Source organism: Aythya fuligula, chromosome 24 (genome assembly GCF_009819795.1).
Source record: "Aythya fuligula isolate bAytFul2 chromosome 24, bAytFul2.pri, whole genome shotgun sequence".
In the NCBI taxonomy this organism is placed as follows: domain Eukaryota; kingdom Metazoa; phylum Chordata; class Aves; order Anseriformes; family Anatidae; genus Aythya; species Aythya fuligula.
Window position 1 is genome coordinate 1,932,749 of NC_045582.1, and position 204,947 is coordinate 2,137,695.

Genomic DNA, 204,947 nt, shown 5'->3' on the forward strand with positions numbered 1-204,947 from the left:
CTGCTCCTCCAGGAAGGAAGTTTGGGGTTTGGTGGAATTTTCCGTGGGGGAAACCCGCAGGGAGCCGGGGCAGAGCCAGGTATGGTTTGGGGTGGCGGCGCGCTCCCCTACCTCTGGGACACCCCAGGGCCACGGCTGGTGGCAGTGTGGGACCCCCAGCACGAGGACGGCGGGACGTTTCGGGGTCCCGTGTCCCCACTGTGCCTGCAGGGTCTGTCCCCCCCCCCCTCCAGGCAGATCCTGTCCCGGGCTGGGTTTCCCCGTGCCGTGGGGCAGCCCCGAGGCCATGCCCTGCGTTGTGTCCCCCCACCCGATGCCCACCTTGCCCTGCGGGGAAACTGAGGCACCGGCTACCGGGGACCCCCGTGGCCACCACCAGCCCCGGCCCGGCTCCCACAGCCCCTACAATTGGGCCCCCCCACGGAGGGGAACGGGTTAAGGAGCCCCTACGGGCTCGAGCCCCCCTCTCGGGCTCCCCGAAGCTCCCCGAGGGCTCATTATCCTCGGCCTCGGCCCCCCTGCCCGGGGGGATGAATAATTCAGCGTGCTGGTAGGAGACGTGTCCTCCCTCCCTCCCTCTCCTTCTTCCTCCTCCTCCTCCTCCTCCTCCTCGCCGGTTCTGCCTTCTCCACCTCCCTCCCGTTCAGTCCTCGCCGTGCCGAGCCCGGGCGCTGCCGAACTCCCGCGCGGCACCGGGGCAGCAGCGGCGGCGGCGGAGACCCCCGGGGCCAAGGCCATGGACCCCAAGGACCGTAAGAAGATCCAGTTCTCCGTGCCGGCGCCCCCCAGCCAGCTGGACCCCCGCGCCGTGGAGATGGTGAGGGCAAGGGTGGCAGCGGGGTGACACCGGTGTCCCCCCCCCCCCCCTACACCCCGTGCCACAGCACCGTTGCGCACGGTGACCCTAAGGTGCCATGGGGGGACCCCGGGGTGCCACCGTGGTGCCGGTGTCAGAGGGGTCTCGGGGAGGGCCGGGGGTGTCCCGAGGTGTTCGGGGAGCTGGGTGGTGGGGGGGGGAGAGCCGAACGGGGGACGGGATGGGGACGGTGTGGGACGGGAGAGGTGGGAGAGGGAGAGAGGGACAAGGGGGGACAGGAGGGGACAGGAGGGTGGTGATGGGATGGGATGGGGGGGACGGAGGGGACAGGAGCAGCTGGGGGGACGGGATGGGACAGGGAGGGGACGGGAGCGCTGCGAGGTGCGCGGGTTTGTGCCGAGGGAGAGTTGTGAGGGGGGGGACGGGGACGGGACAGGAGGGAAGGGCTGGGACACTGGGGGTGGGGGGGGGACAGGAATGGGACAGGGACGGCACAGGAGGGAAGGGCTGGGACGCAGGGGACAGGACACGGAGGGGGACAGCAGCCCGAGGGGATGTCCCCGGGACACGGCTCCTGCGCGCCCCCCCCCCGGGACCCGGAGCTGTGCGGGGTGGGGGGGCTTTGAGGAGCTGGGGGGGGGTCAGGGACAACACGAGGACCCTCCGTGGGGCACCGTGCTTGTCCCCTGCCCCCCGCTGCTGAGCACCCTGCTGGGGGGGGGGTGTCACACGGGGGTCCTCGGCCCCGGGGCAGTGGGTGGGGGGCTCGGGGACCCCCGGGTGGCCGGTGACACCCGCTGTGCCCCCAGATCCGCCGGCGCAGGCCCACGCCTGCCATGCTCTTCCAGCTCTCCGAGCACTCGTCCCCAGGTGAGCCGGGACGGGGACGGCAGCCGGAGGGGGACGGGAAGGGGCACGGGGTGGTTTTGGGGACAGCAGGGGGCTGGGATGGGGACGGGAGGTGCTGGCAGAGGGGGGGGACACACGAGGTGGTTGGGGTGGGATGGGGCGGTTGGGGTGGGACGAGGTGGCCGGGAGGGGGGACAACTCGCAGGGGGATGGGGTGGCAGGGTGGCGGATACGGGGCGCGGTGTCACCCTATGGGGTGGTGGGTTTGGGATGGGGTGGCAGGGAGGGGACGGGGGCTGTGGGGTGGGCAGGGGGGGTGCTGGCTGCAGCCCCCGTCCTGCTCACCCGCTCTCTCCTGGCACCACGGACGCAGAGGACGAGTCCCTGCCCTACCAGGTGAGTGTCCCCCCCATGGCCCCGACCCCATAGGAGCCCCCTGCCCACCCCCGTGCTCCCCGGGATGGCCGTGGGGGGGGCACCACGGGGTTATCGTGGCGCTGCCCCCCCGTCCCGTCCCGTCCTGTCCCGGTGCTTTTCAGTTCCCTGCCTCCTCCTGGCCCCGGGGACGGGCAAACGGGGACATGGGGACAGGGATATGGGGTCGGGGGCTGTGCAAAGTGTGGGGTGACACGGGGACCCCGGGGGGCTCAGCTCCTCATCGCTGCCCCCCCCCCCCCAGCCCCTGGGGACACCGCATCAGGGTCCCGACGGGATCCTCACCGCCGGGGGGCTCGGGTTTGGGTCCCCCCCATGGGATCCCCAGTGTAGGGTCCCTGTCCCAGGGGGGGCTCACCCCAGGTCCCCATTGTGGGGCCCCCTTCAGAGTGTCACCAAGCTGGGGGGGGTCATCCTGGGGTCCCCACGGCGAGGTCCCCATCGCGGCACCCAGCTCGTGCGGGGCGCAGGACCGCGGGTGTCCCTGGCACAGGGGTGTCCCCAACACGGGGGGGATGTCCCCAACATGGGGGTGTCCCCAGCACACGGGGGGGGGGGTTTCCCTGTCCCTGTCCCTGTCCCTGACACCCCCGGGCCGCTCTGCCCCGCAGCGAGCCTCCGGCGAGGGCTGCCTGCTGAAACCAAAGAGGAACAACCCGTGTGCCTACACACCGCCCTCGCTCAAAGGTACCGACCCCAAGGACCCCGTCCTGAGGTGGGGGGGGGGACACATTTGGGGCTGGGGACACATTTGGGGCTGGGGACACATTTAGGGCTGCCCCCGGGGCTGGCTGAGCCCCCCCCCCCCCGGGCGGTGCTGTCCCAAATGGGGAAACTGAGGCACGGCGGCAACCTGCGCGCGCCGCTCTCCGACGGCTCTCCCGGAGGGGATCCCAGCTCTCCCAGTGCTCCCAGTGCTCCCAGTAGGAGGGTGGGTGGTGACGCTGGTGCCCCCGGCAGCGATGCAGCGCATCGTGCAGTCCCACCTGGAGAGTGGCATTGGGGGGGGGGACAGCTCGGACGGAGAGGCCGACGACGGGGACCACGAGCTGGGCAGAGCCTGCGACACCGACAGCGCCATCGAGCCTGGTGGGTGCCGGGGGGGGGGACATGGGGACAAGGGGGGGGGCGTGGAGGGGGTGTGGGGATGGGGGGGGACAGGGGGGACATGGGGATGGGGGGGGATAGGGGATGGAGAGGGGACAGGGATGGGGGGACATGGGGATGGGCGGGCATGGGGGGGACATGGGGATGGAGAGGGGACAGGGATGGGGGGGACACAGGGTTGGGGGGGGACATGGGGACAGGGGGGGACATGGGAATGGAGAGGGGACACAGGGACTGGGGGGGGGACATGAGGATGTGGGGATATGGGGACGGGGGGGGACATGGGGACGGGGGGGGACACAAGGATGGGGGGGGTCACAGGGATGTGGGGACATGGGGATGGAGAGGGGACAGGGATGGGGGGGACACAGGGTTGGGGTGGACATGGGGATTGGGGGGGACATGTGGGGATGGGGGGGACGGGGGGGGCACACGGGGATGGGGGGGGACACAGGGATATGGGGACACGAGGACAGGGGGGGCACATGGGGATGGAGAGGGGACAAAGGGACGGGGGGCACATGGAGATTTGGGGACACAGGGACGGGGGGGGACATGGGGACGGGGGGGGACACGGGGCTGGGTGCTGCCAGCAGCGGTGGGGGCACAGGGGGGGGGCCGAGGCCGTGGTGTCCCCACTGGGGAGCACCTCCGGCCCCTGCAGCCCCCGGGGCCGCGCTGACCCCAGTGGGGTCCCCCCGCGTTGTGCCGGCTGTGGGGGGGTCCCCGTGCCCCCTCTGCCCCCACCTCATTGCCCCCCCCCCTCCGACCCCCCCCAAGAAGCCCTGGGGAGCCAGGTCCGAGCCGAGCGCAGCATCTTCCCCGCCACCAAGGCGCACAAGAGGAAAGGTAACGGGGACACCACGGGGACACCAAGGGGACACCACGGGGACACCAAGGGGACGGGGACACCAAGGGGACACCACGGGGGGGGGACACCGCGGGGACGGGGACACCACAGGGACACCGTGGGGACACCGCGGGGACACCAAGGGGACGGGGACACCACGGGGACACCAAGGGGACGGGGACACCGCGGGGGGGCTGGGACATGGCATGGGGACAGGGACACCGCAGGGAGGGGGACGGAGAAACTTTGGGGTCAGGGACACGGGATGGGGACAGGGATGGAGAAATTTTGGGGTCAGGGACACAGGATTGGGACAGGGATGGAGAAACTGGAGGGACAGGGACACCGGGGATGGGGACAGGAGTGGGGACAGGAGTGGAGAAATTTTGGGATCAGGGACACTGGGGTTGGGGACAGGGATGGAGAAACTGGAGGGACAGGGACACCGGGGATGGGGACAGGAATGGGGACAGGGAATGGACAAACTGGGGGCGTTTGGGACACTGTGGGGACAGGGATGGAGAAACTTTGGGGTCGGGGACACTGTGGGGACAGGGACATTGTGGGGACGGGGACGGGAACGGGGACAGGGACAGGGCCGGGGCCACCACAGGGACCGTGACACCGCGGGGCTGAGGCCCTGAGTTTTCCCCCGGGGGATTTGGGGCCGGGGCCGTCCCCGTACCCCCTCGGGGGCCACCCCACGGCCGCCCCCACCCCGTCCCCATCCCTGTCCCTTTAGGGGGACAGAAGGTTTCCTTCGGCGGCCTGGAGGAGCGGGGGGGGGACCTGAAGGCCCTGAGCGTGGCCGACATCCCCGAGGACCCCGAGGGGGCCGAGGGTGACGACGACGACCCCGAGGACGGGGGCAGCGGTACGGGGGGGGGGGGGGGCACAAGGGGGTGTGGGGGGGGGTCCCACGGGTCCCACGCACCCCTGGGACCCCCCCAGGACCCTAAAATCTGACCCTATTTTGCTGTGTCCCCCCCCCCACAGACGCCAACAAGGAGCGGCGACCCCTGGGCTTCGCCGAGGCCCCCCCGCGCCCCCCCGGCGGCACCGAGCGCCCCTCGCCCACTTTCCCCCCCGGCACCAGCTAGCCGCTCAGCCCCCCCCCCGGGGTGACAACGACCCCCCCCCCCAAGCCCCCAACCCCCCCCACCCGGTACAGCCCTCGCTTTGCTCCGCACCCCCCCTCCAGGACCCCCCCCCAAACCCAGGACCCCCCCCCAAACTTCCCCCCCCCCCCCCCCCCCGGCCTGGCTGTCCGCTGTTGCCTGCGCTTCGCCTGCGCCGTGCCCCCCCCCCCAAAAAAAAACCCACGACCCCCCCCACAACCCCACAGACCCCAAACCCACAGAGCCCCCCCCCCACAACCCCACGGAGCCCCCCTGGCTCAGGAGGGGGGTTCTGGAGGGGGCTGTGGGGGGGGGGCGGTGCCCTACCCCCCCCCCCCCAGCTCGCTTCCAGCGCTGCCCGTGCCCCCCCCCCCCCCCCTCAAATAAAGCTGAGCTGTACGGAGCGACACCGAGCGGCTTGGGGGGGTTTTGGGGGGGGGTTTGGGGGGGTCTGGGGGTTTGAGGGGGGGGTCTGGGGGCTTGGGGGGGTTCAGGGGGGGCTTGGGAGGCGCCTGGGGGGGTCAGAGAGGGGTTTAGGGGGTGATGGGGGGGGTCGGAGGGGGGGCTCTGGGGTCTGAGGGGGGGTTTGGGGGGCGCCTGGGGGGGGGCAGAGGGGGGTCTGGAGGTTTTTGGGGGGTCTGGGGGCTTCATGGGGGGGGTCTGGGGTCTTGGGGGGGTTCGGGGGGGCTTGGGAGGTGCCTGGGGAGGTCAGAGAGGGGTTTAGGGGGTGCTGGGGGGGCTCGAGGAGGTTTGGGGGGGGTCTGGGGTCTCAGGGGGGTTTGGGGGGGGCTTGGGGGGCGCCTGGGGGGGGGCAGAGGGGGGCTTAGGGGGTGCTGGGGGGGCTTGGGGGGGGTCTGGGGTCTCGGGGGGGGGTCCAGGGGTGGCTTGGGGGGCGCCTGGGTGGGTTCAGAGGGGGTTTGGGCGCTCCAAGGGGGGGTCTGGGGTCTCCGGGGGGGGGGGTCGGGGTGGTTCAGAGGGGGTCTGGGGGGGGGTCGAGGGGGTTCAAGGGGGGCTTGGGGGAGTTCAGGGGAGTCTTTGGGGGGGGGTCGGGGGAGTTTAGGGGGGGCTTTGGGGTCTCGGGGGGGTTCGAAGGGGGCTCAGGGGCACTTGGGGGGACTCGGGGGGCGTTTGGGGGGGGTCCAGGGGGGGTCTCGGGGTGCCCCCCGGGCCTTCCTCCCCCCCCGCGCACTGCGGAATGGGCTCTCCCACCGCCCCCCTCCCCACCGTCCCCAAATGGTTTCGCCCCGGCCCGGCTCCGTTCGGCTCCCCCCCCCCCCCCCGGGCCCGGCCGCGCGTTCGCTTCCGGGGTCAGAGGTGGCGGCGGGACCGGAAGCGGCTGAGCGCTGGGGGCTGCTTCCGGCGGGGCCTGGCCGCGGGCGGCTGCAGGTACGGGCCCGGGGGGGGCCGGGGGGGGGCAACGGGACCGGGACCGGGACCGGGACCGGGACCGGGACCGGGAAGCGACCGAGGCCGGAGCGGAGCCGCCACCGGTGCCGGTACCGGGCCCTGCCCCACAGAACCCGCCGCTGGGGGCCGGGTCCCCGCGCCTGGGCCCCCCCCGGTGTGAGCGGGGCCGCCCCGGGACCAGGCCTCACCCCCCCCACACCCCCTTCAACCACCCCCCGGTACCGGCTCCAGGCCTGGCCCCCCCCCCCCCTCCCCCGGGGCCGTTTCACCCCCGGAGCCCCGCGCTGCTGCTGCTGCCCCCGGACACACACGGAGGGTCGGGGTCGGGGTCTGAGAGCCGGGAGGGGACAGGGCAGAGCCTGGGGGGGCTCCAAATATTCCCGTGAGAGGCCTTTGGCCTTCCCGAGGGGGGCAAACCCTTCTCACCGACCCCCCCCGAAGAGCTTCAGGACCGGCGAGCTTCCAAAAAACCTTCAATTCCCACCCTCAATCTGGGTTTGAACCCCAAAACCGTTGAATTTTGCTGGTTTCAGGAGCCGGGGACGTCCCCACCCCGTGAGGCAGCCTCGGATCGGGGCCGGGTGTCCCTGGGGGTGATCCTAAACCGCTCTGAAGTGCCGGGGAGGGGGCGGGGGGGCTGCCTAAGTGCAAAGCGCTGTCTGAGCGGGGGGGGGGCGGGTGGGAGGCCATCCATTATTCAGCTCCCACAGATGTCCCGAGCTCCTCTCTCCTTGAGCCGGGCTCACGGTGCCTTATCCGAAGTGACACGGCCTCGGTGGGGCTTGGGGGGGGAGGTTGGTGAAGCCTCGCCGCCACGCCCCCCCGAGCTGCTCGCATAGATTCCTGGGGTTGTGTTTTTTATGGGGGCGTTCACTGAGCAGCCCCCTCTGCCCCGCAATGTGCCCGTTTCCCGCAGGTTTGGGCCCAAAAGGGATTTTTTTTTTCCTGGTTGAAGCCTCCTGGCTCTGAGTGAGGTGTGCTGCAGCCCCCCCCTCACCCCGCTCGGGTCCCAAAGGGAGTGGGGCCGCCTGAAAATGTGTCAGCCTCGACGCCCCGACTGCCCCCTGAGCAGCTCAGGGGCGAGACCGGGGCAAGCAGTGGCCACGTGGCCACCCCGGGGGGTTTTCCAGCCCCTGCTCACGCTCTGGAGCCCCTGGTTTGGCTCTCCCCGCACCCACAGCACGTCCAGGGGGGGTGCTGCAGGGTGGGGGTGTTGGTGGCTGATCCTTCCACCCCAAAACAGCGCACGGGGAGGGATGGGGCTCTGCTGGTGCGGGGTGCGAGCTGTGCTCTGCCAGGGAGGCCCCTAAAAGCCTAAAAAAACCCTAAAAGCCTGAAAAAACCCTAAAAGCCTGAAAAAACCCTAAAAGCCTGAAAAAACCCTAAAAGCCTGAAAAAACCCTAAAAGCCAGCTGGATTCTTCTCTCCCAGGAGTGCCGTGAGAGAGGCAGCCTCTGGGTGCTGGGGACAAGCGCCTGGAGGGGGGGGCATCGCGTGCCCCCGCTCCCTTTCTGTGCTCTCAGCACGGATCCGGGTGCGAGGCCTCGCTGCAGCTCCCCCTGTCCCCTCCTGTCCCCCCCCAGGTGACACCCCGGCCTCGCAGATGCGGCCCCGGCTGCCGTAGGACCCGAGCTGCTTGGGCCGAGGATGAGCAAGCCGCCGGAGCTGCAGCACGACCTGGAACGAAGCCTCCCCGCCATCGCCTCCATCAGCACCTCGCTGTCCCACAGCCAGGCCTTCTCCCCCTACGGTTTCTTCTCCCCGGAGAAGAGGAAAGCCATCTCGGACGTGAGGAGAACCTTCTGCCTCTTCGTCACCTTCGACCTGCTCTTCATCTCCTTGCTCTGGATCATCGAACTGAACGTAAGTGGGGGGGCAAAAAAAAAACCGCCCGGAGCTTTTCCTCTCCTCCCGTGCAGCCAGATCCTCACGGCTCCCTCTCCCCAGGCCCGGGCTGAGGCTTTATAAGCTGCAGCCCTGCTCGTTTCCTGCACCCCAGCCCTGTTTTGGCTGCCCAGGGTGGTTAACACCATCCTGGGGCTGGCTTTGTGCTGTCCTATAACAGATCCGGGGCCCGCAGGGTGGCCAAATTTCTCCCCTGCTCCCCTCCTTCGCCAAGCAGCTGCCGGCTCAGCTTGCTCTGCCCTGCAGGGGTGACGAGGAGGAGGAGGAGGGGGGGGTTGCAAACCTTCCTCTCCCCGCCCAGCTGCTGGGCACGGACAAAAAGGGCTTTGAGCTTTGGTCCCTGCCGCTAATCTCAGCCTCGGGACGCCCGAGGTGCTGCCCTCCTGCCTCAAAGGCGCCGCCGGGGTTTTGTCCTCCCGCCTTGGCTCGCCTGAGGAAACCCAGTTGATTCCCAGTCGATTTTCCTTTCAGCCCCAGCAGGTCAAAGTCGCTCCCGGGGTTGGGGCTGTGCTTTTTTATTCTCTCCCGACCAGTCCCGACCAGTTGGGGCCGCGCGGGGCACTGGGTTTCGGGTTGCAGGCGCTGCTTGTCCTGCGAGATGAAGAGATAGACCCCGCCGCTCCCCGTGCCTGGCCTGCCTTTATCAGCTCCGTGTCCTGCGCTCGCTTAGCGACCCTTATCTCTCTCCTTCTTATCTCCTGTGGTGTCTGCACCTAACAGATCGCTCCAGCCAGCGGCTCCCTCGCCCCGTGGCCGCGGTGCCGAGCCCGCAGGGACCCCCGTGGTGTAGGAACAGCAGCTCGGGGCCGGCATTCCTGCCGTGCCGACGGTGCCCAGCACCCCTGGCGCGGACCCCAGCCCTCCTGCTGCTGTCCCCGGGGCTCGAGGAGCGGTGCTGGCCCCCAAATCCAAACCTGCAGCCCCGGGGAAATGCTCTGGCAGCGCGGTCGTCAGGGTGATGCCGAGCGTAGGTCTCGCAGGTAGCCATTAATGAGTGACTAACTGGTGATATTTGGGCCCCGAGCCGAGATGCTGCATATTTAAGGCTATTAGGAGGGCTGATTTGCCTAGTTATGAAGAGCAATGAGTTTATATCGTGACTAATGCTTTTTTTATCAAATGGTTTCCTTCGCTGCGAGATAAGCTGAGCAAATTGGCCCTCGTTAAATGTCTGCCTCCTGCAAACGGTGCTCTGCGAGCTCGCTGAGACAAAGAGGTGCCGCAAACAATTCTCCTCGCTGGCTCAGGGCAGCGGCGTGCGTTTAATCCTAAAACACCTCTCAGAAACCGTGACCCGAAGCCTTCGCTGGGCCCTTTTTTTTTCCTCCTGGGAGCCTCCTGGGAGGAGGTTTTCAGCAGCAGCTCAGCGAAGCTGCCTGGCACGAGCCCTGTGGCCCCCCAGCAGCTGAAGCAGCCCCCCCCCAGCCCCCAAATATTAAGCACCAGCCTGACCTAGAGGGACCACTTCCCGCCGGCTGCCTCGTCTGTCCTTGGACTGTCTGACAAGAGGGTGCCAGGGCTCCAGGCTGCCAAGAACTGGCCTGAGATCCACCAACTTGTTTCTCGCAGATCATCAAACAGCTGTCAGCGTGCACCGGCGTCCCGGCCAGCTGGGCTGCGTTCAAACCAATAGCCTAAAGGTGAAGCATTTGTTCCAGTTACCTGAGCCATCCGCTTCCTCGTAAACAGCCAGTCCAAGCTCCTGAGAGCAGGATTTATGGTGGCAGAAGCACCGAGGCTGGCGAGCCCCAGATTGTCTCGGGGTGAGGCAAGAGAGCTCTTCTCTGAGCTTTTTTTCCACGCCCGGGTTCGATACCAGCGGCCGTGGCTCGGCCTCTTTCGGATTTCCTCGTGCTTCTGTGCACCCGTGGCCCTCTCCTCCCGCTTCCCCCCGGCCCACGGGCTGGCCTGGGGGAACACTGAGGGTTTTTTTTTGCACAAAGAGGACGATCTGAGCTGAAATCCCACCTCGCAGGAGGGGTGCTGTGAGGGATGCTTTGGGCGTCTGGCTGCGGCCGATGGTGCTGAGCGCTTCCTGGAGCCGTTCACTTGCTCGGGGTTTCCCTTTGTAGAAAGCTCCCCCCCCAGAAGTGTTTCACGTCGCCGTGAGCCGCTCCAGCCCTGGCTCCCCTCGGCGTGAAGCAGAGGCTGAAATGTGCAGCATCCCCCCCGTGGCCCCGTGCCTGCTGCACAACCCGACCCCGTGCTAACCTCCGGGCACCTCTCGGCCGCCTTCTTCCTATCAGCATTTCCTTATCAGTGCTGTCTCGAGAGCTGTCTCGTTTCCTCTGCAGACCAAGGATGGCATCGAGAAGAATTTGGAGAGCGAAATCATCGAGTACAATTTTAAGACCTCTTTCTTCGACATATTTGTGAGTGTCCCGGGGATAGCTCGGGGTGGGGCTGCAGCCTCCCAACCCGTCCCGTTGCACCTCTGACCCCATCTGGGTGGCGAGGCCCTTGGGGGGGGCTGCCTGGGGGCTGCGTCCTCCCGATGCCTGGCACGGGGACGAGGACTCTGGGACGCTGACTCGTCCTGATGGCGTTTTCTTTTAAAAGGTCTTGGCTTTCTTCCGATTTTTTGTGCTGCTGCTGGCCTACGCGGTCGTAAGGCTGCGCCACTGGTGGGTCATAGCGGTAAGAAGGCAGTTCCTGCTTTCCTGTTTTTGGTTTGTGCTCTCTGCCCGGGGCTTGCAGGGATCTCAGGTGGGTGATTTTATTTTCCAGGTCACGACGTTGGTCTCCAGCGCCTTCCTGATTGTGAAGGTCATCCTCTCCGAGGTTGGTTTCCTCGGGCTCACGGGGGGATTGCTTTGTGATTGCTGGCTGCTGCTGTTGGCCGTTTTTGTGTGAACTCCCTGTGGCTTTTGCTTTCTTCCACTCAGCTTCTGACCAAAGGGGCGTTCGGCTATTTGCTTCCTATCGTCTCGTTCGTCATTGCTTGGCTAGAGACCTGGTTCCTGGATTTTAAAGTCCTAACTCAGGAGGCGGAAGAGGAACGATGTGAGTATTTTGCTCTTCTCTGGTAGGAGCTGGCAGATCAGGCTACCAGGCCTGGGGTTTCTGCTGCTTTGGCAGCACCTTGACAGCTAGGACGTTCGTGGAGAAGTGATCTCCAGGCTGGCTGTGACGGTAAGTGCCTGACTCAGTTCTGTGATGGTATACAAGCCCCTTCAGGGGAAGAAAATACCAGATTATAAAAAGCATCTTTTAATTGAGAGGAGAAAACCATGCCAGATTCCCCAATGTCTGGGTACCGAAGCCAGACGTATTGGAAACAGAGCTCACCTCCGCATCACTGAAAATGTTTTGAAACAGTGGGACAAATGCCAGGCGGACTGGGGGACTCTCCAGCTCCTGGTATCTGTCTGCAGATCCGGGCTGGAGACCTTCGGGGAGGAATGCTTCACTGGGAGATACATTACAGGGGTGCAGCGTGGGTTACGGTGTGGGAAATGTGACAGCTTCTTGTCGCTGAGGTCAGACTAAAATGAGACTGAGCTTTTCTGACCTAATGCCGCACGAATTCCCGCGCGCGGCGGGGCACCTGTCACTTCCAAGGGTGCTTGGAACCGAGCGGGTGCTGGGTTTGGGGTGGTGCAGCTGCCCTCTTACAGCCGAAGGAGCTCGTCCTTCTCCCTGGCTTCTCTGACGAAAGAGGACTGGGAAGTGGCACGTAAACGAAGCGGTATTTGTCGAGCGAGGCTGGGTCAGAAATGCACCCAGTGACTGGAAAACACCAGAGGATGTTTGGGTCTTGCGAGGAGGCTTTAAGATGAAAAATGATCAAGTGTTTCATGCCTCTATTGGATTAGGCTCGGGTTCCAAATTGCTTCCAGGGGAAGCTCTTATTTAATTAGATGCTTAATCGCCTTTGGATTTGACAGGCAAAAGAGCCCATTGATCTCCACGCAGATAAAATGTCTCCAACAAAAGATGAGGCAATAGGAGCTGAAAGGCTCGTGGGCTGGCTGGTGGCAGCGCGAGCCGAGCAGCTGTGGCTGGGAGGCCGTCTGGGGAGGGCTGGGCTGGTGGCTGGGGGGGGACACGGGGCCCCCAACCCAGCCCCTTTGGGGCTGAAGCACGGGGCAGGGTGTGTGAGACCCCCTCTGGTCCCCAGGGTACCTGGCAGCCCAGGCTGCGGCCGCACGCGGGCCCCTGCTCTACCCCGGAGCCCTTTCGGACGGGCAGTTCTACTCCCCACCGGAGTCCTTCGCAGGTAACGTGTGCTCCTCACCCCTCTCCCCTCTTTTTCTCCCCTCTCTTCTCTTCCTCTCCCAGCTCTGCCTCCTTAGCCCGGCCCTTGGCAGCGCCTCCAAGAGCTGACGCCGCAAATCCAGCCCCTTCTCCTTGCCCCGTGCCCGGGCAGTGCAGCCACAGCCCTGTTGTCTCGGTGCCATCAGTGGCAGGGGGTGGTGCTCAGCCCCACGTGCCTGGCTTCGGCCCCGTGGGAAGCCAGAGAGTTTTGTGGGCTTGGGATTTAATGCTCGTAAGCCACGCTCGAAAAACATCGCCCTGGGGATGAGGGCGTGGGGACAAATCGCCACCAGGAGGCGAGGGGGCAGAGGTGACAGGGTGCCACTGCCCTGTGCCACTTCCCTGTGCCTCTGCCCACTGCCCTGTGCCACTGTCACTGCCCTGAGACCCCCCCAGCTCGGCAGGCTGTCTGCTGGAGCAGTTGTCCCAGTGTTGCTGACACCCATTTGGGGAGCAGAGCCACCCCTGGGTGGGGGGCAGGCCCTGGGCTGTGCTGACAGCAGGGATCTGACACTGTCTGCTCCACGGGAAGGTCAGGGGGAGGTCGTCCACGTGGCATCTTCGTTAGCTGTGTGTTAATTGCGTGCTTCCTCCTAGGGTCGGACAACGAGTCGGACGAGGAAGGTCTGGGGAGGAAGGCGTTGACAGCGCAGGTAACTCGAGCTGGACGCTCCTGTCCCTCCTTCCTGTCCCTCCTTTCACAGCCATTGCCCTGGGGGGGTGATTTTTGGCTCTGCCTCTCCCTCTCCCTCCTGGTCACACCCCAAGAGGGCATCGCCTTGGCCATCCTCACCAAGACCTAGCTATAGGGTGGTCCTGCACCTCCCCGAGCTCTGCCTGGGCACCAGCCCCTGGGTGCTGCCCTCCCAGAGGTGCTGCTGCTGCTCAGCTCCCACAGGAGGAAGCTCTGAGCACCTCGCAGCCCTCGGCCTGCTGGAAGCCCTCGTGCTGAGGCAGGAGGCTCGCTGCTAGGCGCAGCTGGCGTGTGGATGCGAGCCAGGGCTGGGAGCGTGACTTCAAGCTCCAAAATGAAGCCTCTGTGACCCAAATGAAGAGATTTCTGTGGTGTGGTGGTGGGAGGTTGCCCGCTTCCCTCTGCTAGCCCCAGGGGGTGGGTAGCCAGCCTTGCACGCACACTTTGGGCTCTCTGCAAGCCCCATGAGTGAAAATATTCCCTTCTCTCCTAGGAGAAAGAATACGTCCGGCAAGGCAAAGAGGCGATGGAGGTTGTGGACCAAATCCTGGCGCAGGAGGAGAACTGGAAGTTCGAGAAAAACAATGCAAGTGTCCCCCCCGCCCCGCTGCCCCGCAGCAAGCATGGCTGGCTTAGCAAAAACCAGAGGACAAACGAGGCTTCTGAAACCTCCTTGCGACACGAAAAATTAACAAGCGTTACAATTACCTGATTGAATTAGGAATCTATTCCAGTTCAGTTAAATGTAAAATCCCCTCTTATTTAATTAGACGTTTAATTGCCTTCCCGTTTGACAGGAGAGAGAGCCCGTCACTCCTCCCTCTCGGCGGCGGGCGGGCAGGGGCGGACAACTCACCTTTGGTAGGCAGGAGGAGCAGAAGCGTGCCGTGCCGTGCCCAGGGCCCTGGCACTGCTGGTTTTGCTTTTTCTGGTGTTTTTAGGAGCGTGCTGGAGTCTGGGGAGGCTCCGGATGAGACGAGGTTGCCGTGAGCCAAGAGGGAGCAGGAGCGTGTGGGGCGCAGGCTGCTCCTGCTGGCCCACCCCGAGGCCGTGTGCCTGTCCCCTGCCCCAGGACAGGGACCCTGGGGGAGGCAGAGGGTAAAGCAGGGAGCCCTGCCCGTTCCCCCACCTCACGGCTTTATTCCCTGAGCCACAGTGGGGTTTGCTGGGGTATCTAGAGCTCCTTGCTCTGCCCAAAGCGTGGTGTGGAAGGTGCCCTGTCTCTGCCCTCTAAAACCAACCCCGCTTTCTGCTTGTGGGCTCCTGCCATGGCTGGGGTGAGAGTCCTGCAAACTGCAGTCTCATCTGGTGTTTAAAATTCCCCTGTCAAGTGATCCATTGTTTGATGCCAAACTAGCTGGGCAGATTGTTTTCTTTATCCAAAGGGGGATGGATTTAAATAGACTAATCAGAGTTTAACACAGGGCTAATGATGAAAGGTTATCATCTGTCCATCCCTAACCCCTCCAGGGAGTCTCTTCTCAGATGTAGGTAACAACAGCAGTGCTGGCAAACTAACCCCTTTCTCTTGCACTGGTGCTGGTAGCTTGCTACAAAGAGAATTTGACCTTGAAACGGAGTTTGCAGCCTGGCACGGGCTGGATTCTTTTTCTGTCTCATCACTGCTGCCTCTCTGGATGTTGTTTTGTTTATGGAAATTCGTGCACGGGCATCTGAAATGTGCTGGGTGTCGTTCCTGTCGTGGGGCTGGCTGCCTGGCCTGGCCTGGCCTGGGGGAACGGGCACGGTTTGGGGTCAGGGATGGTCCCGCGTGGCACGGGAGCGGGCTGGATCCTGCTGCTGCAGCACGGTGCTCAGAGACCAGCAGGCTTTAGCTCGGGTAGAAACAGTTAATTTTATTTTGCCAGCAGAAATGTAACTTCCTTGTTTCTTGCGCAGGACTTCGGTGACGTTGTTTACACTTTTGAAATACCTTTCCACGGCAAGACCTTTATCTTAAAGGTAAGGAACCTTCCCGTATCGCTCAGCCTGCGTGGCACAGGCAAAAAGCCTGCTCTCCTTGGCATCGCGGCTCGGCTTTCACGCTCTCTCCTGGCCCTGGCAGGACAGGTCAGGCTGCAGAGCACTCTTTGAGACAGATGAACTGCTCTGCGCGCTCTAGGGAATCTCTCCAGGAAAACCCCTTGGCTGGCAGACAAACTCCCCGGCAAATAATGCCGGGCCCCAGTCTCCGCTGGTAGAAGTGGGAGCAGGTGACTGCGAGACTCGCTTCCAACCCCAGCATCTAGGACTAATCTGACCAAGGAGGCTAATTGCAACTAATTGCCAGCAAGACCAGGGCTGAGCGTGCGTCTGCTGCTGCCTGGCATCGAGCAGAGCCGCGCGGAAGTGCCGTGCTCCGTGCCCTCTCGCTGGAGTGGCTTGGCTGTAAACCACGCTTTAATGAAGCATCGGTGCTGCGGTGGCTTTTCTTTGTTCCAGTGCATATGTTGCCTTGCTGGCAGGAGCCGCCGGCCGAGCGGCTCTGTGTGCACGAGGAAAAGCTGCACGGGCTCTGCGGCGCTCACCATTTGCCTCTGAAGATCCCCCCCCCAGTCCCACAGGGACGCGGGGAAAGGACTGTTGTCCGTGCTAGAGCTCGGAGCAGCTTTTTGGGGACTTGGGGAAGCGATTGCACCTGCAGCAGAATCGCTGCTGAGGCAGGGTGAGGGTGGAGGAGCCGGCCCGGGTCAGCCCCGAGGTCCGTGTGTGGCACAGACAGATATTTGCCCTCCCGCAGAACCCAGCAGGCAGCAGCTCAGCGACTGCAGTTCCCCGGGGTCTGATCCGTCCTCTGTCTCCTCGTGTGCCCTGCAGGCCCCTGGGAATGAGAGCGCTGCTGCAGCGGGGTCACAGCCTCAGCTCTGCAGCCTCGCCGCTGCCCTGCTGCTCGGTCCCTGTTGTTCTTTGTGATCTGCCCCGTGTTCCTCAGAAATCATCTTACCCGGGGGGAGCGGGGGACTGGCTAACTGCTCTGGCTCCGTGTCCTCAGGCTTTCCTGCAGTGCTCTGCTGAAACAGTTTACCAGGAGGTTATTCTCCAGCCCGAGAAGATGATCCTGTGGAACAGAACAGTGGCAGCTTGCCAGGTGAGCGTGCCGGACAAAGATGGCTTAATCACAGGAGCTCCTTGGAGCGGAGAGCTGGAGCTTCCCAGCCCCGCACCGGCTGTCGGCGCTGCCCAGGCCCTAGTGGAGCTTAGCTGGATCAGAGTCGCTGAGGCGTTAAATCTCCGCCGCTCATCCGTACGATCCGAATGCTCTGCGGCAGCCAGCTGCGTGGCGCTGCCCGTCCAAAAGCCCACGAGGTGGGCAGGGAGCTGGGCCAGCGGCCGAGCCAAGCCGGCTTCTGCTCGCCGCGGCGGTGATCCGAAGGCAACGCCTGTGCCCCCTCCCCAAAGGGGCAGAGGGGCAGCCCTGGGCCAGCAGAGGAACCTCTGCGTGCGCTGCCAACCAGCTCGGCCCCAGCCCCGAGCCTCCCATCAGCTGCCAAAGGCGCTGGCTTCGAGTCCCGGTGCTGTTCTGAGGAGGGGCCGCATCGCCCAGCTGTTGGCACCTGCAGGCGCAATCTGAGGAAATCCTTTTTTTTTTTTTTTTTTTTTTTTTCCTTTTTTCTTCTTCCAGATCTTGCAGCGGGTTGAAGACAACACGATCGTTTCGTACGACGTAGCAGCTGGGGCCGCAGGCGGTGTCGTTTCCCCCAGGTCAGTTTGTCCTGCTGTCTGCGCTGTGCTCAGCCCCCCCCCCCCCCCCAAACACCTTCCTGAGATACAGAGGGAAGCTTCCGACCGCGGCGAGAGCGCTCGGCTCCAGCCCTGTCACTGTGTGCTGGCTGGGAGCTCCTTGGCATCCCCAGAGCAGGGCTGGGTTCTGCTCCCAAAGGCAGGGAGCCCCTGAAGTCTCCTCCAGCCGTTTCTGGCAGGAGGCTCAGAGCCCAGATCTGTCCCAGGCAGGCAGTCAGCCTGTCTCCCTGCGAACGGTGCTGGCCGTGCCGTGTCCATATGCTGCCGTCCCTTTGCCACAGCCTTTCCCGGCAGTCCCAGGGCTGGGATCTGCTCCCCTCCGAGCCCCCTGCGCATCCCAAAACCGTCTCTGCCCTTCCTTTGCGCAGGGATTTCGTGAACGTGCGTCGGATCGAGAGAAGAAGAGACAGGTACATTTCCTCAGGGATGTCGACCACGCACAGCCTGAAGCCCCCGCTCTCCAAATATGTCAGGTGAGAGGCAGATCCTGTTATCTGAGCTGCTCTCTGACACACGCGCCTCGCTTCAGCTTAGGGCAAAGAGCCACTTAAATGAAAACCCTGCTGTCTTTCTGGCACCGCGTTCAGGAAACTAATCTATTTGTGGAACTGAACCTTGCTTCCCTTGTTCTTCTGCCTTTGTTCAAGAAACTCTCCGTGCTGCCGAGCGCTGCTCGGGCGTTTCCCAGCTCTCTGCTCCCTCTGCTCTGGGGAGTGGAGGTGCCGACCAGTACGAGCACAAACCCCAGCCCGCCCCGCATCCTGTTTACGTAACACTTAATTCCCAAACAGGGCCAGCTGCCACTTCTGAGGGGCAGTAAACAGCTGACCGTGCCTTTCCTTCAGCCTCTCGGATGCCTTTTGCTGCTCGTAAGCCGGCTGCTTACAGATTTTAGAGGCTGCAGGCGCCGAGAGGTGGTCCCGTGGGTGAGCCGAGCTGCGTCAGGATGGACGGGCTCCCAGGGTGTCAGCGGCTCTCTGGCCTCTCCCCTTCCGAAGGGAAGGTTTCGCACGGCCGGGGCTGGATCTCTGCGGGGCTGCTCTCATCAAACAAGGACTCCTTGTTACTGCCTGCGCCTGTGCCTGGGGCCCAGCTGTGCCACTTCACGCGCTGACTTTGTTTTTCCTAATAATCTGGTTAAAGTAATTGACATTTTAACTCAGAGCCGTTATAGCTGCCTCAGTCTATTTAAGAGCCGGGGATCTTCGGGGCCTAGAAAAATCTTTTAACGAATGCGCGCAGCAAAAATAGCGTGTGTTCCTGAGCAGAGAAGGGAAATCTGGATCTGGGCTGTGTGTGTAAGCACGGCTCTCCTCGCTGAGACGCTCAGATGGTGCGAGGAAGGATCTGGGGGCTGTAGTGACGAGGCTGTCTGCGCCGAGCCTGTCCTGACCCAGCACGGTCTCCCCGAGTGCTCGGCTTCCCTGGGACCTGCTCGTTGGCTCCCATTTCTGCCAGGTCTGTGCCTCTGAAACCTCCCCGCGGCGCGGTGCCGGCGTCGGCGGGGCTGGCACGGTTCGGAGGCAGAGGCTGCTCCTCAGCCTGCAGCCCTGCAGCAGCCCTGGCACCGCTGCTGCCAAGGCACCTGTGGGAAACCTGCCTCGTGGTGTTTGCTCGGGAGCCTGCAGCCAAGCCGGAGCCCTTCCCAGGCACTCTGCACATCTGCTCCCACCCCGTGGGGCTCCCCCTCCTCGCCGCCAGGCCAGGGTTGTGCCGCAGCAGGAGCCAGGGTCGGTGCCACGCACCCGGCGTGCCAGGGAGAGCAGCTCCTCAGCCTCCCCCAGCCTGACTGGGTGCTGCTGTCCTTGTTTCCCTTGCAGGGGTGAGAACGGGCCGGGAGGATTCATCGTGCTGAAGTGCCCCAGCAACCCCAGGGTCTGCACTTTCGTCTGGATTCTGAACACGGACCTGAAGGTAAAGCCAAATTCTTTGCTGACGGGCGAGCGCCGTGGCTGTGTTCCCTCCCCAGCAGGGACACCAGCACCTTCAGCAGCCCCTGCATGCTGCAGGATGCCTGCTGGGGACCCTGCAGGGGCTGCTGTGCTGCTGCAAACCTCTCCTGGGTGCAGATTCAGCTGCCTCACCAAGGGCTGCCCTAAGGGGACCTGAGTTTTGCAGGCAGAGGCTGTGCACCCTCTTTTCTCCCTGAATTTCCCCCGCTGTAGGGCTGCGAAACCCTTCCTTACCCGGCCGAGATCTTGGCTACGGGTTTCACCTCTCCGTGAAGAGGTGATTTTATCCTTAGGGGACAGAAATAGTTGGGCACGTCAAGTGCTGGCTGCCTGCTGCTCCCCGGACCCCGCTGAAGGGCTGAATCACTCTCTGCTGCGTGCCCTGCTCCCAAAATCTCAGCACAAACACAAACACAGACCCCGGGGGGCTGTGCCTGCATGAAGGGAGTGGTGCTCGGGCCCTAGGCCGTGCCCCAGCTCTGGAGCTCTTTTTGGGGAGCCCTCACTGGTGGCCCAGACAAAGGCAGCGTGCAGGGAGCCGGGCTGGGTGCATGGGGGGGGGGGGGAGCTGCTCTGTTTTCTTCCTCCGCTGCTGAATCGAGCCGAGGTTGACGTGGAAACGGCGCTGCAGCAGCGAGCACAAAGGCTCCATTCATCAGCGCTCTGCTGCAAAGCTGCGGCCCCCTCCCCTCCCACGGCCCTCCCTTCCCACCAAGCAGCTCAGGCGCCCTGCTCCTGCCGAAATTCTCTGCCAGGGCTCTGCAGAAGCTCTCCCCTTCGGCAGCTCCTCGCCTGGGAAGCGACGGCGGGGACGAGCCCAGCGCCGCCCGCACCCCAACCCCGCTGCCCCCCGGTGCTGTTTGGCACGGGGCCGGGGCCGGAGGTGTTTTTCCATCACTGATCTGGCTCCCGTGCCTCTTCTTCCCCTCTGTAAGAGGCTGTTTTGGGGAAAAACAGCCCCGTTGGGTGTGCGACGTGGGGCTGGGCAAGGAGAGAGCCGTTCCCAAGCCGGGGAGCCCTCGCCCAGTGCCTGCCTGCTGCTGGAAGAGGCTGTGCCGGCCGAGTTCTTAATTCACGGCCCCTCGACTGCTTCCACCACCTTCCTGAAGGGCTCTGCTGCTGCCCAGACCCCTCGGCCTGTGCTGCCTTGGTATTTCCTTCGGCCCCGGCGCAGTATTTATAGCGCATGGCTCATCCCTTCCTGCAGCGAAGGGCAAGGGTTGCGCACGTGTGTGTGTTTGTGGCAGGGCTGAAACGGGCCCCGAGCTCGCAGGGGGCTGCAGGAAGCCCCCCCATGTGCACCACATCCCCAGGGCTCCTCCTGCTCCCATCCCATGCCCTGGGCAGGGGCCGTGCCCCCCCCTCTCTCCGTCCCTGCCAGCCCCAGCGGCGCTCCCAGCCCTGCTGCTGCTGCTGCCTGCCCCCGCAGAGCCCGGCCTTGCTTTTTGTTATTTTTTTCTTTTTTGTGCATCTCACATCACGGAGCAGGGGCCGAGGCGGCTGGGGTTGAGTCGTGCCGGGGCTTTTTTAGACAACTCAAACCTCGTTTCAGTGCCTCCCCCGGAGAAAACTCCTCGAGAGCAGCAGCAGCTCCCCGCTGCGGCACCGGGTTCAGGGAGCAAAACCCGGGCAGCCCCGAGCAGGAGCTCGGGGTGGGTTTGGGGAGGATTTCACCTCCCTGGGGGGGCCGTTTTGCCCGTGCTGCTGCTGTTCTCCCTTACGTGCTGTTCTCCCTGACGTGCTGTTCCTTCTCCTTTCCTCGCAGGGTCGCCTGCCCCGGTACCTCATCCACCAGAGCCTGGCGGCCACCATGTTCGAGTTTGCCTTCCACCTCCGCCAGCGGGTCAGCGAGCTGTCTGGCAAGCCCTGAGCACCACAACACAGCCCGGGGGGGGGTCTTCGGGCAGGGGGGGCTGCCCCACACTGACCTCGTCAAGGGCTCGGCTCCTTCCCTGCTGAGCAGAGCCCTGAAACCCCCCCCCGGCATGTGCCAAACCCCTGCCCCCCTCTCTCTGTGTGGCTGGGCTTGGCCCTGCTCTGAGTCCAGCCTTGCCCCCCCTCCCCACACAAGGGGTCTGGGGGCTCGTTGGGACCCCCCCAGGTTCCCCTCCTGGTACCCTGGGGTAAGGGGAAGGGAGGGGAAAGCTGCTGGGGGGGGTGAGGACACGTCTGTCCCCGTCACTGTCCCGACACAGCCACCTTCCAGGCTGTGCCCTTCGCACACGGGGACAAAACGCAGCCCCCCCAGGCCCTTCACCCCTTGGGGGGGGGGGACACACACACACACACTGTTGGTTGGGGACATTTTGGGACCCCCGGGGCTGTCCCGTGGTGCTGCCCCGCTTCTCTGGGGTCCCGCCTGAGCTCGTGTTTCCCCCCCCCTCATCCCGTAGCTCTGCAGGGAACGAACGTTTCTGAGATTTTTCATCCTTCCTGGGTGTGTGTGGAGGGGGGGGGGGATGCGGGGGCGAACGCGGCTCCCTTCTACCTGTGCTGGGCTATAAAGGGAAGCTGCAACGAGCCGCCCGCACGCGGGGGCACGCGCCGGCAGCGCTGCGGCACGGGGGCGAGCGCCCACGGCAGCCCCCACGTGGGCAGAACCACGGGGGCTCTGCTCCCTTCCCACCCACCCCCCCCTCCTCTCCTCCACGGCACCGTCCTGGGGTCCTTGGGGGGTCCCTGGGGTCTCGTGGCCCCTTCCCGTGCCGGGGGAGCGGGGGGGGCCCGGCAGCTGTGGAAATAAAGAGCCTTGCACTATTTGCAGCCCGCTGCCTTCCACGTGCCCTTTGTAACCCGAGCGAAGAAAAGCAGGGACCAGCGCCTGGTGGGGTTGGGGGGGGTGACAGGCCCAAGCTGCCCCCCCCCAGGCTCAAAGGATCAACCCCGGGGCTCCTGCGGCTGCTGGCTGTGGGGTCGCCGTCCCCTGTTGTGCTCCAGGGGTCGGGGGCAGAGCCCGGTGTCCCCAAGGCCCGGCCAGGCGAGCTCAGACCCCGCTGGCACCCTGCGAGCACCCGTCTGTCCGCAGCCCCCATCTGTCGGCCCTACAAATAGCCCGCCGGGGGGGCCCCCGTGGCCAGCACCCCGCTGCCAGCTCTCAGTGGGGGGGGACACGCACGGGGATGGGACCTCGGCGGCCCTTCGAGGGCAGCAATGGGGCCGGCACCGCCATGGGATGGGTGCTGTGGGGTGGGGTGGGGTGGTGTGGGGTGGTGTGGGGTGGCACGGCCACGGTACGGGCAGCAGCCCCCCCAAAAAGCCACTGCCACCCCTCGGCTCCCTCTTTTTTTGCTGGTCCCGGGGGCCGGTGCCAGCGCCGCAGCGGGCAGGGAAAGGCCAAGCGTGCCCTGGGCTGAGGCCAGGGGGGGGCCTCACAGTGCCGGGGAGGGGGGGGCTGTCCCCACGTGTCCCCACACCCCACGGGGACACAACCCGGGGCAGGGGCTGCCACGGCGGGGGCTGACCCTACAGGAGCGACCCCGGGCGCACGGGGCTGAGCGTGGCTGGATGCACACGAGGTGACGCATGTGTCCCCAGTGCCACCCCCCTGGAGAGCTGGGGGGGGGGGGCTCTTGGCACCCTGTGGTCCCCGCGGTGCCAGTGACACGTCCCAAAATAGCCTCCCGGGGGCCATATAAGCGGGGCCGGCAGGCACGGGGCAGCAGAAGCCGGATCCTGGGGCGCGTTGTAGTTGCCCCCCGGGGGTGTCGCGGGGATGTGGGGGCCCAGCACGGTGGTGCGCAGCGGGGGGCTGCTGTCGGGCGCCCGCCTGGGTTGTAGGGTGAAGGAGGAGGACGTGGGGCGCCGCGAGACCTTCAGCGCCGAGTGGCTGGACCTGGAGCTCAGCACCCGGCCCGAGGAGGGGTGAGCGGCACCCACGGGCTGTGGGGGGGGGGGTGCAGGAAGGATGGGGGGGGGTCCTCATAGGGTTGCCAGGGGCTCTGAGGGTCTTTGGGGGAGCCAGGGAGGTGGGGGGTGTCCAAGGGTCCCTGTGGGATTCAGAGGGTGTTGGGGATTCCTGTGGGGAGGGGGGGGTCCCTGTGGGGTTGGGGGAGGCTGCGCGGCCACACGGGGATGTGGGGGGCTCCGGGGGTCCCTGTGGGGTGGGGGAGGCTGTTGGAGGGGGGGGGGGGGCATGTGGGACAGGGGGGGCTCCGGGTGCTGCAGTGTGGGTTGTAGGGTCCCGGGGGGGAGTTCCCATGGGGTTGGGCAGGACCTGGGGGCGCAGGGTGGGGGTCTCCAGGGGTCCCCATGGGGTTGGAGATGCCGTGGGTGAGGGGGGGGGGGTCACCAAAGTACCCGCGGGGACTTGGAGCTCTCCATGCATCCCCATGCCCCTGGGTGGTCCCAAGGGGGGGGCTCAGGATGGTTTTGGGGGAGTGGGAAGGGGAAGGGGAGCGAGAGGGGATGCCCATGGGGTGGGGGAGCGATGGGGACCCCCCCCAACGAGCGCCTCGTGCCCAGGTGGTGCCGGCGGGAGGCGGACGAGCAGCGCCGCGAGACGCTGGAGCAGCGCGGGGAGACGCGGGTGCTGGAGCAGCGCTCGCCCTGGGGGGTGCTGCGTTTCGGGGTCCTGGGGCAACCTCTGGCCCAGCACCTCCTGCCCTACGCCCGCACCCTGCCCCTGCCCCTTTTCGCCCCCCCGGACCTCCGCGGCGCCAAGGCCGGCGTCCCCCGCACCCTGTCCCGTTCCCTCTCCCACGAGGCTCAGAGGGGCTGAAGGCGACGGCGGCCGTGGGTGGGGGGCTCAGGGTTGAGGGTGGGGGGGGGCGACGGTGGCGGCGGCGGGGTCCTGAGGCTCTCCGTGCACGCCGCGGCCCCCGGGGGGAGGAAGAAGAAGAGGAGGAGGGTGGGGGGACGTGGGGGTGGGCGCCCACCCCGCGGAGGGTGGCGGTGGCCGGTGGGGACGGGGTGGCCGCGGCTCGGGGTGGCGCCGGGCGCGGGGGCGACTCGGTTTCCCTGGCAGGAGGAGGGGGTGTGAGGATGGGGAGCGCTGAGCCCCCCCCCCCCCGAACCCCAACCCCAACCCCAAGCTTTCAGAGGGGCTGGGGGGGGGGCGCGGTGGGGGTTTTTGTGTGGTTTTGTACCAATTTGACGTTCTTTGTACTGCAATAAAGTGTCCGGCCTGGGCCTGCAGCTCCAGCAGCAGTGGTTTCTTGTTTTTTTTTTGGGGGGGTGGGAGAATACCAGGACCTGCCCCCCCCCCCCACAGACCTATCTCAGCTCCCCCCCATCTGCCCTCCACCCCTGGACCCAAGAGAGAGACCCTTGAGGGGGTGGGGAAATTGGGGAAACTGAGGCACGGCCCATTGGAGGCTATGGAGGATGGGGGGGCAGATCCCTGCTTATATAACTGCCCCCCCCCCCCCCTTTTGCCAGCCCAGCCCCTGGCAGGGTCCAGGGCGACCTCGGTGCCAGTGCCCAGATTAGCTGTTCCCTCCCGGCTGGATCCCGCTGTCCCTGGGCCACCGCCAGCCCCTGTCCCATCCCCGTCCCCATCCCTGTCCCCATCCCCGTCCCTGTCCCCATCCCCATTCCCTTCCCATCCCCATCCCCGTCCCCTTCCCGTCCCCGTCCCTGTCCCCATCCCTGTCCCGTCCCTGTCCCCGTCCCCATCCCCATCCCCTTTCCCATCCCCGTCCCCATCCCTCCCCTCCCGCTGCTGCCCCTGGGACTTCAGTGCCTTTCCCCCCTTTCCTCCCCCATCCCCATAAGCAGCTCCCATCCTGTCCCCAGTCCCAGGGTGCTGGGCGCACTGGGAGCACTGGGAGCACTGGGAACAGGATTGGTGGTGCTGGCTCCTGCCAGGGGCTGGGCTCATCGGTAACGAGGGAGCACCCAGACGGACCCCAGCCCCATTTCCAGCCCCATTTCCATCCCCATCCCCATCCCCATTCCAATCCCCATCCCCATGGGGCAAGCCTGGAGCCAGGCCAGCACCCTTGGGTGCTGCAGGGGGGGGTGTCATACCCCCACCACCATTCTGGGCCACCCTTCCTGGCTGGAAACCATCTCCAGAGGCTGCAGCAGGACTCCAGCCCCCAGCCTCCCCCCCCCCATACACACCAAGCTCCGGGGAGGGGGGGGGACACAGCAGGGCCGGATCCTGCCCCGGGCGCTGACGCTAACCTGGTTATCCGCGATGGACGGCCGCAATCAGCGCCGTGCCCGGCACAGCCATAACTCACCCTGTGTGTGTGTCCCCCCACCTTGGCCTTATTGTCGTCCCCCCCCCGCCACCTTACCGGGGTTATAAAGCGAATCCGGGCTCGGCAGCCCCCGCAGCCCCCGCCATGAGCAGCCTGGCCGCCGTCCGGGAGGGCTACGAGCGCTTCGACCCCCGCGCCTACCTGCAGAACAACTACGTGCCCCCCCGTGCCGATTTCTCCTCCGAGGACTGCGTGGTGCCCTGGAAGCTGCGATGCTTGGCCGAGACCTTTGCCAGCGGTGAGGGGGGTGCTGGGGGGGGAGGGGGGGGTCTTGGGGGTCTCCCCAACCTTGGAGAGGAGCGGGGAAACTGAGGCACGGGGCGTGAGGGGGCACCCAGCACCCTGCCACCCACCCCCCACACCGCTCTCCCCTGGTTTTTTCCCCCGTGCCCGGCTCCCCCAGCTCCACGTCCCCAAATCCCTGACCCGCTGTGGGACCCCCCCCCCAATCTGTGCACCCCAATCCCAGGTGAGATCCGCGGGCGCACGCTCATCGACGTGGGCTCGGGTCCCACCATCTACCAGCTGCTGAGCGCCTGCGACCACTTCGAGGAGATCGTGGCCACCGATTACCTGGCGGTGAACCGGGAGGAGCTGCAGCGCTGGGCGCGGGGCGAGCCCGGCACCTTCGACTGGAGCCCCTTCATCCAGCACGTCTGCAAGATCGAGGGGCGCGGGTAGGGGGGCAGGGGGCAAAAGAGGGGACGCGGGGACCCCTCCCCAGGGTGGGTGGACTGGGTTGGGTCACAGCTGCTTGTCTTCACTCTCTCCAAATAATGTCCCTGGATCCCTGAAGGATCCCACCCCAAATCCCCACGGGATCCCAGCCCCTTGTCCTTGTGGGATTCCAGCCCCTTGGCCCCACAGGACCCCAGCCCCTTGGCCCTGTGGGATCCCAGCCCCTTGGCCCCGTGGACTCTGAGCTGATCCCCACTGGGATCACGTCCCCACACCCCAGAGCGCGATGTGCTGATCCCTGCAGGATCCCCTCCGCACCTCCCCAGGGGATCCTGCCCCCCCCGTCCCTCCTGATGCTGGGCTGAGCCCCCCCAGGATCCCATCACCGTGGCCAGGCTGATCCCTGCAGGACCTCAGCCCCCTGCCCCCATTAATGTTGGACTGAACCCCATGGGACCCTGTCCCAGTGTCCCCACTGATGCTAGGATGAACCCCACAGGACCCTGTCCCTGTGTCCCCATCGACATCAGGCTGATCCCTGCAGGACCCCAGCCCCATGTCCCCATTGACACTGGACTGAACCCCGCGGGACCCTGTCCCTGTGTCCCCATCGATGCCAGGCTGATCCCTAGAGGACCCCATCCCCGTGTCCCCACAGCCCCTGGACTGACCCCTGCAGGACCCCATCCCTGTGTCCCCATTGATGCCAGGCTGATCCCTAGAGGACCCCATCCCCGTGTCCCCATTAATGCTGGGCTGAACCCCGCAGCACCCTGTCCCCGTACCCCCATCAACACCACGCCGACCCCCACGGGACCCCATCCCCGCGTCCCCACCTACACCAACCCACCCCCCGCAGGACCCCATCCCCATCCCCACCCCACTCTAACCCCCAACCCCATCCCCTACAGCGAACCCTGGCAGGAGAAGGAACGCCGTCTGCGGGGTCGCCTGCGACGCATCCTCCCCATCGACGTGCACCGCCCGGACCCGTTGGGGTCCCCGCTGCGCCCCCCGGCCGACGCGCTGCTCTCGGCCTTCTGCCTGGAGGCCGTCAGCCCCGACCGAGCCACCTTCGCCCGGGCTCTTGGGCACGTGGGGTCCCTCCTGCGCCCGGGGGGCCACGCGGTGCTGCTGGGGGCCCTGGGCGAATCCTTCTACCTGGCGGGGGCCGCTCGGCTCCCCGTGGTGCCGCTGGCCGAGGACGACGTCCGCGGGGCGCTGGCCGGGGCCGGCTTCGTCCTGCGCCGCTTCTGCTCCTACGCCATGCCCCCCGCCCTGCGCACCGGCGTGGACGACGTGGACGGCGTCTTCTTCGCCCACGCGCAGAAGCCGATGGAGGCCTGAGGTCCCCGTCCCCCGTCCCCCCCCCCGGTCTTGTTTCCCCCCCGCCTCGAAGTCAGTTTGCGCCCGTTTGGCCCCCAGAAGTTAAATTTTGCGCCCCCGAAAGTTAATTTTTGTGCCCCCCGAAGTTAATTTTTGCACACCCAAAAGTTGAATTTTGCATCCCCAAAATTTGAATTTTGCGCCCCCCAAAAGTTGAATTTTGCGCCCCCGAGAGTCAAATTTTGCACCCCTACAAGTTAAATTTTGCGCACCCAAAAGTTGAATTTTGCACCCCCAAAAGTCAAATTTTGCACCCCAAAAGTCAAATTTTGCACCCCTAAAAGTTAAATTTTACACCCTTAAAAGTTAAATTTTGCGCCCCCAAAAGTCAAATTTTGCACCCCTAAAAGTTAAATTTTGCACCCCCAAAAGTTAATTTTTGTGCCCCCAGAAGTTAAATTTTGCACCCCTACAAGTCAAATTTTGTGCACCCAAAAGTTAAATTTTGCATCCCCAAAAGTCGAATTTTGCACCCCTAAAAGTTAAATTTTACACCCTTAAAAGTTAAATTTTGTGCCCCCAAAAGTTGAATTTTATGCCCCCAAAAGTCAGATTTTGCACCCCTACAAGTTAAATTTTGCGCCCCCAAAGTTAAATTTTCCACCCCCAAAAGTTAAATTTTGCCCCCCCCTCCCCATTTTTGATGTCCTGTGTCCGTAATAAAGGCTGAGCTGCACGGCGTGGGGAGAGCTGGGGGGACCCGGGGGGGGATTTGGAGGGGGGTGCGGGGGGGGTTGGTGCACAGCAAGGGGTTGGGGGGCACAAGGAGGTGATGTGGGGGGGTGGGCAGGGGGCTCACAGGCACGGGGGGGTGGGCAGCAGGGTGGGAAATGGGGCACTGGGGGGGGGGCGGCAGCAAGGGGTACGAGGGGGGGGCGCACGGGGAGGGGGGGGCCGGGTATGGGATGCCTGTAGGGCGCAGAGCAGGATGAGGGACGCCGGGGGGGGGGGCAGAGATTAAATTCCAGCTTTATTCATAGCCCAGGGCACATCCTGGGGGGTGGGGGGGGGCAGGGGGGGGGGGGGCTGCACCCCCCCACCCACCCACCCCCGGGCTGCACAGGGGTCTCCCCCTGCCCCCAAGGCACCTCTCCAGCCCCACGCATTGCACCGTGCCCCCCCCCCACCCCTCCCCGACACAGGCACCGTGTCCCCCCCCCCCACACACACACACACCAGGACCCCCCCCCTCCTTTTTTTTCTCCCGTGTCCCTCCCCCCCGCGGCTCCGTGCCCCCCAGCAGCCGTTGCCACCTCGCGGCTGCCGAGCTCCACGGCAGGGAGCCACCAGCAGCCGGGAGGGGGGCAAAAAAAAAAGGGTGTGGGGGGGATCCCAGCTGGGTTCCGTGCCCCCCCCCTGCACGCCACGGGGCTGGGGGGGGGAGATTTGGGGGTGCAGGGAAAGGGGAAGGAAACCTCAAGAGGCAATGGGAAGAGGGGGAAGGGGGGGGGCGCTTGGCACACGGTGGGGAAGGGGGGAAGGGGCCCCCCCCCGCCCGGGGTGTGTGGGGGGTAATTGGGGGGCCCCCCCCCGCCCTCCCCGGCTGCTCTAGTCCGTTTTGGAGAGGTCGGAGTTGGCCTTCAGGAGGTAGAGGCTGTCGTCCACCAGGAAGCTGTGGGGAGGGAGGGGGGGGGACAGGGCTGGGGTGGGGGGGGGCACAGCTCGGCCCCCTCCACCTGTAGGTGCTGGGTCGGGAGGTGGGGGCGCCCCAAAAGCCCCCCCCAGGGCGCTGTGAGACATCAGAGGCTGCTGGGGAGCAGCAGTGGGGTCAGCAGCTCTCCAATTTTTTTTTTTGGGGGGGGCACCCAGCAGCCCAGGGGGAAAAGAGGCACCCCAAAGCACCTCAAATTGAAGAGGGGGGGCACTGGGAATCCCATACAGAAGGGAAGGGCCCCGATCTCAAGGTGGGGGGGTCCCAGCACCCCAATTTGAGGAGGAGGGCACCCCAGGGGCAAAAGATGGACCCCAAAGCACCACAATTTGAGGAGGGGGGGGCGCTGAGCATCCCGTACAGACGGGAAGGGCCTGGATCTTAATGAGGGGGGGGTCCCCAGCACCCCAATTTCAGTACGGGGGGGGCACCCACCTGTAGAAGAGGACGTTGAGGGGGACGGTGCTGATGTGCCAGAGGGCGTGGGCGTCCAGCACCCAGAAGAGGGGGGGGAAATCCAGCAGCTCCAGCAGGGCCCCCGCCTGCAGCAGCAGCACCACCAGGGCGCACTTCCAGACGTGGGGCAGGCGCGGGCGGTTGCGGAGGCACCACCACAGCCACCACAGCAGGTTCAGGAGCCCTGGGGGGGGACACAAAAACACAGCTTTGGGGCACCCAGACCCCTTTATCCCCCCCCCCAAAGCCCAGTTTTCCCCCCCCCCCAGCCTCACCGATGGCCACGTTCGCGGCCATGTTGTAGCCGTAGTCGAAGCGCACCAGGGTCAGGTAGGAGACGTGGCAGGCGAGGAAGAGGAGGAGGAAGGCCCTGAAGACGCCGATTAAGGCCGGGCGCCGCAGCCCCAGTGTCCTGGGGGGGGGGACACAAGGGACAGGAGGGTTAATGGGGTGGTCCCCAGGCCCCCCCCGGGGATAGGGGAAGGGGCGCGGGGCTCACCTGACGCAGCAGAGGTACACGGAGTGCAGCACCACGGCCGAGGCGCAGAAATAATCCAGCTTCTGCGGGGTATGGGGCATGGAGGGGGGGCTGGGATGGAGCCCCCGGGGTGGGGGGGGGTCGGGGGGGACGGGATTGGGGTGTGGGGGGGGCACGGGACTGGGTTTGGGATGCGGGAGTGGGATGGGATGGGGGCATGGGGATTGGGATGGGATGGGGGGAACAGGGCTGGGATGGGGGCATGGGAATGGGACGGGAGGGACAGGACTGGGATGGGGACACAGGACTGGGACAGAGACACAGGACTGGGATGGGATGGGGGCATGGGACTGGGATGGGATGGGATGGGATGGGATGGGACAGGGGGACAGGACTGGGATGGGGGCACAGGACTGGGACGGGAGGGACAGCACTGGGATGGGATGGGATGGGGGAAGTGGGACTGGGATGGGACAGGGGGTACAGGACTGGGACAGGGTGGGACGTGGGACTGGGATGGGGACACAGGACTGGGATGGGAGGAGGATGCAGGACTGGGATAGGATGGGAACACAGGACTGGGATGGGATGGGGACACGGGACTGGGACAGGGACAGGGGACTGGGATGGGGTCATGGGACTGGGACAGGATGGGGACATAAGACTGGGATGGGACTGGGAAGACTGGACTGGGATGGGAACAGGACTGGGATGGGGGGAACAGGACTGGGACAGGACGGGATGGGGACACGGGACTGGGATGGGGACACGGGACTGGGATGGGGACATGGGACTGGGACGGGGACACGGAACTGGGACAGGGATGGGAAACGGGACTGGGACAGGACAGAGGGGACACCAAACACAGAACTGGGACTGGGGGGGGGGACGGGACACATGTTGAGGGGGGGGGGGGTCCAGACCTCACCCACCTCCGTCACCGCCGTGTCCCTGGTGTGGAAGACGGTGGACCAGAACCAGGCGTTGACAGAGACCTGTGGGGGGGGGGACACACCGGGAGGGGGGTTACAGCGCGTCCCCAACCCCGGGGGGACATTTTTTTGGGGTGGGGGGGGACGGGACTCACCCAGGCGAAGGCGACGCAGGTGGGGTACATGGGGGAGGCGGGGGGCACGGCGGCTTTGTAGCGCAGCAGCATGAGGAAGCTGGCCAGCCCGTTGAGCAGCGAGGCCAGGGCGGAGGCCGGCTCCTGGACGAAGAGGAAACGGGAAAAGGGCCACTGGGGGGGGGCCACGGGGGTGTGAGGAGATGGGGGGGACACGGGGAGACCCCTGGGTGCCCCCCCGTGGGGCTCACCTTGCCGTGGAATTGGGGCACGCGGCGGCCGCCCTGCAGGTAGAGGCGCACGGTGAGCCACATGCACTCGTACTTGCAGTCGTCGCGGCACGTCCAGCCTGGGGGGGGAGAGAGGGGTTATTTTTTTTTGGGGGGGGGGGGTTAGGGAGGGGTTTGGGGGGTGTTTGGGGGGGTATTAGGGGTTGTGGGGGGGTAATTGGGGTGTGGGAGGGGGTGGAGGGGGGGAAAAGGGGGTTATTGGGGGGGTATTGGGGGGTATTTGCGGGGTGGGAGGGGGGGAAAAGGGGTTTTGGGGGGGTATTGGGGGGTATTGGGGGGTATTAGGGGGTAGGGGGGTAATTGGGGGGTTAGGGGGGGTATTGGGGGGTGGGGTTAGGGGGGGTAATTGGGGTGTGGGAGGGGGTGGAGGGGGTGGAAAAGGGGTTATTGGGGGGATTTGGGGAGGTTATGGGGGGTATTGGGGGGTATGGGGGGTAATTGAGGGGGTTAGGGGGGTATTAGGGGGGGTGGGGGGGTAATTGGGGGGGTTATGGGGGGTATTAGGGGGTGGGGGTGGGCTTATGGGGGGTAATTGGGGCGTGGGAGGGGGTGGAGGGGGGGAAAAGGGGGTTATGGGGGGTATTGGGGGGTAATTGGGGTGTATGGAGGGGGTTTGGGGGGGTCCAGGGGGTATAGGGGGGTATGGGAGGGGCTATGGGGGGGCTATGGGGGGTACTGGGGGCGTATGGGGGTGTATGGAGGGGTCTCGGTGCACACCCCCTCTCCCCAGTCCCTCCCAGTACAGACCACTGGGCAGCACGGGCAGGGGACAGGAGCTGGGAGCAGCTGGGCTCTTGTGTAATGTGGCCTAGCAAGTCCCAGTATGGCCCAGTGCCCCACCAGTATGGCCCCAGTATGGCCCAGTGCATCCCCCAGCAAAGTCCAGTGCCCCCCAGTATGGCTCCGTGCCCCTCAGCACCCCCCTGCACCCCCTGGTATGGCTCAGTGCATCCTCCAGTACGGCCCAGTGACCCTCCAGTATGGCCCAGTGCCCTTCCAGTATGGCCCAGTGCCCCCCCATGCCCCCAGTATGGCACAATGCCTCTCCAGTATGGCCCAGTGCCACCCTGCCTGGCCTGAGCGCATCCCAGTGCCTCCCAGTACAGCCCAGTGCCTCCTGGTGAAGGACAAGCCCTGCCCAGTGCCTCCCAGTACAGCCCAGTGCCTCCCAGTAAAGGACAAGCCCTGCCCAGTACCCTCCCAGTCCGGCCCCAGTGCCTCCCAGTGTCTCCCAGTATAGGACAAGCTCATCCCAGTGCCCTCCCAGTCCGGCCCCAGTTCACCCCAGCGCCCCCCAGCGCTCCCAGCCCCTCCCCCCTCGCGCGGCGGTGGGCGTGGCCCCACGACAGTGGGCGTGGCCTCGCGGAGCTGGGCGTCACCCCCCCAAGCAGCGGGCGTGGCCTCGAGGCGGTGGGCGGGGCGTGCCGCCCGCGGGCAGCCAATGGGCGGCGGGGGGCGGTACCTGTGAGGCCCATGTAGAGCGGCTGCCGGGCCCGGAAGTGCCGCAGCGCCGCCCCCGAGCAGTTCCGCCGCTCGCAGCGGCCCAGGCACTCTCGGTACAGCGGCTCCCGGTCGCCCTGCGAGCCACGGGCCGGGCCCGGCGCCGCCGCCGCCCCCAGCAGCAGCAGCAGCGCCGCCCGAGCCGCCCCGCCGCCCGCCATCACCGCCCGGCCCGGCCCGGCCCGGCCTCGCCGCTTCCGGCACGCCCCGGAAGCGGGGTGGTTGGCGCGGGGCAGGGCGGGATGTGCGCGCCGCGGGGCGTTATGGGAAATGTAGTCCTGAATGTGTACACACACCGCCCCCATGGCAACGAGGCCCCAAGGGGTGGGGGGCGGCCTCAGGGCTGCCCCCAGGGGTGTCCCCGTGTCCCTGGGGGTGTCCCCTTGTCCCTAAGGGAGTCCCTGTGTCCCCATGGCTGCCACCAGCATTGTCCTCATGTCCCTGGGGCTGTCTCCATGTCCCCATGGATGTCCCCCTGTCCCCAGGGGTGTCCCCAAGGATGTCCCCAGGGCTGTCCCCTGCCCTCTCCCCTGTCCCCATAGCCCAGAGCTGTCCCCTCGCCCCAGGAATGAGCCAGTGCCACAGGCCTGTTGTGTGGGGACAGTGCTGGGGTATGGGGACAGTCCTGGGGTATAGGGACAAGGGGATGGTTCTGGGGAACAGGGACAGTTCTGGGGGACAGTCCCTGATAGGGGATAGGGAGACAGTCCTGGGCTATGGGGACAATGGGACATCTCTAGGGTACAGGGACAGTACCAGGGTATGGGGTCAGTAACAGGCTATGGGGGTGGGTATGGGGACAGGGGACAGTCCTGGGGTACAGCGACAAGGGGACAGTTCTGGGCTACTGGGACAGTTCTGGGGTACAGGGTCAGTACCGGGGTCAGGCCTTGCCCCGTCCCCAGGCCTGTCCCCCACACCACACCCGGGCACTGTCCCCCTGTCCCCAGCACCGTCCCCGTGTCTCCGTGCTGGTGGCAGTCACAGCCCCAGCAGGATGGGGCATGGGGACGGGGCTCCTGGCTGGAGCCAGGATGGTTCCAGTGCTCCCAGTGCCCGTCCCAGTGCTCCCAGTGCCTGTCCCAGTGCTCCCAGTGCCCAGTGGCTCTGGACTAGGGGTGTCCCGAGTCGGTGGTGCCCGGGACAGCAGGCCCAGGGGACAGAACGGACGAGGGTGTCACTGGTGCTGGTGGTGCACGAGGACATCAGGATGAAACGGTGCCCAGTGCTCCCAGTACAGAGCAGCCAAGGACCCCCAGTAGCTCTGGTGCTGGGGGAGCACGGGGACAAACTGGTGCCTGGTGCTCCTGGTCTGGAGCAGCTGAGGACCCCTGGTAACTTTGGTGCTGGGGGTGCACTGGGACAAACCAGTGCCCAGTTCCCCCAGTCCAGAGCAGCCAATGACTCCCAGTAGCTCCAGTTCTGGTGCCGTACTGGGACAAACCAGTGCCTGGTGTTCCTGGAACAGAGCAACCAAGGACCCCCAGTAACTTTGGTGCTGGTGCTGTACTGGGACAAACTGGTGCCTGGTGCTCACAGTACAGAGCAACCAAGGACTCCCAGTAGCTCCAGTTCTGGTGCTTTACTGGGACAAACTGGTGCCCGGTGCTCCCAGTCCGGAACAGGGAAGGACCCCGGGTAACTTTGGTGCTGGTGCTGTACTGGGACAAACTGGTGCCCGGTTCCCGCGGGCACACCCGAGCCGAACCCATCCGTTCCCTCCGCTCCACCGGGGTTAACGCGCGCGCGGGGGCGTCGGGAGCGCGCGGGGGCGTCGGGAGCGCGCGGCGCGCGCGCACCCCCCCCCCCCCCTTCCCCAACCCCAATCCCAACCCCGTCTCCAGGAGCGCGGCGCGGGCCCGCGAGGCGGAGCTCGGGAGCGCGGCGGGAGGAGGAGGAGGAGGAGGAGGAGGAGGAGGAGGAGGAGGAGGGAGGAGGCGGCGGCGACTCCGGACGGCCAAAAAAAAAAAAAAAAAAAAAAAAAAATCCAAAAGAAAAAAAAACCAAAAAAACAAAAAACAACAAAAAAACAAAAACCCAAAACTTTTCCCGGAGCGGGGCCATGGGCCGGGGCCGGCGCTGAGCACCATGATCGCCACCGGCGGCCGCTTGCTCCGCACCGGGCTGCTGCTGCTCGCCGCCCTCTGCCCCGCCGCCGCCGCCGAAGGTGGGTCCCGGGCCTCGGGGGGGGGACGACGGGGGGGGTTAAAGGGGGTGGGGGGGCGTGGGGGGGGCACCGGGCCGCGGGGCGGACCCGGCGGCGGCGGGACTTGGAGAGGAGTTGCGCGGGGAGCGCACGGCACCGGGGGCACCGGGGGCACCGGGGGGGGGAACCGGAGGGTGAACGGGGGGGTAACGGGGGGGGGAGATCGGTTTGTGCGCTTGGAAGTGACTCCCGGTGCCCCCCACCCCCCCCCCCCCCCGCCGCGCTCGTTACCCCCCTCCCGGTGCCCCCCGCCCCGCGTCCCCACGAGTGCTGGGGGCCGGACTGGGTTGAACTGGGAGGCGCTGGGCTGCGGGGGGCTGCTCGGCCCGGTGCCCCCCCCCTCCCCTCCTTCTCCCCAGGGTCCCACCGAGCAGGACGAGCCCCCCCCGCGGCCCCCCGGGGAAGTTTTTGGGGGACCTGTTGCACCCCGAGCAGGGAACGGCCCCATCCCCGTCCCCGTCCCCGCTGCCGGGGGTCCTGGGGGCCGTGGGGACAGGAGGGGGGGGGGACACACGAGGCCAGAACAAACCCCTGCCACCCGGGGGGCCCCCCCCCCAAAGTCCTGCAGGGAGGTTTTGGGGTGCGGAGGGGCCCCGGGCGGTGGCGGTGCCCCACGGTGCGGGTGGGCGGGCGGGCGCGTCCCCGTCGCTCCCATCCACATTCTCGAGGTGCCGCACCCTGCCCGGCCCGGGGAGCAGCCGTGGGGGGGGGGCTGGAGCCCTGCGGCATGCAGAAAGGGGGGGGCTTCGACCAGGCATTGCCCCCCCCCGGTCACCTCCACCCAGACCCTGAGTGGGGACCGGGTCCGGCACCGGGGGCGCATTGGGGTGGCAGAGCCAAAAGTGGGTCCCCCGGGGCTGGGGGGGGGGCGACGGCACGTCCCCAACGCTGTCCCCCCGATAGCTCTGCCAAAGTTGGGGGGGGGCTCGGTGCTGCACCCCCAGGGCAGCCAGGGGGGTCGTGGGATGGAAACGGGGGTCCCGGCAGGACCCCGGTCCCCCCCCGCTCGCCCTTCGCCCCGGGGGAGTCGGTGGCACCCCGTGCCCTCGCGGCGCAGCAGGTGGAGGGCAGACCTTGAGCTTTGGCCGCCCGCCTGCTCCGGGGCCGAATTTCCTACGGGGTGGGGGCACCTGGCACGGCCCCGCCAGCTCCCCAATCCCCGTGGGGCTTTGTGGGGGTCCCCTGTGTCCAGCCCTGTCCCCGTCCCCGTCCTCATCCCCGTGGGCAGCTCCGTGCCCGGCTGAGGGTGCGGAGCTGAACCCCAAACACGGTGCCCCCCCCCCCCTCCAAAGCTCCAGGCCGTGCCCGGGGACGTTTCTCAGGCTTGGGGGCCCCGGAGCAGGCGGGGGTCAGGAGGTGGCTGCATCCCGGTCCCCCCCCCCCCCCAAGGGCCTCGTGGCTCTGCGGGCAGCTGCCGGCACCGGGGGCTGTCACTCAGCCACGGCACGGCCGGCAGCCCCCCCTGCACGGGGCCCTGTGCCCCCCCCCCGGACCCTTCCTTTGCAGCGAGACCCCCACGGGGTCTGTAGGGCTGACGCTGGCGTCTGTAGGGTTCAATCGTGCCCCCCCTTTAGGGCTCTTAGGCCGGAGAGGCGAGCACTGGGGGGGCGGCACGGGGCGGGGGGGGGGCACCTGCACAGGTGCAAATCCTCCCCATGCCACGGGGACATGGAGGGGGGCCAAAAGGGGTGCAGGGAGCAAGGCGGCGAGACCCCCAGCCCCTAACCCTATTCCTTCGGCGGGGCTGGGATTTGGGGGAAATGGGGGGGGGCCATCCCGCGTGGCGGCGGCGGCGGGGTGCCGGGGGCCCACGGGCGCGCCGGGGCTGGGCCGTGCCTGCGTCACCCGCTCGCTCCCCAAACACGCCTGACCTGAAAAGGCGGTTCCTACCGGGACGCCGCGGCCGGGGCCGTGCCACCGGGACGCCCTGACTCACCGAGGGCCCCCCCCATGGCACGGCCTCCCCGGCTGCAGCTCAGCCCGGCCGCCCCTCGGAGCCCCCCGCCGTGGGCACGGACCCCGTTTGGGGCCATCCGGGGCGGCCGTCGGCGCCGCTCAACAATCGCGTCTTGTCTGGGCACTGCCCCCCCCCCTCTCCTCGCCGCCGGCGTGGGCCGAGCATTCCTGCTCCGTGTGCGCCCCCCCCCACACCCCGTGCCCCCCTCCCCGCTTTTGGGGCCCCCCCCCTTCCTTGGTGTGTAGGGGGACCCAAAGCTGCGGGGTCCCGCTCGCACCCAGCCCTCAACCCCCCGGTGCCCACCCGGTGCCGGCGTCGTGCCCCGGTGGGTGCAAGCGGGGCCGTTGCACGGGGCCGTGAGCTGTGTGTGTGTACGGGGGGGGGCATTCCCCGTGCCGCCCCCGTCCCCACGCCGCGGAGGCCGTCCAGGAAGCCCATCGGAAGCTGTTGGGAGCAGCTCTCCGCAGATAATCGGCGGCGGCCGCATCCGCGGCATTTCCTGCGGAGGCCGGAGCTGGCCGGATCCTCTGGGGGGGTTGGGGGGGTCAGAGCCGGGCAGGCTGAGGTTGAGCCTTCCCCCTAACCCCCCCCACGTCCTTTTGCTGTCCCCGCAGTGTGCACGGGCACTGACATGAAGCTGCTGCGCCCCTCCAGCCCCGAGAGCCACTACGAGACCCTGCGGCACCTCTACCAGGGCTGCCAGGTGGTGCAGGGCAACCTGGAGCTCACCTACCTGGCCCCCGACGCCGACACCGCCTTCCTCCAGGTGTGCGGGGTGGGGATTTTGGCAAGGGGGGGGGGTCCCGGGGGTCCTGGGGGTCCCGCGGGGCTCTCACCGCTGTGCCCCCCCCCCGTCGCCAGGACATCAAGGAGGTGCAGGGCTACGTCCTGATCGCCGAGAACCAAGTGAGCGGCGTGGGGCTGCGCAGCCTGCGCATCATCCGCGGGACGCAGCTCTTCCAGGAGCGCTACGCCCTGGCCGTGCTGGGCAACTCGGGGCTGCAGCAGCTCGGCATGAGGCAGCTCACAGGTCGGGGGGAACGGCTCGGGGGGAGGGGGGGGGATCTGGGTGGGGGTGCCCCAGGGGGCTGCGGGTCCCTGGTGTGGGGCCAGGGGTCCCCATGGGGCTGTGAGTCCTTGGTGTGGGGCCAAGTGTCCCTGTGGAGCTGTGGGTCCCTGCATGGGGCTGGGTATCCCCATGGGTCTATGGGTCCCTGGTGTGGGGCTGGGTGTCCCCATAGGGCTGCGGGTCCCTGCATGGGGGCTGGGGTCCCCAAGGGGCTGTGGGTCCCTGGTGTGGGGCCAGGTGTCCCCATGGGGGGCTGCAGGTCCCTGGCACAGGGCTGGGTGTCCCTGGGGGGCTGCGGGTCCCTGTATGGGGCTGGGTGTCCCCATGGGGCTGCGGGTCCCTGGTGTGGGGCTGGGTGTCCCCATGGGGCTGCGGGTCCCTGGTGTGGGGCCAGGAGTCCCCATGGGGCTGTGGGTCCTTGGTGTGGGACTGGGTATCCCCCGGGGGGCTGCAGGTCCCTGTATGGGGCCGGGTGTCCCCATGGGGGGGGCTGCGGGTCCCTGGCGCAGATCCAGGTGACCCCGTTGGGGACCGTCCCCATCCCCAGGTGCTGACGGGGGGGGTGTCCCCCTCCCCACGCAGAGATCCTGAAGGGGGGGGTGCGCATCGAGGGGAACCCCCAGCTCTGCTTCCAGGAGACCGTCCTCTGGGCCGACATCTTCCACCGGCACAACGAGCTCCGCGCCGAGACCCTCGTGGACAGCGCCCGCAGCCGCAGCTGTGAGACCCCCGGGGATGGGTTTTGGGGAGGGGGTGGCACCGCCAGGGCACAGGGGAGCTGCTACCCCCGTGGGAAGGTGTAGGACCCCCCCCCCCAAAACCTCCCCCCTCCGTTCACCCCGCTGCAGGTCCCGGGTGCCACGCGCTGTGCGCCGAGGGGCACTGCTGGGGAGCCGGCCCCCAGGACTGCCAGACGCGTGAGTAAAGAGGGGGGGGGGGCTGTGGTCAGCGCTGCCCCCGCCATGGGGATCCCCAAAGACCCCACCCCTGTGAGACCCCCCCCCCAAATCGCCCTGGATACCCCCCAGCAGGCTCCCACATCCCTGCTCCATTGGCCCCGCTTGGCAACCGAATCCCTGCCCCAGAGAATCCCCAAATCCCTGCCCTGGGGACCCCCATTCAGCCCCCCAAAATCCCCTTAAGCAGACCCCCACTGGCCCTAATCCCCTGCCCTGGGGACCCCCACTTGACAACCAAATCCCTGCCCCACTGACCCCAAATCCCTGGGAACCCCCATTCACCTCCCCAAAATCCCCTTAATGCAGACCCCAACTTGCCCCAAACCCCCGCCCCACTGACCCCAAATCCCTGCCCTGGGGACCCCCATTCACCCCCCCAAAACCCCCTTAATGCAGAACCCCACTGACCCCAAATCCTTGCCCTGGGGACCCCCATTCACCCCCCAAAATCCCCTTGATCCCCCCACTGACCCCAAACCCCTGCCCCACTGACCCCAAATCCTTGGGGACCCCCATTCACCCCCCTAAACCCCCCTTAAGCAGACCCCCGCTACCCCCAAATCCCTTTTTTGGGGACCCCCAGCACCCCTTCCCACACCCCCTTCCCCAGGCAAGCCACCCACCCCCTAACTCCTTACCCCAGCGCCCCCCCCCTTTTATCCCAGACCCCTTCCCGGGGATGGGGGGGGTGGGGGTTGTCCCTGACCCACCGTGTCCCCCCCCCCCTGTGCCCCCTTAGTGACCAACAGCATCTGCCACGGGTGCCCCCGCTGCAAGGGCACGAAGCCGACGGATTGCTGCCACGAGCAGTGCGCCGCCGGCTGCACCGGCCCCAAGCACTCCGACTGCCTGGTGGGCACGGGAAATGGGGTAGGGGGGGCCAAAAAGGTGAAATGGGGGGGGTTCAGGGGCTGATGGACACCCCCCCTAGGCCTGCCTGAACTTTAACCGGAGCGGGATCTGCGAGCTGCACTGCCCCCCCCTCGTCATCTACAATTCGGACACCTTCGAGTCGGTGCCGAACCGCGACGGGCGCTACACCTTCGGTGCCAGCTGCGTCAGCCAGTGCCCCTGTGAGTGCTGGGGGGGGGCAGAGAGGCCGAGGGGGGGCTGGTTACGTGGCCCTGACCATCGTTGTTGTCGTTGTCCCCCCCCCCGTTTAGATAATTACCTTGCCACGGAGGTGGGGTCGTGCACCCTGGTGTGCCCCCAGAACAGCCAGGAGGTCACCGTCAACAACGTGCAGAAGTGTGAGAAGTGCAGCAAGCCCTGCCCAGAGGGTGAGCAGCCCGGGGGGGGGGGCTCCCCGACACATTTTTTGGGGGGTGGGGGGGCTGCCACATTTTTGGGACCCCCCCCAGCAGCGCGTGGGGAACCCCAAAGGGCTGGGGGGGGCCGCCGTGCACTGGGGATCCCTGCGGCGCGCAAGGGGCAGGCGGTGTCTGGAAGGGGGGGGGGTCCTGGTGGAACCCCCCCGGACCAACTGGCCCCCACTGTGCCCCCCCCCGCAGTGTGCTACGGGCTGGGGGTGGATTTCCTCAAGGGCGTCCGCGCCGTCAACGCCTCCAACATCCAGCACTTCGCCGGCTGCACCAAGATTTTTGGCAGCCTGGCCTTCCTGCCCGAGACCTTCGCCGGGTGAGCACCCCCCCCCCGACCCCGTGGGGAGCCGCTGGGCCCCCCCCCCGGCCCCGCCAACCTCCCCCATCTCCCCCTCCCCTCATTCTTCCCCCCCCCAGGGACCCCAGCACCAACACGCCCCCCCTGGACCCCCAGCTGCTGGCGACCTTTGAGAGCCTGGAGGAGCTGACGGGTGAGCGCACGGGGTTTGGGGGGGGTCGGGGCTGGGGAGGACGCGTCCCCAGGGGGTGTGGGGGTACGAGGTGGGGGGGGGGGGGGGCGGTGGTGACGCCGTGCCCCCCCTCCACCCCCCCAGGTTACCTGTACATCGCCGCCTGGCCGCCGGGCATGGAGGACCTGGGCGTCTTCCAGAACCTGCGCATCATCCGCGGCCGCGTGCTGCACAAGTGAGCGGGGTCGGGGGCACCTCGGGGTGCTGGTGGTGGGGAGGGGGTGGTGATGGGGATGGGACGGGGGGGGGGACACGGGACGCCCCCCCCCCGAAGCCGTGGGTGCTCACCCAGCCGTGTTTCGGCAGCGGCGCCTACTCGCTGACGCTGCGGGACCTGGCGGTGCGGGCGCTGGGGCTGCGCGCCCTGCAGGAGATCAGCAGCGGGATGGTGCTCGTCCACCACAACCCCCAGCTCTGCTTCCTCCAGAAGGTGCCCTGGGACCGCATCTTCCGCCACCCCCGCCAGCGCCTCTTCCAGACCCACAACAAGCCCCCCGAGCAGTGCGGTGAGTTTCGCCCCCCCCCCCAAAAAAAAAAAAACAAACCCTCAATGCCATCCCCCTCCCCAAACCCTTCCCGGATCTGCTCGCTGCTCCTGGCACCCAGAGGAGCTGGGCTGGGGGGGGGGGGGGGGGGGTTTGGGGGCTGGAAGAGGGGGGGTGTTTACGGTGCCCCCCCACCCCGCAGAGAGCGAGGGGCTGGTTTGCTTCCACCTCTGCGCCGAGGGGCAGTGCTGGGGGCCCGGCCCCACGCAGTGCGTGGCCTGCGAGCGGTTCCTGCGGGGCCAGGAGTGCGTCGCCTCCTGCAACCTCCTGGACGGGTGAGCACGGGGATGGGGCAGAGCACGGTGCAAGGGGTGAGGGTGGGAGGGGTCCGGGATCCTGTTCTGCACTGACCAACCCCCCCCGCCCCCGTCCTGCATCCTCGTTGCTGTCACCCCGCAGCGCCGTCCGGGAGCACACCAACGGGACGCGGTGCCTGCCGTGCCACCCCGAGTGCCAGCCCCAGAACGGCACCGAGACCTGCTTCGGATCGGTGAGGACGGGGACACGGGGACACGGGGACACCGGGGACACAAGGACGAGCCCGGTGCCGAGGTCCCTGACCCCCTCCATGCCCCCCGTGCCCCCCCCAGGAGGCGGATCAGTGCGTGGCCTGCGCCCACTACAAGGACGCGCAGCAGTGCGTGCGGCGCTGCCCCAGCGGGGTGAAGGCGGACGCCTCCTTCGTGCCCATCTGGAAATACCCCGACGAGGACGGCGTTTGCCAGCTCTGCCCCACCAACTGCACCCACTCGTGAGTGCGGGCCGTGGCCGGGCACGGGTTTTTGGGGCTGGGAGGGGGTTTTTTGCTGACCCCTCTCCGCCCCCAGGTGCACCATCCGGGACGAGGACGGCTGCCCCGTGGACCAGAAGCCGAGGTAGCGCCGCGGGTACCCCCAAGCCCCTCCGGGTGTTAAAGGGGGGTTCCTCCTGTCCCCGTTTCCCCCCCCCACACCCCGTCACCTCTTGTCCCGCAGCCAGGTGACGTCCATCATCGCCGGCGTGGTGGGGGCTCTGCTGGTCGTCGTCCTGCTGCTCATCACCGTGGTCTGCGTCAAGCGCCGGCGGCAGCAGGAGAGGAAGCACACCATGCGGCGCCTGCTGCAGGAGACCGAGGTGGGGACGCGGGGACGTCCCCCGGGGGGGGGTGCCCATCCTGTGTCCACCCCCCCCCCCCAATTTACTCATTTACTCACCCTGCAGCTGGTGGAGCCGCTGACGCCCAGCGGGGCCCTCCCCAACCAAGCCCAGATGCGCATCCTGAAGGAGACGGAGCTGAAGAAGGTGAAGGTTTTGGGCTCGGGCGCTTTCGGCACCGTCTATAAGGTGAGAAGGTTTTTTTTTTTTTGGGGGGGGGAGGCACCCCCCGGCGGGCTCCCTCCTCCCCGCTCACCCAGCTCCTCTCCAGGGCATCTGGATCCCGGATGGGGAGAGCGTCAAGATCCCGGTGGCCATCAAGGTGTTGCGGGAGAACACCTCCCCCAAGGCCAACAAGGAGATCCTGGACGTGAGCGCGCACGGTGGCGGGGGGGGCACGGGGGGGGGGGGGTTTAGGAGACAATGGCAGGCTGACGGCCCCCAATACACACACAGGAAGCCTACGTGATGGCGGGGGTGGGCAGCCCCTACGTGTCCCGGCTGCTGGGCATCTGCCTGACCTCCACGGTGCAGCTGGTGACGCAGCTGATGCCCTACGGCTGCCTGCTGGACTACGTGCGGGAGAACAAGGACCACATCGGCTCCCAGGACCTCCTCAACTGGTGTGTGCAGATCGCCAAGGTAGGACAGGAGGTAGAGGAGGGTGTAGGGGGTTAAAGGGGGTCCGGAGGCTGACCCCTGGTGCTGCAGGGGATGAGCTACCTGGAGGAGGTGCGGCTGGTGCACCGCGACCTGGCTGCTCGCAACGTGCTGGTGAAGAGCCCCAACCACGTGAAAATCACCGATTTCGGGCTGGCCCGGCTGCTCGACATCGACGAGACCGAGTACCACGCTGACGGTGGCAAGGTGGGTGGGTGGGGGGGGTGTAGGGAGGACGGGACGGGGCGTGCCCCCACCCACGGGACCCTGCTGACCTCTGCGCCCACCCCCACGTAGGTGCCCATCAAGTGGATGGCGCTGGAGTCCATCCTGCGCCGCCGCTTCACCCACCAGAGCGACGTCTGGAGCTACGGTGCGTCCCCGAGCCGGCTTGGAGGGGGGGTGTGCTTTTAGGGGGGGGGTCTCAGGACACCTCTCACCCCGTCCCCGCACCCCTAGGTGTCACCGTGTGGGAGCTGATGACATTTGGGGCGAAACCGTACGACGGGATCCCAGCACGAGAGATCCCCGACCTGCTGGAGAAGGGCGAGAGGCTGCCGCAGCCGCCCATCTGCACCATCGACGTCTACATGATCATGGTGAAATGTACGGGCGTGGGGGGGGACAGGGGACAAAGGGGGGGGTGCAGGGGGATGCGGTGGGACCCCCGCCTCGCCCTGATGTCGCTCGGCTCTGCCCCAGGCTGGATGATCGACTCGGAGTGCCGGCCCAAATTCCGCGAGCTGGTGACTGAGTTCTCCCGCATGGCGCGGGACCCGCAGCGCTTCGTGGTCATCCAGGTAGGGGCACCCAGGGGGGTTCCCCACCCCCCCAATCCGTGCCCAGCGACCCTACAGACACCGAAAACCCTTTTCTCGCCCCCCCCCGCCCCCCAGAACGACATGATCGGGCTGCCCAGCTCCATGGACAGCACCTTTTACCGGGCTCTGCTGGAGGAGGAGGACATGGACGACCTGGTGGACGCCGAGGAGTACCTGGTGCCCCACCAGGGCTTCTTCAGCGCCGACACCGCCACCGCCTACCGCAGCCGCATCTCCTCCACGCGGGTAACCCCGGGGGGGTTGGGTTGTGTTTTTTTTTTTGGGGAACCCTGTACCTTGAGAAGTTGGGGGGTGACCCCCCCCAAGGCACCTGGCTGATGCCGTGCTGTCTCGCGCCTCCAGAGCACGGCGGAGACCCCAGCGGACGGGGAGGAGGGTGAGGAGCAGGTTTTGGTGGAGGGGCCCGAGGGACCCGTGCCGGAGGTTTTGGATGGGGAGGGGGGGGCCAAAGGGACCCTGCAGAGCCCCCCGGCCACGCGCTACAGCGAGGACCCCACCGGGCTGTCGGGTGACGAGAGCGAGGGCTTGGACCCCGAAGGCTTCCTCCCCCCGGCCCCCTGCAGCACCATGCCAGGTAGGAGGAGGAGGAAGGGGCAGGATTTTTTTTGGGGTGGGGGGGGGGCGAGCACCCCCGCTCGGCTCCTCACCCACCCCTTTTGTCCCCGCAGAGTACGTCAACCAGGCCGGGGAGCGGCTGTCCCCCCCCCGGCACCCCCGCACGCCCCCGTCCCCGCTGGAGAAACCCAAAAGCCACGCGGGGAAGAACGGGCTCATCAAGGACCCCAAACACCCCTTCCCCACCCCGGGACCCTTCGGCCGAGCCGTGGAAAATCCCGAATACCTGACCCCCCCGGGGCTGCCGGCCCCCGGTTCCTTCAGCCAAGCCTTCGACAACCCCTACTACTGGAACCAGGACCCCCAAAAAAGCAGCAACCCCGAGGGGGGGCCCCTCACCACGCCGGCAGCCGAAAACCCCGAATACCTGGGCCTGGCCGAGCCCCCCCTGCGCCCCGAGGACGCGGCCGTGTAGGGCCGGGGACCCCGAAAGAGCCCCCCCCCGAGCCCCAAATCGTTGGCAGAGCTCGGGGAGGAGGCGACGGACACGGGGAGAGCCCCAGGACGCTGTGGGACAGCGCGGCGGCAGCGTGGGGGAAGGCAGAGGGGGCACCCCGCTGCCTCCTGGACCCCCCCCAAAAAAAAGGGACCCCAAAAACCCTGCTGGATTTGGGGGCTCGGGCTGCGGAGCTCAAGGGATGAGGACGCCAAGGAACGAGCGGGGCAGGTGCTGGCAGCACCGAGGTGGGACAGCGGGAGCACGGTGCCACCCCGCTCCCCAAAACTCTTCCAAAACCCCAAAACCGCGACCCCCCGACCCCACAACCCCCCCCCCCCCCCCCGGCGCACAGCAGCGCCGGGCACAGCGACTTGCACTGAGAGCAGGCCCCGCGGGGGCTCCTGCTGGATTGCTGGAAGCGCCCCCCGGGGCTGTGGATTTGAGAATTGTATTTGGGTTTTCTACTCTGCTTGTCCCTCTGCTTCCCCCCCCCCCCCCCGGCCCCAAAACGCCGTCCGTCCGCAGCCGTGACCCCCCCAGGAGCCAGCAGCGGGGTTGGGGGGGGGGGGAAATCCCAAAGGATGCAGGGGAATGGGGTCACGTTCTCCTCCGTCCTTTATTCAGCACCGGGCTGGGGGGGCGGGGGGGGGTTATACACAGTATAGAATAAATAGGGGGGGGCCACTGGGGGGGGGCACCTCGGCTCGGCCACCCCATGGCAGAGCACGGAGCCGTGAGGGGGGCAGGGAGGCTGGGAACGGGGCGGGGGGGTCGTTAAACGGACCCCCAGGCTGTGGGGATGGAGCCTGGGGGGGGGGTTCCCATGCCCCCCCCCCCCCCCCGCCGCCCTCGTGCCTGTTTAATTAGTGACCGAGGGGCTTTAATCATTAACGAGCTGCTCACAGCTCCACGGCGTGAGGCTTCCGGAGCTGCCGTGTCCCCTGCCGGCCCCACGGCGTGGGGGGGGGGGGGGCTGCAGAATTGCCCCCACGCCCCCAGGGATCGAGGAGGGGGGAGCTCAACCCCCCCGTGTGCTCTTGGTGGCCCCCCCGGGGTGCTCTTTATGCTCCCACGTCCCCCCGCTGCCCCCCGGGGTGCAGGAAGGTAACAAAGGAGGGGGGCAGCGAAGAATGGGGGGGCTGAGGGGATGGGAACCGGCTGGTTAATGCAGGGGGGGGGTCAAAAATGACCCCCCCCAGGGGGCGTGGGGCTACAGGATGACGCAGGGGGGGCGGCTGTTGGTGATCTTCTCCAGGGGCTCCCCATTGCGGGCTCTGCGGATCGCCTCGATCAGCTGCAAAGAGAGAAAAAAAAAGAGGGGGGGGTGGGTAACGGGGCTGGGGGGGCCTCCCTGCCCCCCCCCTACAGCCACACAGCCCCGGGGGGGGCACCAGGTCCTCACCCCCGCAGTACTCACGTCCTTCTCGTAGGGAAAGCCTCCGTTCTCCAGCTTGGAGAAGACCAGCTGCCCGTTGATCTCGATCTCAAAGGCACCTAAAAAATAAGGGGGGGGCGTGAGACGAGCCCTGAGCTGTGCCCCCCCCTTCCCAGGGGGGTGCAGCAGCTCCTGGTGCACCCCGGGGGGGTGCAAAGCTGGGGCCCTGTGGACCCGGTGAGGGGTTGGGGCAGCCCCCGCCTCCTGCAGCGCTTGGGGGAACGGAGCACAACCCCCCCCCCCTTAATATTTTAAGGCGTTTTCAGTCATTTTAAACCCTGGTGCCCCCCCCAAATGGAGCTACGACCCACAGCGCCCCCCCCACAACCCCCTCCACCCCCCAGGGACCCCCCCAAACCCTGTGGGACTCACAGCCACCGCTCCCCACGGGGACCCCAAAACCGGGGGGGAGGGGGGGGGGGTGTTTGATGCCCTCCCCCACCCCGGGGACCCCTCCCCGGCCCCCCCCACGACACTCACCGGTGCCCCCCAGGCGGGACTCGATGTGGATGTCGGGGTACTCCTCCCTCACGGCGCTCGCCAGCTCCTGGTACGTGGCCTCGAACCCGCAGGGCTCGCTGGGGGGGGGAACAACGGGCCCGGTATGGCGGCGGGGGGGGCCCAAACACCGCCCCCAACCCAAAAAAAAACCTCAAAACCCCCCAAAACCCCTCTAAACTCCCCCAAAACCCTCCCCGTACCCCCCCACCCCCCCTTTTACCCCACTTTTACCCCCCCGTTCCTCCTCCCGCCCCCCCCTCACCCCCTCGGCCCCCTCCCGGTTCCGCCGCCCCCCCCTCAGAGCCCCCCGGTGCCCCCCCCGCTGCCCCCATCCCCCCCCTTTAGTCCCCGTTCCCCCCCCTCCCCCGGTCCCAGCACTCACCAGTACTCCACCACGATGCAGACCCGCTGCTCAGACCCAGACCCGGAACCGGAACCGGAACCGGAACCGGAACCGGAGCTGTCCCCGGCCCCGTCCCCGGCCGCCGCCGCCGCCGTCCCGGCCCCGCCGCTCATCGCCGCCCGCCCAGCCAGCCGCCGCTTCCGGGTTCGCCCACGTGACGCCGGCACTTCCGGCCGCTCTGCGCCGCCCTCTCGTCTGCTCCCCCTGCTGGCGGGAGGACCGCGCCTGCCGCCCCCCCCCCCCCACCACACACACCCCACGGGGGCACCGGGGGGGGCGTCCACGCGGGGCTCCCCCCCCCCCGGTCCCCACGCCCCGTGGGAGCCCCGTGGGAGCCTTATGGGAGCCTTGAGGTCCCACAGGGTCCCTCAAACCCCCCCTGTCCCCCGTGAGACCCCTCCACGGGACCCCCACGGGGCCCCCACGCAGCCCACGGGGCCCCCCCGGAGTCACGGCAGCCCCACGGAGACCACGCAGATCTATGAACCCCCCCCCCGAGACCCCCCCATCCCCCTCTGGGGGCCCCTATGGAGCCTCCGTGACCTCAGGGGACCCCCAGCACCCCACGGGGACCCCCGAGCCCCCCCCGGGGACAGAGCCACGGACCCCACGGGGACCCCACGGGGACCCCACGGGGACCCCACGGGGACACGCAGACCCCACGGGGACACCTCCACCCCACAGGGGCTCCCACGGGATGCGGGGCGACCCACTATACCCATGGGGACCCCCCTATATGGGGACCCCCGCAGCCCTACTGGGGCTCACGGACCCCACGGGGGGGCCACGCGCAGACCCCACGGGGGGGGGCCCACGAACCCCAGAAGGACACAGCCACCCCACAGGGCCTCCCACAGCACGTGGGGCGACCCCCTTTCCCCACGGGGACCCCCCCTTTCCCCACGGGGACCCCCCCTTTCCCCACTGGGACCCCCCATTCCCCACTGAACCCCCCCCCACGAGGACCCCCCCAGCTCCACGGGTGCCCACCGACCCCCGTGGGCCACCCACACCCCCAAACCGTGACCCCACAGACACCCACGGGGATGCTCAGCGCCCTTCTCCCCCCTGAATCCCCCACGGGCCCCCCGCGCATCCCCCTGGGACCCCCTCCCCGCTCTCCAGCCCCACAGACGGGGGTCCCACGGGGGTTGGGGACCCCCCCACACACACCACCCACCGGTGCCCCCCCGGTGCCGTGGGGCAGATCCAGCACCCTGCGGGCCACGGGACACCCAGACCCCATTGGTATTGGGGTCACCCCGGTGCCTTGTAGGAAACTCGCCATCCCCGGTTAGGGGGGGGATTTGGGGGGCGAGGGGCGCCCCCCACGAACCGGGTGGGGGCCGTGGGGCCGTGGCCGCCCCGGTGCCGTGATGTCAGGCCGGGGGCGGGCGCTGGCGCAGGTAGATAAAACCGGGGGAAAAACAGGAATGCCCGGTCCGGCGGGAGGGTGGCGGGACGCGGCGGGCGCTGCAGGTAGGAACGGGATCAGGGTGGGGGTCCCCGTGCCCTAGGACCACCGGTTACTGGCCCTGTCCTCCCCCCCTGTCCCCGTTTCTCCGTCCTTTCCTTCCCGTCTTCCTCCCAGCTCCTCTTCTTCCTCCTCCGCCGTCAACGCCTCGGAGACGCGGGGATCGTGGTTCCACGGCACCGGGGGTTTTTGGGGTCTCTGCCTGCAGGTTGGGGGCTCTGGGACCCCGTCCCCATAGCCCCGGTGGGCCTCGGACCCCGTCCCTTATCCGTGGTGGCTCTGGGATCCCGTCCCTTAAACCTGGCGGCCCTCAGACCCCGTCCCCAAACCCTGGTGGCCCTGGAAACCCTGTCCTATGGTGCTGGTGACCTCAGGACCCGGTCCTATAACCCTGATGGTCCCAGTCCCACTACCCCACAGCCCTGGTGGCCCTGGGACCCTCTCCCTTCCATCCCGGTGGCCCTGGGATCCCATCCCTTTAACCCTGGTGGCCCTGGCAACCTGTCCCTTAACAGCGGTGACGTTGGGAACCCTGCCCTATAACCCTGGTGGCCCCCACAGCCTGTCCCTTAACCCCGGTGGCCTTGGGAACCCTGCCCCATAGGACAAAGCCTTGGTCCCCCCGGTTTGTCCCAGACCCCAGGGACACCCCGTGTCCCCCCAGTGCTGTCACCTCACCATCGTGGCCATGGGGACCAGGCCACCGGGCAGGGCTGGCATCGAGGTGACCCGTGGTGCCATGGGGCCCTGTGGGGTCCCCAGCCATCCCATTACCCCCCAGCCCCTCCAGCCCGGCCCTCACACCCCACGCGTGGCCTGGGGTGGCCGGGACCCCCTCCAGCACCCTCGCTGCGTCCCCATGTCCCCACCCCGGGGAGGTGGCAGGGACCTGGCTGCATTTTGGGGAGAGGGGATGCAGAGGAGGGTCCCCAGCCAGCGGGGTGGTGACGGGGATGGGGATAGGGATGGGGACGGGGATGGGGACAGGGATGGGGACAAGGATGGGGACAGCGGTGGCCCCGTACACCTCAGCTCCTCGGTGCCTTGGCACCCTGCAGGCAGGGGCCCGGTGCCCGCCTGGCCGTGGACTTGGACCCCGCGCCGCCGGGAGGTGTTTACGGGGCCGGGTGAATGATTAACCCGGCCCCGGTGTGGCACGGCGGCGAGAGCACAGCCCCGGTTTCCCCCCCCCAGTGTCCCCCTTCCCGGTGCCACCGGTTGCGGCCGCGGGCACCGCGCGTGTGTTACGTGTGCCGCGTGCGCGTCCGGCACGGCCGGGCTCAGCTTGCCCCTGCCTGTCCCGGGCAGTGCGTGCCCGGCCGTGCCGAGCTGTGCCGGGCCGTGCCAGGCTGTGCCAAGCCGTGCCAAGCCGTGCCAGGCCATGCCAGGCCGTGCCAAACCGTGCCAAACCGTGCCAAACCGTGCCATGCCCATCCGGAGCGCTGGCCGTGTCCCCGCGTCCCCCCCGAGCGGAGCACCCAGGGCGCGTGGGTGCTGGCACCGGGCACCGGGCTGGGGGCGAGGGCGGCTCAGCGCGGCGGGGGGCCGTGCCCCGGGGGGGGGTTGGGGGCCGTTCCCACGGCGGGCGCCGGCTCCTCGCCCCCGGCCCCGGCGCGGCCGCCCCGGCGCGGATGCCAGCGCGGTGAGGTGGAGCTGGGAGCGGCCGCCTGAACTGGTTTGGCCGGACCCGAGGTGGTGGCGGGGCTGGGCCAAACTGGAGGCTCCGCCGGCACGGCACGGCACGGTTTGGCACGGTTTGGCACGGTTTGGCACGGCGTGGCACGGTTCGGCACACTTGGCACCCCCTCGCCGCAGCCCAGTTCAGCCCAGGCCAATTCATCCAGCTCGGCCAGTCTCGCCCAGCTCAGCCCAGTTTAGCCCAGTTCAGCCCAGTTTGCCCACCGCCAGGTGACACCGGGCCACCATCCCGCGTGGGGATGCTTGGGGGGGGGATTCTCGGGTGTCTCGTATGGGGCTGTGCTCCCCACAGGGTTGCGTCCCCTGCTCGCGGTGCCAACGCCATCGGGATGCGGACGGAGGCACCGGGGGCTCGCAGACCCCCTGTGGGGGCGAGCAGGGTCCCGGGGGGGCGGGGGGGGGCAGGCAGGGCAGTGCTGCATCACCCCCACGCTGAACTCACAGCGCTCATCACCCAGCGGGGGGGGGGTGCCAGGGTGGGCATCCCCCCGGCAGCACCCACTGCAGCCCCTGCTCTCTGCCCCCCAGATGATGCCATGGACGGGGGGGCCCAGCAGAGCGGCCTCCGGGAGCCCCCCGGGGCGGGCGGCACGGAGCAGGAGGGGGACGCGGGCGAGGGGCCGCCCGCCGCCGACCTCAGGCGCTCGCAGCCCCTCTTCATCCAGGGCAGCAGGTGGGTGCGGGGGGGAGTGGGGGGGGCTCAGCCCCATGGCACGGGGCAGGTGGGGGGACACGGGCGGGGGGGCTCAGCCCGTTTCTGCCCCGCAGCCGGCCGCCGGCGGAGGAGGAGCCGCGCGCCTCGTCGCTGCCCTGCATCCCCAACCCCTTCCCCGAGCTCTGCAGCCCCTCCAACTCGCCCATCCTCAGCAGCCTCCCCCAGGGACCCCCTCGCGAAGGCACCTGCCACGTGAGTGCCGGGGGGGGGGCAACAGCGGGGTCAGGGCGGGTGGTGGGGGTTCCCGGTGGGCTAACGGGGGTCCTGACGGCCTCCGTGCCCCCCCCCCCTCCCCGCACAGCTGGTGAAGGTGTTCAGCGAGGACGGGTCGTGCCGCTCGCTGGAGGTGTCGGCGGGCACCACGGCGCGGCAGCTCTGCGAGATGCTGGTGCAGAGGACGCACGCGCTGCACGACCACAGCTGGGCCCTGGTGGAGCTGCACCAGCACCTGGCCCTGGGTGAGTGGCCCAGGTGGCACGGCACGGCACGGGGTTGGCCCCCGCCGTCTTGCTGAGCCCCCCACCCCAACCCACCCTGACCCCGCAGAGCGCTGCCTGGAGGACCACGAGTCGGTGGTGGAGGTGCAGAGCGCGTGGCCCCTGGGCGCCGACAGCCGCTTCGTCTTCCGCAAGAACTTCGCCAAGTACGAGCTCTTCAAGAGCAACGCGGTACGTGGGGGGGGGGGACACCTGGATGCCCCACGTGGGGAGGGAGCCGCAGAGCCCCCCCTGACCCCCTCGCTCGTCCTCCCCAGCAGTCGCTCTTCCCCGAGGTGATGGTGTCCAGCTGCCTGGAGGCGAACAAGAGCATGGCGCACTCGGAGCTCATCCAGGTATGGGGACACCGTGCCAGGATGTGTTGTGGGGACCCGAATGTGCCGTGGGGACACAACCGTGCCTTGGGGACACAACTGTGCCATGAGGAACCAACTGTGCCATGGGGACACAACCACACTGTAGGGACCCAACCATACCTTGGGGACACAACTGTGCCATGGGGACCCAACCGTGCCTTGGGGACCCAACTGTGTCGTTGGGACCTAACCATGCCATGGGGACCTGATTGTGCCATGGGGACAAAACTGTGCCTTGGGGACCCAACTGTGTCATTGGGACCTAACCATGCCATGGGGACACAACTGTGCCATGGGGACCCAACCGTGCCATGGGGACCCAACTGTGTCATTGGGACCTAACCGTGCCATGGGGACCCAACCATGCCATGGGGACCCAAATGTGCCATGGGGACCCAAATGTGCCATGGGGACAAAACTGTGCCATGGGGATCCAACCATGCCATAGGGACCCGACTGTGTCACTGGGACCTAACCGTGCCATGGGGACAAAATTGTGCCATGGGGACCCAACCATGCCATGGGGACCTGACTGTGCCATGGGGTCCCACCATGCCCGGCCACCCCTCAGCCCTGGCCTCCCCCCCAGAACTTCCTGAACTCCGGGAGCTGCCCCGAGGTCCAGGGCTTCCTGCAGCTGCGTGAGGCCGGCCGCAAGGTCTGGAAGCGTTTCTACTTCTCCCTGCGCCGCTCGGGGCTCTACTACTCCACCAAGGGCACGTCCAAGGTGAGGGGTGGGTCAGGGTGCCCCGACCCTGGGGGCAGCGGGGGGGGCCGGCCCCTGACGCCCCCTCCCCGGCCCCAGGACCCCCGGCACCTGCAGTACTTCGCCGACCTCACCGAGTCCAACATCTACTACGTGACGCAGGGCAAGAAGCACTACGGGACGCCCACCGAGTTCGGCTTCTGCATCAAGGTGCGGCCCCTCTGGGCGCCCCAGCCAGCTCTGCCAAAGGGTCTCTGCCCCCCACGGGGTGACAGGGACACGGGGTGGGTTTCGGGGGGCTGCCCTGTGATGGTTCTGTCCCCTCCCCGCAGCCCTACAAGGTGCGCAGCGGCACGAAGGGCCTGAAGCTGCTGTGCAGCGAGGACGAGCAGAGCCGGACCTGCTGGATGGCGGCTTTCCGCCTCTTCAAGGTGAGCCCCGGCCCCCCCAGGAGGGTACTCGGGGTCCCTGTATTGGGGTGTGGAGTGTAATGGGGTGCTGAGGGTGCTGGGGGGTGCTGGAGGATGCCATGGGGTGCTGGAGAGTACTGGGGGGTACTGGAGGATGCTGGAGATACCCCCATGATGAGGGGCTGCCAGTGGGATGCCCCCCCCTCTAAGCCAGCATAGACATGGGGGGGGTGCCCCCATCCCTGTTTTTTTTTGGGGGTGGGGGTCGCTCTCCCCCTGTCCCACGGGACCCCCCACTCACGGTGCCGCCCCCCAGTACGGCATGCAGCTCTACCGTAACTACCAGCAAGCTCAGGCCCGGCTGAGCCAACCCCCCTGGATCAGCCCCACGGCCCTGGTGAGTGCCCCCCCGGCCCCCAGCACAGCCCCTGTGCCGTGGGGGGCTCCCCCCGGCCCCCCGGCTGCCACCAGCCCCCTCTCGCCGTCCCCGCAGCGGAGCGTGTCGGACAACGCGCTGGTGGCCATGGACTTCTCGGGGTGCACGGGGCGGGTGATCGAGAACCCCAGCGAGGTGCTGACGGCGGCGTTGGAGGAGGCACAAGCCTGGAGGGTGAGTGGGGGCTTTGGGGGGAGCGGGGAACCCCCCCCACACACCCACTCACACCCGCTTTTGGCTTCGCACGGCCAGAAGAAGACGACGCATCGCTACAGCCTGCCGGCTGCCTGCCAGACCTCCCCGCTCAGCGCCGGTGAGCAGAGCCCACCACGGGCCTCAGAATGGGGTTGGGGGGCACGGAACCCCCCCGCTGGGGGTCCCTGCTTTATGGGGGGGTCCTACCTGATGCCCCTCTCCCGTCCCCGCAGCCATCCACCGCACCCAGCCCTGGTTCCACGGGCGCATCTCGCGGGAGGACACCCAGCAGCTCATCGGCCGCCAGGGGCTGGTGGATGGGTACGGACCGGGGGGGGCTCTGGGGGTCTTGGGGGGGTACGGGACCCCTGGGGCACAAGCAGCCCCCGAGGGTTATAGGGTCCCAAAGCTCATATAGGGCTCGTAGGGGAGTTAGGGGGTCTGGGAGCAGGGGGGTGGGGGGATAGAGCCCCAGAGGGTGTCGGGGGGGGGGGATTGGGGACCCTGGGGGTGTCACCGGGAGCCCTGGGGCTGTGGGGTGACACCGCTCCGGGGCTCGCAGCGTGTTCCTGGTGCGGGAGAGCCAGCGCAACCCCAAGGGCTTCGTCCTGTCCCTGTGCCACCTGCAGAAAGTCAAGCACTATCTCATCCTGCCGGTGAGTGCCGCGGCTGGAGAAGGGGGGGGGAGTTGGGGAGGGTTTTTTTTTTTTGGGGGGGGGGGGTGACGGGACACACTGACCAGGCCTGAGCTGCGCCTGCCCGGCAGAGCGAGGAGGAAGGACGGCTCTACTTCACCATGGACGACGGGCAGACCCGCTTCGCCGACCTCATCCAGCTCGTGGAGTTCCACCAGATCAACCGCGGCATCCTGCCCTGCAAGTTGCGGCACTACTGCACCTGCGTGGCGCTCTGAGCCCTGCACCGCCGGCACGCCCCGGCTCGGCACGGCAAGGCACGGCACAGCTCGGCACCCCGTGGCACTGCTGGCACAGCTCGGCACGGCTCGGCACGGCTCAGCACCCCATGGCACTGCTGGCACAGCTCGGCACCCCATGGCACTGCTGGCACGGCTCGGCACGGCTCAGCACCCCATGGCACTGCTGGTGGTTCGGCGTAGCCGGCACGGCACAGCCGGCACAGCTCAGAGCAGTGAGCTCAGGGGTGAGGGGGCTCCCCCAGCGCCCCCCGCACTCCGGTGCCCCCACACTCATGCACTTTCTCCCCCCTCCCGGTGCCGGGCCCCTCCGTCCCCACGGGACCCCTGGCTGCAGACCCCTCACCCCGAAGCTCAGAGGGTTCAGGGGTCTGCAGCCCTTCCCCCCCACCCCACAGGAGCAGGGTTTGGGAGCGGGGGGGGGGTCCCCACCATGTCCCCCACCACGTCCCCACAAGGCCAGTTGAACTGTGATGTGTTTTATACCAGTGAGAATAAAGGTTATTTTTTCAGAGCTCCTGTTTCTCCCTCTCCCAAGTCAAACAAATCAGAAGCCGTGCACATCCGGGGGGTGTTTGTGGGGGGGGGTCCGTCTCTGCCACCCCCTCTGTGTCCAGGCACGTGGCTGGCAGTGTCCCCACACCCTCTGTGTCCCCGCAGTGCCCCAGGACCCCACACAAAGACCCCTCTGTGCGCCCTGGGCACCACGTGCGGCTCAGCCACGCGGCCCTACAAATCCCTGGGCTGGGAGGGTTGGGGGGGGATTAATAGCGGACAGTGGGGGATTAAAGGCCGGGATTTGGGGGGGGGGCAGCTGCTACTAAAGCCCCAGGGCTGGGGAGCGAGGCCAGGACCCCGCCATGGCTCCCAGGACGGTGCTGATCACCGGCTGCTCCTCCGGCATCGGGCTGGCGCTGGCCGTGCGGCTGGCACGGGACAAGCAGCGCCGCTTCCGAGGTGAGCCGGGGGGGGGGTCCCTGCACTGGGATTTGGGGGTTCCCTGCACCGGGATTGAGCCCCCTGTGCCCCCAGTCATCGCCACGGTGAGGAACGTGTCTCGGAGCGGGGCTCTGGTGGCGGCAGCGGGGTCGGCGCTGGGCAGGACGCTGGAGATCAAGCAGCTGGACGTGTGCGACGAGGGCTCCATCCGCGCCTGCCTCGACAGCATCCCCGGGCGCCACGTCGATGTCCTGGGTGAGCCTCGGCCCCCTGGTCCCGTGTGTCCCACCGACACCCTGCAGCTGTGGGGTCTTGGGGACGTGCCGTGCACCAGGGACCCTCGGTGTTGGGGTCACCCCATGCGCCAGGAGCACCCCGCGTGGTGCTTACCCCATGCGCTGGGGACCCTCCGTGCTCCAGGGACCTTCCATGCTCCCAGTGCTGGGGACCCTCTGTGCCAGGGACACCCCACACAGCAGGGAGCTCTGGGCCAGGGGTACCCCATGCGCTGGGGACCCTCCACGGTAGGGACACCCTGCACCGGGGGCCCTTTGTGCCAAGGACACCCTGTGCCAAGGGGACACCTTGTGCCAAGGACACCCTGTGCCAAGGGGACACCCTGTGCCAAGGACACCTTGTGCCACGGGGACACCCTGTGCCATGGGGACAGTGCCAAGGGAACACCCTGTGCCAAGGACACCCTGTGCCAAGGGGACACCCTGTGCCATGGGGACACCCTGTGCCATGGGGACACCCTGTGCCAACGGGACACCCTGTGCCATGGGGACACCATGCTGGGCACCCCCCGGGCACCGAGGACCCCCGCCCGGTCCTGATGCCCCCGCTGCCCGCAGTCAGCAACGCCGGCGTGGGGATGATCGGGCCCCTGGAGTGCCAGAGCCTGGCCGCCATGCAGGGCCTGATGGACACCAACTTCTTCGGCCTCGTCCGCCTGGTGAAGGAGGTGCTGCCCGACATGAAGCGGCGCCGCAGCGGCCACATCGTGGTCATCAGCAGCGTCATGGGGCTGCAGGGTACGGGGGGGGACCGGGGCATCAAGGGGGGGGTCCTGCCCTGCCAGCACGGCCCCACCGGCCCCCTCCTCACCCAGGCATCGTCTTCAACGACGTCTACGCTGCCTCCAAATTCGCCGTGGAGGGCTTCTGCGAGAGCCTGGTGGTGCAGGCGCTGCGCTTCAACGTGGCGTGAGTGCTCGGGGTGGGTGGAGGGGCCGAGGAGGGGGGGATGCTCAGCCACCAGCATCCCCAGAGCCCCCTCCCCTGGCAGCATCAGCCTGGTGGAGCCGGGGCCGGTGACGACGGAGTTCGAGGCCAAGGTGTACGAGGAGGCCGAGCGCGCAGACTACTCGCAGACTGACCCCGAGACCGCCGAGATCTTCACCAAGCTCTACCTGAGGAACTCCAAGGACGTCTTCGCCAGCCTGGGGCAGAGCCCCGAGGACATCGCGGAGGTGATGGGCGCACCTGCCCGGGTGGGCTGGGCTGGCCATGAGAGCTCAATTAGTGCTAATGAGGAGCAGTGATCACAGCTGGACCGCCTGGGCTGGCTTCTCCCTAAGCCTGAGGTCCCCTGGGGCTGAGCCCTGCTGGGGATGGAGATGGGGACGGGATGGGAATGGGGATGGGATGGGGATGGAAATGATGGGGATGGGATGGGGAAGGAGATGGGAATGGGATGGGATGGGATGGGACTGGGGTGGAAATGGGGATAGGATGGGGATGGAGATGGTAGGGATGGAGATGGGATGGAGATGGAGATGGGAATGGGATGGAAATGGGGATAGGATGGGAATGGAGATGAGATGGAGATGGGAATGGGGTGGAAATGGGGATAGGATGGGGATGGAGATGATGGGGATGGGATGGGGATAGGGATGGCGGTGATGGGGATGGGAATGGGATGGAAATAGGGATGAGGGTGGGGATGGGAGTGATGGGAATGGGAATGGGATGGCAGTGGGGATGAGGATGGGGATGGAGATGATGGGCTAGGGCTGAGGAGAGCTTGGGACTGGGATTGGGGATGGAAACAAGGATGGGGTCAAGGGGGTGACGGGGTCAGGAGGGGCTCAGTGACGTCCCCGTGTGCAGCACACGCTGCGGGTGATCGAGGCGGCCCGGCCACCTTTCCGGCACCAGACCAACGCGGCGTACACGCCGATGGCCGCGCTGAAGCACGCCGACCCCAGCGGCGCCCTGATGACCGACGCCTTCTACAAGCTGGTCTTCAAGTACGACGCCGTGCTGCGGCTCGGCCTCCGCGCCATCCGCCTGCTGCGCTGGAAGGCCCAGAAGGTGCAGGCGGGCGCCCGGCTGCTGGGCTTCAAATAACGCCCGCGGGCCCCGAGGGGTGGTCCGGGGAGGTGTTTGGGGTGGCGGGGTGGGGGGGCTGCACGGTGGCGAGGGGCAAGCGGGGCCAGGACCTGAGCGGTTTCACTTCCTGCTCCCGGCCCCGAAATAGCACCCACGGCGGCCGTATTAAAATCGGGAGTGGTATTTTTAACCAGCGCCGGGTGAAAAAGCGCAGCGGCTTCCTCCGAGAGTGCAGCGGCCGTGACGGGGCTGGGAAGGGCTGGCAGCTGCCCCCCCCCTCTCCACTCTCCTCGCCTCGTTGCCCCCTTCCCCGGGGGCACCTGGCCCTCCTTGCCCAGCCCCTACACCCCCTGGGCATGCAATGCCACGACCCCCCCACCCCACCAGCCTCCCTCAGCGAGGCTGTGACCTCCTCCCCGCAGCCCCTGCTGTGGGGTTGGAATTGGTGCGGGGGTCCCAGGAGATGGGGGAGCTTGGCCCACCCCCTTGTGCCATCCTGCGCCGAGCCCCACAGCACTGGGACATCGGGAGGGGGACACCGGGGGGGGTGTAGGGGGGCTGCAACACCATGCTGCCGGGCTGGCTGCTGGGTGCAGAGGGTGCAGGAGCTGCTGCAGGGCCGGGAGCTGGGTGCACGGGGTGCACGGGGTGCACGGCGCGTCCGCAGGGTGCAGGGTGGGTGCACGGCGCAGGGGTTGGTGCAGAGCAGCTGCGGGTGCAGGGTGGGTGCAGCGTGCACGGCGGGGTGGGTGCTGGGACGGCGGGGAAGGGGAAAGGGGTAGGGGGGGGGATGTAGCAAAAAAGGGGGGGGGAAGCAGCAACCCTGGGCGCGGGGCGCTGGCGTGTGGGCGCTTGGCGTGACTGCGCCCGGGAGGTGAGCGCAGGGGGAAACCGCAGGGAGGCCCCGGCATGGTTCAGCGCCGCGCTTCTCAGAAGCCTTCCTGGCTCCCACCGCGCTTCCCGGCGGGTGCAGGATGGTGCAGGGATGCACGCGGGGTGGGGGCACGCAGGGCAGCCCCCTCCCCAAAATCCCCCAACCACCAGCAGCCCCCTGGAACCGGCAGCAGCCTCAGCACCGGGCACAGGGCACCGGGTCCTGGCCCGTGCCACGCACGTGGCCCCCCCAGAGTCCGGATGGTTCCTGGCACTCTGGGGACAGGATGGAGGGGGAAATGTGTTTTTTTTTTTTTTTTTTTTTTTTTTCATGATTTCCCCCCCCTCTGTCACACACACACACACACACACATCTCGCTCAAGTTAATGACAAAGCGGCCGTGGGGACAACGGCCCCCCCGTGGTTATGGCAACGGCGCAGCACCTGCGGGACGTGCAGGGGTGACATCAAAGCCGGCGACGGAGACGCAGCCTCCCCCTGCTGCGGTTTCTGCAGATTTGACTAACTTTCTCCACTCCGGGGGGCAGGGACGGGGGGGGGCTGCATTTGGCCCCAGGGAGCAGCGAGGGGGGGCCCCCGGGTGCAGCTCAGCAGCACAGAGCCGCAGGGAATGGGGCAGAGGGAGGTCAGGACCCAAGGGATGCCCCCGGCCCCGAGGAGGCAGCAATGGGGCAGATCCCAAGGAGCGGGGTGCAGGATCGGCCCCAAAGCCCCTCGTAGCAGAGCTGGGGGTGTCCACAAGCCTTGCACCCCCCCCCCCCCAAGGTCATACCCAGTCTCACTTCCAGCTGATGTGGGAAGGGGGGGACAGAGCAGCAGGAGGGCAAATCTGGAGCTGGTGTGAGCTGGCTCCGGGGCACCAACAGCGGCCAAGGAGCCAGGGCCCGGCCACGGAGCATCGTCCCCATCCCACCCCAGCCACCACGGGCGCAGGGTGGGGGCTCAGCCCCGGGGAGGGAAGCAGGCTCTGCTATAAACAATCGTCTGCCGGGACTTTCCTTTCCCCGTGTGTGACGACTGCCAGCTGCCCCCTGCACTCTCGCTCCCCCGAGGATTTCGCCGGCCGCCCAGGTGCGCCGGCTCGCTGCGATGCAAATGCAGCGCCAGATATAACCCCGGCGAGGGGACGGCGCGGCACGAGGCTCCCGGGGGGCACCGCTTCCCTCCCGGGGTACCGAGGGGGGGGCATCAGGCGTGACGTGAACCCGCTGCCCCCACCGCACTGGTCGCAGCCACTGCCTCAGGCCCCTCGGTGGTGCCGGTGCCGGGCACGTGGCCGGGTGCGGGGAGCACCCAGAGGTGTCCCCTCTCCATCCGCCCCAGGGAGGAGGCACGGAGGTGGCCCTCCCCGTGCACCCTGCAGCTTTTGGGGGACACCTCGAACCCTGGGGAGGTGCTGGATGGGATGGTGTGGAGCAGCCTGACCTGGAATTGGGACAAAAAGGAGGTGGGGGTGGCAGGGGCACCGCTCGCCCTCACCTCCTGGAGCTCCCCGGGGGAGCCGGAGCGTGGCCGGGATGCTCAGGATGCAGCTCAGCGCCGGGCAGGGCTTGCCAGGATTTCTCATGCGTTACGCAGCGTGTTTCGACACGACGGGGCAAACAAGTTCCTCTCTGCCCTATCATAATTACGGCATATCAGACGATAAGGATCTCGCTGTCATAACACCAACTGAACTCTTGTATAAGCCTGGTGCTTTAGAGGGGGTTTGGGTTTGGGCACTGAGTTTTTTTTGGGTCAAAACAGCCCTCATTCAGGGAAAAGCCAGGCCAGGGATGCGCCAGGCTGTGGGATTCAAGGCCACAGGTCGCTGCTTCTGAGCCCGTTGGCTGGCACGGGGCTGTTGGTGCTGGAAAGATTTCACCCCGTCCTTCACAACAGCGAGGGGCAAACACCTCCAGCTGCTTGCGTCTCACCGAGGCTAGGGAGGAAGTGAAGGTCGAAGACAGGATGGATCCTCCGGCTGCCTTTTTTTCCTTTCCCTTTGTTTCGAGTGTGCCCAACTTGTGGTAGGTGTCAGGAGAGCACAAGCTAAGTGTGACCACCACCAAGCTGCTAGGGCAGGGGTAAGGAAGGGCTGCAGGAGGCTGGTGGGAGCCCCCCGAGTGTTTCTGTCTGTCTGGTGCCCCCTGGAAAGCCCGAGCCCACCGGCAGCTGGAGCAGCCACACGTCCCAGGGCAGATCCAGCCACCCTGGGCCTGAGTGTTGCCTGCCCTCCATTATTCACAGGGGCATCCCCCTGCATTTTACAGGGCAAACCATCAATTCCCAGAGGAATCACCCAAGCAGGATGGACCCGAGGGGTGCGTGCCCCTTCCCCACACCACCGGGAGGATCCATGTGCCTGCAGCACCCCTGGGCACACCGGGCATCACCTGCAGACGCTCAGGATCCCAGGCACAAACCCAGCCCTGAGTATTTTCCATGGCTGCAGCTCAGCCCCCAGCTGCTGCAGGGCTCCTCGCGCCGTGCCGGAGCCCGGTTTCGCTATTGCTGCACTCAGCAGCGGGGTGAGGAGGGCGCCGCTTCCTCCACGCAGTGAGGAGCGAGTCCCGAGGTCTGAGCCTGCTGCCACGGGCACGCTCATGCAGCTCCTGGGGAATCCTGCAGGAACGGACCCCCCTCTAGCTGGGCAAGCTGGAATTGTCCCCCCCACACTCCCCGGATACTTGTCCTGTGCTGGCTGGGGACCTGAGGAGTGTATGCCCTGTGTTGGGGAAGAGCAGCTTTCCTTGGCCCGTGTCAGTCCCCACTAACCAGCAGAGCCACGCTGCCCATTCTCAGCAGCTGGAGGAGCAGACCGCGTTATCTCTGCACCTCGGAGCGTTTCAGCTCCGCTGCAAAGCCAGCTGGCGCTCTGCTAACCACAGCCGCCGCGGTCAGCCTGGCAGCTCCACACAGAGGCACCACAGCTATGCGCCGGGCGCAGGTTTCATTCAGCTCTTTGATCTGCAGATCCACAGGGTGACAGACTCCCCATGGCACGCCGGGACTGCTCCTCTGGACCATTCCCATTAATTTAGCAGAATTTGCCATTTATGATCTGGATCTGAGCACTGTTATTACCTCTGCTTTCACGGCTGTAAGGAACGAGCTTTGGCCAGGGGAGAGCACTGAAGCATGGTGCAGCAGCTCAGGTCCCTTTAACTATTAGGTGCACGAGAGAGTTTATCTAAGTTCAAAACACTTCCCTAAGTTTTGAAGCACCAAAGACTCGGTTCTTCTGACTAAAAGCCAGTTTCCTGAGCCTCCTCCCTGCTGCCTGGTGGTTAGGAATAAGCTGTCAGCAAATTAAGAAACGAAGAGCGACGGAAGAAACAGCTGCTGGAGCATGCTGCGAGAGACTGGTCCAAACAGAACTTGGTTTCACACCAAAATAACCAAACGAGGGGGGGAATTAATCAAGCTCACAACACGACAAAAAGTGTTGTTTTTTTTGTTTTTGTTTTTGTTTTTCCTGTTCTTGTGTGTCAGGTGATTTGCAAAGCCCTTCCTCTGTGCTCAGGGACCGAGTCGGGGCCGGGCTGTGGAAGGGGGCTCCCTGCTGCCGGTGCCTGGCACAGGGTGGGCTTCGGCCCCGCTGCGGGGAGCCGCAGGGACACGCTTGGGAAGCACTTAGCGAGCAACACACAGCAGATAAATGCATAGAAATACTTATTTTTTAATAGGTGACTGGGTTGAAATTCCACAATATGCCATTGTTCAACAGCAAAGCTGTACCGAGGTTACCGCTCGTTAACTCCAGAGCGCACAGGCTGATCCCAAACAAGTTCCCTCTCCTTAACACGATGCTGCCCGAGTAGTGGTGGGAGAGTGGCGCCTGCTGGGCCTGCTGCTGCCACAAGCTCCCTCCTTCCCTTCAGACAACCCAGCATCACTAATGCCGAGCTTCTCGGAGGCTCCGTGGTCGATTGCTCACCTTGTCGGGGAGCAGGGGAGGTGGCAGAAGCCCTGCCCAGCGGTAACTGAAGAGCAGGAGTAATCTGAAGAGTGTTTTCAAGGATTCGGCAGCGACGTGAGACAGAAACCGGCGGTGCTGCATGACATACATTCAGCAATCTGGGGAGCTTCCTGTGCAAACGACGAATTACGTTCTGCTATGTGTGACATTATTCATTTCTGCTGAACCGTGAGGAGCGTTTTCACCAGCCGCGGCGTATGTGCAGCAGTCGCCTCCCCCATGAAATGGCAGCACGAGGGATGGAGTTATGGAACGATTCACGCTGAAGTTGGACGTTGGCCTAAGCCTTCCCAAGCCCCGGCTGCTGCCCAAACGCCATCCTCGGGTGATCGGGGTTAAGCCCTTTGAGAAACTGCAGCTTCGCTCGGTCTCCAGGATTGTCGTGCTGTGACAAGGGCTGCTTGCTGGGGGAAGAACCAACGTGCAGCGCTCACTGGTCCGGGCTTTCCGATGGTTATTGGAAATGATCCTAAACCTATTTTATGGCCACGCACATAGCGTCAAACAGGGTAGCAAAATCACTCTCCTTCCTTACCCCCAAAGATGAGCAGGGTCTAGCACTCCTACAGTAATTTAGGTACCCACGCACTCCGCAGGCAAACTAGTTTATACTTCTTCAGACACAGCCTTACTGGGAAAAATGAACGTAATTTCCATTTTTGTACCTTAAGAATTAGGGAAAGTCCTTGAACCAAGGTGAAAGAGCGAGCCTAGGTCAGAGGCAGGAAGGAAATTCAGCATTTCTTGACCCTTCGCACCCACCCAGGTCTCTGTGCCCCAGCCTTCCCACATGGAAAGGGATGGATTGCCACAGATATTGGCTGGCACAGCAACATCAGAAAAAGTACAAAAGCAACGTTAGTATCAAAACGTACGATGGCTGCAAAGAGTCCATCAGAACACACCTAACCCTACATTATACAAAAATACTTTGCAAGGAATAAACACGCACTCAGCAAAACTGTTATCAAACTCATATCTCCAGCACAGTGACTAATAATACAGCTGCAGAGCAATGATTAGATTAAAAGAACTATTTTAAAAACCAGCTTCAAAGTAATTGTAAATACTCATTTTGCAAAACAGCACATTTCGCGCCGAGGGATATCCCCACGTAAAACCAGACACTGCAATTGAGCTGTCAGCTCCCACACGTTCGTGTATGCAGATTCTCACGGTAGCTGCTGTCGGGGCCGGGTGACTCCGGCCCCGAGCCCGGTGCCTTCCAGCAGCCAGGGCTGGCCGGGACCGGCAGCACGGCCACGACTTTGGGCACCGGGGCCAGGCAGGAGCAAGGCGGGGGCAGAAGCCACAGTGTGGTTTCGTCCTCGTTCTTGGCACCCATCAGACGGGAGGACTTTCCACCAGTGAAAATCGGGATTTCCCCCAGACCGTGCGGAGGAGCCAGCCGATGATCTCACTGGGTATCCCAAAAAACGCGTATTAAAAAAAAAAAAAAAAACAAAAAACAAAACAGCCCCAAATAGGTCTTGTTTCTTATTTTGCTATCGGTGAGTAAGATGCGTGTGGGGAGTGACTTCAAAGAAAGTGAACAGAAGGGTAAGAAAAATGCAAGTGTGACCGTGTGCTCTTAAGATTTGGGGGGAAAAACCTTCAAAAATGAATTAACAACCCCTCCCAGATGCATGTTTTCCAGGTTACAGGGATTAGTTATTTGAAGACCATTGGGATTGTAACAGCAAGAAAAAGCTGCTCCTATATGCTTCTACCTATACATCTGACCAAGCAGAGAAACTGGCAGTAGGGAATAAAAACCTTTCGCACTGTTAAAAGCATACAATATAAAAACAAATGCACATTACAAAATAAAAACACCTTAAAACTGCTCTTAATTTTCACAAAAATAAAGTTCATATAAAAATCGGTCTCTGCTCCTGGTATTTATACAGTACCACTCACCACAGCAGCTAGACATAGATGCTACAGAACACTGAGTAATTTGTAAAAAAAAAATAAAAAAAAATAATAAGAAAAATAAAGGTGTCTCCTCACTCTGACACTCATTTAAAAACTGCCATAGAAAAATATTCAAGACGCTTCTTTATACTAATTAAAAACCAACCAAATGAGCCTCCCCTGAGATCTAGAAGAAAACCTGTGACCCTGGAAAATCAGTCCTTTTATTTGAGTACTACCCTGTGCTCTCCTCGTGCTATATGCGAGGAGAATTCGTATCGGTCGTGGCTCCTGTACCCGCAGACGTTGCACTCGAAGGGGTCGCGGAAGCCGTGGCAGCCCATGTGGATGGTGAACATCACATAGTCCAGAAAGAGGACGCGGCAGTGGTCGCAGCGGTAGACCCCGATGGCTTCCCCTTCCTTGTTGATGACCTTAAAAGCGTCGCGCGGGCATATGGCAGGGGGCTTGATTATGTCGTAGGGCCTGGGGAAATCCTTCAGGGACTGCAGGCCGTTGCGGGCCTGGGCAGGGAGCTGGCTTTGATGGAAGGTGGGGTTCTGCCGCTCCTCGTGGTTGCTGTCAGTGTCTGTGGAGTCTTGGCCGCTGTTGTTCGGGGAAAGGCCTCTGTCGGAAGACAGGCTTTTGTCCCTGAGGTGGCCATGGCTCTTCTCGGCGTCCTGCGGGGTGCCGTTGGGCACGTCGGCGCGGGTCAGCGGTATGGGATACAGGCTGCTGATGACGGGGACCATCTCAGAAGTTGGGGCCGGCGGCGTCTGCACGAGAGGGCGCAGGGCTTCGGCCCCGAGGTAGGTGATGGCGTTGTTTATAGCCTGGTCCATCATGCGTCCCTGCATTATGTCGCTTTCCTTGTCATACATGAAACTTGAGTTGTAATTGACATCAAAGCTGTGTCGCTTCTCACCTGCAAGAGAGGAGATGCGTTACCAGGGAGGTCAAAGCAGCACTTGAGCTCTGGGAAGCTCTTCCAAATGGCAGGAGTCTCTGGACAGCAAAGAGGAATGAAATATTGTCTGCAGAAAAGAGATATTCATATACAAAAGCAGGTTTTTGTTGCTTTTTTTTTTTTTTAAAGACTAGGCTTGGAAGCAGAAATCTAATAGAGGAGATGGAGAAGATGGTTACTGAACAAATCCTCAATAAATTTTTAAAATTATTCTGGGATTTAAGGGAAAGAAGAGCATAAAGAAAAGTTTCCAGAGATTAATTACTCCCGTCTTTTTCTAGGAAAAAAAAGGTAAGTAATCATTAATGAAAATACTCGCGAAAGAGCTAACTGATAATGAACCAAAATACTCCATTTTTGGTACCAAGACTGCAACCTCTCCTTCCTGGCTTTGTCCTGAGAAGCACACTCTTCTCCAATAGAAATGGTGAAGACAAACACTGGCTGAGATTTGGTGAGGTTTTCATTACTTTATCCCCACCTGATAGAGTCTTTTACGTATCCTTGTACCCTGCAATCAATTCCCCCCGCTATCTCATGGCAATTACAGCTTCCTCTGCACCAGTTTTCTTTGAACTCTGTACAGGTCTTCAGACAGTCTTACAAGGGCAGCTCTACGTGTGTGTACAGAACTGCACATTTAGGGTCATTTATATGGGGCCAGCAAAGGAGGAGCAAAACAAAACCCTGTCTGGGTGTGCTGGTGCTTTGCAAGCTCTCAGTTAGACGGTGTGGGAGGAGAGCTACGAGCACATGTCTGAATTTCTGCCCATGTCTTCCCAAAATAGGGGTAAGGCACGGGAGGGTGGTGTGGGCAGCACACTGGCACTAGTTTTCTCCATGCCAGGTGCAAGGAGGAAATAAAACTGCACCCCAAAAGAGCCAGAGTCACTTTTTCATGAATAGCTAGAAGTAACTGAATTCTGTGGTTACATAAAACAAAATTGTTCATAGCTTTTAAGAAAAAGGACCAGACCAAATGTTTCATGTGCAAGTGACTTGCAACCATCAGATCCACTAAATCTTTTAGTTACGGTAACTGGAGTAGTGCAGATGTTTATCAGTCACCTGTCAACACCATGACTCAATGTATATGAAACTCTTCAGGTTTCACTGCAGAGGCAGAAAACCAGGAGCTCACGTTTCTCGTATAAAACACTCAAAAAGGTTAGCGAACCACAAGAGTGTAACTGCTTCCAACCCTCAACAAAACTTGTGATCCATCTTTACACAGAAGGAAACAAAATGATATAGCACATCGGTGTGACTCATACAACCAGCTCCAAGCAAGTGAGAACTGTGAACAAATTTGAAATTAAAAAAGTAACAAAAGCAAAAATATACAGGACTCCCTGTAAATCTGGGGCTAGGAGTCACTGACTTAAGATTAAAAAAAAAAGGCAAGGTATGATCCCTGAGGTTCTCACTCTTTTGTTATTCCACTGTTCTCGTAGCATTTTAAAATCCCCCACATAGCCTATTTGGGCTGTATAAATTCCCAGTTATATCAAACGGAGCACAAATACCCAGATGCTCTTTTGGCAGACAGTCACATCACGTTGCTGTACACTTTCTGAAGGCCTCTACATGGCACATGAGAAGGGGGCTCCCTGTCTCAGCAGGCACCCCATGGCAAGCACACTGCTGCCTTCGGTGCCTCAAGAAGATGCCAATATTTAGGTAGGACAAATCTGCATGAAAGTGCCACAGAAAATGCCAAGCATTTATCCAGAATAATCCAAAGCACGGCAGGGATTTGCAAGCCCACAGATGGGGGGGACCACTCTCGATTCGCCACCACCACCTCTCCTCCATAGAACACAGCAAACCTGCCAGGGAACGGGACAAAAAGCAGGAACAGTGCTGCCGTCAGACACAACAGCTTTCAGGCCAGAGAAAGTTGGGGTCAAAGATTCAGAAAAAGGGAAAGGAGCATGTGGCAAATGGGGGATGAGCAAGACAGACTCTGCCTACAGCCGTTGATGTTTTATTTTTGTAGCTGGCAGGACAATTTAGTAATTATTCTGAGTGAAGTTGCTATCTGTACCACAAAATTACTGCAAAATACTAAATTAAAAATTAAATTTATGGGGTTCTCTATTGTTCACTTACAAAGCAGCCACCAGTTAGCTGAACATCTTTCCTCTTTTTTTTTTCTTGTCTCAGTGCAATGCAAAAAGCTTTCCCCTTCAAAATTCACACATGAGCCATAGCGTATGACACGTTCTCATGTGCTGCTCAGTGATGCTTCACTTGCTCTAAAATGTGCATCAATTTTTATTTTTGCAGCCTGATGAGGTGTGGACACTGGAAACAGGGAGTGAACCTGTTTCCTGTCGCTGTGCTAACCAAAGCAGACAATTTCTCATTAGACTTTGCACACCGGGGGATACTGGTGTTTGCTAATGTGTCAGAACAGCACTTTTAGCACTATGAGAAATTTATTTTTACTACTGGTCTCAGGGAAAACTTGTTTCTAAAAAGGGCAGAATAGAAGTCCACAGGCCGGATGCTCAGCTGGTGAAAACCAGCAGAAATGCACTGACTGCACCAGTTACTTTGACTTGGATGAACTTCAGATACACCCCCACGAGTGTTTGATACAGCACAGATATCTGTTCTGCTGGACTTTTTTTTTTTTTTTAATTTTTTTTTAGTATCTGTTCATTAATCAAACCAGGAAGTACAAAAAGCCAGGCTTTGTACATTTAGTCCACACACATGCAAAACAGAAAACCACAGCAAAATAAGAAATGCAAAATGATAAACTTCCTTTCCCATCCTTGTTCCCTAATAATTCATGGAAAGGCTGAGGACAAAATCTTTGCAGAAGCCTTTGAAGAAGGGCCTGGTGCGGAAGTTAAGAATCAAGTGCATGGTCTGCTGATCTGTGTCCTTCTTTGAGACTTATACTTGTGCACAAGGTAGCTACCAGAGATGAAAAAATAAAACTAAATGAATAAATAGAGCGGACAAGACTCCTCCTGCTTGTATGAATCTCTACAGAGACCTCAAATAATAATAAAGTTGGTTTTTACCCACTCAATAGCCTTCATTCACAGAAATGAGCCAAACAAAGATGCCTTGTTAGTATACATCTCTATCCCTTCTTCCTGACAAAATGAAAAATCAGCACCCGTTCCGAGAACGCCGTTTCCCAAGAAATCACAAAGCTGTCCTGGCAGATTCGCACTCCTACACATGCAGTTCAGAAAGTCACAGAAGTCAAATCAAGGTCGGACAGGCTGCTCTTGCAAACACCCTTCCCAGGGATAAAAGGGACCGGGTGAGTCATTTTTTCACACATTACCTAACAAGAACATGCCAATCATAGAGGTTGTAGAAAAACAGTAAGTTCCCGAAATCGGTTATCTGCAGACTGCACTGCTGAGGACAATCCCAAATCAGAAAAGAATCCGTTCCATATGAGTATGGTAAAACAAATCGGACACTGTGCTTGTGCTCGACTCTGAGCACAGGCTGAGTGGTTGTGTCCTGCACAAGATGTGTTCAATAAAACACACAAAGATCAAACTGATAGCCATTGTAAAACATGACAGCGTGAAGCTCAACTCAGTACAAAAAAAAAAAAAAGGAAGCTGAAGATTTTCAAAAACACTTGCATTAGTATTACTTTTTGAATCACAACATACATGCAAGGTCCAAGTTACAGAGTCGACAGTTTCAGTATTAGGTACCCAAAGGTACTCAGCTGGAGTGGCAGCATCACTCACTCCTCTATTAGAAGGTGACCTTTTAAAACCTTTTTTTTTTTTAAAAAAAAAAAAAAAAAAAAAGATGTCTAAATAAACGTTACCAGTTTTAGCAGATGGAGAAAGCCCAGCGCTACCCACCAAATCCGGCAAGGATTACCGCCAAAGTTACCTGCAGGAATTGCTTGCACGTACACACGAGTTTAGCAGCACAGCTTTCCCTAGGCTGGGACCTCAGCCCCGGACACCCGAGACATCCTCAGACCCTCTGATCGTGGGTCCCCCCAGGCAAGGGTTGATCCCTTCCTGCATGCTCAAGCCCTGCGCCCCCCCTCTCTGCTCACGTGCGCCAGCATCAGCCACGGGGCCCTGCTCGCAGGGGGAATTTTAGGGTGCGAGAAAAACATTGAGCACTGGGTACACCCGTACAGGTTGCTACAAACCAGACCTTATTAGCAGCTGTATAGTATGAGCACCAAGTCAGGTCTCCACTCGGGACACGAGAATTGCATTTTACTTTGTTAAAAGGCGAGCTGATGGAACGAGACCAGCCAAGAGGATCAGGCGCTCACGGCGACACAGAACCTGCCAAACTCGTACTCCACATCCCCAGTATGCAAAATTCTGATCATATACAATTAAATGCAAAGAAAATGCTCTGGAAACATCTTGCAGCTTAAGTTACCACAAGAAAGGATCTGATATTTTTTTTAAATCATATTCAAATTCAGCAGATGACTAACAGCAATCCAATACTTTTCTGTCTTTAGGCCTTATTCCACACATGCATCCTGCAAGTAGCTTCAGTTGCTGCTTACTAGAACAGGAATTCAGCTCTCAACAGCATTACATGCTCCTGTTCTCCTGTGAAGAACCCAGCAAATGCATAGGTACAGAAAACAACACACGGAATCTCATAAGAAATATTTATAAATTGACTACAAAATAGATACAAAGCACAGTAGCAGATTAAATCCCGTTCTCAAGCATCTCTTAGAACACAATCCTTTAATCAAAACTCTACAAGTAACTAAAACACATCAGAAAATCGAAGTTACTGTATTCATATTCTCTTGAATTAGATTGCAAGCTTGAAAAGGACATTTAAAATAAGCAGAGGCATTGTACTATAAACTACCAACTTTTGCAGATTTAACTGTTGCACATGAAAAGGTTTTTTGTTCTTACCAATAAATTTCTGAGGCATTGAGCTTTTTCGCTTTGCCACGTTGCTTGCTAGCCTGTCCAGCACAAGGGCTCTTTCACTCCCCATCTCTGCCTTGATGTGCCTTGCCTCCACGTTTGCTAGTTTGGAAATGTGAAAAGAAAAAAAGAAAAAAAAAGTAGGTGAAAAGGAAAAAAAAAATCAGAAAAAAAAAGAAAAAGGAAGAAATGAATGGTCTAATCTCCGGAGTTTGCCACGCTAACTGGAAGGAAACAGTTTGGAGATCTGGTGTAAACTTGTTTTGTTGCTTTTTCTGTCGTTCTTGCTCTCTGTGTCTTGGGCATCAGCTGCGGTCAGTGGAAGCAAGCACAGAAACAGACACCGATCTTGCAGTCCTGAGTGCACGCAGGGAGATCACAAACCATACAAAACCAATACCTTCATTAGCAAAAGGAAGTGCAAAACAAACAGGCTGGACGGGTTGGTTACAAAATGTAGAAGGAGACAGAACCTTTGTTAGCCTTTCTTTTTGATTCTGAGTAATAAGAACCGTGACACCTGCAGAGCGTCCTGTCCTACTGCTCCAAAACGTCAGTACAGGAGCTCCCGGCCCCTGGCTGCACTGCTTTAGATATCAGTCACACCGAGATGTCTTCTCAACTAAAAACTTGTATAAAATACTTCAGTGCTCCAATAAAATAACATAACTTTTCAATATTCACTTATAACTTCTTTTTTTTTTCCTCAAATATCAGCATCACTTAATCTTTTTTCTAACAGCTAGAGCTAATTGAGAACCTTTGCTCTTTGGCACCCTTATAAGCATTAGTTATTTTAAAGTCCATTCAAACCTGCAGAATTTCTAATTTTAGGAAAAGTGCATGTGCCCTAGGATCAATCCCTCGAGACTGGGCCACTGTTTTAAGGATTTTACTGTTTCCCAGAGCCTTCCTCTAGCTGTGGTAGCCAGTGCCCAGCATTTCACGGAAATAACTGCTTGCTCTCGACCTCATGGAGGCTGCACGGGTTTTGAGCTGGATCAGCCACGCCGAGGAGGACTGCCACCTCATATCACTACTGCCAGACTAATAATGAATATAGCTGCCGTGGCTTCCCCCCACAAGCCCTGCACTCGCCTCAAGAACAAGTATCGGTAGTGGTACTTCATATTAAAGCTGCACGAAGAGGTGCAGCGATGGGGACGGCTGGGGTGACAACCAGACACCTTTTAAGGGACTGCCCATGCCTTTGAGAATTTGATATCTAAATAGAGGCAAGTGAGGATGAGGAAGGGTCACTGATTTTGTCAAGGTAATATGAAAGGTCAGGTCTCATGGTGGAAGAATCCTGGCTGTTGTTATGGTACTAGTACACCCAGATGCCTTAAATAAATAAATAAATAGATAGATAGATAAATATGTAGCATAATCTACATAAGAGACAAGCAATGCCAGAGGAAAAGGATCCAAATGCTTTGGTGTCACTTCAGTCCTGCTAAGTGCGGTTATATTGAGTATTGGACTTAAAATACAGTTTTCTAAGTACAAGCGATAAAACTGCAATATCATCCTTCCACAGCTCAGTGTGCAGCGTTTCCCTATAAATTTTAAAGTCACTCCTTACTTGTTTATTGTGACTGTTATTGATATCAGATGAGTTTCAGTCAGCACAAACCATGACTCACCAAACCTCAGCAGAACTATTTGTTAATGTTTGTACAGCACTTTGCAAATGTAAAGTGCTTCATAAATACTCCATGCCACACGAACTAACTACAAATATGACTCAGGATGGTTGGGATAATAGGGCTCAACGCAGCACTATGTTAAGCCTGTTTCACCAGGCTGTAACCCTATTATATACATGATGGCCAGACTCAGACAGCACGCATACAAAATGCCTTAAAGATAGTAACATGTTGTTTTTCTCGTCTGATTTTTATTCCAAATTACTCTAATGTGTTTAGAAACTTACATAAATACATAAAGGAGGCAGTCTCAAAGTTCATTTTAGGCTAAAATGCAACTGCTCCCAGCCTGAAGCACCCAGCCACTATCTACCCATGTACACAGAACTACACAAAACATCAAATTAAGTTGAAACTGTAAGGGAAAGTTAGGCAGACCATAGTCATCCGCTTTGGATTTTGGCCAGAAACCCGAGTAAACTTTTAAGAATAATGTCACGGTATTTTTAATTTCAGGACTCATGTTCCAAAAACTGGAATATCCCTTCTGAACACTTCAGATTATCTTCAGATAACTGCACTTCGAGGGTTGAACTATCCCCAACCCACTAAGATTACAAGTAGTTAATAGGTTGTGATTTTTTTTTAAAAGAAATTCCACAACTACTTTGAGCAAGATAATGATAACGCCATATATTTAAAACCTTATATTGTAAACAAAAAAGAAAAATATGAAAAATGCACTATTCATCACGCCTTAACAGCAGCTCCCTAGTCCTTGCCATTTCTTCATTTGTTTTGCTTATTTTCTTCTAGTTCTTCTTTTTCCTCAATCTTTAGCTTTGTGAGTTTTTGCACTGTCAAAGCTCAAATTTCACATTTTCAGACATTTTCAGAATCTGTTTTTCTGTCTCTTCTGACAGAACTCAAAGAGCAAAGTTTCTGGGAGCCCCCCCAGCCAGGGAACACACTGGAAGCTACACGTTATCAGTGCCTGCTTGTCTTTTCAATGTTATTTATGCGCCATCAAGGGAACTTCATTAAATTAGTGTCAAAAGGGCAGACAAGCAGCTTCCTGCAGAGGTAACAATAGTCTTTACTCAGACGAGATTGCTGAAGAGACACTAACTATTGACCTACATAATATGTTCTGGGACATCTGTAAGCATCAATCTTCCAGCCTGACGCCTGTCTGCCATTTCATTTTAAAGCTGAGAGTTTTCCTTTCACCATAAGATTTTCTACTCCTTGCCAATGGCCATTTTTTTCCTAAAGAACTAAATAACCTCTTTTTATGGGCCATAAAAGGCCTTGACAATGTGTCCATAATACAGCCCTAGGGGAAACAGACTCTGCTCCCATTGAGGCATAGGTAGTTCCATAGGTTCTCTCCCTTCTTAAAGGCTGATTTAATGATCTCACCCCTCTCTTTCTCCTGGGTCACTTACTAAACAATCCAAGAATAATATTTAGCATTTAGGAAACATTTTATCTCTCTCAAAATTCTCCAAAGTCTGCTCGAAGAAAGAGAGAAATAATCACGCCCTGTTTCCCTCCTCAATTACCTTACCCACTGGATGATTCCACTGTGCACTGTGACATTAATTTAACGAACTAATTATCCAACTATAACATGTATCTAAAAATAAATTTCAGGCTGGACTGACAGAAATGATCAAGCACTTTGCTCAAAGACTAAGAGCTGGATAGTCATGAAGCCAATCCACACTTCCAAAGCACTTGGCCCGTTTCAGCCTGCGATCCTGAGATGCCCTGCGAGCTAAATACTTCTGATGGTTCACCAGAACAGCCAGAAAACAACAAAAAGGCTAAGTGTGCTGAAAGAAATCTTGCAGACTGATTAAATCCCCACTCCAGATGCAGTGCAGCATCTCCTGCTTCCCAACAGCTTCCCAACCTCTGCTCAACCCCCTGAGCTCTCAGCACTGTTCGAGAGCTGCTGCCCGCAACTTTCGTAAGATTTTTTTGGGGCTGAAAAATGTAACTTGTTCACTACAGAGGAGTGCTTGTGTTTTGTTGTAATCGCCAGCAGACAAGCCAGCTCCCCAGCCAGCAGCGCTGCTTGCCCTAACGCCCCACTGTGTATGTGCAGGGTGCAGGCACTTCTCTTCCAGCCCAGAACACGAATGCACCATCACTCAGCCTGAGCTGAATTGTTTCCATAGTGTGGTTTCTCTCACACCGTAAATGTGAGCATAATTTTTAGAACATGCGGGCATTGTTAACAAAACCCTAAAGTACAAAGCGGAGCTCAAATTAGAGGCATTGCTTCCTGTAGCATCTCTATGTGGTCACTAAATAATGGAGAGTGGAACAGAGGTGGGTTATTGTGCAATGAGAACAACGCGACCAGAGATCGCTATCAGGGACTGAGCAACACTCGAACAATATTGTTACATAAAACTTTTCTTTCTCAAATATTTCCACACTGCTAGGTTTGGAACGTGCAAACCTCACTTTAAAAAGCAACTAGCAGGGTAACTACAGTCCTGATGCTGTTTAATGCTTTAATTAATGGCGTGGATGATGGCACACTGAGCACGCTTGCACTTAACGATGGCTCCATGTGAGAAGGTTGCAAGGACTTCAGAACAGAGGGCCAAAATGCAAAATGATGCAGGGAAGTAGGAAAATAGTCAGAAATCCTAAAACAATGTTCACTAAAAACAAAAGCAAAGTAATACACTTCAGGAAAAAAAAAAAAAAAGGCACTAAATGACCTCCCAAGGTCCTTTCCAGCCTTCCCTCCCTCTGATTCTGTGATCTAATATACTGCTGATACCAGAAAATTGAATGGAAATGCCTCAGCAAGATTGGAGTTCCTGTTTTTCATAAAACTTACTACACTACTAAAAACACCACAATATTTTTTAAGGCGTGAAGGTCTTAAAGGCATCAAGTACAGCCATATCATGTCATACTGGAAATTTACATTTCCTCTGTGGCCAATTTAAAGCACACCGTACTGCTTTAGAGTACTACACTGCAGATTCTGGATAACTGAAACGTTGCTATTCTGAAACGAATATAAACAAAGAATTATTTAAAATCGGGAATCAATAGTAGGTATCATGTTTTCCATTTTCACATGGTGGACATAAAGTGATTGCCATCATGAGAGCATGTACTGTAACATAAAACCACAGTTACAGTATGTATGGGTTCTCATGAAAATCAAAACTTGCTGACACTCACACAACCATTTACTTTTACTAATGCTCTAAAAAAACATGTCACTTGCTGAAAAGAAGATACTCCATGAAACACTACGAAATCATTGTTTCTTTTTGACTTTTTTTTTTTTTTTTTCAGGGGGGCGGCATGTGTCACTGCCTGACCGCCAGCCTACTCTGCCCAGGGTGAAGATTCTCATGCACACAAAGTTATCACCACATATCAATGGGTATTCACACCCGGTTTGGGGCCTAGCTTGTGATGATGCCAGCACAGTTTTTGCTTGATAATCACATCACCAAACACAATTTTTTAATTCTTATTAAATGGTCTTTGTTAACGTTGTCATCTAAGTGCAATTTACACTTTATTTTTTCTTCTCTGAAAACTCAGCTTCACGTTTTCCCTGAAAATAAAATGCTACTTGAAAATCACAACCCAAACTAGGGAGCCTGATGCTTTAAAGTTTGGTTGTTTTTCTGGGGGGTGGTTGGTTTGGGTGTTTTTTTTTTTTGTTTTGTTCTGTTTTAAGGCTGGATATCAAAAAAAAATGGGAACCTGAATTCTGAAACTGTAGCCTTAACTCTGCTGTGAATTGGCTGTACAATCTTTTGGGAGATCACAACCATTCCTCGCGTCTGTGACTGAGGAAAGTAATTCTTTCCTGACATACTGGTGTATTGTGAAACTTAAAATCGCACAAGTTCATTTTCGGATTGGAAATATTCAGGTGAATAAGGCTCAAAGATTACGGCAGTTATTTTTCATCAAAATATTTTCAGAACTGCAGCACTGAAACTGTGAAAAGGGAAATTTAAAAAAAAAAAAAAAAAAAAAAGAAAAGTGTTTGATACATTTCACCTTCATCCTTTTTCAAAGACAGCCCTATACTTAAGGAAGTCCTTTACCCCTCGCTACTTTGCAGGCCGATCTGTCAGCGACCTGCAGGACGTCACCCCATTTCCATGCCCTGGGATTTTGCCACTAATGCTTCTGCAAATTCTAACTAATTCTGACCAACAGCCCTTCATTTTCTTTAGAACAAGGATCAAAGAGAGCCACGTGAACAACTGCTGTCAACAACTACAGGCGTCAACTCATCCAGCACAATAAGCAACATAATGGCATTAATGTAGGAATAATTTAACATACTCTGAGTGTCACCTACAGAAATGCTGCGTAGAAGGTACTTCAGATGTTTTATTCAAAGTAACTGTGAAATAAAAAAGTGATTAAAATAAAAGCATTCTTTAACTAGCTGCCTGAGGGATGCATTAAACCAGACCCTTTTATAAGATGTTACAGCCCCTCAGGTTACTGAAAATGATTGTAGTAAAAACTATTCTCAGGCTGTGAATTAACAGCTTACCAGATGCCCTTTTTAAGCACTGTAACATACAAAAAAAAAAAAAAAAAAAAAAAAAAAAAAAAAAAAAGAAAGGGGAGGCACTGTAATGTGATAAACTCACCAGCCTCACACATGCCAGCGTTCTGCAGGTAGGTACGGCACCGCTCCTTGTGCTCCTCCAGCGAGCTCCTCTGCTTGTAGCTCCTGCCGCAGAACTCACACTTGTACGGCTTCTCCACTAGAAAAATCAGAGAGCAGCATGAAATAACCACAGGGGACCACTGAAACACGCTCCCCCTGACATTCCAGCGTATGGTTACTGATAACATAAATGGAGAATGCTTTAAATTTCTGCTAAGTTGATGGGCGTTGTAATTATGACAAAATCAGGGTTATATGAGGGTGAAGCCCACCAGACACCCAGAGGACTTGCACAGCCCTCCTTGCCCCCCTAGCTCAGTGCCAGAAAAGAGACCTCAGTCAGACACAGCCCTTGGGAGCCCTGTGCCCTTGGCACAGCTTCCCTCGGGAATCCCAAAAGTGCCACGGCTGGGACCACAACTGTTCTAACTGCCCCATTTTGGTCCCAGCTGCACTGATGTTTTTAAGGATCTCACGAATTTCAAGTTAAGCCAAACCCATTTGTGAGGCTTACTTCATTTCCAGAGGCATTTATTGTACAGCAAATTATGCTCCTAATTCATTTAAGCAAAAACAAGCCTGTTTGAAACTCAAGATAACCACGCAGCCTTTCCCAGTGCGTCATATAAGACTGGAGGCACGCCCTGAATTATTTCATTACTGCTTCACCAACAGACATTCCCTAACACACTTGGGCACAACGTCATCGCGAATGCAAGCAGCCTTGCATCATGTACTGTGCAAAAAGACCATACTCCCTAATGGTAATGCTACTGTTCGCTCATTCGTGTGATTCACTTAAGGAGATTTCCCTTATGCTGCTTAATAAGCCAGCTCTTAAAAGCTTCAGTCACAATAAGCCCCTGATGTGTCTGAAGCGTGATGTGTTGGGGGGGGACGGTCATGACCACTGTGCTGGGTTCTTGATCAAATCAGAATCTCATTTCCTCATGTAAGGTAATCCCATTTTTAACTTTGATTCTTTGTGAGGTTTATTTTATTCCTGTTAAATGCAGTGCAGAGATAACATACATAATTTAGAGCACCCCGATATGACACAGGATATACACAAATCAAAGAGCAACCATGACCTGGCTCCTAAAGAACGGCAGGAATTAAGGTTAATCAGTTTATACCTGACTTGTTATTCAAGTCACCTCAGCCCTGTGCCTCCATTTCTCCCATCTGTGAAGTGGATGCAATACCCTACCAGTGTTGAGAAATACCGCTGGCATTTGTTCAGCACGTTAAGACATTCAGATGAAAGGCACTACACAACAGCGAGGTGTTAACTGGCAGTAACCTTCTCTTTGATTACGCTCCAAGTTATTCCAATGGCTCAGGATGGGAATGGAAGAAAACCCCAGCAAAACATTTTCTCACTGCTCCTCAGGTTCCGAGCTTGTGAAAACAGCAGGGAGGCACTTTGCTCGGAGGCTGCTCTCTCCTCACCGCAAGCAGCTGTGACGGTGGGATTTCCCTGTTCTGTCCCCACCTGATGATGCTGAGCCCGTTCCCCAGAGGGCTCCACCAGCACAGCTGAGGGGTCTCTGCCCTTTGGCGATGCTTCAGAGCTAAGCAGGCTGAGCAGACCTCGCTGCCTGCTCTGCTTTCCACGCCTCGTGTCCCACTGACACACATCTGAAACACGTGAAGTGCCTTTGAAGTCACTTACCAGAATGTGTCCTTAAGTGACCTGTTAGCGCATCCCTCCTTTGGCAGGCATAACTGCAAAGATGACATTTAAAAGGTTTTTCCCCTGTATGTAGTTTAATGTGGCGGAGGAGGTTTCCCTTCTGAGTAAAGGAAGCTCCGCACTGATTACACTGGAATGGCCGTTCACCTTAAAATGACATACAAAAAAGGACATTTAATGGTTATGTGGGTATCATGCTATCCTCATACCCTTTCCTTTTTGGAAGAGGAAAGAATGAGATACTCGATCACTTTTTGCCTACAGAAACACACACAGCCCTTCCATTGACTTCAGTGGGAGTTACATGCAGCTCTGGGGTCAGAGCTTTGTGCAATATATGCATGACTATGGAAAACAACGTACAGACTTTCCCATGGAAATAAGTGTTCTGGAGAAGGCTGATTCCAACAAGCTAGCAGTTTTTAGAAAAAGAAGTCTTATCTCACTGCAGGTCAAAATCTACGATGCTCGTTGGTTTGTTGCCAAAGTAAAGCACAAAGAGAAATACAGCACACAGACTGGAAATGGCAGCACAAAACCAATCTACCTTGTGTTTTGTGGCTGACACGATTAAACAACATAGTGCCTTTCATCCAAAATTCTTAAAATGCCTCACAAATTTGCATTTACTAATACCGAATCCCGATAGGAAGAAAGGTGGGTGAAGTGAGGCACAGAAAAGTGAGTAACTTGCCAGAGATCACACGCGGAGTCAGGGACAGAACAAGGAAATCCCAATTTTGGTAACCTTTTCTAAAAATAGTCTACATTACAAATTGTTATCCTGTCAGTATTGAGCTCTTGCAAGAATAATATAGGGATATTTACCAGTGTGGCTACGCTTATGAACCATCAAGACATTGAGGCTAATGCAGGCTAATCCACAGATATCACAATTCATTTTTCCACTAGCTGGCCTGATGTTGTCATATGAACCAGAATGTCTTTCCAGTTTAATGCTTTCATATTCGTTATATTCTCTGGGATAGGTGTAAGGTATTTCAGATTCTTCTGGGTTTTCCATAGGCTCTGAATTTAAAGCACTCTCCTCTCTGTCACTGTATTCACCTTTCACTTTAACATCATCTGCAGGTAAAACAAAGCACACAAATCAAGAAAATGATCATTTCAGATACCATGAAGTCTCTTTAAAAAATTACCAAAAATTACATAAAATTACATCAATACTTTCCTTACAGTTTTACGGAAACTCACAGAGATAAAAAAAATGCAGTTAAGACGTGAATCTTCATAGGTCATATACACATAGTGATACTCACAGTGAGATAACCTTTAAAAATATTGACCTATTTATTATTACCTTTGATGGATAACTTCCTTCTGCACATTACAAAAGCATAGTACAGGACTAACTTCTGTTCTTGCAATTACAGGGTACTATTCAGAATATAAAATAAAGTACTTGTTTCTACATCTGGCCATTAGCCTACAGAAATGAGTGCCACAAGATTTTCCTACGAATTGGAAATACAGAAAGACATGTTAAAAGGGATACTTGTAACTTCCTGTGGAACTTTCAAGCATGCCTAAAAAAAGTCTGATCCAGTAAGACCCTGAGTTTCCCATGGTAAAGATTCTCATCAATTAATCCCAATCAGTAATCTGAATCTTCACTTGCAATTGCAATTTTTATCGAAAGATCTCAAATGTTTCGAGAAGCATTCGATAATCCTGATACCCGTATTGAAGACTGCTGTATGAGTAAAACCAGTAAAGGTAGTAAAGATTGTCTGATAAATAAATATATTGCAGAAATGTTACAAGATTCGTCCAAAGTCACATTGCAAGCACACAGCAAAGACCACGAAGACTCTTGAAGACCAACATCCACGGCCTTGAGTAGGTTCCTGAACTTGCTGCTGTGTCCAGAGAAAACTCTGGAATCAAAGGCATCGCCTCATATTAATGCAACTTCACGACAAGAGAAGAATGGAACAAGTAGCTAATAATTTACTAACAATAATGTTCCCATGAAAAAATATCAGCAAATGGCTCGCACTACATAAACTGCTAATGATTCCTAACTATGGCTGAATTTCTTTTCTGCTATTAACTCCAGCATTACCAGCACGCTCATTAAAATCCTTACTAATTGATGGGGCAGCCTTTTTTTCTGCTTGAAGTGGACTTCTCTATCTAGATAGGAGCTGCGTTATGGCTGAAACTTGAGTTATGCCTCAAGCTACTAAGTGAAGAAAAGCATTAAGAGATAAAATACATTGTTTCCTGTTTGAAAGTATTGTTCTCATGGGCACCTGCTCCTCTCTCAGACTGAGGGTTAGACAGTTAAATATGGCATTTAATCACTTGTCCTTTCTCCAAAGTACAGAACATGGACTGCTGAATATGTATTAGCTCCGGTTCTGAGTAATAAACCACATCAAATGCTGAGAACAAACAATGGGTGACAGCAAAAATGAGGTGGCAACATAAAAGCAAGCACTGAAAAATAAAAATCTGGCAGCCAATACTTTCACGCAATCAAAATTTTCAACAATATTTTGGTGATAACATCGCTCCTCTAGCCTCGATGCTTGCACTGAGCCCAGCCGATCTATCTTACTCTGGGCTAAAGTGAATGGAAGGGGGGGGGAAACAGGTGGGCGATCATTGCTTCATCCCATGCAAGAACCCACACAAGGGTAGAAAACTCCAGGAGATTCCTTTTAGTGCCCTCCCCAGACGGTGACACCCACAGGAGGATTTTTTCCCCCATATTGTGTGTTTTTATCCCCTTATCCTAGACGTTTTTTGAAGTTCTGCGTTGGGACTGACTGCCCCGGCCCCAGGAGGGCTCACACAGGTTTGGGGGTTTGTTCTGAGGCTCCCATGGAGGCTTCACCTCCCAATGTGCCATGTCCCACTGCACCTGCTGCCCTGTTTCACGTCCCAAGTCCCCCTTCCACTGGAATGGGGCTTCCTCCGCTGCCAGATTCACGCCTGAGGTTGGAAGATCCCACTCTCTCAGAATTAGTTTAAGCATCCACTTCCATCACTCCAAGGAAAAGCTATTGCTGGTTGCTGAAAGCAGCTTTCAACAGAGTCGCTTTTCCAAAAAAATGAGTTGTTCACCCCCATCTCCGCCCCCCAGCAGGAGACAGCTCCAAAATAATTTGCTACATCCTGCGCAGAATGGTAAAAGGAAGCGCACGCTGCAGCTGCACCTTGGTGGTGCTTTCAGACACAATTTCAATTCCCACTTTCTATTTAACGTCTCACCTTTCGTCTGCATTAAATGTGATGGCTTAGCAGTGGAGGACTAGCCGTAACCTCCTATTGAGCAGACTTCTCTACCGTTTTCTACCGTTTCTCACCACAAGTTCACAGCTCACAACTTTTCACTCTTGTACCAAGTTACGTCCCTGCTCGCAACACACGAGCGCTGCGATCCCCATGGCAAGCACTTACTGACTGCCACACACTGGGCATCCTATGGTTCCGCTGCGGAAAATAATTGCCTCTGCATTTTCCATGCTGCATGTTGGCTGCTTGCAACGCATTTGTTTTCTTACAGTAACAGGGAAGGGCGCACCTGAGCCCTTACCAAGGCTTTTCCACCACTGCCTCCCCCTGCAAGCAGCGCTGTCTCTCCAGCTGTCAGCGATATCCCACCAAAGCTCGAGCGCGTTTCAGTTTGCATGTAGGCGTTTAAAGAACCTCAACGGAAAAATTCACCTTCTGGTGACTGAGAGCAGACAGCAGAAGCCACTAAGGAAGAGGGTTTTTTTTTAAAAAAAATCAAGCAAGGGTTAAGAAGTGTTGGAATTTTTCTATCCTAAGACACTCGTTAGCGGTCAGAGGCTTCCCTGCCAGGCTGGGAGCAGCCAGCCATGCAGAAGAAAACTGGTGCAAAGCAGCCCAGGGAAAAGATGGGTGAGTTCGGGTCTGCCCAAAATTAACCAAGTGGTTGCCGAGGTCTGAAGCAAGCAAATTCTTTTTTCAGCCCTGGCTGTTGCTCTGCGTGCTGGCAGGCAGAGGCAATTGTGCGAGATAGGAGACTGGCAGAAGTGTGAAAAGGTTTGGGTCTGTCACTTAAAGATCGTATCAACAGATTTGAATGAAATGAGGGAGTTTCCAGGCTGGTCCTCCTTAAGCAAGAGGAATGCAACTGTAACATCAAGCAGAAAAGGGATAATGAAGTGTGGAAAAACAGGAGTATCCTTAACAATCCTTAACAAACTTCCCCAGGTTGAAAAAAGCAGTGATATTATCTCTTCTATGCTTGGGAAAGTAAAGAAGTTGTAAGAGGAAAAACTATTCGTGGTGTCCAACAAAGGTAACTATTTTTCTTGAGGCAGTTCATGAAGGTAATACATACTGCAGGAAAAAAAAAAAAAAAAAAAAAAAAAGTTGTAGATTTTACACAACAAAGTACCAGGGTGATGTGTTAAGGCTGATGCACATGGTTTCATTTCCTGGGGAGATGATTACAAGATGAAAGACATACTCCAGAGTAATATTTTTGTTTCACCTGAAACACTGTAAAAACAATGGGTTCTGGAAAAAATCCAAAATAAAGCTGTGGTGGCAACTTCAGACTGAGTCACCACATGAGCAGTGCTTGTATACGTTCTATAAAACGCAAGAATAAAAAAAAAGTCAATAACTGCAAACAATTAAGACAAGCTAGAGCGTTATCTTAGCTGTTCTGTCTAAGAGGGAGTCTCTGAAGGACATCCCCCTCCTCACCAATGCCCCCCCCCATATTTAATCCAAGACTCTGGCATCAAATATTGGGAAAAAAAAAAAAAGAATGTGAGTTTTGTACTGTTGTTAAGCAAAGTTTGCCAGAAGTGTTATGAAAAGCACAAAGAATAAAAACCAGAAGCTATTAAAGACAACAGCACAAAAGGGTGATGTTGCTCAAGTGTTTTACAAGGAGTGGGGTCATAATCATGAAATCCTCAGCACATGCAAAAAGTCAACTGGATAACAAAGAAACTTAATCATCTTAATGTGGCATTTTAATGATGCTGCTGATTTGCTATGCCAATTCAGAGATAATGAGCCCCTAATGCTACAGATGTTCAGCCAGACTAAAGAAAAAAATGAAAAAAAGAAAAGCTTTTCTTGTATGCCATTTCCTAACTATCCAATTAAACAAATTGTGAAAGCATATAAATAGTTTACCAGGTTTTGACAGCTGTTAATAGGATTCAGATGCTGAAGAACAAGAAGGGCGTCTATATGTGCATGTACTGAAGGATTCTTGTGACTACCTGGATTTGACAGGTATTAACCAATGATTCATCACTGTTATCTCCACAAATCGTCCCCAGAAATAGCAGTACGAAACCCAAACGTACACATACTAGAGTCTGTCCCCTCCCAGAACGTGAGATTCCTTTACCTAAAGCAGCTTGAAGCACAACAGCCATACACTGTGAAACTGAAAAGGTCAGTGGAGTTTCCAAAGTCAAGTCAGAATCCTGCAAATTTACGAAAAACACCTCTACAATGGAATTAACGCAACGTGGGGGAAGATGTGTTATCAAGAAAAAGAAAAAAACATATTCCTGAATGAATATAAAGAGAGGTTTGCAGTACTTCCAACGAATTATAAACTGAACATCAATGTTATACCTAAGTACCTAAGTGTTTTTTTTGTCCTTAAATGATACATTACATACACATTGAAAATGTGGGGACTGTGAGCAATGGAGAGTTATAAAACATAACAGGAACATCAGACCATTAGTTGTTTTTTGTTTGTTTGTTTGTTTTTTTAACTAGAGGCAACACAGTCAGAGGCTAAGCAACTTTCCTACATGTTTTTCTGATATTATTGCAGACCTCAGTTCTAGGGACCAGAAAGGAGTTCAAGGCTTTGGGGCCTGACCTGGCTCTGCTGCCAGGGCACCCTTCTGCCACTACTGGCCAAGGCTCTAAAATCCCAGGTACTGCGCCCACTACTTCTACAGCACACTGGAAATCCATAGGATTCACTTCCTCGACTCACCAAAAATTATTCCTCGGACACAGTGGCTTTGATTTGATCTCTGTCTCCTCCAGCATTTTCTTGGTGCTGCTGTTCTGCGTCCGTTTTGAATAAAAAGCAAGCACCTATTTTGTTGAGATATACAGCATACTTGAGGGGGTAATTCCTAAATGAACCCGTGCAGAATGCACCTGGTGGAAATCTCACTTCTAAAAATAGGAGAGAAACTTTCATAATTCCCCTTTGTGGAGAGCACGCGCTATGGTAATGAGTTTCCTTGTTTTTATTGTGACTTGCAACAAAAATAGAAACAAATCAAATTGAAATGCAGCACTGAGAATTGGGAAAAAAAATAAATAAATCAGGCATTGTTTCCCAAGCATTTGGATATGTATTTTCTACTTCATTAATACCAATGTCTTTCTATTGTCACAACACAATATAATTTATGTAGTTACATAATTAATTACGATTATTTTTTTTAAATGCACATCTCCAAACTCATGTGAGCCAGGACACTTGAATTAAATAATTGCTTCTTCAAGCACCTTATTCAAACATATACTAGTATTTTTCCTATGAATCTATCTTCCTATACAAGTCTATAATATTTATAACCTCATAATTGATATTTCCCATCTATTACCAACTTTTTGCCCAATAATAATCTAGTGTTTCTTTAGGGGTTTTGTTGAAAAGATCACTGAAATATGTTAAAATTAGACTAACAAAAATACTGATAAAGGAAAAATCCAAAACCGAGTTCTTCCAAACCTGGAGATAAACAGGACAACAGCCCAGCAGCACCACACAGCACTAGGCCAGGGTTTAAGGAAGGAAGTGAAAAATAATGCATTTAACTGACACTACAAAGAGAATTTGGGGAAGCAGAATGTTATTACCTGAGGCAACATGGCTGGGGGATAGGAAACTATGCTAAAACTAGCATGAATTTTATTCATTTATTTTTTAAATTAACTTAAGTGTCAGTAGCTTGCTGTTTTCCTCAATTGCCTGTACCCACAGTGCTGCCCAGGAGAACAGAGCACTGAATCAGAGGGAACAGCATCCCACATTCCAGGGTCTACCAGTGCCCAGATTTTCCAGTCTCTCTCAGATGAATTTTGTTTCGCTTATGACACCTGTTAAACATTATCCTTCCAAACCTTAGGGTATTTAAAGCCTCCCTCTGAAAAAGAAAAAAAAACCCACAGAAGATGAAACTGAGTTCTTCTCTTACAGTTAGATAAGATCACTCATAGAAAACATTTCTAAAATTACAATTCCTAAAGTCCAGAAACCCAGATACAATCACAACCGTTAAATCAGACTTCAATTAGACAGTTAATCAGAGAACATCTGGACCTAACAGTCAGACTGAAAAAGGCCACATGTTAAATTCAGATAATCGCCTTCATTAGTTATATCAAGGGACCTATTACTAATATGACCACTCAGGCATGATCACCTCTGGTCAACTGCTTTTTCAAATGAACTTCAAATCTGAACTTCAAATCTTTAAACCATATTTTTATTTAGCTTTCTGAATTCATCTCCCAGAAGTCTTCGTTACAATGTGGCGCTGTCTTACATTTGATACTAGAAAAAAATGATATCATACAACAATTTGAAAACCAGGGAAATCTGTGATAAATATCAGCAGAGCTTTTACACCTACAAACTGAAGACAGGAGCTTGTTTCAGATGTTGCTCAAAAACCTCAAACAACATAACTGTCACAAAACCAATTGTAATGGTTTGATTCAACTACAAAAAAAAAAAAAAAAATCTAGCAGTAAAGAGCCTGGATTCTAAGACTTGAGCTTTAGACCATAAATACTCTCTCTCCAAATCAATATTTCTATAGGTAAATGCTAAGATTTTACTTTTAGCCTCATCTTCTGCAGAACCTTGTGCATCCCTGTGTTCCCTCAGGAAGATTCAAAATCAATCCTGTTTGGCAGAGGGGAAAGTTTCGCAGAATTACGGAGTTTTGGCAGTTGGCCCTGTTGGTCGCAGGGGCCAGGAGCAGGCGCAGCTCAGAGCCCTGCAGAAGCGAGCGGTGTGGACACACTCAGCAGGAACGCCTGGAACCAAGCTTGGAATGAAAAAAAGTTCGTAACAGCTCCTGCAGGTCAGCAGCAGAAACCAAAACAGGAACAAGAGCTGAAGCCCATAAACACGGTGTGAGGGGAGATGGTGTTGACAACGCGGAAAAGCTAGCTTGAGGTACCAGAAGTAAAATATGGTGTTGAGCACACGGTGCAGACTCTGCAAAAATCGGCTGAAAGCCAGCCAGCAGCAAGACACAAACCCAGTGGAAACAGAGCTTCATCAATTCCGACGCTCATGGAACTGCTCGCTGCATTTTAGCCAAGTTTTGATTCTTGTGGATTTCTTTTTGCTTTCCGATACTTTTCCAGCAGCACAAATAGTAGTAAACCTGCCCATTAAACTCCCACTTTTTGTGCCAAATGAGCAGCCTAGTCTGGGGGCAAAACATGAGTCATCTTAATTAATTAATTTCCTTTCCACCAGACCATATTTCTAAAAATAGATGATTTTCTGCAATGACATTTGAGTTCCTAGGGCCATTTGCCTTGCCCTCGCTTATTTACTGATACACATGGAGGTGGCGGGGGGAGCCACAACTCACCTACCCTGGACTAGATTTTGGTTTAATGCTGAAAGAGTTAAGTATTTCTCTCTCCTTTAATTCCAAATAATTATTTGGTGTGAAATGGAGACGCACATTGTACAAGAAATGAAGAAAGATACACTTTAAAGAGCTAGGGAAAGGAGTCCATAACCTACTGAATAACGCTGTGTGTCCATTCTCCTTCCGGACTGCCTCATCTGAGAGCTCACACTGCTCACCAAGATATCTCAAAATCAAATTCTACTTTCTGTTAACTGTAACGAGTTAATAACAATAAGAAATAGCTGCACTTTTCCAACGACTTGGCAGCCATCTGAATACCGGAGTTTGCCTCCCTCTGTCCCAGCTCTCCAGGTGCAGGGCGGCGTGAGCCGACGTCAGTCACCTGCAGGCTGCGGTGACACCGAGCTGATGTCACCAAACGTGCCCAGCAGCATCCCCGCTGCTGCTCGTACAGTACCACGGGGCTGCGACAAAAGTCGAGAGGATCTTTTGTCGATAACGCCGAGCCGCGGCTTTCAGTTCAGGCAGAGCCACGGCAGCAGAGCCCTGACACAGTTAAGCGGCACAGCCTCCTTGCCGGGTTTTAACACTTACAGAAATCCCCTGTTAAGTGAACTTCTGCAGCAGAGCACCGCTGATGTTGTGAGATAACCCTTGAGTCCCATGAGCGGCAGGGCTCGATCTGGGCTTGGGAGATGTAATATTCTGATAAAAAACGGCACTTCCTTTTCAGGCAGATAAGTGCGTGTGCTCGCAGCACCGCTGGAACCTCAGTGCGCGCCGAGGCGAGGGTTTGTCATCCTCTCCTGTCTCACTCCAGCCTTTTAACCGCCCCCCTTCGCACACCTAAATGCAGCAGCAATTAGCATCCATAAACCACAAGTGTGGCTTCTATTTCTTTTCATTTCACAACCATGAAAGCTAGCTAACATTTGTAATGCCGAAAAGTTGCCTGCCTCAGAGGAGGGAATCAAGACATAATTAAACACTTGTGCCTGACTGTGCCTCCCAGAGGAAGGAATGCACCTTTTAAAGTGAATTTTTCAACTGAGGACTCTTCAACTTTGGTCACTGAAGGTAGTGGTGACGGGGCGCATAAAGGAACAAGGGAAATTAATGCTTCCCCCATGTATCTGCCTCGCTGCTTGTCTCTTTTCTGACTAGATACAGGAAGCACCATGGGAACGGGGTATTTTTATGGTTGCGGGCAAGCATGCACCATGTGCACCACAGCATGCAGCTTCAATTCCCTTGAGGCAAAAAAAAAAAAAAAAAAAAAAAAAAAGGTTTTTTCTTTCCTTTTTTTTTTCTTTCTTTTTGTTCTCCATCAAGCTTTTAATTAACATACTACTGTAGCCTTCTGCCTGCTTGTCCTGTATTTAGCAGGCATGGCAGCTGAAGGCCTTTTAGAAAGGGTGTATTGCAGGACAAGTCGCGTTGTGTTCAGTGAATGGCCCTCACTGTGGCAGCATTGACACACGACCATGTCGGCCAGCCTGTTTGCATGTGCTCAGAGAAGTACAAACATGGAACTACTTGCTGCAAAAGCGGATTTTCTTACACCAAAAAGAGCACCAGTTGTGCTGACATTTCAGCCCTACACACAAGTTTACTTACTGCATTCAGGAAATTTCTGTAGCCTTTTTAAAGGATCACAGTATCACTTTCTGTGGACCTAACATAAAAGGCACCACCAAATTAGAGACAGACAACATCTAGATTTGACCAGTCTCCATCTCCTGTTTGAAGTCTCAGAGTAAGTCCCCACAATGTATTTAAAGACTGTCATCCATTAATAACACAGGCTTCACAGAAAAACTGTGCAGTCTAAGAAACTGGATGATTACCACTTACTACGAATGCTTACCGAAAGAAAAAAATGCTTAATGAACAAAAAAACAAGCATTATAGCCAAATATTAAGGTGGTGAAAAGCAGACTTCTGAAAAAAAATAAAAAATAAAAAAAACTTGAAAAAAAGAGTTTTCTGTGTTGTGGGCCATCATCAATGGTGAACTGTGAAAGACTGAAGTGGAACTGCTCACTCACAAAAGGAAGGGATCATGGACACCGTGATTAACATTTATGAGAACCACACATTGTGTGTTATTTCTCTTCAAATCTGATATGTAATGAGAGCGTTAGTGTTTGCACCAGGCAACGTGCCAAATGGCAGAGGTGTTTTTTAGGCAGGGCATAATCTATTTCCCAAAAGCCACCACGGATACTGACAATATTTCTGTTCTGTGATTCTGGAGAATACTATATATTCACTTTTAGCGGGGTTAGTGATCCCCGAAAGATAATACTCCCACCAGGGCAGTACTGTCAGAGTGCGGTTTCACTTATCTGGAACTCAGACAGATACTTACTGACCCACAAGGACTGCTCAGTGACTAACATAGCTGTTACTGTCAAACTGCAACAGCAAGTCATGGAAGCCAAGATTATTCGTGAACTTCAGCATCCAGCAGCAACCGGACTGGCACTGGGCTTTAGGAGAAATTTAACTGCACCTACTGATGTTTGCACTGCCCACAGCACTAGTGCAGCACGCTTAAATATTTAAGATTTATTGTGCTTTCAGTATCAGAATGATTGTAGAGAAACGCATGTGAATCAATGAAGTAAACATAAGAAGTGTTTAGTTTTGTGCCATTTTACACTGATATACTGTAGCTTTTTTTTGTTTGTTTGTTTTTGACATTTAAAGGAGTTTTCTCCCAGCAATTATCTCCTCATTCCTGTACTGAGAATTGCAGAATGGAGCACAGAGGTACCAAGTGGATTCATACTTACTGTATAATGTGAATAAACACTAAAGGTGAAGGAGTATCAAAGAATGAACTGATGCTCTATTGACATTTATAACCTTGTCTTTGAGAGGATGGACAGGCACTGGAACAGGCTCCCCAGGGCAGAGGTCATGGCACCAAGCTGCTGGATTTTGGATTGTCCAAAGAACATTTGGACAATGATCTTGGACATAGGGGCTGGGTTTTGGGTGGTCCTGTGTAGATCCAGGAGCTGGACCTGATGTTCCTTGTGGGTCCCTTCCCACTTGGGATATTCTGTGATCTACAAAATCACGTAAAGGATAGACAAATACATAGACTATGGCTGTGATCATTTCATCAGCTAGGGGATCTGAAAGAGATGTCAGATGCCCTGGATGTAGAAAAGGCTCAAGCCTTCCACGTTCTGTGGCTAAAAACATTAAACGTCTCTTTTTAGGGTAAGCAGAGCAGAACTCACCTGCCCAAGCTAGATTCTACAATGCAGGCATCTATATACTAAGCTTTTGCTGGCTCTAAGTGGAGTCCTGACAAACAGCAGCTGCTCTGGGGACACCAGGCACTTCATCCTAAGGCAGGCAGACAGATTTGGTCAGAAACCTGCATGCTCCTTCCATTGACTGTCAAGAAAAGCCAGATACTGGTCCACTTCAACACCAGTGCTGTCTGTACACACCTAAGTGAGATTAATTTCACCCTCTGCACAGCCACTTCTGCTAGTGCAGTACTCCCTTGAGTGCTTTATGTTGTTTGGTACTTGTTATTTTGTAAATAAATGTTTAATCTTTAATAACGTGGAAGCCTGAAACCTGAACATTTCACTGCAGTCCAAAACAAAGTCATCACATTTATGTTACAGGGAACAACCAGGTTTCTTGAGCAACCAAAACAGAGGCAATCCTTTAGTGATTTACTTGATTTATGTGATACGTGAACCCTACCTCAAAACTACTAACCAAAGCCACAGACATAATTCGTCTTGACACTGCTGTGGTGCCATGGACATGCTGTACTTGAAAGGCAGCATGAAACTGGCAAAACAATGCATGTCTTTTCCTCAGTGTATGTACACCACATCCTCTACCAGGCAACATTTTTCACTGTTTGTGGTTGAGACCTGGCATAAATGAACATGCTCAGCTCACTGGCAGGAATGTTTATTAATGCTGTGATTTTATGAGCTGCTTGATCAAGGAGGAAATTCAAGGTCTTGCTCTATCTATACGTAATATACAAAAACACACAAATTCCAAGAGCCTGTAAGATTGCCTTAAGTCCAGCAGCTGTTTATCTTATATCTAGTAAGAGAAGAGGCCCTACTAGTTTTTAAAGATACACAGAAGTAGGTCTTTATGCAGGACCTCTTAGATTAGAAATAGCACATATTGTTTTAGTATTTTACTCATACCTGTGTCTTGGTTCAGAGTTGCATAGGAAGTATTTACTGGTTGACCTAAATGATTAACTTGGTAAACTGACCACCCTTCTCTTCACCCCTGGTTTTAAGCAGGAGATTACTGCTAGTTTTAAATTCTACAGGGCTGAGTTATCCTATGAACTTGAGATAACCTGTCCTTTCTTTCAAAAAAAAAAGAAAAAAAGCTGTCATGTAGCTTAACAATATTTATTAAAAGCACTAGCCTAATGCACGCATTTGTCATATGCAAACTACTTTTAAGAGTTCATGTGCTAAAACACACACTAAACGAGGTCACCATATGCACAAGCTTTTTTTTTTTTTTTTCCTTGCTATCCATATTTCATAGCTGCTGTATAAGTGGCCTTTCTAAAATGCATGTGAGGTTCCCTGATGGTTGTTCCTCCTTTAGAGCACCTTAAAATGCTCTGAACTAATTGTACCATTATTTCATTTACAGACATGCAGGCAAAACAGAGCTATCATACAGAATAAACTTTGTAATTACTCTCACAGCATAATCAGATGAATAAAAAGAAACCATAACTATTATTATTCATAATTCAGTCCCCACTTTACCTCCTGCTTCTTCATTAGACTGATTGAGTTCTTTCATATCTTCTACGTTTTCCATACTTTCCATTTCCTGGGATTTGTTCAGATTACAGTCTGTCAAAACTTCCTGTCCTTCTGAAACAAGCAAATTGTTAAAAACAGTAACTATCAACGCTCCATTATTTCCAAGTTATTGCCTCTCAGTATCTGCAAACTCCCAATATTGGTTCCAGTACTCACAATGCTCTTCTTACAGATGCGCTTGCTGCAATTTCACTGAGCGGATTTGTTGCTGGAAATCATACACAAACTCTCACGCAGAGTATGCACCTTTAAGTCCTGAACTTTTTCTCCAATTTAACTATTCCAGACATTGTCCCAAATAAGAACAAAATAGCAATGACTTTGCAGATAACTCAATATATTCTATCTATTCTACTAACTGCTGCTAACAGGTAAGCAAGCAAGTTCTTCAGAGCATGCAAGAGGAATTACAGCTCTACTTTGTTCATCAAGGGCAAAATATTATTCACTCTGGCCCCAGTCCAGGAAACTGCCACTTCAAATCCAACTGCACTTCTCAGCTTATTGCACATATCTTTTGAAATATCAACATTATCAGAAAGTTTTCTGATGATTGCTGTGGCAGCAGTACGTGCCAGTACTGCAAGCCTCTTTTCTCTGGAAGAAAGTCAGATTTTTAACTATAGCAAAATTTATTTGGGTGATTTTTTTTTTTTTTTCAAATAAAGCCTCTTTCATAAAATACATGATACAGACCAGTTCAATGGTAGGTATATTTATTTAAATTTCAGATATATAACTTAAAAAAAAAAAAACTGACATTTTCTGTGAACAATCCTGTGAATTTTTAATAAATCAAGCAATTTAAACAGTTACTATCCAACTGTTTAAGTTCATAGCAAAATAAACAATGCTTCTCAAGCTAAGTATTACATTGGATCAGATAGAGTTTTATATTTTGATTAGCAAGAAAGTAAAACACTTGTCTAACACGCACAAAAGGTTTGTTTTCATATTTTCAGAAATGCAGTCAACCAAAAGAATCAAATTATTCTTGCTTCCCTAATCAAAACTTACAACTATACAGTGTTTTTTTTTTTCCTTAGTATCATTTTCCAATATTATACTGAACTTAAAGTTTTATTCCGATGCTAGAATTTACTTTTCCCCTTTAATACCTGTTATGTAGTGTCCTGGGAATATAAACAAGCTGCAAATCTTATAGTTTTCTCCATTTAAAATGAAAGTTTTCAAGAGAGAGTAAAACAATTGAACTTGAACAGTGTAGTACCTGCAGCCATGGGCTGTTCCTGAGTATTACTTAGGTCCATACCAGCCTGTGAATCTGCAAGAGACACAGAAAAGCAATCTGAGTTGCTTAATATTTGTAGAGCCATTCACGACATAGCTAGTAATCTTACAAGTTCCTGGGTTCTTGACTAGAAGCAAAATTGAAAAAGCAAAATTCTCAAAGAAATTACTACCAAATAATTACGTTCCATTGTACACCTTCTTTACATCTTGAGCACTGACTATCACGTGTCCAAAAGATGGGTTAAGTATTGTCTTCTAACTTCAAATACGTATATATATAATGAAAATTATTTACATGTTCAGTTTAGCTTCTCATTTTGCACCCTGTGAGCACAGCATAGTGGTGGTAACTCTACACGAGGTTCTATAAAGCATGAACTACCAGATATTTCCAAATTCCTTTTTCAATAAAAAAGGAAAGACCCTATAATCTTTACAAAATCTAGTTGGTGTAATTCCCACTTGGAAATTCTGGTAGGAATCATGCAACAGGAATGTAAAAAACCTTAAGAGGACTCCAGATGTGGCCTGGTTTCCAGAAGTGCTGAGCACTCAGCAGACCTCTCAGAAGACAACGTAAGCTGCAGATCCCACCCCCTCCAGTGCCCCCCTCCAGGGTGGCGACTCCAGCTGGGGGCACAGCTCTGACCTGCCCGGATAAGTCTTTACTCAATGCCTTGCTCTCTTGAGATTTCACTGATACCAGAGCTCATTTTCTTAACAGTGGCAAAGCTACCTGCTTCCTTCCCCCTTTCTTTCCTCTCTCTCTTTTTCCTCTTTTTTGCAGATCTGAAAATCGTTTACCATCTTTGTACATAAAAAAGTAATAGCTGCAGGACTCGTAAAATTCATTCCTGACAGTTACATAAGAGAAATGCATATACAGTGGCCGTGAGGTGTTAACCACTAGTGACATTTACCCCATAATTATCTATCTTTACCACCACTACATATGGAACATTTTTGTGGTCTCCACAACGTCAAAGTATAAAGCCCTGTTAACTCTGCAGGAAAGAAATCTAGCATCAAATGGGGTTATCCAAAACCTGCATGAACTGAGCATGGACTGAATTGTCCAACGAAATAAAGGCAAACTCAGAGAAAAAAAAATAGATCTATCCAACAAAGTTTTTGTTTTATTTTTGACATTTGGTTTTGTCATCTCCTAAACACAAACATTCAGCTCCCATTTTTTAAGAACGAGTCTAAGAGTTATTGCTCTTATCAAAGAACAGAAACAAAAGGAAAAAAAATGAAAAAAAAAAAAAAAGCCTGTAAGGATGGACCTAGCAATGACCCAAACCATCCAGCAGTAGCCTGAGATCTTCAGGGCACAACTCCTGCCTGAAAACAAGCTGTTAAGCTATTAGCACTTAGGAAATGTGTCCTAAAATTAAATCAGGGCTCCTGCCCTTTCATGCAGATGTAGCATGAATGGAAGCTTTTCATTAAGTTTCTTTCATTAGTGAGAACGTTGTCTTAACTTGTGTCATAAGCAAGGTCATGGAATTAAATAACAAGAAGTTCAAATATTTACTAAGTCTGAATTTAAAAGCTTTAACTATGGGGTTAAGAGGTATTTTTATTTGTCTTTGTTTCATTTTATCATACCAGGAAGAGTGAAGTACAAAGAAGCAAATGGACCGATTTATATTGTGAATACTGATGGGGAAACATCAGTAAATACACGGTACACAAACTAACTTCTCCTTGAATCGGTTTTAACCTTACATCAAAATAATACAGATACTTTAATTAAACAAATCCTTGCAACTGTGCGAATAATAGATCTTTAGGCAAGACAATCAAATCCCCAATATTCGGTAATACTTGAACTTGATTTTAATTTCATTCAGAAATCATCTGCAGGAGCCCCGTTTGGCTGGTTAAGCACCGAACTGGCCCAAGCCCTGGGAGTAAGCAAAAAGAGCGCACCCTGCACGGCTGGGGTGGGGGCGTGCTTCAAGATTTGGCAGCAATTCTGCCTTCCAGGGGCTGGCAGAGGGTCTTGAAACCAAAACCTAGAGCCCCGCTGAGGCTGTTTTACTTCAGAGAAACCCGCATCTGTTCTTGTACCAGCAAATTGTTCCAAAAAACACCGCATTCACCAGGACACCTCCCCAACACGCAGCCTCTCCACTAGGGATGCATCCCTGTCTGCAGCCTGCCGGGTGAATTGCACCAGCAGAAGCCTGTGCACGTGGGGCTCGGTGCTACACCCCTAGCAGCCAGCCCCCAGCTGCCCCCAGAGGGTAACGGGCCAGCAAATGGCACTGCCTGAGCCCCACGAGGAGCCCCTGGAAGGGCTCAACGCAGCCAGGACTCAGACACCCACCTGCTTCATGCAGACATTGTGTATTTATTTACATTTTAAACTGTACAAATTCCTGTCCATGATGGGCTGCTGGGCAGTACAATCCTTCCAAAGAGAGCAGCCACATACCATACAACATTTCTTGTCCACGGAGAAACATCCCAGTCTTTGTATCAGTTTTAAGCCTCAAGAGCCACTCATCTGACCCTGGCTGCTTTATGATACCAGTCCTAAGACACTTCTCACAGTCTTAGTGGACTCTCAATGGTTAACCTCAGGTCTCTTTCCTGAGTAAAATATTTTCAGCCAGATCCTTCACTGTGTCCCATAAGTGTGCTAGAAGGAAAAGGTCTAGGTTACTTCCATCCCTGGTTCTGTACAAAGACCACATTTCTACCGAATGCTCAGAAAAGCACAACATGGGAAATCACTTACACAACACGTTAGTCTTCCCAAGCTTCAAAGAGATCCACTGACTAGGGTGCATGGAAAGGAGATGCTTGTCCCGTGTGTGCTGCAGCTGACGCACAATGTTCATGTACAAAGCAGAAGTAAAATTCATGTGCTTTTGAAACCAATCCTTAGTCATCCTGTGTTCTGCGCCAATAGCCAGAGTGAGCACAAATATTCAAATAGCTTGGTGGAGAAGCATTATGGCATTTCAATAAATAACTATATTAATGATTTATCCTGGTACTTGACCAATTTATAGAAGTAACGGAACGATCTACCTGTGTTTTAGCCAAACAAAAAGAACTGTAGGCAGCAGAACTGGAGGTATGTCTTGATTTATTATAGCCCTATCTGCGTGCCTGCAAAGTGAAAACTGGGCCATTGCCTTTTTACTGCCAGCTGCATTTTTCAACCCAATAGCAGTGCAAAGGGGACATCTTTTTAAATCCCGTATACTATTAGCCCTTCTACCACAGCATATAGAGCAAACACAGCTATGTTTCCTCCCCTTTTCAGTTTTAAGAGGCAGAAGCAAGCCAAAACAAAACTGTACCAGTCTTGGCCACTGCCTCAAGATCCTCACAGCCCAATCCCTCACAGCTGGCAGCAGAGCCAATGCCTTTGCTGGGGACAGCAGCAAGCCTCTGCCACCCCAGTGCATTCTTCACCTTCAGCCTACGTTATACTACTAAAGAGAGGAAACCCATCAACGCCTGCCACTGAATGGCCTTCTTCAGCATTTACAGTCTCAACAGCTTTCTGTAAAAAGTATCTGAGCCAAATAAACACTTTACACCTTCAATACTAGGGCCTCTCATACTTCTCTGCGCTTAAGCACCATGCACTGATTGAAATGACAGAGGTAGGTTACATGCACACATTATTTTGGGAAGAAAACATGATCAGCAGTGTGCAAGTGAGGGTAATATTTTGCCTGAACTGTAGCACTAACCTTCCAAAACCAGCACAGCATCTTCTAGTAATTCAACACGCTTATCCCAGCACAACAAATGGAAACGACAGCGAGGGGTCAGTTCTTGTTATCTTTGAGAAAATGAACCAGTCATGAAGAGATGTACCCAAGGAAAGAGAGCAGATCTTGGCTTACAGGACCCAGGTCTCTAATATCGACTCTTGCAAGCACCTGTTAGCCAGTCAGCGACCCTACTGAGCATCCTCACACTGAACACCGACAGCCAAGGAAAGAAACGTTGCCCCTTTTTCTCAGCAACAAATTTCCCACCGACTTCAGTACAGCCAAGATTTTACCCAAGACTCACAAAAACAGGGATACGTAGCAGTTATTGTGTCCAGAGGTAGTACAGTATAACGCCATCTTTTACATTAACTACGTCCCTGAATGTTACAACCGTAGACATTAACTGCTCCTCGATCCCCACACGCAGCACCAAAAACCAAAGGATTACTTACACATTCACTTGTAAGCGTACCAAAATCAGGGAGATGGAAAGCGACTTCTTAAATTATCACAGTTGCAGTGACAGAAACAAGCCCGTTTTCTAATCAGACTAAAATTACTGGCGCACCTGAAGAGCTTTCCTCTTCCACAGCCATACACAGAGGTCCCAACTCGACCAAGAAAGGCACTGAAACTGCGTTGAGAAGTGCCGAACAGCCAGCAGCCCCTTTCTTTCAGAGTATTAGTTGCTGCTCTCCAGCAGCGTTAACCTCAATGAAGTCAGATTCTACAGAAATCACTTAAATACAGACAAGCATTTTAAAATCCTTCAGCAAAGAAGAATATGTTTGTAAATAGACAACTGCAACTAATTTCAAATAACCCCAATCCTCAAGTTACTGAGAGCCAGCGGACTCTAAACTCAAGCCTTTAAAACGAGGAGTTGGATTAGTACAGTAAGAACATCCACCTGTGGGGTAGGAAATCGAGCGATATTTTGCAAAGCTTTTTTTTTGCCCGTTAAAAATAACAATAATAATTTTGCTTTTCTTCAAAAGCGAGCCACGCTGCAGCCCAAGATTAACTCACAAATCGCTTTTTGCCGGTCCTGAAAGTTACGCGCGTGCTTTACGAGGGAAAAGAAACCAACGCGCCGTTTGATGCGCTAGAAGCTCCAACACCACGAGCCGATAAAGCTCGAAAAGCCAGCTTTAGCATCACGCTCGCTGCTGAAATTTGCTGAAATTAAGGGAAGAGGGGGGGAAGGAAGAAGCCAAAAAAATATAAAAAATAAAACAAAAAGCCTCGTTCGCTTCCTGCGCGATCGCACGGCGCGGGGAGACCTCAGCCCCGGGAGGCACCGCGGGGCCGCTCCTCACCTTCCATGCTCCGGTCGCCGCCGCTCCCGGCTCCCGGTGTGATGGGGCGGGGGGGGGAGAGGCAGCCCCGGCGGCCTCGCCCCCTGCCGCCGCCCGCGGGCACCGCCACATCCGCCCCGGGGCTCGGCGGACCGAGAGCGGCGCCGGGCGGCGGGGAGCGGAGCCGCCGCGCATCCCCCCCCCCCCCCCCCAGCCCCGGTCCCATGGGGTTGGGTCCTCGGGTGCGGGGATCCCCCTGGTTTTGGGGGGTCTGGGGGTGGTTGGGGGCACCGCGATGCTCTGCTGTGCAGGGATGTGTCCCTCTGCCCTTCGGGAAGGGATGTGCTTTGCTTCGCCGTTGGAGGTGGTTCCACTGGTGATGGAGCCGTGGCAGGAGCATAGTGCCAGGATGGGGGCCGAGGAGAAAGATGCCAACCTAAAAAGGGTGACACTTCTCAGGCGTGTGCCTGTGTTCGCAGCCAAGGCAGCCGGAGGCTCCCACAGCTCCCCAGCCACCCATCCCATCTCAAGCTACCCAACACCTGCCTCCAACTCGCATCCCCATCTGCAAATCACTCAAACAAGGCCACACTGCTTCCTCCTGCACCAGGGGAAGCCATTTGACATCCCCTCCTGCTGAAACGCCACCAGAGAGATCAGCAGAGCTGTCACCTGCTGTGGAAAGCCCTCAAAAGCACTGCCTAGGAGCTTAGCATTCTACAGAGCTTTGTCTTCACGGTCTGCAGCAAGCACCAACACCCAAAACACTGCAGGAAAACTGCTTGTGATTACTTGGTCTAGGTCATCCAAAGGACAATAGTTATTCATATGTAGAGTTTAATAGGGTGACATGGAGCTACTTCACGTTGGCAGACTTCTGACTCATTTCACAGAGCAGGGCAAAGCAGTCTGAGACTTTATTAGAACTGGTGTGGCAACTGCATGCTACGTGATGCCCACACACATGAAAGAGTAACTTCTCCATGTAGTTTCCTTTGTGTGTAACTTGGCCTGTTTCTGTTTACACACTGTGTAAGCATGGCAATGAGCTCTCAAAACTGTTAAACAAATGCTGCTTTCTTTACATTACTTGTTAATGGATTGAACTCTTTGGACTATATATTAAAGCTAGCTCACGAGAGAAGATTAATGATTTTGCAACTTGATTGGCTTTTAAACAGCAGTGCTATTGCATCAAGAAAAAACAGGTAACAAAAATTTTGTTTTAGTAAACTAAAGCAAAGATGGATTCCCCTCAAAGTACCCAGGGGATTGTTAAGTTATCATTCTTGCACACCTAATACCGAAGTCTGAAAGGAGGTTCACTCCGCACAAGGAAGTTTGAGGTGTGCCAGGCCAATGCAGCGTTCACTTCATGTGCAAGCTAAGCAGTAGTCATGGCATTTTGATTCAGCAAAAGCCCGGGGTTATTACCAAGAAAAGGCCTCGAGATAATAGCTGGCCTAGATAGCAACTCAGAACAGAACATCAGTGCAAGGTAGTTAGTACCTGGCATGCTTTGGCATCAACACAGTTTGTGTTTGCAGCTTCAAACTCTGAGCCAAAGAGACAGCAGAGAGTGAAAAAGGAAAATAAAAAACTCAAAATACTGCAGATAGCAGGCTCGCTGATGGCTTTCAGTATGACTAAGGCAGGTGTACTTCTGGATCCTTGGAGTTATTGCTGCATCTGTTTACTACAGTTTTCTACTTACTTTGTCACCATTGTGCTTTTTGTAAAAAGAAAAAGAAAAAACACCATCTCAGCTGTATTTTGAAACTGAGAAATGAGTGTTTGGGGATAAGAAAACTGATGAAGGCTTAGTGTATTTTATTCCCTTACTACATATGTTTTCCACAAAGGGGTCCAGAAATCAGAAATAATACTAATGCAACTGGAGGATTTAGATGTTAATGAAGTGGCAAGTGAGATGGTGAACCAGCCTGATTGCTTGGAAGATACAGAAACCAAGTGTGAATGCAAATTACCATAGCTCTGGTGTGTGATAATTAGGCAGAGACAAGATTCTCTCACTTTGCATTGCAGCAAGGACTGCTTCTTAAATTGGTGCTCCTCCAGCACTTCTAAAAAACGTCTGGAAAAGCAAAGATAAAAAAGTCATCTGGAATAACCAAGCCTTGTTCTCTACTATTGCAGACAACCCTGTATTCCCCTTCCAGAAGTAGCCATGCCTGTTTAAGGTTTCTTGCTCCCTTAAGTTGCATGCAGGCCCTGGAATCTACTGCTTTGATGATCAGGAGCCTGATCTTCCACCTTAAAGATTAGAGACAAAATTTGTGATCTGTGTCTCAGAAAAACATCTCTTCAGAGCTCCACACAGGTCTTCCAGATGACCCTGTACTCCTAGAAATCTCTCTACACGCTTCCTGGGATAAAGTATTTGCCTTTTTAATGAGCAAATACCTATCCTCACTATGAATAAGTTTACAATAAATATTTTCCCCCTTTTCTAACATTATCTTCCCCCTAGGCAGGGGGGAAGCAACTATTAGCATAAATACCATGTAACAAATACATGGACTTCACATTCAGTCCTATCGAATCTGTCTCTACGATTACCATGTCCTTCAAGCTAACTTTGTTTTGTTTTTCCTGAGGTTTACAAACCTGTAATGGCAATTTATCAGACTTAGAAATACCAGACCCTGAAAGGAATGACTCATTTGACTAAAGATTCAGACCAGGAGCCTAAGTTTATAAAGATTGAAGAATGCAGAAAATTCTTCATAGTAAAGATACTCCTTTATAGTTAACAAGCCAGGTAGCGAAGGGCTGTGTAGGACAGTTACATGACAGTACGGTAAAAACATCCTTAGGAAGAGAGGATGTTCAGACGAAAATAGGACTAGCTCATAGCAGACACGTTAAAAACTGAATCATTGTGCTTATACAGCACAAGCATGAAATGTTAACTTTGAGTAAAACTGAAAACATTCAACACACGGGAACGTTGGATCTTTTGAGGTGGTCCTAGCTATAAACTATTCAGCAGCTCAAGGAAATTAAGAATGAAAACCCTGACATAGTTATTATACCTTAAAGAACCAGCTGAGAGTTCATGTGTCGGTCTAATGAAGAGCAAAGCACAGTCACTCCCCTTCAAAGAGAGAAGTGAAATGGTGAAGCAGGGCATGCATTTAGTAGGGCAAGAAGCCTTGCTAGACATGAAGTGAAGGGGACGCTATTTTCAAGTAACACCAGGCTTGAGAAAAAGTATTTTCCATTAATAATTCGAGATTTTTTTTCCCCACATTTTCATGTTTTAATAACTGAAATTTGTAACTTAAATGCTTTTCTACACAAAAGCATTAAATCAAACTTTTACAGCTATCTATAAAAATAGCTATAATTCCTGTGTTGGCTGGTTCCTTATTTGTTAGGCAAATACTGTTACATCATTTTCAGACACTGGCATGATCAGGGGCTGCACCACAAGTGTAATTTAGCTAATTACCAAAGGCTTGGCCACAGTTCCTGATCTTAAGCATCTCACGCTGTGCAGTGAGGTCTAATGCAGGCACCCTCCTCACCCTAGCAGCAGAGCTATTCCCCAAATATTTTTACATGCATTCAAGAAACTCAGCATTTCTACTTCTAGTTCAGAAGTCATAAGCAAGCCTTACAAAACACGTAACTGACTCTGAAAACCACCACGTACTTCAATAATATGCCATCCGGCTGTTTTCGAGCCAACAGGATATGCCCAGCTCTTATTTTCAGTCTTTCTCACAGCGACTGGCAGGAATATTTTTTGCTTTTAAGCTGAAAGCAGACGTCCCACAATGACTCGCTCCAGAAACCAGCAGGTGAAGGCGGCCCTGGCATGCAAGCCGTGCCGTTAGCTCCTCGGAGCTGGCAGTGCTGGAACCGCACGTGGAGCAGGAGATGGCAGCCAGGGCGCCCCTGCGGTTATGGGGCCGACCACAGCCAGGCCTGAACCTGTTCCCCCCACATAGTTTCCTATCGTAGCCCACACAGCTGGAAACACCACCTTGAGTCAAAAATAAATTTTGCTGCATGCAGTGGAAGGGCGACGCGGTGGCTTCTCCCAGGAGGGGGGCGGCTGGCACCCAGGGAGCAGCGCTGTCCTTTGCCTCCGAGCACCCCACAGGCTTTAGGGGCGAACAGAAAAAAAGGCAACAAAACAACCCAAAAAGCGCAGGGTGTGGGTGGGGAAGGAAAGAGGCAGCTGCGTGTGGGGCTGGGGACCCCACCTTCCTGTCAGGAGGCTCTGCAGAAGCGAGCGGCGGCCCCGAGGAGAGGAAAGGGCGGGGGGCAGGCGGGAAGGGGCCGTTGGCACCCCCCGGCCGTTGGCCTCACGGGGCGGCCGTTGGTGCGGGGGCGGCATGGCGGGAGACGGCGGGAGGCCGTGCTCCCCCCCACGAGGCCTCCTGGGGATGGCGGTGGTGGTGGTGGTGGTGGCGGCGGCAGCAGCAGGCTGGGGTGCCCTGGTTGGAGGTACCAAAAGGCCCACAGCGGCGGGCCCACCCCAGGCATGGTTCTCCTCAGGGGGCTGCTGCGGGGTCCGGTGGTACCGAGGGATGGGGGCAGCGCTGTTGGGTGAGCGGGCTGTGCTGGCCTGCAGGACCGAACTTTCGGCGCTTGATAAAAGCCATGAGGTGGTGGTGGGGGTAGCAACGCCATTTCAACCCCTCAGCCTGACTCCAGGCAGGTGGTGGTCAAGCAGGGCTGTCCTGGTCTGCCACCGCAGCCCGAAAGAGCCTCAGCAGCCAGGATGAGTGCTAGGAATACTGCCATAGCGGGCTGGGGGCGTCTCACACACAACCCCTCGTGCTCAGGCATCCAGCTGCTGTTTCCCAAAAGGCAGAAGCTCACAGATGCTTGAAAACCCAAACACCCACCCACAGTCACCATGTTGCACCCCTCCTGCTTCCCAAGGCTCTCATGGGGCTGTTGCAAAGAGCCTTAGCTTTCTGGTTGGATTTTTATAGCTTCTTGTTGTTGAAGTGAAAGGCTCAGCTAGCCCAGAACACTGTATTAAAACGGATTCACAGCCTGGGCACTAAAGCAACAGAAAGTGGCAAGCCAGCAACAAGTGGGAGTCATGTTTTGGAAGGGGAAAGAATGGAAGCAGCAGGAACTTGCTAGGACAAAATGAATGGCTAAGAATCATGCATTTAGATTTCTCCGTATAATATTCTAAGTTCTTTTCCCCACAGCAAGTGCTGTACCTGAAGAAGAGCTACGTTCTGTTGGCTTAATTCAAAATAATTACATTTATGCTGACATCAAACGTGAAGGTAAATTTGTCAGATTATAAAATACATTTAAGTCTTACTAGACCTTTGAAATGCCATTTAAGTACAGTGATCATTATGTAAACAATGCTATGCATGGAAGTGGTGCAACCAGGCTTAGCTAAGCATACTGCTGGAGGCTCCGGAATATGGTTCTGACGGCATACATCAGCAAGATGGTGCAGGCTGAGAAATACACCTGGCCTGTGGTGCACTCGTGGAAGATGTCGTGTCTAAACAAGAGTTGCCTGCTCAGCTCCTCAAACCCAAGCTCAAAACCTGGTGCTGGGACCCTGCAGCTCGGTCTGATGGTTTCTGCTACCCGCAGTCAGCACCCACTGCCCCGTGGACAGTTCCAGCTGTTAATAGCAGCAAGCAGAGACACGACCAGCCTCCTTCTCGTTAGTCCCAACGGGAAAAATTAGCTTAACATTACATTAAGTATAGCTTTGAAGTACTTTGTCATTTCATTCCATGTCTTTTACCTTATTCTCTTGTGTTGCAGTTAACGTGTATGTTAAAGTATTTGCAAATAGCCCACTTCTGGTATGCATGGATTTGTCTCTTTCTCGAGAAGAAATAATAGATCCCAAGTATTTGTGGATTGGTCCAGATGGAAAAAATTTAGAAGGTTAGTTACTTTTTTTTCTGACTACAAAGAATTTCCACTCTTCCTGCCTTCACCATTTTTTCCAAGTCACTGATAGAATAGGCTTTTTACAGCACTTCTACTCAAACTTACAAACAGCCCCTGCCTCTTGGGGGTGGGGTCAGAAATCAGGAAAATATGCTGAGATAGAAAATTAATTTTTCTATTTACAAGGGGAAAAGTTGACCTCAAATAGCTAAATAAGTTACCGCACATGAAATCACGTATTTTCCTCGTTTCTGTTGATGCTACCGTGCAGTAGTGTGGTGGGTCCAAACAGTCACATGGCCCTTTATCAGATTTTTCCACAAACTCCGACAGACTGCATTTCCTTTCTCCCTCTAAAACTATAAAATGCTTGAGATAAAAGCAAACTTGCAGCAAGTCTAAGAGGTCAAATTTTAGACTGTTTCAGACTAACACAAATCAGTGTGTCATTATGCACTAAAAGCCTCATCTTTCAGTGTTTTAAACAAGCAGAGCATCAGAAACCAAGTATTTCCAGTGATCAACTATTTCCTGTTTCTATTCTAGGGCAAATATATGCGAATCTTACAGAAACTGGAAAGTTGATGCTGATGGGTTTTAAGGAGTCCATGTCTGGAGCTTACACTTGCACTCTTTCTCACAGAATCATAGAAACTATGACACAAGAAGAAGTGGACGTGTTTGAGACATATAAGTTTATGTTATACGGTAAGATTACTTGCTTACTAGTAAGCTAATGCACGTAGCCTTTGCAGTTTGGTGTGTTTGTAACAGGCATGTTTATTTCAAGGCTTGATAGAGATCGTTAACAATCTATGCCAGAAGAGAAATGTGTATATAGATAGTCAAATATCCTTCCAGTTTGGGAAAAAGTTTAAATGACTGCTATCAAGAACATATGGCAACTCAAAGAATAAAATAACCCCTACCTTCAACACGAAACAAGTGAACTACGGTAATTCCAGTGTTACCCAAGATCTGAAAAGAAAGCTCAGGTCTGAGTGCAGTCTCCTACAAGAGAGATTACCATACTGAGCCTAATGCCAATGCAGAATGAGCTTGAGCAGTACACTCAAGCCTTCCTCCACCCTTTGTAACCACTGTTCACCAACATCGCATCTCCACCCACAAAATAACGTCTCCGAAATGCTCAAAACACTAACCTTTTTCAATCATTTTTAAAACATTCCCTCCCACACCTTAGCTGCATAGTGTTTTTGCATCAACCCAATCCGTTTCAGTAACACGGCTTCATAGTAAAATAAATACAGAACTAGCGTATCTATTTGCTCCTTTTTTGTTTCAATGTGTAGGAGCAGAGCCTCATAACACAAGCACGGATTCCTGTATATTTCAGACTAAAATGTCTCTTACTCTTTGAGTCAGCTACAACAAGGATAAGTTTGTTCTGATTTGGTTAATGAGTGAACTATTTACTTGTTTACTTTTGAATAAGTGCCTGCATTTCTGATACAAAGTACACTGATATAGAAGATAAGGCACTGTACAAGATTGAGTGATTACACTGCTGAACTCATACACAAACTATTTTCTTAAAAGCATACAGGGAAGCTGACCATGCATACCAGATATCTGTTCGCTTTACTACAAAGGGATGTGAGCTAGCAGCCAATGCCCAGTTCTTTGAGGAACTGAAGAAAATCTTAGACAACTTAATTTCTGATCTGACATGCCACATCATAGAGTCATCGTACAAATGCCATTCCATCAAGATACCAAACCAAGGCCTCCTGCATGAGCTCTTTGTTACTTTTCAAGGTAACATATTTCAGTGTTTGTTTGGGAGTGATCATTTCTATTCATAAATAACCTGGATGTCCTATAAACATCTGAAAAATATTAAAATCAAGCATACCTGCAGAAGTCACTGCCCTTTATTTGTGATCCCTGTATTTTTTCCTACCAACCCACAGATGGAGCTAAAATGCAGTTCATATGCTGAATGCATAGTACTGTACTTACAGCCTTAGCAAGAAACAATCCTTTTCAAGGAGTTTGGTTTGAAACAGTTATCAAAAGGAGACAATTGAAGAGATACAATTTTTCACTAATATAATTGTAAAAGGAAAATGGCCTATTGTTTTTCATTATTTGATTTTTAATAAGCCTGTGACTTATGTGGTTTTGCTTGATTCTAGGAAACTGCACAGAAGTAAAAAAGCCAGAGCTTCACAGTTCCCTTATGGTAATACTGATGTGGCTGTATTGCCTTGCAAAAGAGGTTAAATCAGCCCTGATGGCTGCCCTAACTTAGATGTTTTTGTCACCAAATAAAGGAAATTATTCAGTAATGCTTTGACCATATTTTCTCCTGTATCTGTTCTCATAATGTGCCAGGCAGAACCACCCAACAAGTTATGGAACAGTTTGGTGGCCGTTTTCCCCTTGGCAAAGTCCAGGGGTGCTCGGAACGAAGCGGGGACCCAAAGCTTTGAAGTTTTCCTGCGATTTCAGTCCTCTCTATACTGAGTGAGGGTGCTATGTGAGAGTTTAGTTCCTTTCTCCTCACATCTCAGCACGTTCCCCCCCCTGTTATTTTATTGGTTGACTTCTGACTCTTACTGGAAGAGCACAATTTAAGTAACTGGTAGAAACCACCAGGACCATCCCCCTCTGTTTTGTCAGTGACTCATTTTTCAGAATTCAAGTACACCAAGTAAAAAACTTTTTTGAAACACTATCTTGACTGGTGATTATTTTTGTCACCATCTCTATTCTCCACAAATTAGAGAGGATGAAACATAAAATGCTGAAGCATTCAGTGAAGAAATTTGTTGTGTTGTTTTTGGTTTTTTTTTCCTCCCCAAAATGAACCTGAAGATAGCTGCTGTAAGTTCACTAATACATCCTTAAATACAGATGTGAACGTGTATCTCTTTTCCCCACCAATAGTTAATCCTTTTGCACCCGGATGGGAAGACGTTTGCCAACAGGTTCCTTATGACTGTGAAGATGCAACAAACATGAAAGTCCAAGAGGTTCTGTGTCAGCCACCCTTGTCTTCTTCGCATGTTTAACACAAATTCCTGCCTTAGCATCTACAGATTTGACTGGTAGTAATCCAGCTTCCCCCAGATTTTATGGGATTAATATCACTGTAAGAGATGATTCATAGAGCTCAGATAATTAAATTCAGAATGGAAAATTGTTTTAAAGGTCAAATTTATAAAAAAAAAAAAAAGCCAGACCTACTGTTCCCATTATACTACCTCAAAAATAAGGAATCAAATATAAACATTTATGTTAGTACACTAAACTTCCAGAGCTTTAAATTAAATCTTTGAGTTATGACTCAGTAAAGGGAATATAATTTAAAATAAACCTACTGTAGCCAGTTTCTGGCTTCTTAATGCTAGTATATATATTGTATCCTGCACTGCTCTGATTCCAGGCCCTCCGAAGCCAAAGGAAAATTCCCAGTCAAGGTGACAGCCTGGGGGGAGGGGGGAAATGACGATACCATGAGGTATTTACTGACACTTAATCAAAATCATGACTATTTTCTTTATTCTTCCAATGTTTCTGAATTCCAGGCAAGAAATCGGATCGGAGAGTTTTTCAGTAGGCAGACATACGCTTTGAAGCACGAGTTTCGGACTGCCCCTACAATCCACTACGTGGACAACAGCTTCTCAGTTACCCACGTTGACAGCTGTCGACCAGGTTTTGGGAAAAATGATATCACCCACCAGAACTGTGCTGGCTGCTGTGGTAAATGAAAACACTTTATTTGTATATTGCATGGTAGTCCTGATCACAGCCCTCTGTAAAGTATTTGGTAAACATCAGTGTCAGAAGTCAGGATATTTTCATTCACCTTTTAGGAAGGCATCCCTTCCCATCAGATTTTTTTAGAAGTACCATGTGGAAGAGTGAGCTGGCAGTGTTTGCAATGGTTGTTAGCACGTCAGTAGATAAAACTATTTCCAAACAGAGTAAATGGAAGCAGTGAAGTGTTCCTTCTTCCAGGCCAGTGGTCAGTGACAACACTCAGGATATTGGGCAAATAAAAAACAATTACCTTAACGGTAGCAGGGCTATAAAACCCCCAGCTGCACCACTGCTGGTCCTGGGGACACAGGGAGCTGGGAAAGGGTTGGCTCTGCCTGCAGCACCAGCAGGCTGCTCCTGACGGGCTGGTCCTAGCTGAGGCAGAGGGGAGCTGACAAACTCTGTTCTCTTTGCAGTGGTTTGTGAGCCTGGAACATACAGTCCTAACAACGAAGTCATCTGCCACACATGTACCAGGCCTCACATCAAGAAGTATGGAGCAAAGTTTTGCTAATAAATATACAACAGGAACTGGAAAACTGAAAAGCAACTACGAAAGCACTTTTTTTGTGATGTACTTTTCATTTTTAGCTACCAGCTCTGGAATCCTACATTATTTTTTGAATGATAGCCAAACTTCCTCATCCACACACCCCAACATTTTGTATATTCAGAGAACACTTATAAAGTGATGCATAAAATGAAGCACTCATGCAACATAAAGTAACTTTTTTTTTAAAAAAGGAGGTGGTTTGTCACATGGCTGTGGGTGCAAGGAGTCCATTTCTTGGTGGTGACACCAGACAAGCCTCAGCTTTTCACTGCAGTTTACCCAGAGATCATTAAAGAGCTACAACCAACACAGGGAGAGGTGGCAGAGCTGCAGTGGAGTTATGAGCCATAGTGACACGTGCCAGAATCTGTGTTAATAATACCTGGGAGAAATTACTCGGAAGTACTAAGTATTTAATCCGTGATTTAAAAACATAAATGCTCTTTTCTTCTATGTTTTGCTGTTTCTTTCTTTGTGTCCAAAATGCTGTAGCTTGCCCAGCACAGAACTGGTTGATGTGCTGGGAGCAGCCACGGCTCCACTCAGGGCTTTCCGTGCTGCAGCCGCCAGTGGGAGCTCTGCTAATGAGCAGACACCAGGAGCACAGACTGAGATCGTGTCCCTCAAACCATGGGGTTACCACCAAGTCCTGCAACATCCTTGCATCTGGCCAGGCTGCTTTTGAGGCTCGCCTTGCCCACATCCCATGGAGGGAAGCGGGGAGGCTGCTGAGCCTTCTCTGCCTGTTTGCTGCTGCATCCTCTCCCCCATTGAGCAAGCACGAGTGGAACAGCTCTGCTGGCCCCAGGAGCGTGTTGGACAGGATTATCCACCCCCTTACTGCAGCTGTAAGCTCCCAAGTTCACTAGGTCAGTAACAAGTCGAGATACAAATTGCCAAACACTGACATAACAGGAAAGCTCTCTTCCCAGAACAGACTTACTCTGATCTGCTCCTGAAGGTTAGCTGCCGTAGCTGCAGCAGTCAATCACTTTGCTCACAAAGCAGCATCACCAAACATTCAGTTTCGCTGCTTTCAAGAGCATCATGAGTAACGCTGCCACCTTACTCATCCCTTCTGAGCCACGGCGGAGTTACAAGAACAGGTTTTTACAACTCGTCTTTAAGCTTTGTAAGCTGCTCCCTGCCAGAGCTGTTGCCTTCCAGACTCCTTGGTCACTCTGTCGAGGGGCACAAGAGAACTCCCCCTCCTTCTCCTCTCACTCCAGGGGCAGCCAAACAACCAGCACAGTCCCACTTGAGGCCGCCTGTGCACAGGGTTTGCAGCCCCCCAGGACCAGACTGAAGGGGACCCTGCACCCCACTGCCTGTGCATGCACACACCCAGCCCTGGAAAGCCCTGTCCGGCTTCCCACGGAGCAATTCCTCTCCTTTTTGCACTGCGTAGTAGCAAGTCAAGCAAAAGAACACCTCCCGCTATGTAACAGCAACTTCTTATGGCATCTAGAAATTCCTTGGTGGGTACTCATCCAAAAATCGACCAGATTCAACCCAGTTAAACTTATCCATTTTGACAGCAACACAGCAGGAGACGGCATGGGCACAGACCACGCTCCGAGCTTTTCAGAATCATTACTTATTAAATACTGACGAATAAAATGTACTGTAACGAGCATTTAAACTGCCTGTAGGCTGATTATCTCAGCCGCCAACTGGACACTGTGTGCACCGCTCAGGCTTATACAGATTAAGCAGAAGGGCTCTGCGACTGTTCCCTGTGTTCCTTGGCCTATTTCACAACAGAGCATCTCACAGAGGAATGCCACATACATAAATTATTACGGGGAAAAAAAAGCAGTAAGTAGGCAGGCACTGAGCGTAATGGCTAGTGAGTCACAAATGAACACTTGCTGCCTCCTCCCTCTCTTAAAAAATGCAGTTACAGAAAGCTCTTGTAGTGCTTCGGGTTTTCAGTGGGCTTTTAAAATGTGGAAAAATAGGTCAAACATTTCCATATTACATCGCAGAGGGGTTTGTCATTAATCCCATGCAGACTTTCAAGAAAGAGGAGGATGCAAAGCAGCTTCTCTCCGGCCTGTCGTGGACACGAGCTCCCCCCATCCAGTGAAACTCCCCCCATTGCTGCCTGAGACAACCCAAAAGGCAGCTGCTGCTTTTATTTTTGGCACAGCATTGCTTGGAGCTCCAGCCCTTTCCTTTTCCCAAGCAGAAGGATCACCATCCCACTTCAAACTTTACAAATCACTGTAACCAGCTCTCACTCAGCCTCCCCTTTACTTTTTACAGTCCCCAGCCACAACAGCCCATGAGGAGCATTACAGCCACGGTCACCACGAAGTCTTCCTTTCACCCTTCTCCTTTTTTTGTACACCTTCCTCTCCCCCTCCTCAGACACCCCCAAGCAAACGGCTGCCCCAGGCACTTCTATGTGACCCTCAGCCTCCCCGAAGCACGAGGCTTTCCGTAAAGGATGAGGCTTTCCGTGAAGGACGACAGAACACGTCAAGTGTGGCGATGAATTCTCGCAAATAAATAGAATTGAAAACTTCCTGCCCCCTTTCTCAGCACAGCCCTCCAACAACTCAGCCTCGCACCCAGGCGGCCGCCAGCAGCGCGGGAGCGCTTTGAAGCCTCTGAATGACAAAACCCAACCCGCTGCCTGCAAGCCGCAGCCCCTCGTTCCGCTGTCAGAGCTGCATTTTCCCAGCCTGGAACAAACCACTTGAGAAGCACTTCGCAAGCACACGTTCGAGCACTCACTGCAGAGCCGCTGCGCCAGCTAGTGGGTTGTAGCACGGAGCTGGGACCACGTCTGCCGGGGTGACAACGGCATCGCCACATCAGTGCAAAGGTCTCCTGCCTCCCATGGCACGTCTGTTAACCCATACGTGAGCTGGAAGAGGGGCAGGAGAGGCTGCAGCTGCCCAAGGCTCCCAGCACACCCCCATGCAGCAAGAAAGCAGCAGCCCCTGCTCACCTGGTTATAAGGAGAGAACAAAAAGCTCCTCCTGGGGCAGGAGGGCACGGGGATGGGGCTGATCCAGGGCACCCGGTGCTGATCCAGGGCACCCGGTGCTGGTCCAGGGCACCCGGTGCTGCAACGCATCCCATCTGGGAGGGAGTTTTTTGGGGGGCAAACAGTGGGGACAGTGTCTGGAGGGGGCAAAAGGGCTCCTGCCACGAGCTGCTTCACTGTGAAGTGGCTTGGAAAAGCACCAGGGTGTCCCTTCTGTCCCCAGTAACCCCAGCTGGTCCTGTGGGTGCGCTGGGCTCAGGGCACAGGGACAGCCCCGGCTGCAGCTTCAGGGCTCCGAGAGGACACACATTGGGGGTGTGAAGCCCCCCTGCAGCCGTGGTCCCCGGGGGGAGCAGAGGGGGCAGCGCACAAGTGGGGCTGTTTGATTTGCTGAGTCAAAGCCAGCGGCCGGGAGCTGGTGCGAAATGCAAAGTGTGTTTAGGTACGGCAGCCCCGTTAAGTTCCTCGGTGGGACCAATCATTTATAGAAAATTAAGCATATTTTCAAGTGCTCTGCTGAACTGGAACCGGAGAAAGGAAAAAAAAAAAAAAAAAAAAAAAAAAAAAAAAAAAAAAAAAAAAAAAAGGAGCCAGTGCTGCTTTCTGGCACCTAAACCCTGGCCTGGAGCGAGGCTGGGGGAAGGATGGCAGGAGCCCCGTGGGTGGGACAGACAAACGGACACGAGCAGCAGCCCCAGCCCATGGGCACAGGCATCCATGTGTCCCACCGGGGAGAAGCGAGTCAGGGAAGGTGACGGGGACGGCTCTGCAGAGCTCCAGGCTGCCCATCGCTGCCATCCGCAGGCACAACCTCCCCCAGAGCTCCCCAAAGCTCCCCCGAACCTCCCCAAAACCCCCCAAAAACCTCCCCAAAACCACAGTGATCAGAGCCTGGTACCGGCCCCTGCCTGGCAGCACGTGAGGGATGGGGAAAATTCAGCAGCAAGTCCAGGGGGGGCAAAACGCTGAGGCTGCAACGACCTGCACGGACGGGCAGAGCTGTCCTGATCCTTAGCTCTGCTTCGCTTTCCCATCCCCTGAAATTAAATTTCCTCTCGCAGAAGTCCAGTGACCACATTTTCTGCACAGCACCAGTCCTGTAACAAGCAGCATCACAGGATTAATGAGTCCTTTGCAGGCAGTGAATAAGTATGATTCATTATTGGCAGCAGTGCCACTGTAAATGGATTTTTTGTGGTGAAAATAAATAAATAAGCCTATGTAACTGAAGGGCCGTTGATGAAGTGTAGGCCAGTTTTAATCACAGTGTAATTGCTGCCATCAGTTCTAATTATTTATAAATATTTTTATAATTGTGGAAATTAAACAATTAGACATCCTTCCTTCCCTCTTCAAAATCTAATCATTTAAAAGTTCAGGATGCGGTCTGGGGCCGGGAGCACCGAACGTACCTCGTGCACAGACCAAAACGGAATTGTTTTACCGTTCTCCAAAAACGTCTGTCCTGCAAAACCAAACGGGCACGGATCCTCCTCCACCCGTGGGAGCAGAAAAGCCCCCGGCAGCCCCGAGAGAGGCCGAGGTGCCCCGGGAGTTCGTAGCAAAGATTTAAGCGCGCGATGGAACGGCGCAGAAGGAGGTCGTGCTGCTAATTCGCTCGTTACTGATCCCAGCAGATAAATCTCCGGCGTGTCAGGGAAGAAATTACCCAGAAATGCGGCATGAAAATGGATGGGTTTACTGCCTCGATAAAAAACACAAATTTCCTAGAGCACTGGGGAGGAAGGGCCCAGACCTCGTCCTTGCCCTTCCCGACCCGTCCCAGCCCCGCTCGGCCACGGGCACCTCCTGGCTCCCCCCCTGGTCCCAGTTTCTCTTCTCTCCCCTTTCCTTGCAACACCCGAGCGAATGCCCAGCACTACCAGGGGCATAAATTCCGTGCTGTTCAGTCCGTCCTAGGAAAAGTTCTCTTCTTGAAGCTTATTGCAGATTTTTATGAGGTTTCTTATGTGTTTTTCTCCCTGTCCACCCGCGCAGCCCAGCAGCTGCTCCATTGATTTCCTGCTCCCGCACCCCAGCCTCCTTCCCCGCGTGCCGGGGGCTGAGCAGGTTACAAACAGCAAAACGAAATCCTTTCATTCATTCCCTGGCAGCTTCACACCTCCTCGCCCCCTGCCCCTCCTGGAAATTTCCTCCCTGGTGGTGCAGCGCTGGCCTCCGTGCAGCAGAGCTCCCGGGCTGCCCGTGCTGGAGAGGCTCCTCGTGCGCTCACAGCTCCTCGCACCATGAGCAGGGAGGAATCAGCCTCGCAGCCCCCCAGGCTCCCCCCGTACCCCGATGCCCAGCAGCTGGGGAGAGAAGCAGGAGCCCCTATTCCTGGTGGCCCCCCAGGACCAAAGGGCGAGCTCCATGCTGAGCCCCAAACACCCCAAAGGCAGCGCTCGGACCTGGTCCCCATCCTTGGAGCCGGCTGCAGGTGACGTTTCCAGGCTCTCTGCTGCAGGGATGAGGGATGCTGCCTTCCCTCCCCTGGTTGTGCAGGGGACGCTGCTCCTGCAGCCTCCCAAAAGCGCATTTAATGAAGCTTTAAAATCGATAGCACGGGTGCGGGAGGCATTTCCCACCGGTGGAGGATTGCCGGTGCTGTGCTGCCACCGGGATCCACCTCCTTCCCCCTCTGCTCGTTAGTGTCAGCTGTAACGAGCCTGGCATTTCCCATCCTAACAGCACCTCGGGCAGGAACGAGCCTGGGAGATGCGACGGGGCCGGGGTGCGCACGCTGCGGTGCCATGGTCCCCTCCTGGCTGACACAAGGCACGGTGTGGCTCAGGGACACCGCCGGGGGCTCGGTGCTACCCAGACCCAGCAGGACCGCGGGGAGCCGCAGCCCCCTGCCCAGCTGCTCGTGGGGCACAGGAGGGGGCTCCCCGGGGAGCGGGGGCTGCCATCTGCTCGGGATTGCAGGCTCTGCGGGCTGTCACGGCTGTGCCGCGTCTGGAGGCAGCCAAGTGACAGCCAAGGTCACCGTCCCACGAGTGGGAGCTGTCGCTCCGTGTTAGGGCCTGGATTTCACCCTTCGTGGCACCAATTCTCGGCGTGAGCCGTGCAGGGAGAGCTGTTGGTGAGGTGGCACGGGGACCTGGTGGCTGCGGGCATGGGGAAGGGCTCGGGTGTCCCCCAGCCACCGCAGTGCCTGTCCCTTGTGCCGCACGATGGCCCCGGTGTGGTAGGGACAGGAGGGCAGGGAGCAGAGCGGGGCCTGGTGGCTGCAGCCTGGGGACGGGCACAGCTCGGGGCACGTGGTGGTGACCTGAGCTGCAGGAACCAAGCGACTCCTTCATTAATTCAAGGCATGGGTTGGGTTACCGGGGGCCCCGGGGTGTCCGGTTTCTGCAAGCACCAGCCCCGAGCACTGGCAGAGCCCAGACACCGGGTGCCGTGGGTGTCCTTGGCCCTTCCTTGTGGCAGGGGTGTCACCGGGGGGACCCCGGCGCGAGGCGCTGCGGAAGCACCCACGCGATGCACAACCACCACGCGGCAGCCACGGGCTCCCAAAGTAAAAGCCAATTTATTGTATAAAGTAAGAACAGGAAAGGTCCCTTAAACAAAACACACATTGGGTCAGACGGTCCCGGGGGTGCCCCCACCCAGGCGTGCAAGCAGCCACCCGGGGGTGCCCCCCGGGGGCTCGGTCCGGTTCCCCCCAGCCCCTTTCCTCCGCCGTGGGGAGGGGGCAGTGGCCGCACGGGCTGGGGCTGGGCCGGGGGCGTTTGTGCGTCATGGGGCTGCGCTGGGGATGTAGGCACTTGTGGGAGGGTGCGGGCACCGCTCCCTCCGCCAGCCCCGGCTGCGGGAGGGATGGGAACGGAGCGGGGACCCCGAACCCTGCCTGCCCCCAGCCAGGGCCAGGATCCAGCAATAAAAAGCCCCCGCTGCTCCGGGGCGGGCGCTGCCAGAGGATGTTGAAGCAGCTTTGGTTGGTGCTCTTGGTGAGTTAAGGCAGTTTAGCTTCAGTTGGTTTAAAAAAGGGCAAAACCAGCAAAAAAAAAACAGCTCTCAGGGGCCAGAAGGGTCCGGGTCTGGTTTGGCTTTGCTCCGAGGCTCCGCTTGGACCCTGCACGCCCCGAGGTGGGAGCGGAGCCGATCGCAACCGGGCGCACGCGGGGGGGCAGCCCCGGCGGCGCGGTGCTTCTGGCCCATCTCTACCTACCGAAACCAGGAACCTGCAGCCCAATCCGGGAAGTGTCAAAAAAAGGGACGTTGGGGCTTTTTAGGGTGAGGGGAGGTTCAGGCTCCTGCCAGCGGCACGGGAAGCGGGGAGCAGGCGGACGAGCGGCCGCCTCGTCCCCGTCCCAGCGCCGTCACAGTGACCGGTCGCAGCCGTGTGAGTCCTTGAGTAAGAGGTGGGAGCCGCGGTGGTGGCGGTGCCACTGGGCTGGAAGCCCCGACCCGCGTGGTCCCCGGGGAGCACCGAGGGGGAACCCGCTCCCCCCCATGCCCTCGGCCCCCTCCATCAGCACCCACCTCCCTCGGCACGGGGCTCAGCCCAGGGCGAGCTCGTTTCCCGTTTGCATCTCGCAGAAACGCAGGCTCAGAGCGGGAGGTGCTGGTTTGACCCCCCCAGCACCCATCTCTGAGCGGGGGGCTCCCTGCTGTGGGACCCCGCGCCCCTCACTCCACCCGGGAAGGACCGGGGAGCAGCGAGGGCGGAGAGGGGAGATGGGGCCGCAGCGCCCAGCGCGAGGGACGGGAGCTGGGGCAAACCCACGCCCGCCCCTCGCCTTTCCCCACCGCTGCGTCCCCCTGTCCCCTGTCCGTCGGTCCTGCCGGGCTGCAGCTCTGAGCCCAGCCCATGTCCCCCCCAGGCGGGCAGCCAGGCGCCCTGTGCCGCCGGGAACATCCCTCGGGCGGCGGAGGGTAAGCCGGAGGGATTAAAACACTGATTTCGTTAATGCCCCAGGGGATCTCTGCAAAGGAAATAAAAAAAGTTTGGAATGAAGTCCCAATGTCCAGGGCAGTCGGAGCGATGACCGCGCGGTGGGGGCGCGCTGGGGGTCTCCCCGCTCGCCCCGTGCTTGTTGCCCGTAGCTGCAGCCACTCGCCGTACCCGACCCCGGTGCTCGCATTGCTGCAGGTGGCCACAGCTGCCCCAGAACAAACCAAAACACGGCGATTTCTGCGCGGTGACAGCAGCCGGGAACAGCCCCGGCCGGCCCCGGGGGTCCCTCACACCACGGTGCTGATGGTGGACGACTCCTCCGAGCGCCTCTGCTTGCTGGGCAAGGACTTGAGATACTCGAGGTGCCGCCGGGCGTCCTCCTGGTTCTGCCGCACGTAGTAGACCAGGTAGGAGATCACCATGGCGAACCAGCCGAACATGGTGACCAGCATGGCGATGTCCGTGGTCTTTTTGTACATGTTGCAGAAGTCCGTGTCGGCGATCACCTGCAGGAAGGCTTTGCCCACGTGCTCCTCCTGCACGGAGGAGTCGCAGACGATGCCGCCCGAGGAGCCGGCCACCAGCTCCACCGTGCGGATCAGCTCCTGCAGCCGGCAGTCACACAGCCAAGGGTTGTTGGAGAGGTTGACCTTGGCCTTCAGGTTGCTGAAGGCGTCCTTGCTGACCGACACCAGCCTGTTGGAAGACAAGTCCAGGGAGTGCAGGTGGTCGCCCAGACCCCGGAAAGCCCCGCTCTCGACGCCGGCGATGGCGTTGTGGGACAGGTCCAGCTCCAGCAGCAGCGGCAGGTCCCGAAAGGCGTCGCGGGGCAGGAAGGGGATGCGGTTGGAGTCCAGGTAGAGCTTGTTGGTGTCGTTGGGGATGTCTTTGGGGACCTCGGTCAGCCGAGCGTTGCTGCAGCGGAAGGTCTTCAGCCCCTCCTCCTCCGAGGGGTAGCAGCCCTTGGGGAAAGCGGCGGCCGAGCGGAGGCAGGAGGCCAGGAGGAGGACGCTCTGCAGGAGCAGCCACATGGTCGTGGAGCGCAGAAGGAACGGCTCCAGCGGAGGCATGGCGCCACGCCGGCTTGCTCACGCGGCCACCGGCCCCTCGGCTCTTGCCCGCGGTGATTTGGGCTGGAATCGGTGCATCTGGGACGGAGACAGCAAGGGCACAGCATCAGGCAGAGGCACCAAGGGGCACAAGCGCTGCTGTGCCGACGGGGAGCATCGCGCCCGCCCCGGCTCACCCAGCTGTGGGACGGTGACGGGGACGGGGACAGCCGGCACGGCTCACTCGTCCCCCTGCCATCAGCGGCTGCGCTCGGTGTTCCAGCGCAGCAGGATTAGGCCCCGTGGGGCCGAGCGACCACACGTCTCCTGCGTGCAGCAGCTGGGCTGTAACAAACGGACACGGCGCGGGCTGAGCCAGAGGCGGGGGTGAGATCCCCGCCAAGGTCACCGGCAGTGCGATCGCTGCCTGAAGGCCAACGCATCCTGCAGAGGCGGCCGGCAAGCCCTGGCTCCAGCCGAGCAGCCTCTGCAGGCAGGGCCCCTGGGGAGCGTGATGGAAGCAAGGCGCGGGCAGGAGCAGCGCAGGTTCCCCGAGCGCTGCGGGGCTGGCATGCAGGCAGGGATCTTGCTCACCAGCTCTGCTTCCAGCGCTGCCCGCCCCGGGGACGCAGGCACGCACCACGCTTTCTGTGGGGTGTTTGCTTTGGAGGGGACTGGAGCGGGCGGGTGGCCGGGCTGAGCTGTCCCCTGCCCGGTGCCACGCCAACCCCAGGGCCGGGCTGCCCACACCACCCTGTAACCATGGTCCCCATCCAGCCCTTTATTCCGGAGGGGAAAAACGTCAGCAGGAAAGAAACAAAAACAGAAAAAGGAAATTCACAGGAGCTGAGCGTTCAGCAAGTTCCCAGGGTGGTGGCAGCAGATAAGGCCACGTCCGAGAGCGGCGAGCGCGCTGCCCCGCTTTCCCAGCCACAGGTCCCGTCTCAGCGAGGGGCTGCAGCGGCGGCACAACCAGAGCAGGATGCAGGAGCTCTCCTCTCCCAGCATCCCGTGACTGGAGACACCACCATGAAAGGGCTCCCCGTGGCACAGGTTGAGCAGAGCTGTGCTGTGGAGAGCCCCACGCTGTGCTGCCCCGGGCATGTCCTGGTTATCCTGCCCGCAGCCTTGGGGCTGTCCCCTGCAGCCCCCACAGCACCCCGGGGTGCAGGGGTCCCACGTTCTCCTCCCCACCTGCGGATGAGGGACTGCAGCTCCTTGGGGCTGGGTTTCCCCAGGGGGCAGTGATGCTGCTCCCCACTGTTGGGGGGCTCAAGCTGCCCCCAGAGCCAATTTGGGGCTGCTGGAGCTGTAGGGGGAGCCTGCCAGGCCTGGGATGGGGCAAGGACGGGGCTTTCTGCGCTCGCTGCTCAGCACCATAACTCAGCTCGACTGCACTGAAACACCCCAAGGTCGCGCCAGTGCAGAGCTGGCCCCGAGCACCCCACTCCTGGCACCCCCCGAGCAGGGAGCGGGGCTCCGAGCAGCTGAAGGGCACCGGGAACCCCAGCCCCACACCGGCACCTCCGCCTGGCCGGGGCACCAGCCCCCCAAATCTGCCAGAAGTAACCCGGGGGGGGCGAGCCCAGGGCTGGGCACCGCTGCAAACGGACCCGAACGAGCCAGGACCGGGGACCCAGGAAAGGGGGAGCCTCGTCCGCGGCACCCGGGGGCTGGGGGACCCCCCCTCGGGTAGGATGCGGCTCTCCAGGGCCCCACGGGGGGCTCGGATGGCTGCGGCCACGGTGCTCCGGACCGGGCACGGAACCGAGCGCGGGCGCAACTGGCCCGGTGCAGCACCCTGCCAGGGTGCGGGGTCCCCACCCGACCCCCGGGGGTCGCCGCCAGCCGCGGGGACGCCCCCGAGGTGCCGGTGGGCAACCGGGGCTGGCGGCGGTGGATCCGTGCGGGCACCGGGACCCTCGGTGCGCCCGGAGAAGCCGGGGATGCCCGGGGTTCCCCCCAGCCCCGCTCCAGCGCCGGCTCCGCTCGGCACCGGGGGGGCGCGTTGCGGGCGAGGGAAGCCCCGGTAATTCCCCGGGGGACCACCCACGCCCCCCGCACTCCCGCCCCTCCGCCCGCCGCCTCTCGCCTTGCCCCTCCCGGAGCCGGGGAACACCGGGGAGCACCGGGGAGCACCGGAGAGGGGGGGTCCCGGGCCGGACTCACCTGCCGTGCGCCCCCCGCGGCGGCGGAGCGGCCCCGCGCCCCGGGCCGGAGCGGCCGCGCCCCGCGCAGCGCGGCGGGCCCGGAGCCGGCGGCGGCGGCGGCGGCGGGGCCGGTGGGCGGGATCCACCGCCCGGGCCTCCCCGGGGCTCCCCGCCCCCGGCCCGCCCCGCCGGGGGGGCTGCACGGAGCCGGGCACCCCCGCCTAGCTCCCGGCTTCTCTCCCCGGCCGGTCCCGGGAGAGGCTGCGCCGCGGGACCCCTGCCCCGGGGGTGGGATGGGGAAGCGGGGGACGCACCGGGGGCACCCCCAAGCCCCCAGCCCGGGGCATCCGCAGCGAACGGAGCCGCCGGGGAGCGCCGAGCCCCCCCGGGTCCCTGCGTGGGAACGGCGCTGCCCCCCCGGAGGGTGATGCCCGGAGCTGGGCTGTGCCCCCCGCCGCTGCCCCCGCCCCGGGGCTGCCCCCGGCCCAGCCCCGGGGACACCGGGAATCCCCCCAAGCCCCCCCCCACCCGGTGCCGTTCCTCCTCCCCCGCCACGGAGCGCGACCCCTCCCGGCCGCCGCCTCCCGCAGGCACCGGCATCGCTTACCCGGGGAAACCGGAGCCGAGGCGGGCAGCGAGGCGGCCTCAGCCCGGGGGGGGGACACGGAGCGGGCCCCCAGCCCAGCCCCGAGCTGCCCGGACCGGGGCTCTCCGGGCTGCGCTCAGGACCATGGAGAGCGGCCGCCGTTACCGGGCCCGGCCCGTTCCCGGTGCCCCCCGTTCCCGGTTGGGGCCGCTCCACGCGGCCGGCAGCACCGGGGCTCTCCCCGCCTGCCCCCGCGGGACACCGGGCATCGGGGACGAGGAGAGGAGACCTTGTGAGCAAGGATTCCGGTGACCCCCCCCCCGGTTCTCCTTGGAGAGGCCGCTGCTCCGGTGGATAACCGGTTTACGAGGCGCCTGGCCTGCGTCTGGCTGCATTAGGACAACCGAAGCTGACGGGAGGGCTGGAGCCAGGCGCTCCCCGGGGACCCCCACGTTCCCCCCGAGAGCTGCCCCGGGGCTGCCAGGCCCTGGCGGGGCCCAGGCTCCCGCCGCCGTCTCCATCTCTGGGGTTGGGATCGCAGCCAAGCCTGCGCTGGGGCATCCTCAAAGGCTGCAGGGCAGCAGGCAGGGAGAGCTTCCACCTGCCCTCAGGCTCCTCAGCTCGCTTCTCCCCATGGTTGGCCAGGGAGCGGAGCAGCCCTGAGCTCCCCAGTACCGATCCCGGTGCTGCTGGGTGCTGTGCCCGCAGCAGGACCGGAGCTGGAGCTGCGGCAGCACCCAGCAAGGCAGCCACCAGCTGCAGGAGCGGGGCTGGAGGGAACCACGGACGCATCCAGACCGATGCTGGGGCTGCCGGAGCTTTTGGCGAGCCCCAGCTGATGGTGGCCACGGGCTCAGCCCGAGCTCAGCCCAGGGGTTGGGGGGCACCGGCCCTTTCCCACCCCATGGAGCCTGAAAACGCAGAGCCTGCAGTGCAGCGCGACCCCGCGCGGACCCTTCCCTGCCGCAGCCAGCACCGGTGGCTAAAAATAGGCAGCACCAGCTCCCCGCTGCCAATGTGCTGCTAAATATAGCTGGTACCGAGCCGGCAGTGGGACCGTGGCTGGCCAAACGGGAGGGGAGCGTGGCCCCCAACACAGGGGTGGATGGGGAAACCACCCGGGAGCAGCCCCCCTGCACGCAGGGAGCTGCCAGCCCGGGCTGTGGGTTTGGGGATGGATCCTCCTCCCCTGGGACCCTTTGCCCACAAATTCCGGGGTTCCCTGGGTGGGTGAATCCAGGTTGGGGAGCCCGAGGAGCGGGTGCCCTCACTGCGCTCCCACCGGCAGCGAGAGAGAGGCTGCTGCTGCTGCTGCATCACCGAGAGGGATTAATATTTATGGGCGTTTAAAAATAGCCGTCGCATTGTGCTTCCCCCTCACGTGCGGAGTCAGCGGGGTGCGGGGAAGCTGCTAAATTAGATGTCACCGCGCAGAGGGAGCTGCTCAGTCAGGCAGGAGCGGGGATAAAAATAGAGCCTGCCGTGCGTGCGTGGCTCTCCTGCAAAGCAGGGCCGGCTCCCGCGGGATCCCCCGCCTCCGCTCACGGCATCCCCGCACCTCGCCGCGCTGCCGCGGGCACCCCCGGGCGCCTGGGCAGGGACTGGGTTTTCCTGGCCCTGCGGGTGCCCACAGCCCTCCGGCAGCAGCTGCCAGGGGAAGCTCCGGCTGCAGGAAGCCACCCGGTGCCTGCCAGCGGCACGATGCCAGCGCGTGGTGCTCCGGTCCCCACGGCCCTGCTGTGCCCAGCTGGCGCACGACTGCGGGGCTGGAGATGGATCCAGAGCTGGCACCCACTGGCTGCACCGTGACTAGGTGGGCGCACAGGGGGCCAGGTGGGTCTGCGGGACCCCTGCCCGCATCCATTCCCTGCAGACGGGCGCGCAGCCACCTTCAAGCCCACAAGGACGCTGGCACCGGGTGCCCAGCCGTGGGCAGAGCAGGAGAAGCCTCGATGCCTTCAGCACAAAGCAACACCGCAAACACCTCCGTGCCAGAAACGAGACCCCAAAAATTGGCTTCTCCATGTGGCCAGGGAGGGCTGGCAGCAGCCGTGCTGAGCTGGGGGGGGCTCCGAGCGATCCTGGTGGAGCTGCCTGTGCCGGGCATGGGGACGGAGAGGGCACCCCGGGGGTGCCACGCTGACGGGCTCCGGGGCCGGCTGCGCCCCGGCGGGGTCCCAGGGGAGCGAGGAGCAGAGCAGCTCGGGGCAGGAGCTGGCAGCACAAAGCAGCCTCACCGCTCGGCGCCGCGCTGCACCCTCTGCCTCTCCCCGGCAGGAGAGCTCGGCGCGGCGGCGCGCACAAAGGCTGCACAGATGGCCGCGCGCACCGAGGGGCCGCGGCAGTGCCGCGCTGCTGGCTTTGATGGCTGTGCAAACAAAGGCACGGCCAGATGGTCGCCCCGCGCTCCAGCGCAGGAATCCTGCCTCCGCTCCCAGGCCCTGACCTTGGCCGCCCGCCCCGGCAGTGCCCGCTGGCACCGATAACGTGCCCGATGCCTCGGCTGAGGGTTCGCAGTGGGGACACCCCCACATCACCCTGGGTTTGGTGCTGCTGAGCACGGCACGGGGTGATTTGTGCCTTTAGGGACACAGCTCGGGGGTGCTGTGGGCAGAGCAGATGTGATGTGAAGCAGGGGGCGAGCGCTGCTCTGATCCCCTTCCCAGCACCGCGGCCCCCAAAGGAGCCGCCTCGGGAGGTGGCGGAGACCCCGTCCCCTGCCCGGGGAGGCGGTGGACTCACCGTCCCTGGGGGTGTTTAAGGGAAGTTGGACGTGGTGCCTGGGGATGTGGTCTAGGGGGAGATGGTGGTGGTAGGGGGGCTGTTGGGCCGGATGGTTTTGGGGGCGTTCCAACCCTAATGATTCGGTGATGGTGGTGGTAGGGGGACGGTTGAACCGCACGATCTTGGGGTCTTTCCCAGCCCTAACACTTCTGTGATTTGGGGCACAGACCCTGACCCAGGAGGGCTGCCTTGGGGCTCCCGCATCAGAGGGTGGCACAGGAGGAGCCAGAGGTTGGCCCAGATGATCTTACAGGTTGTGTCCAACCCAAACGATTCTACGATTCCCTGGAATCTTGTCGCTCATTAGAAACTCCTGGCTGAATTTTTGGGTAGACCTGTGTGGGGCCAGGAGTTGGACTCGATGGTCCTATGTGGGTCCCTTCCAGATCGGGATATTCCGTGATTCTGTGATTCCAGGATTCTGGGATTCCGAGATTCTAGGATTTTGTGATTCTGGGATTTTGTGATTCTGGGATTCCATGATTCAGTGAGTCTGTGATTCCGTGATTCCGGGATTTTGGGATTCTGGGATTCCATGATTCTGTGACTCTGTGATTCCGTGATTCTGTGAGTTGGTGATTCTGCGATTCCATACTTCTGGGATTCCCTGATTCCATAATTCTGGGATTATAGGATTCCATGATTCCGTGATTCTGGGATTCTGGGATTCTGTGATTTAGGGATTCTGGGACTATATGATCCTGGGATTCCATGATTCTAGGATCCTGGGATTCCATGATTTTGTGACTCTGGGATTCCGGGATTATAGGATTCCGTGATTCCACAATTCTGTGATTCTGGGATTATATGATCCTGGGATTCTGTGATCCTGGGATTCTGGGATTCTAGGATTCTGTGATGTTGTGACTCCATGATTCTAGGATTCTGGGGTTTTGTGATTCTGGGATTCCGCAGTTCTGGGATTTTGTGATTTTGTGATTCTAGGATTCTGCTTTTTTTGCGTGTGATTCTGTGATCCTGTAATGTTGTGACTCCGTGATCCCTGAGATTCTGGGATTTTGTGATTCTGTGACTCCGCGGTTCTGTGACCCTGTGATGTGCCTCCGTGCCCCCTGGATTCTGCTGTTTTGTGCCTCCACAGCCCCTTTCCCCGCTGCCTCCCGGCCTCGTTGCCCGCCCCCGGCCTACAACTCCCGGCGTGCCGCGGGGCCGGGGCGGGCCGCGCCGTGGGGCCGGCCGGGAGCGCGGCGGAGAGCCCGGGCCGGGCCGGGCCGAGCCGAGCCGGGGCCGAGCCGAACCGGGCCGGGACCGGGACCGGGACCGGGACCGGGACCGGGACCGGGGCCGCAGCGGTGAGTGAGGGCCGGGCCTGGAGGTGGGGGGGGGTCCCGCGGTGAGGCCGAGCCCCCCCCGGTGTGCAGCGGGGGTTGGGGGGCGGTGGCCGGTGCCGGGGCGCTGCCGGCTCCGGGAAAACGGGAGAAAGCGGGGGGCTGGGGGTGGGGGCTGGGGGCGGGGGCTGGGGGCGTGGGGGAGGCCCCTGGGGTCCCGCTGCTGGGCAGCGAACGGGGCTTTGTCAGGAGCTGGGCGGGGGGAGGCACCCCCGGGGGGCGGCCCCGAGTTGTAGCTGGCCCGTGGCCCCCGGAACGGGGGGGGGGGGCACAGATCCCACAAGGGGGGGGCAGATCCCAAGGGGGGGGCACAGATCCCAAGGGGGGGGCACAGATCCCACGGGGGGGCTCAGATCCCACAGGATAGGGCACAGATCCCACGGGGGGGCACAGATCCCATAAGGGGGGGGCACAGATCCCACTGGATAGGGCACAGATCCCACGGGGGGAGCAGGGATCCAGAGGGGGGGAGGCACAGATCCCACAGCAAGGAACAGATCCCACGGGGCGGGGGGCAGAGATCCCACAGGATAGGGCACAGATCCCACAAGGGGGGGGGCAGAGATCCAGAGGGGGGCACAGATCCCACAAGGGAGCACAGATCCCGGAGCAGGAGGGGCACAGATCCCACAGGGGGGCACAGATCCCACAGAATAGGGCACAGATCCCACGGGGGGGGGGGCACAGATCCAGCTGCTGCCGTGCCCACCCGCTCGCTCACGCTTCTGCTGCCTGCATCGGCCGGGGCCTCCTCCTGATCCTTGTCCCGCTGCTGCTGCCCTGGGTCCTGGGTTCAGGGCCTGGCAGAGCCCCCAGCGGCCCAGCTCGGGGCCACGGAGCAGTGCTGGGCAGCCCGAAGTGCCAGCACCTTCCCCTATCAGCCACTTTTACACGCAGCCAACATCGTCGAGGCACTCGATCCTCCGGTTCGGGCAAAGAAGGGTTTCAAATATTTACTTGCTGGGGAGACGGGGAGCTGCTGTTGCTGCCAGAGATAGGGATCGCGGCCCTGCCGCGGCTCCCCAGGATCACAATGGCTTGCGTGCTGGGAGCGCTCAGGAAGATCGCCCGAGATAAGCACCCGCTGCCTTCCTCACCTCTGCGGTCCCCAGATAAAGCTCCCACCCACACGGAGCAGGGGAACGGCTGTGGGAAGAGCCGTGCCCTGCCCGGTGTCCTGGGTCCGGGGCAGGAGGTGTTTGGGCTCCCCCAGCAGCAAAAGAAGAGGTGGGGAAGGAGCTGAGCCTCGGGGTGCTGGTGGCACGGCTTTAGGGGTGATCCTCCAGCAGCTGCTGCCGTGGGGTTGTTCCCACTTCTTGTCGAAGCAGGGAGGTGCTGGCAGCCCCAAAGCGCCCTGCTGGGAGCCCCAGGACAGGTCTGGTTCTCCCAGCAAAACCCTGGGCAGCCGGGAGCTCACGGGAGTGACGGGTGAGCAGGCACAGAAAGGCCTGGGCAGGGAGGAAGGGCTCAGCTCCTCCATCGTGAGTGCTGGTCGTGTCCCACCGTGACTTTTTCCCTCCTTGGATGGCCACCGGCCAACGTCAGCTCGGCCCTGACCTTCACACCCGCTCTGTCGAAACATCCCAACTTTGCTGTCCTGAACCGGGGCTGCACGGCTGGGAAAGGCAGCTCGGCTGCCAGCTGCTGCAGGGGCGGAGCTGGAGTTCCTCCCGCTTTTGTGTCTCGCCTCGGTTTGTTTTTTTTTGTTTTTTTTTTGTTTTGTTTCGTTTTCTGCAGGTGAGCAAATCCCTGGTGTAAAATCAGACGGCAAACAACACGGGACCGGGGATGGGGGTAGGGATGGGAGCTTCGGCGGCGCGCTCCGCCAGCCAGGCTTGTGCAATAACGTGCGAAGCTCTGTGTGCAATCTGAAGTCAGCAAAGGGCTTGGGCAAGGGCTGCGAACACGAGGCCAGAAATGGGAAAGGTTCACAAGTGAAATCTCTTGAAGCTGGGGAAGGCAGAGTTAGAGAAGTATGCAAAATTGTCCTAATAATAGGACCTCACGCTTGCCATCGCCACAGCTGTCTCGCAAGGCTGAGTTAACCTCCCGGGCTGTTTGTGCTCGCGTTTCACCACTCCAATCGTTTTTACAAGCGAGGAAACTGAGGCAAAGGGAGGAGGACTGCTCCACGTACAGCTTCTGAGCTTGGCCCTTTGCCACCCAGCCTCAGCTCTGCAACTGCCCTCGTTTGCAGCTGGCGCCGGGTAGAAGTTGCTCCTTGGTTTTTGACCGTCAGACTCACAGATGTCCCCACATGGAAACTGCACTCGATTCCCAAACATCCAGGCTGCTCCTCCGGCTGTCGGGGAGGTGGGAAGGCCCTCGGATAACAGCATCACCTCGAGAACACAGCCAGAGGGCCTGGAAGAGGTCCCCACCCCGGTTCCAAAGAGGAAACAATCTTCTCTTTCTCGGTGCTAATTAAACTGGATTTTAAAGCATCCAATGAGGCCGGTCAGCATCAGGCTTCCTGCACTGCCGCGTTGCTCTGAACCTCGGCCGTGCAGCTCACACCCCTGCACGGTTTGTCTCCATTCTCTTTGCTGCCATCTTCTAAGTACTCGAGGGCCATTCATCACATCTTTCTTGAGTGTTCTCTAGACTAAACAAACCCATTTCCTTCAAGCTGTCCTTGCAGGTCATGTTTTTCCTACACCTCTGCTCATTCTCACAGCTCTCCCCTGGCCTCCCTCCAGCACTGGACAGTTTTCTAGCTGAGGCCTTACCAATATCTAGGAGAATTATTTCCTTTGTCTGGCAAGCAGCACTCCTGTTTATGCATTCCACAGCGGTGGTTGCTTTTTCTTTCTCTTTTTCCCAGTAGTATGACATTTTGGACTCGTGTTATGCCTCGCCGCAGCCCCCAGATTTCCTTTAGGAGCTGCAGCAGATTAGGGACGGAGCTGCTCTCCCAGCCAGGCCTGGAGCACTGAACTCCAGCTCCGAGTCCTGCTTCCAGACCAAGTTTCCTCATCTGGAGTGCCCAGGAGCTGCCAGGAGACGTGCCAAGAGGCTGAGCGACCCGCAGATCTGCAGGTTTTTATTCTGCGAGGGAAACAAAAGCCTTCTCCAGATGTGAACCACCTGGGCAGCAGAAGCAGGTGAGCATCCGTCAGCTCACCTGGCAGCCTCTGGTGCTGAGCCAGCGCCGGCTGAAAGTGGCAGCGAGCGTCCCAGGAGCTGCAGAGCCGAGCACGAGGCGTGTGTGTGAGAGCCCTGGGCAGGAGCAGGAGAGCACAGCAGCTTCTGAAACAAGGCAGGCCCAGCGCTCCGTCAGGGAACTCGCAACAGCTGGTAGCGACATCCAGCGCGTAATGTTAGATCTGGCTCGGGCTCGCCTCCTGAGACTGCGAGAGCTGGAGAGAACAGCAACTTGTTCTTCAGCAGCAACAACACGAGGCCAGACAGCAGGAAAAAGCCCTTGCCTTGGGGTCCTCTGCAAGGAGGGACGGGCTGTAGGACCTAACGAAACCACATTTCCTTGGGACACGGACAGTGAGGATTTCATGCAAGACATGTCAAGACAGTCTACTTTACAGTGGTTCGAATTTGTCTCTCTGCTGTAATCCCTGAAAACCAGTATAGCAGCCCTTGTCTGCCCAGTAAGCCTGAAACATAACCAGTACCTGCTGCTGGTAGCTACCAGCGCAGCCGTCCAAAAAGCCACAGCGTTGTCCATAAGGCAGCGGTGCAAAGACTGCTGGTGTTACCCACTGGCAATCTGAAAGGATAACCCTGTTCTGCTTCCTCATCTCCCTGGGATTGCTTAGAAAAACCTGAGCTCCAAGTCTCCTTCCCTACAGGGGAATTCTGTTACCACTGCCCCCATCCCGCAAAGCCTTAAATTGGAAGGGAAAACTTACAAACCAGACCAGGAGACCAGCGAGCCTGCAGAGCATGCAGAACCCTCCTGAATTACGCAAACTAACTGGGTGATCTGTCAATAAAGAGCTGCTTTGCCTTCACTCGTCAAATACCAGCGTTTGCTTTCTTAGTTTAAAGTATGTTGAACCCAGAAACATGTAAGAAACTTCACGAGCCAAGTGCTTCCATTATTAATACCGTGATGATGGCTTAAAAAGCACTTAAAGTATTCATCTGAGTCTTGTGAGTCTTGTCAGGGAAGGCTCGCATTGAACACTGACATCTTGGTTCCAGGAAAACGCTTCAGCAGATCACACGTAGCTTCTGTCACAGGCAGGCTCCCCACACGCTGTTCCCAAACGTGAGCTGCTCCCAGATTCAGCCTCTCCCCTCAGAAACATCAGCGACGAGGTGCAGAGAAGTGACCCAACGTGGGATTTTTATAGCTGACAAAAATCTCAGCTTGCTTAACAGCAAGTCCCTCCACCCCCGCCGTGCTTAGCTGAGAAATTCGGACGGAGGGTTAGAGCAGCCCGAGTCCTAACCTGATCTGCTTTAGTTTCAGGGGTGCCCAGCTGACAGGAGAGCCAACATGAACGTGGGAACGGCACACAGCGAGGTGAACCCCAACACCCGCGTCATGAACAGCCGCGGCATCTGGCTGTCCTACGTCCTTGGAATCGGCCTGCTGCACGTTGTGCTCCTCAGCATCCCCTTCTTCAGCGTCCCCGTGGTTTGGACTCTGACGAACATCATCCACAACATGGTAAGGGAGCAGCGTGGTTGGTTTGGCTCCTGGGGCACGGGGAGGTAATCTCTCTGCACCAGCTGTTCTTCTGAGAGAGATCTAATCCGGCTCTTGTTGACACAGTTCCTTTCTCTCTTTCCAAAGACGTGGGGTAAGTTACTCAACCTGCAGCCCTCAGACTGCACCTTCTCCTCTAGGTCATGTATTTAAATCCAGCCTAGGTACTGATAAGACTCCAAGCATCTGGTAAGGCTGCCCAGAGGGGACACAACTGATTTGCCTGCAGAGCAAGTCCCTTAGCTGTGTCCACCTTAGCAGAGGAATAGCTGTACCAGGCCACAGAAGCTGGCATGGCAGCTTTCACTTGGGTTGATATAATCAGACTGGATTGGCCTCGTTAGAGTTAGGAAGCAAGATTAACCTTCAGCTCCTTCTGCTTAAAGTAAAAGATTTCATGCAGTGCAGTCCTGTGCTGTGCTGCAGCCGTGCAGTGACAACTTCCCCAGTGAGCAGAAGAAAACTGTGCTCTGTTTAACTGCTCACTTCCCTGCCTCTGCCATCCCACTGTTCAAATCCTAGCACCCTTGGGTCCTAGGGCTTGAGCAGACCTCTCCACAGCCATGTGCCCTCAGGCGAAAGAGGCAAAATACTTCAGAGGCGCAGCAATCAATTTTGTGTCATTTATTTTAAGTAGCATCTTGGCCTAAGAATATCCCAGAGACAAAAAAACACTCTTATCGGGGACCCTCATGCTCATGTTATTCACATCTCTAGTGAAAGGAAAACACCACACCAGCTAGAGGTGCTAGGGGCTGAGTTCAGCGCGTGCTACCTGCATTTCATCCAGCTCCTTCCCCTGCTCTCCTCTGCCAGCTTAAACGCTTGGGTCCTGGGAGCAGAAAGGAGTTAAAGCCAGCAATGGCTGTGCTTGCAAGACGTGTCTGACTGAGCCGGACGCTTGCTGCTTATCTCTAAGTTGTGTTCCACTTCGAGGTTAACTTGTAATCGGAATAGTAGCAGACCCTTACTGCCTGCAGGCCGAGCAGCACTTTTTTTAGACAGCATTTAGCATTGCTGCTGCACGGCAGAGCGAGTCCATGCTAATCTCCCGATCCAAGCGCTGCAATCCTGCAACTCCCTTCTTGCCTCATGCGCAAGAGCCGAGTGAAGAGGCCCCAGATGCAGCAGCCAAGCCTGGGAGAGCCCCAGCTAGGGGCCTTCGCCCTAACTCACTGCTTCAGTAGCCGCTGTTGGAGTTTCCCAGCAATGGCAATGCGTCCCTCTAGCGGGACGGCGTGCTGCTGCAAGCTGCCTGCCCAAAACCTCTCAGCGCCGTGCTGTTGGTGCTGAAGCCGTGCCGTTCACTGCGTTGATTCCCGCTGCACGTGTGTTTGCTGCAGAGCATGTACATCTTCCTACACACCGTGAAAGGAACTCCTTTCGAGACGCCGGATCAGGGGAAGGCTCGGCTGCTGACGCACTGGGAGCAGATGGACTACGGCGTGCAGTTCACAGCGTCCCGCAAGTTCCTGACCATCATGCCCATCGTACTGTGAGTACCGCAGGGCAGCTGAGCTGCCTCGGGTCCCGTGCTGGGTGGCGCTCCTGCTGCCCGTGCTGTCTGGGGAAACAGAAAGCACGAAGCGGCGTTAATTCCTCGTTTTGTTCCCTGCCTTTCCAGGTATTTTCTAACCAGCTTTTACACAAAGTATGACCGGATACACTTCGTAATCAACACCATCTCCCTAATGAGCGTCCTGATCCCCAAGCTGCCTCAGTTTCACGGAGTCCGGATCTTTGGGATCAACAAGTACTGAACTGCGTAGACGGAGCGCGTGGAAGAGGAGCAGAGGCGAGGGGAAGTTCCTTCTCTCTTGCTCTGTTTCTTCACCCCCGTGCCCACTGGGATCTGATTTCACAGCGGCTGTTTAAATGCAGTACCCAATAGACATATACCGCATGCTGGATCCTCATGCCCAATAAATCTAAACAAGCTCCAGAGTAGAGTTTAGCGCGGAGCAGGATACGTGACGCTGGATTTCTTTTATTCCAGCGTCATAAATAGATGGAGATACACTGAGACTTCGAGGTACAAAGAGGATGAGTTATGGGAAGATCATCGTCTGTCCCAGACATTGAACGGCGAGAACAGGGATGAGGGGAAAAGCTTTTAGTGCTGGTACTATTGCTGTGGTAAATGCACTTTAACATACATTTCCCTTTCTGAAGCTAGGTGCTTTAAGCGATATGTGGGGAAGTTCAAAGGGAGACAGCCAGACTTCCCCAATAGTTGATTGTTTGGGGGTTTGAGTCCCATTTCGGGGCAGGGGGGGGAACAGAACGACAGATTTGTATTTTGAAATCTTTTACGCCACTGAGAAAGGAAGTTCTTTTACTAAAAACAGTACAGGAAAGAATCACCTGCAGTTTGACAAAGCTTTCAGTTTTCTGTGGTACCATTCGCGTGGTTCAGGGAAAAGATTTACCAGCTCCTAAGCTACAGTTGAAAGTAACAACTTGTACCAGAATTTCTCTGGGTAACTTTGCTCCCGAGCCCAAACCACTAAAATTTTAAAGCACGCTGAGCACTCGGGCAGTGCAGCGCTTGGATTAAAGGCCAGGTTGCAGCTCATTTTAATGATTAAATACAAATGGCACTGAGGCACTTGGTACATGGAGATCGCATGAGCATGGGAGAAGCTGCCCATAGGTACAGGCCAAGTGAGAGATGGATGGCTGTCTGGCATAAAAAGTGGCAATAATTGGGATTTTTCACCTCCATCAGTCTCCTTGGTCTCTTAAGTCTGCGTGCACGTTACTGAGATCTGCCAGTCCTAACCGTGGACTTCACATGCGAGCCTCCATGTGGCCAACAAGCGATGCCCGACTGCCTGGCACTCAGCGCCACGCACAAATCCTGCAGCAGCAGCCCCTGGGCCCAGGGTGACTCTGCCAAGGGTGAGGGAGCTGCAGGAGGGCGATGCTAACGAGCGGCACACTGAAGTGACCAAGAGAAGGGTGTTACGGGGCACTGAGGACAACAGATGATTTAGTATAGGAACAAAAATAAGCCTTTTCCCCCATGAAACTACCACCTGAATGAAAAAAGGTCTGCAGGTTTAGACTTCCTGGCTGAGATGCCTTTCTGCTGTTCAAGGCAATCGGTTTTTCTTTTGGGTTGCGTGCCCGATGAAATGTTTTTCCTCATGCTTCCCCTGTAAACTTAGGAAAGCCTGTATTTTTTGTTGTCTTAGTGCTTATATTGTCTCACACTGACAATGGTAGAAACTTTTAAAATGTGCTGGTTTTGTTCCTGCATTAGCTAAGCCTAGCTTGAGAAGTCACAGTGGATATTGAGTTGTTTGATGGTCTGAGCACAGGACAGAGGAACTCCAAGTTCACACTTAGGATCCAGTACTACTCCATGTGTAATTTTAGGCAAGCTGCTTTACCTCTCTGTCTCAGATTAACTACCAGACTGCTGCAGAGAAGGGAGAAAACATTTAGCATACCTCAGAGGGATGCTGGAATGCATAGAGAATCATTACCTAATATGTTTGAAAAACAGAAATATTTTAAGTGAAAACGAAGCTTTCAAGAAAGTAGAAAGAAGATTTCAAGAAGGTAGAAAGAGAAGAGCCTGGCTTGATACTTGAGTGCTGTTCTCCAGAGAGAGTTTGGCAGATGTGTAGTGCACATGACTGGGGAGGGGGTTTAAACCTTTTAACCACCACGACATAGGGACTGCTGCTTTAGTTAAGGTACTATATTCCCTAAAGCTAATGTACTCTTTAAGCTACTAGACAATGACTTTTTTGGGGGAAAAAAAAAAAGTGGTTTTGGAATAGAACCGTTTTGTCAATCAGCTGAGTACTTTTGAAATTAGTAAGAAATCAACAGCACCAATGCCTGGAATGCTTACGGGAAGACTGCTGCCCTCAAAGGTGCAGCACCTGTTCTTAACAGGGTGGCTAAGGCTGCATCTGCAAGGCAGACCGTGCTGCTCGGCAGATCTGAATTCCTGACAACACACCCAACAGCCATGCCAAGGGTAAATCTCCAGAAGGAAGAACACTATTCATTTAGGTAGAATACGAGGGAGGGAACATGAACTTTTTTGCAACAAAAACAGTAGCTATACCACAGGTGCTTTTGCTTGAAGTATTAATTCCCTAGATACAGACATACACTGATTATTTCTAAGTATATGTGCTTCACACGAAGCCAGAGCAGTTTGGATATTTTTAGCACAAGCACAAATTGAAGGTAGAGGATCAGCTTTCTTCAAAGTACAGCGCTGTAGTTGCATCAAGCACCTTGGCATTGTAACAGCTGAGGATCTGGGTATATATTATTTCTGCTGTTAACTGACACTATGGACATTTGATTGCATTTTGTTAAATTAAAGGTCATCGGTAAAACAACATAGGATGGAATTCCAAACTTCTGAAAAAGGCTGTTTTTAAAGCCCAGAGTCTAAAATGTTGGGCAAAGCCTTAATTATAATAGTAAGCTTTTCTGATATACTTTATTGACACTGAAATTATTAAAATAGCCATTACACAAGTGTCCATATTTGGGGTTACATGGCAAATGACGTTCTTTCCAAGGCAGGTACAGCATTTTTTGCCATAAAATATCTGAACTTAACTTGGACTCATACAGTTAATCCAATCAAGTGAAATATAAATGAAAACTGGAGAAATATGGGCAAAATTGAGAGCAAGAGTTGAAGAAAGAGTTCATGTTAATAATACAGTGTATTGAGTAGCTTCATTAGATTTATAGTTACTTGAACAATTATTGATCTGGTATCCTCCTTAAGATCCCATCTTAAGGGTAGGTAGAAGAATTAATCAAAAATAGAAAAGGAACCATTAAAAAAAAAAAAAAGCAGCTTTGGGTACTGCTGGTCAAGCCACCTTCATGTGAGTTCTGTGGCTGGTTCCTTCCTGCCAGCGTGATGGGAGCGAGTCATACCTGACCAAATTTCTAGTTAAGTTTCTTTGTTGCAGTGGTGTGAAAGTAATGAATACAGTTCTGGGTGTCCTGGAACTCCGTATGGAAACCACTTCTGGGATATTTATTTGCTAAATTCATCTGGAAGTGAGTTCAGTGCTTGAAGGCTAATCTTGCGCACACAAAGTTAATGAACTTCGTCAAAACACTAAAAATCTCATGGGGTGAGTCATTTCTGAGAAAAGGGACATCGGAACAGCACGGACAGGAGAAGGGGTTTTTAGACATATATTTGCAGCTGGCATAGCGATGATCCAAGGACAAAGCCTACCTTGTGTGCTGAGAGTCAGAACGGGAGCCCAAAGCCTGTCCGCTCCTTCTTTTAGGCTGTAGAATTTTCTCCAGTACCTCTGTGAAGGAGATAATTGAGCATTATTGATTTTAAACAGGATTTTGATCGCATTGCACTTGACAGATTTTCCCCTTGACCTTACACTGTACATAGTAACTAGGACAAACTTCAGCTGGAGAACCAAGGTGGACTCCTTGTGTGACTGAGAAACAAAGGCTGGACAAGTAGGTACTTAAAATGCTTTTCTTTTTTTTTTGTTCTGCGATGAATGCAGGAGAAAAGCTTCAGAAACCCACCACTCCAGCAGTTTACAGGCACTGGCAAGCAGCCATCCCTCCGCCTGATCTTGTGGGCAAGGCCTCCTCTAAGCCATCATTAAGACAATGCACCAATTAACGCCATGTGGAAGCCGCTGCAGCAGGGAAACAATCAAGTGCTACCAGTTGGTGAATTAGGGAATCCTGTCTTGTAATTCCTTTAACAGAGCTAACGGATGTTACAAAGTCCAACCCTTTGCAGGAAAAAAAGCCTTTAAAATAAAAACAAAAGCCTGAGGTCTAGGGCTACTTAATTCTTGAGTACTTTTTTTTTTTTTTTAATTCATTGGTTTTTTTTGTTTGTTTGTTTTAATAGAAGGTTGGTACTGGCCCTTGAAAAGGGGACAGCAGTTGGGTTACCATTGTTAACGCATTAATATTTCTTATTGTGACTTACATTGCTTTATCATTGCGCATAATGTATTTTAAGCATGCAGGAGTTTGCGTTTATGTATCCTCCTTGGATGAATTTAAGTGAGCTAAATTAGTTTTGTTTTTTTTTTTTTAATGGAACATTCTGACATTGTACATAGTTTTAGGGTTGTTTTGTTTTTTCTCCCCGTAGCCCTTCTTTTTGCTGTGGATACCGAAGTCTCATGTAGAGAACTTTCTAAAATAAAAGTGTGAATATTTTTATTACTCCTTTGTACAGCATTCTAAGAGAAACTAATAAAGTACGTATTCATGTAAAAGCTTGTACTACATTCCTTGAATTCCACGTGGGCCGGTTTTGCTTTTAAACATACCATTGGAAGCCCACCAAGCCAGGGGCTGCAGCGAAGTGAAGAGTTGGCCAAGGAGACCGGTCAATAAAAGCTGCTGAAGGCACCCCACGCCTCACAGCCTGGCGTTGTCACGGGTCTACTGAGATAGCTCCCAGGCCAGAACATGTTGTTCCCCGTCCCAACGGATCTCAATCTGAAAATCACAACCACGCCAGAAGCCTGGGAAAAAACGGTTAGCCTCCAGACAAATTATCTGCAGCTGTGGTAACGGCAGCACCGCAGAATGACTGGTCAGCGAAGTTTTTTGGGTGAGGACTTTGCTATCTGCAGCTATTGCAGACTTTGTCCTTAAAATAAGCCTCTTCCTTCCGGAACCAGCCAGAAGGCAAGTAGGGAGTGGCTGCTTACCCAACTGCTGCCAGACTCCCATCACTCCAGCGGCACGGACGCAAGCTCCTGGCCGTTCCCACCACCTGCAAGGTAAGAGAAGACTTTTCGCTCCCCAAGCAGGCAGGTATGTTTTTAAAAGCTTTGCGAACAGCAGAGGGGGAGAGCAAATTGGTAGTTCTTGCTGGGTTTTATCTGGCTTTGAACTTTTCCGCTGGAATGTGTCCCGCGGGCACTGCTGAATCCATCCCACGTTAGGCAGCCAGGACTGCTGCTTCCCCCAGCAGCGTACCCCCTTCCTGACATGACAGTAACTCCCCAAAGAATCAGACTCTCCAAGTCTGTTTTTTCCAAGCCCCTGGGGTGCATTCAAGCAAGACAGAGGGAAAGAAAAGCTCCGCATGCACCCCAAATGAATGGGAGCTCTTCATCTGAGCCACGGGCAGGGATCTGTTACTATTTAACGGGACTCGATAAAGCAGGACGCAGAAGGGAGAGAACACACCAGCACCTAGAGAAGTTTCATTTGTAAATTAAAGTTGTCTTTCCCTGTGCCACGCATACCTATACCGAAGGGCATAAGCAAAAGCGAAACTTTGGAGTCGAAACCACTGCAACAGGAGCCAGAGGCCGGTTTCTTTTCTCTCCCTCCAACACCCAGCTTTCCTCCGTGGAGGAACCTGCAGCTCTGCGGGCATGCCATGGGTTGGGGGAGAAGGGGCACAGACAAAACGAACCCGAAATGCTGGGGATTGCTTGTTCCGTACCAAAGAGCTCCTATTTCCCTCGCCAGCATGCTGTTCTCGATACTTTCACTTCCTTCACCTTAGAAAAACAGTTCTCTTGGGCTCTGTTTCGAAACAGGGCTAAGCCTTACTCATCCGGCAGGCATCGAGACCTAAGGGGAAAAACGCAGAAGCAGTACTTATGAAGAAACTCCAAAAACAGGAAAAAAAAAAAAAAAAAAAGATTAAAAAAAAAATAAACCTTCTGTAAGGGCAACGTATTAGAGATTCAAGTATTTAGGACCACAATAGGTGGCATAAGACGGATAAGTAGCTGTGTCTAGTTTTAGTAATGAGAATTGTTGTGCTCTGTGCTGGGTACATGCAACAGATGAGATGTCTCCAGTGTGCCCAGCAGCACTGAGGCTCCATCCCATCCCGCAGCAGCAGCAGCTAGCTGTGCTCTCGTTTCTGCAACGGCTGAAGTTACAACTGAAGTTACACCGCAGGCAGGGATAAGCCCCACTAAGCCTAACGAGCAAGCCACAGCTGCTAATCCTCCCTCACCACGTGCTTCCCTCCAACAACCTCATGCACACTGTGTCCTTGTACTGATGTAGGCTTTGGGGGGTCATTATCCTTAAAAATTAAGGAGTAATGCATTTTGTTACAGCCTTCTGCTTGTATTACAAGTCACTTTGCTTGTCTTGCGTATTTCCTAAGGCACAGGCACGCTTCTCCTCGGTTCCAGAATTTATCAAGCCGCAGCAGAATGTTTAAAAAAGTCACCCAAAATGTGGCAAAGCAAATGGATCCAAGCGGAAACCTGGTTCCAGTTGAAAGCATCATCGACCAAGACCATTTCAGAACCTTCTGTCTAGTTACAGGAAAAGGAAAAACCTCATTACACCAGTTTCTTCCCTACAAACGGACAGAATATAAACTCCACGATGTGCTCCTGCCTGGAACAGACGATGAAAGCGACGGTAAAGTCCACATTTATCATTCTTGCTTATAATTTCCACAGACAAAGCACTTGAGTCATCCCGCTTCCTCTCAGTGCCTAATTAAGGATTAATTTGTGCCTGAACCCTACCACACTGCATCTTTACTGTGGGGACGACAGCCGTAACACTGTCTGTGTAACCACGCTAACCAAAGCCTCAAATCATTTCAGAGTCCTTCCCCTGTGGAGACCAGCAAGACTCGAGGCACTTTACAACCGCAGGAAGAGCCCATGACCAAATCGATGGGGTCGTGAGGGTGGACACCAAACCCGCGCAGGTAGAACTAGGAGGGTCTGCCTCCTTCTCCAAAGAGTGGTCCATCAAGATGGAAAAAAAGGCAGTAGATGTAAAGCAACTCGAGGCGCTGAGTGGAAAAAGGTAAGGCAGACACAACTGGAGAACGCGCCCTCCAGCCCCACAGTCACACTGTGATGTTTGTGTCCTTGTGTAGCAGGAGAAAGGGGACAAGCTGTGGCTCTAAGTAGGCTCCGCTACTTCTGGCACAACTCGCGTACAGAGGCACGTTTAGCAGAGATATTGCATCCTTTCTCCCCTCTAGAAAACTCGACGTGAATCACCCCTTCATTCAGCAACTACGGAGGATGCAACAGAATTTATACGTGGTTCACGAAACGGTAGAAGCCTCAGATAATGTCAGCTATGAAGAATCCAAAGAGAAAACAGGGCAATTCGTGGCCCAGCTTTATGCCAAGCTTATTGCAAAGGTTTGGTTTCTCTCCAGCTCCAGAGTGGGTCCTTCCCGGCCTCCTGCATGCCATTCAGGCCAGTAACAGATTTTTTATTCTATTTTTTAACCAACCAGGGTACCTGCATGAGGAAGCAAAGCATAACCATACCCAAGGGCTGCATCCTAGCCTTCAAGGCGATCCAGGTGACCATTAAAGATGCGGCATGGCGTGAGTAACTTTGAGAACCTACCAACTCCTCCATTCGGGAAACAACGCAGCAAAAACATCTTAGAAAAATGTCATTCAGCCCCTCAGCCACCTGCAGCTCATCTGCAAGCACAAACACAATAGAAATAGCAGAAATCACGTGGGAAAGGCTCAGTACACAAGTTAAAAGGGCAACTTGGGAAAGCAAGGCTGTTTGCAGGGAGGGGTGGTAAGAAAATGAAAGCAAGGTAAAGGAAGTCTCAGCTCTACATCTCATGAACTGCAGGGACAGCTCCTCTTGAAAAACTGGCACAGAGGACAAAGGTGGTTCTGGCTTGTTTTCTTTCCTCCTCAGAAGAGAAGTGCCAGGGAGAAAACTGGGTGGCCAAGGCTTCGGTGGGAGCACTGGGCAGGGGTGCTCGTAGAGGCTAGGCAGAGGAAGGAGGTACATCCCTGACGCCTGCCACGGGATTTGAGATTTGGCTTGGTTCCCCCCGTGCTTCATGCCTGCGTGGATCCCATCGAGTGCAAGAGGCCATTTAAATTCAATGTATTTTAGCACAGGCCCTAATAGGAGGCACGTGACGGCAGAGGAGGGGTCTAGAAATGAGAGAGTTTAAACAAACCTTGAAATGAGCAGGCAGAAGACTGTTGGTAAGCGTGCGAATACCAGTCTGACCCACAGCCACCACGTGAGATTTGAGAACTGTGATACTACTACCTTCAGACTCAAAAAAAAAAAAAAAAAAAAAGACCAAATCAACCAACACTACCTCTCCAGCTCTAAATATTTTCTAAATTAGCAATTTTTTTTTTTTTTTTTTTTTTTTACTGTTGCAGAAATCCATTATTTCCCAGAGAGTAAGACACCAACATTCGTATCTGATGGTAAGCAACATACTTCAATACTTCCACTTACACTGCTTTTACTGCATTTGGGTACGGTGGACTCTCTCAGGTGAGTACCAACCCCATGCAGCAGTGGTTGCTGCCACTACTGCCTCCTACCTGTGCTGTGACAATTGTCCAACTCAAAACTGGGCATTACTTTCAAAAATACTCCTAGAAACATTTCAAATTTTAAACTTAGGGATGCCGGTGAGCTTTCTGTAGGACTGCCTAATTTAAAAGAGAAATGTTTGGACACTCTTTCTGGTTTCCAGGTGTCATAGGTAGACAACTTGACGTGCTGAAGAAAGAAGTAAGGAACAACTGCCAAATTCTCTCCCAGTTGCCTGTTGATTTGAGGAGCATGTTTTTAGGAGCCATCAAAGCTGCATTGAGAGACACTGACCTCTTTGAGGAATTGACCCAGAAAGTAAGCAAAGTTCTTCATGCTGCCAGGATTTGTAAGTAAAGATGTCTGTTATCAGACTTCCTGTCCCAAGTGACAGGAGTACCACAGCTACCAACCCCAAATCCTCCACTCAGCGTGTGGCTGGTCTTCATCACTGCACAGGGAAAGGAGGTCCTCAGGACAGAGCGAGCTTCTGAAATATGTTCTGAATATAGACTAGATTTATCTGATGGTATCAAAGTATTTAAATTCCATATTCTGCATTTAACTGTGAATGCTAAATGTTCAACGTTAACCTCATAAATAACTTAAGGAGGAGAAAAAAATATTGCAGGACTTCATACACTTGCTTCTCCAGGTATATTGCAAAGAACTATCAACATAATTGTCTCTTAAATCCTGAAATTTCTCTCTCTTATTCCCCTAGATGGGAGCGTTTTTTAATGAACCTGATAATTGTGAGCTGACAACACAGAGCCCAAAGCTAAAAGACATGCTGAGCAGCTTACAGTCGCTTTCAGAAAACGAACGCCATAACCTGGCAGGAGCAATTTACTACACTCTTCAGGCTCTCAGCGGTAAGGAAGGCTTTCTGGCTACTTTAATAGGGAAATTCAGTAGTACTAGAATATATTAAGTGCATTCCTAGCTGCAAAACTAACAAACTATAGAAAACTTACAGAGAGACTTGCAGAGAACTTATATAAAGGAATGTAAAGACGGCAAGATTACATGACAGAAACTGCAGTGCAAATTCCAAAGTTCTTTTCCCGACGCTGCCACAAAACACGGTTTGAGCCTTTCCTCAGCCCTCAGCCTGCACTGCTGCTTGTACACAGCATTTGCTAACATCACCTGTGCACAGAGCAATGGCTTTATTCGTCTCACAGGGAGGCCACACAGTTAATTTAGTTCAAAAAGTCAAAAGAACTTCTGACCAAGCAATCATTCTGTGCAAGACTGTCACCCTTCTTACCTTACTAGTTGTCTCTGAAACAAATTGGTGGATGTTTTGTTACATACCTCTTTTAATTCTCCAGAGCAAACAGAGGTACAACGGCTATTCTTGCTAGAATCCCTGGAAATGGAGACTGTGCGACGTCAACGTACCCGGGTGAGAGAACAGAACATACATTACTGATATCTGGCTGAAAATAAAGCGCAGGAGGGCAGGGGGCAGTGTTATGTCAGGCAAAGAAACGTTTCGATTATGGCACTAGTAGCAGTACCACAACTCGAAGTAATCCTGAAAAGAAAGGAATGAATAACTGCTTGATACTTGGCAGGAATCAAAATACTTAACTCTGGGAGGAATCTCCCCCAAACACAAAAGTTAACATTTCTACAACTGTTTCACTGATAATAAGCAGTAAATTAGATCCAGCTGACTACCATTTTTCTTGAAAGCATAGTCAGAATTTGCTGGTTTCTTTAGCTCGAGATTAAAAACGACCTTTAGGGTTTTTTTGGACATAACTAGTTTACAGGAAATTGAACTCAATACACGAGCATGAAAATTTCCCAGGGTAAAAGGTCCCATACAGAAAAGTGCATTGTTCAGAGGGCCTGTAAGATGAGAAAGCACTTCACAAGTCAGGGATCACTACTTAAGAGCTTCCCAAAATTTTAACAATCCCATGTTAAGCTTTTACTTTTTCTGCTGTCGCTGCACAGGTTGAGCGCTTCTTCAGCTTTATAGGAGGAGACACGGAGGGCCGTTCTGGCGGGGATGACATCTTGCTCCCCTTCTCGGCAAACGAAGAAGAAGAAACAACCAATGCAGTGCTCGAGATGAGTGGAGTGAGGATCCAGGAGGATGGATCTGCTCTCTGCAATCAAAAAGGCTTCTCGGCCCTCGAAGCCCTGTACCCATGTCTGTATGCACTAGATCTCCTGAGTAACTCCCAATAGGCTACACACGTCCTCAGTTAGGGCTGATTTAAAGGGAGCGATTTAACAATGTAATTGAAATGCTATTAAGTCTCTTTTGAAATTTTATCCCTGTGTAGGCGAGGCACCCTTTTAAGTGTTCAGAGCTGCTTTTCCCACCCATTTCTGAGCAGACTTAAACCAACAAAGCTGCTAACAGAAGCCTGAGGCTGGATATCAAGATTAATTTTTCCCCCATATGAATGCAGGGTGCTAACTGAATAACCCACCACCCCAGAGAGTCCCAATCCTGTCAGCCGTACTGCACGTGATCACTTTTAATGGAAAAAAAATAGTAATAATAATCAAAAAGGTACAGAGATACACCTGCAATCATTCACAAATACTTGAAGGTGAAGGCCTGGGCGCATTTCCATCCCCGTGCGACCGCGGGGAGCCCGGGGACCTCAGGGCATTTTGGTGACCCCACAACAACACCCCCCAAGTGGTAGCGAGGCATAAGGGCTGCAAGGATGGTTAGGGAAATGGAGTACGTCTCGAGTGAGGACAGGCTGAAAGAACCAGGCCTGTTTAGCCTGGGAAAGAGAAGGCTGAGGGGAGAGCTCGTTAATGTGTTAATGGTGTCGAGAGGATGCAGCTGGTCTCCTGTCAGCAACAGGACGAGAGGCGATGGGCACCAACTGAAGCACAGGAGGTTCTGGTGGAATGTGTGTGGGCACTTCTTTACTGGGAGGCAACAGAGCATCAAAATGGGTTGTCCTGGGAGGTTTTGGAGTCTCCAGAGATATCCAAAAACCCACCCAGGCGCCATCCTGGGCATCTCTGTGTGACCCTGCTCGGCACGGGCTCGGACTGCGTGGTCTCCTGGGGTCCCTTCCAACCTCAGGCACTCTGTGATTCTGTGATTCTGTGCTTCTGTGAAATGATTAGCGCTTTAAGATAATGACGCGAATGTCCTGAGTGCTGCTTAATAAAGAACAACCCATTATGGAACACCGGTATGCTTGTAAACATGATTTGTGAACAACGGGGTGCTTGTAAATGCAACTTGTGAACCCACAGGCGCCTTCAGCCACCGGGAGCTACCCACGGGCTGCCTGGCCCCACGCAGCCCCCGGGGGAGCGGAGCCCTGAGGCGGGGGGGGACCGAGGCTGAGGCGGCTCGAGGGGGCCTCGCGCCTCCCTCAGCCCCCGGGCGGGAAACGGCGTGCGCATGCGCTAAGAGACGAGCGGGAGGACCCGAGCGGCGCCCGGAAACACCCGAACGGAATCGGGCGAGAGCCGGAAACACCCGAGCGGCGTCGGGCGGCACCCGAGAGGCGCCCGGAAACACCCGAACGGCTTCGAGGGCAGGAGCCGAGCGCGCTCGGCGCTCGACTGCTCGTGCCTGGCGTGGGGGCTCGGCTGGTCGCGCCTGGCGCCGTTCCCGGCGTGCCCCGCGCCGTGTTGCAGTGTCACGGCCGGCGCGGCCCGGCCATGAAGCAGGAGGGCGCCGCTCGCCGCCGCGGCGACAAGGCCAAGGCCCCCCCCGACGGGGGGCCTCCGCCGCCGCCCCCCCCCGACGTGGAGATGCAGGAGGAGGCGGCGGGGACGGGGACGGGGGCTGGGGGGGAGGCGGGGGGGGAGAGGCAGCCCCAGAGGGAGCTGGATGCTGTGACGCTGGAGGGTGAGGGGGGGTCTATGGGGGGGGGCTGGGGAGGATGGGGGAGGGATGGGGGGGAGGGGAGGGGATGGAGAGGAAGGGGGGGGGTCCATAAGGGGGAGGGAGGGGGCGGTGGGGGGATTGGTGAGGAGGGGGGGGGTGTCAGGAGGAAGGGGGGTCCCTAAGGGGGAGGGAGGGAGGAGTGGGGGGGACATAAGAGGTCATTGGGGGGGGTTAGGAGGGGTTTGGGGGTGTCTTCGGGGGGAGGGGGAGGACATAGGGGAGAGGGAGGAAGGGGGGAGTGGGGGGGTTGGTGGGAGAGGGGGGATGGGGAGGGAGGAGGGGGGGGCGTAGGAGAGAGGAGGGTGATAGGGAGGAAGGGATCAAGGGGTGGAAAGGGGGCCTGGGGGGATTCGGTAAGAGGGGGGGGGAATTGGTAAGAGGAGGAGGGTCAAAAAGAGAAAAGGGGGAGAGGAGAAGGGACCTGGGGGGAGGGGGTCAGGAAGGAGGAAAGAAAGGGGTTGGGGGGATCCTTCCCTCCCCCAGAGCTGCTGGGAGGGGATGGAGCAGAGTTGGGGGTGCAGAGGGGAGCGAGGGGGGGAAGGTGAATGGAAAGAATCGGGGGCTGTGCCATCAAAAGGACTGGGGGGGGGCAATGAGGGAGAGCAGTGCGTTTTGGGGACACCCCCAGGGGATGGGCAGCAAGGGCAGGGGGAGCCGGGGGGGGTCCCAGCACCTCCCTGAGGGCAGCCGGGGGGGGTCCTGGGGATGTGGGGGCCGCACAGCCCCAGGAGCTGGGGGGGGGGGGGGGGATCCTGGAAGCTGGCGGCGTCCCGGGGTTGGGGAGAGGCCCTGACTTGTGCCACCCCCTGCAGACATCAAGGAGCACGTGAAGCAGCTGGAGAAGGCCGTGTCGGGGAAGGAGCCGCGCTACGTCCTGCGTGCCCTGCGAGCCCTGCCCTCCACCTCGCGCCGCCTCAACCCCAACGTGCTGCACAAAGCCATCCACGGCTTCTTCACCTCCAACAGCGCCGTGAGGGATTTCCTCCTCGGCTTCCTGGAGGAGGTGCGGGGACGGGGACCTCGGTCCCAAAGCGACGGGGCTCGCTGCGGCCCCGTGGGGACCTTAGGTGGAGGTGTTGGAGCTGGGGGTGGGCGGCAGCAGGGGGCAGGGGGTGGGACAGGGGCCGGAGCCCAGCCCGTGCCTTCCCTCCGCAGCCCATGGACACGGAAGCAGAGCTGCAGTTTCGCCCGCGGACGGGGAAAGCAGCCTCAGCCCCTCTCCTGCCAGAAGTGGAGACCTACCTGCAGCTGCTGCTCGTTATTTTCCTGATGAACAGCAAGCGGTATCCGGAGGTGAGGTTCCCCGAGCTCTGTCTAAACCTGAGTCCTTTGCCGGGTGCTTCTGGGCCTGCCTCACGGTCCCCTGCTTTCCTGCTGGCTTCAGCCCTGCTCGGAGGCAGCCCTTAGGGTCTGCAGCCCTGACCTGCGGCAGTCCCACAGCCCTGCCAGTCCTTCCTCTCCTCCCGGGCAGCATTTCATCTGCTCCGTTTCCCTCCTGCAGGCTCAGAAGGTGTCTGACGACCTGATGCAGAAGATCAGCTCCCAAAACCGCCGGGCCCTGGACCTGGTGGTGGCCAAGTGTTACTACTACCACTCGCGTATCTACGAGTTCCTGAATAAACTCGACGTGGTCAGGAGGTAGGGCTGGCCCCGCGGGCTCTCCTTGGGTTTCTTCCCTCCCTCTCCCTCCCTAAAATCCTCTCCCTCCCCTGCGCTGCAGCTTCCTGCACGCCCGGCTGCGGACGGCCACGCTGCGCCACGACGCCGACGGGCAGGCCACGCTCCTCAACCTGCTGCTGAGGAATTATCTCCACTACAACCTCTACGACCAAGCGGAGAAGCTCGTTTCCAAGTCCGTGTTCCCCGAGCAGGCCAACAACAACGAGTGGGCCCGGTACCTCTATTACACAGGTGGGACACGTGGGGTCCCGGGGGCTGGTGCTGGCAGCTCCGACCCCGCAGAAAACCTCGCTGAGGCTTGGGGATGGAGCTCCCAGGTGGGCTGTGAAGCTCTGACTGCTTGGATTCTCTCAGTGGCTTTTCCAAACCGCCCTCAGCCCCTCGTGAATTCTCTTCCCCCCTCGCAGGGCGCATCAAGGCCATTCAGCTGGAGTACTCGGAGGCACGAAGGACCATGACGAACGCCCTGCGCAAGGCGCCGCAGCACACGGCCGTCGGCTTCAAGCAGACGGTGAGCAGGCACGGGGAGCACTCAGAGCGTTCTGAGCCCCCCCGGCACGGGGTCTCTGCTCCCCTGGGGCCTGCGCTGGGCCCCTCGGGGACTCAGGGCTCTCTCTCGTTGTGCTCCAGGTGCACAAGCTGCTGATCGTGGTGGAGCTGCTGCTCGGGGAGATCCCGGACAGGCTGCAGTTCAGGCAGCCCTCCCTCAAGCGCTCGCTGATGCCCTATTTCCTCCTGACTCAGGGTACAACGCTCCTGCTCTGCTGTTTCAGCACCGTTTGCCCCGATTTGGGGGAGCGGGAGGCCTCGGGGGCTCCTCACCCCTCGGTGGGAGCCAGCTGCGGGCTGCCCCGTGCCAATCTGATGCCCCGGTCAGGTTTTGGGGGGCTTCTCCTTCTCCTCATGAGAGGAGAGGATGGCACCAGCCCTGCCTCGTGCTCCCCGTGGTGCCCCAGCCCACGCTGCTGCTCTCCCTTACCCCTTCTCTGCTTTCTCCCCTCTGCTCCAGCTGTCAGGACTGGAAACCTGGCCAAGTTCAACCAGGTCCTTGATCAATTTGGGGACAAGTTCCAGGCCGACGGCACCTACACCCTGATCATTCGCTTAAGGCACAACGTCATCAAGACAGGTAAGGGTGTCCCTGGGCCAGCCGGGGGCTGCCACCGCCGTGTGGGGTGGTGCTTCACTGCCTGTCCCCCACCCTCAGGTGTGCGCATGATCAGCCTCTCCTACTCCCGCATCTCCCTGGCCGATATCGCCCAGAAGCTGCAGCTGGACAGCCCCGAGGACGCCGAATTCATCGTGGCCAAGGTACCCGCATCCCAAATCTCACCCCAAACTTCATCCCAAACCTCGTTCGTCCCTGCGGGTCTCCCAGCCAGGCTGCTCCCGCCCCGTCCCCGCAGCGCTGCCTCCCTGGGGGGCAGCCGCCGCTCGTAGGTTGAGGGGGATCCCTCCCGGGGGGGTTTTGGGGACACCGAGGGCACCGAGTCCCCTCTCCTCACGCCGTCCTGAGCCCCCTGCTCCTGTCACAGCACCAGCTCCTTCACTCTAAGCTGCTGCCCCAGCCCTCAGAGACGGCGGGCGCCCTGACCGCGTGCCCTCCGGCTTGCAGGCCATCCGGGACGGCGTGATCGAGGCCAGCATTAACCACGAGAAGGGCTACGTCCAGTCCAAAGAGATGATCGACATCTACTCCACCCGGGAGCCCCAGCTGGCCTTCCACCAGCGCATCTCCTTCTGCCTCGACATCCACAACATGTCGGTCAAGGTGAGCCTCCTGGGCCCGTACTGGGAGGCTGTGGGGGCGCTGGGAGCCCCGCTGGGTGGCGCGGAGGGAGGAGACGGCTCCAGCTCAGGCTGTGATGGAGCTGGTTTGAGCGAAGGGGACAGCGGGGACGCAGCCGAGGCACTTCTGGGCTCACGGCTTCTCCCTTGTTCCTCCAGGCCATGAGGTTTCCCCCCAAATCCTACAACAAGGACTTGGAATCTGCAGAGGTGAGCTCGGCACCGGGGCGGGCGCTGGGAGCTCTGCTGGGCTCGTGCTGGACCCAGCTCCTGTCCCCTGCCTGTCCCCACCTTCGGCTTTTGCTTTCCAGGAGCGCCGGGAGCGCGAGCAGCAGGACCTGGAGTTCGCAAAGGAAATGGCAGAGGACGACGACGATGGCTTCCCCTGACCCCTCTGGCCTGGCTCTATTTTTTTTATTTGTCCCTGGGGAAGATGCTGGCTGAGGGGAGCTGCCCCCCGTGGCCCCCCCCGGGTCCCCGCTCTGCCTTTCTTTTATAAAAACCTGCATGTCTGCCCCCAGGGGTGGGGAACGCGCGGCTTCCCTGGGCCCGCAGCCACTGGTCCTGCTCTCCTGTCCCCTGCCCCCCTCCGAGGGAAGCCCCTTCCCCAATAAAACGTTCTTCTGAGGTTGCTTGTGATCAGTTGTTGCGAGCCCCGGGCTCGGGAGCTCCTGGGGAAGTGGGGCCGGGGCAGGCGGGGGCAGCGGCAGCGTTCCCCGGGCACCGCGGCTGCCGCTGCCAGCTCTTGCACCAATAACGGGGTCAGACTTTGTTAAGCTCCAATTATGACTTTTAAAATAAAAGTTGGAAAAAAAAAAACCCACCAACCTGCCCTGCTGCCGCCGTGGTTTGTGTCTGAAACGGCCTCGGGAAGGGGCTGAGCTCCCCTACAATCCCCTGACCCCGCTGCAAATGGGATCGGCACCAGGCAGGGCCCTGCGGACCCCAACCCGGGGAGGGGGACGATGGGGTGGGGGCCATGCAGCCACCACGGGTGTGTCCCGCCAGCATCTGGGCCCAGCTGTGCTCCTCGGGGGAAAATCTGGGAATCTCCCGGCGCACCCATGCCGGGCGGGCGGCCAGGGGCTGCGGGTCAAGCACGGGGCAGTCCCGAGGGACAGAGCCAGCCCCTATGGGGCCAACCCCGGGGTCTCTGGACCAGACCCCACAAGCCAGGATGGGGCAGGGAGGGCGAGAGGGTGGCCCTGGTCCCTCACAGCCCCCGGGGACACCCCGGCAGCACTCACGTCCCGGTGGGTGCCAGGAGAGGACCGAGGGTCCGGGGTCAGGCCCCGCAGAGGAAGGGTGGCCACGAGGCAGAACCGTGGCGATTTGTGCTGACCCCGCACCGCCGCCCACAGGGTTTCGGGTCCGGTCACCACTTCCTTCCTAAGAAAAGCCCACGAAGGGGCTTCGGGCCGTGCTGGGTGCTGATTCAACCTCACCCCAAGCCAGCCCCAAATCCTAAAAGCACTGACCTGCTGAGGCAGCAGCCCCCGGTTTCGCGGAACAGGGCGATTCCGCTGCGACGCTGCACCCCATGGGTGGCTCTGGAAGGGCCCCGCTTCTCTCCAGAGCTGGGGAGAGCAGAGATGGGGGGGAGGAAGGAAGGATTCTTCCAGGAAATCCCACAAACGGGCTCAAGCTGCTGAGGTCCTTTCACGTGGCCTGAGGGCAGAGCCCGCGCTGCTGCCGCTTCCTGGGAGGGGAAAGTCATCATTAGGCTTCAGAGTTAACACCTGCTTGCGGTGCTCCCAGCTGGGCAGCATCCACCCCCTGGCTCCTTCCCTCAGCTGGAGGCTGGAGCAGCTCCGGGGGGCTCGGGGGTGTCCCCGTGGGCTGCCCCCACCCCGGCCGTACCCCCCCCCAGGCCTGGTTCAGTCCTGCCCCGGGGTCACCCTGCCCAAATCCTCCCAGGCCGAGCAGGGGCCTCCCTCACCGGGCTGGGGCCCAGCTGGCACCGGCCCAAATCCTCCTGGAAGCTCTTGCGGGAACCGGCACGAGCCCAAAGCCCACGTCAGCACCGGGGGGGGCGCTGGGAGCAGCCACCCCCCCCCCCTCCCCGGGGCTGCCCTGGCAGCCGCTTCCCCGAAGAGGGGCTGGGGGGAGGCTGGCTCCCTGCAGGGGGGGTGCTGGGTGTCAGGCACGGCCGGGGGCTGGGCGCTGGGTGCTGCGTGCGGGGACACCGAGCACGGCACAGCCCGGGGCACCCAGGGGTGCAGGATGCAGCCCCAGGGCTGTGGCACCTGGGCAGGGTCTCACCTCGGTCCCACACCGCCCCGAAAGCAGGGTGAGGGGCTCGGGCAGCATCCACAGGGGCTGGGGGTGAGCCCCACGGGACGCCGGCTACAAAAAGCCACCGGCCACTTGCCCGCAGCGCTGGGCACGTCCAGCCCGGCCGGGTGGGTTAATGAGTGACCGTGTGGCCGCCCAGCACCGAGCCAGCACCCTGCCACCTGCCCGCTGCCGGGGCTCAGCTGGGTGCCCACCGGCAGCACCGCGGCCCCCGGGAAAGCCCCGGTGCGGCGAGGCGCGGGGAGCAGCCGGGAGCACCGAGCGCGAGCTTGGGATTTGCATGTTGGTGATTAAGGCAATGAGGCAATCGGCACTGTTGCCACATCGGTGTGAATCCCCGGAGCCGTCTATAAAATGCCCTAATCGATGAGGCCGCGCAGAGCCGGGGCAGGAGCGAGCTGTGCTGGGCCGGGCTGTGCTGGCAGACAGGAGGAGACACCGAGCCGCGCACCATGTGCTGCCTCACCCGTGAGTACCCGCAGCCGAGGGCCCCGGCACCCGCTGCCCCCACGGCACCCACAGCACCCACAGCACCCACAGCACCCACAGCACCCACAGCACCCACTGCCCTTGAGCACCCACACACCCAGAGCCCCCCGCGCACCCAGGGGTGGGTGGGAAGCCGCGCTCCCTTTCCCCCTCCCCAGTTTAGGCGTCTCCATCCCTGGGGTTCCTTCGGTGCCACCATCCATCCCCGTGGGGGTCCCCCGGTACCAAAAACGCCCCCGCAGGCAGCAGCAGGTCCGGGGATGCTGCCTGTGGGTGTCGGGGTGTCCCCGGGCGGTGGCTGAGCCGCTGTCCCCGCAGGGATGCTGGTGCTGGTGCTGAGCGCGCTGCTGGGCGCGCCGTGGCGGGCGCTGCACGGGGCGCCGCTGGCCGAGCTGTCGGGGGACCAGGACTTCCAGCTCTTCCTGCACAAGAACCTCGAGTTCACCCGCAAGATCAAGGGGGATGTGGCCGCGCTGCAGCGCGTGGTGGTGAGTTGCCGGCACCGCGGGGTCGCCGATAAGGTGACCTTCCCCTCCCTGGCCTTATCGGCACCGCGGGGCCGGGAGCCAGCGGCCTCCCCACGCCCCAACCTCCCCACGCCCTGTTCTCCCCCTCCCATGTGCCGCTCGGCCCCGCGGCACCCAAGGGGGCTCCCTGGGGGAGGGGTGTGGGGACCTCCCCGTGCGCCGAGCGAGCAGCGGTTCCGCCTCGTCCCCTGGATGCTCAGAAAAGGGTGGGGAGGGGGGTCCCGCGTCCCTTGGGGGTGTCACGGGGGTGGTGGGCTCCTCCGGCCGCCCTGACCCTGTGTCCCCCCCCCCATCCGCAGTGCGACACCTTCCAGCTGTGCAAGGAGGAAGAGCTGCTGCTGGTGCAGCAGGACCTGCGCATCACGCAGGTGGCCCTGGAGCAGTGCCACCGCCCCGGCTTCCAGGCGGTGAGTGCCAGCGGCCACCCCTGCCACGAGCTGCCCGGCCTCAGCCTCGGGCATCCCTCTGCGAGGGGGGTCAGGGCAGGGAATGGGGAGGGGGGGGGTCCAGGCTTCACCGAGCACTGCTGACCCCCCCCTCTCTGTGCCGTGCTGCCCGCAGGAGGCTTGCTTCAGCCAGATCCGCGACGGGCTCCACGCCTACCACAGCTCCCTCGCCGCTGTCCTGGAGCTGCTGCCCTCGCACGCCGGCCTGGTGGAGACGCTGCAGCTGGACGCGGCCAACCTCTCCTCCAACATCCAGCAGCAGGTGAGGGGGCACAACGAGGGGGGCTGCACCCCCAGGGGGTGGGCACGGGGACACGGGGCTCCGCTGGGCACCGCCGCCGTGCTCCGGGGCTGTTCCTGACTCCTGCGCCCCGTCCCGCCCGCAGATGGAGGACCTGGGCTTGGCCACGGTGACGTTCCCCGCCGAGGACCGCGGTCCCCTCCCCGCCTTCTCCTCCCGTTTCCAGCACCAGGTCGGCGGCTTCCTCATCCTGGCCAACTTCCAGCGGTTCCTGGAGACGGCGTACCGGGCGCTGCGGCACCTCGCCCGCCTCTGACACCCTGCCCCGCGTCGCCCCGCGCTATTTATTCCCCAGCCCCAAGCGACCTACCCCGCTTATTTAATATTTATCGCTATTTAATATTTATCCAGCCGGGGAGGCTCCCCCCTTCGCCCTTCGGGCCCCGAGCAGGGCAGCCAGCCCTGCGGTGGCAGCCGCGCACGGGCGTCCGTGCGCAGCATCGCCCTTGTTTAATATTTAAACTCAAGAGTATCTCTGCTAGGAGTTTTGGGAGCCGGGCCGAGCCTTGGCTCCTGCACCGGGAGCTGCGGTGACCCCGCGGCGTCCCGCTGAGCCCAGGGAAATCCGCCTTCGTCCGCAGCCCTGCTCCGGAGCAGCACCTCCCTGCCCAGGCTGCGGGGACAGAGCTGGCGGGCGTTATTCCTATCAGGCTTCTTCACCTTTAATTAATATTTATTAGCTGTTAGGATAGGAGGGAGGGGAGCACGGCGGTGCCGCGGGGGGCTCCCCGCCTGCTCTCGCAGCCTCCCGTTCCGAGGTTTTTCCCACTTTTTTTATTTTTTTTTTTTTTTTTTTTTTTATTTTTTTTTTGGGGGGGGGGGCTCCGCCCGCGCCCCCTCCACGCCGCGTTTGTATTTATTGATTTCTCGCCCTTTAACTTATTCACACGCAGCAGCCCCCCGGGGGCCGGTGGTGGCCGCGTGCAGCTCTCCCCGTCCCACGCGCCCGGATTTGCGTACTGGAAATTTCACAGCCCGCCCTGGGGGGGTCTCGTGAGCGGTGTATTTTGTACTGTATTTATTGCCACAGCTGGGCGAGCCCCAGAGACACACAGGCTATTTTTTTTTTATATATATGTGATAAGATTGGAAATAAACTATTTTTACGCCGACATCTGGGTTGTGGTTCCCCGTCTCCTGCCCGCGTGGGATGAGTCTGCCTGGGGTGGGGGGGGTTGTGACAGCTCCAAACCCACTTATGGGGACCCTTGGGTGCTGCAGGACCCCCCCCCAGCTTCAGGGGGGGACACGGAAAGACGGGCGGTGGGGCACAGGGAGACAAAAAGGGACCGCGTGGGGCTGGCTCAGCCCTTGCCGTGGGGAAGCCAGGCCCGGGGCTGGGGACAAAGCCCGGCCACCACCGCAGCCCCCGCAGCGCGGCGTGACCCCCCCCGGGGCTGGGAAGCACCCACAGAGTGCGGGGGAGGCCGGATGCGAGCCGGAGGTGGCAGCTTCCTTCCTGCATCCCGCCGAGCTGCTTGGGCAAGAGCCGATTCCTAGAAAGCGCCGCAGCCACCCGTGCCGGCAGCGCCGAGCTGAGGCCGGCGGCCGTGGTCCCGGTGGTGCCGACAGTGCCGGGGGGGGGGGAGAGGGCTCGGGGCTCTGCTGTGGTGGTGGTATTGGGACCACCGTAAACCCTGGAGGTGGTGCGGGGCCTCAGCCAAGTCTGAGTTCCCCTCAGAGGTGCCGGGGATGCTCCTGGAGCCCGCCTGGAGCCCCCAAGGCCGGGATGGGGCTGGCAGCAGTGGGAAAAGGGAGGTGGGGGACGAGGGGATGCGGATGAGGGAAGGCGGTGGTCCAGGAGAGCTGGTCCAGCACCACGGCACAGCCCCAGGCATCTCCTTCCAGCTCTGGCAACCCCCCGCAGCCGTCCCCGGCTCCTCTCCACGCAATATTTGGCCACCCCGGGCTGTCCCTGCGCTCCCCGGTGTCACCGCTTCCTCCCACCGGCCCCGTGCTCGCATCCCGTGACCGCCCTCGTCCCCGCACCACGCTCAGCCCGGCCGTGGTGGGGACGGAGCCGAGCTCCAGCTCCTGCCGGGGTCCCTTTGGCTGCCTCCCCCGTCCCATCCCCAGCTTCTCCCAGTCCCAGGAAGGGGCAGGAGCGAGGCCGGGGTGCTTGGCACTGCGGCACCCTGCCGGCTGCGATCCGGGGAGGGCAAACAGCGCCCGGCGTTGCTCCTTCCTCGCCCGGGTTATCAGGGCTTACAGGAAGCCCCCTCTCCCGGCTCCAGCCCTTTCCTGGAAGGTGAAGCGCCGGGGAAGCGCCAACGCCGCCCGCGGGGCTGCCACGGGCAAATATTGACAGAGGGGGGGGGGAGGCCAAGAGCGCCGGGCCCTGCTCTTTGCTCCGAGCTAACGGTAAAGAGCAGCCCTGGGCACACGGGTTTGGGCCAGAGGTGCCCGGGGGGGGTCGGTGCCAGCTCACGCCCGAGTCAGGCCCCGTTGGGAGCGGCACCGAGGGCTGGGGAAGCCGCTCCACCCGGCCCCACGTCCCGCTGTCGTGTCCTTGCTTGTATCAGGCTTAATTCCAGTTCTGGGACAGGGAGCAGGGCAGGATGCTCAGGGTGTGATGGATAAGGAGAAGGAGAAGGAGAAGGACCGCTTGTTCCTGCAGCCCCCAGCCACCCTGCATGGCACAGATCCACCACGGAGCGCATGGGGGGCTCCAGCTGCCTCCTCCCCACCCAGCACCGACCCAAACCTCGCTCCAGGGCCTCCCTGAGCTCTCCCCCAGCACCAGCAAAGAGCCCAGAGCCCCCAGGGCAGCTCCGGGGGCTGTGAACCCCACTAATATCTGGGTTGGAGGGGAGGCAGCAGGGCTGGAGCCCCGAGGGGAAGGCAGGTGCCTGGCTCCTCCGTGCCTGCCCAGGCACCGCTTCCCCCTTTTCCCGTGAGTCAAGCAGAAAACATAAATGAAAGGAGGAGAGGCAAATGTGCCACCCCCTCAGGCCGAGGTTCCGTGACAGAAGCAGATTCAGCGCCCAGGCAGCTGACCAGGGGCCGGGACAGCCCCAGCACGGAGCCGCTCCCGGCCCCCGTTACTCACTGGCCGCCTGGTGCCACGCTCCTGGTGGGAGACGCGGGGTGAACTCATGCTCACGTGGAGGAATTTCCAACAGGAATTTGCTTGCAGCTTACAGCGAGGCAGGAAAGCATCCCCGCTCCACCCAGCTGCACGACTGCAGGCAGCCCTCCACCACGAGGAAAAGGCGGTTGCGGCACCCCAACGCCATCCCCAGCTTCCCCAGGGGCAGGGCGGGGGGCTGAGACCCTCAGGGGCAGATCCAGAGCCAGAGCAGCCCCCGGTCTCCCTTTTTTCTCTGAGAGCTCTGATTTAAATTCCCCCAGCACCAAGGGCTATGGGTCAGCAAGGGGGGCATGGGGAGCACCAGCAGCAAAGGTTGGGGGAGAACAGGGGACGGATCCTGCCCCTTCCACCCTCACCAGCAGCACCACGGGGACCTCCAGAGCCAGAGGCTGCACCTGAATCATCATTTAGCAGCGCCAGACCTCTGCTCATGAATCACCTGCACCCTGCGAGGAGCCTGAGGGCTGCTGTGTGCTGCTGAAGCTGCGCTCAGTTCAGAGCTGACCTCAGCTCTCGGCCGGGGTGAGGGAAAAGAGCGAGCGCGCATCGGCCACTTGCTCTGCCCTCCCTCCAGCGAGGTCCTGCCTCAGCTTCTGACCCCCTTCAGGCTGAGAAAACCCTCAGAAAACCAGCAAGAAACGAGGCAAAGCCTGATTCTACAAAAGGAATGAATGAAATTAGAAAACGAAAACAAAAGCAGCGGGGGCGTCTCCGTCTCTGAAAGCCCAGCACGAGGATGCCGAACACGGAGGGAAGTTCCTGGTGCCACGGCAGTCCCCGCTGCCTCCAGCTATGCCTCCAAGCTGGGCAGTGCCCAGCCCAGCCTGCGGTGACGGGGGGACCTGTTCTGGGTGTCCCAGCCCCGTGGGTTTCCCAGCAGCTGCCCTGCTGCCTCCCCTCCCGTGCGGGCACAAGGGACGGGCTCCGCTCACAGCGCCGCGATGGCCTTGGCGGCGACGCGGCGCCCCAGGGGCAGGCTGAGATCCGTGATGGCCAGGACGATCTTGGGGCTGGACATGGTGGACACTTTGACCAGTTCTGAAACCTGCAGGGGGAAGAGGAGGAACACAAATTGGCTCAGGGCAGCACGGCAGAGATGAGAGGCCGGTGGCTGGGCTCACGCCAGAGCCCCAGGGCTGGCCGAGGAGGCCGGGGAGCGCACGCTCGTGAGAACCCAAAGCCTAAATCACCATCGCCCTCCTGCTTCCCCCGGGGCCAAGGCTGGGTTGTCCCCGAGTGCAGGCAGAGCCCAGGGCTGCAGGGAGCTGGGGACAGAGCTGGAGCTCATCCCTGGTCTGTCAGCACCGAGCGTGGAGCCACGGGAGCAGGGAAATAGGGGGAGAACGAACAGCAGAGCCTCGTTTGCTCAAACCAGCACCTCGAGCTACCCCCGGTGCTCTCCCCATGCCCTGAACGTGCCCTCCTGTCCCGTGGGGCAGCACCCGAGCACCCTGCGAGCGGGGAGAAGCGCCCCTGGGGTGGGACTCACCATGGTGAAAGGCATGAACTGCAGGATGCTGCCGCGGCTGCCCTGCTCCAGGCAGTCCACGCACTCCTCCATGAACCACTGCACGAACTGGGTGTGGGTGCCGGCCGTCTTGGCCCCCAGGATGGAGGAGATGAGCAGGAAGAGGTTTGCTGGGGAGACAGGGCACTGAATATCAGAGGTTGTGTAGGCTCAGGGAGGCCAGGGACACGGCTGGGGTGACCCGAGGCCCCTGTGTGTCCCCGCTGGTGTCTCGGCACGGCAGGACCCACCCCATAACCAGGCCCCGTGGGCAGGATCCGGCCCCACATTACCTAGCACCCTGTTCAGGGGGTCCCTCATGCTGACGGTGTGGAGCTGGGAGGCGGACAGCGAGGTGCTCATCGAGCGATCTGTTGGGGAGGAGAACGTGCGTCAGGCTGGGGGGAGGCTGGAACAGCCCTCAGCTGTGCCAAGGTGCCCTCCACACCCAGCGCTGAGCCCTCGAGAGCTTCCCAGCCTCCAGGCTCTCCTCCGAGCCACCCCTCAAGAGAAGGGGAGGTTGGGGGCATGGTGCTTGGTGCCCTCCACGTTTAACAAGCAGCCCCTGCTGCTCGGGCACCCAGGGGATGCGCAGCAGGCTGAGGGGCTCTGTCGCCATCCCGCTTTGCCCGGGCACTTGCCCGCACATGCCAGCCCCAGGCGTGACGGAGCAGCCCAGGATGTGTCACCGGGCCTCGCTCTTGCACAAGTCGCATTCATTCCGAGTCTGACCGAGTGCAACGACAGCCCCGAGGGGCGAGCGTGAGCGATGCTGCACGGGTGTGACTGTGCGAGCGTGAGTGTGCCTCCCCGCCGGGGGTGTCAGCGCCGCAGTGACTCGAGCCTGACGCTTCGCCGGGGCACGAGCGGAGTTACCGCAAGGTCACGCTCGGGAGAAGCGAGCGGCGCGCTGCCCCCGGCCACGCAACGCCAGCGTGATCCGTCCCGTGCGTGCTGCCAGCTGGGTGGAGCGAGCCAGATGTTCAACAGCTGCACGGCAGCGCTGGAAGCTCGCTCTCGGGGCAGAATTTTAGCTAGCGGAGAGCCAAGGCGTGACCGATGGATGAGCAGCACAACCCGGGCATGCCAAGGGGATCTGCGTGACCCGCGCTGAGAGGCACCGCTGGGTGTCCCCCCCTCTGCTTGGTGGCACCTCCTGCAGCAGGCTGGGAGGGTCAGGATCCTGAAATGCAGCTGCTGACAATGCCAGCAGGACCCAAAGTGGGATGCTCTGAGGATGCTCACCCAAAAAAGCAAGCCCTCCCCCACTTTTCTCATGGAATCACGAGTTGTGCGGCTGCTGCAGGAAGCAGGATTTCCACATCGCTACAGCAAACAGCCCGAAAAAAAGTCCTGAATGTCACTGGAAAGAGGTGGAACCGCACCAAAAAGTTAAAAAAAGATAGTGATATAAAGGGAAAAGCCCATATTTCAACAGCGGCGAAACCAGCGAAAAACCACAGGTTATCACTGTGTTGAAAACTGGCAAACAAAGAGCGGGGCTGGAACCAGGGCGTCGGGGTGGAACAATGACCAGGGAGCATCCTGACTCACTGCCCGGACACGAAAATGGCCTCGCTGCGTGCAGCCCTCGGGCAGGAGGACACGGCTTCCCCCCGCCAGGGCTGTCGCAACCCGCAGCGCCACGCCGGGGACCGCGGAGACGTCCCCGAAGGGACTCATCAGCTCCACTTGCCTTGTTAATAACAGTGGAATTTCAGGATTTAGTCACAAAGAGAAACGTCACCTCTCACGATCTTGCTGGGACGGTGACATCGGGGTCTCCGGTCCCGCACAGGCTGGCCAGGGGTGACGGGGTTTGAACAAAAACCTCCCCGAGCCCCTCGTGTGTTCGGCACGGGGTTAGGTGGCACCGTCGCGGAGGGAAGGTGTAATCTCATCACCTTTCCTAAGCTGTTGTCATCAGAGAAGTCAGAAGCTTGACCTTTCGGAGCAAAAAGCTCCTCGGGAACCCAACAGAACACACCAAAGTGCTCTGCATCTTCTCAAAACACCCTGTGTTATGTCAAATTCTGCTGCGGGCCCGTCCTGGCAGCAAAGGGACTGGCAGGCACCCTGCCCGCCTGCTGGCAGCAGCACAAGGCTCTGGAAAGGTGGAGAGGGGAGCAGGGAGCCTCCCCGCTCCCTTCGAGAGCACTTGGCCCTCTTGGGAAGTGTTTCTGCGCCCAAGCACGTCTCACACCCAGAAATGAGTGGCGGGGAAGCACGGAGCCTTCCCCGGGAGCAGCCCTCCCCGCCTGCACTTACTGGGGCTGGAGAGGATGTTGGAGTCCTCCTCGTTGGAGCTCAGCAGGCGCATGAGCTTGGAGGGCTGCGTGTCGTCCAGCGGGAACAGGCTGATGTAGTCCTGGGGGACAGAAGGGGATCAGCCCCAGCAGCCCCTCTGCGGGGCCCATAACCCCCCCCCAGGCCCTGCAGGACTGTGCTCTCGGTTCACCCCGAGTGACTCAGCCTGGGCCAGCCCCGTACTGAGCACCCCCTTACAATCCCCTACTTTCCCAGAAAAGAGAAGGGAAATCCCTGCATCCTGAGGTCAAGGGACCAAACCTCAGCCAGCCCCGCGGACCTGCATGGGGAGCTCGGTCCCAGCAGCTCCCCTCCTCCTCCCAGTCACCCCCCATCCAGCTCCCATCCTCGGGCGCACAGCGCCTCCGAGCAAACCCCGCTCGGTGTCGGACGCACCTCGATATCCTCCCGGTGCCTCTTCTTCTGCCTGCTGGACGCCTGGCCCTTGTTGTGGGAGGAGTAGGAGCTCAGGGCGCACCACACGGAGAGCCTGGGGACAGAGCAGGGGTGCTGCAGAGCTGCCACCATCCCACACGGCTGGTGGTGGGAGCCAGCAGCTCCTGCCAGCCCCGTATTGGGGCCGGGGGGGGGGAATTGGGGTGCTGAGCCCCTCTCGGGACAACCCAAGCCCCCGGAGTGTTTCCCTGTCCCCACAAACAGGCCCACGTGCCCCAAGGGGGACAGCGAGCACAGCACCAGGGCTTACTTGGCCAGCGCCTTCCCCGGCGGGTCCATGAGGGTGTGCCACTTGGAGGAGTCCGTGAGCAAGTTGGGCAGGATGTGACCCAGCAGGGTCAGCGTCAGCTGCTGCATGTCCAGGCAGAAGATGGCATAGAGCAGCTCCACGGCCCGCAGCGTGTGCTCCTTCCTCGTCTCCTTCAGCAGCTCCTGCGAGGCACAGGGCAGGGCTGAGAGGGGCAGGGGTACAGCCAGACCCTTCCCCGCTCATCTCCTGCACTCAGGACCGCCACCAGAGCACGGGCAAGACCCGGCAGCCCTGAGCTGGACACCCAAACTCAGCCCTGGAGGTCACGGCCACCTCCCTGCTGCACCCCATACCTTGACCAGGTTGTTGCAGAACCAGTAGACGCCCCCCATGTGCAGCAGGGTGTCGAAGATGTGGATGGAGCGGCTGTCGACCCAGCCCTTCTCCAGCACCTTGGTGAACATGCTGGTCAGCACCTCCTTGATGGGCTTTTTGGGGGGCAGCAGGTTCCAGTAGGGGATGGTGTCCATGCCCGTGGAGGGGAACTTGATCTGCGTGGCCGTCTGCTGCAGGACGTCGGCGCACATGTGCTCCAGGATGGAGCTCATGATCACCACGCTGTGGCCGAGAGAGAGAAAGAGAGAAAAAAAACAAAAAAAAACAGGATCAGGCGGGCTCTGGGAAGCAAAGGGAGGGGAAGAGGGGCCAGCACGGGGCGTGCTGCGAGCCAGGCTCACCGCTCGTTGTAGAACTGCAGCGTGTTCTCGCCGTACAGCGGGGTGGCCAGCTGCCGGATCATCTGCAGAGACTTCTCCCGCTCGTCCAAGCCCAGCATGCGGACGTGGGCCACCAGCCAGGCCACAGCGCACACGGCCATGCTGCACACCTTCCCCTTGATGTTGTCCGTGATTTTCTGCAGGAGAAGGGAGCGGAGGGGGATGGCACAGATGTAGGGATGCTGGGGTGAAGCCTGTGCATCGCCTCCCAGGGCAGAGTCTGAGCCTTTTCCCCTCCGTGGGGTGAATTTGCCCCTGCCAACCCCACAGCCCCCAAAAGGGTGATGCCAAAAGGGCCGCAGCAGTTCCCCACGCAAGCCACTAAGTGGCCACTGAGCTCTGCAGTGACTGCAGCAGCATTGAGGGCAGGAGGACAGGGGAACCCAAAACCAAGCCCTCCTCCTCCAAGCCCTGCACCCCCCTCCCACCGGACCCACCTGGATGGACTCGAAGGTGAGCACGCCGTTCTCCCAGGCGTTGAGGATCTCCAGGATGGCGGCCGAGATGCTCAGACAGGCCTCGTGCCACTTCATCTGCCTGCCGGGGAGAGAGGCAGCGGGGTCAGGCACCTGCCCAAAGCTGCTGCTCCCCTCTCAGCGCCTGCCCGCGGGCTGAGCCCTTACACCAGCTTCATCTCGGAGGAGTTGTTGAGGAGGGCGACCAGGGATTCCACCTTGGTGGAGTCGGGGCAGAAGCAGGGGTGGTCGGGGTTGAGGATCTTGCCCTCCTCGGGCATGCAGGTCAGCATCCAGGTCTCGAAGAAGGGCACCTCGCCCGCCGGGCTCGACTCTGACAGGATCACCTACAAGGGAAGCGGCCCCGGGTCTGCCCCGCGCCCTGCAGGGACCCCGCCTGGAGACCCCCAACCCCTGGGGAGGATCCCCCCACCCCGGGGAGCTCGTGGCTGGGGAAGCAGCACAGCCCCACGGCTACAGAGAGGCAGGCACCGGGCAGCACCAGTGCAGCACTGGTTTCCAGTCCACAGGCTGTGTTTTGCCCCCTCTCCACGGCACTGTGCCGGCACCACGGCCCGTCTCCAGTCCTGCAGCATCCCTCGGGGAGATGCCAGCACAGGGCCGGTCCCGAGGGGCTGTGAGCATGACAGCAGGGTCACCGTGCCCTGCAGAGCACAAACCATTCATCCCCCACCCCTCTGAGCCCTGCTCGGGCTCCCCAGCACCGGGGTCGGCTGCCCCACGGCTCCGGGATGCGCGGCCCAGCTGGCAGCCAGCTGCGAGCACTCCCGGGGGGGGGGACACGAGCTGGGAATCCCGTCCGCTGCTTCCTCCCTCCAGCCCTCCGACACCCAAGGGAGGCTATTTTTGACAAAAGCTTTGCACATTTGCACATCTGTTCGGCAGCAGCTGGTCAGGAAAAGTCGCTCCGGGCTGGGCCGGGGGCTGAGACCTCAGCAGAGAGCCCCGGGCACATCCGCTGCGGGCTGCCTCCAGCCTGGACTCCCCCTTTTTTCCCCCCCCGGGGCCGGCCAGGCAGCTCCCCCCCCCCTTTGGATTTTTCCCTCCTTTCTCCACGTTCCTGGTGTTTCGGTATCGTTTCACCTCTCAGCAGATGTCGAAATGGGGAAAATTTTCATGCAACCCAAGGACCGTTTCCTGAGGGAGGCTGCGAGTTCCTCCTCTGCCAGGGGAGGGCTGACACTCAGCTCGGCCCCCCCCCCCCACAGCAGCCAGAGCCAAATTGTGCAGGGCTGGGGTGGGGGCAAGGCTGGAAAAAGTCCGGGGAGATCGGAGCCAGCCCCTGGTATCAAAAAGGGGGGGCACAAATGAAAGTCCTGAGTCCTGGGGAATGCTGTGACACCCCCACTCCATCACTTTACATATTTCTGGCTGCCCCGGGGGGGGGGAATCGTGCCAGGCACTTCACCCACACACAGCAGGGAGCTGCCAGAGGGGCAACTGCTGGATTTGGGGACGGTGACAAGGCCCTGGGGACGGTGGCACGGCCACTAGAGGAGGCTGGAGGCTGCAGGACCGAGGCTGCCCCTCTCTCAAGGTCGGTTCCCCAGCGCTGCCCCCCCAGCCCCACTCCCCGGGGGTGCGGGGCGCTCACCTCCGAGCCGTAGGTCTGGGCCACGTGGCACAGCATGAGGAATGAGATGTCGAACAGCAGGGCCCGGACGGAGGCTCCCTTGGCTGTGGGGATGAGAAACAAAGACCTCACGGAAGCTCCTGCAGCACGGGGAGGCAGACAGGCGGCCCTGAGAGCTCGGGGGCCAGGGCCCTGCCTCCTCCCGGGGTGCTTTTCTAACCCCCAGGTGTTTGCGCGGCGATGAGGGCTCCGGGGGACACGCCAGGCGCTCCCCTCACCCCCGCCTGCCCCAGTTCAGGCTCCCAGAACAGCTTTGACCTCCATTTGACAGCCCCAACCCAACCCCGGGCTCCCTCCTCGGTGCTGTGGAAGGTCAGAGCACTCAACGTGTTTTAATCACCACGCAAACGCAGTCAGAGGCCTTATCTCGGGCGCCGTGCTGACACATCACCCCTTCCAGGGAAGGAGCCGGGGCAGGGCCGGCCCCGAGGGGCCCCAGGGGCTGGGGGAAGAGGGAGCTGCTTCCCCCCCCCAACAGGGAGCACCCTGCTTTTGGGACAGACACACTTTTTGGGCAGCAGGAGCCCAAACCCCCGCTGGCACCCGGCCACGTGGCCGTGCCGTGCTCCTGCCAGCAGCCCCTCGCTGCCCCGGCACCGCAGCGAGCCCCAGCTTCACCCATCGGGGACCCCCTGGGCCCCCAAAGCGTCCCAGAACGCGGCAGGGGGGGGAAGCAGAGCCTGCACCACCCCACAGATGGATGCATGCACACTTACAGCCTTCTCCGCTGATGTGCTTGGTGAACTCGTTCAGCCTGGAGGGGGCAGAGAGAGCCACAGTGAGATGTTAGCATCGTTAGCATCACCATCATTAGCATCACCACCGTTAGCATTAACTCAATCAGCCCCCTCCCCATCCCCCAGACAGGCAGGGACCCCAGATGTAGTGACCACGGCCGTGCCGGGCTGCACCCTGCAGTGGTGCCGTGCACCCAGCCGGGCTGGTGCTGCTCCAGCTGCCCCCCAGGGTGGGTGAGGGGGCGTCACGCAGCCCCCAGGCGTGCTGGGGGGGGTGCTCTAACCAGGACACGGGTGCCTGGGGACTGTGGGCACACACAGCGTAGCACCTTGGAGCTGGGGCTGTGCTGCAGCTTCCAAATCTCACCTGAGCCTCAAAGCAGCTTTGCTTTGATACCGTGCCCCCTTTACAAAGGAGGGGGAATGCTGTAGGGACGGCTTCCCCAAAACCCAAGGGCTCCCCTGGATCAGAATCCAGGCCAGAGGCAAATCCAGCCTCAAGCGTGGAAGGAACAGAGGAGGAAGGGCGGCACGGCCGAGGCACAAGGCTCTGGGGCAGAGGCTGGGGGCTGCCCGCTCACCCCAGCCCTCGGGGATGGAGTCAGCCAGGTGGACACTCACTTGATGAACTTCCGAGCAAAGGATTTCAGCTTTCCCGTTGCTGCTGCCGCCGCCAGCAGCAGGTCCAGGCTCTTCCCAGATAGCATGTGACCCAAGACCCCCAGCAAGCCCTCGGGGGATTTGGAGTGGTCCGCATCCATGGTCTACAGAAAAAAAAAGAAAAAAAAGAAGAAAAAAAGTAAAAAGGGAGGAAAGAAGTCATGAGGAAGGCAAGTTACAGAGCAGCAATAAAGCTCCAGCCACAGGGGCAGAGCTGACCGGCTGCCAGAGCCATCCCGTGAGGCCTCCCTGCAGGGCTGGGGGGCACCCCCGGCACCCCCAGGCTCTGTGGGGCACGGCAGCTCCCGCACAGAGCAGAGCTGCAGCAGGCAGGGGCAGCAAAACCGGCAGCAAAACGTCTTCAGGAGGGAATGCAGCAGCAGGAGTGACGCAGGGATGAGGGGAGTCCCTCAGGAGGGGGGAAATGCACGCGGGGGAGCGGCTGGGCTCGGGCTGCTGGCACCACCGACTGCATCGCGCTGCCTGGCAGCTCCTCCGGCTTCCAGGGAAGGAGGAGGGGAGCTCCAGAGCTCCAGAGCTCCAAGCTGGCACGGCAGGGACTGCGACAAGGCTGGGAGCTAGAAGCTAGAAGCAGGCTCTGGGTGGCAGGCAGCACCCAGGCAGGAGGGGGACGCACCTTCAGGATGTTGGTGACGGTGGGCTCGGCCCTCAGGATGAGCCTGGGGTTGGGCTGGATGTTGGCGTTCTCGGCTGATTTCAGGTGCGGGGCGTGCTCCCTGTCCGCCATCCTGGGGACCCACAAAAAAAGGGGTGCTGAGCAGGAGGGGGGGCGCTGCCCTTCTCCCCCCACCGCCTCAGGGCAGCACTCGGAGGGGCCAGGCTCTGCCCTGAGCTGGCTGGCACCGAAAGCAAAGGCTCAGCCCCCTCCAGGTCAGCCAGCAGCACCACAGCCGGACCTTCCTGCACCCCACGAGGAGGGTGGTGAGACCCCAAAACCCTGCTTGGTCGCCCAGGCTCTGGCAGGGGCCCTACCGTTTGTCAATCAGGTTGGTCATGTTGGCCTCCGAGAGCAGCCCCTGCTTGCTGCACTCCTGCAGGAGCAGACTCATGCAGTTGCAGCTGGAAAAGAGAGAGAGAGGAAAAAAAAAGGAGAGCGTGAGCCCAAGGGACGGTGTTCCCACTGCCCTGGCAGGGACACGGGGCAGGGGGGGGGGCAAAGCAGCGGTGCCAGACCTCCCCGCCACCCAAAAAGGGCAGGACAGAGCCAAGCAATCCTTTGAAAGCCAGGCCTGGAGCCTCCCGGACACAGCGAGCAGCGAGGACTCCCGAGCTGTCCTCCTGCCTCTGCTCCAAGCCCTCGGAGGGGGGCTGCAGGGCTGGAAGCAGCTCCAGAGATCACAAAGCATCACCGCCGCGTGAATCAGCTGTCAGACACTCGCTGCCTTGCTCATTTGGCAGCACCACAGCCTCGGGAAGAAGGCAGCAGAGCAGCAATGGAGCCTTTTGTCTTCTACGAGGAAAAGCCTCGCACGGAGCTGCCCCAGCAGCCCAGAGCGCAGCTCCCCGCGGCCATGCTGGGGGCAAAAAGGGGTTGGGGGACAGGCCGGCCACGGGCTCGCAGTGCTGCCAGCGAGCCCAGGGCACGCAGGCACTCACTTGCATCGCTGATCGGCCGTGTCGAGCAGCGGGGTCAGCTTCAGCAGGAACTCGAAGGCGCAGTTCACGTCCTCAGTGAAATCCTGCCATGCAAAGAGGCGAGCGCTCAGCTCCTGGGAGGGCTGGCACCAGCCTTGCCCTTCCCTCCCAGCCCCTTTTTCCCACCCCAGCCACCCTCGCCCAGCTTTGGCCGGGCACCAGCACGGGTCAGGACAAGCACTGTCCGCTCGCACGCGACGCTGCCGACAGCTCCAAGGGCCCCCGAGCCTCACCTTGTCCCCCTGGGGGTACTTCTTGAGTTTCACCAGGACCTGGGGGATCTGAAAGACACGGGGGGATGATGTGACTGACAGACAGGCTGCAGAGGAGCACGGCACAGGCCGAGCGTGTGTCAAGGCCTGGAATCACACGCAGATCCCTTTTGTCTGCCCGCCGCTGAGCCCGGAGCTGGCTGTGGCATCCTTCAGAGGCCCCCCAATTCCCCAACCACGTCCCAGGAAAAATAAAGTGGGGCTGGGCTGAAAAGGAGGCTGCAGGAGGGCTGCCTGCAGGCTCAGCCATCTCACATTGTCCCGATGGGGCGAGCGGGGGCCCCCAAGGGGCACGCCGGGGGTCAGGACTGGTCGCTGTGCCGGGTTTTGGTGCTGAGCAGGGCCAGGAGAGCAGGGAAAGGCAGGAGCTGGGGGCACCGGGCGCCCCCCTGGGGCTAGGTCCTACCTTCAGGAAGGTGAAGGCCGTCCACTTGAGCTCCTCCGTGCCCTCCGGGGACTCGATGAGGCCCACGAAGCAGGCCTTCCAGATCTCCAGCACGAAGAGCGGGGAGGGGATGCGCTGCGGGGCACAAGGACAGGACCCCCCCCGAGTGCTGGGAGAACAATAACGCGACTCCCCCGACCGCAGCCAAGCCCTGCACCCCCTGCAAAGCTGCTGACGGGCTCACACGTCCCCCCCTCAGCTTTCCCCACGTCCTCGGACCGGGATCAGCCCCCTCCTCGCCCCGCAAGGCCCTGCTCCACGTCCCCCCAGGCCGCCCCGAGCGGGAGCAGGGGGTGCCACGTGTGTACCTGCATCCTCTTCACCATCATCAGCTGCTCCACCAGCGGCTGGGTCTCTCCCGTGAGGTTCATGGTGCCCTCCAGCAGCACCACGGCGTGCACGGTGGGGAAGCCGGTCTTGTTCAGCTGCTCCGAGTGAACCGAGAGCATGGTGGGGATGCTGAGGGAGGGGGGAAGATGATAATGCACGGTTACTGGAGCCTTGTGGGGACGGATCCTTGCTCCTCCTGTCCCATTTTCCCTTCCCAGCCAAGCCCCAGACCTCTGTGGTCGCCACAGGGGATTGTCCCCTGCCCTGCACGAGAGCCTTTGGGCACGTCCAAGTCCCCTCGCCACACCTCAGGCCGTGGAAGCACCTCCTGGGGCACACAGGACAGGGACAGCTCTGCCCACACTGGAGCAGCTGAGGGATGGCCCTAGGAGCCCTGTAGGATTCCTTGGTGGCAGGTCACCAGTCCCTGTCCCCCTTCCTACTACTTCCAGCCCCAGCCCACTGCCGGCACAAGAGCCAGAGCCGGAAAGGGACAGGAAGGCAGGGAGCCAGCGTGGGGAGAGGCAGGAGGAGGGCTCAGCCCCCTTTTTACCCTCCAAGCCCACGAGGAAAGCGGCGCGGAGCTACCTCTTGATGAGGGAGATGCAGTCGTCAGCCTGGCTTCGCAGGGGGGAGTTGCTGAGGCTGCTCAGGCTCTCCCCCAGCTTGACGAGGGATTGCTCCACGCTGCTCCACGAGGCTGCGGAGAGAGGGCAGGCGTTGGCTGGAGGGGGACGGGGACAGGACGAGGAGCCAGCAGCTTGGCTCTGACACACAGAGGGCTGCAGTCTGCACACCTCTGCACGCCCGGGCTGCGGGGGGGGGGGGCTGCGTGCAGGCCAGCAGCTCCCTGGCACGACCTCTAGGCCAGGCACGGGGACCGAGAGGAGGCACGGGGCTGTGCCAGGAGGGCTGGCAGAGCTCAGGACCCGCCGCGCGCCCGGGAACGGCTCCCGCAGCCTTGGCATTAATTCTGCTCCTCCGCCAAGGGCAGCGAGGAGGGGAGGGGGCAGGGGGTGGCACGGAGCCAAGGAGGAGACGGTGACAGCAACGGGGCTGCGAGCCACGGGGACAATGCGGCAGGAGCTGGGCAGGGGGAAGGGGAGGTGGCAGCTCCCTGGGGCCATGGGCAGGGACGTACAGGTCTCCTCCAGCTTGGCGATGTGGATCAGGGCGCGGTTCTTGGTGCTGCCCAGCATTTTCTCCAGCCGCTCCAAACACATCTTCAGCTGGTTCTCGGCTGCCGCTTGCTCCAGCGCCTCCTTCACCTTCTCGGCGTAGAAGGCGGCGCAGTGCAGGAGCCAGATGAGGGCACTCATCAGCGCCCGGCACAGCCCGATGCACTCCTCGGCCTTGCCGTGGCAGCTGGCAAGGGGAGAAAATGGAATTGTGCTCACCCTGGGCCAAGCTGCAGCCCCCAGTGAGCCCAAGGCATGGAAACGGGGCACCCTGGGGATCCAAACCACGTCCCACGCGCCCAGCCTGGCGTGCCCGCTGCCTCCCAGCTCCCCCACTGCAGACCTCGACCCGCTCAGCCCACGAGCTTCTCCCCCACGCCAGGGGAAATAAAAATAAAAGCCTGCCCAGTGCAGGCTCCTCTCTGGCCACTCAACTGCAGGGAAACTTTCCAAGCCCGTAATCAAATTATCTTGCTAAGAGAGGCTGAGCGCTGATCAATGCGTTTCGAGAGGTGAGCGCTTTCCCCTCCTGATGCACAAATCATCGGGGCCAGAAGTTTTGATCAAATTAAGCGGAGGATCAGATTAGGCAGGAACTGGATTAAGCAGCCAGCCCCGCAGTTGGCCAGCAACAGCTCCTTGTTAACATCTGCGACTGATGCACATTCATCGCTGCTGCTTCCATCTCGTGTAATTGAAGAGCTGCTACCTTCAGCCTCCCGCCCGCCCACACCGCCAGAAGAGGCTGGCAGGGGTTAACAGGAAGATTTCTCAGCTTTCTATAAAAGTTTTTTTTTGTTTTGTTTTGTTTTTTTGTTGTTTTTTTTGTGGCCTGAATTGTCTGGTCTCCCCTGGGCCCTGCGACACCAGCGGAAGAGCACGAAGCAAAACAAGGCAGCTGCACGCAGCGCCTGGGGCAGCGCAGGCAGGACGGAGAGCGCTGGCAGCCGGGGCCCTGGGAAGCCGCCGAGGCCACACAAGAGAAACAAAACAGAGAAGGGGACAGAAACCCACGGGCTGCAGGGCTCACACCCACCCCTACCCACCCAAACCGGGCAGGAGTGTCGTGGCAGAGGCTCTGAAACCCCACAGTTGGTGGGGTTTCAGACCCCCTCCTGCTCTGCCCACGCTGGCACTCACACGGCATCCCAACCCGGGGTAGCAGCTTGGGAATGGAGCCGGAGGGGGAATAGGGCCAAGGTGGGCACCCCAAGATCAGTTTGGGGCTCGTGGGGGTCACGGCAGGGCCGTGCTGTACCTGAGGCGGTCGCAGAACATGTCCATGATCTCCAGCAGCGACTGCACGCACAGGTCCCGGGAGAAGTCATCGAACTGTAGCAGGGAACAAGGAGGGATTTCAGTAGAGGGGGGGAGGAGGAAAAAAGGGGGTGCCGGGCTGCAGCACTTCCAAAAAACAGGCGTGGGACACCCAAACAAACAGAAACAGGGGCAGGGCTGTCCCTTGGCTGGGTCGTGGCCATCCAGGGTGGCCAAAAGCACCGGGAGCGCGGGGCGGCGGGGACCGGGCTGCGTTTTGTGAGCCGCCCTCCCCGAGGCACCGCGGGGGCCCGGAGCTCCGTTTGCAGCCCCCCGCTGAGGCAGCAGAGGCTCGGTGCCAGCCCCCCGCGCCCACCCCCGGCTCGGCGGGGCTTGGCAAGGAGCTCCAACAGCCCGGCTGGCCGCGGGGACGGCAGAGGCGCCGCTGACATCTCGGCGGAGCAGATGGGGCCGCCCTGCCGGGCCGGAGCTGGCCCGCGGGTCTGCGCCGAGCCCACGCTGCTCTGAAGGAGGAAGCTGCTGCCGTCAAGGTCAGCGCTTCTCCGACGGGCACGGCCCGGCCGTACGCTGCCTCTGCCTCCCCGACAGCCCTGGAGGGGAGCGGGCCCTGCCCAGGGGGCTCCCCGAAATCGCTGTCGGGTGCGGAGCCCCAAAATGACGCCATGCGGCCGCCGGCGCTTTGCTCGTCTTTGTGAGCGCAAAGAGGGGGGAGGAAAATTGTTCCCCCCTCTCTGTAACTCTCCCTAAAAACCTGGGGGTGCTGTGATGAGGCCCGGGGAGGGTTGAGGGCTTGATGCAGCCCACGGAGCAGCCCCAAACACCGAGCAGGCGCGTTTCTGGGGTGTCCTCGTCCCCCTCACAGTGGCACGGGGATGCCCAGCACCTCGGGAAGCCGCTCCCAGCACCCAGGTGGGATTTACACAGAGTTGCCATGGGGCAGGAGCCCACCAGGAGCCCCACACGAGGTTTTAGCACCCACAAAGCGTGGTTGTGCCTGGAAGCACCATCAGGGCTGTCCCCAGCGGGCCACGACGGGGCTGGCGCGCTGCTGACTCAGCGCAGGCTGTCACTTTCCACTTGACCTATATTCGGGGAGAGCGGCGGGGCAGGGAAGGGATCGGCGGCTCTCAGGTAAAGAGAAAAACCCTCGGGGAGCAGCTGGCAGAGCCGTACCTTGCTGATGGCCATCAGCACCGTGGAATAGGACACCATCTAGGAAGGAAGCAGAGAGAGAGAGAGAGAGCCCGGGCGGGCGCCGCCGGGCTCGTTGCTGAGGAACGGAGAGCTCAGGGCACGGCCCCGGGGCGCTGACCCGACACAAATCCCCTCAGACAGCTCGAGGTGAGCGCTGCCTGGTCTCACACAAACGTTAAAACGCTGCACGGAGGCAGCGTGGAGGCTCTCAGGGCAACAATCCCCACCCCGCGTGCAGCAGGCAGCAATATTCACAGAAATCTCCCTGCCCGGGGCACCCACCGAGCCCCCCTCCGCCCTGTCCCAGGCAGGGGTGATGCCTGCGGGGCGCAGACGGGACGTTTGGGGTGTGTGCCCGCCACCCACGAGCTCTCTGCCTGCTAATTGGGGCCGTGAGGTGACAGCCAGCAGCATCTGCAGCGTGGGGAGGGCGATTACCTGCGAGCTGATGGCGTACTTCAGGTAGGACAGGATGAGGGGGTTCGGCGACGGCCCGATCATCGCCTGCTCCAGCAGCGCCTCTGCGAGAAAAGAACGGGGCCAGGGGGTCCCGGGTCAGGCAGAGCACGGTGGGGACACGCTCACAGCACGGGGACACCCGCACCGTGCCCTCGTTTCTGCTCTCACCCCCCCCAAAAGGTGGCAGAAACCTCGTTACCCACAACAGCTCTGCCCTAAAATCAAAAGAATCCTCAACCTTTCTGCTTTTTCCTGAATAACTCAGCTCTCCCGAGCACCTCAGACCCAAACCAGCCCCTGCTGCTCTCCAAAAACGTTCCCCTTCCTCCCACGTCGTGCCCGGGGGGGGCTCAGGCAGCCGCCAGCACACGGCTCCTGCCCCGCTACCGGGGGCTGGACTCCGGGCACCCCACAAACACCACAAACGGCCCCATTTGGCCAGGATGAGCCCCACACGGCTGGCGGCCGGCCAGGGAGGCTGGAGGGGCTCTGCCCACCCCATCTGCTCAGCCGAGCCTTGAATCGACCGCTTGAGAGCGGGATGCACCTCCCAAAAATCCAGCCCGGGGCTGCGGGCACGGGCTCCAAGTAGGTCAAAGCAGGCGGCCCCCCCAAAAAAAGGTGGCACCGAGCTGGGGCCCGGCTGTAGGAGACACCCGGGGGGCTGGTGGAAGGCTGGAAACGGGGCCAGAAGGGCTGCTGGTGGCCGTCCCCTCCCCGCTGGCTCAGGGGGTGCCAGGAGGAGCTGGCCGCACGCTGGTGCCCACCGCAGGCGTTGTCAGCGCACATTTGTCGAGCCCGGCCGTGATTCGGGCCGCCCGTGCCAGGTTTTTCTGCTTTTGTAGTCGAAATTTGAAAGGCGTGAGGCTTTGGGGAGGGGGCAGCCTGCCAGCCGGGCAGGATCCGGATCCGGCCCCGTCCTCGCCGCGGGGGAGTCGTGGGCTAACGAGCCCAGCAGAGGGGCTGAGAGGTGGTGAGGAGAAATCCCATTTTTCTGGAAATTGCGGGGATTGATCGCTGCTGAGCGGTCGGTGGGAAGCTGAGGGGCTGGCACCCGGCAAATCCGAGCCCCCCTGGGCCACCCCACAACCACGGCTGCTAAAAAAAAAATACAGGTAGGGAAAAAAAGGAGGAAAAATAGGACCCAGTGGGGCTCGATTCCCCACCCCAGCGGGGTGAGGGGAAGCTTCCCTTCAAGGCAGCGAGCACTCGGGCAGCGCTCGGGGTTTTGTTTGTCCCAGGCTCCCAACCCCGTGCCCCTGCACAGGAAAACAAAGCTCCCACTTTCCTAAAACGGGCAGAAAAAGGTGGAAAATCTCTAAACCGCGCCGCACCGCAGGCACCGGCTGGCAGGGCTTGGGGCAAACGCCCTTGAGTAGGGACAAGGAAAAGAAATCCCGATAAGCGGGGGCGGGAAGGGGCCTTTTTGGGGGGTGGGGGCAGCACCAAGCACCTCGGTGGGGGAAACTGAGGCACAGAGCCCAGTCCCTGTCCCCATACCCTGGTCCCCCCAGCCTTTCCCCATCCCCCCCAGTCTTCCCCCACCCCCCAGCCCAACCCCAGTCCCCTCCCCATCCCCGTCCCTGTCCCCCCAGCACCTTCCCTGTCTCTGTCCCCAAAGCCCCTTCCCAGCCCCCCCAACCCCTTCCCCATCTCCCCAGCCTTCCCCTGCCCCCCGAGCCCACCCCCAGCCACCTTCCCCGTCCCTCCAGCCTTCCCCCAGCCCCCCAGGCCCCCCCAGCCCCTTCCCCAGCCCTGTCCTCCCAGCCCCTTCCCCGCTCCCCCACCCCCCCTTACCCCAGCCCCCCATCCTTCCCCAGGCCCCCCCACTCCCCCAGGCCCCCCAGCCCCTTCCCCAGCCCTGTCCCTATCCCCAAAGCCCCTTCCCCATCCCCCCCCACCCCCCTTTCCCCATCCCCCCAGCCTTCCCCTAGCCCCCCCAGGCCACCCCCAGCCCCTTCCCCACCCCCCCACCCCCCCCATCCCTCCCCCATCCCCCAGGCCTACCCCCACCCCCCTTTCCCCATCCCCTCAGCCTTCCCCCGTCCCCCCCATCCCCCCCCCACCCCCTCCTCACCCCCCCACCCCCCTCTCCCACCCCCCACCCCCCCCCACCTGCCAGGTTGAGGATGTCCCAGGTCGCCCCCCGGGGGAAGAAGCGCCTCATGTTGACGGCCCACTGGTAGTCGCTCCAGCGCTCCTTCCAGGCCTGCAGCAGGGCCTGCTTCAGGTTCACCACCTTCATGGCGCCGTTTGGGGGGGAGGGTCCCGGGGGGGGGGTCCCGCAGCCGGTACCGTGGGGGGGGGGGGGGAGGCCCTGAGGCTGCCGCCCGCCGCCCTCAGCGGCTGGGCACCGCCATCTTGGCGCCCGCCAGCAAGCCGCGCGCTGATTGGGCGGCGGGAGGCGGCGGGGCGCGGGGGCTGCTGGGAGATGTAGTTCGGTTGGGAGGGGGGGTAAAGCGGCGTGCATCTGCTGGGCGTGCAAACACGGGGGGTGCAAGCACGGGGGGTGCAAGCAGGGTTGCAAACGTGCAAGCCCTGAAGGCGTGCAAGCACCATGTGCAAAGGCGTGGGGTGTGCACACAGGGGGTGCAAATACAGGGTGGGCGTGCAACAGCAGCAGTGCAGCAAGGACGTGCGTGTGTGAGCGTGCAAGGGTGTGCACGGGTGTGCATGGGTGTGCAAGGGTGTGCAAGGGTGTGCATGGGTGTGCAAGGGTGTGCATGGGTGTGCAAGGGTGTGCACGGCTGCCTGGGGGTGTGCACGCCTTGCTGTGCACACAGAGCTCCATGCACACGCGTGTGAGCTCGGGTGCAGACAAGCAGGGGGCTGCCTGCGTGTGCAGGGACACGCGTGTGCGTGTGCAAGTGTGCACAGCCCCCCCGTGCACACTCGGCCCCCCCCGCGCCCCCCCCAGCCGTGCCCGCACCCATCCTCCTTGGCAGCACCCCGCGGCAGCCGCCCCCTCCCCGGCTGCGCCAAAACCAGCCCAAAAACACCCGATTCCCCGCCGCCCATCGCCATGGCAACGGGCAGATGGGGAGTGGGTGCCGGGGGGGGGGGGCTGCACACCACGGGGGGGGGCCCTGAGCCCCTCAACGCCCCCATTCAATCCCATCAGCGGGGCAAAGCCCCCCAGGGGCCTACAAGGGGGTCCCCCAGGGCAGCAGCCGCCCTCGGGTGGGCTCATGACCCCCCCCCCTTCATTTTGTGCCCCCCCCCGCCTCATTTTGTGCCCCCCAGGCCCGGGGGGGGGTCTCGGCGGCCCCTTAATGCCCCCGTTAATCATTCATGGGGCCGGGGAGGCCGCAAATCCCCCGAGAGCTGCAGCCGGGATTAGGCGGGCGAGCTGAGGCCCAGCCGGCGGCGTGAGGCCCCGGACCCCCGCCTTGGGGAGGGGGGGGGGGGATAAAAAATAAAAAATAAAAGAGGGGGGGGTCACACACACCCGGCCCCTATTCATGAGGACGGATTTCCTGTGCCGAGGACGGGGATGAAGCCAAGGGGGGGTCCCCACAGCTGCTTGGTGGGTGGGGGGGGGGAGGTAACCGGACCCTCGGAGCCCCCCCGGGTGCGAGCCCCCCGCCCTGTGGGAGCCCCCCCAGCACCCGAGGTTGTGCCCCCCCACCCCATAAAGCACCCCCACGGATCCATGAGGGGCTCTGTGTGTGTTTGGGGGGGATGGGGGGGTCCATTTAAGCCCCCCCCTCAGTGTGGGGAAGGCGCCGCCGAGGCCTTGGCAGGGCGCCCCCGGCACAGCTGCCTCCAGCCGGGGGGGGGGCCGGATGGGGCCGGGGCCGTTCCCAGCACCCCAAACTGTGAGGGGGGGGGGGAATGTGAAAGGGTGGGGGGCACCCAGCCCCCGCTGCTGCTTCCCACCCACCCCCACGGCGGCGTTTTATAGGGTGGGAAGGACGGGATGCAGCGGGGAGGGGGGCGCAGGCCGGGCTGGGGACCCCCCCCCATGGAGATTCTGGGCTCGGTGTCACCCCCAGCATGGGAGAAAAATTAAGGGGGGGGGTCCAAATGGGGGGGGGCTGCTGTGTGCTGCCAGCTCGGGCTAAATATAGTAAATACAGCGGGGGGAATGTTAATGAGTTGGTTCCGGCCGGCTGCACCGCGGCCCCTCCACATCCCGGGGGGGTCCTCACCCCAAATGGGGCCGGGGGGGGGGGCCGGGGGGGGGCTGTGGGGGCAGCTGGGTGCACCAGGGGGCTGAGGGCAGGCATCAAACCCCATGGATGGGGAGGGGGCAGGATGCAGGGACCCCCCCACACACACACACGCACCATGGCCCTGCCTCAGTTTCCCCTTTGGGGTGGGGGCCCCTGGGGGGGGGGCACGGGCTGGGGGCAGCCGAGCTCAGCCCGGCCCCGGCCTTATCGCGGGCAGACGGTGCTGGTGGAGGGGGGGGGGGGGCCACGGGTGTGCTGTGTTTGCTGAGGATAAAGTGTACGGCGGGGGCACCCGCGCCCCCACCCTGCCACGCTGGCGGCCCCGCTGGCCGGGGGTGTGAGGGGGGGGGGCGCTAAGGGAGGGGGGCATGGGAATGGGGGGGGGGTTACGGGGCTGTGGGGACAAGGGGTAATGGGGACTGGGGGGGGTCACAGGGCCATGGGGACTGCGGGGTGGGGGGGGGATCACAGGGCCATGGGGACCAGGACCAGGGGTAATGGGGACTGGGGGGGGGGGGTCACAGGGCCATGGGGACCAAGGGTAATGGGGACTGGGGATGGGGGGGGCACAGGGCCTTGGGAACCAGGGGGTCACAGGGACCTGGGGAGGCGGGTGACAGGGCTATGGGGACTGTGGGGGGGTCACAGGGTAATGGGGACCAGGGGGAATGGGGACTGGGGACTGGGGGGGGGGCACAGGGCAATGGGGACCAGGGTGAATGGGGACTGGGGACTGAGGGGGGGGGCACAGGGCCATGGGGAGCAGGGGGGCTATGGGGACTTTGGGGACCAAGGGTGGGGGGCAGTGGGGGGCACCCACCCTCAGCCCAGCAGCGGGGAGGGGGGGCCAGGGGCTGCTCTGGGTGCCGCTGGGCCACGGGGACCCCACCCTGGGGCCCCCCCTCCCCTGGGTGCCCCCGTCCCTTGGGGGGGGTGCTGGGGGGGGGGCCACACGCCATGGCAGCAGCCCTTTAGACCTGGGCATTATGGGATGTGTAGTCCTGGGGGGGGGGCTGACCGCGGGGGCTGCTGGGAAGGAGCCGGGGTGGGACAGGAGGGGGGGGTTTCTGGGGGGGGGCGACCCCAGCGTCACCCCTGGTGACCCCGGTGGGCCCCGAGTGCCCGTGGCCACCCCTGGCCCCCAAATTCCTGCTGCACAGCGTGGCCCTGGCCCCACAGCCCCCCCCCACCCCACAGCCCCCCCACCCCACACAGCCCCCACAGCCCCCTGTCATGGGGGCCAGATCCTGCCTGGGTGGGGAGGGGGCACAGCAGGGGGGGTCCTGGGGTGCCACGCAGCCCCCTGCCCACACCCAGGGCCTGCCGGCTGCTGCTCCCCCCAGCACCCTTGGGCAGGGTCCCCAGGACCCCCCCGCGGGCACAGTCCCCAGGACCCCCCCCGTGGACACCATCCCCAGGACCCCCCCATCCCCAGCTGTGTCCCCATGTCCCCATCCCCCCGTGGACGCTGTCCCCAACCCCCCTAGTCCACGTCCCCAGCCCCCTGTGGTCCCCGACACCGTCCCCACTTCCTCAGGGGACCCCCCCAGCCCCCCCTCGGGGCGCCGTCCCCCCCCCCCAGCCCCGAGCCCCCCCACTCCGTGCGGGCCCCTCCCCGGCTCCCCACAGGCACCGTCCCCGTCCCCTCGCCCCTGCCCCAGCCCCACGGCCGCTGTCCCCGTCCCCCCACTCACCCCCCCCCATTCGGTCCCTGTCCCCCGTGGGCACCCACGCGGGACCGACCCCATCCCTGGGGGCTGCGGGGGGGGGGGCACAGGGCGCGCGCAAAGAGGCGCGCACGGGGGGCGCGCAAGGAGCGCACGGAGGCGCACGGGGAGCGCGCACGGAGCACGAGGAGCGCACGGGGAGCGCGCACGGAGGGCGCAGGGGGCGCGCAGGGAGCGCACGGAGGCGCACGGGGCGCGCGCAAGGAGCGCGCAAAGAGCACGGGGAGCGCGCAAGGAGCACGGGGAGCGCGCACGGAGCGCGCGGGGCGCGCGCAAGGAGCGCGGAGCGCGCGCGGGGAGCGCACGGAGGCGCACGGCGCCGCGCGAGGAGGGCGCAGGGAGCGCGCAGGGAGCGCGCAAGCGGGCGCGGCGGCGGCGGCGGCGGCTGCAGGGAGCGGCTGCGGCCGGCGGAGGGGGCTGCGGCCGCGGCGGAGCGGGCGGGCGGGCGGCGCGGCGGGGCCGGGGGAGGAGCCAGGCGCCGTCGGTCGCCGCCGCCGCCGCCGCTGCCGCCGCCGCCGCCGCTGCCGCTGCGCCCCGCTCGGCTCCGCTCCGCGCCCCCCGCTCCGCGCCCCCGGCCCCTCCGCCACCGCCGCCGCCGCCGCCGCCCAGGTACGGCCCCGAGGGGGCCCCGCCGCCGCCGCCCCCCCCCACCCACCCCGGGCCCCGCCGCGGCCCCGGTTGTTTACCGAGGGCCCGCGGCCCCCGGGCGCCCCCGGCTGAGCCCGGGCGCAGGTCGGGCCGTGCAATGGGGAGGGGGTGGGGGTGGGAGGGTAGGGGGGGTTGCGCGGGGGCTCCCCCCCCGGCCCAGCGCGCACCGGGAGGCGAACTGCGGGTAAATATAAAAATAGCAATTTTTTTTTAATTATTTTTTTAATTATTTTTTTTTGGTGAAAAAATCCGGCTGTTCTGCACGGGAGGGGGGGCCTCCAACCTCCCTCTGCCCTGCCTTGCGCCCCCCCACCCCCCTCCCCTCTTTTTATCCCCCCCCATTCCTGCACCGCTCGGTGCTGCAGCGCGGGGCTGCCCCGGGGGGGGGGGCCACAGCCGCTGCCCACCCCCGCTGGGTGTGTGTGGTGGGGGGGACACACACAACGGCGCCGCCAACCGAGGGGGGGGGCCACGCACGGCGCAGCCACGGCAGCTCCCCCCCAGCCCCTCGGCGGCTGCGTGGCTGCGGCGTGGCGTGGCCGTGGGCCTGCACCGTGGCTGCACGGTCACCGGCGGCCACGGTGCTGCAGGGAGCCCGTGGCCGTGCCGTGGCCGTGCCGTGGCCGTGCTGCAGGGAGGCCGTGGCCTGGCCGTGGCGGTGCCGTGGCCCACCGTGGCGGCGGTGGGGCCGTGGCCGTGCCCCGTGGCCGTCCCCGCCCCGCTCTTGGCAGGCGGCGTCAGGAATGCATTTAATATTTTTGATTTTTTTTTTTTTTGTAATTTTTGATTTTTTTTTTTCTCTCTCTGCTGGAGGGAGAGCGCCCTTTTTTCTTTTTTTTTTTTTTTTTGGTGGTGGTGGTGGTGTTTGTTTGGTTGCGCTGCTTTACGCCGGGGTGGGGGCGTCCACGGCGCGGGCAGGGACGGGGACACCGACGGCCGTGGCCGTGCCCGTCGGGGTGCCCCCACGAGCGGGGCCGAGGGGCGTGGCGGGGCCTTGCCCTCCCCAAACCCGCCCCGGCCTCCCCGGGCACGCCGCCTCCCGATTCGGAGAGGAGAGGGGGGGGGGGCAAACGGCCTCGTCCCCCCCAACCTGAGCAGAAGCGTGGCGGTGGGACCCGCCGGCCACGGTGCCACCACCGGGGTTTGGGCCACGGTGCCGGGCCCGGCTCCGGTGCAGCCCCCGGTGCTTTTGGGGGGGAAACTGAGGCAGGGCAGCCGGGCGCCGCGGCCAAGGTCACCCCGGGCGGCCGAGCCGAGCCGGCGCTCGCTCGGGCCTCCGGCACGACCTCGCCGCCAGCTGTGCCGCGCCGAGCCGTGCCGGGCGCGTGCCAGGCAGCGCCGGGGCGTGCGGCCGCAGCGGTGTCCCCCCCCCCCCCGCGGCACCGCGCCGACCTTCGGCGGTGGCCACGGCTGCCGTGACCCCCGCGGGGCTGACACCGCCGTGACCGGCAGCGGGGCCGGGGAGGGGCAGGGGGGACACGACCCGGGCTCAGCCTCACCCCGCTTGACCTCCGCCGGTGCCAGCCCTGGCGCCGCCCGCCCCGTGGCCTCCCTGCGTGCCGGGGACCCTCGCGGCTCGGCACGGGGCGGGGGCCGGTGGCGGCGCAGCCGTGCGGCACGGCAGGCCCCGGTGGAACCAGTTTGGGGAAGGCTTCTCCCGCTCGCTCACTCGCTCGACGCCACGATCCCTTCCCCCCCCCGCCCCGGGGGTCTTGGCGCAGGGTGGGGGCGCGCTGGAAGGGTTCGGCGCCCCCCCTGCTGTCGGTGTGCAGCTGCCTGTGCCCCCCCCTGCTGCTCCCATCGGGGTGCCCCCCCCCAGCCCTGCTGGTGCCGGGGGTCCCCGGGCGGGTGCATGGTGCTGCTGGGGTGGGGGCGCAGCCCGACGCTCCCTCGCCCCCCCCTCACTGCTGCGCTGACCTTTGCAGAGCCACGGCGCTGCTGCCCTGCACGCAGCGGGGGGTGTGGATGCGGGGGGGCTGGGGGGCACAGCCCTGGGGTGCCCGGTGCGGTGTCGGGGTGCCGGCTGCCCCCACAGCCCCGGTGCGGGGCCGGATTCGTGCCAAACCCTCCCCCTCCCTCCCCGCTCACCCCTTGGAACCCCAGGGAGGGGGTCGGGCGTCCCCCCCGCGGACCCCCCGCCCACCCTTGCAGGCGTGGGGTGCTGCGTGGCGGCGGGCGCACCTCCCCGTCCCCGTCCCTTCCTGGGGGGGGCCGCGGCACCAGGAAGCGGCCCCCTCCCCGCCTCGCCACGCACTTTCCCGGGGCAAGCGAAGCCGCGGCTGGCGGCAAAGCCTGGAGCAGCTGCGGGCGGGCGGACGGACGGGACGGCAGCTCCGGGACCCCCCCCCTCCCCGGTGCCCCCCCCCCCCCCAAACCACGGAGCCGTGCGGCCGTGGGGCTCGGGGCTGTGTTGTCGAACGCCCGACAGGCGGAGCCGGGCGCCGGGATCCTCTCCCTGAGGAGCAGGAGGAGCGACGGGCGTTGCGGGGAGGGCGAAGGCGGGCACGGGCAGGGTGCCCGGCGGGGCGCACCGTGGCTCCGTGGGTCCCCGGCACGGTGGTGGTGGCACGGTGGTGGTGGCACGGTGGTGGCATCGCCAGGCACGGTTTGGGTGCTCAGCGCCCCCTTTTCCAGCTCCCGGTGGTGGGGACACCGTGGGGACTGTCCCCTTCCTGAGCTGGGTGCCCCACGCCAGGCTGGGTGCCCCGCGCCCCCCCGGCGATGCCGACCCCGGGGCGCCTCGTGGCAAGGTGGCTGCCAACAGCCCCTTTCCGAGCAGGGGGGGCCCACGGGGAGGGATCGCAGGAGTCGTCCCTCTCCTGCCCCCCCCCCATCCCCACCCGGTGCACGTGAACCGGAGCCCCCGCTCCTCTCCCCGATTTAGCAACGTCCCCGTGCCCGTGCCAAGCTCCCGCCCCGCGGCGCTGAGAATAGCTCCCCCGGCGTCCCGCGGCACGCGCGCGGGGCTCGGCCCTGAAACAGCCCCCCCGGGGGACAGGGGCACCCCACGGGGCCACCCCGCGAGCCCCGTCCGTGGGTGCTCATCACACGCCAGCCACCCGGGGTCCCCGTGGGGCGTCCCGTGTCCGTGGGGGGGCCGCGGCACGGCTGACCCCGGTGTGACGGCGGCACCGGGCACGGCCGTGGGGCCCTGGTGGGGAGCAGGGATCCGGCCTCATCCTGCCACGCACGGTGTGGCTGCTCATCCCGCACGCTGCTGAGCGTTGGTGGGATGGAGAAACTGAGGCACGGCTGGACGGGGCCGTGCAGGGCCAGCAGGATCAGGAGCCGAAGCCTCTGCCTTGTCCCGGCTGCGCACCCGAGTGCCACGGGCAGGAGCGGGCGGCACGGGCTCGGCTCGAGGCTCCCGGAGCCCCGTGGGGTTTGGGGTGGCCGTGCTGGCAGGGATTGAGGTCGTGGCTCAGCCGGGCAGGTCCCGGTGCCACCATCCAGGACCTCTCAGAGGTGCGAGGACACCAGGAGACGTGTCACCGTCCCCAGGGCCACCCGCCCTCGCTCGGTGGGCGCTGCTGAACCCCACGGGGTGCACAGATCCTGGTGCCGGAGTGCGGAGCCCGGCTCAGCCCCCCCCCTCCCCCAGCCCATCCCACGGCCCTGCCCTGACCCCCACCTGGGGGTCCCCAGCGCGCGGCTCCCCCGTGCCATGGGGCGGGCGCCCTGATGTCAGGCCCATGGCATCCCCCCGCGCTCGGGCTGCCCAGCTGCTGCGCATGCCTGGGATTCCTGCGGCCTCCAGTCACGGCAGCGCGGCCGCCGAGCACCCGCGGCACCACCGGGCACCGTGCGCCGGAGGGGACCGGGAGGTGGCACCGGGCACGAGGGCGCACGCATGGCACAGGGTGCACCCGTGCACGTGAACGCCGGCGGGTGCAGGGTGCAGGGTGCCGTGCCGGGTGCCCTGCGCTTGGCCCCGTGGCCACGGCACGGCCCTGCTGCCGGCACCGCCGGGCTTCTCCTGGTGTCACCGTGCCGGTGCCCACTGCTACCCGGTGCCGCGTGTGGGTGCCCAGCCGGTGGCGAGCCGCTGGGGCTGCCCGCGGCACCCTGCCCCCCTCCCCCCCGGTGCTAATCACGCTAATTGGCACCCTGGCTAAAGCGCTTAGGCCCTCACCTCCCTGACCCAGATAGCAGCTGGCCAGGGGGAGGGGGCGCCCGGGACCCCTGGGGCCCATCTGTGCCGGGGACAGGGACACCGACGGCGGCCCCGAGGGTGGCTGCACGGTGGGCTGGAGGCAGCCGGTGCCTGCTGGGCGTCCCGGTGCCGGGCTGGGGGGGGTCCTGGGCGGCCCCCATCCCATGGGATCGGGGTGCTCGGTGCCCCCCGTGCTCTGCAGCCGGCTCCCGCCGCTGGCCCAGCCCCGGACTTTGTCCCTGGGTTGTTTTCCATCGCGTGCGCAACCGCCCGACTCAGCAAAAACACTGCCCTGGGCGTGGGGCTGGGCTGGGGGGGGGGGCACGGGTGGGGGTTCCCCCCACTCCCCCCACTCCCCTCCCATGGGTGCTGCGCCCCTGCTCTGCCTCCAGCCCCCTCCCGCCCAGCCCGGCGGGGTGGGGACCCGCGGTCACGGTGCCACCGGTGCCCAAGGCGGTGCCGGGGGGGGGTGTTGAGGGGGGGGGCTGAGACCCGGCCACGCTCATTGCACGTGTCCCGCAGCGCAGGAGGGCCGCCTCCCGCCCATCCCTCTGTCTGTCCGTCTGTCTGTCTGCGATTCCTCGAGCTGAGGGTTCCTGGAGCAGCTCCACGCCCTCGGCCCCGAGCCCTGGGGGTGCCACCGGGCCCCATTTTGGGGGTGTCTTGGGTGTGTGTGTGGGGGGGGGCTCAACGGTGCAGGCGAGCCCCAAATTAGCAGCGTTCAGCCCCTCGGTTTGATGCCCAAAGGGGGGAAACTGAGGCAGCGGGGGGCTTTTGGAGCTGGGGGGGGGGGTAATGGGGCTGCCACGGTGCAGCCTCTCCATGCGTGCACCCAGCGGGTCGGGGCTCTGCAGGCGCCGAGGGGGGGGGGGTCCCGGGGCAGGGGAAGGGGGGGGGGGGCCGTGCCCAGCGGGGCCGCGCAGCGCTGGCTCCCGGCCAGTGCCTATACTTGGAAGTCTCGGCGCGGCGTTCCCATATGGAACAAACATTTGCTGCAGCCCCCGGCCGCGCGCCCGCTCTATAGGTACCGCCCGCGGCCGGCCCCAAAGCCTGGCCTGGAGCAGCAGCCAGGAGCCCCCCCCCCCCAAAAAAAAAAAAATAATTCAGGGTGCCCCCGCTCTGTGTGAGGGTTTCAGGGGGTGCGGGGGGGGCCCCACGGTGCCTCGTTGTCCCCGCGGTCCCGTTGGCTCCCCCGCCGCACCCCTTGTGCCGCGTGCCAGCACCCATGGGCGCAGCATCCCGCACCCCCCGTGGTGGTGGTGGTGGCGTGGTGGTGGCGTGGCCGGGCTTCCCCGGCTGGAGGGGGGCCAGGGGGGGGGAAAGGGGGGGGTGAAAATTGGGGAGAGGGGGGGGAGGGAGCGGTATAGGAGCCCCGGCTGCGCCACCACCGCTGCGCTTGAAATCCGCCGGAGGAATTTCTGCCGCGGCCAAGACAAACGTGACCTACTTTCTGCCTGTCCCCGCACGGAGCCGAGCAGCCCCAGGGCCGGGCACGGCGCCCACCCGGCGCGGGTTGGGGGCCCCGGCACCGCCACCAACCCCCCCGCCCCCCCCCCCCAACCCTTGCATATGTGGGGAGGGGGCTGGAGGGGAGTTGGGGGTGCGCCGGGGGGGAGCTGAGCGTGGGGCTCCCCGGTGCCGGGTGGGTGGGATGGGTGCTGGGTGCCCCTGGGGGTGTGGGGCTGGGGGTGGGGGTGTACGCCTCGTCTTCCCCATCGTGTGGTGGGCACATTTTGGGGAGGGGGGGGTCGCACGGATGTGGGGGTGCCCCCCCCCGGCCCCACCGGTGCCGTCTCTTTGCAGCAGGAGCGCTCGCGGAGGAGGCATCGCCCGGCACCGCCCCGGCGCCCCCCGGCGCCCCCCACCCCCGTGAGTCCACCCCCCCCACCCCAACCCCAACCCCAACCCGCTCAGCACCCAGCGGGGGGGCCCAGCACACCCTCACCGCTTGGGGAGGGGGGGGCTCAGCACCCCCCCCTGCGGCCCTGGCCCACGGCTGCGTGCGGCACCTGCACCCCTGCGCACGCTCCTGCTCCGTCTCCTGCGCCCTTGCCCCGCCGTGCACGCCCCGCGTGCTTTGCACGCTCGTGCACGCCCCTGCACACCCAACGTGCTCTTGCACGCCCCCCCCCCAAGCCCTGCACACCCCCCCCCGTGCTCCTGCACAGCACCCTGCAAGCCCTCGCTCGCTCCACGTGTTCTTGCACGCCCCTCGCGCTCCCACCCGGCCCCGCACGCCCTTGCACACCCCTGGGCGCTCTCCAGCAGCCTCGCACGCTCTTCGCACGCTCCCCACCCCACGTGCTCCTTGTGGGGGGGGGGGGGGGGGTTGCACGTACCCCCCCCCCCCTCACCCCACATCCCTCGTGGGTTCAGTGGGCGCCGTGGGTTTGTCTCGGCAGGGCCCCCCCCCCCCCCCCACTTCCCCGGGATGCTGCGCGGCGCTGAGCACTGAGGCGGGCGCCATGGGGCGCGCGTCGTAGCCCCCCGCCGTGGCCCCCCCTGCGCGTGGCACCGGTGGCGGAGCCCACTCGGTCGGTGCTGGGCGCTCCTTGATGGAATTGCGGTGAATGGAACAGAAGCCCAGCACCCTGGACCCGCTGTCGGAGCCAGAGGACACCCGGTGAGCCCCCCCGGGCACGGCCGCGGTGACCCCCCCGCTGTCCCCACGTGTCCCCCGTGCGCCTCCGTGTCCCCGTGCCCCGTGCATCACACCGTGTCCTCGTGCCCCTTTCTGTCCCTGTACCCTTCTGTGTCCCCGTGCCCCCGTGCCCTGCGCATCACCCGGTGTCCCGGTGCGTCCCCGTGCCCGGTGTCCCCGGGTGTCCCCGTGCCCCGGGTGTCCCCGTGCCCTGGGTGTCCCAGTGCCCTGCATCTCCCCTGTGTCCCCGTGTGTCCCCGTGCACACGCGTGTCCCCACGCCCACTGCATCCCTGTGCACACGTGTCCCCGTGCCCACTGTGTCCCCGTGCCCACAGTGTCCCCGTGCCCCAAAATATCCCCGTGCACACCCCCGTCCCCATGCCCCCTGCATCCCCGTGCCCCTCGGTGCCCCCCCAGCCATCCCCGCACCCCATCCGTGCCCGTGCCCCACACCTGTGCCCTCTCCCACCGCCTGCTCACACCCTGCCCCCCCCCCACTCCGGGCCCCCAGCCGCTGCCGCCCCCCCCCAGCCTGGGCCCCCCAGGGCCCTGCCAGCACCCGGGGCTATTTCGGGCGTGCGGCGGCGGCCGCTCACGTGCCCGGGGGGAGCCAGGCTCGGGGTCACCTTGGGCTGGCGCCCCGTGGCCCCCCCCTCGACACCCGGCCCCACTGCCTTAGGGGGGGCCTCCGGGGCACCCCTGGGTGCTGCCCCCACCCTGTCCAAGCGGGTGCGGTCCCCAATGGTGCTGGGACCCCTCCTGCCCGCCCCCCCCTCCCCACCCCGAGCTCGGGCACCTCCGGCACTGCGCCGGTGCGGGAGGGGGGGGGGGGGGGCGAGGCGCGGACCCCCGCCGCCGCCCATTGGCGCAGCCCCTCTGATGTCACTTCCCCGCTGAGCCAAAAGGACATTTTGTCTTTGACTGTAAATGAGCCCCTCCCCCACCCTTCCCTTCCCCTCCCCCCCCCCCCCCAAGCCTCAGCGCCCCCCCCCCCCAGCAATCCCACCCACCCACCCAAGCGATGCCGTGCCTCGTATCGGGGGTCCCTGGGGGCTCCGCGGCACCCTGGTCCCCCCCCCTTTCCATGGGGCGGTGCCCCCCCAAACCCCCCCTGGTCTCCCCACGCGTGGAATCATCCCCATCCGGCCCCCCCCAGGACCCCAGGGTGAGGGAGGGGTGCCCAGGCTTGTGGGGGGGGGTAAGGGGGGGGCACGGGGACACGGTGCCAGCGCCCCCCGTCCCGTCCCGCAGGTGGCTGGATGGCAAGCGCAAAAGAAAGAGCAGCCAATGTTTGGTGAAGAGCAGCATGTCAGGTACGGGGCCCCCCCCCCCGGGACCCCCACCCCACCCCGTGGCCCTAGGGCACCTCCCCACGTCCCCACGGCACCCTGCTGGGGTCCCTGAGCCACCCCCGGGGGTCCCTTGGGGTGTCCCACGTCTCTCCTGGAGACCCCGGGGTCCCCAAGGTGCCGTGTGCCTCCGGGGGTCCCTGTGCGCCCCGGGGGTCCCTGTGCACCCCACACCCCCCAGGGGTCCTCAGCACCTTGCTGGGCACCCCAGGGTGCCCTGGGTGCCGTGTCCTTCCTGGGGACCCCAGGGTCCCCAGCACCCCACACCCGCAGGGGTCCCCAGCGCCCCACATCCCTGCTGGGCACCCCAAGCGTCCCCTGGCCACCCCCTGTCCCCTCCTGGCACCCCAAAGGTCCCCCAGGCTCCCCATGTCCCCTTGTGAAACCCCAAGGGTCCCCCAGCCACCCCAAAACCCCTCCTGGGACCCCAAGTGTCCCCCAGCCACCCCATATCCCCCCCCCCAGGACCGCAGGCATCCCTGTGCCCCCCGTGTCCCTGCTGGCACCCCGGGATCCCGGAGCACCCCAAGGCTCCCCAGCACCCCGTGTCCCCATGGGGTGCCCCCCCCATGTCCCAGCAGCCATGGCGTGGGTCGGGCCGGCGCTATCGGGGCCAGCAGCACCGTTTGGGGTGGGGGGGGGGGGTTAGATAAGGGGGGCCCGGCCGGGCGCTGACCCCGGGGCTGGGCACCCAGCCCTGCCCCATTCCCCAGCGGGGAGCGGCCGGCGCCGGCGGGATCCGGGAGAGAGGGGAGGGGGGGGGGTGGGAAGGAGAAGGAGGTGGGGGGGGGAGGTTGGGGGTCAGCCCTTCCCCCACCCTGCACCGCTCTGCCCTCCCCTTCCCCGTGTCGATGTGGGGGGGGTCTCGGAAAGGGGGTGGGGGGGTTGCTCCGTGCCTCAGTTTCCCCGTGAGGCCGGTGATGGGGGGCACCCGGCCCTGTGCCGCCGGGGGACCCCGGACAATAGCGGGGACAGTGGGCCATTGTGCAGCGGGGGGGACGCCCCCCCCAGCACCACCACAGCCGGCTGGGGAGCCGGATAATGGGAGCTTTATTGCCACGGGGGGCACGGGCAGCCCCCCAGCCCCCTCCCCACAGCCCTTAACCCTTCCTCTGCCGGCACTTCCTGCAGCGGGGAGAGGAAAGGGGGGGGTAGGAGGAGGAAACGGAGGGGGGCGAGGGGAAACTGAGGCACTGGGGGGGGGGGTCCCTGACGCGTGGTGTCCCGCAGGGTACATCCCTAGTTACCTGGACAAAGATGAACAGTGCGTGGTGTGCGGGGACAAAGCCACCGGCTACCACTACCGCTGCATCACCTGCGAGGGCTGCAAGGTGAGGGGTTTTGGGTGAGCTGGGGGGGGGATGTACCCGAAAGCTTGGGTGGGGGAGGGTCTCACCGTGCCCCCCCCCCCCGCCCCAGGGTTTTTTCCGGCGGACCATCCAGAAGAACCTGCACCCCACCTACTCGTGCAAGTACGATGGGTGCTGCGTCATCGACAAGATCACCCGCAACCAGTGCCAGCTGTGCCGCTTCAAGAAGTGCATCTCCGTGGGCATGGCCATGGACCGTGAGTGCGGGGGGGCTTTGGGGGGTCGAGCACAGCCAGAGGTGCTTGGGTGGGGGCAATTTGGGGGGCCCAGAGCTAGCCATGGGGTGCGCCGAGGTGCCCGGCACAGCTGGCGGTGCCGTGGGATGCGCGGTGCTGCTGCAGGATCAGGTTGGGGTGCCAGGCACAGGGGGGTAGATTGGGGTGCCCCGTGCAGCCGTGGGGTAGTTTGGGGTGCCCCCCATGGCTCCTAGGGCTGTGGGGGGCGTGGGGTGTTTGGTGCAGCCTTAGGATCAGCGTGGGGTGCCCGGCACGCCCGGTGGTGCCAGGGGGCAGCTTGGGGTGCCCAGGACCAGGTTGGGGAGTACCCAACGGGTGCCGGGGGGCACCTTGGGGTGCTTGGCACGGCCATGGGGCAGGTTTGGGACCACTGTGGGACCAGCTCGGGGTGCCCACTGCAACTCCAGGACAGCTTGGGGTGCTTGGCACGGCCGGCAGTGCCATGGGGCAGCTCGGGGCACCCAGCAGGGTTGGGGGGGGGCACTGGGAGCTCGGTGGGGATGGGTTTTTGGGGCGTCCCCACTGACGGCAGCCCCGGCAGTGGTGCTGGACGACTCGAAGCGGGTAGCGAAGAGGAAGCTGATCGAGGAGAACCGGGAGCGGCGGCGCAAGGAGGAGATGATCAAATCGCTGCAGCACCGCCCCAGCCCCAGCGCCGAGGAGTGGGAGCTGATCCACGTGGTGACGGAGGCGCACCGCAGCACCAACGCCCAGGGCAGCCACTGGAAGCAGAAACGGAAATTCCTGGTGAGGGCACAGCCAAGGGGGGGAACCCTGCGCCCACCCCCCGGCACCGGCACCGGGCACGGCACCGGCACCGGGCACGGCTGAGCCCCGGCGCGCTCGGTGCGCTCCCGGCGGGGTTCACGCTCCTGGTGTTGCCTCCCCTCCCCAACAACACCCTCGGGAGCGGGGGCTTTGGGATGTCACCGCGTGTCCTTGAGCGCGTGGCCCCCGGGGAGGGTCAGGGGGGGTGCGGTGACCGAAGGGGACAGCTGTGCCCGCGGGGTGGCCCCGGCCCCACGGCGGTGCCGGGCACAGAGCTCCCTCTCCTGGCTGCCGCCCCGCCGGGCCCTGCCTCGGTTTCCCCTGGGGGGTGCGTGTGGGTAAAACGGGGTGTTGGGGTCACGGACACGGTGCCCCCAACCCGCCATCCGTCCCCCCTAAATCCCCCCAGCCTGAGGACATCGGCCAGTCGCCCATGGCCTCCATGCCCGACGGGGACAAAGTCGACCTGGAGGCGTTCAGCGAGTTTACAAAAATCATCACCCCGGCCATCACCCGCGTGGTCGACTTTGCCAAAAAACTGCCCATGTTTTCGGAGGTAAAGGGGGAAAAAGGGCTGCGATCTTGGGGAGGGTTGGGGGCCCCAAAAAAACCCTACTGACGCCGTGTCCCGCAGCTGCCTTGCGAAGACCAGATCATCCTGCTGAAGGGGTGCTGCATGGAGATCATGTCGCTGCGGGCGGCCGTGCGCTACGACCCCGAGAGCGAGACGCTGACGCTGAGCGGGGAGATGGCCGTCAAGCGCGAGCAGCTCAAGAACGGCGGCCTCGGGGTCGTCTCCGATGCCATCTTCGACCTGGGCAAGTCCCTCTCTGCCTTCAACCTGGACGACACCGAGGTGGCCCTGCTCCAGGCCGTGCTGCTCATGTCCTCAGGTAAGGGTGCTCGGCCCCTGGGGCACCACGGTGCACGGAGACCCGGAATTTGGGGGTGCACGGGGTGGGCATCCCAATGTCTGGAGCTCTGGTATTTAGGGGTGCACAAGGTGGGCATCCCGCTGCCTGGAGCTCCAATATTTGGGGGTGCACAGGGTGGGCTTTATGATATCTGGAGCTGCAGTATTTGGGGGTGCACAGGGTGGGCGTCCCAATGCCTGGAGTCCCAGTGTTTGGGGGTGCATAGAGTGGGCACCCCGGTGCCCAGAGCCCCAGCATTTGGGGGTGCACAGGAAAGCATCCTAATGCCCGGTTCCCCAGCATTTGGGGGCACATGGGGTGGGCACCCCAACATCTGGAGCTCTGGTGTTTGGGGGCACATGGGGCGAGCATCCCAATGCCCGATGCCCTCGTGTTTGGGGGCGCACTTGGAGAGCATCCCGGTGTCTGGAGCTCTGGTATTTGGGGGTGCACAGGGCGGGCATCCCAAAGCCTGGAGTCCCAGTGTTTGGGGGTGCACAGAGTGGGCAATCCGGTGCCGAGAGCCCCAGTTTTTGGGGGCGCATGGGTGGGCATCCCAATGCCCGGAGCTCTGGTATTTGGGGGTGCATGGGGTGGGTGTCCCAATGCCTGGAGCTCCAATATTTGGGGGCTCACAGGGTGGGCATCCCAATGCCCAGAACCCTGGCATTTGGGGGTGCACAGAGCAGGCATCCTGACGCCTGGAGCTCTGGTATTTGGGGGTGCATAGGGTGGGCACCCCGATACCTAGAGCTCTGCTATTTGGGGGCACATAAGGTGGGGGCGTCATGGGGCACATGGGGTGGGGGTTCTGACGCCCAGAGCCCCAGCATTTGGGGGTGCATGGGGTGAGCACCTTGCCCAGAGCCCCGGTATTTGTGGGTGTGTGAAGTGGGCACCCCAGTGCCCAGAACCCCGATGTTTTGGGGAGCGTGGTGTGGACCCTTTGGGGCCCAGAGCCTCAGGTTTGGGGGAGCATGGAGTGAGCACCTTGATACCAAGAGCCCCAATACCTGGGGGCACATGGGGTGGGCACCCCAGTGCCCAGAGCCCCAACATTTGGGGCACATGGGGGGCACCCCAATGGCCAGAGCCCCAATATCTGGGGGCACGTGGGGTTAGCACCCTGATGTCCAGCTCCCTGTGATTTGGGGTGCATGGGGTGGGCACCCCAATACCCAGAGCCCCAATATCTGGGGGCACATTGGTTGGGCACTGCGACACCCAGCTCCCCACCCTTTGGGCTGCATGGGGTGGGTACCCCAATGCCCAGCTCCCCACAGTTTAGGGTGTGTGGGGTGGGCACCCCGATCCCCAGAGCCCTAATGTTTAGGTTGTGCACCCCAATCCCCAGCTCCCCACCCTTTGGGGTGCATGGGGCAGGCACCCCAATGCCCAGAGCCCCAATATTTGGGGGCACGAGGGGTTAGCACCCTGATGCCCAGCTCCCCAGCATTTGGGGTGCATGGGGTGGGTACCCCAATTCTCAGAGCCCCAATATCTGAAGGTACATAGCTTGGGCACCCCGACACCCAGCCCCCCAGCATTTGGGGTGCATGGGATGGGCACCCCGACACCCAGAGCCCCAATATCTGGAGGCACATTGGTTGGGCACCCCAATACCCAGCTCCCCACCCTTTGGGGTGCATGGGATGGGCACCCCAACACCCTGCTCCCCACTATTTGGGGTGCATGGGGCAGGCACCCCAATACCCAGAACCCCAATATCTGGGATTACATGGGGTTAGCACCCTGACACCCAGCTCCCCACTATTTGGGGTGCATAGGGTGGGCACCCTGATACCCAGAGCCCCAATATTTGGGGGCACATCGGTTGGGCACTGCAACACCCAGCTCCCCACAATTTGGGGAGCATGGGGCAGGCACCCCAATGCCCAGAACTCCAATATCTGGGGGCACATGGGGTTAGCACCCTGATGCCCAGCTCCCCACTATTTGGGGTGCATGGGGTGGGCACCCCAATGCCCAGAGCCCCAATATCTGGGGGCACATAAGTCAGGCACCCCACACTTTGGGGTGCATTGGACGGGCACCCCAACACCCAGCTCCCCACCATTTGGGGTGCATGGGGCAGGCACCCCAATACCCAGAACCCCAATATCTGGGGGCACATAAGTTGGGCACCCTGACACCCAGCTCCCCACCCTTTGGGGTGCATGGGGTGGGCACCCTGATACTCAGAGCCCCAATATTTGGGGGCACATTGGTTGGGCACCGCAACACCCAGCTCCCCACCCTTTGGGGTGCATGGGGTGGGCACCCTGATACCCAGAGCCCCAATATTTGGGGGCACATCGGTTGGGCACTGCAACACCCAGCTCCCCACAATTTGGGGAGCATGGGGCAGGCACCCCAATGCCCAGAGCCCCAATATCTGGGGGCACATAAGTTGGGCACCCCGACACGCAGCTTCTCACCATTTGGGGTGCATGGGGCAGGCACCCCAATACCCAGAACCCCAATATCTGGGATTACATGGGGTTAGCACCCTGACACCCAGCTCCCCACCCTTTGGGGTGCATGGGGCAGGCACCCTGATACCCAGACCCCCAATATCTGCGTGCACACAGCTTGGGCGCACCCCAACCCCCATCTCCTTCGGGGCGCGTAATGCCAGCACCCCACAAACTCCCCCCCCAAACAATTTTCCCACCTCCCCTTCCCCCCCCCCGCAGACCGGACGGGGCTGATCTGCGTGGACAAGATCGAGAAGTGCCAGGAGACCTACCTGCTGGCGTTCGAGCACTACATCAACTACCGCAAACACAACATTCCCCACTTCTGGCCCAAGCTGCTGATGAAGGTGACGGATCTGCGCATGATCGGCGCCTGCCACGCCAGCCGCTTCCTGCACATGAAGGTGGAGTGCCCCACCGAGCTCTTCCCCCCCCTCTTCCTCGAGGTCTTCGAGGACCAGGAGGTGTAGGGCCCCCCCCCACCCGGCTCCCCACCATGCGGCCCCCACCCCCTCTCTGTGCGCCCCCTCCCCGATTTTTTCTTGTTTTTTTTTTTTTTGTTTTTTTTTTGTTTTTTTTTCTGCCCCCGAAGGTGGGCGAGGGCGGCGGTGCTGCACCCGGGGAGGGGGTTCAAAGATGGGGGGGGGGGGACCACACATAGCAGGGCATGGGGGGGGGGGGCTCCGTGCCGCCGCTCGCACCCGGACCCCCGGCAGCCCCCCAAAAAACCCCCCCCCTCCCCATACCAGGGTCTTGATGCCGGCCCCCCCAACCCCCCCCCAACCCCGCGCCCCCCCCCGGACTTGACGAATTTTGTTTGTTTGCACAGGGAAGGGCCCCGACGGTCGAGCGTTTCCTTTATTGTTCTTCTCTTCTTAGATTATTATTTTTGAAGCATTTATTTCCCTCCCTGAGAGGCTAAAATATTAAACTCACTGCACTTTGGAAGGAGAGGAGGAGGAGGAGGAGGAGGAGGAGGAGGAAGAGCAGAGGAGAGGAGGGGGCTGGGGGCTGCCCAGGGAGAGGCCGCCCCGGCCACGCGCACTTTGGGCCGGGCGGGGGCCAAATTTTGGGGAGGGGGGGGGGACACCATAAAGGGGGAGGTGGGGGCAGCGAGGGGGACCCCAACCCTGCCATGGGGCACGGGGCCGGCGGCAGCCCCCGGCCCCCTCGCCGTGCCCGGCTGGGTGGGGAGGGACCCCCCCCCCATACACCCCCCCCCACCCCAAGCCCTCTTTTGGGGCCGGATTCGGGGCTTTGTTGTTTTTTTGGTTTTTTTTTTGTTTTTTTTTTCTCTGTCCTTTTTTTATTTTTAATTATTTTTAATTTTTTTTTTATTTTTTTTGGGCTGAAAGGAGAGGGTTTTGTGCCAAGCGCGGGCGGACGGTGCGCGCTGCGGGCGGGGAGGGGGGGGGAGGGGAGTGGGGAAACACCCCCCCACCCCCCCCAAAAAAAAAAAACAAACACCCCTTTTCCGTTGTCTCCCCACCCCCCCCCGAACCCCGTGTCGTCGTCCTTTTATTTGTCGTTTTCCGTAAAAAAAAAAAAAAACGAAAAAAAGAAAAAAAATCCAAAAAGCCACAAAAAAGGAAAAAAAAAAAAAGAAAAAAACAAAAATCCCAAGTTGCAATGGCCCCGGAGGTGCCAGCACGGCGCGGCCCCCCCCTCACTGCACTACTGCCCCGGCCCCCCCCCAGCAGCAACAGCACTTCGGGGGGGGGGGTGAGGGGGGGGGCCCGGCACCCCCAGGGCAGCTCAGGGGGTGCCGGTGGGGGCTCGGCGCGGGGCAGGGCTGCGGAGGGGGGGGGGGGGGGGCACTTTTAATGGTTTTATCACCTTTTTTCCTCCTCCCCCCCCCCCACGGATTTAGGTTTGTGAATTTTTTTCTTACCTCAGGCGGAGGCCGAGGGGGGGGGGGGGGGCGCGGGGGCCGGGCGAGGCACGGCCGGCAGGCAGGCGGGCTGCCGGGGGGGCCCATTTAAGCTAATATATATATATATATAAATATATATAAAATATATAATTTTTGTAATTAAAAAAAAAAAAAAAATCTTTTTACGGGTCGTTTAAAAGCAGAAAATCCCAACACGAGACACTTCCTCCCCCCCCCTCTGGGGCTGAGGGGGGGGGGCGTGTGATGCCCCCCCCCCTCCCCGCTGCATCTCCCCCCCCCCCCCCATCCCTGCTGCCAGGGAAAGGGGGGGGGGGCAGTGTTTGGGGGGCAGCGGGGGCCGTGCCGGACCCCAAAAGCTGTGGGGGGGGGGGCAGAGGGGCAGTGGCGTGGCAGAGCCCCTTGGGGGGGGGGGGGGCAACACGCGGTGCCCTCGGTGCAAAATGTCTTAAAGCCCCCACCCGGGTGCCCGGCACGTTGGGGGGGGGGGGCCCAGTGGGCACAGCCCCCCCCCCCCAAACCCCCCAGCACCGGGTTGTGCAATAGGAGTCACTGCAGGAAACACAAACGCCCGCTCTGGGGGGGGGGGGTTTCAGGGGGGGGCGCAGGGTTTGGGATGCGTCGTGTGCCCCCCCCGGCACCCGACCCGATGCTCGTGGTCACGCTCGGCGCACGCGTGTGCCAACCCCCGGCCTTCCCACGTGCCTTCGGGCCGGGGGCGAGAGCTGCGGCCCCCCCCCCGGGGGCACGTTGCCACCCCCCCCCCCCCAAAATTGGCCACGCTGCAGCGGGGCCGTGCCACGCGACGGCCGTGCCGTGGCGGTGCAATGCCCGTGCAACGGCCGTGCCACGGGGGCGGCGCGTGTGCAAGGAGCGTGCAAGGAGCGTGCCCTGCTGCTGCTGCAGTGCATGTGCCGTGCCGGTGCAACGCGTGTGCAATGCGTGTGCAACACGTGTGCAATGCATGTGCAACGCGTGTGCAACGCGTGTGCAATGCACATGCCCTATTTGTGCACTGCCACGCCGCGCTGGCACCGTGCACACGCAATGCCCGTGCAACGGCCACGCCACGGTGCAACGTGCGTGCAACAAGCTGTGCAACGCCCGCGCCGTGCCCGTGCAAACGCCGTGCGCGTGCGGCGCCCTTGCAGCAGCCGGGCCGTGGTGCAATCGATGCGCGTGCAGCGCTCGCGTTGCAGCAGTGCAACGTTGTGCAGCGCCCGCGCCGTGTTGGTGCAACGCCCGTGCGCTGCACGTGCCGTGTTGGTGCAACGCCCGTGCAATGCCCGTGCTGTGCCGTGTTGGTGCAATGCCCACGCGCCGTGCCGTGCCGTGGGACCCCGCGCGCCGCCCGTTCTCGCCGCCTGCCCACGCGTGGCCGCGCCGCTGCCCCCCCCTCCCCGCGGTGATTTGAGGGGGTTGGGAGGAGGGGGGGGGGGTGCACAGCCCAGTCCTGTTGTCCCCGCCGTGGGGTCCCTGCGCCCCCCAGCACCCACCCGCACTCCCGCCCGCGCCCCGGGTCGCTCCGTCTCGTCTCCGTCTCGTGTCGCCATCGCACGTCCAGCGTCGCCCCCCCAAGCCCCGGCTTCATCCCGGGGGGAGGGGGGGGGGGGGGGGCAGCACCGGCACCCCCGTCCCCACCACCCGCTCCGTGCCCCCACGTCCCCGTCCCCACGCCCCCCCCCAAGCACATACCTCATGGCTCCCGGAGCTGCCCCTGCCCAGGGCTGCCCCCGGCTCGGCACGGCGCGGCGGGACCCCCACGTACTATGCATTGTGCCCCCCCCCCTCCCCTCGCCCTGTTTTTTGGGGGGGGGGGGGGGGGCCGTGGCAGGGAGTCGCTGAATGTACGGCGCGGGGAGAGGGAAGGGGCTGGGGGGGGGGGGGGGTTTTTTGGGGAGGGGGCCGAGGCAGGCGCTGCTGATTTACGTGACAATCACAGTCTGTGACGTGCGATTTTAAACCCTTTTGTGTTTTGGTCAGGATTTTAAAGAAAGATATTTTTATGGTAATTGTTGCTGGTCTATTTTACTATATATTTATGTAATAAATATATGATGAAAAAAAAAAAAAACGGAAAAAAAAAAGAAAAAAACGAAAAAAAAAATACCATCCAAACCCACCCACACAGCTCGGCTGGCCTCCGGCCTCTGCTTGTCCACCGCTGGCCACCGGGGCATGGGGGGGGGTCCTGGGGGGGGGCCCCAGCGCCGTGGGGAAGGGGAAATTGGGGGGATCCCGGCACCCGCTCGGGCTTCAGCCGTGGGGTGGGTGGCACCGGGGCCGCCCCCGCGCTATGTACAGGGTCCTGGAAAAGTGTGTGGGGAGGGGGGTCTGGGGGGCGTGGGGGGCACAGGAAGGGGCAGGTGGGGGGCACGGGGGGGGGCCCTACTGGGCGTCGATGCGGAAGGAGAGCAGCTTCTCGGAGTGGAGGTTGTTGAGGGTGCGCAGGTCGGGCAGCTTGAGCAGCAGCTTGGTGAAGCGCGAGGTCTCGGCCGGGTGCGTCTTCAGCACCAGGGCGCGCAGGGCGCGGATCAGCGTCTCCTGCAGCTGCTCCACCGACGCCGCGTCCTCCATGCCCGAGCGGTCTGCGTTGGGGGGGGGGGGGGTCCAGGGGTGCGGGGAGGGAAGAAACGGCGTCATAAACGGGGAGGGGGGGATGGCAGGAAAAATGGGTTCGTCCCCGTGGCGGCGCCCACCTGCCGAGACCAGCACGACGGCGGTGAAGAGCCCCAGCTCCTCGTCGCTCAGGTCGAGGGCGCTGAGCTTCTCGCTGAACTCGAACATGGAGCTGAGCAGGTCGCCCATGCCCATGCCCCACAGCTCCTCCAGGCTGTACTTCGTCCGGCTCATGAAGGTCACCGTCTGCTCCTTCACGTTGAACAGCGAGGCGAAGCGCACCATCAGCACCTGCGGCACACGGCGGCAGCGCCTTGGTGGGACGGGGGTGGCCGGGGGGAAACCGGGGGGCACCGTGCAGCACCATGGGGCACTGTATGGCACCGGGGGGCACAATGCAATGCCGTGGGGCACCATGCAGCACCGTGGGGCACCATACGGCACCGGGGGGCACAATGCAACACCATGGGGCACCATGCAGCACTGTGGGGCACTGTATGGCACCGGGGGACACGGTGCAATGCTGTGGGGCACCATGCAGCACTGTGGGACAGAATGCAACACTATGGGGCACCATGCAGCACCGTGGGACAGAATTCAACACTATGGGGCACCATGCAGCACCGTGGGACAGAATTCAACACTATGGGGCACTATGGGGCACCATGCAGCACCGTGGGGCACTGTATGGCACCAGGGGGCACCGTGCAATGCTGTGGGGAACTGTGCAAGGCTTTGGGACACCGTGCAATGCCATGGAGCACCATGCAGTGCCGTGGGACTCCGTGCAACAACATGGGGTGCTGTGCAATGCCGTGGGGAACTGTGCAACACCACAGAGCACCGTGCAATGCCATGGGGTACTGTGGAGTGCTGTGGGACACCGTGCAACACCACGGAGCATCACGCAACACCGTGGGACACCATGCAGTGTTGTGGGACTCTGTGCAACACCATAGGACACCACGCATTGCCATGGAGCACCGTGCAATGCCGTGGGGCACCGTGCAACACCGTGGGGCACTGTGCAATGCTGTGGGGCACTGTGCAATGCCAGAGGGCATCATGCAACACCACAGGGCACTGCGATGCGGCAGGACACCGTGCTGGGACATGGGGCCACCACGCGACACTGCAGGGCGCTGTGCTGGAACGTGGTGCACCGTGAGGTGCTGCGGGCACCGTGCAACACCGGGGAGCGCCGTGCAATGCAGGGAGCACTGTGTTAGGATACAGGGGGCCATATAATGCTGGGGGGCACCGTGCAATTCTGTGGGGTGTTGTGCAACGTGGTGGGGCACCGTGTCGGGCTGGGGGGCAGCACAAAACGCCACCAGCCAAGCTCGGCGGAGCCCCGGGGCGCCCCGGGACGTACCTCGAAGGTGCCGGCCTTGAGCAGGGTGACCTGGTCGTGCTGGGACAGGGCCTGGAAGCCGGGAATGTGCTTGGCGAACTCGACCACCTCGCGGACGGCGGGGGTGAAGCTGAGGGAGAAGTCCTCCCAGATCTCCTGCACCGAGCGCCCGCTGCGCCCGGGCGGGTGGCTGTTCATGGGGCAGGCCTGCGGGCGACGCGCGCGGCTCAGCACGGGGCTCGCCGGCAAGGCGATTAGCGCGATTAACGGCTAAAAATACCCGGGGGGGGGGGCCGGCGGGGGAGCCCCCGTGGCGGGCTGGCGCTCACCGGCAGGACGTCCTTGGGGCCGCGGGGCCAGGGGCAGCCCCGTGCAGGGGGCTCGGGGTAGGCGGCGGGGCAGAAGCGGGGCTTGGGGGGGCCGGGGGCCCATGCGGGGGGGCCGTCCCAGCGCAGGACGCCGCTGTCGCAGGCCGGGGGGGGCCCCAGCTTGTCGTGAGCGTAGACGAAGATCTCCTTGTGCGCCTTGGCCACCTGCGCGATGACGTCCTCGGTGGCCCCCCCGGGGCCGGGCGAACCGGGGGGCGTCAGCTGCTGGGGGAACTGGGAGAAGCAGGCGGGGGGGGGGACGAGCGGCGGGGGGCCGGGGGGCAACGCGTGACCCCCGGCGGGCACGGGACCCTCGCCGATGCTCGGCCCCCCCGGCGGGGGGCTGCCCATGCCGTTCATGGCGCTCTGCATCTCCGCCAGCATCCGCTGCTTCTCCCGCTTGGGGATGCGCCCGAAGCGCACGGCTGTGGGGACAGCGGCGTCAGGGGGGGCACCAAGACCTGGCACCATGTCCCCCCCCCCATCTCAAGCATAATGGGGGGGCTGCTGACCCCCTCCCCAACCCCGGGAGGGTCCCAGGGGCACAGGCATGCAGGACACCGCTCCCAAGGGGGGCACAGCCCGGAGTTTGGGGGGGTCCCAGCCCCAAGGGATGCACGGCACAGAAATGTGGGGGGGGGATATGGGGTCGGGGGGGGCTCCAGGCTCACCGTCGCGGGACATGCCGACCAGCAGGCACTTCTTGAAGCGGCACTGCTGGCAGCGGTTGCGGTTGATGCGGACGATGGAGCAGTTCTCATTCTTCAGGCACTTCTTGTACTGGATGTTCTGCTGGATGCTGCGGCGGAAGAAACCCTGCGGGACACCCGGGGGGGGGTCACTCCGGGTCCCCGTGTCCCCGGCATCCTCCTCACCCCCCCCTCCTTCTGCTCCATCCCCCTGCCAAGCCCTGGTACCTTGCAGCCCTCGCAGGCGTGGACGCCGTAGTGGAAGCCGGAGGCGACATCCCCGCAGACCTTGCAGAGCAGCACCATGCCGTTCAGCTCTGCAGGGGGGGCAAGGGGGGTGAGCGGCACCCTAGGGTGCTGGGGGGGTAGGGGAGGCACCCGTAACACCCCCAAAAAATAATAAATTCCACCCCCTCCCCTATACTCACTGGTGACGGTGCTGCCGCTCTTGCTGGGCGAGCTGCGCCGCCGCTCATCCGCCGGCACCGGCGGCGCACCGGGGAAGCTCGCCGAGGAGCCGTACGAGGAGGAGGAGGAGGAGGAAGAGGAGGAAGAAGAAGGGGAGCCGTCCTCGTGGGGGGGCAGCGAGCCCCCCCCGTAAGCACGGGAGTCCTGCAGGGAGCCGGTGGGCGAGGGGGGGAAGTAGGAGGGGAAGGGCTGGGAGCTGCCGCTGGAGCTGTCGCTGCAGAGCGAGACGGGGCTGGTGCGGCTGGGCGACGAGCCGCTGGAGCCCACGTAGCTGATCACACCGCCTGCGGGCACAGCGGGCACCGTCACACGGGGGGGGACACGGGGACACGGGGGGGAAGCACACGCGCCAACGGGGAGCACCCCGGAAAGGGCCGGGGTTGGCGGCGCCCTTGGGAGCGCCCCGGTGCCGCGGGTGCACGTGTGCCGTGCGCCCTGAGTCAGGCGGCGCTGGCGGCACGTGGGACGGGGACACGAGCCCCGGAAACGGACACAGGGCACGGGGGGGGACACACGGGGATGGGAACCCCCCAGGTTTGGGGTACGGGGGCAGCTCCGGCCTCACGGTGCAGCCCCCAGCCCCACGGCGCAGCCCCTGGCACCATGGGTGCGTTGCGCAGAAGGGGGCTGCGCGCCGGGGACCCCCCAAAACCAGGGGGCACCCAGGGGATGGTGGGGGTGGCACAGAGCCCCCCCAGCTCCCGAGGGTGCACCCAGGGGTGGCCAGAGCAAGGATGAAGCCCCGGACGGGGTCACGGCCCCCTCCCCTCTGTCCGTGTCCCCCCCCCGGGGCTGACTCAGGGCCAGGCACGTGGCGGGTGGCACGGGGACACACGGGCTGGCCCCGGCCATGTGTCGGCCGCCCCACGCGCGGCCACCGCCACCCCCCCCTTTTATTCCTTTATCCCCCCCCCATCTTTATTCCTCCCCCCCACACTTTATTCCCCCCCCCTTTCCCTTTATTCCTCTCCCCCCCTCCTTTTATTCCTCCCCCCTCTCCCGGTCTCGCCGTGCCAGCCCCAAAGCAGGTCACCGAATCGGGGGCAGCAGGTCCCAAACGGGGGGGGGGCACGGGTAGGGCTGTCCCCGTGCCGAGTGCCCGTGTCCCCCCCCCACACACACACCCTGTGTGCCCCCCCAAGGTGAAAGGGGTTTGGGGGGGGCCCTGCAGACCCCAGACTCTGCAGCAGAGGGGCTGCAGCCCCCCCCCGGGATAAAGCAGGGGGGTGGCAGCGGGGATCCCTGACCCCAAAACAGGGGGACAGTGGCACGGGGGGGGGGTCCCCGACCCCATGGCCCCTGGGGGGCACCAGCATTGGGGGGGTGCACCAGGGGGTCACCCCTGGGGGGACAAGGACATGGGGGGGGGGTCACCCTTGGGGGGGACAGGGACATGGGGGGGGTCACAGGGACATAGGGGGGGCATGTGGGGGGGTCACCCCTGGGGGCAGAGGGATATGTGGGGGGGTCTTGGGGGGGGGTCACCCCCATGGGGACATTGGGGGGGTCCTGGGGGGGTCACCCCTGGGGTCCCCCCAGCCCCAAATCCCCCGGGGGGGCTTCGGGGGGGTCCCTGAGGCTCCATCTCCCCGTCCCCCCCGGGGGCTCCCGGCCCCCCCCCGGCTCCCGCAGCCTCACGCCGCCGCCCCACGTGCTCCGGCCGCACGTGGCCGCCCCCCGGCCCCGCCCCTCACGCTTTGCCCCGCCCCCCCGCCGCCATTGGCCGCCCGCCCCGCCTCGCCCCGCCCCCGGCCCTTTGGTTGCCCCGGCGATGGCGTCACCAAGCCCCGCCCCCTCCTCCTCCCCCCTCCCCTCCCCTCCCCCCCTCCCCCTCCAGAAAAGGGCGAGCGGGACGCGGCGTCCCCGCTTCCGGGTGCGTGACGTCACGAGGGGGGGGGTGGGCGGGGCAAAGCGCGATGAGGTCATGAGGGGCCGGGGACCAATGGGCGGGGACGGGGCGGGGCTGCGGGGAAAACAAACTCCGCACGTGGCAGCGGCGGGGAGGGGGACACGTGCCGGGGGAGGGGGAGGGGAGGGGGGGGGGCACCGCCTCCGCCCCCCGCCGCGCCCGACCCCGGGCACCGGGACCCCGCCCCCAGCCCCGCCCCCGGCCCCGCCCCGGTCCTGGGGGGCCCCCGAGCACCGGGCCCGGCCGCAGCGCCCCCGACCCGGTGCCCCCCGGTACCCCCCGGTGCCCCCTGGTGCCGCTCCCGGCTCGGTGCCCCCCGGTACCCCCCGGTGCTGCCCCCAGCCCCGTGCCCCCCGGTATCTTCCGGTACCCCCCGCTGTCCCCCGTTACCCCCCGGGATCCTCCGGTGCACCCCGGTGCCGCTCCCCGGTTCGCTGCTCCGGTACCCCCCGGTGCCCCCCGGTACCCCCCGGTATCCCCCGGTATCCCCCGGTTCCGCTCCAGGCTCGGTGCCCCCGGTACCCCCCGGTGCCCCCCATTATCCTCCGGTATCCCCCGGTACTCCTCGGTACCCCCGGTACCGCTCCAGGCTCGGTGCCCCCCGGTGTCCCCCGGTACCCCCCGGTACCCCCCATTATCCTCCGGTACCCCCCGGTGCCGCTCCCCGGCTCGGTGCCGCCGCTGCCCCGCGGTGTCCCGGTGCCCCCGTCCCTCCCCACTGCACTCCCGGGATCTCTCCGGTGCCCGGCACCGCCCGGTGCCGCTGCCCGGTTGTCCTCCCTCTGTCCGCCCGTGCCCGCTCCCGGGACGGAGGAGCCCCGGGGTAAAGCCCCGGTGCACATCCCCCGGGGGCAGCTCTCGGGACAACCCCCCCAGATCCCGGTCCGGATCCCGGTGCCGGTCCCGGTCCCGATCCCGATCCCGGTGCCGGTGCTGATCCCGGTGCCAATCCCAAGCCGGTGCCGATCCCGGTCCCGATCCCGGTGCCAATCCCGATCCCAATCCCGGTGCCAATCCCGGTGCCGATCCCGCTCCCGCTGCCTCTTCCCGGTCCCTCTCCCATTACCGACCCCCCCCCTATCTCCTCCCCTCCCCTCTCCCGGTGCCGGTTCCCGTTGCTCCCCGGTACCCCGGGCACCCCCACTGACCTGTGCTGCCGGTATCGGGGGCGGCCATCCCGGGGGCCGTTCCTTCCCGACCCGTTCTCTCCCGAGCCGATCCGCTCCGTACCGTGCCGCCGGCTGCTGTGCGCCCGCCTCCCCCCCCCGTAACCCCCCCCCCCCGTGCCGTTCCCCCCCCCCCCCCTCCTCCCGGCACCGGGCGCGGTTGCGCACTGGGGCGCACGCGGCGCCGCCGCCTCCCCCATGTGATTCCCGGGGAGAGCCCCGTGCCCCACTGACACACTTTCCGCCGCCGGCTCCGGTTCGGCACCGGAGAGCCCCCGGGGCTGCGGCACCGCCACCCCCCGACACCGGGGGGGGCACCGGGAAGGGGAGCTGGGAACCCCCCGGGGAGCGGCAGAACCGGGGGTCCGGGCACCGCCACCACCAGTGGGGGTGGAAACGGGGGGGGGGGGGGGGGGGTACCGGGGGGGTGTGGGGGTACCGGGGGGGTGTGGGGGTACCCGGGGGGTGTGGGGGTACCCGGGGGGTACGGGGGTACCGGGGGGGTGTGGGGGTACCGGGGGGTGTGGGGGTACCCGGGGGGGTACGGGGGTACCGGGGGGGTGTGGGGGTACCGGGGGGGGGGGCGCAGGATGGTGCTGGGTGTGCCGGTGGGGTGCTGTCCTCTGCACCAGTGACACCAGTATGGCACTGGGAAGTGCTGTCGCCCAGTATGGCACTGTCACCCGCACCAGTAACACCAGTATGGCACTGTCAGCCAGACCAGTGAGACCCAGTATGGTGCTGTCACCCATACTGGGGACACCCAGTATGGCACTGGGCACCCCCGTCACCCAGTATGGCACTGCCCCCCACACCAGTGACACCCAGTATGGCACTGCCCCCCCCCCCACTGGTGTCACCCACTGGGGCTCTGAGCCCCCGAGCCCCCCACCTCCTGCTACTGGGGGGGTGCCGGCACCCTGAGGGTCCCCTGGGTGGAGGGGGGGGGACATCACACGACCACCATGGGGCTGGGGACCCCCTGGGGACCCCCCAGTGCCTGGAGGGGGGGGCGCTTGGGGTGGGGCGCAGCCGTGCGCCCCCCCCGGGGCCACCGAATCCACCAGCCCACCGCTCACCGTGCCCCACAACCCCCCCCAAAATTGCCCCCCAAAGCTGTGCCACGCGGGGGCTTTTTGTGGGGGTGCCGGGGGCCGTTACGGGGGTGCCGGGGGCAGCCCCACAACGCGGGGGGGGCCACTTTGAACCCAGCCGAGGCCGCCACGTGCCGCCGTGCCCAGGTGCCAGGTGCCACACGTGGCACCGTGACCCCCCCCCCGTCACCACTTATCCCCCCCCCGTGCACCCCAAAGCGGGGCAGCCCCCTACACCCCCTCTCCACGCACCCTCCAGGGGGGACAAAGGGGACAAGCTGGTGGTGCCGGGGGGGGGATATTTCGAGGCGGGGGGGGGGCCCGGTGGCCGCGTGCCCCCGTGGCCGGGTTGCCGGCGGTGCCGTGCGGCGGTGCCACGTGCCGGCGGCTGCGTGCACGAGGATTTATTTTTACGCCGGGGCCGCCCGGGTTGTTTACCTCGCTGCACCTTTTCCAGGAAAAAGCTCTGGACACGCCGCGGGGGGGGGCACACACACACACACACACACACACACACACCGAGGGGGGGGGGCGCCTCCTTTTTCTCCCTGTGCGCCCCCCACTTTTTGCTCCCGGCTGGGTGCTGGGGGCGCAGCGCGGTGAGGACCCCCCCCCCCCTCCGGGTGGGTGCTGGGGGTGCAGAGGGTTTGGAGCCCCCCCCAAAGTGCTGCAGACCCAGCTGCTCCCCCCCCCCAACCCCCCCAGACCCGCTGTGGGGTCCCTATGGGGTTGTGGGGTCCCTATGGGGTCGCGGACACGCAGCGTGGCCCGGTGCCACCGTGGGCACCTAGTGCCTCAGTTTCCCCCCCCCCACATACACAATTCGGTGCGGTGCTGCAGGAAGGGGGCTGCTGGGGGTGCCGAGTGGCACCCGAGGGGGGGTCCCACACCCTTGACCCCCCCCTTTTTCTCCCCGCGGGACCCCGCTGACGGCGGGCTAGGACCCCGCTTGCGCTCGGGGAGCTGGGCACGGCCGCTCGCCGGGGGGCCCCGGGGGGGTTTCCTGCCTGCAGAGCAGATTTCTGGCTGCAAGCAGGGAACTGCGGCCCCCACTTGGCCCCCCCCCCGCCGGCCCCCCCCCCCCTCTGCAGCTCTTGGCCGGGGCTGGAGGCTCCGTGCTGCCAGGACTCGCCTTTCCCCTCCCTGCGGAAAGGGAAAAGAGTCAGGTAAACAACGGGGCTGGGGCGCCCGGCCCCGCACCCAGCACCCTGCACCCAGCACCCCAAGGATGGGACGGGGCAGGGACCCCCCCCCCGGCAGGGCAGGGACCCCCCCCGCAGGGCAGGGGATGGGGTTGTGGAGTGCCCACGGTCAGGGGGTGCAGGGGTTAGGGGGGGACCTCTGGGGAGGGCGTAAAATGCCCAGGGGGCTGCGGGGTCTGGGGGTGCAGGGAACCCCGAGGATGTAGGGGTGCAGGGTTTTGGGGTGCAGGGACCCCGGGGAGGTGCAGGTTTGGGGGTGCAGGGACCCCCGAGTTTGTAGGGGTGCAGGATTTGGGGTACAAGGACTCCAGGGGGGTGCAGGTTTGGGGGTGCAGGGGCCCCGAGTTTGTAGGGGTGCAGGGTTTTGGGGTGCAGGGACCCCGGCGGGGTGCAGGTTTGGGGGTTCAGGGAACCCCAAGGTCATAGGGCTGCAGGATTTGGGGGTGCAGGGACCCCGGGGGGGTGCAGGTTTGGGGGTGCAGGGGCCCCTGAGGATGTAGGGGTGCAGAATTTGGGGGTGCAGGGACCTCAGGGGGGTGCAGGTTTGGGGGTGCAGGGACCCCCGAGGATGTAGGGGTGCAGGGTTTTGGGGTGCAGGGACCCCGGGGAGGTGCAGGTTTGGGGGTGCAGGGACCTCAGGGGGGTGCAGGTTTGGGGGTGCAGGGGCCCCCGAGGATGTAGGGCTGCAGGATTTGGGGTACAAGGACTCCAGGGGGGTGCAGGATTTGGGGGTGCAGGGCCCCCAGGGGAGTGCACAGCCCCAGAGATCGGGGTGATGCCAGGATGGGGGGGGGTGCAGAAGGGGCACAGGGACTTGGGGGGGGGACACAGGGAGCAGCCGGGGTGCTCAGGGGTGCCCCCCCACCCAAGCCCCCCCCCACACCCCCAAAACCAGGGGAGGGCAGGGGGGCTTGGGGGCTCCTTCAGCCTCACTCCCCCTTCCTCTATACATGATGAGGGGGGGAACAAACACCCCCCACCCCAACCCCACAGCCCCACAGCCTCCGATTTGGGGCACCAGCAGTGCCGGTGCAGCAGCGACCTTCATTATTTTTTTTTGGGGAGGGGGGACACACGACACACACATTGCGGGGGCTCGGCGTCTGTGCCAGCCCATGTGAGCGCCTCTCCCCCACCACCACCTCCCTTCCCCACCACCACCTCCTCCTCCTCCTCCTCGTCTTCCTCCTCCTCCGCCGTGTTTGCTGCATGCGCGCGGGGCCGCTGGCAGCATCACGTGGCGGGCGCATGTGAGCCCTGCTCCATTTTTAGCCGCCACAACCGCCCTGCGAAAGCAGCAGCCCTGCTGCAGAGCCATGTGCGGGCGGGCGCCCGGCCGGCACGTGGGCCTGCAGGAGCCGCAGGGAACCCCCCCCCTTTTAATTTTTTTATTTTATTTTATTTTATTTTATTTTATTCCCCCCCCCCCCCGGTACGCGCACATGCACCCCACACCGGGTATCCGTGGCCTGCTGGAGAGCCACGCAGGGAGAGCTGCGGCGCTGCAGCGGGGTCTCCTGGGGGGGGTTGTGGGTCTTAGGGGGGGTCCGCAGCCCCCCCTCGTGCTGCGGGTTTGCTCCTTGCACCCCCCGATTAAAAGCAGCGCTGCAGAGGCACACGTGTGTGTGTGTGTGTGTGTTTGTGTCCCTGCGTGTCCCCAAAGGAGGGGGGTGTTTGTGCAGAGGGTGGGGGGGTTGAGAGTGTGCGCGGGGGGGTGCAGGCACGTGTGCGTGCTGGGGCTGCAGTGCCTGCACGGGGGGGGTGGGATGTGTGCAGGGGGGGTGCATGCGGGGGGCTGCAGTGGCTCCCTGCAGGGGTGTGTGTGTGTGAGCAAGGGTGTGCACACGTGTGCATGCAGGTACGTGTGTGCACACGTGTGTGCATGCAGGGGGCTGCAGTGCCTCCCTGCAGGGGTGTGCATGCATGTGTGTGCATGC

At 60.1% G+C, this 204,947-nt stretch overlaps 20 protein-coding genes across 21 annotated transcripts in view; 14 read left to right on the plus strand and 6 right to left on the minus strand.

The window, feature by feature from the left end:
* Nucleotides 1–736: 736 nt before the first annotated feature.
* PPP1R1B (protein phosphatase 1 regulatory inhibitor subunit 1B) lies at nucleotides 737–5,158 on the plus strand. Its single transcript, XM_032202515.1, has 8 exons — nucleotides 737–817; nucleotides 1,627–1,687; nucleotides 2,040–2,062; nucleotides 2,713–2,788; nucleotides 3,062–3,190; nucleotides 3,992–4,057; nucleotides 4,801–4,932; nucleotides 5,055–5,158. The coding sequence occupies exons 1-8, from the start codon at nucleotides 737–739 to the stop codon at nucleotides 5,156–5,158; spliced, it is 672 nt and encodes a 223-aa protein (XP_032058406.1).
* A 1,341-nt stretch (nucleotides 5,159–6,499) lies between these two features.
* STARD3 (StAR related lipid transfer domain containing 3) lies at nucleotides 6,500–21,873 on the plus strand. Its single transcript, XM_032202955.1, has 15 exons — nucleotides 6,500–6,562; nucleotides 8,167–8,446; nucleotides 10,783–10,860; nucleotides 11,048–11,125; nucleotides 11,216–11,269; nucleotides 11,374–11,491; nucleotides 12,609–12,707; nucleotides 13,343–13,398; nucleotides 13,933–14,025; nucleotides 15,339–15,401; nucleotides 16,432–16,527; nucleotides 17,062–17,141; nucleotides 17,549–17,653; nucleotides 19,001–19,094; nucleotides 20,898–21,873. Exons 2-15 carry the CDS (start codon nucleotides 8,231–8,233, stop codon nucleotides 21,000–21,002), a joined length of 1,335 nt encoding a protein of 444 aa, XP_032058846.1. The 5' UTR covers nucleotides 6,500–6,562; nucleotides 8,167–8,230; the 3' UTR covers nucleotides 21,003–21,873.
* A 971-nt stretch (nucleotides 21,874–22,844) lies between these two features.
* Nucleotides 22,845–23,849, plus strand: TCAP (titin-cap). The gene is made up of 2 exons (XM_032202496.1): nucleotides 22,845–22,993; nucleotides 23,594–23,849. Exons 1-2 carry the CDS (start codon nucleotides 22,845–22,847, stop codon nucleotides 23,847–23,849), a joined length of 405 nt encoding a protein of 134 aa, XP_032058387.1.
* A 1,573-nt stretch (nucleotides 23,850–25,422) lies between these two features.
* PNMT (phenylethanolamine N-methyltransferase) lies at nucleotides 25,423–27,363 on the plus strand. Its single transcript, XM_032202914.1, has 3 exons — nucleotides 25,423–25,576; nucleotides 25,808–26,015; nucleotides 26,928–27,363. The coding sequence occupies exons 1-3, from the start codon at nucleotides 25,423–25,425 to the stop codon at nucleotides 27,361–27,363; spliced, it is 798 nt and encodes a 265-aa protein (XP_032058805.1).
* A 1,525-nt stretch (nucleotides 27,364–28,888) lies between these two features.
* PGAP3 (post-GPI attachment to proteins phospholipase 3) lies at nucleotides 28,889–33,004 on the minus strand. The gene is made up of 8 exons (XM_032202755.1): nucleotides 32,806–33,004; nucleotides 31,305–31,402; nucleotides 31,075–31,227; nucleotides 30,920–30,982; nucleotides 30,009–30,070; nucleotides 29,785–29,921; nucleotides 29,489–29,693; nucleotides 28,889–29,014 (listed from the first exon to the last, which is right to left on the minus strand). Exons 1-8 carry the CDS (start codon nucleotides 33,002–33,004, stop codon nucleotides 28,951–28,953), a joined length of 981 nt encoding a protein of 326 aa, XP_032058646.1. The 3' UTR covers nucleotides 28,889–28,950.
* Nucleotides 33,005–34,837: 1,833 nt separating this feature from the next.
* On the plus strand, nucleotides 34,838–45,586 carry ERBB2 (erb-b2 receptor tyrosine kinase 2). Its single transcript, XM_032202949.1, has 27 exons — nucleotides 34,838–35,010; nucleotides 37,621–37,772; nucleotides 37,868–38,036; nucleotides 38,658–38,795; nucleotides 38,924–38,992; nucleotides 39,774–39,886; nucleotides 39,966–40,107; nucleotides 40,198–40,314; nucleotides 40,546–40,672; nucleotides 40,774–40,847; nucleotides 40,971–41,061; nucleotides 41,193–41,392; nucleotides 41,574–41,706; nucleotides 41,831–41,921; nucleotides 42,022–42,182; nucleotides 42,259–42,306; nucleotides 42,406–42,544; nucleotides 42,632–42,754; nucleotides 42,837–42,935; nucleotides 43,022–43,207; nucleotides 43,277–43,432; nucleotides 43,523–43,598; nucleotides 43,685–43,831; nucleotides 43,928–44,025; nucleotides 44,122–44,292; nucleotides 44,410–44,641; nucleotides 44,736–45,586. The coding sequence occupies exons 1-27, from the start codon at nucleotides 34,932–34,934 to the stop codon at nucleotides 45,095–45,097; spliced, it is 3,693 nt and encodes a 1,230-aa protein (XP_032058840.1). The 5' UTR covers nucleotides 34,838–34,931; the 3' UTR covers nucleotides 45,098–45,586.
* Nucleotides 45,587–45,718: 132 nt separating this feature from the next.
* Nucleotides 45,719–47,573, minus strand: MIEN1 (migration and invasion enhancer 1). Its single transcript, XM_032202516.1, has 4 exons — nucleotides 47,440–47,573; nucleotides 47,037–47,134; nucleotides 46,539–46,615; nucleotides 45,719–46,415 (listed from the first exon to the last, which is right to left on the minus strand). The coding sequence occupies exons 1-4, from the start codon at nucleotides 47,571–47,573 to the stop codon at nucleotides 46,332–46,334; spliced, it is 393 nt and encodes a 130-aa protein (XP_032058407.1). The 3' UTR covers nucleotides 45,719–46,331.
* Nucleotides 47,574–48,893: 1,320 nt separating this feature from the next.
* GRB7 (growth factor receptor bound protein 7) lies at nucleotides 48,894–54,860 on the plus strand. Its single transcript, XM_032202826.1, has 15 exons — nucleotides 48,894–48,939; nucleotides 51,161–51,305; nucleotides 51,401–51,539; nucleotides 51,649–51,805; nucleotides 51,894–52,015; nucleotides 52,102–52,179; nucleotides 52,790–52,927; nucleotides 53,006–53,116; nucleotides 53,239–53,337; nucleotides 53,633–53,713; nucleotides 53,810–53,926; nucleotides 54,005–54,065; nucleotides 54,181–54,268; nucleotides 54,510–54,603; nucleotides 54,714–54,860. The coding sequence occupies exons 1-15, from the start codon at nucleotides 48,894–48,896 to the stop codon at nucleotides 54,858–54,860; spliced, it is 1,623 nt and encodes a 540-aa protein (XP_032058717.1).
* An 881-nt stretch (nucleotides 54,861–55,741) lies between these two features.
* Nucleotides 55,742–58,171, plus strand: LOC116498340 (retinol dehydrogenase 8-like). Its single transcript, XM_032202576.1, has 6 exons — nucleotides 55,742–55,838; nucleotides 55,914–56,075; nucleotides 56,675–56,854; nucleotides 56,932–57,025; nucleotides 57,108–57,291; nucleotides 57,932–58,171. The coding sequence occupies exons 1-6, from the start codon at nucleotides 55,742–55,744 to the stop codon at nucleotides 58,169–58,171; spliced, it is 957 nt and encodes a 318-aa protein (XP_032058467.1).
* A 6,943-nt stretch (nucleotides 58,172–65,114) lies between these two features.
* Nucleotides 65,115–92,305, minus strand: IKZF3 (IKAROS family zinc finger 3). The gene is made up of 5 exons (XM_032202810.1): nucleotides 92,250–92,305; nucleotides 79,667–79,924; nucleotides 77,123–77,239; nucleotides 70,795–70,911; nucleotides 65,115–65,851 (listed from the first exon to the last, which is right to left on the minus strand). The coding sequence occupies exons 1-5, from the start codon at nucleotides 92,302–92,304 to the stop codon at nucleotides 65,151–65,153; spliced, it is 1,248 nt and encodes a 415-aa protein (XP_032058701.1). The 5' UTR covers nucleotide 92,305; the 3' UTR covers nucleotides 65,115–65,150.
* A 10,669-nt stretch (nucleotides 92,306–102,974) lies between these two features.
* On the plus strand, nucleotides 102,975–108,829 carry ZPBP2 (zona pellucida binding protein 2). Its single transcript, XM_032202517.1, has 8 exons — nucleotides 102,975–103,086; nucleotides 103,809–103,889; nucleotides 104,392–104,517; nucleotides 105,070–105,231; nucleotides 106,084–106,302; nucleotides 107,437–107,522; nucleotides 108,078–108,255; nucleotides 108,732–108,829. Exons 1-8 carry the CDS (start codon nucleotides 102,975–102,977, stop codon nucleotides 108,827–108,829), a joined length of 1,062 nt encoding a protein of 353 aa, XP_032058408.1.
* A 6,547-nt stretch (nucleotides 108,830–115,376) lies between these two features.
* Nucleotides 115,377–120,014, minus strand: LRRC3C (leucine rich repeat containing 3C). 2 transcript variants are annotated; one of them, XM_032202750.1, is made up of 2 exons: nucleotides 119,985–120,014; nucleotides 115,377–117,914 (listed from the first exon to the last, which is right to left on the minus strand). In XM_032202750.1, the coding sequence occupies exon 2, from the start codon at nucleotides 117,834–117,836 to the stop codon at nucleotides 117,054–117,056; it is 783 nt and encodes a 260-aa protein (XP_032058641.1). In that variant the 5' UTR covers nucleotides 117,837–117,914; nucleotides 119,985–120,014; the 3' UTR covers nucleotides 115,377–117,053. The 2 variants fall into 2 exon arrangements, with proteins under 2 accessions (XP_032058641.1, XP_032058642.1); XM_032202751.1 differs by lacking the exon at nucleotides 119,985–120,014 and adding an exon at nucleotides 118,410–118,471.
* A 4,610-nt stretch (nucleotides 120,015–124,624) lies between these two features.
* Nucleotides 124,625–135,619, plus strand: ORMDL3 (ORMDL sphingolipid biosynthesis regulator 3). The gene is made up of 4 exons (XM_032202659.1): nucleotides 124,625–124,648; nucleotides 129,111–129,317; nucleotides 130,700–130,851; nucleotides 130,981–135,619. Exons 2-4 carry the CDS (start codon nucleotides 129,144–129,146, stop codon nucleotides 131,114–131,116), a joined length of 462 nt encoding a protein of 153 aa, XP_032058550.1. The 5' UTR covers nucleotides 124,625–124,648; nucleotides 129,111–129,143; the 3' UTR covers nucleotides 131,117–135,619.
* Nucleotides 135,620–136,077: 458 nt separating this feature from the next.
* Nucleotides 136,078–142,827, plus strand: GSDMA (gasdermin A). Its single transcript, XM_032202752.1, has 10 exons — nucleotides 136,078–136,132; nucleotides 137,488–137,750; nucleotides 137,942–138,149; nucleotides 138,331–138,496; nucleotides 138,595–138,688; nucleotides 139,508–139,555; nucleotides 139,831–139,985; nucleotides 140,392–140,542; nucleotides 141,005–141,078; nucleotides 141,639–142,827. The coding sequence occupies exons 2-10, from the start codon at nucleotides 137,537–137,539 to the stop codon at nucleotides 141,873–141,875; spliced, it is 1,347 nt and encodes a 448-aa protein (XP_032058643.1). The 5' UTR covers nucleotides 136,078–136,132; nucleotides 137,488–137,536; the 3' UTR covers nucleotides 141,876–142,827.
* Nucleotides 142,828–143,282: 455 nt separating this feature from the next.
* On the plus strand, nucleotides 143,283–147,834 carry PSMD3 (proteasome 26S subunit, non-ATPase 3). The gene is made up of 12 exons (XM_032202883.1): nucleotides 143,283–143,520; nucleotides 144,372–144,562; nucleotides 144,715–144,852; nucleotides 145,061–145,197; nucleotides 145,280–145,470; nucleotides 145,647–145,750; nucleotides 145,870–145,984; nucleotides 146,249–146,368; nucleotides 146,447–146,550; nucleotides 146,855–147,010; nucleotides 147,187–147,237; nucleotides 147,339–147,834. The coding sequence occupies exons 1-12, from the start codon at nucleotides 143,331–143,333 to the stop codon at nucleotides 147,414–147,416; spliced, it is 1,575 nt and encodes a 524-aa protein (XP_032058774.1). The 5' UTR covers nucleotides 143,283–143,330; the 3' UTR covers nucleotides 147,417–147,834.
* A 2,297-nt stretch (nucleotides 147,835–150,131) lies between these two features.
* CSF3 (colony stimulating factor 3) lies at nucleotides 150,132–151,341 on the plus strand. Its single transcript, XM_032202518.1, has 4 exons — nucleotides 150,132–150,299; nucleotides 150,638–150,745; nucleotides 150,900–151,046; nucleotides 151,171–151,341. Exons 1-4 carry the CDS (start codon nucleotides 150,132–150,134, stop codon nucleotides 151,339–151,341), a joined length of 594 nt encoding a protein of 197 aa, XP_032058409.1.
* Nucleotides 151,342–155,041: 3,700 nt separating this feature from the next.
* MED24 (mediator complex subunit 24) lies at nucleotides 155,042–172,042 on the minus strand. Its single transcript, XM_032202962.1, has 25 exons — nucleotides 171,906–172,042; nucleotides 169,770–169,852; nucleotides 169,311–169,349; nucleotides 168,118–168,191; nucleotides 166,823–167,046; nucleotides 166,270–166,381; nucleotides 165,660–165,810; nucleotides 165,313–165,426; nucleotides 164,868–164,915; nucleotides 164,596–164,678; nucleotides 163,972–164,058; nucleotides 163,616–163,727; nucleotides 162,940–163,082; nucleotides 162,298–162,335; nucleotides 161,543–161,625; nucleotides 160,096–160,274; nucleotides 159,910–160,009; nucleotides 159,434–159,609; nucleotides 159,050–159,314; nucleotides 158,697–158,878; nucleotides 158,387–158,480; nucleotides 157,952–158,051; nucleotides 155,977–156,054; nucleotides 155,666–155,814; nucleotides 155,042–155,221 (listed from the first exon to the last, which is right to left on the minus strand). Exons 1-25 carry the CDS (start codon nucleotides 172,033–172,035, stop codon nucleotides 155,105–155,107), a joined length of 2,961 nt encoding a protein of 986 aa, XP_032058853.1. The 5' UTR covers nucleotides 172,036–172,042; the 3' UTR covers nucleotides 155,042–155,104.
* Nucleotides 172,043–182,925: 10,883 nt separating this feature from the next.
* THRA (thyroid hormone receptor alpha) lies at nucleotides 182,926–190,778 on the plus strand. Its single transcript, XM_032202909.1, has 8 exons — nucleotides 182,926–183,116; nucleotides 184,388–184,449; nucleotides 185,716–185,816; nucleotides 185,905–186,052; nucleotides 186,633–186,838; nucleotides 187,269–187,415; nucleotides 187,494–187,752; nucleotides 190,470–190,778. The coding sequence occupies exons 1-8, from the start codon at nucleotides 183,064–183,066 to the stop codon at nucleotides 190,718–190,720; spliced, it is 1,227 nt and encodes a 408-aa protein (XP_032058800.1). The 5' UTR covers nucleotides 182,926–183,063; the 3' UTR covers nucleotides 190,721–190,778.
* A 3,554-nt stretch (nucleotides 190,779–194,332) lies between these two features.
* NR1D1 (nuclear receptor subfamily 1 group D member 1) lies at nucleotides 194,333–200,789 on the minus strand. Its single transcript, XM_032202908.1, has 8 exons — nucleotides 200,697–200,789; nucleotides 197,600–197,923; nucleotides 197,400–197,488; nucleotides 197,154–197,298; nucleotides 196,444–196,907; nucleotides 196,136–196,321; nucleotides 194,841–195,051; nucleotides 194,333–194,729 (listed from the first exon to the last, which is right to left on the minus strand). Exons 1-8 carry the CDS (start codon nucleotides 200,722–200,724, stop codon nucleotides 194,530–194,532), a joined length of 1,647 nt encoding a protein of 548 aa, XP_032058799.1. The 5' UTR covers nucleotides 200,725–200,789; the 3' UTR covers nucleotides 194,333–194,529.
* A 567-nt stretch (nucleotides 200,790–201,356) lies between these two features.
* The window catches only part of CDC6 (cell division cycle 6), a 49,019-nt gene continuing 45,428 nt past the window's right edge, over nucleotides 201,357–204,947 (plus strand). The window contains 1 exon segment of the mRNA XM_032202520.1: nucleotides 201,357–201,541. Within this exon segment, the coding sequence (XP_032058411.1) occupies nucleotides 201,357–201,541 (185 nt within the window).

What these genes read in the sequence shown, in the direction of transcription:
- IKZF3 (XM_032202810.1), bottom strand. Translation starts at nt 92,304, where the DNA reads ATGGAAAACGTAGAAGATATGAAAGAACTCAATCAGTCTAATGAAGAA. An exon ending in TCATAAGCGTAGCCACACTG is followed by an intron (nt 77,240 to 79,666) that starts GTAAATATCCCT and finishes TGATTTTTCTAG; the next exon opens with TGGAGAAGCCGTACAAGTGT. An exon ending in CGCTGGCATGTGTGAGGCTG is followed by an intron (nt 70,912 to 77,122) that starts GTGAGTTTATCA and finishes TTTCCAAACTAG; the next exon opens with CAAACGTGGAGGCAAGGCAC.
- PSMD3 (XM_032202883.1), top strand. Translation starts at nt 143,331, where the DNA reads ATGAAGCAGGAGGGCGCCGCTCGCCGCCGCGGCGACAAGGCCAAGGCC. An exon ending in CCGAATTCATCGTGGCCAAG is followed by an intron (nt 146,551 to 146,854) that starts GTACCCGCATCC and finishes TCCGGCTTGCAG; the next exon opens with GCCATCCGGGACGGCGTGAT. An exon ending in AGGACTTGGAATCTGCAGAG is followed by an intron (nt 147,238 to 147,338) that starts GTGAGCTCGGCA and finishes TTTGCTTTCCAG; the next exon opens with GAGCGCCGGGAGCGCGAGCA.
- PNMT (XM_032202914.1), top strand. Translation starts at nt 25,423, where the DNA reads ATGAGCAGCCTGGCCGCCGTCCGGGAGGGCTACGAGCGCTTCGACCCC. An exon ending in GGCCGAGACCTTTGCCAGCG is followed by an intron (nt 25,577 to 25,807) that starts GTGAGGGGGGTG and finishes CCCCAATCCCAG; the next exon opens with GTGAGATCCGCGGGCGCACG. An exon ending in TGCAAGATCGAGGGGCGCGG is followed by an intron (nt 26,016 to 26,927) that starts GTAGGGGGGCAG and finishes CATCCCCTACAG; the next exon opens with CGAACCCTGGCAGGAGAAGG.
- LOC116498340 (XM_032202576.1), top strand. Translation starts at nt 55,742, where the DNA reads ATGGCTCCCAGGACGGTGCTGATCACCGGCTGCTCCTCCGGCATCGGG. An exon ending in CAGCGTCATGGGGCTGCAGG is followed by an intron (nt 56,855 to 56,931) that starts GTACGGGGGGGG and finishes CTCCTCACCCAG; the next exon opens with GCATCGTCTTCAACGACGTC. An exon ending in GCGCTGCGCTTCAACGTGGC is followed by an intron (nt 57,026 to 57,107) that starts GTGAGTGCTCGG and finishes CTCCCCTGGCAG; the next exon opens with CATCAGCCTGGTGGAGCCGG.
- STARD3 (XM_032202955.1), top strand. Translation starts at nt 8,231, where the DNA reads ATGAGCAAGCCGCCGGAGCTGCAGCACGACCTGGAACGAAGCCTCCCC. An exon ending in CCCACCGGAGTCCTTCGCAG is followed by an intron (nt 12,708 to 13,342) that starts GTAACGTGTGCT and finishes GCTTCCTCCTAG; the next exon opens with GGTCGGACAACGAGTCGGAC. An exon ending in GAACAGTGGCAGCTTGCCAG is followed by an intron (nt 16,528 to 17,061) that starts GTGAGCGTGCCG and finishes TTCTTCTTCCAG; the next exon opens with ATCTTGCAGCGGGTTGAAGA.
- PPP1R1B (XM_032202515.1), top strand. Translation starts at nt 737, where the DNA reads ATGGACCCCAAGGACCGTAAGAAGATCCAGTTCTCCGTGCCGGCGCCC. An exon ending in CTCCGAGCACTCGTCCCCAG is followed by an intron (nt 1,688 to 2,039) that starts GTGAGCCGGGAC and finishes CCACGGACGCAG; the next exon opens with AGGACGAGTCCCTGCCCTAC. An exon ending in ACGAGTCCCTGCCCTACCAG is followed by an intron (nt 2,063 to 2,712) that starts GTGAGTGTCCCC and finishes TCTGCCCCGCAG; the next exon opens with CGAGCCTCCGGCGAGGGCTG.
- LRRC3C (XM_032202750.1), bottom strand. Translation starts at nt 117,836, where the DNA reads ATGCCTCCGCTGGAGCCGTTCCTTCTGCGCTCCACGACCATGTGGCTG.
- ZPBP2 (XM_032202517.1), top strand. Translation starts at nt 102,975, where the DNA reads ATGGCGGGAGACGGCGGGAGGCCGTGCTCCCCCCCACGAGGCCTCCTG. An exon ending in TGCTGACATCAAACGTGAAG is followed by an intron (nt 103,890 to 104,391) that starts GTAAATTTGTCA and finishes CTTGTGTTGCAG; the next exon opens with TTAACGTGTATGTTAAAGTA. An exon ending in AGATGGAAAAAATTTAGAAG is followed by an intron (nt 104,518 to 105,069) that starts GTTAGTTACTTT and finishes TTTCTATTCTAG; the next exon opens with GGCAAATATATGCGAATCTT.
- ORMDL3 (XM_032202659.1), top strand. Translation starts at nt 129,144, where the DNA reads ATGAACGTGGGAACGGCACACAGCGAGGTGAACCCCAACACCCGCGTC. An exon ending in CGAACATCATCCACAACATG is followed by an intron (nt 129,318 to 130,699) that starts GTAAGGGAGCAG and finishes TGTTTGCTGCAG; the next exon opens with AGCATGTACATCTTCCTACA. An exon ending in ACCATCATGCCCATCGTACT is followed by an intron (nt 130,852 to 130,980) that starts GTGAGTACCGCA and finishes CTGCCTTTCCAG; the next exon opens with GTATTTTCTAACCAGCTTTT.
- GRB7 (XM_032202826.1), top strand. Translation starts at nt 48,894, where the DNA reads ATGCCCGGTCCGGCGGGAGGGTGGCGGGACGCGGCGGGCGCTGCAG. An exon ending in GCACCAGCACCTGGCCCTGG is followed by an intron (nt 51,806 to 51,893) that starts GTGAGTGGCCCA and finishes CTGACCCCGCAG; the next exon opens with AGCGCTGCCTGGAGGACCAC. An exon ending in CGCCAGGGGCTGGTGGATGG is followed by an intron (nt 54,269 to 54,509) that starts GTACGGACCGGG and finishes CGGGGCTCGCAG; the next exon opens with CGTGTTCCTGGTGCGGGAGA.
- GSDMA (XM_032202752.1), top strand. Translation starts at nt 137,537, where the DNA reads ATGTTTAAAAAAGTCACCCAAAATGTGGCAAAGCAAATGGATCCAAGC. An exon ending in GAGGCGCTGAGTGGAAAAAG is followed by an intron (nt 138,150 to 138,330) that starts GTAAGGCAGACA and finishes TCTCCCCTCTAG; the next exon opens with AAAACTCGACGTGAATCACC. An exon ending in ATGCCAAGCTTATTGCAAAG is followed by an intron (nt 138,497 to 138,594) that starts GTTTGGTTTCTC and finishes TTAACCAACCAG; the next exon opens with GGTACCTGCATGAGGAAGCA.
- ERBB2 (XM_032202949.1), top strand. Translation starts at nt 34,932, where the DNA reads ATGATCGCCACCGGCGGCCGCTTGCTCCGCACCGGGCTGCTGCTGCTC. An exon ending in CAGCAAGCCCTGCCCAGAGG is followed by an intron (nt 40,315 to 40,545) that starts GTGAGCAGCCCG and finishes CCCCCCCCGCAG; the next exon opens with TGTGCTACGGGCTGGGGGTG. An exon ending in GCCTGCTGCAGGAGACCGAG is followed by an intron (nt 42,545 to 42,631) that starts GTGGGGACGCGG and finishes CTCACCCTGCAG; the next exon opens with CTGGTGGAGCCGCTGACGCC.
- NR1D1 (XM_032202908.1), bottom strand. Translation starts at nt 200,724, where the DNA reads ATGGCCGCCCCCGATACCGGCAGCACAG. An exon ending in CCCCGATACCGGCAGCACAG is followed by an intron (nt 197,924 to 200,696) that starts GTCAGTGGGGGT and finishes CTGTGCCCGCAG; the next exon opens with GCGGTGTGATCAGCTACGTG. An exon ending in GGTCGGCATGTCCCGCGACG is followed by an intron (nt 196,908 to 197,153) that starts GTGAGCCTGGAG and finishes CTGTCCCCACAG; the next exon opens with CCGTGCGCTTCGGGCGCATC.
- TCAP (XM_032202496.1), top strand. Translation starts at nt 22,845, where the DNA reads ATGTGGGGGCCCAGCACGGTGGTGCGCAGCGGGGGGCTGCTGTCGGGC. An exon ending in AGCACCCGGCCCGAGGAGGG is followed by an intron (nt 22,994 to 23,593) that starts GTGAGCGGCACC and finishes CCTCGTGCCCAG; the next exon opens with GTGGTGCCGGCGGGAGGCGG.
- THRA (XM_032202909.1), top strand. Translation starts at nt 183,064, where the DNA reads ATGGAACAGAAGCCCAGCACCCTGGACCCGCTGTCGGAGCCAGAGGAC. An exon ending in TCACCTGCGAGGGCTGCAAG is followed by an intron (nt 185,817 to 185,904) that starts GTGAGGGGTTTT and finishes CCCCCGCCCCAG; the next exon opens with GGTTTTTTCCGGCGGACCAT. An exon ending in CGTGGGCATGGCCATGGACC is followed by an intron (nt 186,053 to 186,632) that starts GTGAGTGCGGGG and finishes CAGCCCCGGCAG; the next exon opens with TGGTGCTGGACGACTCGAAG.
- MIEN1 (XM_032202516.1), bottom strand. Translation starts at nt 47,573, where the DNA reads ATGAGCGGCGGGGCCGGGACGGCGGCGGCGGCGGCCGGGGACGGGGCC. An exon ending in TGCATCGTGGTGGAGTACTG is followed by an intron (nt 47,135 to 47,439) that starts GTGAGTGCTGGG and finishes TCCCCCCCCCAG; the next exon opens with CGAGCCCTGCGGGTTCGAGG. An exon ending in GTCCCGCCTGGGGGGCACCG is followed by an intron (nt 46,616 to 47,036) that starts GTGAGTGTCGTG and finishes CTTATTTTTTAG; the next exon opens with GTGCCTTTGAGATCGAGATC.
- CSF3 (XM_032202518.1), top strand. Translation starts at nt 150,132, where the DNA reads ATGCTGGTGCTGGTGCTGAGCGCGCTGCTGGGCGCGCCGTGGCGGGCG. An exon ending in ACCGCCCCGGCTTCCAGGCG is followed by an intron (nt 150,746 to 150,899) that starts GTGAGTGCCAGC and finishes TGCTGCCCGCAG; the next exon opens with GAGGCTTGCTTCAGCCAGAT. An exon ending in CCTCCAACATCCAGCAGCAG is followed by an intron (nt 151,047 to 151,170) that starts GTGAGGGGGCAC and finishes TCCCGCCCGCAG; the next exon opens with ATGGAGGACCTGGGCTTGGC.
- MED24 (XM_032202962.1), bottom strand. Translation starts at nt 172,035, where the DNA reads ATGAAGGTGGTGAACCTGAAGCAGGCCCTGCTGCAGGCCTGGAAGGAG. An exon ending in ACCAACCTGATTGACAAACG is followed by an intron (nt 163,728 to 163,971) that starts GTAGGGCCCCTG and finishes GTGGGTCCCCAG; the next exon opens with GATGGCGGACAGGGAGCACG. An exon ending in CCGGGGAAGGCGCTGGCCAA is followed by an intron (nt 158,481 to 158,696) that starts GTAAGCCCTGGT and finishes CTCTGTCCCCAG; the next exon opens with GCTCTCCGTGTGGTGCGCCC.
- PGAP3 (XM_032202755.1), bottom strand. Translation starts at nt 33,004, where the DNA reads ATGGCGGGCGGCGGGGCGGCTCGGGCGGCGCTGCTGCTGCTGCTGGGG. An exon ending in TGCCCCAATTCCACGGCAAG is followed by an intron (nt 31,228 to 31,304) that starts GTGAGCCCCACG and finishes GCCCCCCCCCAG; the next exon opens with TGGCCCTTTTCCCGTTTCCT. An exon ending in CTCAACGTCCTCTTCTACAG is followed by an intron (nt 29,015 to 29,488) that starts GTGGGTGCCCCC and finishes CCCTCCCCACAG; the next exon opens with CTTCCTGGTGGACGACAGCC.